The following is a 249,339-nucleotide window of genomic DNA, read 5'->3' on the forward strand; positions in this document are numbered from 1 at the left end:
TAAGCTGCAAATCTGAAATTGCAGGGAGACCTGATGGGAAAATGGGAGGAAGGCTATGCTTTCCATAATCTTTTTTTTAAGACAGGTTATGGAGAAGGGAGAGTTTGACCATCACATGCAAAACATTTTATCTTGTTGAGAAAAAGCTCAGCTGAAACTAAGCTGAGACAGATGGAAAATCCTGCATTAATTTCCAAAGATATTGCACATATGGTAGCTAAATGCCATAAGCTCTGCTTTTGCTACAGGAAGTTCCCCTTCTATCTATGCAAATAGCTTTTCACTCACCCCACTATTCCGACATGACTTGGTTGTGATTACACAGCCCTGGAATTACTTCTCCTGAGTGAATAACTCTATACACAAGCTCACAGAAAAGGGAGTTGAAATGGAGTTCAGCTCTCTCAACCCAGTACATTTTAGTTAATGAGTCTAAGTATTAGAGATTCAGGGTCAACAGTCCATCAGTCGCTGGAGTGACATGGTCTCAGTTGTATAGAGGAGGTAATGCACTACATATCAAGCAAATTGGGTCCTTGCCTTTCCACACCTCATCAAAAGAAACAAACAAAACACAACACACATACACTCCCCCATCAAGAACAAACAGATTGTTTCCATCATTGAAGATTGGTATTGTGACTTGCTGCTGTATGAAAGGCAAAAAATTCTGCGTAAGGAACTGTACTTTCTTCGAATGTATATTAACTCGTGGACTATTGAGCTGTCTTTGCTGAAGTTCTTTTCAGTGGATAGGAGAGACAATGAGTCATTGGCCTTTCCCCAGAACAAGGCTCTTAATCCTTTTATTTACAATGTACTTAATTACACTGGACCACATCCTGAGAGCTGTCTGCGTTTGCTGCAGTATTTACACTTTGCATGGGGTACAGCCTGCTCATGTCTTGTCATCTAACAGCACCTGGGCTCCTTGTTGTTCATTATTTGTGTCCTGCTGCCGCCCATGTAATTGTGGCCCCACCATGCAAGGTGATGCATAAACACATCGGCACAGTCTTTGCACAGAAGAGCTTACCATCAAAATAGAGCAGCAAAGACGTATTCTCCCCATTTGACAGCTAGAGAACTGAAGCACGGGGTATAATTTCAAAAGCAACTTGTGTTCTCTCTGAAAATCAGGATCCCAACCATTCATGTGCCTATAGGTTAAAACCAGCATCTTTCACTCTACTGGGAAGATAATGGAATCTAATGCAGACCCTGGAACATGGGTGCAATATATCGTATTTACATAATCATAAGCTGATTTTTTTTGGGGGGGAGGGTAAAAAATAACAGTAAAGAGTGGGGGTTGCTTTATGCCTGGGTCATTGCATTTTACCCATTTTTTTTTTTTTAACTGGGGGAGGAGGAGTTGGCCAACTTCAGTTTCCAATCCAGCAGGACAAAGCACAGTATGCTGGGACATTTTATGTACCCGAAGTGTCTCAGGCATGGAGTCCCTCGGCTCCCAGTGGCTGCTGTTCACCATTCTGGGTCAATAGCAGTGGCGGGAAGTGGTGGTCAGCATGTCCCTGGGCCCATGCTGCTTCCCACAGCTCCCATTGGCTGGGACTGGCAAACAGCCAATGGGAGCTGAGAGTTTGCGTGCCTGCAGATGCTCCAGGTAAACAAAACATGCCAGCAGTTTATGCTGATTAGCTGGGACTAGAAGTTTGCAAACTACCAATACAAAGTCGGCTTATGAATGGGTCATTGCGATTTTTTACAAATGTTTTAAACTAATTGGGATCCGTTTATGAACAAATGGGCATATAATCGAGTATATACGGTAATCCTTTTGTGAAACGCCATTTAATAAGCAGGCCATGGCAGTGTGCGCTAGTTTCCATTTCTGAGCTCCAATCTGATCTCAGGGATATTTGTGATAAGGCCTGAAGCAAAGAGAAAATGGTGCACTCTTCCTGCCAGGCACACATGAGAAAATGTGTTCTGAGTCATAGCTTCCAGGAATGCATACTGAATGATTGGCTTGAATACACTCTGACATCCCTCCAAAGAAACAATATCACACTAACCCTTCTTCCCCCTACCTTCAACCTCAGCCAAATTTTTCTGGGGCTTGTGTCTGTTAGCATTTCTCTGGTCTTGAATGCCATACGGGGCTTGAGATCAAGTGCCAAAATATTGCTAGAAAGCAGGTCAACACATGAGTTCCAGTTTTGCAGACATAAGAGGTTCAGATAGTTTGGGACCTCTTCAAATGAAAACTCAGACTTCTGAATGCATCACTCCACCTGATCTCAAAGGCTCCAGAGCAGTAGTACTCCAGCGGGTACACAGTGGTCTTCCAGAGGGAACGTCAATGCATCTAGATATTTGCCTAGTTTTACAATAGGCTACATAAAAGCACTAGCAAAGTCAGTACAAACTAAAATTGTTTATTCTGCTCTATAGAGCTACCAAATGTAAGCACAATATTTATATTCCAATCTATTTATTTTATATGAGAAAGTAAGCAATTTTTTAGTAACAGTGGATTGTGACATGTGGTAGTCAGACTTTTTAAAGCAAGTACTTTTTAAGTGAGGTGAAATTTGGGGATATACAAGATGAAGCAGTCTCCTGAAAGGGGTACAGTAGTCTGGAAAGGCTGGAGCCAATGGCAGAGACCAATCTATTACTCCTTCACAAATAAGTCATCAAATTCCCAAGAAAAAAAACTCATTAACTAAGTTTTCCAGCCTGGTTATTTTATTGCCATTTGCTAGTGTGGGAAAAAAAAGAAAAGATGGGCGATCACTCCAAAGCAGCTCTGTGCTGGAGAGACCGGGTAGTATGAAGACTCTTGTAAAGTTTCTGATTTGTCACATTTTGCTACAGTGAGTTCTTTCTGTCACAGTAATGCTCCCAGAAGGAATACAAATGTCACCTAACTATAGCAAGAACGACAGTGGGGTCTTATATTGCCCTTCATGGCAGAGTGTAAAATGCAGCAAAATGAGAATAGGCATTGTACATTGACCAGTCAAGCACACCTACGCAGTGGACGTAGGAGCAACCTAATGAACACCCTTGGTTTGTCGCCTCCTGGGACCGTGTACACTTGGCACAGTGTTAATCCTCAGCCCCAGCTGCTGCTCTTGTTCGTGTGCTCTCAGAACCTGATGCTCCTTCCCAGCTAACCACAATGGGAGGAAAGATTGGACTATGCGAGTGGCTGGTAGTATGGACCAACACTTCAGCTTGTGTAAATCAGCCTACTGGCACCGAAGCAGAGGAAATTACCCCAATGGAGACCAGGGCTGGGCCCAGCTCAAGTACTTTCTTGAACAGCATGCTGTGTTGCCCTGCCCTGCAAAGCCTGCACCTCCGAAAGCCTGCACCTCTCATGCTTACCAGTCTCTTGTGTTGAGGTGCTGCCATGCCACCCATCCCCGGAGTATTAAAGCTCCCCCTTCACAACAACTGACATTTGTTTTCTTCTCTCTCAGTGAAGAGAGTGCTGGGAAAACCCCCTCTCACCCGGCCCACGGCCACCTCCGACTGGCCAGCATTATGGCATTTGGTAGCATGATAAGATTCAATGCAGGTTTGAGTACAGTGCTTTCCTGTCCAGCATGCCTGCAAACCAGGGTCTGTTATCAAGCCTTTCTGCCTGGGGAATCTCGACTTATTTGTAGACTTTCATTTTCCTAGTTAGTCACATACTACACCCTGGGCCTGATTGTGAGCGGAGAGAAGCAAAGAGTACGGAGCTGGCAAGCTGGGGGCTAAGTCAGTGCTGAATAGAAGAGGAGCCATTTCTGGATTGGCTTGCGTGTGGGCAGGACAAAAAGAGCAGCACATTGCTAGTCAAGTGGGAGAGTTTAAGAAATGGCACCTGCTCCTGAAGAGGATGCTCGGAGTAGTAAGAAGGCTCCTGTGTGGCTTGCAGGCTACAGGCGGAAGGCGCCCGCTAAGAGTTTGTAGAGCAGGTCAAACGCCAAGCCAGGGGATGCCAGTAAGCAGCCAAACAGGTCCTCAGGGAGGCCCAGCCGTACTCCACGGAAACTGGGATTAAGGCTGTGGGACTGCTGGTGGGGATTGTTTGTTTCAATTAGCTTTGAACGGTGAGGCCTTGAAGGGGCTTTGGAGAGAGAGAGAAAACTGGCAGGCTGCTGTAAAGGCTCCTCTTACCTGAAGGCGGCACTCAGCTGATAGCCATGATACTACATGAAACCAAACGGGAGTTGCTGATCCCCCTCAACAAGAATGTAACACCAGCTTAGTCTCACTCACATAGTGGTAGTATGTGTCTGGTTTTCAAGCAGGTGTCTGGTTTTCAACTGGGAAACTCGGTCAAAAATAACCCTGGCTGTTTCGGACAGTACCATCCACTGGGCAAGTAAAATTCTGGTTGGTGGTGCAGGCAGGGCCCCAACCCAGCTCTGCATGGCTCCCAGGAAGCTGCACCATGATCCTCTAGCTCCTATATAGAGACAGCCACAGGGGCTCTGCACACTGCCTCTATCCCAAGTGCCAATGCCACAGCTCCCATTGGCCAGGCATTCTGGCCAATGGGATCTGTGGGGCGGTGCCTGTGGGTGAGGGCAGCTTCCAGAGCCAGCAAGACATGTCACTGCTTCCCAGGAACTGCCTGAGGAAAGCACAACCCAGAGCCCACATCCCTCACCTGCTTCTGCACCCCAACACCCTGCCCTGCCCCCTCCCACATCCTGAAGCCCTCATTTCTAGATCCACCCAGAGCCTGCTCCCTTAGCTGGAATCCTCAACCCCCCTGCACACACATACACTCCAATCCCTGCCCCAACCTGGTGAAAATGGTGAGCGATAGTGTGGGAGACCAAGCAATGGAAGGAGAGGGGATGGAATGAGTGAGGGATGGGGCTTTGGAGGAGAAGTGGCAGAGCAGTGGCGGGGGAGGATGTTTGGTTTTCTGCCATTAGAGAGATGGCAGCCCTAAGAGGTGGTGTAGGTGCTAGTAGGGACTTGTCTTTGCACACCAGCATAGCTGCTGCGGTGGTGCAAGCCTTAGAGTAAATGCACTGAGCTGGTAGGAACCGTACCTTGAATCAGTGCAGCTCACCTGGGTTGCAAACTGGGGTGTGGTGTAGTGGCTAAACCACTGGAAAAGCTGCCGTCAGTGCTCAAACCCGGAGTATCTCCCATCCCATGCATTGTGTAGTCTCTGGGGAAACAGTCAGCACTTTGCATCCCTAGCGAGCTGGTGCTATTTCATGCATGCAGCACTGTGCACAGGGAGGGGGGAGGGGCTTGGCTAGTGGAGCACATTGTGGAAGGCAGGCTGAAGCACTGAATGTTTAGAGGAGATAAGTGTTCTTTCTCTGAGCAGGACATGATCGGGCAGGTTTCCTGATCCCTCGCCTACACAGGCCTCTTCTTGAGACAATACGCTTATCCAGGGAAGAAACGTACAGACAAGCAGGAGCAAATCACAGCTGCAAGCCCGCTTGTGTGACCTGAACAAACAGCATCACTATGTACAATCCACAGTACCCTAACACTGGTGCAGCCCTGGACAGGGAGTCATGAAAGGGGAGACTTCCCAAGGCAACAGCACAGCCAGGCACAATATCTGAACCACATAAAACAAGGAGGACAGCAAAAGGAATGGACATCTTTTGATGTCATATTAATAAGGCTTAATAGGGAAAAGAGTATGTGAAAGAGAAGATGGTGCTTAAAAAGAGGTAGAAGTTAGCTAGCTTGGGGATTAGAGCCTACCCCTGCATTTGTGTATTGGGGCTATCTACCTATGTTCCACATACGCAAAAGTTAAGCCCCAGGCAAAATGCAAAGAGCTACAAAGAGATCTCCCAAAACTGGATGCCTGGGCAACAAAGTGGCAGATGAAATTCAGTGTTGGTAAGTGCAAAGCAATTCACATTGGAAAACATAATCCCAATTATAGATATAAAATGATGGGGTCTAAATTGTTACCACTCAAGAAAGATTTTGGAGTTGTGGGAAGTTCTCTGAAAATATCCCTTTAATGTCCAGCAGCCGTCAAAAACAGAATGTTGGGAATCCTTAGGAAAGAGATTAATAATAAGACAGAAAATATCATATTGCCACTATATAAATCCATCGTACTCTCACATCTTGAATACTGCATGTAAGACGAGGTTGCCCTAATTAAAAAAAAGATACATTAGAATTGGAAAAGATTCAGAAAAGGGCAGCAAAAATGATTACAGCTATGGAACGGCTTCCGTATGAGGAGAAATTACTAAGCAATTACTAAGAGATTATTAAGATTGGGTCTTTTCATCTCGGAAAGGAAGTGACTAGAGGAGTTGGGGGAATGATAGAGGTCTATAAAATCATGATTATGTGGAAAAAGTAAATAAGGAAGTATTGTTTACTTCACATAACACAAGAACTAGGGGTCACCAAATGAAATGAATAGGCAACAGATTTAAAACAAACAAAAGGAAGTACTTCTTCACACAGAGCTTAGTCAACCTGTGGAACTTTTTGCCAGAGCGTGTTGTGAAGGCCAAAACTATAACTGTGTCTTTTTGGAGCTGTTCTAAAAATGGAGAATTATTGAACTTGGTTATAAGATTGTGGTAAGGAAATGGATACTGGAGAGCTCATGTCTGGCGGTTTGGGTCAGGTTTCATTATCACTGTTTCCTTCTGATAGTATTTTATGAACTTGCTAATGAAGTCAAAGAATGACTTGGCTCACCCTTTTCTTGCATAGACACCAGGTCAGGAAAGAACTTAAGTATGCCATTTTATACAGGACAGTACTTATGCACGTTCATGGCTCTGTTCCCATTTTTAAAGCCAGATAGTATATTTGCCCTTCTCCAGTCCTCTGGGACCTCAACTATCTTTCCATGATTTTTTAAAGATCATTGCTAATGGTTCCAAGATTATGTCTGCGAGTTCCTTTAGTACACTAGGATGAATTTCATCAAGCGCTGCCAACCTGAATACATCTTACTTATCTAAATATTCTCTGAGGGTGCGTCAACACAGCACCCTAAACTTGAAATAAGATATACAATTTACGCATCTGCACAATGCCAAATTTTGAAATAATGCGCTATTTCGAGACATCCCTTAACCCTCATGGAACAAGGGTTACAGGGATGCCGAAATAGCACGTCTGCTATTTCAAGATCTATCTTGAAATAGCGGGCATGTTCAAAAGATGCGAGGTAGCTATTTCAGGATTCTTTCAGTATCCCAAAATAGCCCTGCTGTGTAGACATACCCTAACTTATTGTTTCCTTATTTTGGTGTATGTTCCTTCCCTCTTGTTAAAATTAAGCATGTTGAGAATCTGGTCACCGTTAACTTTTTAAATAAAAGCTGAAGCAAAGTAGACATTAAACACCTTAGTCTCTTTAGTTATTAGCTCCTCTTCTCCACTAAGTAGAGGACTTACATTTTTTTAATCTTTTTTTTGCAGCTAATGTAATTAAAGAACATCATCTTGTTCCCTTTTATGTCCCTTGTTAGATGTAACACATTCTGTGCCTTGGTATTACAGAAACCTGGTGGGATGGGACGCATGATTGGAATGTTGGTATGGAAGGGTACGGCTTGCTCAGGAAGGACAGACAGGGAAAAAAGGGAGGAGGGGTTGCCTTGTATATTAAAAATGTACACACTTGGACTGAAGTGGAGACGAATGTAGGAGATAGCTGTGTAGAGAGTCTCTGGGTTAAGCTAAAAGGGGTAAAAAACGAGGGTGATATCATGCTAGGAGTCTACTACAGGCCACCTAGCCAGGTGGAAGAGGTGGATGAGGCCTTTTTTAAACAATTAACAAAACTATCCAAAGCCCAAGATTTGGTGGTGATGGGGGACTTCAACTATCCAGACATATGTTGGGAAACTAACACAGCGAGGCACAGGCTATCCAATAAGTTTCTGGACTGCATTGGAGACGACTTTCTGTTTCAGAAGGTTGAAAAAGCTACCAGAGGAGAAGCTGTTCTGGATTTGGTTTTAACAAATAGGGAGGAACTAGTTGAGAACTTGAAAGTGGAAGACAGTATAGGGGACAGTGATCACGAAATAATAGAGTTCATGATCTTAAGGAAAGGTAGAAGGGAGACCAGCACAATTGAGGTAATGGATTTCAGGAAGGCAGATTTTGATAAGCTCAGAGAACTTGTAGGTAAGGTCCCATGGGAAGCAAGACTGAAGGGAAAAACAACTGAGGAGAGTTGGAAGTATTTCAAAGGGACATTGTTAAGGGCCCAAAAGCAAACAATTCCGCTGTGTAGGAAAGATAGAAAATATGGCAAAAGACCAGCTTGGCTTAACAAGGAGATCTTGCACGATCTCAAAATAAAAAAGGAGTCATATAAAAAATGGAAACTAGGACAACTAACAAAGGATGAATATAGGCAAGCAACACGGGAATGCAGGGGCAAGATTAGAAAGGCAAAGGCACAAAATGAGATCAAACTAGCTACAGGCATAAAGGGAAACAAGAAGACCTTTTATAAATACATTAAAAGCAAGAGGAAGACCAAGGACAGGGTAGGCCCACTGCTTAGTGAGGAGGGAGAAGCAGTAACAGGAAACTTGGAAATGGCGGAGATGCTCAATGACTTCTTTGTTTCGGTCTTCACCGAGAAGTCTGGAGGTGTGCCTAACGTAGTGAATACAAGCAGAGAGAGGGTAAGTTTAGAAGATAGGATACACAAAGAACAAGTTAAAAATCACTTAGGAAAGTTAGATGTCAGCAAGTCACCAGGTCCTGATGAAATGCATCCCAGGATACTCAAGGAGCTGATAGAGGAGGTATCTGAGCCTTTAGCTATGATCTTTGAAAAATCATAGCAGACAGGGGAGATTCCAGAAGACTGGAAAAGGGCAAATATTGTGCCCATCTATAAAAAGGGGAATAAGAACAACCCAGGAAACTATAGACCGGTCAGTTTAACATCTGTCCCAGGGAAGATAATGGAGCAGATAATTAAGGAAATCATATGCAAACACTTGGAAGGTAATAAAGTGATAGGGAATAGCCAGCATGGGTTTGTGAAGAACAAGTCATGCCAGACTAATCTGATAGCTTTCTTTGATAAGATAACGAGCCTTGTGGATAAGGGAGAAGCGGTGGATGTCATATACCTAGACTTTAGTAAGGCATTTGATACGGTCTCGCATGATATTCTTATTGATAAACTAGGCAAATATAACTTAGATAGGGCCACGATAAGGTGGGTGCATAATTGGCTGGATAACCGTAGTCAGAGAGTGGTTGTTAACGGTTCTAAATCCTGCTGGAAAAGGATAACAAGTGGAGTTCCTCAAGGGTCTGTTTTGGGACCCGTACTGTTCAATATCTTCATCAATGATGTAGATATTGGGATAGAGAGTACGCTTATTAAGTTTGCAGATGATACCAAACTGGGTGGGGTTGCGACTTCTTTGGAGGATAGGGACATAATTCAAAATGACCTCAGCAAGTTAGAGAAATGGTCAGAGGTAAACAGGATGAGGTTTAATAAAGAGAAATGCAAAGTGCTCCACTTAGGAAGGAACAATCAGTTCCATACATACAAGATGGGAAGCGACTGTCTAGGAAGGAGCATGGCAGAAAGGGATCTAGGGGTCATAGTGGACCACAAGTTGAATATGAGTCAACAGTGTGATGCTGATGCAAAAAAAGCAAATATGATTCTAGGTTGTATCAACAGGTGTGTTGTAAGCAAAACTCGTGAAGTCATTCTGCCGCTCTACTCTGCACTAGTTAGGCCTCAGCTGGAGTGCTGTGTCCAATTCTGGGTGCCACATTTCAAGAAAGATGTGGAGAAATTGGAAAGGGTACAGAGAAGAGCGACAAGAATGATTAAAGGTCTAGAGAACATGACCTATGAAGCCAGGCTTCATGAACTGGGCTTGTTTAGTTTGGAAAAAAGAAGATTAAGGGGGGACATGATAGCGGTTTTCAAATATCTAAAAGGGTGTCACAAGGAGGAAGGAGAAAATTTGTTCCTCTTGGTTTCTGAGGACAGGACAAGGAGTAATGGGCTTAAAGTGCAGCAGGGGAGGTTTAGATTGGACATTAGGAAAAAATTCCTAACTGTCAGGGTGGTCAAATATTGGAATAAATTGCCAAGGGAGGTGGTGGAATCTCCCTCTCTGGAGATATTTAAGAACAGGTTAGATAGACATCTGTCAGGGATGGTGTAGGTGGAGCTTGGTCCTGCCTTGAGGGCGGGGGGCTGGACTCAATGACCTCTTGAGGTCTCTTCCAGTCCTATGATTCTATGATTAACCTGTCTGATTTTGTCCCTATGGCTGCGTCTAGACTGGCATGATTTTGCGGAAATACTTTTAACGGAAAAGTTTTTCCGTTAAAAGTATTTCCACAAAAGAGCGTCTAGATTGGCACGGATGCTTTTTCGCAAAAAGGGCTTTTGTGCAAAAGCATCCGTGCCCCAGTATAGACGTGCTTTTGCACAAGAAAGCTCCGATGGCCATTTTAGCCATCGGGCTTTCTTGCGCAAAAAATTAAGGTGCTTGTCTACACTGGCCCTCTTGCGCAAGTATTCTTGTATACGAGGGCTTATCCCTGAGCGGGAGTGTCAATGTATTTGCACAAGAAGCACTGAATTCTTACATTAGAACATCAGTGCTCTTGCGCAAATTCAAGCGGCCAGTGTAGACAGTTGGCAAGTTTTGGCGCAAAAGCAGCTGCTTTTGTGCAAAATCTTGCCAGTCTAGATGCACCCTATGTGTATATACTATTGTGTTGTATTCTTCCGTAGCAATTCATCCACATTTCCACATGTTATAGGATTTTCTTTGATATTCAGAACATTAAAGAGGTCCTGATGGAGTTCTTTCACTCTTCATGTCATCACAGAGAACCAGATTCTTATACTCTTACTTACCATGAGTGGTACCTTACTTCTCAGTTAATTCCATTCACTTAATTGGAGCCACTTGTAGAGTGGAATACCTATGCTTGTGTTGTGTTGGAATCTGACTCTACTCATAAGCCCTTTAAGAGAAATAGTGTATACGATGGTGTGCAAAATCATTTAACAAACAACAAATGGGTGGGAGTGTGTGGCCTTATAATTTTGCTAGTGTATGCTGTGTTGCATTGTGGAACATTGTATTTACATGACAAGACATAGCCTATTGCTCTTGCAGCCATGTCAATATACCATAGGTGGTGGTGTAGTTCAGATCATCATTCCAGTATTCCCGTGTAATTTTAAGGCATGTAATAGACATACAAGAAACTCCTGTGTTGATAAATGTGGGTACTTAATTTCTCCCCATGACTAAGATAAACACAAAAAGTGCAATCATAAATCAGGTGCTTCCAGCACCTAATTAGGCTTTGGGTTTTGTTTTGGTTTTTGTTTTTTGTTTTTTGTTTGTTTGTTTGTTTTAATGTCTGTTCTTTGAAGAGCTTCAAGAGAGAAGCTATAATTGGGTAAAAAGTCATATGCCCAAGCTGACTTATGAAGCCTAGACTTACTTCATGAGGCATGGTTCTTATTGTTGCAGCTGGTCCTTTTTTTGGAAAAAAAAAACAGGCAAGAGATTTGAGGCTTCTGTGGCACAGAATTAACACAGAATTAGCTGAGCTCATGTAGTTCCTGAAGGCGGCTTTATATTAGCAGAGTAGGTGAGACTAAATGAAAGTGCTTGCATACTCCAAACAAGTCATGGCAACCCGGTTCCAAAACTGACAGCATGCTGGCTTAGAAATCAGGAGAGAGCTTGGTTCAAAGACCTGTCTTCCATCAGTTTCCTTTTTGACCTTGGGAAATATCATTGAAGTCTCTCTGTGCCTCAATGACCCATCTGTAAAATGGGAACAGTAGCACTTCCTTACCTCAAAGTGGCATTGTGAAGCTAAATGCATTTAAGATTGTGTGGTGCTCAGATACTGTGGTAGAGAGAGCCATGTAAATACCTTAGTTAAACTCTAAGGGTGTGTCTAGACTACAGAGTTTTGTCGACAAAAAGGACTTTTGTCGACAAAACTATACCTGCGTCTACACTACCGCTGAGTTCTGTCGACATAACGTCGACAGAACTCAGGAGTTTTGTCGACGCTGGTAAACCTCATTTTACGAGGCATAACGCCTTCTGTCGACAGAGTTCTGTCGACAGAAGGTGTTATTGCATGTAAACTGTCCTTGCGTCTACACTGCCATGTCAACAAAGCAGCTTGCTTTTTCAACAGAACTGAATGTAGTGTAGACACTCTTTGTCGACAGAAGCTTTGTCGACAGTATCTGTCGACAAAACTTCTGTCGATAAAACCCTGTAGTCTAGACATACCCTAACACAGAAAACAGACTTTAGGTCAACCCAATAAGAAGTTGCTCAGAAATTCTGTGGAAAAAGAGCTGTTTTAGGGTAGGAAACCTCTCATCAGACCCTGCAATGACAGTGAAAACTTAATTCAAAACTTCTAACATTCTGCATGATGAGGAAATGCAGCATTAGCTGTACAGAAATTGCTTCCCTTGTACTGGGAAGCTCAGTTCCTTTGTATTTCATACTCTGTACTGTGTAGACCATTTTTTCCAGAGAAATCTGCTGTTGTGCTCCACTGTTTTGTTAATGGCCACTTACATCGGTGCTAGGGTCAAGCTGCTAGTTCAGCAAGAGAAAAAAAAATGTAACAGAGTCTCAGAGATGCTCCCATTCCTTCACAATATTCTGGTGAATGACTGTGCCCACAATGGGTAAATAACGAATATTTAAATATCACAGAGACCAGGCAATGCTAAAAACCCCTAACGACCTTGAAGAATAGGTTGGGAAGTTGTGGAAAGTGTACTGAAGAATAACAATTTGCTGCAAAGGCAGTGACTTACTTTTAATGCGTAGAACCAAAAGGCAACATAGACCTCCCATTATAGATAGCGCAACATTGGGGTTAGACAGGGTAGGACAGTGTGACAGGGTGCATTAACCCCACACTGGAGCTGATAGAGTTACCTTGGCCCAGCTGGCTGAGAGGGCCCCACCTCCCGCAGCCCTTCTGGGCATGCTCCAGCAGGAGACAGACTATGAAGGCTTTTGGAGCAGCTCAGTCTGGACTGGCTGCTGAAGGGGAAGGAGGCACGAAGGGAGCTCCAGGGGAGGAAGTGCAGCTGGACCAAACAGTGGCAGCTGGGCTGAGAGCGGCTACAAGAGAAGCTGCGGGACTTGAGTGTGAGGATAGAGGGGACTTCTGACAAGATCTGGTAGGAAGCAGCCCAGGACGGGGAATTGTTTCCCGAGCTCTCAGCGTGTTGCGGCAGGATTCCTTGAACCACATCACGCCCCCTAACCCTCAGCACCATCCAGAGCATATCACCCAAGGCTCTGGAGCCTTCCACGTGGGGCTCCAGTGGTGATTTAAAAGGCCTGGGGCTCTGGCCACCACCACACTAGTGCCAGTGGCGGTCAGGAGCTCTGGGCCCTTTTGAATCACTGGTCTCCAGGGCAGTTGTCCCCTTTGTTTCCAGGTGCTATGAATAATCCTGTTATGGGATTGTGTTTTTTCCCTTTGAAGACCATACCCCTCCTTTTGTAGTAGATCTGCCCATTGAAAATGATGTTTTCCTGATCTTAGTCTACTTTTTTCTTTTGCTTCATTTCAGCCTATTCCCCTTAATGACGCCCCTTTTACAATTTCATGAACAGTTCTTCAACCTCACTGATATTTACACCCTTTAAAGACTTTTAAGCAGGTATTGTATTTTTTTTCCGTGGACAGTTAGCCAAGGGGTTCATTGTTGCTGTGATAAATGGGAGGAGTACTACCCTTTTCTGGATATCCCAGCTATTCAGTTAACTAAATTGTCCGTAAGGGTTAAATCTAGAGGCTGGGTCCTTGAGAGTCTCCAGGAAGTGTTGGCAGGGAGCCAGAAGAGCCAATGAAAACAGAATGTAGTTTTTTAATTGAAAAGCAGGACCTTCTTGTTGTAGTCTTTTGAGTCCGGAACAAGGCACGGGATTTCCAGTAATATCCATGCCTAGGGAAAGACTAAACCTGGAACAACAGAGATGTAGAACAGGGAATGTTTAGTTAGACCCAGTCAGGTTATTTTCTTTAATTTAAGGTTTAGCTGAACTTCTCTGTGCTTAGCCCATGTACTCTCCCCTCTGTACACTGTTACATTTAACTGAATCCCAGGGAGGCAATTCTCTGTGATTTTTAATCTGCTTTTTTTTCAGTTGCTCTGTAACACTTAGCAACCAAGTATGCTTTACCAAGTACGTCTCCTTTTGTTTTGTTAATAAAATCACTTTTTTAAGACTATGATCTGATTCCTGTGTCCTAGAAGGCAGGAGGTTCTGTGTGCATGTGCCTGAGACAGAAAGGCCAGCTTTTAAGAAATTACAATCTGTTTTCAAGCTCTCTCCAGAGGGAAGGTTAAAGAGCTTGGGGGTGCCCCACAGGAAGAAATTCCCAAGTGCTTTTTCTTGGGTTTTCAAAGGGGGGTTGCATTTGGGTGGTGGTGTAGTATACCACCAGGGAATCTGTGATCTTGGGAAGCTTTTAAGCAGAAGCCTGTAGTGACAGGGTATTGTAAAATCTCTTGTGGGTCCCCACCTTCTGCACTCAAAGTACCAGAGTGGGGAACAGCTTTGACAGTTGCTCTTTCCAAGTGTCATTCCCTCCACTTCTTCATCTTAGCAACTTTGTTCTGAAAATTCTGTATAACTTTTAGTCTTCATGCTGGCTAGCAGCATTCTTGGTTAGATGTAGTATTCCCAGTTCCGTAGAGCTGTATTCCCAATGCCATATCACTTATCTGGTCCAGGACATTATGCCTCTGTGACTGTAGCCCATAACTGCATGGACAGTTTCACTTGGTTATCAAGCTAATATCTCAAGATGGGTCAGACTTTCAAATTTCCAGGGCATGTTTTTTTCCCCTCACATAAGAGACTTGGAAAGTTTGGGTGTGTGGTTTTGTTTTATCCCATTAGATAACAGCCAGCTTTGAAATCTAGCTCCAAGTTTGGATTCTGAATTCTTCTAAGTATGGGGACTGGAAATGATCCTCTCTTTGATTTGTTGCACACTCTGTTATCCCTAAGTCTAGTCTGACTTCTCTCATAGCATCAACCTCCCATCAAGCACCTGTTTTCCCAGCACTATCAGAAGGATTGCTGCTACAGTATGTAGCTGCTAATTAATATCCCTCTGCAGCTGGTCCCTAGAGTCATTGACAGCCTGACTCCACTCCATTGAAGTCAGTGGGCATCTTTCCCTTCATTTCGATGGGGGTTGGTTGCCCCAGCTCCTCTAACATTTTGGTGCATTACAATTGGTGCACTCTGTTTTCCTCCCTTGCTCTGCCTAGAAACCTTTGCCAACCATGATGCGATGTTGGTTTAAGCCCATCACTCAGTTAAAACAGTCTGCCCTAGTTTGCATCGTCTGTTTTCAGTGTTTCCAGTTTTACGGAGATGTTCTCTCTTCACCAGGCTGGTGAAATGTCATGCTGAAGCAGACTGCACCTTGGAATTCTACTCATGCATATGCGCTTGCACCACAACTGCCAATTTATCTCCAGTTTTAATAGAGGATAATATGATCGCTTTGCAGGGCACTGTTATAGTAATCCCACAAGTGAACAAGACTATATAATCCTCACATTCCATGCTAGGGAAGAAGCTCCATAGAGCTAAACATAAATGAGCAATGGTGGGTTATTTTAGGTTTGAAAGCTTGGAGGCAGGGTTTAAAGGCCAGCCTAATGGCATTTTTTTCATGAGCTGTCTTAAGTCCCCTTGTCTCTTGCTAGTATTGCATCAGACAGCAGTGACATAGTTTGGTGCAGTGTCTGTAACATCTTCTGCTCTCTCTGCATTTTAAGCCTTTGTATGTGGCTGAGCTAAGCAAACTGGAGACGTGAAGCAACTGCTGACTCTGATCTCAATTTCTTTTGATCCCAGGACTGCTGCAAACCATAAAACAGCCCCAGATATGGACAGAGTCAGATTGTATGCCTGCCTCCTGATGCTTCATGCTATTCCACTTTGCATGCATTCTCTCTCCCCCCGGGAACTGGGAGATGGGCTAGTAATGCAAGAGAAAGATTTCACTGCCAGGTAGCCCTTCCTTCTACTGTGGACAAGCTCAGCTTTAGTGTAAATTAGAGAAGCCTTAGGCCAGGTCTACACTACACAAGAAATATGACTTAAGATATACATCTCCAGCTATGAGAACTGTGTAGCTGGAGTCGACATGCCAAAAGTCACATTTCTGCAGTGTTCCCACAGCAAGAGGTCAATGGGAGAAACTCTTCCCTTGACTTCCCTTCCTCCTCACAACCCTGTGGAGTTTCAGAGTCGACAGGGGCACCCTCCGCTGTCATTTAGTGGGTCCTTGCTAGAGCCCCTAAATTGAACCCTGGAAGATCAATCTCCAGGTAAGTGTAGACAAGCCCTCAGGCTGACGCACACAGCACTGCATCCTGGTTAGCAACTGAGCACAGCCAGAACACAGCTGGCTTAAGGCCCAGATGCCTTCCCCTGAAACCCTGTGCACAAGGGCAGGTGAGTGTGGAGCCGTTGTAGTAGCACCATACCCTTATGTTGGGGGGGACGGGACAGGTGTGTTCCATGAAATCTGTTTCTGCTCATTTACACCATGTTTCCATCATTGATAAAGCTGAATGTTTGTCACAACTGTGACAAAATCTGGGATTTGGGGGGTTGTTTCCCAAAATGTCAGAATCTTTGCCACCTCATTTCCGTGTGTGTGTGTGTGTGTGTGTGTGTGTGTGTGTGTGTGTGTCTGCGCTCATGTTTGTGTTTAAAGATGAAGTGAAAGCTGTACAACTATGAGCTAGATCCTTGGCAAGTTGCATCATTGAAATTAGTTAAACGACCACAAACAAAGAGTCACTATGAATGGAGTGATGTTGGACTGGTGGGAGGTCTCAAGTGGAGTTCCCCAGGGATTTGTTCTGGGTCTGGTGTTATTAAATATCTTTATTAATGACCTGTATGTAAGTACAGGGCAGGGGCGGGCAATAAGTGGCCAATGGGCCGGACACAGTTTGATGCTTTGTTTATCTGAGCATCCACAAGTACATCTGCTTGCAGCTTACCTTGGCTACGGTTTGTTGTTCCTAGCCAATGGGAGTTGGAGGAAGCATTGTGGGCCAGGCCACCTCTTCCTGCAGCTCCCATTGGCTGGGAATGGCAAACTGTGGCCACTGGGAACTGTGAGCGGCCATGTCTGTGGATGCTCAGGCCAATAACATATGTGGCAGCCTGCTAGGGGCTAATCCTGGTGAACCATGTCTGGCCTGCAGGCTGCTTATTGCCCACTCCTGAGATAGGGCATACGTCACAAATTTGCTTATGGGGGGCAGTTGCCAAGATTTTGGAGGAAAAAGCTAAAATTCAGAGGAATCTTGATAAATTAGAGAACTGGGCTCTAGATGATCAAATGAAATTCAACAAAGACATATGTAATGTGCTAGGCATTTGGTTTTACTTCCGTAAGTGTAAGGACAACATGGAGGATAACTGGCTTGGCCACAGCTCTGCGGAAAAGGATCTGGGAGCTGTGGTGGATCGCAGCCTCAGTGTGAGTCTATGATTCTAAGTTAATGTCCATACAGCGCCTGAGGATTTGGTCCTCTGTAGTTCAAGGAGGCAAACCATGCTTTATCACGGCTTGATATACTAGTCAGTGCTCTATGAAATGTTCTGGGCCAGATTCTTTGCTGCGGTAAATCAGCCTGGACTTGTAATCAGTGGCATAGCGGGGGGGAGTTGCCTCTGGGCAGTTGCCTCTGGGCGCCACACTAAGGGGCACCAATTTAGTCTCCTCCTCTCCCCCTGTCATCCTTCGGCTCACCTGCTCCTCCTCCGCCCACCGTTGCCAGCTGGAGCCTCCTCCCCACCTCTCTGCCCCCAGCCCGACCCGCCTCCATCTCCACTAGCAGGTTAGTGTGTGTGGGGGCCTGGCCCCAAACTGAAGGGGGCGGAGGAGGACATGGTACAAGCTCCGCCCCCTCCTCCCAGGGTTGGGCTCAGCCGTGCGCCGGGTTCGGGGCCGCACAGCATGGCGGCAGCAGGGAGAGGGTGCAAATTTTTCCTTTGCCCCAGGCGCATAACATGCCTCTGCTTCTAATACAGCTATGATGTACTACACCAGCTTGAAGGTCTAGTCCCTTATCTGTATTTTCTTCCACTCATTGTATATGCTTTTAAACTAGTAATTAGAGCTGTTTTCAAAACTTCACGGTCATTTAATATGTCAGCTTCATTTTTGGGTAACTTTTGCTAGCAATTATGTTTGAATGAAAGTGTAGTTTGTCAAAATTTTCCAACTGACTGCTACTAATTTAAAATATTGAGAGCCATGGTGCCACAGGGCAGGTACACCAGCCCCCTGTGGGGCAGGGTCTGAAGCCTATCAGCAGAGCTCTTTGGCGGCCATATAGTCCTCTGTCAAGGAGATGGCCTCAGCGAGTGTCAGTGCCGCTGAACCCATTCTTTCCCGCTCATAGGCAAGACCTGCACAAACTGCTCCAGGGCTACCAGTTTGGCTACCTACATTGCCATCCGCTGGTCCAGTTCTAGTCCCTGCCAACAATGGTATTGCTGGGCCACCTCTCTGGGCCTGGCTCCCAGTGGGTACCGTTCCTGTTGCGGCTGCCAGCAGTATGTCTCAGGGCTGACCCCAGCTTGATCTAATATGGCTGTCTTGACCCGGGGGTACTCCAGTGCCTTGTGGGGCTCCAGGGACCTGTAGGCTCTCTGGGCTGGGCACATCAGGTAAGGTGCTAGTAGCATGGCCACCTGCATCTTCCAGGCTGGGCATTGCCCTAGCTGGTGTCTGCTGGCTGGCCTCTGCGGCAGTGTCTGTCTGTTGTGCTTCCTCTGGACTGGGAGCTTCCCCGGCTGGTCTCTGCTGGTTGGCCTCTGCTGCAGCATCAGTCTGCTGCACCTTCTCCTCCCAGGCTCTGATGGCAGCTCTTTCCCCAGCGGTGGTCAGTCCTGACTGAGCAGCTCCACTGGCCTTTATACTAGTCCTCCAGTTGGAGCATGCCTAGCAGGGCTGTGGGGGAGGAGCTGCTTCAGCCAGGCAGGCTTGGTTACTCCTTACAGGCCCAGTGCAGGTTTTTCCATTTTTAGAAAACCAAAAATTGTCCCTTGCAAGTTCGCTATAGGTCTTGTAACAAGCAACCGGCCTGAATTGTCATTAAATCAGGAAGACAGCAGGTCTTTTCTGCTTATTTAGAAAGATGGCAGACTACATAGAACAGATATACTGGACTTTTTAAATAGAATGTAATGGGCTATCTCTGCAAATACTCGCTCTGTCCAGCATCTCTGAAAATCAGACCACTTACATGGATGCAGGAAGCCCCAGTCCTGCAAAGATTTCCACACATGCATAATGTTACATTCTGCGGATAAGCTCATAGAAGTCAAATAAACTACTCATAGGAGCAAAAAAAATTAAGTGTGCATCAGTCATAAGAATGATTATACTGGGTCAGACAAAAGGTCCATCTAGCCCAGTATTCTATCTTCCTCAGGTGCCCCAGAGGAAATGAACAGAACAAGTAATCATGAAGTGATCCATCCCCTGTCACTTATTCCCAGGTTCTGACAAACAGAGGCTAGGGACACCATTCCTACCCATTGATGGACCTATCCTCCATGAATTTATCTAGCTCTTTTTCAAACTCTGTTATAGTCTTGGTCTTCACAACATCCTCTGGCAAGGAGTTCCACAGGTTGATTGTGTGGTGTGTAAAGTACTTCCTTTAGTGTGTTTTAAACCTGCTACCTATTTTCATTTGGTGACACCCCTACTCCTCCTAGTTCTTGGGTTATGGGAAGCATACGTAACTCTTCTATATTTACTTTTTCCATCCCAGTCATGATTTTATAGACCTCCATCATATCCCCCATTAGCTGTCTCCTTTCCAAGTTGAAAAGTCCAAGTATTAATTTCTCCTCATATGGCAGCAGTTCCATACCCTTAATCATTCTTATATGAATAGTGGTAACAGTGAATTTAGTCACCATCATTTTATACATGTAGTTGGCGTTACGTTTTCCAATATGCATTACTGTGCATTTTTCATCATTATGAGGTCCTATTGAAGCTCTTCACATTCTTCTTTGGACTTAACTACAGGCAGTCCCCAGGTTACATGTATCTGACTTACATCAGATCCCTACTTACAAACGGGGTGAGGCAACCCCGCACTAGTTGCTTCCCCCCAGCAGACCAGGGAGACAAGGAGCGGCTTTTCTCAGCAGACACCTCAGCTTGAGAATAAAGGACTGAGGGAAGTGAGGTGTGGGAGAATAAAACTGAGCTCTGGAGAAATGTTTGGCTAGAGTTTCCCCTATAATCTGTACCAGTTCCGACTTACATACAAATTCAACTTAAGAACAAACCTACAGTCCCTATCTTGAACGTAACCCGGGGACTGCCTGTATCTTGAGCAGTTTTGTATCGTCTGCAAATTTTGCAGCCTCACTATTTACCCATTTGTCTAGATCATTTATGACTATGTTGAAAAGGATTGGTCCCAGTACGGACCCATGGAGGGCACAACTAGTTGTGTCTCTCCATTCTGAAACCTGACCATTTTTTTCCTTCCCTTTATTTCTTATCTTTTAACCAATTATCAGTCCATGAGTCCAATTATCAGTCCTTACGACAGCTTCTTTTCTTAAGAGCCTTTGGTGAGGGACCTTGTCCTTTTCTGGAAATCTAAGTATACGATGTCCATTGTCCACATACCTGTTGATCACCTCAGAGAATTCGAGTAGATTGGTGAGGCATGACTTCCCCTTATAAAAACCATGTTGACTGTTTCCCAACAATTATGTTCATTTATGTGTCTGACAATTCTGTTCTTTACTATAGATTGTACCAATTTGCCTGGTATTGAAGTAAGACTTACTGATCTGTAATTACTAGGATCACCTCTAGAGCCCTTTTAAAAGATTGCCGTCACATTAGCTCTTCACCAGTCATTTGGTACAGAAGCTGATTTAAAGGATAGGTTACAAACCACAGTTAGTAGTTCTGCAATTTCTCATTTCAGTTCTTGGGTGAATGCCATCTGGTCCCGGTGACTTATTACTGTTTAGTTTATCAGTTTGTTCCAAAACCTCCTCTACAAGCCTCTCAATTTAGGACAGTCCCTCAGATTTGTCACTTTAAAAAAGTCTTCACAAGATTATGGTCTAATTATGGATTTAAATACTTAACTGTAGCCATTAAGAATTTTATCTTGATCATCTGTTTTTAAAGTCATTTTCATTGTTTTTGATAAATACACCACTACATACTTTGGAAAAATTACTAGCGTGTGTTTGTTTTAGTAAAGCTTCAGGGGGTAGCCAAGTTAGTCTGTACAGGATAAACTTCAAAAACAACAAATGGTCTGGTAGCACTTTATAGCATCTACCTGTTTTGTTAGTCTATAAAGAGCTACCAGACCATTTGTTGTTTTTTATGTTTTAATAAAGTGATCCAGTTGAACTGCTGGTTCCTTCTTTCTTTATACAGCATTGCTTTTCTCCTCTTGAGTTACCCCATCCACCTCTTTCCTCCACATAGTTCATGCTCGTATTGCCATTGTTGCTCTTCTTTGGAAAATACTTCCCTAGTTATAATTCTCAAAAGCAGTGGAGGTAGGAAAACATAAACGAGAAAGATAGATCATTTCTCCATGATGATGCTGGCTTACTTTGCCTCAGAGGATTCTGCGAGCAGACGTAATTTTCCTTTCCTACTGTGATGATCTGGGTTACTATCCAAGAGCCGTCTGATACAAATTGGATTGATTTATACCATTTAATTCCTTTGGAAAGGATGACAAAAAGAGGAGGTGCTTTTTGGTCTGTTTCAGGCAAGGACTGAAAAAATCTATTTAGCATTCGAAAGGGCCTTTGGCATAAAGGGTGTCTGCTCACAGTGTGGATACCTGTAGGGGTATGCAAATAGGATTGTGGGTATTTTGAACATCTCCCCAGGTTCAAAGGGACCTTTGAAGTGATCCATTGTAGGTAGTGAAAGGAGATACAGATTTGTTCACTGCGGAGTGAGCTGGGACACACAATGGAAGATGGCCCAGCAGACTCAATGCTCATTGTGTCCCTTAGAGAATCTTAGAAACTGAGGCTGCACCAGCCTTTTTTTTTTTTTCCTCTAAAATGTCTCTGTACAGGCATGCAGCTCTGTGTGTGGTGGTGGGCGGGGGAGGTAACAGGTGGGAACAGTAGTGGAAAGCATTAATGAGCTGCCAGTATTTTAACCACCATGTCCAGTGACTAGGGCAGTAGAATGACAGACTGTAGCTCTGGGCGAATTTGGGCAGGCTTCCTCACTGACCTCTGGCTCTTTTTCCTCCTGTCGTTTGTCTCTCTTGGCTGTTTAGGTAACCAGCTATTCAGGGCAAGGACTCTTTTTTGTGTGTGGATGTACCATCTCTTGCACAGTGGGACCCTGGTCACAGCTGGGCATTCTGGGCATTCCCATAATAAATATAAAAGGTTCTAGGTGATATGGAGGGACAGGAGACCCTCGGAGTTACAGATACCAAAGTTACAAACTGACCAGCCAACCACACACCTCATAAGAAACCAGAAGTATGCAGTCAGAGACCGAACAAAACAAAGCAAAAATGCAAATACAGCCTGGTGTGTTACATGTGCATTTCTTTAAAAATAATAATAATAAAGGGAAAGCAGTACTTATGTTCTGCAAAGTTAACTCCCAGAACTGTGTTAAGTCAATGTTCAGTTCTAAACTTTTGAAAGAACAGTCATCACATTTTGTTCAGTTACAAACATTACCGAGTTACGAACATCCACCCTTCCCGAGCTGTTCATAACTCTGAGATTCTACTGTACGAACACTGGAGGCTGCAAATATCTTAATGACAATACAGCTCCTCACCAGTGCATCCACAGGTTGAGCTGTAGAAGCAGTGGTGGGAAGTCCTAGGGGGAAAAGGCTAATGGAGACAAAGCCTCTGAGAGGACAGACGCCTGAATTCTAGAAAGTGAGTGCTTGGGTCATGGCACTGTAACTCCAAGGCTTTTCCTCTTCTCCTGATGCTGTTACATACACTTTGGATTTGACCAGCTTGTATTTCCTTTCACGTGCTCCCCTTGAGATTTTTTTGATTCAGGCTGATGGAGCAATCTTGTGGGTCGTGGGGGTGGGAGATGAACTTCTGCTCTTTGGGGAGAGTGAACAAGGAGAAAATTTAGAGTTAGGCCCACCAATGGGGGTGGGGTGGGAGAAGGGACATCTGGCTTGGGGCCTGGCAATTCAAAAGGGTGTGGCCTCCTGGCCCTTTAAATAGCCACTGAAGGCCTGCATGGCACACTCCAGAGCCCCAGGTGGTGCATTCCGGATGGCACTGAAGGATTGACGGGGGAGGGAGGGGTGAACCTAGCCGCAGTCCTCCCCCTTCTGCCCCTTCCACAATTGTGGCGCTGGGCTCTCACCCCCTCCAGGACCAGGTGCCCAGCTACTTAGAGTGAACCAGGTCTAGAAAGTAGGGCAAAGGTATCCAGGTGCCTAACTCCCATTTATTTCAGTGGGAATTAAATACTTCAATATCTCGCTACTTACATTTCCAAAGGCTGTAGCTGAAATGTATTGTGTTTCTGGCTTCTTTGTAGCACAGAATTTTTCTCGATTGCTTCAGGAATATTAGAAAAAAATCCCCATGCCGCCTTGTGAACAAAGAAGAAATAAATGTCTGGGCATCTTGATGAGCTACCACGAGTCACACTGAATAAAATGAAGAACTCTGAAGAGAAATTAATGAGTAATGTGCAGGGGACATGTCTGGCTTTTTATGTAGCTAGCTGGGAGAAGGTGATGGGGGAAAAAAACCAATGTCATTTATTTTAGAAATAAAAAAGTGTTTTGAAAAGAAGTGAGATTGCAAATGCAGTTAGACAGTGACTTGCAGCTTAGAGCAAACTTTAACATCATCGGTAGCAGATCCTCAGAACAGTGACTTATGTTTCTCCCCGCCCCCAGTGCTGGCACCCATATTGGGATATGCCATGTTTGTAATCTTCTACTATACTGGGAGCCCTCCAAAGCAGAAGTGACATGGAAAGAATCCCAGAGTTTCCATCTGTTGAATTCCCAAATGACAGTAACTTGATGCTGAATACAGAGGATACACGCCATGTGATTACTGATGTCGCAGAACAAACTGCCTTAGCTCCTAGTCATGCATTATTAAGTGAGCTCAGAGAGAGAAATGGATGATTGCTGAAAGGGGACTCAGTGAATTTGAAAAGGGAAAATGTACAATTTGGTTGTGTTAAAAACAGACTTCAGTATAACCTGTGAGCAAGACGGGTTGACGGCAGGAATCGAAAGGACAGTAGAGCACCTTTCAAGGGCAAAGATACTACCAGTCAGGGTGAGTTCCTTAGGCCAACAAGAAAGACCTGTTACAATCCTGTGTAAGAGATACCCAGCAGATGGAAGAGGAAGAGATGTATGAGGGAATCAATAGTAAAATATAAAGTATAGAGAGTGTTTGCTTCAGCTGTAACTGGCACAAGTATCTGGGAAGAGGAATACTCTGTATTTGTGTGAGTTGCCACAGTGCCAAATCCTGTGAAGATTGTGAAACCGTATACTGTATGCAGAAGCATTGTGAAGCCCCAGGTTTGCCTGCCACCCAAGCAGAGGTGGAGGAAGCCTGTGGCTCATAAAAATCAGCTCCCAGGCCTGAATTAGCTCTCTGTGTTTCATAGCCCTCCCACTCCTTCCTGGAGTGAATGCAGAACTTACTGCGGAGCGAGGGTTGCCGTGACTCTGCAGGTTGTGCTGGGGAGGGGGAGGACAAAAAAGAGAGCTCCCCCACACCCACACTCTCTCAAGCAAAACAACCTGCACAATTGTCTAGACTGTCGCATGGCAAATCATAGAACATGAAGTGTAACCTGTACTCTCACACACAGAAGCAGTGGGACTTAGCATTACCTCTGGTCCCCACTGACTTCTCCCAGCCCACCTTTATGGATGACCAGCCAATCACAATCCCAAGCCAGTCACAGAGGCACTAACATTGACCAATAGCAGTGACCTCACAAAGGAGAGTCATCCAGTGGGTGTGACCCCCATCCCTGTCCTCCAATCCAGAGGCTGCTTGGAGAATTGTCACCCTCATTAGTTTTTTTTGAGTGTGGATTGTAATTCAATGCATAGGTGGTCTTGCTGGTGCTTTCCCCTCCCATTTTTGCCTGCTTCACATCTCTGTGGCAGCCACTAGGACATATTTAATGAATTTCTAGCTGTTTTAATGCAATTTAGCAACTGCAAAACAGCAAGAGGGACTGACCCCATATGACCAGCTGGGTCTCTGAGGCTATGTGTACGCTGCAGCGTTATTTCAATAACTGACGTTATTTTGAAATAACATAATGCACGTCTACACGGCAAACCTTTATTTTGAAATAATATCGAGCTGGAGGACTTCTAATTCTGACTCCTGTAACCCTCATTTCATGAGGAGTAAGGGAAGTTGAAGGAAGAGTGCTCTTCCTTCCACTTCCTGCTGTGCAGACAGCTCCAAAAAGCCGAATTAAGCTATGTCGAATTCAGCCACGCAATTGACATCGCTGAAGTTACGTATTTAATTTGACTGTTGCCCTGCTGTGTAGACGTGCCCAGAGCAGTGAGTGTCTTGTGGCCCACCAGTGGCTACAGATCCTGGGCTGAATACCTCTGGCTTGGGAGGAGGGGAAAAGGCAATTGCTGGTATTTGCAGAGGCGGCATAAGCACAGAGTGACAGATATTACGAAATGATAAGCTTTGTGGGAGGTTTGGCAGATATGATTTACAATTACTTTGCCACTGTGTGCTAGCACCCTGGAATTTGGATATGAACAATGACCTCAATGATACATGCCTTGTGACATTATGAGCCATATTTTTGGCTAGTCCCAACCTGACCTCCCGAAGTGTCCCACACTTAACTTAGAAATGTGAACGTATATAGCCAAAGAGCATTGGGGATGCAAATCAGGGAGCCAGGTGACCCTGCCCAAGGTGCTACATACACAGTATTGTCTTGTTTCAGGCTGTGGTGTAAATACACTGGGCCAGATCCTGATCTAGTGTCAGTTAGCATCTCCCCATTTACACCCACGGAGGACCTGTGATAATAGCTTTTCCTAGAGCTTTTTTGTTCCTTCTCTGATCCTGGATGAAAGTGCAAGCAAAATAATGAACAAATATGATCCTCGGAGAAGGTTCTGTCTGGCTCAGCTAAAGCTCTGGGTCAGTTTTTATGTAGGGTTTCAATGTCTTATTATATGTCCCTCTCCCCCTTTTCTGTTGATAAATAGTTATAAAGAGTAATAGTTTCCAAATGTTGGAACTTTAGCATAATTCGAATGAATACATCTATTACCCTCCCCCCCCAACTTATCCTCTTTGGAGAAATGCAAACTTCCGATCTTGGCTTTCTTGTTGCAACATATTCTGGAAAAGATCACCTTAAGCAATTAGTTTTAATGAGCATTCAGATATCCGCATGGCTTCAGTATTTGTTTAGCGCTGGAGTACATATCTCTATTGAGGGAAAGCAAATTTAATGTGTAAATTTAAAAGACAGACTTTTTTTAAGGCTTTGTGCTCTTTTAGCTTCTGATCCTGCTCCCAGTGAAGTCGGTGGCAAAACTTTCATTGACTTCAGCAGGAGTAGAATCATCCTTCTAAACAGACACAGAACTGGTGAATGCAAGTGTGCATTTGTCATATGTTTTTGCTTCTCCTCTGTTTTCCTCTTCCCCTTTATCTTCTTTATCAAAGAAATGGAGCTGATCATACTGGGTGTTTACACAGGGAGTGTAATTGAAGCTGCAAAGTGAATTGTTTTTGGCAGAAGCATCTAGGTATTGCTTGTTGTTTCAGCTGACCTCTTCCATGTCTTCTCCACTGGACTCTCGAATGTCTGGAGGGTGACTGCGGTAAGTCTAATGCAAATTCTTCCTTGGGTTCAGTTTTTCTGTTGTAATTTTCTTTTGCCTCACCCGTGTGTCTGAGCTACTCACTTTTTCTTTTGTATAGGGTATGAATAAGCTAACGTTGGAGCACTCCTAGGTGCAAATTTACTTTGGAGATAATTTTAAACCCCAAAGGCATAGGGGCTGGAAATACAGGTACAAGCGATGCTGCAGCACCCCTGGCTTAAAGTGGTTTCCATTTTATCCAGAGTTTACAGTTTAATTTATGGTTCTCAGCATCCCTCGGCCCCACTATACACAATGTTCCAGCACCCTTGCCTATAGGCCAAATTCTACAACATTTACTCACTTTGAATGAGTAGCTCTTAGTCATCTGAGTAGTTTCCACAGGGATGCCATAAAGGGGTATTGCAGGAGCTCATTGGTTCTTTTGGTAGTACCTGCACCTCCGAGTCACCTTTTCATACCCATTCTGGGCTGCTAAGGTTCTTATACCATATACACCACCATTGATGTCATTGTGTCTTCACAAAGATCCAGTTCATGTTCTGAACAAGTCCTGCATGTGCTTCACCATAAACCCATCCTTTGAAAATATGGTTCTTGATGTCAAGAAAGGTATACAAATTATTCTGTGCATTGGCTGCACTAGTCTGGATGGCCTTTGTAAGGACCTGATCCAAAGCCTGCTGAGGTGAATGAGCATCTTTCCAGTGACTTCAGTGAGCTTTGGACTGGCTCCAAATCAGGCTGGACTATCTGGTGTGTGTGACATACCAAGTTCTCTGTTATATTTTTCTCATGGCTACAGCGCTAGAATGGAGAAGAGTCCGTTCAAAGATTGACAACCCCTCCTGAGACACATACTTTTTGAATATTCCATTTAAAAGAAATAAACAGGAGGGTGTGTAAAATATTTGAGCCCCGAGCATTTCCAATATATGTTCCAACAAGAGAGTATGTGTGGGCCGTATACAGTTATTTACTCTGATTAATAACAAAATATAGTAACTATAGCAACTGCCATATCTCGTGTCCCTCTAATATGCAGATCATCTTCGTAAAGAAAGAGACATACCTAAAATATTGGAGTAAGTTTTGTCTTTTTTATAAGAACAGGATGAAATAAACTAACGTATACCTTCCATAGGGCCAGATCCTCTGCTGGTGTAAATCCAGATAGCTCTATTTAAATGGGTGGTGCTCTCTTGAATTACAGTAGCTGGGAAACTGGGCTATATAATTTAATGATTTCATATAATGTCGCTTTTCATGACTTTCAGGACATATCTTCCACTCTCCCTTGTTGTGCTGGGGAGGGGGGAGGAGGTGCATTTTACATTTTGGAGGTGCTGCACATGCAAGCAAATACACACTCTGTTCCAGAATCATTTTTACTGTAACCAAAATCTCTTTAGAATGTGCTTTTATTCTGGTTGTTGAAATAGTTAGATTTGCCCATCACTGTGGTATCTCAACTGTGAAAATAAGGTTCTGTGAACGTATCACTCTCTAGTAAGACTTTGCTTTGAAATGAATGGAGAAAGCTGGTCAGCCTCCATAGTATGTACCCGGTGTTACCAGAGACCAGACAATATAAGCAAAGTCCTCTCCAAATTCAGTGTTGATCTGTATAGTCCTTTATGAACTACACTCAGGCTTACAGTTAGTACATTCAGGTGGGGAAAAATGTGTTGGACAGATTCCATTGTAGTTACTACTCTACTTGCTGAGTTCTGGGTCAAGTGGCTCATCAGTTGCCCTAGTTCTCTGGAGATGTTGCTCCAGCTAATAGTTAAGGACTATTTGTAAAGAGAAGAACAGAGGCAGGCAGGAAAGGGTGAGGAGTCAAGTAGCCAATGTTCTGGCAAGGACAGATGACTGATTAGGGAGGAGCATCACATCTAGGGACAGAAGCTTCTTCTCTTAGCCCAGACTCATCCCAGATCCCTCACATAGTTGGCTCAACAGGTGCATAGTGGCATTCTGTAGACTCATTATTATTGTGTACCAGAAGATTTAATCAGCATTGCCCGGCTAGCTTTTCCCTGGGGCTGGCCTGGATGGGGAGGGCATGGAGGCCGTCTGTTGGCTTCTCCATGGGGCCATCTGGAGTCATGTGATGGTATCCCAGAGCAGTTCTCTGGGGCGCTTGCTGGTCCCCGTGGTCATTCATTCATCTCACACCCTTCCCTTTCCATTTGATGTGAACAATCCCATTCCAGGCACATCCCATTGTCCTGGCACAACCAAATACTGACCTTACTTTAAGTTATGATAAGAGGAAGCTACATACCAAATTTGGTGGTCCTAGCTCTGACCGTTTCGAAGGTGTTCTTGAACAAACAGACTTACAGACAGATGGACCAACACACAAATGCCCTAAAATATACAGTAGATTTACTTATGTGTATTACCAAAGCTCCTAGAAGCTCTAGACTTGGACCAGGATCCTTGTGTGGTAAGTGCTGTATAAACTCAATCATTCCCTTGTACAGATTTCCCACTGTACCCAGGAAAAACTCTCTTGTGCAAATGCATCCCATTTGGACCTATAGTTGAGATAACCCCAGTCTAATATCACTGAATATCATACACAGGTCTCTGCCACGTTGCTCCTTTCCTTTGCCCTATATCCCCCTGAAACGGGCTAGATTCCACCCCCTGGCTGGGTGATGCTATATAATTTCCTATCACTTGGGTTACTTCCTAGCCTCACTGTTAGTTTTCTACAGCAATGGGGTATTGATTTGCTTCGAGATGGCTATCTTCATCAAAAGGCTGAGTGATTCATAATTTATTGAATGGAAGCCTAAGGTTTTTGCTGAGTACCACTGCTTATGCTACTTGGTTTAACAGTAGTCTGGTGCAGGCAAGGAGACTGTACATTTGTGATTGTTCTTTCTGGTACCTTTTTCGGGGGAAAAACATATGCAGGAAGAATTCCTCATGAGACATCAAGAGCTTTCCCTCTATTCTCTCCCTTCCCCCGCTCCAATGCCCTGCCTCTAAGGTGCATCATTACTAGCATCAGATTTCCTTATGTACAGACCATTAAGTACTTAAGGCTTTCTACGCACTTAGCCAAGAGTATTGCCAAAAAAAACCCTAGAATTTCTATGCTTTGAAGGCACAAAGTCTTCCATTTGTTTCTTAATTACAGGGTTGAAAACACAATTAAAGTGCAGCTATGTCCCTACACGCATGGAATGTAACACCACTTCAATTTGTCTCACATGAAAGACAACTTGTAAAAGCCATAGATGAGTAATAAAACTGTAAGGACACTAATGAAAAAGGAGAGAACCTCTTTTAAATAAAAAATAAAACATGTTCCGTAAATCATTGGTCTTTTTAGGATTACGTTCCTGCGGATAAAAGACCAAAATCTCTTTGTCAGGAAGTGACTTTGTCTGAGAACGTTACTTCCGGAAAATGTGGGTTTTGTGGTTGAGCCCATCTGCTCATAACCACAAAGAGGGTGGGGTCCTTAATATATTATATCCAGCCAGGATGTCAAATAATGCTGACTTGCACACAGTAAATCAGGTAAATCCAGTGTTAAGACCCACTAAGCCTGTTTCAGTTTAGGTTGCTGTAGTGGCAGATACTGGAAGCTTGCATGTTTTAAAGAATGATAAAACATTTAGCTGCAGCACCATATTATAGGTGATTTTATAGGGGCTGACTTGCACCATTGCAGGGAATGGTAATTTTTCCACTGACTCCTACGAAAGCATGACTGAGGTCATAATAACATATCCTACAGCTAGCTGCAGATCTATTCTAACTTACACTACTGCTGCACTAGGGGCAGGGACCAGGGCAGGGGACAAAGATGGCTTTGAGTCACATTTCTGCTTCCATATGCTGAGTCCATGTAGGAGCCAAACTGGATTGCAATCCATTTAGAGCAACTTTGGGGCTTCTCTTTATTTACTCTCTACTTCTTGTGGCCTCCTATGAGTGCAAGGAAGGGGAGGACAGCTGTTGTACAGTGTCTCTGCCCATGTGCCTCTCCCCTGATCCTTCCCCTGTTCTGTGGGCTGGGAGTAATGCCAATGTAGACCCATTTCACCAGAGCTGCACCAGCTGGGGCACCTGCTTCTGCCCATTGAAGGTATTTTTTTTAATGCTGCCAGAACAACATAAGAGTCTTAGCATGACAGAGACTCAGTCCTTGTGTATGCACATGAAGAGGTGTATTAGGAAAGAAACAAGCTTATACACCCAAAAAATGACTGACCGCAATCAAATAAAGATTTGGGCTTTTGTACATACAGTAGATAAATAGAGGCAATAATACAGTGCCTATAATAAATGCATTGTTCCCCCTGTTGTTACTTTAAAAGAAATGTACCCTCTGTTTCTTAGCGGAATCATCATCAAAGCATGCAAGAAGCATCGGGAAAGAGATGCCTTCTTCACACGGCACATATAATCTTCATTTTAACCTGTGATTATTTTCCACTGAAAGATCAAATTAGCTGCTTCAGATACATACCTAATTAAATGTTTTCTTTCACCCCCTCTTCCAGTGCCAAATTCCTGCATAATACAACAAGTTTTATCACCCAGCAGAACTATTTTTTTAGTCAGAACATGCCTGTCATTCCAAACAAATTAGATCAAAAGGGTGAGTTTAGCATATCTGCATGCTAATAAAACAAAATGGTTAACAATCATCACTGGGCTAAAAATGCTGTTTTGAACACTGCAGAGACCAATCCAGGGAGTGCTACCTCACTATGAAATGAAATGCAAATACGCATTGCATTGCATACCAGTCACAGCCCATTGTGGGTTTATGAAGCTGAAGTTTAGTGACCTTTAAAGGAAACATGTATGCTGTGCTTTTGCATTTTTAAGAAAACATAATAAGGCTTTTGTTTTCTATCGTTTTTTTTTTCCCCTGTGTGACATGTTACAGCTGGTTTTCAAGCCTCTGTTAATGTGCACTTTTTATTTCTGGACAGCTCTCTTGACAATTCTGCACTTTCTCTTTTTCCTTACCTGAGTGTCAGCAGATAGCTAACTTTGCTAATTTGTGTGTGTATGTGTATGCACATGCGGGTGTTTGCAGAATCATGGCTTTAGTGTTCATTGGACATCCGCATGATGAGAGCACAAACCAACTCAATGGTAATGCCTCCAGCACCATTCTAAAGCCCATTCTCAATGCTCTCTCCAGTACCATTAGGGTATGTCTACACTACAGCACTAATTCGAACTAACTTAATTTGAATTAGTTAATTCGAACTAAGCTAATTCGAACTAGTGCATCTAGACCTAAAAACTAGCATGTCCACATTGAGTGGACCCTGAACCAAGGTTAAGGCTGGCCGGAAGCAGTGCCGGCAGGGCATCAGATTAGGACTTAAGAGTGTGGAGCTGCTGTCTCAGGCTAGCCGTGGGCTGTGCTTAAAGGGACCCGACCCCGACCCCAGACAGACAGTTCTCAGGGGTTCCCCGCTCGCTTGTCTAACTCAATGAGGGACAGCAAAGCAGTCCTGGCTTGGAGTGTCCTGAATTCCCACACTCGGCACATCACAGCACTCGGCCATCAGCCCGGCTGCACTTGCCGCAGGCTGCCATCCGGGGGGTGAGGTGGTCAATCGGGGGGCTGCAGGAGAGCTTCCACCCCGAGGAGCCTGCAGAGCCACCCCAGTCCTCCCCATCGGGGGCTCGTACCCCATTCCTCCCTCACCTCCTTCCACTTACCCCTCCCTAGCCCCCCTTCCTGATGTACAAAATAAAGGACACGTGTGTTCAAAAATAGAAACTCTCTTTATTGAACAAAACTCGGGGAGACTGGGAAAAGGAGGTGGGAGAGGGGAAGAGAGAGGGTGGGAGAGGGGAGGAGGAAACCTTGGAGGAGGGAGCTGGAAGGGGGAAGCCAGGGGAAGAAGGAGGAGGGGAAGTATCAAACTATGGTACGCCATATCTTCAGTACTGTGTATAGATGTGATCTCCTCGCCCCAGAAAAGATATTTTGGCCTTGGAAAAGGTTCAGAAAAGGGCAACTAAAATGATCAAGGGTTTGGAACAGGTCCCATATGAAGAGAGGCTAAAGAGACTGGGACTTTTCAGCTTAGGAAAGAGGAGACTGGGGGGGGATATGATAGAGGTCTATAAAAGCACGAGTGATGTGGAGAGGGTGCATAAAGAAAAGTTCTTCATTAGTTCCCATAATAGAAGGACTAGAGGACACCAAATGAAATGAATGGGTAGCAGGCTTCAAACTAATAACAGAAAGTTCTTCTTCACAAAGCAAATAGTCAACCTGTGGAACTCCTTGCTGCAGGAGGCTATGAAGGCTGGAACTATAACAGAGTTTAAAGAGAAGTTAGATAAATTCATGGAGGTTGGGTCCATGGAGTTCTATTAGCCAGGGGGTAGAAATGGTGTCTCTGGCCTCTGTTTGTGGAAGGCTGGAGATGGATGGCACAAGACAAATGGCTTGGTCATTGTCTCGGTCCATCTCCTCCAGGGTACCTAGTGTTGGCCGCTGTCGGCAGACAAGCTACTGGGCTAGATGGACCTTTGTTCTGACCCAGTACGGCCATTCTTATGTTCTAAGCTCAGGGCTCATGGTCGGGGGTCTCACTGGACTACCTTGATTTTCATGCAAACCTGCTCCTGGGTGGCCAGGCTGGCAGCTATCCTGCCCTAAACGGCCACTTTCCTGTGCCTAGTGCTGAGGTCGTGGATGAGGTCCACGATCTCCGCACCAGACCAGGCGGGCGCCCGCCTCTTGCGGCCCCGGGCAGGCTCCTGGGAGCCGCCAGCCTGGTCCCAGGAAGAGGCGGAGGGCTGGGTGGCAGCAGGTGGCTGGCTCGTGCCCTTCACCTCTTTGTTCCCTTCACTCCCTGGTCACCACACAAACACAGGGTAAGAAATAATTCCTGCCCTGGGGAGCTTATGACCTAAATAGACAAGACAGCCAACAGATGGTAGCACACAAGCAGAAGGGTGATTTGTACATAATGTGTATTTTAAATATCTTCCACTCCTGCTTGATGGTGCAAAAGAAATTAGTTTTTAACTATTATTTCTTAGCTGTGTTGCGATAGCACCTGGGAGCCCAGTCATCCAGTATGACTCCATCAGGGCTGGCCTTACCACGAGGCGAACTGAGGCGGCCGCCTCAGGTGCCAGACTGTGGGAGGGGCACCACTTGGACCCAGAGGGTAGAAAATTGTGCCTGCTGCTGGTGCAGCGAGCGGGCGTGGGGGCATCATTTGAGCTCCCCACCTCAGGTGCCAAAATGTTGTGGGCCAGCCCTGGACTCCATTGTGCTACGTGCAGTAGAAACACAGACCAAAAAATGGCCTCTGCCCTTAATGAGCTTACAGTTTCAGTGTGAGCTAACAGCTAGACACAGATGGGTGAAGAAAGAAGGAAATGAGACAAAATGTATACATTTTAAAATCGTAAACTATGTTTTCTTAGTCTGAGAGTGCAGTGTTCCATTCCTACCAAAGTAACTTAATACTTCTCCATTTTAATTAAGAGATGCACATGCTTCACCATGGGATGTGAGACTATGATCCAGATACTAGTGGAGTTAAAAATGGAAGAGCTATATAAGCATACGTTCTATAATAAACAAATGCTGGCAATTCAAAGGAGCTCATGTCCTATACAGGAGTTCCCAAATTAGATATTTTTGTTTAAATGACACTGCTGCCCTTACAGCTTTTTTCACCAGCTGTTCTATGGAGTAATATGTTCTATATTCGTTTGTTTACCTTGTCTGCTGTAGGAACGGTTCCCATGACTGTTTCTATTAGGGAGAAGAGAACACCTGCAAGAAGAGTTTGAACCTCATAATTTTCAATTCAGAAATTACTTGTTCTTAAGCATCAGTGTGACTCATGCAATGCTTTAAAAGGAAATTAAGAGCTGCTTGCAGGGAGTAGTACCGGGGACATCAGAAATTGGTATGATGTCCTTCAAAATTCCACCTCACATGAGTAATAACACTGAGTACTTTGAAACAAAGTAAGTGCTCCAGAGTTGTCTCCTTTTGTTAATCTTAGAAGCTGGGCATGAACCTTCCGATGTAAGCTGGCCAGCTAAGGTACTGACACAGGTTCTGCTCCTCAGACTGAGGACTGGAGCTTGGGGAGAGCTACAGGACATTACTGTGGGGTTTGGGATAGGCCTGGTTGGACAGCATATCCTAGAAAGGAGGACAGTGTAGGTGGCTTAGCCAGAGAACTGAGTTGCTAAGACATGCTAAGAGATCTGAAACAGGGTGCTTGTGAGAGACAGATGCCAACCCCTTTACACTTTCCCTGCCTCTGAAATTCAACAGAGCTCCGATTTGAATGTCCAGTTCTGGTGCATCTCAAGTAAAGTGTTAGAAGCGAAACACCTGTTGTATTTGAGACAGGCACCTAGAAGGTAATTAAAGATTTCCACACCACATAGATCCTTATCTGGTTGGATCCAATAGTTTTAATGCCCTATGGGCTAACAAAGTAATACATAGAGAGTGGATCCTGAAGGAAAATCTTGCTCATAGAATCTAAAGCTGGAAAAGACCTGCCTAGCCCTTCTACCAGCCAGTGCAGGATTGTTCATAAATATGTTTGCTAAAAGTATGCTTCTAGCCTAGCCCTGGTCATTTTCATCACTTCTCTAGTGCAACTATTCTGCAACCTATAAGATTGCACATATAGGAAACATTTTTAAACAATTTTTACTTTATCTCAGTTCCATCTCTTAAGCAACTTTGCTCCTGGAGCACATGACAGGAGTTTAATGAAACCATCCTCCTCCTCTTTCTTCCCTTTGGGTTCCATCCTGTTCTTCAATAAGCAGGTATCATTTATGGTGTGTTGTTCAATTGGCTACTATCTTTGCACACTCACCTCCAAAAACCTCTTAGCACAAACTGTTCTAACTTAATTAGAAGGTTAATTAATTCATAGTAAGGCTCTTAAAATATAAGTGGCTTGTTTTACAGAGTTGCTGGACACCCGGAAAGAGATATGTGTCCCTAGCCTCTGTTTGTCAGAAGCTGGGTATGGGCGACAGGAGATGGATCATTAAATATTGACATAACATTAAATTTGATTCCAGTATTCTGGAACTTCCCCTGTGTTTCATAGCACACTGAAAATCAGCATTCATGGCTCAGCAAGCACCTCACCAACTCTTACAAAACTCTGAATGCAAGTTATCCAGCCATACTGATTTTAAACTGTCTGTCTTTGGTAGATGGTGTGTAGTAGCCTCCTGAGATACTAGTGGAACAGAAAGAGTATGTCATATGATTTCTCCCATATGCAGAACAGAAATATTTATTGAATACTTCTGCCTGTTCTGAATTTTAGCTAATAATGTTACTATTTCTATCTATGAATGGACCAATATCATTGTCAGGATTCCTTTTGTTTATAATACAATTTAAAAACTGCTTTTAGTCTGTTACTCTGCTGGCCTCAGATTTTTCATTTTATCCCTTTGCTTCCCTTACCAGTTTTCTACCGTTCTTTGCTTCTGATTTAAATTCATTATTATCAACATCTCTTTTCTTAAGATTTTTATTTGTATAGATGCTTTCATTTCCTCTATAAAACAGATTGTGTTTTTAACCAATATGGCCTTCTACCTCAGTTGTGGGATTTTGACTTCTTGGGTATCTAGTAGTGTTAGTTAAATAATTCCCAATTGCCACTCGCATTTTTCTGTTTAAATTCTTCCTCTAAGCTTATCTGAGTTTTGTGAAACTGGCTCCTTTACTGGTTTGGACTTTATTCTGTTTGCACTTTAGAAATGTGATCAAGTGACCATTTGTACCTAAATTACCATTAATTTTTAGTTCATAGAATTGTAAGTGGGAGGGATTATGAGAAGTCGCCAAGTTGAGCCCCCTGCACTGTGGCAGAACCAAATTAACCTAAACCATCCCTGACAAATGTTTGTCCAACTTGTTTTTAAAAGCTTCCAATGATGGGAATTCCATATTCACCCTTGGAAGTCTATTCCAGAATTTAACTATCTTTATAAGTCTTTGAGGGGTAGCCATGTTAGTTGGTATGTGCAAAAATGAAGAGTCCTGTGGCACTAACAGATTTATTTGAGCATAGGCTTTTGTGAGTAATAATCACTTTGTCAGATGCATGAAGTGGAGATCATGAAAAGCTTATACCCAAAAAAATCTGTTAGTCTTTAAGGCTATGTCTACACAGCAGTGTTATTTTGAAATAATGTCGAGCTGGAGGACTTCTTACTCCAACTCCTGTAACCCTCATTTCATGAGGAGTATGGGAAGTCAAATGGAGAGTTTTGTCCCTTCGACTTCCTGCAGTATGGACAGCACCAAAAGTTGAGTTAAGCTACTTAGACTTCAGCTATGCAATTAATGTAGCTGAAGTTGTATATCTTAATTCGACCTTGTCCTGTAGTGTAGACATACCCTAAGGTACTACAGGACTATATTTACAACTGTTTTTTCCCCTGTGTCTAACCTAAATCTCCCTTGATGCAGATGGACCTTAGTATTTCTTGTCCTACTTTCAGAGGACATGAAGAACAGTTGCTCCCCCTGCTTTTCACATATTTGAAGATGGTTATCAGGTACCTCATTAGTTGTCTCTTGTCAAGACTAAATGCTCAGGTTTTTTAACCTTTTTAACCTTTCCTCATAGGTCAGGAAAGATGGCCACATCTTTCCTAAACTGTGGTGCCCAGAATTGGACACAGTACTCCAGCTGGGGACTCACCAGTGCTGAGCAGAGTGGGATAGTTGTTTCCTGTGTCTTAGGTGCAACACACCTGTTAATACATCCCAGGATTGTATTGGCCTTTTTTAAAGAGTCACATCACATTGATGCATATTCAGTTTCTGGTTTGCTATAACCCAAGTTTCTTTTCAGCACTACTATCATCTAAACAGTTAGCCCTTGTTTGGTAATTGTGCATTTTTCCCTTCCTACTTTGCATTTGTCTTTATTGAATTTAGTCTACTCCATTATCCAAGTCATGAATAAAAATATTGATTAGTACCAGACTCATGACTGACCCCTTTGGGGCCTCACAATACACACTCCTCATTTGACAGCAAACTACTGATAACTATGCTTTTGAGTACAGTCTTTCCACCAGTTGTATAGCAACCTTACATTAATTCATGTACCCCACATTTCCATAGTTTGCTTGAATGTCACTTGGAACTGTGTCAAAACCTTGCTAAAATCAAGGTGTGTCATATCTACTTGTTCCCCCATCTCTGTTAGGCCAGTAATACTGTCAGAAGGAGATTAAATTGGTTTGGCATGATTTGTTCTTAACAAACCCATGCTGGCTAAGCTTTATAATCCTATTTTCCTCAAGGGTCTTACAAATTGATTATTGAATAATTTGTTCCGGGATCTTTCCACATGCTGAAATTATGTTAAGTGGTCTATAATTCCACAAGTCCTCTTTCTTCCCTTTTTTAAAAAGACTGGCAGGTTTACCCGAAGGTGCCCGGTAGTGCCAAAACAGTGCACTACTCCACTTTTCTGCATTTTATCTCTTTTCTGTAAGGTTTATTGAGAATCAAGCCTATTCTAGGTTCATCCTATTTTTCTGGCTCATCTTGGTTTAGTCTCTTTTAACATTTGCTCAGTTATGTAAATTGTGAGGACTATGTTTTCTTTGGTGATTGTCTCTTTTCTCTTTGGTTCTATGAGAAGTGATCCCATTCCAGGGACATCCCATTTTCCTGACACAGCAAAACTCTTTAAGTCAGGGATGGGGAACCTCAGGCCTGGGGGCTGGGTGTGGCCCTGTCTTGCCTGGATCTGGCCCCTGAGGCTCAGGGCCCCCTTCCCCCGTGCATTGGGGAGCCTGTGCTAGCATTCCAGCCCCCTGCTGCCCCACCATAGGGCTGGAGCACACAAGATCTACTATGCTGCTCCTCCCCTCTCCCCTCCCCCCGACTCTGGTGTGCAAGGGGAACGTGGGAAGTGTTTTTCTCCTTCTCAGTCGGGTGCCACGTCAGTGAGGATTTTTTGTATATGGCCTCTGCTGGATTCTTCTGTAGTCAGTGGCCCCCGACCCAAAAATGGTTCCCCACCCTGGCTTAAGTTATGATAAGCTGTGTACAGAATTTGGTGGTCTGGAGTTGAACAGACAGACGGCTGGACAAAGTCTCTCTACTATATAGTAGATAAGTATTAGGTCCACCCTTCTCCAATCTTCTGGGAACTTTCCCATCCTCCAGGAGTTCTCAAATACTATTGCTAATGACTCTGAAATTGCACTGGTCCCAGTACAGATCCTTAGTAACCACCATTGTTTACTTTTCTCCGTTCTGAAAACTGGCCATTTATTCCTACCCTTTGTTTCCTGTCATTTAACCAGGTAGTGATCCATGAGAGGACATTCCCTCTTATCCTATGACAGCTTATTTTGCTTTAAAAGTGAGGACCCTCATCAAAGACTTTCTGAAAGTCCAAGTACACTATATCCACTAGATCACCCGTGTCCCTCTCAGAGAATTCTAACAGGTTGGTGTAATATGATTTCCCATTACAAAAGCCATGCTGCCTCTTCCTCAATGTGCTGTGTTCATCTATGAGTCTGATCATTCTGTTCTTTACTACAGTTTCAACCAATGTGACTGGTACTAAAATTAAGCTTACTGGACTTCAGTTGCCAGGATTACCTCTGGACTGAAGCCTTTTTTTTTTACAAATTGGTGTCAGAGTAGCTCTCCTCCAGTCATCTGGTACAGAAGCAGTTTTAAATTATAGATTACATACCACAGTTAATAGTTTTCCAGTTTCATATTTGAGTTCTTTCAGAACTTTAGGGTCCTGGTGACTTCTTACTGTATCAGTTTGTTCCAAAACCGTTTCTCAGATTTTTCAGGTACAATGAATGGCTCAGATGTGGGAATCTCCCTTACTTCCTATATAATGAACACCAACGGAAAGAATTTAGCTTCTCAAAGTCCCTATATTCCTTTGAGTGCTTCTTTTGTACCTGGATCACCCTGTGGCCTCACTGATTGTTTGGCAGGCTTCCTGCTTCTGAGGTGCTTACTTTTTTTGCAGTTAGTTTTTGAGTCTTTGGCTAGGTGCTTGTCAAATACTTTTTTGGCCTGCCTAATTATGCCTTTCTACTTGACTTGCTGGAGTGTGTTCATTTTTATTTTCCTTGTGATTTCAGAAGGGAGCATGAACTCTGGTTAATGAGCTGTGTGATACGCTCCCCACATTAGTCTGCAAGAGCTACAGTAAGCCAGATGGGCCAAATCAGCCAATTAGGCTGCAGGAAAGGTAGATTTAGGCTTAAGGCAGCTAATTAAGAACATGCTCACTTTTGCAGGAAGAGGCCTGGCCTGCATAAAGCCAGGTAGCATGGGAAAGGTTGCAGGGAAGTAGGCTGTTATTATTCCCTGAGTAGATGGAGTTGGAGGCTATGAAATCTGGGGCTGGGGGTTAGGGAGGAAGCTAGATATGTAGAAAGAAGCCCAGGGAAACAGTAGCAGAAGGGACTGTAGCAGCTTGTGATAGGATCCATAGGCTGGAACCTAGTGTAGCGGCTGGGCCTGGATTCCCCTACCAGGCACTGGGAAGTAGCAGGGGTATGAGGATGTCCCAGCCACCCATGGGCCTGGAAACACTTTGAATTTCCCCCTGAAAGACAGCATTTTAGTGACCTGGCTGAAAGGCCAAGCCAGAGCAAAGAAGCTGCAAAGCAGAAGACTGAGACAAGTGGGAGAATTCAACACTGGAGGGAGAAAACAAGCTGGCAGAGCTAGCCATCCTGGGGAATAGCAGGAGGCACCACTTATGGTGAGTTGGACACTGAGACACTTTTGATTGTCACATTTTTCCTCTCTGATCCTTTCTAAATAGGTTAAACCAGTGATTTTTAACATTCCAGTCCCGTGAATCGCTCCCCCAAGTTTCAATAATACCAACTACATTGAATGTATGCTTATAAATGAGGAACTCTAATTTATCTTGTTTGTTACTCAGGTTCTACTACTGGCGTATAGGAACAGACTTTCTTCTCTTCTTATCCTCTGCTTCCTGGATTAATTGTTGTTCTTGGCATCTTGATTCTGTGCTAAATGAGAGCATGTCTCTTCCCTCTTTTAATCCTTCCCTTTTGTGTTTTAACACCCTCCTGCCTACTTTACTGAGCCTGTTCCCAAGGAGACCGATTTCCCCTTTAATAAGGAGGTCACTCACATGGTTCAATCCCTTCTTTCCATAGAAGGTGGAGTCACCTTCCACAAAACCAAAACACTCCACCCCATGCCTACCCAGAGCTTCACTTCCAGAGTCTTCTGTCTTCCTTCGCTAGTGGGAGAGGATTGCTTAGACCTTCTTGTTCCTCAGTGTGCTTCTAAGTTCCCCAAAGTCCTCTACTATCTGCAACATTTACTGTGATGCAGCCATTAGTGTCAATGTGAGCCAGCACCAATGGAGTCCTTGCCTGTTCAATCTTAGTGACATTATAGATACATAACTTGATTATCCAAGGATTTTATAGATTCTGCTGGTAAATTCAGTTCAGGTTTTAAGTGCAGGTTTTTTCTGGTGAAAATCCCATTTATTTTTTTTAATTTCAGTTGTATTCCACTGCTCTGATTCACACTGCAAGTAGCCTTTGTGTTGTAAGATTTTGATCCACAAGAGTAAAGGCAACAGAATGTAGCTCAAAATTTCATTGGTTTATAATAAGGGTCAATTATCCCGCAATCTAACTGATTCGTGTGTGTCTAACTTTCAAAGCAACAAGGCTGAAAATAATCTCAAAGCACAAGGGCTGTAGTTGCAGTGAAAAGATCAGAGAGGTCGTATATACGTAAGTTACGGGTAACTGTCCATCTTCAGCCTTTCACAGCCTGCCACCTCACTGGGGTTAAATTTAGCTGAGGCATCTGTGGTAACAGTCACTTTTTCAGTATTTAGGAAATGCTAGTGCTGTCTTCTGGTTGGCTGCCAGGTGCTACTGGGAAACATTTGCTGGGATTATTTTCGGCACTCCCACAACCCAAGTGCCCATCAATCACTTCTGTGGAACCAGTTCAATTCTGTCTGGGCTACATCAGCCTTACAAAGTCCTACTGCATGTCGGGGTGGGGGTAGTGGGGCAGGTGGGGAAGGAAGAATAGGAGAAGGCTCAAATGAGGCATTCAGATTTTTTTTAACTGTAAATCCAGCTAGAATTAGCAGAACTGAACTAGGGCCTACTCCGAAGCCCACTGAAGTCAGTGGCAAGACTCCCATTGTGGATCATGCCCTAAAAACACACTGGCAGACTGTGATCCTCCAGTACAGTAGTTAAGTCTAGCAAACCAACTAACCATATGTTTTCTGGACTCCATGTCGAAAATCTGCCGGTACTCTTTCATAATGCTTCCCAGAAAGAGGAAACCAAATGGATGAGCTAACCCTCTGCCTTTATCGTGTGTTCAGCATTATCTGATGCATGATAATTTTTAGCAGGAGGGTTATTGTTTCATTCAATATTGATTTCTTCTGGAAACGGTTCCAGCGTTGATTTTTATATTGGTCTCCCTTCTTATTTAAGAAGCAGAACACACTAAATAATAAATCAGCATTAAGTGAAGGGACAGAGGTTAGCAGACAGCAAAGTGCTTTCTGAACATCATCACTACTGTGGATTTGCAGTGTCTGTTAAGCTCTTTAATTTTTATGTACCAGACAATGGCATTTTTAATATGTAATTCAGCAACAGCTGCATTATGCCTCCCCTCCCCACCCCCGGCCTCCCTACAGGGCTGGAGCACACACAATCTACAAGCCTCCCACCCTGCTGCTAGGCTCTGGTGTGGGTCGGGAATGTGGGGCGTGTCTTTCTCCTTTTTGGTCAGGGGACAGGTCAGTGAGGGGTTTTGTTTTGTTTCTCATGTGTGTGCAGCCCCTGACTGATTTTTCTGTAGGTGGATGGCCCCCGACACAAAAAGGCTTCCCACCCCGAAACTGTACGGCAATGCAGCTTACCACTAAGCCTTGGCAGGGGCTCAGGGCTGCAACAGGGCAAGATCTTTTCCCCAAGCCCTGGAGCTGCTGTGGCTGGGGGAGGGGTGCCTCTCATTGCTCGCCCGAGCAGGGAGCCACCCAGGTAAGACCAATCCCCTGTCCCGCCTTGAGCCCCCAACCATTAGTTCTCTCCTGCACCCCAAAGCCCACATCTCCAGCCCAGAGCCCATTACTCCTCCTGCGCACCAACCCAGAGTCCCTCCTCTCCTGTATCCCAAACTCTTTATCCTCATCCCTACTCCAGAGCCTGCACCCCAAGCCAGAGTCCTTGCCTTCCAACCCTCTGTCCTCATCCCAGACCCACCCTACAACCTGCATCCCCAGATGGATTGATCTAATTTGGAAATAGGTACTTTTCATTTTCTGGACTAAGAGATTTCTGTACAGGGAAATTAATATGGATTAAGGTCAAATGTGTATTTAGAGACACAGCTATTCCTGAATAACTCTATCTATAGATAAACCGACAGTGACAATCTGTTTTCTCATGTGCTAGCTGAGATATGTATCACTTTCCTTTAAGAATTGGTCTGAGCCCATCAAACTCTTTCATTCACCATATAGTGGAGTATGTTGTAGTTACTTCCAATCACTAGCTACTTGATCAGGAGTTAGATGAGTGTTTTGCCGTGAAAGATTCCAAATCCCATTACAAATTCACAATCTACCAACTCCCCTTTAATACAAAAGCATTTATCAATACCTCATGATCATTCCACCTTCTAAACTTAAAACAAAAAAAAAGAAAGCAACAAAGCTATTGTTATCTAAGTGAACTTGGAAGTTACTGTCTCTCATTTTGTGTTTGTACAGTGCCTTGTGCAGCAAGGTTTCTGGTTGGCCTGAAGGCAGTACCATTATAGAAGTTATGATAAAGGTGTTATGCTGGAATTTGGGAATAAAATACAACTGCCTAAGCTGGATGGATTTTAAACGGAGGCCCTGCAGCTCTTAGTGCTGTGAATTGCTTCCGTTGCTATCAGTGAGAGCTTTTGTTTCAGTAACATCAAAAGAATCACGTCTCTAGAGCCAGAAGAGTTTAACCGGCTTTATGAGCTAAGCTTGAGCTCATGGAACAAATCAGAGGTCTTAAATTCAGAGGTAAAGGCAAACAACCATCTTTAGGTACCCTGATCAGCCTAGGTATTGCTGCATATTTGGTGCGTACAAGGGCTTCACTGATCTCTGCAATATATTGATATGTGAGGATGGGATAGATGACTGTCAAGGTTTTAAATCCAAAATTTGATCTATCTACTAGTAATGTTAAAGATTAAACAATTAACTGGCATGCCTATTGGGTAACTGGTTAACCACAGGGCCTTGCCTGTGGGAAAAGTCCAGCCAGCAGGACTCTGGGACAGCCTATATACCCACACCCCTAGGGGGAAGTCCCCTAACCTGTCTGCTTTCTAGGGGGAAGTCTCCTAACCTGTCTCTGCTTCTGCTTCCAAGACTCCTGAGGGAAGGCTGTGCAGGTGGGTTCAAAGCACTTTGCAAGCAGTAAGGTGAAAAGTGCTAGATGGCCACATCATTGGGGCCCAATCCTTTTGACTTTTATCTAGCAAGGAGGGGGGAAAGGCTGGTTCAGTGGTGAGGAGACTAGCTTGGGGGCTTGGAATACCTGAGATCTGCCACAGACTTCCTGGGTACCTTAGTCTCTCTGTACCTCAATCCCCTGTCCCTTTAAAAATGAGAGGAGGAGATAATAGTACATCCCCACCTTGGAGAGGTGGTGGGAGGGTGAATATTTGCATGGTGTTCAGATACTATGGCAATGGGAGCCATAGAAGTACCCAAAATAGGAAACTCCCATGGGTTGCAGTGGGAGACTTGGCCATGAAAGAAAGACTTGCTGCAGAAAATCCACAAATGGTCCCAGTTGAGGAGAAAAACGATATGAGGTTCCCCTCACTCAGTTCATAGATTCCAAGGCTAGAAGGGACCATTATGATCATTTCTTCTGACCTCCGGCATAACACAGGCCACAGAACAGACCCAAAACAATGCCTAGAGAAGATCCTGTAGGAAAAACCTCCAGTCTGGCTTTAAAAATTGTCAGCAATGGCGTTTCCACCATGATCTTTGTCAAAGTTTTCCAAAACACCATAAAAAATTTTATGCTTTCTTCCCAGTCTGAATATGTCTAACTTCTGATTACAGCTGGTGGATTGGGTTATACCTTTCTCTGGTAGACTGAAGAGCCCATTGTCAAATATTTATTTCCCATGTAGATAATTAGACTGTGCCCAAGTCCTTCCTTATCCTTCCCTTTGTTAAGCTAAATAAATTGAGCTCCTTGAGCCTTTCACTTTCTAATCCTTTAATTGTTCTCATGGCTCTTCTTTGAACCTTCTTTGAACTCTCTCCAATTTATCAGCCTCCACAGTTTCCACTAGTGGGCCTATACTTCTGCCAGGGGCTTCCCAACCTACAGTCCTGTGCCCAGGCTAGTCTGAAAGAAGAGTCCCCAGCACAGAAAGGGCTCCAATAAAAAGTTAGTGCACTTTTCGTTTAATTGTTCAGGGTCGGAATGATTCATGTCCAGGGTGGGGGTGGATCTCCAAGCACACAGAAGATTCTACTGTGGGGGATACACTGACATGAAGATGGCTCCCTACTCACAAAAACCCACGAGCACAGCTCCTACTTGTAGTTGGAAAAACATTAGTGCAGATTTTACCCAGAGTGGAATTTTGCAGGTAAATGCAACTTCCCTCAACATCGAGGTCAGTATTGAAATTGCTATGCTAGAACAGGACTTTGGCAGGAGTTTTGCTGTCTTCCCACGTGCATCCCTTTCTGCTGTGCAGTGCTGCATACATGCACCGTGCTTAGTAATAACAAACGGCTCAGTGGTATCTTTTTACTTAGGGAAAACTTCCCATTAACTTCAATGAGGGGTTTTGGGGTTTTTTTGCATGAGTAGGAATGCAAGATTTGGTCCCCACTAGGCGCTCTTGCTCTGCGTTCTGTAGAATTAATAAAGGAGGGTATGAATCCGAATTACTTTGGAGAGTGAGTTTTTTACTTGAGTTCAGAAAGCTCTAACTTTAGGAAAAACTGTGTGTGTAACCTTGGTGACTGTACTGGATCCTATACATATGAGGGCTTAAATCAAGATTAGTTAAAATGTAATAAATCTAGGTAGGCAGACAGGGTCTGTCCTGACTATTAATAGTAGGAGTAGGGAGTCTCAGCAACTGCTTGTTGCTCAAAGGGCTTAAATGGATAAAATGAGACAGAAGGTACATTTTAATATGGAGTGTTACAGTGTTGTCATCCTTGCCATGAATACCACTGCACTAAATTTCGTATGCCGTCTGAATGAAAAGACGTTTATTTCCAGTCTTTCTTTTGCTGTTGCACATTTGGTTTGGAAAACACTGTTCAAAGAAAAGTCTTAGGCGTTGGCACTTGATTAAGTAACGCCCCACTGTGGTACATGGAAGAACCCATTGAACGGATAGCACACATGGAGCATGGTTCTCCGCTGGGGTCAACTGCTGTTCTACTCTTTTCAAAGGAAGGAAGATGTGGACACGGGTGTATTTGGCAGCCCACTGTTACCACATGTAATATCCAGATTAGTCACTGGGACAACAGGGCCCATGCCTAGGGGCCCTGGAAGAATGAGCATCCAAGTGCCCTGACCTGATTCACCTTCACCCACCCAGTGTTCCTGCTCCACACATCCAGGGCTCCTGCCGGGGAGCAGAGGACACCCTCATGCTCCAGCCCTGCTCCCAGGCAGGAGCACTGGGGGGACAGGGTACAGAGGGGATTTCAGGTGGAAGGGATGGGGAAGGGGCCATACTTGCTCTGGATCAATGTCCTACACAACTAATCTATCTGCATATTAGCAGGCAGCTTAGTCTAGTGGGAGCCTGCCTGAGGGTCCCACTGAGCTGTTGGCCGGGAGACCCCTAAGGTAAGCATCTTCCAGCCAGAGTCTACACCTGGCACTCCCCACAACCCTCTGCACCCATGCCACCTCCAGGCCCTGCACCCTAATCCACTGTCCCTGGTTACAACCCCTTCCTGCCCTTGGTGACAACTGAAACCCCTGTACTCCCTCCTGCACCTTAGTCTCCTGCCCCAGGTCACAATCTCCTCCCAGATCTTGCATCTCCTCCTACACCCCTCTCTCTGGTCAGAATCTTCTCCTGCACCCATAGACCCTCCTAGACCCTACACCTCCTCCATTAGTATTATGGAAGAGTGCACCCCTTGACTACTTACAAATTCTTGGAGTGAACTCCCATCCAAAAATATTGCCCACCCCTGTGCTACAGCCTTCCACAGGATATAGCATCCTTCCTGAAAGCCCAGCCAGCTCTAACATGGTTCTGTCTCTCCATCACTCTTGCTCAGATGTGGTCAAGTCTGAGGCTTGAGGTTATCACTGTCCTCCGTACAGCTGAGTTGGGCCAATCTGATGTGGCTATTCAGGGGATGTTTATGGCTTTATTGTAGGCATCGCTGTATTAGAGCTGACGGTAATCTAGTCCTAAAAAGACTGCTGGGATCCAGAGCCTGGATCTCTGAACACCAGCACTTCGTGAACAGAGATCCAGAATCTAGAGATAGGGTGTTGCAAGACCTTCCCTCCCATGGTGAAACTCCTGAATGTACAACTCTATTGCAGCAGAAAGCCTATTGTATGCTTCTCACATTCTATTGTTTTGCTTCCAAGGAAACCAAAGTTCAGTGGTGGACTTTGGATCAGGAGGTTGTGCAAACCATTTGAATGATGCATTCCATCTCTGGATGTTTCCTGACTAGTACCAATCCCAGAAAGTGAGATGACCTCTGGGTTTACAGATGGTTAAAATATCTAGGGGGACAACCAGGTGTAAAGAGCCATTGTGGCCCATGTCTACTAAGAGCAGGGAAATAGAATACAATAGATAGCAATAGTAAGAATAACCGCAAAAAGTCTATTAGCAGAATAATCTTATTTTACCTAACAGTGCAGTATCATTTGACAAAAAATGTCTGAAAATGATGATCAAAATGTTATGGACATTTCCATGGGGAGTTTTCCTTAGATCCAGGATGCATAAGTTTTTGAGAGACCAGAATAGCCAATAGTTGAATAGATAAGGCACAATTTTGAGAAATCTTTTTGTACTGTGTTTGATTGAACCTTGACACTTGTCATGAAACAATTCTTATTTTCTGGCCAGTTCTCCTGTATAAAGAAAATTTCAGTTTGATTGACTCTGTTCTTCTTGTATTCTGAGCCATTGAAACTGGTATATAAAATATGTAAAGAAAGAAGATGACAGTGAAAAGAAGTAACAATGAGAAAGAAGCAGATAAAAAATCCCTTTCCTGTATTTTTAAGTGCTTCTAAAATTAGTCTGCTACTATCAAGGGGTATGTCTACACTACAGCACTAATTCGAACTAACTTAATTCGAATTAGTTCATTCGAACTAAGCTAATTTGAACTAGTGCATCTAGACCTAAAAACTAGTTAGAATTAGCATTTTGCTAATTCGAACTAGCATGTCCACATTGAGTGGACCCTGAACCGGGGTTAAGGATGGCCGGAAGAAGTGCCGGCAGGGCATCAGATTAGGACTTAGAGCGTGGAGCTGCTGTCTCAGGCTAGCCGAGGGCTGTGCTTAAAGGGACCCGACCCCCACCCCGGACAGACAGTTCTCAGGGGTTCCCCGCTCGCTTGTCTAACTCGATGAGGGACAGCAAAGCAGTCCTGGCTTGGAGTGCCCTGAATGCCCACACTTGGCCCACATCAGCCCGGCTGCACTGGCCGCAGGCTGCCATCCGGGGGGTGAGGTGGTCAATCGGGGGGCTGCAGGAGAGCTTCCACCCCGAGGAGCCCGCAGAGCCACCCCAGTCCTCCCCATCGGGGGCTCGTACCCCATTCCTCCCTCAGCTCCTTCCACTTACCCCTCCCTAGCCCCCCTTCCTGATGTAAAAAATAAAGGGCACGTGTGTTCAAAAATAGAAACTCCCTTTATTTAACAAAACTGGGGGGGGGGGGATTAACCTCTGGGGAGACTGGGAAAAGGAGGTGGGAGAGGGGAACGGAGAGGGTGGGAGAGGGGAAGGGGAAACCTGGGAGGAGGGAGCTAGAAGGGGGAAGCCAGGGGAAGGAGGAGGAGGGGAAGTATCAAACTATGGTACGCCATATCTTCAGTACTGTGTACAGATGTGGTCTCCTTACCCCAGAAAAGATGTTTTGGCCTTGGAAAAGGTTCAGAAAAGGGCAACTAAAATGATCAGGGGTTTGGAACAGGTCCCATATGAAGAGAGGCTAAAGAGACTGGGACTTTTCAGCTTAGAAAAGAGGAGACTGAGGGGGGATATGAGAGAGGTCTATAAAATCATGAGTGGTGTGGAGAGGGTGCATAAAGAAAAGTTCTTCATTAGTTCCCATAATAGAAGGACTAGAGGACACCAAATGAAATGAATGGGTAGCAGGCTTCAAATTAATAACAGAAAGTTCTTCTTCACAAAGCAAATAGTCAACCTGTGGAACTCCTTGCCGCAGGAGGCTGTGAAGGCTAGAACTATAACAGAGTTTAAAGAGAAGTTAGATAAAGTCATGGAGGTTGGGTCCATGGAGTGCTATTATCCAGGGGGTAGAAATGGTGTCCCTGGCCTCTGTTTGCGGAAGGCTGGAGAGGGATGGCACGAGACAAATGGCTTGGTCATTGTCTTCGGTCCATCCCCTGCAGGGTACCTAGTGTTGGCCGCTGTTGGCAGACAGGCTACTGGGCTAGATGGACCTTTGGTCTGACCCAGTACGGACGTTTTTATGTTTTTGTGTTCTAAGCTCAAGGTTGGGGGTTTCACTGGACCACCTTGATTTTCATGCAAACCTGCTCCTGGGTGGCCAGGCTAGCAGCTATCCTGCCCTAGATGGCCACTTTCCTGTGCCTAGTGCGGAGGTCGTGGATGAGGTCCACGATGTCCGCACTAGACCAGGCAGACGCCCGCCTCTTGCGGCCCCGGGCAGGCTCTTGGGAGCCGCCAGCCTGGTCCCAGGAAGAGGCGGAGGGCTGAGTGGCAGCGGGTGGCTGGCTCATGCCGTGCCAGGTGCAGGTTCTGCTGGCTGAGTGCTGACAGGCTTGCACCTGGCACGGGCACCGTAGCCAGACCGTGCCCCTTTAAGGGCTCCGGGGCCGGGAGGGGGGCATACGACTTTCCCTGGTGTTGGCCAGAGTGGCCACCAGGGCAAGCTGGGAAGGGCTAGCCTCCCACTAGTTCGAATTTAGTGGCTACACAGCCCTTAATTCGAACTACTTAATTCGAACTAGGTGTTAGTCCTCGTAGAATGAGGTTTACCTAGTTCGAATTAAGCGCTCCGCTAGTTCGAATTAAGTTCGAACTAGCGGTTTGTATGTGTAGCGCCTATCAAAGTTAATTAACTTTGTAGTGTAGACATACCCAAGGATATCATTTATTTAATAAAATGATGAGGACTGGTGAAAACAAAATAGTTTTGTCAAACATTTTACATTTGTTTGCATTCCAAAATGAGTTTTGAAAAACTTCAAATGAGAAAAATCAAATTTGAAATTGATATTTTGAAAGTTCATTTTCATCTTTTACTCTCCCTTTCTACTATTAAATGAACAAGTGAATCATACCAACAGATGAAATATCATTCTTGGTGCTTCTTCCCCTTTGCTTACCCCTTTTTTTCCCCCCCTTCTCCTCTTTGAAGTACGGAGTTCAGTAGCAAAAGGGAGAATGAAATGCTATAATTCAGCTGCTCAGTAACTTTAAAATGGGAAAATTTGGGAAATAATGAAAAATTTCTAGTTGTTTCCAGGTTTTGGGGAAAGTGCTTGTTCCCAAAAGTTTTGGGGGTAAACAAATTCATCAGCTCTAGTAAAATTATTGAAAGTCACTTGTCTAAAATGTATTTTGAATAGGTCATGAAATACAGATGATTTTTAGAATAACTTCTAAATAGTTAAGTAAGCTTGTTGTAGACTACAAAACGGATGTGTTCTATAATAAGACCGATATGCTATCACAAAGACTGTGTTAACTGCAATAACAACATGAGAACCTGACATATGTATCACAAACACATTTTATCTAGGAACCAGGAGTGGCTGTTACAATACCAATACAACCAAACCAGTTCAGATACTCAAGTCTTACTGTGAAGCTTTCCACAAGTAAGAGAAGAAAATTCCAATGCCCTTCACTTCAGTATAGTTCCACATGTGGGTGTTTTGGGGTTATCTTATATCTTTGTTTCACTATGAACTTAACACCCTCCTTTATTGTCTCTTTAATTTTCTGTATTTGTCTCAACCTAGAGATCAAATACATTCTACTAGCTGTTTTCCCTTTTCCTGACTTTTCTTCTCCAAAGTTTTCAAATATTCATATTTAGGTTCTCAGTTCAGAATCTTTTTTGTTTTCCTCTAAAAGTTGTTCCATGCTAATCCCCAAAATATGGACAGACATCAGTGGGGTCTGCACAGCATTGTAACAGTATCTCTCAGATGGTAACTTGTCTCTAATCTCAGATTTTTATTTATTTATACAAAATATGAATGGGAGTGGATTTATTCTTCCAATTTCTTAATGAGCAATTTGTTTGTTCTGGCATAACTGAGGCTGGAAAAAGATCTGTATGCTACTGATTCACAATCCCTGTGGCGATATGAATGTGTAGACCCTGATCACAATTTCAGGATGGGAAGAAGAGAAAGTAAAGTGGTGATTTATCTATCTGCAACGGAATATTTATAAGAACTGTTTTTAGATGTAGCTGAAAAAGGTGACAAATGATTCTTTCTTTGAGACATAAGCCATAATTTACTTCCATATTGATTTACTTATAAATCACACATGCTTTCAGCCTTGTGTAGCTCTAATGCTGCAAATTATATGCAGTTTTAATTATTCCAGTATCATTTAATTATGCTGAAGTAATCCTTTCAGAGCAGAAACTAATATTTTAATTACAGTATAATTCAACTGCAGAAAATGGGGCGGCAGGGCGGGGGATATTTATCATCTGTTACTCAGTTTCAGCAGATGAACTGAGCCTGCAGGCTTTAAACCTTAAGAAAACATCCCTGTTTGATTTTTCATTCCTAGATTGCTTCTACCATCTAGGAGATGGATACCACTCTGTCAAATAACTCCTGGGTAATTTGACCTTCACTACAAGATTAATAAGACTTTTTTTTAGAGGCCAACCTGATGGAAAGAGCTGCAGTTAGCAGGTGGGCTTGTGGCAAAGAAAAGAAAGAGCAAGGATCAAATATAGCCTTGAACATGGCTGCTCAACAATGTATCAGATAACCACCAATTCCCTTAAAATCTGTCACTACGCAGCAGTTGTTATGCAAGGCTGAATATGAGGCTGTTTAGTCCAGGATCATAATTAGGCCAGGTGGGAAAACGCCTTTTAAGGAAGAGTGGGAACAGGAATGCCCTAGTCCCTAATATTAACACCAAGTCATCTACATGGGGAATAAAAGATACCTGATGGAGCAGATGACACAGCTGTAGTTTTGTCAACGGGAATTTTCATAGGAAGAACATAAAGTGTCAGGGTCCCATCTGTTTGTCTGTGAGCAGATCTGGGGCATCATTGTTCCAGTAACTATTTGCAGGGTTTCTGTTTTAAAATGTATTCTAGAGCTAAGCCTGAATCATACATTCCCAAATTTTAGGAGAGGGGGGTTTGAAATCTTGACCCAGATCGCAGATTTGCAGCTACTGCTGACTTCTATCCTGGTCCAAACTGGAAATCCCTCTGAGTGTGCTGTTTCATATGTTTGTGCATTTGCTTTGTAGGCTGAGACTTTTGGCACATTAGGGTTGTAGCCTCTGATATAGTATCTGAGTCTATACCGCAGCTGGAGGTATGAATGGCCACGCTATGTGGACAGGCCCTCACTAGCTGGATTTCCACCTGTGGTCTGTGGCCCCTCCTTGTCTAAGATTTCCAAAATGGTCCCCACTGCCTAAATTTTTTTAGGGATCTGCAAATTTAAAAAAAGGGGGGGGGGAACTCCCGCTGTTCTAGCTCCCTCACTAAAAATAGAAGTGAGGCTGCCATGGGTCAGGCTACAGTCCTGGCTACACAAGCAACTATGAACTGGACTGATGTCTACCCTACAGCACCCTCATTGCTATTTATAGTGCATTAACTGGAGTACAGCAAGCATAGGTATGTCCTCATACGTTGGGAATCACACCCGCAGCTGGACAATAGACATTCTCTGGCCAAATTTAACCTATAGGGGAAAAAAACCACATACCTCTGAGTGGCACAGTTATACTGACCTAACCCACCAGGTAGACAGCACCGTGTCAATGGGATGGCTTCTCCCATCAACACAGCTACTGCCTCTGATTAATTACACTGAAAGGAGATGCTAGCCCATCAGCATGGGAGTGTCTTAAATGCTGGCGGTGCAGCTGCACATGAAGCTGGGCTCTCAAGGGAGGTGACAAACATACAAGTCCCCAATCATGTTTATTAAAATCAGCTGAAAATAATACCATGCAGTACTTAAAACTGCTGATCTACCAGTGTAAACATACTGAGGATTTTGTTTTTATCACCAATAAGGGACAAGACCTGCTCTGTCTGCAGTGGATTCAGGGCCAGCCACTATGGGCTGGAAATGCATATGCTAGGAACCCATGCGAGAGTTGATTGTACCCGGTGTGACTCAGAGCTGAGGGCTGGGGAGACACCTTCTGATGGTATTAAAGCGGGGATTGCGATGAGTGAGGAGTGTGCTCTTCATAGAGGTGTACAACTAGATCTGCAGCTGCCTTAGCAGACTCAGCCAGGGATGAAGAATTCCTACCCCTTTCAGAGGCCCCTGTATTCGGGCTAGTAGTGAAACCTTTTGAAAGCCTAGCTCATTAAGGCTACATACTTTTAGAAAAGTGAAAAATACAACCCATAAACACATGAGTAATTCCAGCCTCTTGTTTATCTAATCCGTTGTCTTGTATTGTACCTGTTGCCGTAGCGTCTGAGGTAATCCTCTCTTCACGCTGCACAGGTAGGCCAGGGAAATGGATATTTGAAAATACAGGTCCAGTGACAGCAGCCTTCTCCCTTATGTGCCATGACAACCAGCCCCCTTCGTTTCCCTTAACAAGACACAAACTGATGCCACTTCAGGGGTTCATCCACTTCCAGGGCATTTCAGAGCCAGCCACTTCCACAGTCATTTGAAGGGAAAGTTAAGAGGGAAATCATTCACTCCTGAAGTCCAGCTCCAGTCAGGGAACAGATACCCAGCATCCAAATAGGGGTCCAGAAATTGAACTTTGAAAGTCAAATGGTGAGCCAGCCACAGCTTGATAGCGATTCTGCTGAAGAGTTATCTGAAATGATTCAGCAAATCTTGGATCATAAACCAGCGAAAAGATGAATAAATTATTTGATGCTAATTATTTGCTCAGGGATAAATATTTCCAAAGCTCCCAAATGACTGAGGCAGCAAAGTCCCATTTTCAAAACTGACCCGAAGCCTACAATCAATGGGATTTGGGTACCTGGACTGAGGTCCACATCCTCAAAAGGTATTTAGATGCCTAATTCCCATTGAGTTCGATGGCATTAGGTGCTTAGCTGTCATTGAGGATCTGGGCTGTAGATACCTGAATTACTTAGCCCTTTAGGAAAGTTTCACCCTTGATTTACTAAGACTCATAAATTGAATTACAGGTCAATATTTCACATTTAATTTTTTTTAGATCTTAAACACTTTTTATATTATTCAGATCTCTTTAAGGGTGTGCAATACTTAGAATCCGGTCATTTATATTAGCTTGGCACCTACCAGCTTCAACTATGGTTGTAGCCTCATTGTGCTTAAGCCTGTATAAAGGTATATGAAGATGCAAGTTGGTCCCGGTCCCGAAGAGCTGGCAATCTCAAGGGAACTAGACAAAGTGCAGGAGGAGAAGCCGAGCCAGAGAGAGAATGAAGAAATGTGCTCAAGATCACACAGACCAGTACCTGATACTGATTCTAGTTCATACTGTGAGACGTAGGAGCCCTCTATGCCACCTTGCAGAGGTCCTCCCATACAGTAAATACATCTGGCTTGACACACACATTGCCCCAACACATTGTTATAATCACATAAACCCCCACAGGATTTATGTAAGTTCTCCTATATAAACTGGAGATGCACCAATCCTGGAAACCATTGTGTGATGTATGTATGGGCTGTGCATAGTGAGTTGTTATGTGTGTGCTGGAAATACGTTCTTCAGATATGTTTGGGAGACACCTGCCCTAGACAAATTACCTGTCAGACTGGCTTGGTTACTGGCAGAGATCAATGTAAGTAAATGTACATATGAGGTAAACAAAGCAAACAAGCTAAATGAGCAGGGCCGGGGGCAAGACCATTCAGCAATTACACCAGGGGACAAAATCCACATTCCGGGAAGCCTTCCTGGCTCTTGAGGCAGAAACCATGGATGTTGAATAATACAAGGAGAGCAAAAAAGGCATTATGGGACATAAGGGGACAGCATCCTTTGAGCCCATGAAAGCTGGATCCTCTTGGCCTAAAAGGCAAGAGCTGACCAAACCTTGATGTAAGTGAGAAATTGCTTAGATTGAGATTGCAACTTCTTAACCTTACATTTTAGACACTTTAAAATGTTTTGTTTTTTATTTGTAACATACCTGTGTCATTGATTCTCTCTTAGCGTTACTTAAATCTTTGCTCTTTATCAACAAATTCATTCTTGTTTATCCTCAGGTAGCCTAGCAGGCTGGTGTGTACGCTGTCTTTTTGAAGCCAGTGAGCTTTACTTCAGTGAGAAGGACTGGACGCTGCTGAGAGCCATCACTGGAGAACTGGGATTCGCTGATTACCTGCAAGGTAAGATTTGGCCTGGCACAGTCCTGAGAGGTTTGGTGCCAAGGCAGACAAGCTGGTTTGTCAGAAACAACCCATCTTAGCCACAACAAAACTCACTTGTGCTGAGGCAGAGCGGTAATGCAATGGCTCACAGTTTTGGGTGTCGGAAGCAAGATGTCACATTGTTTCCTGATAGAACCAGTTAACTGAAAAGTGTGTTAGCACAGAATATTGCCAATGAAATTACAGAATATAGGTTATTTTTGGTAAATCTGATTTTATTTTCTCACTTCTTTCAGTTAGAAATATTATTATAATTCTATGAGATTTGAGATCCTTTTTTGTTGGCATGCTGATTGATTTGAATGCTACTTCACAATAAACAGCAGAAGTTAACTTGAAGTGCAGCACAAATGTGGATAATTTACACAGCTGCTGTTTGATGGAGAAACTATCATGTTATTACAGTGTGCACTAGTGGTTTGGAGGCAAAGTCGTTGACAAAAGTCAGCTTCCCTATATATCTCTATTTAATCCTTCTGCGGGAATGTTTGCTGAGCTTTAATAGGGAATTTCTTTATTTTAGGTGTTGAACAGTTAATTAAACACTGTGAGACCAGTTTAATAAATGAGATCAATTTTAATGTGGCATGTTTAATATAGGCATCTGCCCTCTTTTGAAACTGGAGCACATGTTGAAATTAAAAACATGTTTACTCAGTGGGCTGTGTGTGTTGGTACAGCAAGCCATAGATGAAGTGATATTTTGTTCAATCTTGTATTTTGTCCTATATAGAGAAGTGATCTATTTCAATATTTGTCTTACTGATGGTACAGTGGTGACTGAAGTTGTAAAGAATATTCTTTAGTGGTTAGAGTAGAGGATTAGGGGTAGTAATTCTGGCGCATTGCAACTCTAGGATTCTATTATTAATTCAGCCAGTGATTGGTTTTCAGAAATGCTGGGCACCTGCAGCTCCTAGTGAGTTCAGGTAAAGTAACTGGTGCTGAGCACTTCTGAAAAGCAGACTCTTTACATCTCCATTTCCCCCCTCACATTTAACGAGGTTAATACTTCTCTGCTTGAAGGTGTTGTGAGGCTTAATCTGTGCATATTTGTAAAATGCTTTGAGTTTTGTAGATAGAAGGTTAAATGCAAAGTATTATTGCTCCCTAGAAACCACATTGATGGATACATTAGAAATACTATCCTTAGTCAGCTAAATTCTCAGAGCTGCCCTCTAAACATCTTTTCTATAAATGGAATAAGTCCTCAAACCATTCTCTAAGACTCCAAATTTTAGAACCCTAGGACAGGGTATTCAACTATGCTACTAAGAACAAAGACTATTGGGAATATCTTAATGCATTGAAAGTACCAGCAGGTGCCAGGAATTTAAATTAACAATCATAAACTTCTGCATCTGTGGCATTTAACGTCACTTAGACTAAAAATTATATGATTGGACAATTGACAGAAGCTGGAAAGACAAAAGGAAGGTGGCCACTTATCATTTAAGAGGAATGGCAAAGAAATCAAATGTACAATGATCAATGGTAATGACCAATGATAATGGACCAATGTCCATTATAAAGCACATAATTACTGTGTGAATTTATTATTTATCTAATGTGATGTGTGTGCAAGACTCTTCACAAGCAAATAAGATGGGGGGGAGGTCCCTACCTCAGTGAAGGCACCTGTGATGGGGTGTGCTTTCTACACTAGTCAGCAACAGCTGAATTATACCTGCAGGGCCCAAACAGATACTTAGGCTGCATATAGAGGCATTTTTGGGTGAAAGAACCTAATTAGACAGACGGTCACTTAAGAGGGACAAGTGGGGCTTCTTCAAAGGACAGAAAATGGGGGGAAAATAGAGACCTTGAAATTTTGGCCCTACAGGGACTGTTCACATAGGCAGAGAGAAATCCAGAACTGAGCAAACTGGAAGGAAGACCCGTAGGCTGCGACTGGTGTGATGACCTACAAATCTGAGGTAAGAGACAGGAAGAGCTAGGGGCCTGTAAAGAGCTCATAAGAATGGCGGAAAAGCCAAGAAGGAAAGCAAAGAATAATGCAGTGAAACGGGGGAAGGAAAATAATTAATGCAGAGATAAGTTTCCTAAAGAGGGAAGTGAAGCAACTGGCAACCTGAGGAGTAGGGAGGGCTAGGAGATATGGAAGTGACTCAAGGTGCATTGCATGGACTTTCTCTACTGTGTAGAGGGTCCCTGAGCTGGGATCCAGAGTAGAGGGATGCTTGAGTTCCCTTGTCAACCACTGCTGGAGTGGCACTGTGGGACGGGACATTGCTGGAGAGCAGGAACTTGAATATCCTCAGAAGTAGAAACCGCAATCGTGATCTAGCTGAAGGGTGAGTCACAAGGATGACGAGCTGTCATGAAGAGACAGCTGCAGCTCCTGAGAGTGAGGAGCTGAAGAGGAGAAACTGATGGGGTGTAATGGTTAGAAGGGGTGTTGGCCTGATCAAGATAGCACCACCTCTGCCTCCTGGCAGTTCTGGGGGGTGTCCAGGGGCGAGTAGAGCAACCCTATCACCATACCAGATTTGCTGGTCACCAGGGGCTGATGGGCCTCAAGCCCACCAGTAGTATCGCCACTGCTACAAGTTGGGGTGTGATTTGCTACCACTAGGGGAACCCTAACAGGACTGTAGCTGGCTGCAGGCAGCAAAGGGAGGAGAGAGAGAACTGAAAATACACGTTTTTGTGGCACTATTTGAATCACGTGCTCCTCTTGCCTTCGCTCCTACTTTTTCAAACCCACCAACCAGTATGGGGGGAACAGGGCGCTTAGCCTAGTAGTGGTGGTTCTGTTAGGAGTCGGCAGAGGTCAGAACTTGGACTGGTTTGCTGAGCATGGTGGGGTGTGTGTGTGTGTAGAAGTGTTATGAGCCTGGGAATGCAGGTCGGGGGAGACTTCAGAGCTGGCAGAGTGGATTGGAGCTGTGGAGGACGAATGAGTGGTGTTCCCAGCTGGATGAATAGTGTGGAGGGAGGGAGTTTGGAGGAGGTATGGTTAAGATGGAAGGAAATGCTAGGGATGGAGGCATTTCTGTTTGAGGAGAAATGGAATCAACTGAAGAGTAAAGATGTTGGTGGATTAGTGGTGTGCAGTGCACAATGGCTGAGGTAGATAAATAGCCTCTAACGTGAGGGAGGGGGACAGTGCATCAGAAGTGAAAGAGGGATTAAAACTATGTTCCCCCTTCACACTCTTGTACTTAGCTCTCCCAGGTTTTTTTAGTCTGGAAGGGGTTTCAGAGGGAAGATGGTTCAGCTTCTTCACCAGCATCCTTTATACCCCAACAAAACACTCTCCTGTAATGCTCCTCCCTCCACTACCATGTCCTACCTGTTTGTTTTTAAAATATAAACATCTTGGAGGATGAGTAATATCGCTATCTGCAGAGTGGTCAGTTATCTTGGCCACAATGAAGACTGCCCTGAGCTTAATTACTGGACTGAACAGCTTAGTGAAGAAGAATCAGGAGGAAAGGTTTCAAGATTCTTTATTTTTTTTCAAACAATTCTGGGTGAATTATTTCAGCTGCTTACACAGTAGAGGCATTTTAACGTCTGTGCCTTATAAAGTCACTTGCAATAGGTTTTATTATCACTGATTGAAAAGCGATGGCACATGCATAATGCTGACTTTCTGGCTTCATGCTAATGTCGCTTAACTACAAGACACAAAACAAATAACACTCCAGTCAATATCGTTCTGGTGTGTGCCAATGGACTTGTCTGGCCTTGTGTGTTCTTATTTCAATTAAGCTCTGAAAACCCTAAGACAGTATTTCAAGATTCATGCCTTTGGTATTTACTCTTGGCTCCCATGTGAATATTCTTCTCCCATTGCATGTTTTTGGGGAAAGGGGAGGCGCGCACACTTCTGGGCACTGGGTGTGACAGGATCTTCCCTTCAGTGTCCCACAGAGCTGATTCTGCAACAGTTACTCACTGATAGTGCGTATGTGAGTGGTCCCCCTAAATGCCTAGGAACTACTCATGCGAGTAAGGGATGACTAATCACTGATTCTGAATCAGGCCTGTAGGGCACAGATTTAACTCATTTGAATGGACTCCAAGCAACACGGTCACTTATTGTTCACATTGCAACCCTGTCCTTTATGAAATCTGCCTGTGTGGAGGCCTCCGTTAGGAATACAGGTGTCTGGAAAGTAATGGCCACTGCATCTTTTATGTTCATCACAGCTCTCCTGACCCCTGCACTCGGTTTGAGGTCAAAACTAAACTCTGGTAACTGGACATAAAATTGGGATTTGTGTAAACAAGATGTAGCAGTATTGAAATCAGTGGAGCTGCTGCCAGTTACCCAGGCTGGGACTCTTGACTTTCGGGGAAAGCACAATTAGCACTATATACTGGATTCCTGAAATAGCATTTTCAATGCAAATCTTATTTAACCTAGACCAATAAGAACTAGCTTTAGAGCTCACTGAGTGGTAAAAAGAAGGGACAAGTTGGAATAAAATGAGCAATGAAAAGAAACTGAAACAAAGGAAGGAAGGCTTGGTCTAGTCCATGCAATTAAGCACGTTTTGTTGGTCATGTTTTGACTACTGTAGTTTATAAATATGGCATCACTTCTGCCAATTATGCCTTCAGATGTGCCTGAATAACTCACATTTGGATAAGATTCTTGGTGGGTGTAGATGAGTGCAGTTTCATTCACTGCACCCACTTACAAGAGATTGCCCACTGACTAATGAAGCTTGCATGGGTGTACACGAAAGCAGAGTTGAGTTCAACAACTTGGATGAAATCCTGACTCCACTTAGGTCAATAGCAAATTGCAGCAACAATTTCATCCCAGATGTATGCCTGATTTATCTCTGAGATAAATCAGGCAGTTCCTGTGTGTATATATAATCAACATTACAAAATAGTGATTTTGGAGGAGGTGAGTTGTTCCTGGCAGACTATGGGCTAAATTACATAGGGGTTTGTAACAAGGAAGCATGTGTCTTCAGGGCCTAAAGATCCTGCATCAGTCAGCCCTGCCCAACTACATCTGTTGGGTGTGGGACTTGAAAGGAACTTGAGTGGTACCACTCCAGGCTGGAAGAGCTAAGATTGCCCGGCATGACAAAAGCCTGAGAGAGGTACTGAGAGGAGACCATAGAAGTTTAATCTTCTAAGTAGGGCTGAGAGCATCAGGAAGGAAAGAAACTTTGGAAGCTCTAGCATGAGTGTTTCAAAAAAGTGAGACTGGCTCCTTCAGGTAGAAAGAAGCTGACCCCAGCTCGGGGGGGCGGGGGACGGAGGGGCAGGAGGGAAGGAACTGAGGACTCAAGATGAGATACCCAACTGGGACTGCAGCATGCACAGCCAACGTGGGTAGGGACTAAATAAATTGGACCTCCAAAGGACAATGTCTTAATTAAAAGCTCAACATCACAGTCCAACAGTAAAGAGCCGTGAGCAGAAGGGCAAACTGAGGCAGAACATGGCAGCTTTTAAGCCAGCATGTGCTTTCATTTGTATCAGAGTAAAATGAACCAACTTCAGAGATGTTACTCCAGTGTTACAACTGAGAATAGAATCTCTCCCATTCTGTGCTGCATCTTCACTTCACAGAACAAAGATTTTTGTGTGTGTTTATTTTACTACTTTTGAACAAAGATTTTTAGCTTCACAAATATATAAATCTAGTAGCTTGAATAGGTTTTGAATATGCAGGATTACATAAGCTTATGAACACAATCACAACTATGAACATTTTATTGCGCCTTCCTTTTTATTCCTTAGTTCTTAAACTGCAGCATGTCACTTATTACTCAATATGCACCATTGCAGGGGAAATGCACGCACACACATTTACTGAGCACATTCGTATATGATGGACAAACCTCTTATCACTGTGCCTGTGAAAATTAGTAGTAGCTTTTTGCAGCTGAACATAATGGAGTTGCTCCAGATTTCAAATCAGAATTGAGCCCAGTATGTCTCTAAATAGCTGTTGCAGAAAAATGTTAAAATAAAGTTTAAACTCTTATTTTTAAAGTGTGACGACAGCATAGCCTGTCTGAGGGGTCTGGGATATCATTTGATTTATTTTTAATGTTTTAGTGAATGATTTAAATTGTTTCACATGCTGTGTTGTTTGTTTAGCTTTTCAATTGTTCTCTCTAGGAAAATGACTTCCATCTTTCTCTTAGTTGTTTGAAAAGTTGTGATCTATTTTTTTCCCCATTGTGCTTCCTCCCTTCACTAACAATGATGGAATTTGTAACATTCTTGCAGACAGAAAACAGATACAAGTTTTGTCTCATTTGTTCTTGTGTGTTCTTTTGTTTTAAAAAAAAAAAGCAGATTGTGTGGTCTGTTGCTGAGTGTTCCAACATTTCCATGTCAGCAGTTGATGTAATCATGAGGAAATGTGCATGGGGGCAATTTAAATACAGAATAATGACTGTATGTCACGTGTTTTGTTCATTTGGTTTTTTTTTTTTTTTTTTTTTTTTTTTTTTTTTGAGCAATGGCTGCATAAAATACTATCCAGAGAAGGAGAATCAACCGTATGAAACAATGTTCTTGACACTTTGACATAAGGCATTATGGTCTCAATCCTTTATCTGCTCCATGAATAATACCAGCTCTTAGTGCTTTTCCCCAGATCTTAAAACATTCTGTAAAGTAAGTACCATTATTCCCATTGTATAGATGGGAAAACAGAGTCACTGATGAAACTGCAGAAACAAGACTAGAACCCAGATGTTCTGCATCAGTCTCTTGCTGTATATGCTAGTCACTCTCAGGTTGCTCATATGGGGATGGGGCGGAGGGGTTGCAAAGAGGGGCACCTGCCCTGGGGACCAGTGCTTCAAAGGGGCCCTGGATTCCCAGCCACTGCTACTGTGGCAGTGGTGTCAGCCAGAGTCTCAGGACCTTTAAAATCATTGCCTTAGACAGTGTGGTCCAAGTGGTGCTGAGGGTGGCATGGTTCCCAGTGGCACTGAGGCCTGGCTGTCATAGCCCTGCCCCTTCTGCCTGAGGCCCGGCCCCTTCCAGGTGCGCAGATCCAGCCCCCTCCTTCATGGTACTCAGGATCCCAGCGAGTCTGATGGCTTCCCTAGGTACACTACTCTTTCACTTAATTCATGTGCATTGAACCTACATTCTAGGATCTGATCCTGCAGCCAATCTCAAAGGGGGGAGGGGTTCTCAAATACCTTTTAAAAAAAAAACTTTAGAAGATGTAAAATAGATCATCTGTTCCTGGAAAATGGGAATCCCACTTCTGGGTAGAAAATGACATAGAAAGTCCTACATTTATTTCCCATGGCTCGTGTACTCTACTACCGGGGCAGAGGGGGGTGGGTAACAGCTTTGTGTGTGATTGGGGTTGGGGGCTGAGTTTGGCCCAGTCTGTTCTATTTAGATCTGGGTAAATCATGATCTGACAATAGGTAATTTCTTAGTGCAGGATTTTTTTTTTAAATAAGAAAATTCTCTAGGAACCAGCCCATTTTTATACATGCCAACCCTCTGTTGTAGCTGGAGGCATTCCAGACTCATTGTAAGAAGTTCCCGATTGTGTTTTAAAATGGGTTCAAAGGGGAGTTAGTTTTCTTTAACTGCACGTCCTAGTTACAAACAACATTACCGGATGATGTTTGCTACTTACAGTAGTTTGCAAAACACGGTGGCAGCTATTTATAGCCTCTCCCTGCACGCATGGAGATTGAATTTCAGGCAAGAACTGAGTGTCTCCAGCAGCAGTTAACCCCCCCTTGTGGAGGTGTTGTGTTTCACTGTCAGGGGAGAACATTAAAGAGTTAAATCGGTCAGTGAGCCCTCTGAAGGGGGGTTGCTTACCACTGTGACTGGAGAGAGGAAAGACATCCTTGCTCTCTTATAACAAGGAGGCAGGAAGACTAATGAGAAATCATGCTCATATTGGCTATTAATGGACCAGATTCTCAGCTGGTCCATATTGGCGCAGCTCCACTGAAGTCAAACTGTGCCAGTTTACCGCAGCTAAGGGGAGTATTTAGTTTAAATGTCACCATTTAACCAATAAACATCCAAATAAGTCACTGTGCTCCTTTGTAGGCAATAAGCCTCATCTTTAAATAGACCAAAAACCCATCCGTGGGCCTAGGTGGCAAGAGAGGAGGGATATGTTTCAGTTAGGAGACACTTATATGGATGTGTGTAAATGTAATGAGCTTTGCACAGATTGAAGGGGGACATCATATATCCCGATTGCATCACTAGGGCTATTGGCAACTATACCAGGTAGGACCACCAATTTGTCATCTCCAGCTCAGGTGTTGCCTCTTGCCTGCAGAGAAGTATGCTGCACTGCTGTAACCCATCTCTGTTCTCAAGGCCACCAGGTAAAGCAGAGCTGCCTTGATCTAGCTCAGCAGCTGGTTACGCTTAAGATTAATGTAGAAAAGTGCAAAAGGGGTAGGATCATTCAGGAACCCCCATGGTTCATCCAAAGGACCCAAAGTCTGATTCAGTCCTTTGAACTGACCACGTGAAATTCACGGCTCCCCTCTCTGAATCTTCCAAAGTGGCTTGGTGAATGTGACTAGTTTTGCTGGTTTTACCTAGCTAGGGTGAAGGGCCAGGTGGTGCCTTTCAGACTTATGCATGGAGGGGACCCTCTGTGTGTAGATTTACCACTGCCTCACTCCATGGGCCTAGCCATCTGTCAGTAGAGAGGGGATGGAGAGCGACTAAGGGTATGAAGGATGAGTTTCATCTCCTTTTTGCTGCACAGCAACAAGACGAGAGCCTCTGGCTTGAACAACTTACCCATGCAGCATCCTCTGTGCTGGAGAATTCCCTTAAAAGGAGACACTGCAGTAACTGGGCAACAGCTGGCTGCACAGCTTCAGTGGAGAGCAACACCTCTTGTGAGATTGCCGCTAGCTGAGGCCCAAATCTTGAGCTTGCAATGGTTCAGTGCTGTTGCTTCCAAGTCTGCTTGGCTGTTTGTTCTATCCTTTCATAGCCAACTGTGAACCAGGGTGGCCTGTAGTGATTTATGGAGGTAGGGTGTCTGTGGGAGTGCCTGCCAGTGGTGGTTGTGATGACAGACCTTCAGGTAGTGTGTTGGAGATGGAGATGTTCAGACTCCCACTGAGCACCAGTGGGAAGTAGGCACCTAATGGCCATTTGTGCACGTGAAAATCTTCCCCTGATGCCTCTGAGTACTGAGATCCACTAGTATGATACAGTGCAATATGGTGGCTGTGAATCTCACTAGTTCTCTCAAGTCCGTTCTTGTGAACAGGAGGTAGAGGAGGGGCTTTCTGGCATCTCCACTAGATGCGACGTCATGGCCACTCTTCCTCCTGTGCCTTCTCTAGACTCGGACAGTGCTGAGTAACTGGCAGGAATAAACTTGAATGGGCAACCATCTCATGAACCCTTATGTAACACTGGCAGGTGGAACTAAACCTGGGACCTCTGGAGCTTAGTGCATGAGCCTGTACAGCCTGAGCTAAAAGCCAGCTGGCTCTCAGCTACAGTCCTAGAGCAAACTCATTCTTTCTCTCTGAAAGTCGCCTAAGTGTCACTACACAGGACAGTGAGCCATACCCAACAGGTGTGTGTGTTATACTCATTTTAGTCACTGAGTATAAAATAGGGATGTGAATGACTAGTCGACTATCTGAAAGGAAATGCTTATTGGATATTTGACTGGCTAGTCAACCAGTCACTTCCCCTCCCCTTGCTGCCTCTATCAGAAAGAGGGGGAAATAGAAGGGGATATTTCAAAGTGGCAGCACTGGGTGGAGCTTGGGGTCAGACCCTGGGCTCCACGTGGTATTGCCGCTTTGAAACGCCATGTGCAGCCTCAGGCCAGCGAGGTTGTCCCAGGCTCCATGGGGTGCTGCTGCCTTGAAATGCTGGGGATCTGACACCGGGCTCCCCATGGCCTTTCAAAACTCCCCTTGGGCTACTGTTACACTTCTAAGGCGGAGGCGCCTATCAACTAATCAAATAGTTGATACAAAATGCACTGACTATTCGATTAGTCAGTTACTCGATATTTCACATCCCTAGTATAAAATCTCTTTTTGCATTAGATAAGAGGTATCTAAAGAACAAGTGAGTATTGGAGTGTGTAGTAGTAAATACAGTAGTGGAGTGGTAGTTGCTTCAAAGAATGAAAACATTTGTACTTGTATCTCATGCAGCTAAAGGATCAGGCATGTGAACAGTAATGGTTGGTGTGGAGGGTAAGGTAGAGGTGGTGGTGGTGGACAGTGTCAACAGGAAAGGATGGGAGCAGCTTGTCAAAAAGACCATATTCTAGAAATCTCTAAAGTCGCCATGTAGGCTTCAGATCCCGGTGTGCACATGCCATTTGGCAATCCAGACTGTGCCAGAAAGATGATGATTTATGACCACTGCTTCTGGTGCTAGCTCATGCAAAGGGGCAATGGCTACATTGCACCCTATCCTTAACCGAGGCACATCAGCAGAACTGAGCAAGTGGAAAAGGGAAGGCACATTCCAATATCCCCTGCTCCTCTATAAAGGCATTAACCCTTCTTACATTTGGAAACAATTTTGCCTTCCCGATGAAGAGCGTGAGTGCTGAGTTTGTCTTAGAATGGATGATGCCTTTATTCGCCTTTATAAAAGTGATGGTGCGGGGGAGGAGGGTGGCACTTGAGGCTGCTGGAGTAACCACGCCTAATGGCCTACTTATTTCTGCTCTCCTCTTCTAGTTCATTTCATTAGCATTGTGTCTATCCGTCATCCCTGTTTGCAATGTTCTATACCCCACAACATGCCAACTGGAGATGTGCCCATGTCACAGTTTTTGGAATAGGAAGGGGATCCACATCTGAACGGGATTAACTGGCTCTGGTGTCTGTACTAAGCCACGTTTTAAAAGAAATAATGTGCAGCAGGAAAAAGGAACTAAACCGCTGTACTCTGAAAAGTCTACTCTCGTTTAGGACTGGGCAAGAGCATGTGGACTGACCATTATTTCAAGACAAATACTGCAAAATGCCAACATATTGAATACTGTTGATGGCTTCTAGAAGGGCTGAACCTTTCTCTCCGCCCCCCCCCCCCCAGCATATTTATTTTTAATGCAGGCCACATTAAAAGCTCAGCACAACAGACGTTAAACAATAAGTGATGAAATTAAGTTCCATGTCTGTTGAGAGGCTGATAACATTCATGGCTGCCCTGTTACTCCCTTTGGTGTGTGCATTTTAAAATAATCGTGTTTGAAACAGATGCCATGCAAGAGCATGACAATAATGTAGCCATTGAGTGAAACTGAGCTCTTTTGTGTTCTTAAAAAAAAAGCCTATGTGATATGGATATATTGCTGTTTGTGGAAGAAACGGACAGAATAATTCCAGGCCCAAAATCCCTAACTAAGTGGAATTCTCCTTGATCACAGATATTGCACTATAAACCTTGACTGGAAGAGACCATTGAACTGGGAGTGATGGGTGTGGGAAGACTTTCTAAGGTGCAAATGGCCAGTAAGTGGCCAACTGGGGCTGGGGATATTTGTGCCTCCACAGATTTCTCCCTCGGTGAAATTACACTCTCCATTTCCCTTGCCAAAGTGTAGTCATTTGCTCTAGGAAAGCATATGCAAATATTACCATTCCCTTAGCAATATTTTCAGAAGCCCAGGTGCAGATGTTTGGCATCAAGCACAACACCTGAAGCAGTTTCTAGCACATAAATCTTGTCCCTAGTTGATCAATCTGCATTAGAATGTACCAAAGAACCTTTGCATATGCTAATGAGCTGCTCCTCCTCTTCCATCTTCATTAAGGGCTTCTCCCTTTTCTCAGATGATATTTTATTTTTAAAATGAATTTAATGCTAGGGAAGATGGTTGGTTGATGCACTGGAAACCAAAACCCTGCATACTGTCCTTTGCCCAGAGTCATTCCAGTACTGCCTCTGCCCATCACAGGTTCTGTCACCGCTACAGTCCCTAACTGAACGAGTAAGTAGGTAGTGGCAGTACTACCCCATTTTTGGCGGATACTGAGCTTTGTGTGGAGGAGAGGGGGAACAATTCTGCTCTGACCTTGATCACTCTGGCATGAGGTGATAGACGCCCATATTTTCCTAGAATGCACTGATCTGGCCACGTTTAGGTGGTATGTTAAGTGCAAACCATGGTGCTGATAGCAGAAACATTGTTGCCTGGTCACATACTGAGCCATGTAGCATGTAAATGATTGAGATGAATGTGCTTCCAACCCATTGGTTACAAAACGAGGCTTACGAGTTGCAAGGATGGAACCCATAGAAATTAGTTCAGTGTCTAGGACCTATTGGCATTAGGGTGACCAGAGAATAAATGTGGAAAAAAATCAGGATGGGGTAACACATATTGGGACATTTGTTCACCAGTTGGAATCCTTAGTTTCTCCTTTAATAGCATTAACCTATTTTTTCCATCTTCTATCACAGGTTATGTATTCTAGACCTCGAATCATTTTTTGGTTCTTCTCTGGACTTTCTCCAATTTGTTCGCATATTTCCTGAAACATGGAGCCCAGAACTGGACGATACTCTCATTGAGAACAAAACAGCAGGGATTACAGCAGAATGATTTCTCATGTCTTGCTTACAACACTCCTGCTAGTATCCCAAAATGTGCTGTGTGTTTGGTTGGTTAGTTGGTGTGTATTTTGTAAGTGTCCCCCTCATTTCTCACAATGACTCCCAGATCTCTTTCTGCAGTGCTCCTTCCTAAGCATTCACTTACCACTTTGTAAGTGTGCAACTGATTTTTTTTCCTTCCCAAGTAGAGTACTTGAAATTCAGTAAGGAGAATTGCAATCCTGTGTAGTTCAGACCATATCTCCAGTTTGTTCAGGTCATTTTGATTTATAGTCCTATCCTCCAAAGCACTTGCAACCCTAGCGAGGTACCATCTGCAAACTTGATAAGGGTACTCTCTCTGCCATTATCTAAATCTCTGATGTAAGTCCATAATTTCAATAAACAAACAATGATACTTCTGCATCTGGCTTTACTGGCAGGAAAAGAAGACATCAAATTTGGAATCTGATAAAGCTCTGACATCTAAATCCTGGATCTGAAATGTTGCCAGTTCCGCTCTTTTAGACAACATTTACTATTCCTCTTAGGGTTCAATTGAAATTAAGATCTCTTGTGTAAAACCTGTCTCCTAGACACTGTAAAACCACCATATTTAATCATGAATACTTGGGAACATCTTTGGGTTTCTAAATGCTAACAGTAGCTCTTAAAAACCAATTCAATCACTCACCACTTTCTCCTGCCTGCCATGGAGTCACACACTGTATATACTTCTAAACTGTTTTACTGTATTCCAAATGCCTTTGGCTTCTTGTCGAAGCTGAAGGTAAAGTAAACGCCGATCAATTGTGGATATTTATACATCTGTTTTATTTTGTTACCAATTAGGATGTACAACCTTCGGAGCAAGTTATTGTCCTAGGGCCCAGGTAATCTCTGTCCAATTCCTTGTTCTGCCATAATGTTCCTGTGCGACTTTGGGCAGGTCATTCCCAGTGCCTCAGTTTCCCATCTGTGCAATGAGGGATATTCTTTTCTTCATTCCTTTTGTCTTGCTTATATAAGGTTGTAAGCTTTTGGAGGCAGGAAATGCCCCTCTGCCTCTCCACTGCCTAGCTCAATAGGACCCCAATCTTGGTTGAACTTCTAGGTGACATTGCAATAGCATTTGTTTATCAATATGAGTTCTGATCACTAAGTCAGCTCAACAAAGAATCTTTACCCCACCCTCCTTTGGTACCTAATAAAAATATGATGTGCACCTGTTCTGCTCATCTAAATATTTCCAGATACCTGATGCATATTTTTATGTACTGCAAAAAGCATTCCAGTGGCACGTAAATGGTAGAGGAGTTACAGTGAAAATTTGTCATCATTATCCTTGTGAATTTTACAGGTAAAGCTTAGGCGAATGTTGAAAACACAGTTGGCAATAAGGGAAAAAACATTTCAACCAAAAGTGGACTCCGCTCAGTGGCTAAAATAGGCACTCTTCTGCTAAAGAGAGTGTGAAAGCTTTCGACTTGGTTCAGTGCACTCAGCTGCAGTACGGTGGAGTGAAATGTCTGGTCCCTTATTTAGAAACTTAGAAATGTACACCATGCCTTCACACTCATTGGCAGCAGTGCAAGTGACCCATTACAGGCCAACATGCCTGTCCTATAATAGCTCTGTATGAGAGCCCTATCATGTTGCTATCATATTATGTTAGTGATCTATTGTTTTTCGGGTTTTTTTTCTCTACTAACCTATTGGTGGTTGTCATTTAAAATTACTTCATGCAGAAGAATGTTGCAAGTGGACATCTACAATAGCGTGGGTGGGTGGTGTACCAGTCTGAGGGTTAAGTTCCTGGTCCTGAAAGGTACCCTGAACAATTCTTCAGAGGTGCTAACTGCTATCAACATTCATTGACTTCAGTGGGTCCTGAGGGAACTTAATATGCCATAGGAGGCATTCAGCAACTAGCAAGTTCAGTCCTTCATAGAAATAATATCACACCCCTCCAAACTAGTGCAGAGATCATTTATGTGTTGCTCAAGGAATGGACTATGAAAGTCTACTCTGTAGGGAGGTTTTACCTGATTTTAAATTGTACCAGAAGTAATTTTATGAAATGAGTAAAATGTGGATTGGAACACAGACTTTATGCATAGGAGATTACCTAATTTTGCCTCATGTACCATATGTGCATGCAACATTATAGAGAAAACTATCAGTTAAAACACATTACAATGCTTCTGAGAACCCTTGTGATTTAAACTGCTCACTTATCTAGATGTAGCCCCTGCAGCCTTCCCCAGAAGGGCCAAATCTGTCTTTTGAAGGACTGGCTCACATAAGTGTGGAATTTCATGACTATCGGTATGGCAAAAGTGACATGTGACTTATTTGGTATGTAGTCTGAAGCGCTATTCCATCCATCCAATTCCACCCTATGGTATCTTTACTGGAAGATTAGGCTGTTTGTTAGTTTCTTGCCTCTGTTTTATTTCAGTCGTATCGTGTTTGGTTTTTATGCATTTATTTGTATTACAGTAGCATTTCATGGTCCCAATAGTGTAAGATGCTATACAAACACAGAGTCAAAGGAAAGTTTTGTTTTGGAAAGCTTAGTAGCCAACTGAGATGCAACGCAGTAACAAACAAGGGTGGAAGGAAGGACGAGGGATGTAGTGACAAGAACAAACATCCTGATATGCTAGGTGGGGTGCAACCAAACACTTGCAAGTTGGGTAGGCGTTTTTAATTAAAACCATGATAGAATTTAGGTAAACAAGTGTCTGAAGCCCCTTCTAGTCCTCTAGATAGTGGTCAGCAGTCTCCGATAGGCATCCTGGGGAGAACATAATATTGGCTTTATGGAGTGTTCCATTCCAAAGGGATAACAGAATAATGAGTAATGCTGCTTGTGGAAGACACACTCAACTGGTCAATGGAGAATGGCATAGTTGATAGTGCAACACAATAAAACACAGATGGATCAGAAGAGAGAGAATAACTTGTGATGGGGCCTTAATAGTAAGAACAAGAAGTATGCCACTGATGCTGTGGAGAAGGAGGGACTCAAAAGCAGCTGAGACTGTCAAAATAACAGGCCAGGACAATGATCTTAGCAGCAGATTTTTTGATGGGAATGAGGTAGATGTTAGGAAATCTAGGAAAGAGGAGGCTACAGTATTACAGGTAGGATGTAATGAGGGCCTGGGTGAGTGGTTTTTTTAACACCATGGGCTAGATCTTGGCCGATGGTGCCAAGAAAAAAATGGCAAGTTTGGGACAAATTTTAGAGAGAAATCAGGCAGAGAACTCCAGGTCATAGACTTAAGTGCCAGTGAAGACAGTAGTTTTGTGAGGCTATGCCTAGACTGCAGGCTTCTTTCAGAAGATTTCCAGAAGAGATCTTCCGAAAGAGAGTGTCTACACAGCAAAAGTGCATCAAAGCGATCTGCTTTTTCAAAAGATAGCATCCATTCAGTGTGGACGCTATATCTCGCATTTAAGCTGTGATTACTACCGACGGAATGGCAACCAGGGCACCTGTGCTTTTTCCTCTTTCATCTTCTTTCGAAAACTCCCTCTTCCCTGGCCACACACGCCTTTTTCTGAAAGAGCTCTTTCGGAAAAGGCTTCTTCCTTGTAAAAAGAGGTTTACCAATGTCGTAAAAACCCCTCTGTTCTTTCTTTTTTTTTCTTTTTTTTTTTTTCATAAGAACACGATTGCGGTGTGGACATAAGTGAATTTTTTTTTTTGAAAAATGCCTGTTTTTTCCGAAAAAAACCCCCCAACCCTCTGCAGTGTAGACATACCCTGAATGGTGACGGAAAGCAGGTAATGGAGTGGTCGGGAAGAGAAGACACAAGATGAGCTATGGCAATGTCAAGTTTATGCTCTTGAGGGAGAATGTGGGGAGATACAAGAATGGCTGATGTGTGGAAAGCTTCTGTGACCCTCACAAATTTAATTTGAAATGAAACCCAAACATATGCGATGTGAATCTGTTTGCACAATTCTCATTCATCTAGATTTTAAAAAGTTTTTATAGGAAACTCACTTTCATCCTTGCTCATTAAGAAAGAAGCCAGTGGAAAGAATATTCCATACTGTGTTTTGCGACAGAATACTTTTATGAACTAGTTGGACAAACATCTGCCAGGGATGGTCTAAGGTTACTTGGGCCCACTTCAGTACAGATGGTTGGACTTTTACTTCTCAAGGTTGCTTCCTGCTCTACATTTCTATGAGTTGCTGGTTAAACAGCCAGAGAGATAGTGTATTGACAATAAAGAAATTCAGTGCTCAAATTGGTGGACTCCATACCATGTGTGTAAAATTCAGCATATATGTGATGGACTTATATGAAATTATATTAAACACCATGGATAATCTATTTAAGCACATGAAATTATATGTTTAACTGGTTTAACCATACAAAGTGGAAACATGCATGTGATATATCTAAGGAATGTGTTGTCTAAGGATTAAAATGTCACCAGAAGTGATGTGGAAAAAGAATGTCTGATAACACTGACACAAGCAAAGCTGTGACTACTTAATGGCTTATCTTTGCTTAAGTGTCCTCTTACACACGCACACACCAATTCACAAATGTGAATATATAGAACTGAGATATGAACTGGTCTGAGTTCTTTTCAGCTTTTGGCCATTGCAGATAATGGACCAGGTTCTGTTCTCACTACACCCACTTATGTGCATAGATCTCCATGGGTGTGTAAAGACAAATCTTGCCTTATTATGATTAAATGTTGCCAACGCACCCAGTATTTTTTTCGTATGGCTAAACATCCTGCACATCTATTTTCATTTTTAACCTTGGTCAGAATATGGAATTCAGCTCCTGTCCTCTGCAACACATTTCTGATGTCCATCAATGCATGGTTAGGCAACAGTAAATGAAAGTTTAATAAGAAAACACGTGGTCTACCTGTATATAGCTCAGGGATGTCGGGCAAAATTTTTCTATCAGTCATGTGCATACAAATCTGTATCGTATGTGTCTTGCATATTCTGTTCTCATTGTGCTTGAAGAAGGCCCATTGATGTCAATGGGATTTGTGTTCACGATAGAATGAGTTCAGACTATGTAGTAGGTATCTGCAGTGTAAACCGGGTTGCCAACTCTCCCGACTGGACAGAACTGACACCACAGTCTAGGCAAGTCAGACACCCTAAGAGTGGAAAATGTGAAATTTTATTTTTCTGGGGAATGTACAAAGTGAAATTTTCATATGGAACTTACCACATGTGGTATGAAAATTTCACTTTGAATAGTTCTAAAAGAAGTTCTTATAGTTTTTTCAAAACAAAGTTTGTTTTATCCAACAAAAAATGTTGGGTGGGGGAGGGAGTGTTGGAGCAAACTAAAACCTAATACCAACAAAATTAAATTTTTATTAGAATCTAACTTGTTTTGAATCAAATCAATGACTTTGTCATTTTAGTTTATGAAACTTACATATACATATTTTAAATGGAAAGTTCATATTAAAAATCCATTTTTCTTGGGGGGGGAGGGCGGTATATTTGTTGGCTGAAATAATTTGCTATCTTCCACAAAGACCTTTTTATCTGCAACATGGCTCAGAAGAGGAGTTTAGCCATAATATAACCACTTGCCAACCATCAGGAGAAATAGTGGTACATAGTCATCAGTGGGAAAAGATGAAGAAAACATTACAAAATTGAATTGGCTTCAGGGAATTATTTGCATCTAACTGCACCAAGATAATGCAGAAGCCTTAGCTGATTGTAAAACCTGTGACCTATGCTATAGAAATGTCCCCAAAAGTTCAGTCCAGAAATAAATGTCTGGTCATTAACTAGTCCCCTACCTTTTGCTTTAAAGTGTGGTTACAGTGAATATTCCAAACCTATAGGAAACAATATTCTGATAATTGCTAATATTCTCAGATTTTGTAATTAAAAGTATACTATTTGGCATATTACATTAGGAGTTTTCTGATCAAAACTAATAACTTGTGCATCTCTACTGTTTATTACTTGAAAATCTCAGACCCCTGGACAGTCACTAAGGAAACAACCCTTGAAACTCTGCTGTGAAGTATTATTCCTATTTTTCAGATGGGAAACAGAGAGAGAGAAAAGAGAAATGACTTGCCCTAGGTCATGAAGGAAGCCTGGGAGAGAGTAAGGAAGAGAATACATGTCACTTTCTTCCTGGTCCTGTACTTTAATCAGACAGAAGATGTTCCACTTCTCCTTGAAAATAAAATATTTCCTGAGTTTTACATAGAAACTCATCTCTAGCTGATATATTTATTACTCAGTAGTCGTCATTTAAAAGCTACTGTGCTGATAATTGAATAAAACTGGTTATAAAATCCTTCAAAAACATCAATATTGCGATTCACACACTTTAGGATATTCTTCAGGGAAATGAAATGCCAGGAGGTACGTTAATATGAAAAGATAAACAGGTAAGATAGTGCTTCTAGGAATTACCTGGCCCCTGACTTTCTGGCAGAGATGAGCTTCATTCTTAAAAAGAGCATGGTCAATCCATGCATGTGCAACTAGGGAAGCCAACTTTCTCATTTGTGAAGAATTGGTCACTAAGTGCCAGAACCTCCCTTGCTTTGCCTCTTCCCCCAAGGTATTACCCTTTGCTCTGTCTCTTTCCCTCAAGGCCCTACCTCTCTATCCCTCTTCCTTCCTGCACCATCACACTCCTGGGGCCGGGGATGAGCTGCCAGTAGTGCTCTGTACCAAAGCTGATCCTGGGTGCTCTACTGCTTCTCCAGTCTTCAGCAGCAGCTGCTGCTGCTCTTCCACCTTACCCCCCGGGGGCAGAAGCCCATTACTGCAGGTAACCAGATTATATGCTCGTTCACTTTTCGGTCACTTTCAGGTTGAAAACTGGATACCTGGCAACTTTGTGCAACCCATTCTCCCCAACTGCAAGGGCCATTCCAGACCCAGATCTCTTGACCCAGAGAGCACCTGGGAAACTTCCATGCTGGGGTTGTGGTGGTTGTAATTTTTTATCTGTATTGCCATAGCCCCTAAAGAGTCCACCACAATGGGTTCTGGTCCTTGACCAGGCACTGTACAGAAAGCACCTACCTTGGAGAGCATATAGTCCTCTGTGACCATGCTAAAACTGTGGGGTTATATTCGAGGTTCTGACATCTTGATTTGACCCATTAGAGCCGACAATAAGTTGTGAGCTCCAACACCAGCTTGGAAAAATCTCAAAGAGCTCAGCCGGGGAATACAGCCTGAACACCACAATTGCCATTAATCCCATTCGTGGATACACTCAGCTACATGAAGCAAGTCTTTGGATGGGGCACCTGCTCTTTGAGGTCAGATTTAACCATCCTAATAACTCCCTCCTCCACCACTAGGAGATATTTCATCAGAGAAGGGTGCAGACAGTGGTGTGCTGTGAAGGAGGCTGGCACCAGCTATGCAAGAATTCTTTGTACACTGCTTAAACTTGCATGCCCGTGACTTCCTGTGTGATTACTGGAATTGTGGTCGGTAGGGGTGGCAGCACTCCCAGATGGTGCAGGCATAGATTGCTGAAAAGGTGCTCCTGCTTCTCAACAAAATCCTGCAGGCACAGTCTCCCATGTTTCCAGCTCATTGCTTTCTGCTCATCTCATGTTCCTTTACCTTTCGCCAGCATTGACTATTGATGAGACCATCCCTTGGCAATTCCTTCTGAGGCTGCTTTCCCATCCCCCCTTGCACCCAAGTACTGTACCATGGTTAACATTTGTAGTTATCATTCATGATTTTGGAGGCCCTAACTCCTGTCTTGCAAATGTGAAGCCAAAGACACTGGTCATCTGTGGGCAGAACCTAACCTGGGACCTCTGGAGCTTAGTGCATGAGCCTCTATCGCGTGATCTAAAAACTACCTGTAGAGCAGATGCATTTTTCTCTCTAATTGGTCTCGGAGCCACTAGATGGGGGAGTGCACCCCACCCAGAACGTGTGTGTGTGTATTACATAGAGACTGAAGGCTTCTGAAAGTGCTGAGTACCTCCCTACTAAAAAAATCAAACCTCTATAAGTTGTCTCAGGTGGGGCCTTCAAGCCTTTAATCAATTTATAAAATATTAGGCCACATGTCCAGTAATTTTTTAAAAGATGGAGACTGTGTGTTTGGTCTGAGTGTATTCTTGAACATTCTAATGGTATCTGCACTGCAGTTACTTTATAGCTAGTATTTCAATACTTGCCTGTCTATTTTAAAGGGTTAATTAGGACTTGAGATGTATGTATGTGGTGATGGATATTGAATTTCCAATCCCTCATTATAAAAACAAGCCCACAATTTTAATTCTGTGCTACTTGGCTTCCTGCTAAACATTGAATTTAGGAAGACACAGAATTTGAAACACTTTCCTCTTGTTTGCAGAACACTCCGGACATGAAGTTACATGTCAATTTTTTAAATTGCCTAAAGAAGAAGGTGAACTTTCTGAACCTAAGGACAATTTTTAGGAAGTTGGGTTTTTTTTATATTAAAGTATATGTTGGCTTAGCATATTAGAAAAAGAACAGCACAACTATTGAAAGAAAGATGTGATTAGAAAAGGAACATGTCATTGGGGCTCACTCACCAATAGTAGAACCACCTGCTGAGGAGTACAAAAGACTAGAACAACCATGTAGGGACTTAAGAAATACGGAGCAAAGGAACATAAAGAGCGGTAAGAAAAGGTTCTATAAATGCATTAGATGCAAGAGAAGGACTAAGGAGAACGTAGGTTCTCCATTCAGGAGGGCAGGTAGATACATTAGAGGGCAGGGATAGGATCCGGAGTGACCACGCCAGATTAGAAGATTGGGACAAAAGAAATCTGATAAGGTTCAATGAGGACAAATGCAAAGTCCTGCACTTTGGATAGAAGAATCCCAAGCATTATTACAGGCTGGGGACAGACTGGCTAAGTAGAAGTTTGGCAGAAAAGGACCTGGGGATTACAGTAGATGAGAAGCTGGATATGAGTCAATAGTGTGCCCTTGTAGCCAAGAAGGCGAATGGAATATTAGGTTGCATTAGGAGGAGCATTGCCAGCAGATCTAGAGAAGTGATTATTCCCCTTTATTCCCCTTTATTTGGCACTGATGAGGCCACATCTCAAGTATTGTGTCCATTTCTGGGCTCCCCACTACAGAAAGTATGTGGACACATTGGAAGAGGGCAACCAAAGTGATTAGGGTGCTGTGTAGCCAGACGGAGACCCCCCCTCCCCCATCACATCCATCTTGCTTGCCCCTCTGAGGTGCCTGGAGCACACAGGACACAGAGAGCAATAAAATCAGCATAGTCTGTGATGCCTTGACAGAGGCCCGGCTATGCTGGCTCATCTGACCCTGGATAAATGTAAACACAGATACAAGAGGGTGATCAAGCCAATAAGCTGACCTAGAGGCTGCGAGAACTGCCCTTGGCTGGCACCTATATTGATACGATCACACAGTCGTCCCTGGAAGAGGAATCTCCTGCTGAGAAAAGAATGCCCAGTATTCCTAATTTAGTTCTCTCTCTTACAAGTGTAAATTAAGTTCACAACTCCCTTGTAAGAACTGGCATCACAAAGACAAACCAGCACCATAGATAAGAAAGAGAATACATGACCCCACGGGTATAAAGATGGGTCCAGCAGCACACTCATGCTGAGCGTCAATCTACCATCTACCTGCTGGTCGGGTTAGGTGATTGCCTCCCGAGGTCCACGGGGATGCCCACCTCGTATTCGTCTTTCAGAGGAATTGAGGGACCTATCCTGGCCTGACCCGCTGGAATCGAGAGACGCAGAAGGGGGTAAAAATTGTACCTGTATGTGTCCTTTGGTTTTAGTGCATGCATAGGATAGAGCTCTTTAAAGATTAAGCTGTCACTTGGTACCATTATTTTTCCATCTTCCTTTTTCCTTTGTAACCATTTTAAGATCTGTATTTGCTAGCAGTTAAGAAGTAGAACAATAGCCATTGTAACCACATGCTTTATAAGCCTTTTAATAAACCTACGGCTACGTCTAGACTGGCATGATTTTCCGGAAATGCTTTTAATGGAAAAGTTTTCCGTTAAAAGCATTTTCAGAACAGAGAGTCTAGAATGGCACGGACGCTTTTCCGCAAAAGCACTTTTTGCGGAAAAGTGTCCGTGCCAATCTAGACGCACTTTTCCGCAAAAAAAGTCCCGATCGCCATTTTCGCGATCGGGGCTTTTTTGCGGAAAACAAAGCTGAGCTGTCTACACTGGCCCTTTTGCGCAAAAGTTGTGCGCAAAAGGACTTTTGCCCGAACGGGAGCAGCATAGTATTTCCACAAGAATACTGACAATCTTACATGAGATCATCAGTGCTTTTGCGGAAATTCAAGCGGCCAGTGTAGACAGCTGGCAAGTTTTTCCGGAAAAGTGGCTGATTCCGGAAAAACTGGCCAGTCTAGACACAGCCTAACTGTTTAAGCTATAAACTGACTCCTCCTGTTGCTGTAACAGAACCAGACACAATCAAAAGAACTCCAGCCGGTCGTAGGGGCAGACTCAGGCAGAGCTGGTACGTTTGGGTTCTGTTGCCTCCCCGGGACAGACTTTTGGGGCACCCGTCGGCCTTCCCTAGGCCGCCCACTGCGAAGGGACGTTGTGTCCTAGCAGCCAAAGACTCGGGTGTAATAAGTGCTCCCTGCAGACTTTTGCAGCGCCCATCGGCCTTCTCCAGGCTGCCTGCTGTGAAGGGACCCTGTCCTAGCAGTTGAAGATTCGGGTGTATAACACACACACACACACACACACACACACACACACCCACGCATTGCCCCGACCTTCGACTGACATGCTGGAGCACATGACGTAGGAGGAGAGGCTGAGGAATTTGGGCTTATTTAGTTTGCATGTGACAGGGCGCCTGCCCTGCACTGGGCCTTTAAGCCCAAGGCTCAGGCCCGGAGCCTGAGGGAAGCTGGAAGACCAGCTGAGATGGTTAGGCTAATGAGCCCAGCTGCCAGCTATAAAAGGAGAGGCCCAGTTGCTGGAAGAGAGGGCAGGGCTGACTGCAGAGGCAGCAAGAGCTCCTGGGAGGGAGACAGCTGCAGGAGAGGGACTGGAGAGGGAAGCTCTCCCTCAGCAGTTGCCGGGGACTCCAGGAGAGGCCTGGAGGAAAGCAGAGGCGAGTTGGTGTCACCTGGAGACTACCTGTTGAGGGGACGCCGGCCTGGAGATCGCAGCCAGCTGGGCAAGGCCAGGTAGGAAGTGGCCCAGAGCAGGAGCAGGAGGCGCCCCTCTTTGCCCGAGAGCCTCGGTGGGTTTCGGCTAGCTAGCCCCACCGAGGGAGTGACCCTATACCCGGTTGCTCACAGGGCCCTGGGCCGGGACCCGGTGGAGTAGGGTGGGCCCGGGTCCCCCTACCGGGGGTGCCCAGCTATGACGAGAACCTGTTTGTGGACTCGGCCTGTTTAAAGGGCCAGTATAAACTGCGGTGAAGCCGATGATGAGCAACCCATACAGACTGTAACTCGCCCTGAGATGGGCCATGTGAAGACAGTCAGGGGGCACTGAGGCTACTGGGGGGCGTGCGCCCCATGACATTGCAGAAGAGAAGAATGAGGGGGGATTTGATAGCAGCCTTCAGCTTCCTGAAGGGAGATTCCAAAAAGGATGGAGAGAGGCTGTTCCCAGTAGTGATGGATGGCAGAACAAGGAGCAATGGTCCCAAGTTACAGTGGGGTAGGTCTAGGTTGGATATTAGGGAAAACAATTTCACTAGGAGGGTGGTGAAGCACTGGAATGGGTTACCTAGGGAGGTGGTGGAATCTCTATCCCTAGAGGTTTTTAAGTCTCGGCTTGATAAAGCCCTGGCTGGGTTGATTTAGTTGGGATTGGTCCTGCTTTGGGCAAGGGGCTGGACTCGATGACCTCCTGAGGTCTCTTCCAGCCCTAGGATTCTATGATTCTGGGGAGAAGGAAAATTGATAACCAATGAACATCAAGGCAGCTGAGTTTAATGATGATTTTGTTTATCTTCATTAAAATGGTTAATGGTGACCAGATACGCAACACAGTTAATATTAACATGAAAGAGCAGAATAAAAGCCAAAATAGGAAGAGAATAGTTTAAGGTATATTTAGATAAGTTAGATGTATTCGGGTGGTAAGGACCTAATGAAATTCATCCTTGGATACTTAAGGAAGTAGTTGAAACAATCTCAGAACCATTTGCCCAGAACCCAGAGGACTGAGAAAGGTACTATGTTTGCTCCCCCAGCATTTAAAAAGTTGGGCAAAGACAACTAAGGGAACTGGAGACCAGTCAGTCTAATTTCAATACATGGAAAAAAACTGGAACAAATTATTAAAAAATCACTCTGTAAACACCCAGCGGATAATAGGATTATGAAGACAAGAACAAATCATGTCAGACCAACTTTGTTTTCTAATTTGAGAGGTTTACTGATATAGTAGATATGGGGAAAACTAGTAGATGTGATATATCTTGATTTTTAGTAAGGCTTTGACACAGCCCCATGTGACACTCTCATAAGCAAAGCAAGGAAATGTGCAACCACTTTAAAGAAATTTCATCTACTTCACAACTGGTTGAAGGACCGTACTTAAAGAGCAGTTATCAACAGTTCACTAGCAAGATATATTTAGTAGGGTCTTTCAGGAGTTAATCTGAGTCTGCTACTAATCAATATTTTCATTAATCACTAGGATAATGGAGGGGAGAAATAATGGGCTTGGTAGTGTGGGCGCTTGCCTTGTTATTTCGAAATAAGAGAAGTTATTCTATCATGAGTCTTTGTGGGTAAAACCCACTTAGGGTGTTACCCACGGAAGCTCGTGATCCACTATATTTATATTTTATTTCGAACAGGACCACTGACTAAATGGTGGCTCTAGGAAGCATAAGAAGCCTACCAGAAATCACTGACTGGGGTGAGTGGCTAGAACATTCACTGAGTTCAACGAAGGAAATGTTTGTTTGCATAATTTGTATGCACATAGGCATAGAGTAGCTGCATTTTGTTAGCTTTTCAATGAACACTGAATTGGTTGGGCAGTTAATAAATAGTTATGTGTAGTTTCAGTCTCTTTCACAGAGCGGAAATAAAGAATTATTAAAATTTGTTCTTTTCTAACTAATGAGGGTGTCACAATAGTCCTTCACTCTCACCACTCTCATCCTCTCTTGTGTTTGATTCCTTGACCTCTCCTGCATTGTCTAAGGATCTCTGTACTGCTTGGATTCTCGGCTTGACAAAGCCCTGGCTGGGTTGATTTAGTTGGGATTGGTCCTGCTTTGGGCAGAGGGCTGGACTTGATGAACTCCTGAGGTCTTTTCCAGCCTTATGATTCTGAGTGGACAAGATGTTTCTAGGCATAAGCAAGAGATCCCTAGATGCTTAGCCCAAAAGGTTGACCAGAGCTAGCACATTATAGAACCCTGTATCAACGTATATCGCCTTTTGAAACCTAAGACTGTATCTTGTTTGTGTGTCAGTCTGCCTGCTTTAACCTTGTAAATAATTTAATTTAAATTAAATAATCTATTTAATAGATCTTCATGTCATTCTCCATAGGATTGGCTACATGTGTTTTCTTTGGTATGAAACCTAAAGCACAATTGACCTGGATTAGTTACTGGTCCTTTTGATTTAGGATGATTGTGAATATTGCTGTAAGTCTTGATATAAAGGAATCTCTTTCAGAGATATGCTCACCTGGCCCACTCAGGGCTGTCTGTGAAGGCTGAGAGAATGCCTAAGGAGTTTGCACTTGGTGAAGTTGCTTGATGAAATCTAAGTTTGGGCAACAAAAATTATTAGGAGTTTGGATCGGGTGCCATATGAAGAGATATGAAAAAGACTGGGACTTTTCAGCTTAGAAAAGAGGAGACTAAGGGGATATGAAAGAGGTCTATAAAATCATGAGAGGTATGGAAAAAGTGAATAAGGAAAAGTTGTTTACCTGTTTCCATAACATAACTAGGGGTCACCAAATGAAATTAATAGGTAGCAGGTTTAAAACAAACATAAGGAAGTTTTTCTTCATGCAGAGCACAGTCAACTTATGGAACTCCCTGCCAGAAGATATTGTGAAGATCAGGACTTGAATGTGATTTAAAAAAGAAATAGATAAACTCATGAAGGCTAGGTCTATCGATACTTATGAGCCAGGAGAGGCAGGGTTGGTATCTCTAGACTCTGTTTGTCAGAGGCTGAGTATCGATGACAGGAGATGGATCACTAGGGATAGGTCTAAACAGCAGGGGTAAAGTCAAATAACGCTACGCAACTTGAGCTACATCAATTGCGTAGCTTAAGTTGAAATAGCTTAATTCAGCTTTTGGCACAATCTACACAGCAGGAAGTCGAAGGAAGAACACTCTTCCTTCGACTTCTCTTACTCCTTGTAAAATGAAGGTTACTATGAGTCAGAGTAAAGAAGTGCTCCAGACCAACATTATGTCAAAATAATGGCTTGCAGAGTAAACACACGCTTTATTTTAGAATAATGTCAGTTATTCTGAAATAACGCTGCTGCATAGACATAGCCTTAATGATTACCTATTCTGTTCCTTTCCTATGGGGCACCTGGTATTGGCCACTGTTGGAGGACAGGATACTGAGCTAGATGAACTTTTGTTCTTGCCCAGTATGGCCGTTCTTATGTTCCTATGTCCTTGCTGTGTGGTTAGACTTGTCATCATTGGGCATGAAGTGTTCTTATCTCACCAATTGGACTTTTTAATTTTATCTTTCAAACCTGACATTTCCACAGTGTGATCATTTTGACTTTGGATGTATCTTTTACCTAAGAACCCTTTTCCGGAGTTATGATCCAATAGTACATACAGAATGCAAAAACTATAAGTCACTTTTCCTGTCAATGCACTCCCATTCCCCTCCAAAAAGGATCTCAAAGCCTTAGACCAGGATAAAACAATGAGAAATGAATCTGCACTGTTTCCATATAAAAGAGAAAAAGTAAAATTTAGATTTCTGCGGCATTAAGCAACATCATTTGTATTTAGTTTCCTCCAAAAGGCAGTTAACTGATTGTTGCATTCTGATCTTTCAAAACTGGATATAGACGTAATTTTCCTCGATGCTACTGAAGTTTAATATAACAAATAATGCATGGTTTGGATCTGATTCACTAAAAATATGTTACTGACATGTAACCTGATTTTCATGCAGATATTTTACAAGGGAGCCATTACTGCACTTTGTTGTCCATTGGTTACCATTCCATCTCCCCTCCTGCCCATTGTTTCCCAATTTAGGTATGTGGTGACATATAGTCAGGAATTTGGAGGTGGAATTCAAGAATGTGCCTGCAAATAATCAATAGGTATTAAAATAGGACTTTCTTACTTGAATGCAAAGGCTAGCATAAACCTATCTTGGATCTTGCTTCTGTTAAAAGTTAAAATACTTTTATTTAAGATCCCCATCAAGTGTCAACTTATATTCTGTTAACCTATGCCTACTGGAATTTTTCCAGGCTTGGCATGTCATGACCCAGGTGCAGTGTTGCTACACTGTAATACGTTCGGATGAAGAAAATTCGAGACATTGCAAAAAGTGGTGTCTAATACAACCCCCTCGCACCCACCAAAGTACAGATTTTTGATCCAAACAATAGCTATATACAATCCCCTTGATATATGAACACGCAGAATGGAGGAAGAATCAAAAGCTGCAAGCAAAATGCACAAAATCCAAAGTATTATCCAAAGCTACTGGGGCACTTTGAGTTCCAGTAGCTACAATATAGGTAACCATTACTTAAATTTCAGTAAGGGTTAGAAAAACTTCCTGTCAGGGTGATAGTGGAATCTCCATCATTGAGGATTTTTAAAGTTAAGTTAGACAAACACCTGTCAGGAATGGTCTAGATACAGTAATACTTAGTGCAGAGGACTGGGTTAGATGACCTCTCAAAGGCCTTTCCAGTCCTTTGATTCTACTTGTATACTAGACAACCTGAGCTCTCAGAGACCTTGGCAGTTGTGTGCATGGGGGGTGGGGAGGAAGGATAGTTTCACAAGGATGTACTGTTCTTGAACAATTTCTTCACAGGTACAAACATGATTTCCTGCATCATCAATACATACATCTCAACGAGGGCTTTCTTCTTGAACAGACATGTTTATTGTGGCTAATGCAGGGAAAATCCTAACTTGCATTTGTTTGAGGTCTACAGAATTAAGTGGTCTTTGTTTTGTTTTGTTTTGAATTCTATTATGGTGAACACCAAGATAAATTAGGTAAAAACATCAAATACTTCTGCTGGAAAGCTACATCACCACACTATTTTTTTTTTTTTAATTCAGAACAATAATACCCAGTAACCAAAAAACAGCAAGAGAAGCATAGTAGCTTGTTCCCCAAGGCAGAAAGACACCTCTCACCCTACCTTGTTTGAGGCTGGTTTTTCCAGACTCTGCACACATATCTTGACAGAAGCCCCTAGCCTGCAAGCAGGACCAGAAATCTCCCTGTCTCTATCACTTGCACTTAAATCGTTTGCTTGAAATTCCAACACCATCCTCAAGCCACCACAAATTCCGTTTCAAAATGCCCAACTCAGATTCGGGGGGGGGGGGGGGGGAGAGAGAGAGAATAACTAGGATGGCAGAGAGTGGTGTGTGAAAAAATAACTTGCAAATTATGTGATCCGGTGAAAGAAAAGACATGTGCATCTTGCTGCGGTAAGGCTGTACAGATCCTGAAAACTTTTCACAGTGTTGTGTTGCCTTTTTGGAAACTTCTAGATAACAATTCAACAGATAATGATGGGGGTATCGAGTTGAGAGAGAGAGAGCGCAATTAATTCCATTGTTCTGGAGAATTCCTGTGGGAATTCTCATCGGATGTGAAGATCAACAGGAGGGGAAACACAGGGACTTCCAGTATTAAGAATCAACAAGCACAAAAACAATAGTAATAACATGGACATCAGGGTTCTCACACTGGCTTGGAAAAATGGGACCCACTAAGTATTGGGGAAAGGGCAACGACAGAATGGCATACTGCCTCTCAAAGCTCTAGCTTTTGTCCTCAAGGAACTTTTCTGTAGAGTAGCACACACACAAATTGCCACATTTCCAAATATGTCAAATCCTGCTTGCATTGCTCATGACTAGTCTTACTGACATCAGTGGAACTTCTTAAGGGAGAATGGTGAGCAGGACTTGGCTGTGTGTTCCAGGCAGTGTTGTTAGGTCTGCCTATGGGTTGCCTGACATGTCCCATTATAAGACACTGCTCTCAGTGAGTTATAACTTTGCCAAACTGTTCGGACTGGGTGTTCATGCTGGGTGTCTGCGTCAAGCTGAATTGTTCTGGAATGTTTGCCTCCCCCACCTGCCTTTTTTTGAGAATTGGGCTAGGGAATATCTGATGGCATGGCCATGTTAAATTCTGGCCACTTCTTCTTTGAAAAACCCTGTGTTTTGGTTCAGATTCTTGAAATTTGGCAAAGGGAATGGCCTTTGTGACGAGGATGTGCCTTGTGCTGTCCCTCTGAAAATCCACTCTACATTTAGCCAAGCAATAAATGCTTGCAAAAAAAAAAATCACTGTACATGGTGAGTAGATAAAATTTGCCATCTGCTAAATTCCTGGGGCAGGCACTGGGACTGAGAGCAGGAATCCCCTTCTATGTTCTGGGCCCAAACAGCATCGAGGAGGAAGCTGCCTGATTTGACTGTAGAGGGAGACAAGAGCCAGACCTTGAGAGAGTAGGTTGGAACAAGTGGGTCTAACAGATTGGGAGTGAGGGCCTGGAGTGGGGGAACTGAGAATGGCTGGGCAAGGAAACTCAGACTGAGTGTGCAGGAGGACTGTGAGTGAATCTAGAGCAGGCTGCAGGGGACAGGGAAGAAGGGTTAATGCTTGTGTGCTACACAAGCACACTCCCCTCCACTGCCTAGAATGGACCCAAGATTCCCAAGTTTTTCCATTCCTCTGCTATCAGCAGCTATCCAGGAAATCCACTGGCAAAGTGTCCCATCCCGCTTTCCTCCTAGAGGATGACAACCTACTGCTGCTATGAGTTACTCTGTTAGCTCAAGTGGAAGAGGTCTGGGTGGCAGATCTAAAAGTGCCAGCGTTCCTGACAATCTATGTGGGTGTCAATATGATGAAATGGAATGTCTGTTTTTCAGTTGTCATTTAAAAAAAAAACAACTAAGAAACTGCAGGTACTAAAAAATCCTCATGACAAGAATGTTATTAAAGCTACGAAGTCAAGCACTCAAAAATTAGTAAATGCCCGTATTAAGGTTTTTTGTATAACCTGAGGTCACATTCTCCCATTCCCCCTTGTGTTTACATGTATGCCATCAACTGCAGTGTTTTCAGCAGAACCTCCTTCAGTGCACGTGAGTGACCTGATCTGGAGATTGATCAGTGTAGTGTAGTAAAAGGAAACTGTTCTCTGTATGACCCCTGCTCTGTTTGTTGCAGAAGTAGGAAGGTCTGAACTGAATGAGGCATGGGATTGCACAGAGAGAGAGGAGGGTTTCCTGGTTAAAGCAGTTGACTGCTGGAGACCTGGAGTTTCTCTCTGCCACCGAGTTGCCATGTGAGCCTAGTCATGTCATTTAAACCAGGAGGTCACAGATTGTGCATGCCTTCTGTTGTGAGTTCCAAAACTGAGATCATGTGGTTGGATTTGAAAAAGTGCTGAGTCCTCACATCTGCTACTGAAGTCGGGGGCAGGGGAGTGCTTTAATGTGTAAAGTGCTGTTCAATGCTAAATATTCTAGAAAAGCTGGTCCCAGACATCTCAAAACTGGGTACTTAACATTTTAGTGGATACCTTTGACCTTAATCTCTCTGTGCCTCATCACCCATCTGTAAAATACCACCCCCAAATGCCCTCCGATACTATAGTAATACACTCCTTATTTATGGACTGTGCTATGTTAATTATTCAGTCTTCAGTTTAGAGATTATATTGTGTAGTAACTAATCTAGTATTCTATGATTCTGTGGATTGGAAGGGATCTCGAGAGGTCATCAAGTCCAGTCCCCTGCCCGCATGGCAGGACCCAGTACTATCTAGACCATCCCTGATAGACATTTATCTAACCTACTCTTAAATATCTCCACAGATGGGGATTCCACAACCTCCCTGGGCAATTTATTCCAGTGTTTAACTACCCTGACAGTTAGGAACTTTTTCCTAATGTCCATCCTAAACCTCCCTTGCTGCAATTTAAGCCCATTGCTTCTTGTTCTATCCTCAGAGGCCAAGATGAACAAGTTTTCTCCCTCCTCCTTATGACACTTTTAGATACCTGAAAACAGCTATCATGTCCCCCCTCAATATTCTCTTTTCTAAACTAAACAAACCCAATTCTTTCAGCCTTCCTTCATAGGTCACGTTCTCTAGACCTTTAATCATTCTTGTTGCTCTTCTCTGGACCCTCTCCAATTTCTCCACATCTTTCTTGAATTGTGGTGCCCAGAACTGGACACACTACTCCAACTGAGGCCTAACCAGCACAGAGTAGAGTGGAAGAATGACAAACGTGTTAATTCATCCCGGAATCATGTTTGCTTTTTTTTTTTCAACAGCATCACACTGCTGACTCAAATTCAGCTTTTAGTCCATTATAACTCCTTGATCCCTTTCTGCTGTACTCCTTCCTAGATAGTCGCTTCCCTTCTGTATGTGTGAAACTGATTGTTCCTTCCTAAGTGGAGCACTTTGCATTTGTCTTTATTAAACTTCATCCTGTTTACCTCAGACCATTTTTCCAATTTGTCCAGATCATTTTGAATAATGACCCTATCCTCCAGAGCAGTCGCAACACCTCCCAGCTTTGTATCATCTGCAAACTTAATAAGCGTACTTTTTATGCCAATATCTAAATCGTTGATGAAGATATTGAACAGAGCCAGTCCCAAAACAGACTCCTGAGGAACCCCACTTGTTTTACCTTTCCAGCAGGATTGTGAACCATTAATAACTACTCTCTGAGTATGGTTAGCCAGCCAGTTATGCACCCACCTTATAGTAGCCCCATCTAAGTTGTATTTGCCTAATTTATTGATAAGAATATCATGCGAGACCGTATCAAATGCCTTACTGAAGTCTAGGTATACCACATCCACCGCTTCTCCCTTATCCACAACTAAGGCCTAGGGCCACATACTGACCAGTGAAGAGAAAATAAATTATTGCATAGCTGATCATTAAATGAGCACATGTGGGAAAAGTAGTCTGTGGTCATGTAATTAAAGGCTGTCTCATAGTGTAAATGCACATGAGGGCTGAATTAAGGTTCCACAAGCAACAAGCCTGAGCTCCAGGCCAAGCTCAAACGTCTACACAGAATTGTACTGCTCTGTAGCCCAAACCCATGTCAACTCTCTCAGGCTGACTATGGGTGTTTAATTGCTTTGTAGACATGCCCTGAGTGATTCCTCCTCAGCCTGGGGCAGCACCTGGAACAGGATGTCTCCCCTCTCTCATACACACTAAGAAAAAGGAAACAGGAGAATGTGAGGGCGGCCACCAGTTACAAATCCCTGATTCTCTGCCCCTGCCCATGTTTGATAAAACTATGCCACCTGATAATGAAGGGATCATATTTCAGCTGCAGGTAGTGACAGTGCAGCATACTCCAGCCACTCCCTCACGCCAAGGATTGGAGGGAGGGAGGTCTGTGAATCAGCATTATCTCTACACCTGTGGGGACTTTCCTGACTGACATCAGGGGAATTTTTATCAAGGGAGCACTGGGTGGCTTCCATTTCCTTTGTGCTCCCTGAGTGGTGCTAAGGAAACAGAACAAGGCAGTGAATCTATCCTGAAGCACTGATGGGGGTCTGCCATGCGGGTGCAATCACTTCAAGAGTAGGTCTAAACCAGCACATCCCTGCTCCACATTATAGCTTTTTAAGGACTAGCATCCTGGGGTCTACAGTCATGTGACTATAGATTATTGCAAGGCATGCTGGCAAAGACTCTCAGACAATATAAAAAAAATATCTTTTCTAGGGACACTATATTTAGTAGGGGTGCTTTAGTAGGGGAGCTGGGGAGAAATAACGGGGTCAAAAAGTCCCCTGGGAAGAATGAAATCAGTGAAGGAAAAACCATGGAACAACATAGTAATGGCATGAAAGTGCTGCCCTCAACTAGGGATCTCAGGCTGAAGTTTCCAGAGAGCATGAGGAAAAACCTTTCAATTCCCTGTATTAAGGAGAGAGTGATCAGAAAAGGTCCTGTGAGAGACTGTAGCACCCAAAGAGGGCTGAAAAACTTTGAATTTGTTTAGAACCTTGTTTGTCATGGAATGGACAAATCACCTTACCAGACCAAGGGTGACTGTCTGTGAGGGGACCATCCCCGTATAGGAAAGGCAAGATGTTATATGGCTTCTTGATTTCATTGTTATGTTGGCCCTCGAGGTACAAAGATCGGGAGCTACTCTACTCAAAGACAGAGTTAGTGAGAATGATTTCAGGGGGAATTTAGGTGGCTAGAGTATAATAAATGTGCCCAAAATGCATTATTGCCTCCCTTCTCTTCTTGCTAAAAAGATCATTGAGACCTCTCATGACAAGAGGCTTGAAATAAAGCTAAGACTGCAAATAAAATCTGTTTGGGGACATTCAAACCCTCAACGGTGCTGCCTCTACCCATCAAGATTCATGCTTTTGTTTTATCAGCATTGAATGGCTCTGTCTCTTCCTTTCCTTTCAGTTTGTTGCTGAGGTTTCTAGCTCTTTTCTCTCTTCCTGTGCATGATGCAGGTTCTCCTTTCTCTCTGTGTCTTTGCTCCACACACAGCTTAGATTTGCTGCTCTGTGTCCATTCATGTTACTATAGTGGTGTTTACTTTGTAGAAAACATACTCTTCTGGCTTCCGTTTCCTTTACAACACCTCCTTTCTGATCAATAGCATTGTTAAATCTTACTCAGTGTTTGAGCTTTTTATTAGGCCAGATCGACATTACCGGAAAAAGTCGGCCTAGGATATGTAATTTCAACTACAAGAATAGTGTAGCTGGAGTCTATGTACTTCAGGCCGAATTTCTGCAGCATCCCCACTGTGGAGTTTCTGCTCCCTGCTTCCCTTACTCCTCGTGACCTGGTGGAGTAGCAGGGTTGATGGGAGGAGGGGTGCAATCAGTGGTCGATTTAGTGGGCTATTCCTAGACCTGCTAAATCAAACCCCAGGAGATCCATCTCCAGAGTGTCGACCTCGGAGTAAGTGAAGACAAGCCCTTAGGTTTTACTTCAGAGAGATCCTGTTAAGAAAAGCCTCTCAATTGACCTTAACATGCCCTTAAGCGAGAAATAATACATGGAATCTAAATCTGCTCTCTACATTGGCATGTTCCAAGGGCTTGAAACTTGATGCATGGTAACCAGACTAGAAATCCCCCAAAGAAAGTACTTCTTCAATTAGCCAGTCATAGAAATGGTTATATTCTTTAGAAGTGGATACAGGGATGGTACAATCAGAGGTCACTTGAACATCCTAGGAATATAACTGAACTAATGGTGCACATACATCAGTAGAATAAGGGATGTTAAAAGTAAAATCATCTCGATCTCATCCATGTATGTTTACCCCATGAAGCTAAAAGGACCAAACACATCCAGGTGTTTCTTCATTGCAAAGATCTTCTTTACCCAGCTACTAAATGGCAGCCCACGTTTCCCCAGTCTGAGTCATGCATGGTGCATAATTCAGGGACAGAACTTGGTCTGTCCCATCCTGCATTTCTGTTAGGGACAACACTAGCTGGTTAGTTGCCAATAGAGTGACTCAGGGCCTGATTCCTCCCTGGGCTAGAGCCAAGGTGCCCTCGAGGATGGAGGAGACATGTCTCACACTTCCTTTGACCCAGGATTGAAGGTGAAGTGTTGGGGGTGCGGGGTTACTACTTTGGTCCCTGGTGCTATTTAGGGTAGCAATGAAGGTTTATCTCTCCACACCCTGTCCTGTGGGAATTACTCCAGTTAGACCTTGCAGCCTGTTGGGGCCAATATAGCCCATATTGATACCATTAGCATACTTCCTTCCAAATCTTGACTGTAACTTCCCAATGCCAAATGGCTTTAAAGCCACCATGTCCTGCAGGTTTTGATTTGTTAGAATATAACATTTTTTTGTTGAGTTTAGCTCTAAAACTTTTACATTTTTAAATTCTTATTAATTGCTAACAACTAACTACTGGCTACTTCCAGTCTCTTCATTCTGGCTCCACCGCTGCATGTTGTGAAGTTGGCAGTTCCTCCTGCAAGGAACTAGTTACACAAAATGTCTCCAGAGCTGAATTCACACTAGGCTTGGAGAAGCTTAGTAACCATATTCAGATGATATGTGAGCTGTATTGAAAGCAGGACTGTTTGCCCATACTGTCCCAGCCACATGCATAAATATGAGGCTTGTTATTTCATCTCTATCATCATGTACTGCACGGTCTAGCTTACAAGAATAACAGGTGTGTCCTCCTTCTAGTAAGCCACAGTAAAAGTAACTTGGATTGGAATCCCAAGTAATTTTAGTTTGACACAATGACAGCTTAAGTGCAAACAGTTCTCCAACCTCATTTTATCTCTCTGTGGATTTGTAGCTAAAATCTCTCTGCCTGGGTAAACTCTCAGAGGCTGCGATGTCAGTAGCTGAACACAGATTGCAGCTGTCCTCCAGAGGGGTTGTGCAATAAATGTGTGCCGTAAGGCACACAGATTTTCTTTCATAGTGGACGTTTACTTAATTTATGAGCCTGCTTATAACATTCCCGCTCGGTTGTTTTATTATGCTGTACTGTTTTGTTACACATGGGCAGCATTCCCTGAGCAAAGGCAGCAACTGGATATAGCATTGCTTCCAGTCCCCACAAAGTTCTGCTGCTCAGCAAGACCACTCCACCTCCAATCAGCACTTTTGTCAGAGAATTGTTGTTTCTGCTTCTTTCTAAATGATCATAATTGAGTAAATGCAAAAAAAATATATATATATATCCAGACAGAGATGGTGCAGATTAGCTCTGGTAAGGACAAGCAATTTGTGCCTTGAGAAGCATTCCAAACATGGGATATGCTTGATCAATACAATGTAATGCACAATGGAAAATTTAATCCCAACTACAACTTCAACGCAAGCTGCCCTGGTCTAGTGCCACTGGAAATCAAAAGGGAGGAACAGTGATAACTGCATTAACATGTCACAAATTCATTGTTGCATTTTTCTTGTTACTTTTTGTCACCATTTTCTAGTACCGCTTAAACTGGCAAGCAGGTAAAATTAAACCCAGAAGTGTGTCAAGATGGGGGGAAATAATGCACATTGGAAAATATAAGTCCAACTGTACATGTGAAATAATGGAATCTAAATTAGCTGTTACCACCCAGCAGAGAGATCTTGGAGCCATCATGGAGAGTTCTCTGAAATATCCACTCAATGGGCAGAGGCAGTCAAAAAAACTAATCAGAATGTTGGGAATCATTAAGAAATGGGATACATAAGACAGGAAAATATATTGCTTGTATCCATGGTACTCCCACGTATTGAATATAGGGTGCAGATCTGGTCACCCCATCTCAAAAAAGGTACAGAAAAGGTCAACAAAAATGATTAGGGGTATCTAACAGCTTCCATAGGAGGAGAGATTAATAAGACGGGGATTTCTCAGCTTGGAAAAGAAATGACTAAGGAGAGAGATGATAGAGGTCTATAAAATCATGACTGGTGTGGAGAAAGTAAATAAGGAAATGTTATTTACTCCTCATAATAAAAGAACTAGGGGTCACCAAATAACGATAATAGACAGCAGGTTTAAGGAAGTATTTCTTTGCACAACACATAGTCAGTCTGTGAAACTCTTTGCCAGGGAATGTTGTGAAGGCCAAAACTATAAAAGGGTTCCAAAAAGAATGATAAGTTCATGGAGTTCATGAAGTGGCTATTAGCCAGGATGGCAGGGGTGGTGTCCCTAGCCTTTGTTTGCCAGAAGTTGGGAATGGGCGACAAGAGAGGGATCATTGGATTGTCAGTTCTATTCAGTCCCTCTGAAGCATGTGGCACTGGCCCCAGTGAGAAAACAGATACTTGGCTAGATGGATCTTTGGTGTGACCCACTATGCCTGTTATATTCACATAGGATGCTTTTCTCTGACACGCCTATTATGTGTGATAGATTTCCAGGTTTAATTACATTGCTCCTCCTGAGTGCCACTCTAAAGTACAGGTTGAATCTCTCTAGTCCAGCACCCTTGGGACCTGACCAAGAGAATTTGCCAAACCGTGGGAGATAAATATTGTCTGGCAATATTATCAACATTTCTACCAGTTACTGGGCTCTTAGAAGACATTTAGGGGTAAATTAGGGTATGTCTACACTACAATGTTAGTTCGAACTAACGGACGTTAGTTCGAACTAACATTCATAGGCGCTACACTAGCGCTCCGCTAGTTCGAATTTAAATCGAACTAGCGGAGCGCTTAGTTCGAACTAGGTAAATCTCATTTTACGAGGATTAAGCCTAGTTCGAACTTACTAGTTCGAATTAAGGGCTGTGTAGCCCCTTAATTCGAACTAGTGGGAGGCTAGTCCTCCCCAGGTTTCCCTGGTGGCCACTCTGGCCAACACCAGGGAAACTCTATGCCCTCCTCCCGGCCCCGGACCCCTTAAAGGGCCACGGGCTGGCTACGGTGCCCGTGCCAGGTGCAAGCCTGCCAGCACCCAGCCAGCAGACCCTGCACCTGGCACGGCACAGAGCAACCCACCCGATGTCCCCCAGCCCACCCCCTCTTCCCGGGACCAGGCTGGCGGCTCCCGGGAGCTTGCCCGGGACCGCAAGAGGCGGGCACCTTCCTGGGCTAGTGCAGACATCGTGGACCTCGTCCACGATCTCTGCACTAGGCACAGGAAAGTGGCCGACTAGGGCAGGAGAGCTGCCAGCCTGGCCACCCAGGAGCAGGTGTGCATGAAAATCAAGGGGGTCCACTGAGACCCCCGACCCTGAGCCCTGAGCTTACAATGGCCGTCCTGGGTCAGACCAAAGGTCCATCTAGCCCAGTAGCCTGTCTTCCGACAGCGGCCAACCCTAGGGACCCTGGAGGGGATGGACCGAAGACAGTGACCAAGCCATTTGTCTCGTGCCATCCCTCTCCAGCCTTCCACAAACTTTGGGCAGGGACACCACTCCTACCCCCTGGCTAAGACTACTCCATGGACCCAACCTCCATGACTTGATCTCACTTCCCTTTAAACTCTGTTCTAGTTGTAGCCTTCACAGCCTCCTGCAGCAAGGAGTTCCACAGGTTGACTCTTTGCTTTGTGAAGAACAACTTTCTCTTACTAGTTTGAAGCTTGCTACCCATTCCTTTCCTTTGGTGTCCTCTAGTCCTTCTTTATGGGAACTCATGAAGAACTTTTCTGTATGCACCCTCTCCACCTAACCCCTGCTCTATCCTGTCCCCGCTCCATCTCCTCTTTTCTAAGCTGAACAGTCCCAGTCTCCGTAGCCTCTCTTCATCTGGGACCTGTTCCCAACCCCTGATCATGTTAGTTGCCCTCCCCTCTTCCAGCCTTTCTCTTCCCCTCTCCCACCTCCTTTTCCCAGTCTCCCCCAGTTTTGTTCAATAAAGACAGAGTCAATGTTGGAAGAAATGTTATCTTTATTTTGTACATCAGGAAGGGGGGCGAGGGAAGGGTAAGTGGAAGGAGGTGAGGGAGGAATGGGGTACGAGCCCCCGATGGGGAGGACTGGGCTGGCTCTGCGGGCTTCTGGGGGTGGAAGCTCTCCTGCAGCCCCCCAATTGTCCCCTCTCCCCAGATGGCAGCCTGCGGCAAGTGCAGCCGGGCTGATGGCCGAGTGCTGTGATGTGCCCAGTGTGGGCACTCCGGGCAATCCAAGCCAGGACTGGTTTTCAAGTGGGGCACCCCTGAGAACTGTCTGTCCGGGGTGGGGGTCGGGTCCCTTTAAGCGCAGCCCTCGGCTAGCCTGAGACAGCATTTCTACGCTCTAAGTCCTCCTCTGATGCCCTGCCGGCACTGCTTCCGGCCATCCTTAAGCCCTGTTCAGGGTCCACTCAATGTGGACTTGCTAGTTCAAATTAGCAAAATGCTAATTCGAACTAGTTTTTAGTTCTAGATGCGTTAGTTCGAATTAGCTTAGTTCGAATTAACTAATTCGAACTAACTTAGTTCGAACTAACTCTGTAGTGTAGACATACCCTTAGAGCTAAATAACAGAATACAACACTGAAAGTCATGACTGGCAGCTGTAAACAAACTTTATGGGCCCACAGAAAACTTGGCCACACACATAACTAGACATCAGTCAAGAGAGTCCATCTCACTTCAGTGGGCTTTGAATGGTACTGTGGAGTTCTGAGCCACTGACCCATGTTGCATATGAGATGTAGAGCCATCCTGGGTTGTTCCAAGATGACTTTGCTTTAAACAGATACCACTCCTTCTGAGTGGCCTGGGGTATAGAAAGTCTTTCCCTTTGGTGAGTCCACCTTACCTGTGGCTGGCTATGGGATGGGGCAGAGTCAACCTCGGCCACCTTTTCATCGCCCCTTTGTGAGGGTTCAAATCAGCAAAAACTCATGGCATGCCTAATTGTAACCATGTACTGATGGCCATTTGTATTCAGCAAAGCACTAACCTATGTGTTAAAATCCAATTGATTTTAATGGTATTTAGAAACATGCTTAACTTTAAGTACATACTTAAGTGATTCAAAGAATCAGGGTCTTTGGCTGTGAAGTTTTTAATTCTATCTTGGCATATTATTACTAAGACACAAAACTGATGAAATGCAATAGATTTGTGCCGGGGTGTCAGTTACCAAGCAGTCTTTCAGATCCTCCTTTTTAACCTGAACAACCCTCTGGAAGTAGTTTTGACATGCATTCTAACAGACACATAATAAGATCTCCTGGTATCTTTTAACATCATCTAAAACTCATCCAATAACTATGGACGAATCCAGTTCTAATTACATAGAAGAGGTTAAGTGCCTGAAAAGAAACTAGCTTTTACATCCAATTATCTGGAGGGAGGGATTGGGATTTCATGCTTTTATCACTCTCCAATAAATTGCTTCCAGAATTTAGACTTCACAAGTTTCTTAAGGGAAAAAATGTAGTAAATTGTTTAAAACCTATGGGTAGTTGATGTTGTCTGGATTCCATACTGTGTCATGTGACTTCAGAGACCCTGGGGCTCCCATGCTGACTCGAACAGCCCATGGCTCAGAAAAAGTGTCCTGTAGTTCCAATTACACTTACGCAGACAGCAATATGTTTGACCAGTCACACACTGTGTTCCTCTGCCCTAGTCAATCTAGTAGGTTTGTGTCTTAATTAGCACAGGGCTGAAGTCAAGAGAGTCGAGTTCTGTTACTGGCATGTGGTGTCCGTGTAGATGAGTCATTTGGGACCAAATCCTGCTCCTCTCCCTAAGGTCCTTATCTCTATGGGTATGTCTACACTTGCCCCCTACTTCGAAGTAGGGAGGCAAATGAAGCATACCGAAGTTGCAAATCAAGCCCGGGATTTAAATATCCTGCGCTTGATTTGCATGTTCCCGGCCGGTCGCCATTTTAGAAATTCACTAGCCCGGAGTAACTGCCCACGTCTACACACGGCAATGAAACGGGAGTCCGATTTAAAGCCCCTAATTCGAATTAGCTGGTAAACCTCATTGCAGGAGGAATACCAGCTAATTTGAGTTAGGGCTTTAAATTGGACTCCCGTTACACTGCCGTGTATAGGCGTGGGCAGTTACTCCGGGCTAGTGAATTCCTAAAATGGTGACCGGCCGGAAACATGCAAATCAAGCGCGGGATATTTAAATTCCGGGCTTCATTTGCAACTTCGGCATGCTTCATTTGCCTCCCTACTTCGAAGTAGGGGGCAAGTGTAGACATACCCTATGTTCTTAGTAGCTGGCGTATGAATACAGGCAGTCCCCAAGTTGGATCCGCAGTTACGTAAGTCGGATCCGCAGTTACAAACAGGGTTTGCTCCACGTCTCCCTGGTCTGATAGAGACCAGAAGACCAGGGAGACAGGGAGCAAAGCCTCTGAGGACGCCGGCAGCAGGACAGCCGCGGCACGTCTGGGCTGTCCCGCTGCCCCGGTGCTCCGCGGCTTTGCTCCAGACGCCTGTGGTACAGCAGCTGGGGCGCTGCCGGTTGGTCCCGTAGCGCCGCTCTGGGCGCTACTGGACCAACCCGGCAGCACCCCAGCTGCTCTGCCCCAGGTGTCCTGATTCAGCCGCTGCTGGTCAGTTTCAGCAGCGGCTGAATTAGGACGCCTGGGGCAGAGCAGCTGGGGTGCTGCTGGGTTGGTCCAGTAGCGCTGCTCCTCAGCGCTACTGGAGCAACCCAGCAGCACCCCAGCTGCTCTGCCCCAGGCGTCCACAAGTCAGCCGCTGCTGAAACTGACCAGCGCTGACTACAGGAAGCCCGGGGCAGAGTTGCTCTGCCCCGGGCTTCCTGGAATCAGCCGCTGATCAATTTCAGCAGCAGCTGACTTGGGGACGCCTGGGGTTCTTAAGTTGAATCTCTATGTAAGTCGGAACTGGCGTCCAGATTCAGCTTGTTGAAACTGATCAGCAGCTGATTCCAGGAAGCCCGGGGCAGAGCAACTCTGCCTCGGGCTTCCTGTAGTCAGCCGCTGGTCAGTTTCAGCAGCGGCTGAATTTGGATGCCAGTTCCGACTTACATAGAGATTCAACTTAAGAACAAACCTACAGTCCCTATCTTGTACGTAACCCGGGGACTGCCTGTATTTAGATAGAATTTGTGCCATTCCATGGTGGGCAGAGAGTATGCACCCTGAGAGCACCACAAAGCACCATTCAATGGGTGCTCTCTGCATACATGTGGGGAAAATGGAGATGGGCTGATGGATGTGCTACCTAATAGGCCTGCAGTTGATGGAGGAACGCAGCAGCTGCCAGTGGTGTTGAAGCACTAAACTACTGTAGAAGGAACAGCTCTATTAGCATTTACAGCATGGAAATGGGAAGGATTCTGCATTCCCAACTGCACCAATACCATGCCCAGGTTATGTATCTGTCTTGTTGTGTGGCAGTGGGCTTGGCCTTTAAATTTTCTTGTGCTTCCATTACTCCAGCTGAAAAAATGGAGATCATTGAACTGAAATCCTCTGCTGGGAGGGGTCATACAATTGTAAAAAGCTTGTGCAGGCTTCACAATGGCTCCCAGCTATCCTTTATTTTAGTGGGAGTTAAGCACTTATGTACCTTTGTAAATGCCACTGTTAGGGTACATCTACACAGCAGGGCTAAAATTGGAATAGCTACACAGCTTAAGCTACGTCAATTGAGTAGCTTAAGTCGATATGGCTAATTGCGGCTTTTGGCGCTGTCTACACAGCAGGAAGTCGAAGGAAGAACACTCTTCCTTTGACTTTCCTTACTCCTCATGAAATTAGGGTTACAGAAGTTGGAGTACGAAGTTCTCCAGCTCAACGTTATTTTGAAATAAAGACTGGCATATTGTTATTTCAGAAGAACGCCAGTTATTCCGAAATAACACTGTTGTGTAGACATAGCCTTAGTTATCAGTGTCCTTGTTAATATTCAGCTTGATTGTGAAGTGAAGTCACATAATCCTGTGTTTGTGGCATCACTGTTGCTATGGAAAAGAGTATTCTTAGCTGTTAAATATTCAGCATGAAAACTTTATTGACCAAGGACACGCTGGGCTGGGAAAGAGGAAAAACTTCTGGTTTAGAAAGTCTGACAATGATGGCAAGAAAATCTGCCAGTGACAGCATTCACCTTTGCATTTTGTCTCTCCAAGTGTGAAAGAAATGGCATATTGGAATTAAATAGTATGGCTTGCAACTGAGTGAAATTTTTTTACCAAAATTTTTTTTGGTAGAAAATGTAGATTCAGATCAACTGAAACATTTGACAAATTTACTGAAATGTCTTCACCAAAAAATACTTAAAACAAAAATGTTTAGATTTTTTTCTGACATTTTCAGAACAATAAGTTTTGGTTCAACATGACTTCTTTTAAATTTCTTTTTTAAAAAATTGAAGAGATTTAAAACACACAACCTTTTGTTCAACATGAAATGAATTTTTCAACTCTTGAGACCTGCCAGTGAACCAAAAAATTAGTTATTTGCATGGGTCTAGTACATATTTCCCTAGAAATTCCAGTATTGTTTACATGATATTCAGATCTATAGTAATTCCATAAGCTGGGCAAATTTCCTGCAGTCATAAGTATGTAGCATTCTGGTATTCTCACAATGCCTTACACAGAGGTAAATCCCCTCCCTACTTCTACTCAATGTTTAAATTTATAGATCCAAGGATTTCATTTGCCCCAATTGCTACAACACCACACTAGGTGTTTGTGTTCAGTTGCTTGTCTACTGTGAACGCTACATTCTTTTCAGAGTCACTGCTTTCCCGGGTATTGTTCCCCAATCTGTAGGTATTGAGTGCATGCCTTGTTTGTTTTACAGTGGCTGGCAGACTGTTCTGCAGCTATATTTGAATCATCAACTTATTCCAAAAGCTCTAATCCTAATGATAAATATGGTTTATAGCTTGAAAGAAAACTACAGTGATGTGAGGTATCACTGGGTTGTTATTCAAAACTTTGTATCCATAAATGCAGATATCCTCCATTGACATGTATATATGATACAGTGTAAGATAGGGATCTATTAATGCAAGTTATGTATCTCTTATGAAACCTTGTTGTATTAAATCACATACTGAAAATGAGTCATCAATCATCATGTGATTCTTAGCCATGCCCTCTAAACAAGTTTCTGGAGCAATTACTTTGAGCTCAGTGTGTCACAAAGCTCATTTACAGTTTAATTCTTTGAATTTGAGTTGATGAAGGAGAAAACATGGTTTGTCTTTATTTCTGCTGCTCTTGTCTGAAGTATTTTTGTGGCCAGGAAATGCTTAATGCTCTTATATTTCAGTTTGTTGATGCTTCACTAAAGAGAGGCAAGTCAAACTAAAAGCTTATTTTCTCAAATCTCTGTTCTCCGTAACCAGCTTACAAAAGGTACAGTAAGAGTCCAGTAAGGGACTGGAACTGAATTTGGCAAACTAGTACTATCCCTTTTCACCACCCCCTTCTTCGCTTCCTTCATCTCATTATTTTTCTTAACCTACTGAGTCAAAGCTGTTATGCTTACTGGTGATATTTTGCATTTACATAACACTTCCTGTGTGGGAAATCTGAGTCCAGTTTCAAACATGAGCAGGTATTGACATATTTCAACTTGTTACTGTTATTGGAGCTAGACCCTTTTCTTCAATAGGGGTGACAAAAAGAGGTGTGAACTCAAACTAGCTAACTTAAGGTGTCTTTACTGGGCCTTTGCCTCTAGTGAATTCAGGCAGTTTGTAAATTTCATGTAAGTTAGCCTTTAATTCGACCTGCTAAGTAAGATTGGTCGTGTTCTGGGTAGGCTATCCTGTTTAACAAATGGGCAGTTGCATCTGCACTAAACTGAGAATGGGATAACTTAGTTTATATTCCAATCTAGTTTAATGTGAAAAGATTAAAGGTTTTAATTTGGGTTTAGTGGAAATTGGTATTGAAATACCTTACTCTGTTTAACTCTAACAATCCACTCTATGGTTATATGCTGTAGACAATTAAGTCTGCATTAGTTGTTAATGAAAATGTTACTGTATCTTTAAAAGTGTCTGGTTTACAAATGGAAAGGCAGCATGCAGGAGTGGTCTTAGTCGCTTTGCCCTGGACAAGCTGGAAAAAAGCTTTTCAGTATCATTTCATCCGAGTGGTGGTACAACACCTTCCCCTCTCCTCCCCTAGTTGCTCAATCCATGCAGAAGAGCAAAAATAGACTGGCCAGCAGTGTTCCCTGTAAGCTAGGCACTTGTGCAGCACTCAGGAGAGATCCCAAAGCTTCCGTGCCAATTAGCAGGGCGCCCTCAGCTAGGTTTGTGTTTCTCCTGGTGGTGCACATTCACACGTGCCATGGTGCACATAGAAAACATATGGATTGAAATGATTAAAGGGAACCTTGCTGGCCAACCACAGCAGGGTACTAAAAAATAGCTAAGCAGCTGCAGAATGGTCTAATGCCCCTTAGACATTGAAGCCCAGAGCTACTGCTCTGCTTGCCTGTCCCTAGAACTAGCTGGGATGACAAGCCTAGCCTGAGGTCTGAAAATCCAGCTGTTATTTCCACACCTCTGCCAGTATCACAATTCTGCAACCAGCACGCAATCCACAGTTTTGTTGCTGAAGCAGGAAAGAATTCCATTTGCTCTTTGTAGCATATTGAAGACTGTTAATTGCAAGTTGTCACTTTACATTCTCTGGGGTTTCCCCGATCTTGCTTCCAAGCTAGGCCTTCTGAAGGGAAGTGTATGATCTAGACAGATAGCCCAGAGTAAGTTGTGTTGGCTTGTACCTCTGTTTTAGGGAGCAGCCTGCTCTATGTTTTTATTTTTCCATTCTTCACTGTCTTTCACCAGAGTATCTCGGCACATACCAGCAAGAGACTCTGTATCAAAAATGTGTATTGTTAAAACTCCTGGGAAAGCTGCAGGAATAGAGAGGCCGGGGATTCCCCCCTCAAGGCATGAAAAATTTTTTACCTGAAATAACTGGTGAATTTCTAGCAGTCTCATTTGGGGGTGAAATTTCTGGTACCTCTGAGTAAAGTGGGGCAGCTGGCTAAACTGGCTGAGCTTGTGTGCTCTTCTGCTCATCTTGATGGCATTTTTCCTTGGCACCAGACACTTCTTTTAAAATGCTGCATCCAATCAATGCAAAATCTTCAGGGAATGTTCTAGGGATCGATGCACAGGAACTCAGTGATTTCTGATGGGAAATTATGTCATCCAAAGGGATCCCCCGCAGACTCAGTCCCTTTGTTTTGCAGACCCACAGCTTAAGGCCCCTCTGCAGCTTTCCATAGCTGAAAGGACTGGCTGATGATTCCCATTAATGCCTTAAAATGAGCATGACCATATCCCTGCAAAATGCAGGACAATGTAGCACTTTAAAGACTAACAAGATGGTTTATTAGATGATGAGCTTTCGTGGGCCAGACCCACTTCCTCAGATCAAATATCCCTGCCTCATACTCAACCTCGCAATAGAGTTTAGCATCTCGACACCCTGAACATAGGCGGTGGGGTAATGAAGGCAGGACAAGGGAAGGCAATGCCTTCCTATAGAAATATGGTGGCCATGCCCACCCACGCTCAACCCCCTCCTACCTGCATGCACACTGCTCTCTTGGGAGCCTTCTGAGGCTGTAGCCACCCTTTTTTGGGGGTGAAATAGCTGCTGCAGTGTAAAGCATGTGGGTTACATTTGCTAATGCATATTGTTACAGTAATGAAACTACCAGGTTGGGGTATTAAAACTGCTCCTATACATGGGGCCTGTGTCTACACTGGGCCACTTATTCCGGAAAAGCAGCTGCTTTTCCGGAATAAGCTGCGAGCTGTCTACACTGGCCCCTTGAATTTCCGGAAAAGCACTGACTATCTACTGTAAGAAAGCTGCTTTTCCGGAAAAACCATGCTGCTTCCTCTTGGGCAAAAGTCCTTTTTCCAGAAAACTGTTCCGGAAAAGGGCCAGTGTAGACAGCCCAGTAGTCTTTTCCACAAAAAAGCCCCGATCGCGAAAATGACGATCGGGGCTTTTTTCCGGAAAAGCGCGTCTACATTGGCCACGGACGCTTTTCCGGAAAAAGGGCTTTTCCGGAAAAGCATCCTGCCAATGTAGACGCTCTTTTTCCGGAAATACTTATAACGGAAAACTGTTCCGTTTTAAGCATTTCCAGAAAAAGGTGCCAGTGTAGATGTAGCCGGGGACTCTACTTTCATCCCAATTGCTATATAGCAGAGGATGGGAGTGATATTTGTACCCATTCTGGCTGCTCCAGAGCTGGTTCTCAACTCTCACATGGCTGTTTCTGCTCAGGCTGTAATGTTATCATCATTCATGTTTCTATATTTTAAAAAACAGGAATGACCTAGTGGTTCTTGGTTTTCCTAGTCCTCGCTGTCTCCCTTGGTGCACTCCTCCAGTCTGATTCCTTTCCCAGAAGTGCTTCTCCACTCCTGGGTGACAACTTCTATTTAAGTGTCTTTGAACATTTTCTTATATTCTCTCTACCCTTTTTTCCCAGAACATGAATCCTCTGCAAGCAAGCCCAGGTTTTTTCTCTTTTACGAAGTCATTTCTTGGCTATCTCTGCTGTGATTACATCAGTAGCATGTTTTCTAAGCCTTTTCCTTCCTCGCGCTTTTCTTAGGCCGCTCTCCCTTCTCCCCTCCCCCCTCCTACGCAGGAAAAAATCAGCGCTAACTCTGCCTCCAACCTTGAAATGCCGACTTCCTCTCTAAAGAGTAGTAGCAACAGCTTCCTGTGACCGCTGCTGTCCCAGACACTGTGGCTCCATGGCACGCCCTCCACGTGCACAAAAACACACTCCACAAGGGCTTTGCTTTTTTTTTCAAGAACTCGGTTTGACCGTAGCAGCAGCGATATTAAGGAAACACCTGTAGAGTCTGATTCATTCCATTATTGATAGCCTGGAAGCTCTGTCTGACTTTGTCTATAAAAGATTAAACTTTTCATTTTCTCCGTGTTTGTCCTTTTTACGTAAGCCAGCTATGACTGACATTTATCAGATCACTCTTTAAAAAAAATCCAAATACCCCAGCATTCTCTTCAAACTGATTTGCCATCTGTATTTACATTTTGTTTTATACACATTCCCCAGTCCTCAACTGAAATGCAGCCACTTCTGGTGTGGAAGGCAGAAGTAGTTTAACTAAACACAACAATATTAGGAGTTGCGTGAAGAATAGTTTATCCACATGAGGCAGTTCTTTTTTTTTTTTTTTTTGATTTGTTTTCTTCAGGTGAGCAAAAGGGAAAACATTCCACTGGAATCTGCACACATTGGCACTTGCAAAAAGTGCCCCGGGATATCAAAAATGGTCAGAGCCAGGCCCTGTTCTGAAAGTTAAAAATGTCTTATTGATCCTTCTGTCAATGACTGGAATCCTGTTCATTCACTTCCCACTTATTCATTTTCCCAGGTGCTTTGACTCAGCCTCACAGATTGTTTGTGTAATGGAGGGTGGAATTCCTCTGTTAGCAGCTCCTGTTGGAGCTTGCTTGAAGGTGGGCTGTTTGGCATCTGTGCCTGCAAGGGAAAGGCTTAAGCGACTGCACGCTCTGGGAAGGGTACTAGAAAAAACAGAACTCTTTTTTCCACCAATAGACCAGCCACATGATTGCCACCTACGGTGTAAGTGCTAACACAAACCAGGCTCTTCCTTCACAGTGTCCTAAGCCTATCCTATAACTGTACCTGGCCTACCCTACAACTGATAAATAGGTACTAATATTCTTGGTAAGGCTTAAATTCTCAGAGTATTTCCCAGAGCCCCTGTGCCCTACCCAACATGCCATACAAACACCATGGGGTTTGGAAATAGTCATCAGAGCTCCATTCTGGCTAGCTCTGGCTGAATTTAAGTCCTGATTCTTGGGATAAACAAGGCCTTTGACAGTAGCCACTTTGCTGCAAGCTATATTTTATCAAATCTTCTGAGCTAAGCAGAGTTGGAACTAGTTGGCACTTGAAGGAGACAGAACCAAAGAAAACCCAGAAGATACAGGGAAAAAAACCCTCTGCAGCATGGTATTTGATTCCAGCTGCACAGTGCCCCCTATCAAAGGAGATGCTAAAACTAATTCCCTGTGGTCACTACAAATACCATGGCACTTTTATCAATAGGAGTATGAGCACGGATGAACTAGCCAAATTGTGCTGAACTTAATGTTCTTCTGTAGCTTCAATTTTGTTGTTGTTTTGCTTTTTTAAATTTCCCTTCCTAAAGCATGGTTGTATAATAGTGCTGGCTCAATTGCTGTGCTTCATCCTGTGCTTCATCTCGGAAGCAGCTGTATTTCACAGCTGGGCCAGTGACCCATGTACTTTACACACGCAGTTCGTAAAAGGTTTGGGGGCCCTGCAGAATGAAAGGAACTATAAGGAGCTGGGTCAAATTTAGTGACGTTGTCTGGAAATTTGACAGAGCAACGTGCAGAACTTGACTAACAGCCGTTACCGATAGCCAGCTCATTCTCGTTTTGCTTAAGAAATCATAACTGACCGTATGAATGCAGTGTGAAAAATACAGACCAACTCCTTCACCTCTGAGCACTATTCTGGGCCCACTTTCAGAGACATCCGGCCATACAGCTTCTGTTACAGATTTACTGCCATCTAGGGCAGGCCTGAGCAAGATGTGGCCCAGAGGCCAGATCCAGCCCGCCTAACACTTTGATCCGGCCCGTGGTCTGCATCTGGCTGCTTTCTATTTATATCCTGCTGCCCGTGCCACCGAATTTCTAGGCGAAGGCTCAGGCAGCGAGATCCTATTTAAATGGCTCATGGCTCCCAGTTGCAACACCACCCTGGAAGGGGCCCGTCACGGGGTCACGCGCCCTGCGCCCCTTGGGAGGGAAGGGGGCTATGACCTAGCGACCTAGCCTGTGCTGCCCCCCGTCTGGGGGGATCAGTCTGGCCCAGCGGCCTAGTCTGTACTGCCCCCTCCTGTCTGAAGGTAGGGGGTAGAGGGACCCAGGCCCTCCTTCTCCACTGGGCCCCAGCCCAGGGCCCTAATAGTGGTGGGTGACTCCCCCCACTGGCTCAGCAGGGAGTTGTCCCCGAAGCATGCCAAGTTCTCCAGGTTACCTCCTGCCCTGGGCTGCTTCCTGCCCCCACCTGCTGGCTGGCCCCATTCCCACCTGGGCTGGCAAATGCACCAGTGGCTGCGCTTACCCCGGTGACGGCGGTGGCTGGTGCTGTAGCAGTAGGCGCCGCAGCTGTGGCGGTTGCTCCTGACAGGCATGGTGGCTGGGAGGGTGGCTGCAGCGGCCCTGGCGGTGGCTGTGGCTGCCGCCGCTCCGGCTCAGACAGCGGCTCCGGTGGTGACTGAGGGTCCGGCTGGTGTGGCCGCTCTGGCTGATCCTGCAGGTTTGGTTACTCCTCAGCTCTGGCAGGAGCTCCTTCCCCTTCAGTGGTCAGCGGGGCTGGGAGTCCTTTGCTGTGTGTTTAATTCAAAGCCTCCATCCCCAGACAACTCTGGGGGGAGGCTAGTCCCCAGTCCCACCCCTTCCACCCTAGGCCCGGCCCCTTCTGGGGTGGAGCTAGCCTACCAAAATTCATTAAGTGGCCCCTCTGCGAAAATTATTGCTCACCCCAGTGGAGGGGTTTTCAGAGTGTAGCTTGCTCACCAGCACTGAGCACTGGATCACAAATCTAGTTTCCTGCCTGTAAGGTGGCACGACAGGGTGACAGTGGCACATGCCCTGGTTGGTTGGGTGAAGGTTAACACTCTCTGCTTGGAGAGAGACGCTACCACAGCTGTCAGCGCTTCTTATGGGAATGAAGAGCCAGCCATGAGGAGAATGTGTCTGTACTCAGCTGGAGTCAATTGCTGCATCCCAACCCAACACACTACTAGAAGAATGAGGTCTTGAGTCTCTCCCCTGCTAAATTCGACTGATCTATTTGCTAAGGATGATCATGCCAAGGTAGTGCTCTGTGATTTTGATTCAGGGAAACCCTAGGTATGAGGACCTTGCTTAAATCTGACAAGTAATGGCTGTTTGGAGCCCTTTATTTTGACCTTGGGAGAGGAGGAAGGAGACAGAACGCAATGAGATAGCATTAGAAGCTTTAGAACTGGAAGTGGAGGGGAGACAGGGAGGAGGTGGTAACGTTCCTGACCTTGAAACGTCATCTACTTCCCCCACCTTTCTGCTTTCTCTCACATCTCTGGGCTGTTCTCTCCAACCAGAGGGATATGTAAGAGCTGTGTGTCACTGGCAGAACAGGTGCCAGTTCATGCCTCGGTCCCCAGAAGGTACATAGTTGGAATCTGTCTGGTTCACTTGAGGATTAAAATTGATCAGATAAGTGCTTGAATTCTAAGAAAGTGTTTGACTCTGTTGCAGTGCTTGTGAGTTGCTGCCTGCTTTAATCTCACTGGTAGTATCTTTGCTCCACATTGCAATATAATATTTGAATGGTGGCACTGGGAGTCTTGGTGACTGAATCACCATTCAGGGGATAGGTGTTAATTTTGTGTTAAAAGTGGCTCTTCTACAGAAATTGTTATGCCATGTCCATATCAGACAGGTGACGGGTGGATTTTACAACTGGAAACTTCCAACTTCTGAATTGAGGAATTGTCAGTAAGAGGACTAGAGGCTCTTACTGTTCTCTCAGTGCCAAAAAGATGAATTGTGCAAGTGGACTCCTCTCATCAGCTGAGTTTGCAGCTCAGCACATGTGGCAAGAGGCAGATGAAACCCCCAAACTAAGGGAACTAAGGATCTCTATACTGCTTGGATTCTGAGTGGACAAGATGTTTCTAGGCATAAGCAAGAGACCCCCCCCCCCCCCCCAGATGCTTAGCCGAAAAGGTCAAACAGAGCTAGCACATTATAGAAACCTTTATCACCTTTTGAAACCTAAGACTGTAACCTTTCCTTTTCCTATTAAATAGATCTTCATATCATTCACTATAGGATTGGCTACAAGTGTTTTCTTTGGTATGAGACCTAAAGTACTATTGACCTGAGTTAGTGACTGGTCCTTTTGGCTTCAGAGTAATGTGGATATTGCTGTGGTTCTTGGTATAAGGGAGCCTCTTTCAGAGATCCAAGACTGTCTGTGGCTCTGTGAAGGCTGAGAAAGTGTCTGAGGAGTTTGCACGTGGTGAAGTTGGTTGATGAAATCTAAGTTCAGAAGTGATAATCTTCTTGAGTTTTGTGCCCTGATTTTTAAGTCTATCCTGAGGCTGGTACTTGCTTTCTGGCATCATCGTTGGAGTGTGAGAAGCTGTTCTGTTTATTGACCTGCCTGTCTGACCCCACACTGCTCCCTCCATGTGATATCACAAGACTTAGCAGTCTTCTGTTGGCTGCTCACCAGATTGTGGTGAGGGAGCCCAGACACCAAATGCCATGTATTTTAGCTTCCAGAATCTGAAGGGAGTGCAGTTACTACCCCTGGCTTGGGATGTCCAGGCACGCTTTCAGGGTGCAGACCTTCGGTCTGGCACCCACTCATGAAAGTTTTAGACCAAACTGCCCAATTCATGGAACCAATGATGGGCCATAACTTTAAACACCCCCTCTCCCAGAACTCCACCCTCAGATGTGAGCTTTCTGGGTTACCTCTTCAAAAGGCACATAAGCAGTAGCACAAAACATATTCTTGCTCTGCCCAAAACCTACGAAGGTCTATGCAATAATAATAGTACCCTACACACACTTCCTTACCTTAGTTTCCTTGACTCTGGAGCAGTCACGCCACTGGAGTAAGAAGCCTTTTGATGCTATCCAGCCTCCTCCTGCTACAGTGTAGGGCTTGTGTTCTGAAACATGGAGCCTTCTCCCCTAGCTTGCCTACTCTGATCTTAGCCAATCCCTCCCTTTTCCCTCTCCTTCCATAATGTCCTGTTTGTCTCCTCACTATCTTCCGTGTGTTCTCTTTTAGCCTCCCGCATAGTTCTCTGTTCTCCTCCCTTCCCCTTTCTCTTCAGACAAGAGGAGGAAGTATCTTCTCCCATCTCAAGTACCCATGCTCCCAAGGTGTTTCACCGTGAATAGACTGACACTGAGTTCCAGTGACCCACTGTTGCCTTGCCCCAGTTTTGCTAGCAATGGTGGATTCAACAGATAGGCTGGCTGGCCTTCCACGGTACAGCAATGTTCATAACAACTTAATAACTATCAGTCAAAATCCTTAAGTTCTACCCAGGCCCCCCAAATCATGGCAGTTATGAAGAAACTTGGGAGGCTTTTGGGCTGCTAAAGCCTGTTGTGTGACAGTGAGAAGTGTGAAGTCTGTGGGATGTAGGCAGGGAGGGGGAGGCGAGGAATCATGAGGACCTAGGAAGATGCTGACGCGGTGTTAGTGGAATGTCAGGGACAGGTGCTGGGGAGATAATAAGGAAGGGAGTCAGGACTTTAAAGGGGGTTGTGTGAAAACAAAGCAAACCTCAGTGGATGTACATTTGAGTTGAAATGTTATGAAATGCATAAGCACAAGTCCCACTGACTTTCAAATGGGTCCCAAGCAGGGCTGGATTAAGGCATGGGCTAGCCAGGCAGCTGCCTGAGGTGCCAACCTATGGGGAGCGCCTAATGGCAGCTGTAGGGGGCGCACAGCGCCCTTTATAGCTGCCATCAGGCGCCGCGCGCCCGGCTCCTGGATCGCGGGCTGCAGCAGCTCCTAGCAGCCACCCTGCAGCGGCCGCCCAAGGCATGGGCTGCGTTAACCCCCGCAGTGCTAGCCAGCAGCACCCTTCCCACCATGGGGCCCTGCATGGCCAGGCTCGGCCCGCCCCAGGCTGCGCACCAGCAGTGGTAGCCAGGCTGGGCTGGACCAGGCACGTGCATCCTGCCGCCGCCAGCTCCTTGCACCCTCCCCCATGTGCCGGACGAGGGTGGGGCCGAGCATGCACCCTCCCCCAACCTGGGGCGCAATTAAATTGTCTGCCCAGGGTGCCAGAATGGCTTGGTCTGGCCCTGGTCCTAAGTCCCTACACACTCTTAACATCTTTGATCATCTCAGAACTTCTACCAGTGTCCATACTCACCATGGCACAAGTCAGAAGAGAAGCCTCTAAAACATTCTCCATAGCTCCAGTGAGCGTATCGTTACAATCTACAAACCTGTACTCCTCTTGAGTCAATTTCCTAGCACCTTTCCTACCCCTATTTTGCACACTGACTCTCTCTAGTATTTTTCTCTATGTAAAGGGGGAAGGTGACCCTAACTTGGTCCAAGCAGCGCTTTTCTCTTCCAGTTCTCTTGAGGCTGGTGGGTGGTCCTAGATTTTAAATCATCACACCTTGAGTATCAAAAGTATGGCACTTGCTGTACCCTGAGCTTCGGGCTGCTTGGAGAGGGAAGTGTTCTTTGCAAGGCACAGGAAGAAATCCCTTTGAAGAACTTTCCAGTGCAATGCATCACTCTCCTGGGAGCACAGATGAGGTTTCTCTAAAAATGTGATTGATTAAATGAGACAAAGTTTACTATTGCAGTGAAGAGCTGGCAAAAGGAAAAACTCAGTAGGAAAATGGGCTCTACAGATAGATCATTTTATCTTGTATCACTTGTATCTGAGCTGATTCTATAGCTCCGGAATGCTGATCACCAGCACATGGAACTCTTAAACATCATTTTGCACAACAATTCAGTATCTTCTATATATCTGAGAGAGTTTGTGCGTCTGTCTGTCCATGGGTCTGTTTGTTCATTCCACTAACTCCTCCTAAACAGTAAGACCTATGGTCACCAAACTTGGTAGACGGCATCCTCTTATCGTAACTTAAAGCAAGGTCAGGGTTTGGTTGTGCCAGGACAGTGGGGTGTGCATGGAATGTGATTGTTTCTCATCAAACGGAAAGGGAGAACTGATATAACAGGGAAAGTTATACTCCAGAATGACCAGAGGGGGTAGCAAGGAAGCAAGCCGAGGAGCAGTCACTGTCTGGGCAGCACTGCCCCTCACGCCACTCCAGCCGGCCCAGGGGAGAGGTCCCTGCCACCCTGACAGCCCTGGAGAGCCACTAGCCAGGAGCATGGCCCCTGCTGCCCTTGCTTGACCCAGGGCAGTAGTTACCAGCCAGGCAGTGCAGCCCCTGCTACTCCAGCTTGCCCCAAGGAGCAGCTGATGGTGGGGCAGCGCAGCACCTGAATGGTAGGTTTATATTCTGTATGGGGGGAAAGATGCAAGTACACTTAAAATAAAATAGAAGCTTTACACAGTAGGATCTTAATGATAAATATCCTGTCCAAGATGGAGTAAAATGTTATGTGGATTCCAGATAGAAGCAGATGTACTTTTTATGTCCATAGGACACTAAGCCATCTTGTCTTTCCAGGTCAAATCATTCAGTCTCTGAAGTCACCACTGTCAAAAGTCTGAATTTTATTTCACTCTAAAAATCCTGTTCCTTCTGCCCCCACAATCCCCCCAGCAATAACTCCTCATACTGTCTTGTTACCAGAATGCATCAATGATATATTATTTTAGGAACCCAGAGGGGGAAAAATCCATGGGAGAGCAAGGGAAGCTTCCACAGAGTGATTATGGAACGTTGGGAACATGCTAGTGCGTCAATGCAGGAGGGAGATAGCCATCTACCTTCTGCAATACAGATGACATTTGCAAGAATCAATCTGTTCTGATAGTTTATTGTAGTCTCCTTTTATGCATCTGTGTAACTTGTGTGACTAGTAATGAATTCTATGTCAAGAGGCTCCTCTGTGGAGTTTTCCTTATTTGGAGCTATAGTACGGTATTTGGGAAAAAAAACCACCCAGCATCACTTAGTCATCAAGCTTGTCCTAAAGCCAGTTTTTGTCCAGCTCTTGAAGGCAAGTTTAAGGCCAATTGTTAGCATCAATGCTGTTTTTTAGTTTGTTTAAAACCAATAGGATCCACTACTGATGATCATTATTAATTCTATCCCTAGGAGTCCCAATGTGGGCACCAAAAACATGGTGGTCCCCAAATTATTGGTTTCTTTTAGAAATTGTGAGCCTCTCTGACCTCATTTTTGTTCAAAAGTAAAACATGGAAGATGTTGCAGTTGATTTGGCTGCGCTGAAATCACTTTCTATAGCCTGAAACCTCAAAGTCTGTGCTTAATTTCCTTGTGCAACACTCAGTGTGTTGGATAAGAAGATGAAACAATGGGGGGGGGAACCTATAGTCTGCTCTGGCAGGCAATGGGGCTATGATTTGGGTGGGTAGCAGAAGCAGAGATAGGAAGAACAATCGGAGAATCTGTGTGATTTTTGTTTCTTGATTTATAAACTGTAATTAGGACTTTTTTTTCTTTTTCGCATGCCTGGACTCCCAACTGCTGTGCGCACCCACCCACAGCCTGTGTGCAACATTTTTATTATATACATAGCCCCAGGCATTGTGGAAGCAGGGCCAAGCATACTTTAGTAAAACTAGAAGAAATATCAGACGGGTCTGGACTGCACTGTGGGCAGAACATATTTGGCAGGACTCTGTGAAGGAAGCAATACAGTCCAGAGACATTCCCTGATCCTATCTGAACAGAGATTGAACTTGCAAAACGAGTCCTAGCTTGCGAGTTGCAAGTCAGTGGTGTTTAAAGGCTGCCTTGGCATCCAACTCCAATATTTTTTTCTCTTGTTTATCCTATTAAATAAATGCAGCATGCTATGGAGTTAGTGTAACAGCCCTAAGGGCCAGTGAGGGAGATGTCAGTCTGACAATTGCAGTACTTCTGAGTGTTAGTTAGCAACTATTCTGCTGAGGTCTCTTTTATGTTCAGCCACTTTTCTCTCCCTTTTTTCTCACTTCACATTCTAGCTCAAAAGTAGACCTGTTTTAAACAATGCAAAGAGGTGTTAATGAGCATTGACTTGAGTTGAGTTGCTATTCAATTCAAGAATCCCTCGTTGATTGCTATGGAGGAACATCAATGAGAAAGGGTTTTTCTTCATGCAGGCATTTGGAGAATGATTGGTTGTGTGTACATGGGCATATGAAGGAAACAAAGGTCTATTCTTTTCTTTCAGAGAACCACCCTATAAGAGAATCTTTTGTGGTTCCCCAAGACTTCATGACCTGATTCTCAACACTTCTTCTGTTGGCTGCCATTTGGGGCACCACATACCACCTACCGATAATATCCAAAAACAACTAGTGACAATCATTGGCTATGAAAACTGAAAACAGCTTTCTAATTGTTATGACCATTAATGCTGGGCTTTTTAGAAGTAGGGGGTAGAGTTTTGGCCAATGCTGAGTGCTTTTTGAAAATCCCTCTCCCCACAACACTAAGTATATTACTGTAATTGAAAAACTTTCTCATGAGCTGTCCCTGTCTAGGAACACTGGAAATCAAAAGAAAAAATTGTCATAACTGAACTAAGGAATCACAAAAGCACTGTACCATTTATCTTGTTAATTTCTGTCTCCATCTTCTAGCATCACCTACCGTGTCGGGCAGGTGAAATCAAATCCAGAAATTTGTAGAGATGGGGCACAATACTGTATATTGGAAAACGTAATCCCAATTATACATATAAAATGATGTGGTCTAAATTATCTTTCTTGTGTGATAACAGCTATGTTGGAGTAGTTGTGGGTAGTTCTCTGAAAATATTCTCTTAATGTTCAGCGGAAGTTTTCAAAAAAAGCTAACAGAATGTTTGGAATTGTTAGGAAAGGGATCGATAATAAGACAGTATGCCCACATCTTGAATACTGTGTAAAGATGTGGTTTTCCCGTCTCTAAAAATAACTGGAGTAGGTGGCACCCACAAAAGCTCATGATTTTATCTGTATTTTTGTTAGTCCATAAGGTGCTACAGCACCATTCATTGTTTTTTAAGGTTTTTTTTAATACATAACAAAATTCATATGAGAGATTAATAAAACTGGGACTTTTCACCTTAGAAAAGAGACAACTAAGGGGGGGATATGATAGAGCTCTACAAAATTGTGACTGTTATGCAGGAGCGGCCTGAGGCCGGCTGCAGCAGCTGACGCCCCAGGCGGAAGGCGCGATCGGCGCCCCCACCTGCACGGCCGTCAATGGCTGTGACGTAATCATTGGGCACCCGGGCGCCCCATGACATCATCAGGTGCCCCGGGCCAGCGGTGCCGTAGGCGACGGCCTAGTCTGCCTAGGCTCATGGGCCGCCCCTGCTCTTATGGAGAAAATTAATAAGGAAGTGTTTATTCCCTCTCGTAACACAAGAACTAGGGGTTACAAAATGAAATTAATAGACAGCGTGTTTAAATAAAAAGAAATATGTCTTCACACAATGCACAGTCAACCTGTGGAACTCTTTGCCCGAGGATTTTGTGAATGCCAAGAGTCTAATGGGTTCTTGAAGGATAGGTCCATCAATGGCTATTAGCCAGGATGGGAAGGAATTGAAAACTGTGCTCGGAAGTGTCCCTAGCCTCTGTTTGCCAGAAGCTAGGAATGGGTGATATAGGATGGATCACTTGATGGTAATTAACCTCATCTGATCATTCCCATTGAAGCATCTGACATTGGCCATTATCAAAAGACAAGATATTAGGCTAGATGAACCATTGGTCTGTCCTAGTATAGCCATTCATATGTAGAGGGCACATATTGTAATGTCTATAATTTCTGAATACCAAAAAGAATGACTTTCAGCCCCTTTTACTTGGGTCACATGACCTCCGACTCCATATTTTCATTTTTGCACTGCCACCAAGGTGGGCAAACCTTGCTTGACATAACTTTAGATCAGGGTTTCCCAACCTCAGGGTCGGGACCCAAATATCGGTCGCCATTACGTTTCAAAAGGGTCACCAAGTGTCTCCCCTCCTTCCCCCCGTTTTTGAATTGCCTTGGGTCACCCAATCTTCCTGAATTGTCAAAATGGCTCCCCATCTGAGAAAAGTTGGGAACCGCTGCTTTAGATGGACAGACGATAGTACCTTTTTCAGGCCCATCCTAAACACACTTGGGCTCACTTCCAAATGTTCTGCTATTCATACCTCCTGTTCCCTATGTTACACTAACAATAAAGATATTTTATAAAGCAAACTTCAGAGAATGGAAGATGTAGGAGTTTCTCATTACTCAACTTTAGATACTGAAGACAGAATAAAAGCTAGGAATGCCCTCATATAACTACTCTTATCATGAAGCTATTTCACTCCTCTTCCCTGTACAACGTGACGCCTCCCTTCATACCCCTTTTCTCACACCTGATCCTTGCTTTCATTTTGTAATTTCACTCATCGCTCTTTAGCATGTCAGCACTACCCGCTATCAGCACAATACACATTCTTTTAACAAACAACACTCTGCCCCCTCTCCAGGGCTTAGGATGAATTATTTCAGAGATACCATTCAAGGATCTTAAATATATTGGCTCTGGAGCTATTTTTATTTGTAAGTGCTCTACACAGCCCTTTGATGTTGCAGTGTGGGTCCATGATTCAAAAAACAAAAAGTAAGAACATTTTTAAAAGGAGTGGAATATCGCTGCACTTCATTTGCATAATTAATTAGCAGCCGTTTTTGCACAAGAGGCTTTTGTGCAAAAGGGAGCCGTGTAGACGGCTTCTTTTTGCACACAAAAAACCCTCTTGCGCAAGAGCCGTTCTTCCTGAAAAAATGAGGAAGAACAGCTCTTGCGCAAAAACAGCTCCTAATTAATTATGCAAATGAAGTGCAGCGATATTCTACTCCGTGCTTCATTTGCATAAGCTTTTGTGGAAGCAATCTGCAGTATAGACGTAGCCACTGTGGCCAAGGTGAATAGGAGGAGCGGAGCTGCAGTTTAGTCAGAGGAGAGCAGCATGCCGTCCTCTGAACAATGAATTTGGGCTCCTGAATTTTCAAGGAGTGTGGCTTGCTGGAGGGGAGAGCCATTCAGTGCAATATGTTCTTTTATGTCATTTCCATGGAGCCCTGTTGTTCTCAGAGCAACACTAATGCAACCTGGGACTTCTCTCTCTGGGGCCATGTCTACACTGGGAAACTATTTTGAAATTACTAAATTCAATTTAAGAACTCCCGATTTAACAAATTTGCACTAGTGTCTCCTCGCTACTGGGAAGCCTCGAAATTAGTCCAAGGCAGGCTCTATTAATGTGGATGTGCTACCTCGGACTTAGAGCACCAGGAAACACTCTAGGAAGTTGTGGTAGGCCTCCCAGAGGCCAATAAGTTTGAATTAGTGACTCTGGAGCTTCCTCACTGTTGTTTCAAAATTGCTATTTCAGAATTAGCATTACTTTCCGTGAAAAGCAGGAGTACAGAGTTTGAATTCCGTGGCTCTTTATTTCAAAATAACGGGCTTGGTAGTGTGGGCGCACTAGTTATAAATTTGACCTTATTTCAGAATAAGGTCCTAGTATAAGCCAGGGCTGGGAGAAGGAAGCTGTGAATAATTATGGGCTGAAAGACTGATAGCAGGATGGCCAAGAAGCCAACTGTAATGGAAGAGATGGTAAAAGTCAAGATGGTACAGTGTCTCCCACCTACTGGGGTTTTGGCAATGAATTTCTGTGAATCCTTAGTCTCTAAGGGTACGTCTACACAAGCTCGTTAATTTGAGCTAGATAGGCAAATCAGGCAACCGTAGTTGCAAATGAAGCCCAGGATTTAAATATCCCGGGTTTTATTTGCATGTTCCCGTCCGGCCGCCATTTTTAAATCCCCCTTAGTTCGAACAAGCTGCCCGCGGCTACATGCGGCAGTTTAAAGTTAATCCAGACTAAGTCCTTAGTTCGGATTAACCATTACTCCTCATGGAATGAGGTGTAACAGTTAATCCTAACTAAGAAATTCATTCAGATTAACTTTAAACTGTCCCGTGTAGCCGCAGGCAGTTCATTCGAACTACGCTCTTGCGCAAATTCAGGCAGCCAGTATAGACAGCTAGTCTAGATGCACCCATTGTGAAAACTGCACTAAATATCTTTTTCTTGCTATTTCTACCAATGGGTTTTACCCTTTTTTAGCATCACTCTGGGCATAGCTATTTGACCTATTGGTAAATACATCATTGGCTACAACTACTTGAAGGACATAATCTGCTTGATGTTTTGTTTTTAGCAGAGGGAGTGTATCATGATATAAGAAAGGAAAGGACGCTTGGAGACACGTGCGGTGAAAAGGAAGAAAAAGTAAAAGGAAAGCAAAGTCAGGCTATGAATTGTAAATAGTGCAGAGTATGCAGAGTCAGAGCAGTAAATAGCTCGTTAATTATCTTAAATTGGGAGGAGTTGTAGAAGCTACTGAGCACAGAGAAATAACCCAATGGTACCTAGAGAGATTAGTAATATGGCCAGAAAATAACATAACTGGGAAAATGCAAGCTGTATAGCTGAAGAAAAATTGAAAGTACACTGGATGGCAGAATGCTTAAAAAGAGTGAGGGCAAATGACTTTACAATATAGTTTGGTTGGGGAAAAAGCCAGTGCAACTATCCACTGCATAAAAACAGAGGCATCACCTTAAGAAGATTGGGTCAACTACAGCTGGACTATTTTATTAACTTCTCGGCACTAGGTTGCCATATAATAATTGATGAGTTGCAGCAATTGAAGAACAGCAGACATGATTAGGGTGCTGGGTCAGGCTATGAGCTATTTAAACAGAGCTTGCGTAAGGAGTGACAAAGTGGGGGGTGGGGAGCAGAAACCTACAAGTATCTGAAGGGTGAACAGGGTCAAAGATCCTACATTTAGAGAGCTATTGAATGGGATGAGATTGAGAGAGGGAAAATTCCCTGCCAGTGTGCTACATTAGAAGTAGAACAATAATTGTGCAAGCAGAAGGAGGAAGAGGAACCTATTGCTTGGGACACTTAGAAAAGACCAGTTATCTCCTGTACATTTGCTACTCTATTTCTGACTTCATACGTTCCGTAACTCTATGATTTGAAAGGGAATTTAAAACTATATTCTTTCTGTCAGGGCCATATCAAGTGGAATAATTTACTGAGCAGAGGGATGTAGAATGTACTGAAGAACTCCATGCCTACTTCACTCCTGTTTCCCTTAAAAGGAATTTGTTTAATGAACAATCAAATATAAGGGAAGCAGCTGAACAGTCAGAGGAGAGAAAGTAGCAAAGTCATTAAAGACCCAACAAAGAAATATCAGGAGGTGAATGCATTTAAGTCAGCGCACAGGGCCAGATGGTATATACCCAAGGGTATTAAAGGAATTAGCCACAAAACTCTTAGAACCATTATTTTCAATTGCTCCTGGAGAACAGGGGAGGCCCCTTGTGACTGGTACAGGGAAAATGTACTGATTTTTCCAAAGGGAAATTGCAGACCAATTAGCTTACCATCAGTTCCAGGTGAAATTCTGCATCTAATAATCAGAGTCTATTAATGAGCATTCTATGCACTATACTGGGGACGTGTTATACTATGTAGAAGTCAGATTGCATTTTTTTAAAGTTGCATCTAAGTAATAGATTCTCGCTCTAGCTAAACCCAGGAGTCATGCAGTGGATTTTAAATAACTTGATTTTGAAAAAGCATTGAATTCAGTTTTCTATAACATGATTTTCTCATGGAGTTTCATCCTCCTCTATTGAAGTCAATGTGACTCTTTCCATTGATGGCCTAGCAGCTAACAGGAGCTCAATTGGGCCCAAAGAGGAACAAGTATGATGCAGGATGGGCACAACAGGACACTAATGAAATAAATTAAAATCTGACCTTACAATAGAAAACAAAGTGTGACTGTACATACTGCCATGTTCACCCCCTCCTTGCAGACCCCATGCTGGGTCAGACACATATTCATTAGCAGCAGTGTAGGAGAAGGGTAGAAAATGCATTAATCAAATCCAAAGCTATTGCCCATTTGGGGTCGGGATAACTAAGAAGAGGCAGCAGTCTAAGGGAATCTGTATAAATGAGCCAATGATGGGCAGAGGGGAATAACATGAAATGGAACGAAGATAACTGCAGAGTAGACCTCATGGGCTTACACATGAATGCAAAATGGGAAGCTTGAGGCTGTGGATAGCAGTAATGCAGAGAGGGGACCGGAGTGATGAAAAATTAAAAATGAGTATTCATGCAAAAACACCTACATCAAAAGAGTCTGTGTAGGCATTTTAATATAATTTTGAACAGCGCACAGTAAGGAGGGTAGAAAATAGCAGTTAGCACTCTAGATTAACTAGGATAAACAGGATCATGGAGGGCATGACCCATTCAGTAAGAAAAGAATAGGGGGAATAAACATGTATTGCTGGAAAACTGGAGCAGACCAGGGATAGGTTGGTGATGTTTAGATGGCCTGCCCATAAAGGAATGTTGGTTAGCAAGAGAAAATCTGGTCCCATTAGTTATCAATGAGAGGCCTGCACATAGGGGCCGAGTCTAGTCACTGGGTAAGAGGATACAAATCCATCAACTTGACTGGGGCTATGCTTGAAATGGCTGAGAAGATTTTAGCTGCCTTCACAGTCCAAAAGAACTGTGTTTAAAACCTGTTGCTGAGCCAGTTTATAACCATGTGGTCAGGGAACCAACCTGATATGGTTAATGAATAGGCGGTAGGTTTAAAACAAACATTAGTAAATGCTTCACACAACACAGTCAGCCTGTGGCACTAGTTAGAAGGGATGTAGCGAAGGTTTAAAAAAGAAAAGAAAAGCTGGAATCAAAAAAGAATGAGAAGCTCCTATAGGATAGGTCTATCAATGGCTACTAGCCAAGATCAGGGATGCAACTCCTTGCTTTGAGAGTCCCCACACCTCAGACTGCCAGATGCTGGGAGTGGATGACAGGATGGATCACTTGATGATTGCTCTGCTGTGTTCTGTCCCTCTGAAGCATCCGGCCCTGGCTACTACCAAAGACAGGATATTGGGCTGAATGGACCATTAGTCTGGCCCATTATAGCTGTTCTCATGTTCAGCTGGCTGAACCTGTGTTTGGACTGTTTACACCATTTTTCAGTATGGTTCTTGTGGCCAGTGGAGAGGAAAATGGAAGTAAGATCAATTGAGTTTGAATGTCAAGAAAGCAATCGCTGGTAAGATGGTGAGAGACAGGCGCCAGCTTTAGAAAGAAGATGAGATTGCAGCTGCATGGGGTGAGATTACATCGTTTAGATCCAGCCCTGAGCTGGAAGTTTCAATTGATTCTGTCTTCTCCATGAACTGGACTAGTAACAGCCATCTAGGCTCACTGACTGCCAACTTTGGGGCAGAATGCAATGCCTGATTACTATCTACTGAGCCCCAAATGGCTATGGCCCACTCACCAGCCTGCCTCCCCATTTCTGACTTGTCTTCAACAGGAACATGTGAACAAATTGTCCCCAGCATGGAGGACGTTCAGGAGCCAGAGGCAGGATGTTCCCGGAGTGTGCCTTCTGCTCACGAATTCATACCCAACACCATCCTGAGCCTGATCATGTTCAGAAAATTACATTCTGTGTATCTCTTTGTCCAAGCGATCTTGCTAACTGGAGTCTCTGAACATTCCTCTTACTGGCAAGGTTTTCTTCATCTCTGTGGCTTCACTACAAGATTTTTGTGCAAAACCAGCTGTTTTTGTGCAAAAACCTGTGGAATGTCCTCACCTCAAATGCGCTTTTGTGCAAGTAAATCAACAGTTAAATGGCAGAAGAGAGGGTTTTTGCTGGTGTAGGTAAACCTCCTTTTACGAGGCATAACTCCTTTTTGCGCTACAGCTATTGCGCAAAAAGGCAAGTGTGGACGCTTCAGATCTCTCTACCTTCAGGGCCCCCCTTATCCATCCTATGTTGCAAGGGTGTCATGTTGGTGCTTAACCCTTGATCTCTGGCTCCCAAAGCAGGTACATTATCCACTGAGCCCCCACCTTTCCTACATTCTGGGTCCCCCTTATCTGTCCTGTGTCCCAAGGATGCCAGGGCAGGGCTTGCACAAGAAACCCCTATGGGAAAAAGCACAGGTCTAGAGAGTGTGATGCACTGCTTTGGCTTCAACCTGGCTAATAGACACTTGGGCAAGAGTGTCCATGCAGTGTGGATGCTGTCTTGCACAAAAACACATCACTTTTGTGATGTGCTTTGAGGTGTGGATGTGCTCTTGAGCAAGAAGCATGTAGTGTAGATGTAGCCTGTGTGTTTTGAATTTTAACATAAGCCATGTAAAACATCCATGTGTTTGCGATGCATGAGTGCATTCTAATAATGCTTCAGTGATGAGTGCTTATAGAAGTAGTCATGGAAGCTTTGGTTGGGGTGGAGAAAAGAGGAGAAATGTTATATCTAGCATTTCACTCTTGTGGGCTGCTGGTTGGACAGAGATCAAGATTATAGCTGGAGGCACAGATATCTGTGGGTTGCTAAGCTTCCTATTTTGCTGTTGTAGTGGGCTGAGCCTATCAAAATATTTGGGACCCACTCACCTCTGCTTAACAGCCCAACTTCAGAAGTGTCTATTGGCCAGGTTGAAGCCAAAGCAGTGCATCACACTCTGTAGACATTGGCAACCAATTAACACCAAGGACAGCATTACAAATGTTGCTAAAGGGAAATGCCGTAGTAACAGGAATGCAGATATGATGAAAATCACTTTCTAGGAGTGATTCAAAAGATACTGTACAGGGATAATGAACTTAGTATACAAACTGGCATTTATGTAATTGCTGATCTGTTTTCTGAAATGCTTGTAAATTTTATTTGGATTCTTTTTGGTTTATGAGAAATTATCTGGGTCCCAAACTAACCATTTAATTTTGAAAAAAATCGAAATGTTAAAATTTCTAATTTCCATGTTACACTCAAGTTTAGTTTGCAAAATCAGAGGATGGATGGCCTAGTTGTTAAGGATTTGGGACTCTGGAGAGCTGAGTTCAACTCCTGATTTTACCACAGATCGCCTGTGTGACTTTGGTCAAATTTTATAATCCTTCTGCATCACTTCCCAAGCCATTATATAGAGACAGTTTCTCCGCTTGTTGTCTGCCTAGAAGCTCTGTGAGGCAAACACTTTCTCGGGGCTTGTCTCCCCTTACTGGGAGTTCAGCATTGCAGAGATTGATCTTCAGGGGTTTGATTTAGCAGGTCTAGTAAGGACCTGCAAAACTGATTGCTAATTGCACCCCCATTGACTGTGGTACTCCACCAGGTCGTGAGGAGTAAGGGAGGTTCACAGGAGAGTTTCTCCCACTGACATCCTGCAGTGGGGATGCCATGGAAATTCGACCTAAGGTACATCGACTCCAGCTACACTATTCACATAGCCGGAGATGTGTATCTTAGGTTAACCTTCTCCCTTAGTGTAGACCTGGCCTTATTAGATGCATGTCTAGCACAACAGGGCCCCAATCTCAGCAGGCGTCTCTTAGTACTGCTGAAATACAAAAAATTGACAATATCAGTTGCAATCTGAGATCAGTCCCAATTTGTTCCCCTGTGTAGTGGGGTTGACTCACTGGTGTGGCACCTCCTGCTGGCCTCACTGAGAATTAGATCAGTTCTCAGTAGGTAACTTTTTGCCAGTTTCTCACCCATTGTTGCTCTGTGCTCTCTCCACTCTGTGCTTTGGACTCATGTTGCTCCCAGGACCATGGTGTCCTCTCCAAGACACTGCTCTCCAGCAGAGCCCACTCCTCAGTTTCTCACCCCTTCAGGGGGTTATCAGCAATCTGCAGTCTCACCTGCCACTGTGGTCAAAGATAGCCCCAAAGTCTAGCCCCTTACCTCAGGGGCAAGGCACAGTCTGTATAGGCCACTCTCCCTAGTGGCAAGATGTGGTGAAAGGGGAACTCACTACTCTGTCTGTCAGTCTTGTCTTCCCCTCCTTCTCTCTCCCTTAACTGCCTCCTGGTCCCTGAGCCATTTCTCCTGTGACCCTTGCACCCTCCTGTTCCTTATACCAAGGCCTAGCAAGTATCAGTCTCGAGCCTCTCTCACTCCCCTGAGCCTGCGCAGCACTGCTCCTTCTAAGGTGCTTCCTCTTGGGAACCAATCCTGCGTCATCCCTGGTCAGGACCCAAATGCCCTCCCCTCTGCTGAGCAGCTCCTTATAACCAGGGTTGCTCCAGCAAGCCACTCTCACATTGGCTCCCTCTAAGCCTTTTTGTGATTGGCCAGAGCTCTACGCAGGCTACCTTCAGCCTGCTTTAACCCCTTCCAGCCAGAGTGGGCAGCTGCCTCACTACTCCCTCTTACTACTAAGCAAGATTTGCTGCAGACTGTGGTACTTGTGTATCAAGCCTTGGCAATGCATCTGTCTCTCTTCTCAGGATGGGGAATGGAAAGATTCACAGATGGGTGAACCAACTCTCCCACTCTCTGCATGGGGAAAGACATTTAAGTTTGCCAGAGACCATTATAACTGATGCTAGCTAATACTCACTACAGATATAACATGAATGTGGGAGAGTATATTTGATCATATGTTTGTAAACAAATTCCTATAAAAATCCACTTTAATCCCTAGTGCAATAAATGTAGAACATTTAATGTGTAGGCTTAGGTGGGTTATTTTCCAAATTGCAGTCAAAATATCTAAAAGTGCCACATTCAGCTGAGCTGTTATCCACTTTGTCTAATTTCAGATTTATCATCTCCTTTCCTGACTTTCATTGTCTGTTTCTCTTGAGGAAATCAGATCACTATGGTATAAAGTAGGTAATTCCACTGTCTATAATGCATTTGATTAGTCTCTTTAATTTTAACTTCTGAATCTGCCTGAGGCTGGCAGCACAAAGTCACATTCTTCTTTGTTTCTTGCCACAACAGCAATGATAATCACACTCCATTGTCTTGGGTGGAGTTGGCTGAGCAATGGTTTCTGCAGGAAAGGTCAAATTACCATCTGCTTTCACCTCTCTTGAGTGAGTTAATTGTGAAGTAAGCAATGCTCCAGCCTCCAAAACATCACCTCGGGTTCTGGTTCCCTGCATCCCTCTGTCCCACTCCAGGACAAAGCCCAGAGACAACACATGTTGCTCTGGTGGATAACCAACCTTCTCCTCTCCATGAATAAGGGAAGTGCATGCACTCTCCTCCTCTAAGGCAGTTGATATATCATTGACACCCAAATTCTCCAAGAACCTATGGAATACATTAAAATGTCCTGAAATCACTCAGGTCCTTCCATTCAGACCAATTCCAGGATATTATTCACAATTTTAAAGGCCATAAGGATTGCCAACATCACATGCAAGTGTTTTTTTTCTGGGTCAGGACCCTTGTGTTCAGCATCTTGTAGGACTGAGCCCTAAACATCTCCAGTTGTTAACTCTTCAGCATAATCCTCTCCCCAACTAAGTAAGGAAAGCAAGGGTGGTGGGTTTTTTTCTAGTAAGGAGGAAATGAAAGGGAAGATCTCAGTCCTTTGTAAACAAAGGAGTCATTCTCAATGATACTGATGACATGTCCATTTAGATTTGATTGTTTTAGGTGGCTTTGTTTCTATTAGTGTTCATAGAGCAGTGTTTCTCAAAGTGCTCCCCAGACCCACTCTGAGAAAGCTGCTAACGGGCTGCTGCGGTTTGTTTACTTGCCGGCTCTGCAGCCATGGAGCCTTGTGGTTCCCATTGGCTCCAGTTCACCGTCTGCAGCCAAGGGGAGCTGCAGGAAGCAGCAGCCCAGCCTGTGCCACTTCCTGTCTTTGGTCTTCCTCTTGCTTCTAATATATTTATAGAATGTCTTCTTGTTTCCCTTTATGACTGTAGCTAGTTTGAGCTCATTTTGTGCCTTTACCTTTCTAATCTTGCCCCTGCATTCATGTATTGTTTGCTTATATTCATCCTTTGTAATTTGTCTTAGTTCCCACTTTTTATATGACTCCTTTTTTATTTTTACATCATGCAAGATCTCCTGGTTAAGCCAAGGAGGTCTTTTGCCATATCTTCTATCTTTCCTAATCAGTGGAATAGCTTGCTTTTGGGCCCTTAATAATATCCCTTTGAAAAATTTCCGAATCTCTTTAGTTGTTTTTCTCCTTAGTCTCGCTTCCCATGAGACCTTACCTACTAGCTCTCTGAGCTTACCAAAATCTGCCTTTCTGAAATCCATTGTCTCTATTTTTCTGTTCTCCTTTCTGTCATTTCTTAGAATCATGAACTCTATGATTTCATCATCACTTTCACCCAAGTTGCCTTCCACTTTCAAATTCTCAACCAATTCCTCCCTATTTTTTAAAATCAGAACTAGAACAGCTTCCCCCCAGTAGCTTTTTCAACCATCTGAAATAAAAAGTTGTCTTCAATGCAGTCCAAGAACTTATTGGATAGTCTTTGTCCCACTGTGTTAGTTTCCCAACATATGTCTGGATAGTTGAAGTCCCCCATCACCACCAAATCCTGCACTTTGGATGGTTGTGTTAGTTGTTTAAAAAAAGTCTCATCCACCTCTTCCACCTGGGTAGGTGGCCTGTAGTAGACCCCTAGCATGACATCACCCTTGTTTTTTTACCCCTTTTAGCCTAACCCAGAGACTCTCAACACATCTGTCACCTACCTCCATCTCCACCTCAGTCCAAGTGTGTACATTTTTAATATATAAGACAACACCTCCTCCCTTTTTTCCCTGCCCATCCTTCCTGAGTAAGCTGTACCCTTCTATACCAATATGCTAATTATGTGTATTATCCCACCAAGTCTCTGTGATACCACCAATGTCATAGTTGTGTTTATTTATTAGTACTTCAAGTTCTTCCTGCTAATTACCCATACTTCTTGCATTTGTATATAGGCATCTAAGATACTGATTTGATCTTACCTCCCAGTTCTGCCTCGTCCCTCTTTTTTCTCTGTTATTATAGCCCATATTCCCTCCCATTTCCGACCCATCTCCCAGGTCTCCATTTTCTCCACTTGCCTGTGGGCTTTGGTCACCTGCCCCCGTCAAACCTAATAATCAGGAAGTCCAATGCATAACTGGAGTTGCAGCTAGCAAAGGATGTGAAGGATAATAAGAAGGGTTTCTACAGGTATGTTAGCAACTTGAAGAAGGTCAAGGAAAGTGTGGGACCCTTACTGAATGGGGAAGGCAACCTAGTAAGAGATGATGTGCAAAAAAGCTGAAGTATTCAGTGCTTTTTGTTTGTTTTCCCTCAGTCATCACAGATAAGGTCAGCTCCCACACTCTTGCACTGGGCAGCACAATTTGGGGAGGAGGTGACCAGCCCTCAGTAGTGAAAGAACAGGTTACGGACTGGATCTAATGCGTCTGAGGGTGCCGAGGGAGTTGGCAGATGTGATTGCAGACCTATTGGCCATTATCTGTGAAAACTTTTGGTGATTGGGAGAGGTCCCAGAGGATTGGAAAAAGACAACTGTAGGACCCATCTTTAAAAAGGGGAAGAAGGAGAATCCAGGGAGCTTCAGACCAGTCAACCTCACCTCAATCCCTGGAAAAATCAAGGAGCAAGTCCTCAAGGAATCCATTTTGAAATACTTGGAGGAGAGGAAGGTGATCAGGAACAGTCAACATGGATTCACCAAAGATAAGTCATGCCTAACCAACCTAATTCCCTTTTATGATGAGATAACTGGCTCTGAGAATATGGGAAAAGTGGTGGATGTCATATATCTTGACTTCAGCAAAGCTTTCAATACGGTGTACCTCAGTATTGTTGCCAGCACATTAAAGAACTATGGCTTGGATGAATGGACCATAAGGTCAATAGAAAGCTGGCTAGATTGTCTGGTTCAATGAGTAAGTGATCAATGGCTCAATGTCTAGTTGGCAGATGGTATCAAGTGCCCTGGAAATTCTTCCATGTTGACTGTTCCTGATCACTCTCCTCTCCTTCAAGTGTTTCAAAATGGATTCCTTGAGGACATGCTCCTTGATTTTTTCCAAGGCCTGAGGTCAGGCTGACTCCCATTGTTCTCCTGTGTAAATGTACAGCTACAGGATGGAGTTTGTCACATGGGCAAGTCACCTGTCCATGCATGACTCGGTTGTTTACAGGTGGATGGCATTGCTCCTGTACTGGCCTGCACATTCACAGAAAAGTTCATCAGATGTGGATTGGCACCACCAAAGGCCCATTGTCAGTTAAGTACTTCTATTCACTTGACTAATAGTCCTTTCACTCTAGACTGGCCAAGCCTCCTGTTGATGTCTCTCAGAAGTAAAAATTTGAAAAACAAGTACATAGCCATTACTTATTAACTTTATAGACATCTCACTTGTACAAGATTTGTGGCAAACTTATAACTGGTTGCAACAATGATTAGTATTTTCATATCACAATCCAGTCACATCACGGGGGTTCCAAAGAGGATAGAGCTAGGTGAGTCTCCATGGTGGCAGATAACAGAACAAGATACAATGGTCTCAAATTGCAATGGGAGAGGTCGAGGTTGGATGTAACAAAAAATGATTTCACTAGGAGGGTGGTGAAGTACTGGATTGGGTTGTCTAAGGAGGTGGTGGAATCTCCATCATTAGAGGTTTTTAAAGTCAGGCTTGCCTAAGTCTTGGCTGGGGTGATGCAGTTGGGATTGATCCTGCTTGGAGCGGAGGGAAAGAGGGATTGGTGGACTAAATGACCAACCTAATCTTCTCTGATTCTATGAAATTGATTTAATTATATTAAAAAATAAAGTAGCTCTGCACATATGTTCTCCAATATAAACTTGTTAATTAGATGAATAATTAGTTCCAGTTATTTTTATTTTATTTGTAATGCAGTGGTGCTTAGGAGATCTAGTTGTGCTAGGTGCCATGCAAACAGAGTACAAAAAGACAGCCCTTTCTCCAAATGGCTTTGGATTGAATTATTTATTATAATTGTACTCTAATAATTAGGCAATTATTCTAAATGGATTGTCATTATGAATATTTTAGAAAAGGTTTCTTTGGTTCTAAAAAGAAAACAGCTGGCATGAGAGAGGTCTGAAGATGTGCTTATTTGTTTGAGGATGTCTGTGAAAGTTCTCTAGCTATGACAAAGGTAAACGGGAAAGGTAAAAGTGAGCCAGAAAGAGATTGGGAGAGGGAATTTGAGAGCTGGGGCTAACTGGAAACATGACTTTCTCAGGAAGCAGCATAAGGATTAATTAGATCCTACGGGTAATGAATGAGATAGTAGGGTTTAGCATTTGCCCAGACTGTGGCACACAGTGAAGCATAGAGAAAAGCAGCATTCATTAGTTTTAAAAAAAATTACTCCTTTTCATTAGCATTCACTCCTTTAAGCTATTTTCACAGCTTAGGCAATTTGATATGAATATTGGCATCTCACTTTTTATTGTTTGCCTGCCTGTGTGTTGTGGAATACCTTTGGCAGCCTGCTGTTATACTTTTGCATCTGATGAGTTTTCTTAACATTTTTAACCTTTATAAAACACTTCACCACATTATCCTAGGGATCTTGCATAAAAGTGCCATGAGGTGCAGAAGCTGCAAAGTGCATTTGTAAAGGTGATGGTGTGACAAACACTCCTATAGATTTACCAAATATATCTATATTTCCTTCCAGAAAACAGTACATTTGTAAACATGCATGTTTTCGTCCTGTGTTCTTAGTGCTTTTCTGGTTGAGAGTCACTCTCAGCCACTTTTAAGTCAATGACTATAAAGTTCCTTGGGAGAATGGTCTCATGATGAAGGCACCAGACTGGGACACGGGAGATCTGTCTCAATTCCTGGCTCTCCAAAGGCTGTGTGACCATGAACATGTTAATCAACCTCTCTCTGCTCCAGTTCCCCATCTGTAAATAGAGAAAACAAAAATTTCCTCTCTACGACTCTTTGTTTGGGCTGTTACACTGTAATCAGTCCGGGGCAATGGCTCTTTCTTTTTAGGTGCACGTGCGCCACCCACTACAATAAGGTTTTGCTCTCTGTTGGGGATCTTAGGATCTACTGCAATAAAAAACTATTAGGAATAGAAATAGCAGTAAAAATAGCATAAGTTGGCATAGCTCTGTTAATTTCACTGAAGCAATGTGGCTTTATACCATCTGAGAATCAAACTTAAATTTACTTTGAAAACTATTAATAGCTTTTTAATACCTTGTCATTTGCCTGAAAACTCTGACATCTATGTATCAGGTTGTATCGTCCTTTCTGTTACCCTGAGATTATGGCTGTAAATTCTACTCACCCACACCTGTACTGCTTCTCTGGGGCAGCTTTAAAGTGAATGTCCTTTACAAAGTCAGATTGGAATCTGGGAGGGAGTTTCTCCAAGGCTGGTAGAGTACAATCTGGTTTAATACTTACAGAGTGGTTTACATCTTCTGAAAGTTGTGACTTTTACCTAGGTGTTGGAGATAATGTAGTTATTATCTGTAAATACACAAGCCAATAATTTTTTTTCCGTTTGTTTGTGGGCTGATTCAGACTTCTGCAAATGTTTGTGTAAATCTTCAAATTGTGAGATTACACTTCTGCATATTGATAACTGTTCACTTAGGTCAGTAGTTCTCAAACAGTGGCTTGGGACCCCAAAGTGGGTCGTGACCCCATTTTAATGGGGTCACCATGCCTGATGTTCAACTTGCTGGGGGCGGGGGCTGACACCCTGGCAGCAGGGCTAAGGTTATAGTCCCACTACCTGGAGCTGAAGCCCTTGAGCTTCAGTTTTGATTCCCCTGCCCAGAGTAGTGGGGCTTGGGCATGGCTAGAGCCGCCTTGCCTATAGGATGAATTGGGACAGCTGTCCCAGGCCCTGTGCTTTTGGGAACCCCATTGTGGCTGCTTCAACCATCCTATGGAGGGGAGGGACCCAAGGGATTCCGAGGGCCTAGTGCAGCAGCAGGCCAGGAGAGGGTGGCAGGGTGGCCAGAATGAGTCGAGGGGAGGTGAATCCTTCTTGCCACTCACCGCATGGGCGGCAGGAGACAAGCTGTGTCTAGACTACACCTCTCTGTCGACAGAGATGTAGATTAGGCACGTTGAAATTGCTAATGAAGCAGGGATTTAAATATTCCGTGCTTTATTAGCATAAACATGGCCACCGCTTTTTTTCGAAATGGAGTTTAAAAAAAAAAAGGCAGTCTAGACGGGGATCTGTCGAAAATAAACCCTTTCCCGACAGATCCTGTAAACCTCATTTTTTGAGGAATCCAGGATCTGTCGAAAAGGGGTTTATTTTTGACAGATCTGCGGCTAGACTGCCGTTTTTCGAAAAAAACTCCGTTTCCAAAAAAAGTGGCGGCCATGTTTATGCTAATGAATTGTGAGATATTTAAATCCTTGCTTCATTAGCAATTTCGACGTGCCTAATCTACATCTCTCTGTCGACAGAGAGGTGAAGTTTAGACATAGCCACAGAGCGGCCCAGCAGCCTTCTCTGCTCCACCCCGCCACCCTCTACCGGCCTGCTGTGCAGGGCTTCTCAGCATCAGTGGGAAGCAGAACACCCTGGCCCCAGGAGGCTCCAGTTCCTGCTGCCTTGGAGAAGCGGGGTGCATTGGGCCAGGATGGTGGTGCAGCTTGATGGGACAGAGCAGGCTGCCGGGCCACTACAGCTCCCGCCACCTACACAGTGAGTCGGGGGAAGGTGACTCCTTCTGCCACCACGGCAGACCCCCACAAGCCCCCAGGTCATGTTGCACAGGGGAGGGAGTATGGGGGAGGGTGGAACAGGGGAAGGGGTGTAATGTGTGCAGAGGAGATAAGGAGCCTGTGGCAGCAGGGTTACCTCAGGCCTTGCACCCCACTTGGGACAACCCTACATGGAGCAGTGGGGCTCTTGCAGGCTCAGGCATAGATCCCTCCTTCCCCTCTCCCCCGGGGTCATGTAGTAATTTTTTTTTGTGAGAAGGGGGTTGTGATACAGTGTAGTTTGAGAATCCCTGAGGGTATGTCTACACTACAAAGTTAATTCGAACTAACAGACGTTAGTTCGAATTAACTTTCATAGGCGCTACACTAGCGCTCCGCTAGTTCGAACTTAATTCGAACTAGCGGAGCGCTTAGTTCAAACTAGGTAAACCTCATTTCACGAGGACTAACGCCTAGTTCGAACTTACTAGTTCAAACTAAGGGCTGTGTAGCCCTTTAGTTCGAACTAGTGGGAGGCTAGCCCTTCCCAGCTTGCCCTGCTGGCCACTCTGGCCAACACCAGGCAAACTCTACTGCCCCCCTCCCGGCCCCGGAGCCCTTAAAGGGCCACGGGCTGGCTACAGTGTTTGTGCCAGTTGCAAGGCTGCCAGCACCCAGCCAACTGACCCTGTACCTGACACCCCATGATGCAGCCACCCGATGCCCCCCAGCCCTCCACTGCTCCCCAGGACCAGCCTGGTGGCTCCCAGGAGCCTGCCCGGGGACGCAAGAGGAGGGCACCCGCGTGGTCTAGTGCGGAGATCGTGGACCTCATCCAGGTTTCAGGGGAAGCCTCCAATGTCCATGATCTCCACACTAGCCACAGGAACGCGGCCGTCTTCGGCTGCATGGCTGCCAGCCTGGCCGCCAGAGGCCACCACCACAGCAGGGAGCAGGTCCGCTGCAAGATTAAGGACCTGCGGCAGTCCTACTCCCGGGCCTGCCTGCCAGGGGCTGACCCGGAGGCCTGCCCCCACTTTCTGGCTCTGGATCGCATCCTCGGGGCTCATGCCATCCCTGCCCCCCGGGTGGTGATTGACCCCGGGGCAGAGGGACCACTCCCTGACACGGGGGAGGAGGAGGAGGGCACCGAGAGCCAGGAGCCTGGCGGCAGCCTGCCCAGGATCCAGGACCCCCAAGGCACCCCACTGAGCCGCTCACCTGTGTCGTCCGAGGCCGGGGAGGCCTACACATGTGAGTACCATCATGCTCCCCTTATGTGTACGGAGGGGTTGGGGGGAGAGGGAGCCCAGGGACTGTGTGCCTGGGCCTTGCCCACCATGGAGCAGCAGCTGGGTGTCATGCAGGGGCCCTGGCCTTGCAGAGGGGGGCTGGGTTTCACCCACCTGGGCCCCAGGGAGAATTGACCGCTGCTCTTGTTTCACCACAGCTGCAGCACCTGGGCCTGCAGGGCGCACCACCCCGCCTGCAGCAGCCACCCGCGCCCGGGCCAGCAGGAGAGCCAGGAACCAGGAGGAGTACCAGCGGCGGCACCTCCGCTTCCTGGATCACCAGCTCTGCACCCAGGACCACTGGGTCCAGGAGGACCTTCGGCTGCGCCAGCGGAGCTTGGAGGCGCTGGAGGAGCAGGGCCTGCCCTCAGAGGTCACCTCCAGAGCCTCCTCGACCGGTTCCCGCTTCCTCCTGCTCCTGCTCTCCTTGCTCCTCCTGCTTCCTCCGCAGCCCCCGTCCCTCCTTCCCCAACCTCCACACCCATTCCCCCCCGAGGCCCCCGCACCTGCAGTGCTGCAAGACGGGAGAGGCACGCTGACCCCCACCCCTGAGCTTTCCATTCCCTTCCTCCCTTCCCTCCCCTTCCAGTTCCCTCCTCCCAGGTTTCCCCCTCCCCTCCCCCACCCTCACTCCTCCGTCCCCCCACCCCACTTATGTTAAATAAAGAGATGTTGTTTGCCAAAACAGGTGTCTTTATTTGACATTAGGAAGGGTGGCTAGGAAGGGGAAAGGGGAAGGGGGGAGGGTGGAAGAAGGCCCCAGTGGGGCATGCAGAGAGAGTTCAGTCCTCCTCCACCAGGAAGCTCTCCCGCAGGGCTTCCTGGATCTGGACGGCCCCCCGGTGGGCTTCCCGGACAGCGGCGGTGCGGGGCTGAGCGTAGTGGCCAGCCATGCGGTCAGCCTCAGCCATCCAGGCTGGCAAGAAAGCCTCCCCCTTTCTCTCACACAAATTGTGCAGAACAGAACATGCTGCCACTACAGGAGGTATATTGTGCTCGGCGAGGTCCAGACGGGTGAGGAGGCATCGAAAGAGGGCTTTCAGTCGCCCGAAGGCCCCCTCCACCACGATGCGGGCCCTGCTGAGCCTAGCATTGAAGGCCTGGCGGGAAGGATTGAGGTGCCCCGTGTAGGGCTTCATCAGCCACGGCTGTAGGGGGTAGGTGGCATCCCCCACTAGGCAGACGGGCATGTCCACGTCCCCGACCCTGATATGGCAGTTGGGGAAGGTGGTCCCGGCCTGCAGCCTCTGGCATACGGAGGCGTTCCGGTACACCCGTGCATCGTGTGCCTTGCTGGACCAGCCCACATTAATGTCCGTGAACTGTCCCCGGTGGTCACACACAGCCTGCAGGATCACGGAGAAGTACCCCTTGCGGTTGACGTACCGGGAGGCCTGGTGTTCCGGGGCACGGATGGGGATGTGCGTCCCATCAATGGCCCTGCCACAGTTGGGGAAGCCCAGGGCGCCGAAGCCCCAGATGACGGCGTCTGGGTAGGCGAGGCGGACCACCCTGCGGAGCAGCACCTGGTTGATGGCCCTGACCACCTGCGAAGAGACACAGCAAAGCGCGAATCAGTGGGGCGCCCGGGTGGCTGGGAGTGTTCATGCCCTGGCAGTGCCCCGTGCCCCACTCCCGGAAGCAACCCCCCCGGGCGGCGTGTAGTATGGCCGGGAGAGACCGGTGCGGGGCACTTTCGCCTCCTCCCTCCCCCGCCTTTTTCCCTGGGGCGGCCCATCCCCTCCTTGCAGCTCCCCTGCCTCCCCCGGTCCAGTGGCCGATGAGTGCCATACCTGCATGAGCACTGCTCCAACGGTGGATCTCCCCACGCCGAACTGGTTCCCGACGGATCGGTAGCTGTCCGGCATGGAGAGTTTCCAGAGGGCGATGGCCACACGCTTCTGGAGGGGGATGGCGGGCCTCATGCGAGTGTCCCTTCTGTGCAGGGCAGGGGCAAGCCACTCGCAGAGCTCCAGGAAGGTGTCCCTCCTCATCCTGAAGTTCTGGGTCCACTGTCGGTCTTCCCAGCGCTCCAGGACGATGCGGTCCCACCAGTCGCTGCTGGTGTCCAGACGCCAGATGTGGCGGGGCACACTGGCATCCGGGCGCCGCCGCGGCTCCTCCACAGCCCCCAGGGCGGCCAGGCGGAGAGGCAGGGGGCTGATGTGCACCAGGTGGTGCCAGGCAGCCTCCAGCCATTGCTGGCAGGCTTGCAGCAGCAAGTCCAGAAAGTGCACCAGAAGGTGCAGGGCAAGCTCTGGCTCCATGTTGCCACCTGTGGCGGCGTCCCCAAAGGGAAGCACCGACACAGACGGGCACAGAGACCAACGCTTTGCTGTCCCTCGGCGAGGTTGGCAAGCAAGCGGAAAAGCTGAGAACCGGCTGTCCAGGGGGGTCCCTTTAAGCACGAGCCTCAGATAGCCTCAGACAGCAGCCACACAACGCAACTACTGACCTGATGCCCTGCCAGAACCGGTTTCAGCCGCCCTTAAATGCGCCCCTGCGTCCAATCAGTGTGGAAGCGCTAGTTCGAATTAGCAAAATGCTAATTCGAACTAGTTTTTAGTTCTAGATGCGTTAGTTCGAATTAGCTTAGTTCGAATTAACTAATTCAAACTAAGTTAGTTTTAATTAGCACTGCAGTGTAGACATACCCTGACTTAGGCTATATCTACAGTACAGACTTTATCGTAGTATTTACTATATCCCTGCAGCTGTGCCACTGTAAGGTCTCCCTGTATCCGCTCTAAGCGGATGGACAAGAGGTGTCCTGTGGGCCTAATTAAACCACCCCCAACAAGCAGCTGCTGGAGATATTCCCCCACCAACATAGAGCTGTCCACACTTGCGCTTTTCCAGGTGAAACTTCTGTCAATCTAGGGGGTGTTTTTTTCACATCCCTCACAAACAAAAGTGCGAGAATGGACAAAGCCTATTATCTGCCAGCAGGCCCACCGACAAAGGGGTGCAAAGGGGCAGTTGTCCCAGGGCCCAGCGATTCAAGGGGATCTGGGGGTCCCAGACACCAACACTGCTGCTCTGGCTGTGGCAGTGGCTTTAGTTCTGGGCTTTTTAAATCTCCACCCAGAGTACCATGCCATGCACACACTCCAAATGGCTCTGGGGTGTGTGTGGGGGGGAACTGTGCTCCAAGCAGTATGGTGGGCTTTCTGCTTCCAGCCCTGCCCCTTGCACCAAAGGCTCTGTCCTTTCCAGGATGCGGAACCAGGTTTCTCCTACCCACCTTGCCCAAGGGCCTGAGGAGGCTGTTGTCACCCCTGTCTGCCATTCACTATTCATGGTGTGCTATTGGCCATAGGGTATTTCTGCTTCTACGGATAACGCATAAAACTCTTAATGACCGGTCTGATCTAAACTTTCCAAATTTAGACACTCTGACAAAATTCAATTTTTCAGAGGGAGGTGGGGAGGACCCTTACATTTTTTCACCATCTCTAATTTCTAGAACAGATTTTCAAACAAATATTTGTCATTGCAGTTGGTGAAACTTCTCCAGTTGATAAATGTTTTCATGAATAAACCAGCAGACATCTGGATCCTTGAAGGAAAGTGATATAAGGCAAATTCAAATTTGGCTTACAACTGATTATACCTGTAATCCTAAACCCCAAAAAGCTTACTCTCACTCTTCAGAATGTTTTTCCTTTACTGTTGTCGTTTGTTACAAGTCAAGTCCATGAAAAGAACTTTGAGACAGACCCTCACTGGTTGAAACTGGCATAGTTCCAGTGAAGCCAATAGCAGGCCATACCACTAGTTGGGATATGCCCTTTTATGTTTACAAGAATGTTAAAATTGTTCCTCTTCGCGTTTCACTCACAGTAATCGGACCGATTTTCAGGAGGTGTCTGTTGTTTTTTCAAAAGCTGTTCCAGCTTTGTAAGTAAATTAACTGTAATTAATTCTAATGAGCTGCTCGTTATGAGGTTGCTTAACCTAAATGATTTTGTGTTGTTCTAGCTATTAGCAACCCGAAGTTAAATGGATTTAATTGGTTTTGTTGTGCCTATGTTGACTTAACTATCCGACAAGTAAATAGTGCTGTATAGATTTTCTCAGGATGAATTTGGGATATTCTTTTAAGGCTGTAAATGAAAGAAGCAAACACTCTCACAATTCACTTTCTATTTGCCTTATTAGACTTTCCTCAGATACTGGAGAGTGTATTTTTCCCAGTGTGAGGTGCCCACAAAGCTGGTTTGCCAGGGTGATAATTGGTATCCTGCCGTGCTAATCCAGCTTGCTGCTTTCAAAGCATCTCCCTAGGTGTTTGCCTCATGTAGTGAATTGATATGGGCACCTATTAAAAAAAAAACCCCCGAAAAGAAACCTGAATGGGAGGGGGAGGAACTGTTGCCAGGGCTTTTCACACATAGCTTCTGTTGCTATAGTAATCACTCTGTCTGTACATGTTCAAAGCAACAGCTTCATTCAGAGTTTTGCATTCAAGCAATTTAGATTGTTCTATTGGAGGGGGGGGGGGAATTTCCCAGAACTGTGTGTGTGAGAGAGGTCCCTCCTTTGAGGGTCTCACAGACTTGGTGTGTTCGTACAGCACCCAGCACAGTTCCATCTTTATCTGACTAGGAGCCTCCAGGCAATACAAATTTAATAATAATAGGTTAGGGAGGGAGGGAGAAGATTAGTCAATTACATAGACTGAGAGACTTGTGGGATGTGAGGAAATGTCTCATACCCCAAACTCTCTACATTACAACACGCTCCGACGCTACCAGAGTGGGAGAACGTGTTTATTTTTGTTATTCACATGCACATCCTTGGCACACTAGGCAATTCCAGCTCAAAGTGCTTATAAGCTAAACAAGATGGCCATGAGAAGGCAGAAGGGCAAGCCATTTGGAATTCATATTCATTTAGGGAAGAAGAGGGGAACCTAATGCCTGGGGGCCAGATGCAGCCCCTGGCTTGCCTGGATCCGGCCTTCTGAGGCTCAGGGGGAGCCTGTGCTAGTGCTTCAGCCCCGTCGCCACACCACAAAAAGGCTAGAGCACACACAATCTACTAGACTGGACTCCCCTAGGCTCTAGAGTGCAAGGGGAATGTGTGGCGTGTCTTACATCTTCTCACTTGGGGGCCACATCAGTAAAGGTTTGTTTGGGTTTTTTTTCCTTCTCACTTGTGTGTGGGGCCCCTGGCTGATTTTTCTGTGGGCCAGCAGCCCTTGACCCAAAAAAGATTCCTCATGCCTGCTCTAGGGCCTGTTCCTATTGAATCAAGCCATGCAGTCTGTGGAATTGGGTTCATTGAGCTTGTTGCACACTGACCCTGTTTCAGCAAAGCACTGAAGCATGTCCTCAGGATCATCCTTACCCATTGGCAGATACGCAGTTATGTAGGACACCTGAATATTTGGGGCACTGCTGGGTGTTAATGTCCACCCACCTGCATCTTCCTATCCCTTCAGTTGTGCTGCATCCTATGTTACATCCCTATCTAATAGTTAAAGGAGAGAGACACAGTGTAAATAAGTAATCATTTATCCCAACCTAAGTGCTACCAGGCTAGGATTTAAGAAAAGAAGAAAAATCCATAGTTACCTCTTTTTGTAACATGATTACAGGAAGACTCTATGCTTCCTTAGTGAAAGGTTTCTGCAGCCAAATGCCCTGAAGGGTTGGACTTTAAGCTTTTTCCAGCTAACAAGACATGTCCTGCTTAAAAAATATGCTCACCACTGTACTATCTGGCAAGTGCTAAAATGCAACTTCCAAGGACTCTGGTGTTTTTCTAAATTCAGCTGGATCAACTCTTCATAAGAGAGGAGTTTCTTGGCATAGGTCAGAGAAAAATATGAAAAATCCTTTTGAATGTTTGCCTTACAACTGGCATCTACTTAGAGCTGATATTGGGGAAATTCTAGCCACCAGTTGCAAAGGGGTTAATGTAACTACAACCATTTGAATTAGGCAATACATATCTGAGTTTAAATCATGCTTCAAATTTGGACTTAACTCATTGGAAGTGTTTGGGGTTTCAATCCACACTTCCTTTCTCTTGACACTGCCTCCACCAGTCTTTTGAATGCTTTCTAATTGCTTGTAAAAATAAATAAATGAAAAGAATTGTGTGAACTGAGCATTTGAGGTTTCCAGCTAGTAGGACCATGGACATTCTTTGATTCAAACCACAACATTATTCAAAGTCTGAACTGCAGTTCTTCCTTACAATGTTTGTTGGGGCCCATTAATTGCTCCTAGACATCTTTTGCTATTTTTCATTTTTCTCCCGGGAGCCACAGTATTTTCAAGCTTTATCCTTTGAATTTGAGAATGGCTCATTGACACAGGTACCACCATATTCTCCTGTGCCCCGATGAACAGAATCTATCCCAGAGAATCCGGAGAGTAGGACATAGTCAACTACAGACAACAAAAGAAAATCCCATTCACAGTAAGCTCTCGATGATGCGGAGAACTGACCGTTCTGTCAGGTGTTTACTAGTTTTGTTCATCTCCAATGTTTCTGGAGTAATTTGAATCTTTCACAGGTTCAGTAGAAAATCTGTTCCCTATAGTTTAATTGTGTGACGAACACTTCCCCGCCCCCCCATCCTATATGAAATGGACTTATGGATATGAATGCACATAATTCAGAAGTGTTATGGACAAATTGTTTCATGTAGCCCATCAATCTTCATGTCATAATCCGCTGGATATTCTTATCTGATTGTGGTGTATGTATCATTCATGTGGGTGAAATTAGACCAATGGAGTGTGGAGTGCTTTATAGTTTTTAAATGTGTGAATGAAAACCAGCCCAGGTGTTACCCTCAATGTCTTGATGACCAACTGTTAAAAAATCTCTGCCCTTAAGTCTTAGCAGTAGAATAGTGATAGAAATGTAGCCGTGTTAGTCTGGGGTAGCTGAAGCAAAATACAGGACAATGTAGCACTTTAAAGACTAACAAGATGGTTTATTAGATGATGAGCTTTCGTGGGCCAGACCCACTTCCTCAGATCAAAAAAAAAAAAAAAAAGATCTGAGGAAGTGGGTCTGGCCCACGAAAGCTCATCATCTAATAAACCATCTTGTTAGTCTTTAAAGTGCTACATTGTCTTAGCAGTAGTTAGTCTGGGGAAGTCACATGTCCGCCCCAACTGGCCAGGTGACTTCCTATGCAAAAAAGGAATCTTTTAAAAACAATAGGAAAGTAGGAGTCTTTGGCTGGCACACCCAAGGGATGGAACCAGAGATGCCAGGGAAAAGGAGACTTCCCTGGTTTGGAAAGCTGAGCTGGGGGAGAAACAGTTTTAGGATGAATTTGTAGTAAGTTTGTAATAAGTTTGTTCTGAAGATTTAGAACAAGATTTAGATTTAGAAGTAGCTAAGCGTTTTCTGAGGGTTTTTTGTTTGTAACCTACTTTGCTCTGCCTCTTCTCACTTATTACCTCTTAAATCCTACTGCTTGTACTTAATAAAATCACTTTTACTTACTATCAAGTCCAGTGTAAATAATTATTACCTGGGGAAGCAATCAGTGTGTATTATTAAAGGGGGCTTACCTAAATAATTCCTTTGGGGTTCTGATCCCAGGAAACTGGGCCTTAAACTGCATTCTCCTTGGACCTGAAGAGGTTCAGTGTCTGTACTGCTTCTTGGGGGGGCAGTGATCTCAGCTTGGTGCCTTGGCTGTGGGTGACCAGGGAGCTGGCCCAGCAGGAATGAGTGGTAAGAAGCTCCAGAGAGCAGGAAGGTGAGTGGCAGTGGCCTTGTCAGCCCTCCAGGAGGCATCCCCAAGGGGTCTTCTGTGACCGTACCCCATCACAAATTGTTCCAATAAAATATTAAAAATATATTTTAGTGTTTTTCTACATGCCTGCCCACTGCAGAATGAAGAGTTTTATTTAAATAGAACTGTGAAATGTGATTTTTTTTGAGGGGGCGGGGGAAAATCTCATTTTTCTACAGTTTTCTTAGACGGGAAGCCTGCTGATAAAGAAATGTAGATAATGTCTGTGCTGTGAGGTTGTTTGCCTTGGAAAAGACAGTAACATTCCGAGGCTGAAATGGGATGGAAAACTACAAATACATCATACCGCGTCTTGTCATAGATGTATGACTAGAAAGGACCTCAGTGGGTCATCTAGTCCAATCTTCTGCACTGAGGCAGGACTCAATGTTATCTAGCTCATCCTTGAGTGGTGTTTGTCTAACCTGTTCTTTAAAACGCCCCATGATCAACAGTCCACAACCTCCTTAGGTAACTTCTTCCCATGAATAATTCCTCTCACATTTAAGATGTTTTTAAACCTTAAGTTTGCAGATGATACCAAGCTGGGAGGGGTTGCGACTGCTCTGGAGGATAGGGTCATAATTAAAAATGATCTGGACAAATTGGAGAAATGGTCTGAGTTAAACAGGATGAAGTTTAATAAAGACAAATGCAAAGTGCTCCACTTAGGAAGGAACAATCAGTTTCACACATACAGAATGGGAAGCGACTGTCTAGGAAGGAGTACGGCAGAAAGGGATCTAGGGGTTATGGTGGACCACAAGCTGAATATGAGTCAACAGTGTGACACTGTTGCAAAAAAAGCAAACATGATTGTGGGATGCATTAACAGGTGTGTTGTGAGCAAGACACGAGAAGTAATTCTTCTGCTCTACTTTGCGCTGGTTAGGCCTCAGTTGGAGTATTGTGTCCAGTTCTGGGCACCGCATTTCAAGAAAGATGTGGAGAAATTGGAGAGGGTCCAGAGAAGAGCAACAAGAATGATTAAAGGTCTAGAGAACATGACCTATGAAGGAAGGCTAAAAGAATTGGGTTTGTTTAGTTTAGAAAAGAGAATATTGAGGGGGGACATGATAGCTGTTTTCAGGTATCTAAAAGTGTCATAAGGAGGAGGGAGAAAACTTGTTCATCTTGGCCTCTGAGGATAGAACAAGAAGCAATGGGCTTAAACTGCAGCAAGGGAGGTTTAGGTTGGACATTAGGAAAAAGTTCCTAACTGTCAGGGTGGTTAAACACTGGAATAAATTGCCCAGGGAGGTTGTGGAATCCCCATCTGTGGAGATATTTAAGAGTAGGTTAGATAACTGTCTATCAGGGATGGTCCAGACAGTATTTGGTCCTGCCATGGGGGCAGGGGACTGGACTCAATGACCTCTCGAGGTCCTTTCCACTCCTAGTATTCTATATTCTATTATTCTATATCTCCCTTGCTGCAATGTAAGCCATTACTTCTTGTCCTATGCTCAGTGTATAAGAACAATTTATCATTCTCCTCTATAGAACAATTATTTGTGTACTTGAAGACTGCTATCATGTCTCCCTTTAGGCTTCTCTTCTGCAGACTAAAGAAACCTAGTTTTTCATTCCTTCCTCATAGGTCATGTTTTCCAGAACTTTAATACTTTTTGTTGCTCTCCTCTGGGCTTTCTCCTGGTTTTGTCCACATCTCTCCTGAAATATGATACTCAGAACTGAATACAGTACTCCTGTTGAGGTCTTATCTGTGCTGACTAGAGTAGATTAATTACTTTTGGACTCTGGCTTACGTCAGTCTTCCTAATACATCCCAGAATAATGTTTGCTTTTTTTTTTTCTCATTTAGTTTGTGATCCACTATGGAACTCATGTCTCTTTCTGCTGTTCTCCTTTTTAGACCATCATTTCCCATCTATATTTCTGCAATTGATTATTCCTTCCTAAGTATACTACTATGCATTTGTCCTCACTGAATTTCATTCTGTATACTTCAGACCACTTCTCCAGTTTGTCAACGTCATTTTGAATTCTAATCCTGTCCTTCAGAATGCTTCCTGTTTTGTCACCGTCCACACTCTTCATATGTGTACTCTCTTTGCTATTTTTCCAAATCATTTATTTAGATACTGACTAGAATCAGGCCCAGGACAAATCCCCATGGGACTCCACTCAGCATGTCCTTGAAGCTTGACTGAACCATTAATAGGTATTGTCTGAGTATGCTTTTTCCAAACTGTTGTGCACCCGCCTCATAGTAAATTATTCTAGTCTATGAGTAGGTCACAAGAGAGAGTAACAAAAGCCTTACTTAAGGTGAGCTATGTCACACCTATGGTTCTCCCGTCTACAAAACTTTTTACCTTGTAAACGAAGGCTACTGGATTAGTTTTACATAATTTATTCTTCACAAATCCGTGTTGGCCTTTTTACTAATCACCTTATTTTCTAGGTGCTAACAAGCTGAGTTTGATTATTTGCTCCATTATTTTTCCAGGTATCAAAGTTACGCTGACTTGTCTATAATTCCCTGGGTTGTCCTTATTGGTATTCTACTTGCCCTTTTCTAATCCTCTGGGATCTCTCCTGTCCTCCACAAGTTCTCAAAGACAATTGCTAACGATTCAGAGATCTCTGAAGCCTGTTCTGTAAGTCTATTAGGGTTTATTTCTCAGTTCCTGTCAACTTCTATATTGTTTCCCTACTTTAGTCTCAAACCCTATGGATGTTCACTGTTAGTTTTCCAATCATTGCTACTTTTTTGGTGACAATTGGAACAAAAATGCTATTTAACACTTTAGCCACTGTCATATCTTCTGTTGTCGTTCTCTTCTCACTGAGCAATGGGCCTATCCTGCCCTTGGCCCTTCTCTTGCTTCTAGTGTATTTGTAAATTGTTTTCTTGTTACCCTTTATGCCCCCAGTGCGCTTAATCTCATTTTGCTCCTTCGCTTTTCTAATTTTGTCCCTGTATGTTAGTGCCATTATGGGCTTTTTAATATTCTTCCTTTGTAATGTCACTTCGTTTCCACTTTTTGCGTGACCCTTTTTTAAGTTTCAGATCATCCCATTAAAGCCAGGGTAGTCTCATACCATGCTTCCTATCTTTCCTGCACGTGGGATAAGTTTCTCTTGAGCCCTTACCATCTCTTTTGAACTCTCTTTTTTCTCCTTAGACCAACTTCCCATGGGATCTTACCTACCAATACGCTGAGCTTGCTGACTTCTGCCATCTTTGTAACTTCTGCCTTAGGGAAACCATTGCCTTTCTTGTGTTGCTTTCCCTCCAACCGTCCCTTAGTATCCTGAACTATCATTTCATGATCATTTTCACCCAAGTTGCCTCCCACCTATAAATCAAGCTGAAGCCCTCCTGGTGAAATCACCTATGCAACAATGCATTCACCTCCGGCATATATCTGTCTCTGCCTGGGCCCTGACCCTTGACTGGATTTATAAGAAGACTACTGCACTTCCAATTCCTTCATCATCAGTCCCAGAGTCCTGTAGTCACTTCTGATCTGCTCTCACCATGCTCCAGGCCCAGGACGCTGGAGTTGCGTGCTGCCCACCCTCTCCATGCTACAAGGCCAGGGAGGCTGGAGTGCCTGCCCACCCGCTTTCGTCTCCTCCCTGTGGTGGTGGTGGTGGCGCAGAGAGCTGGTTTGGCTCCTTTGGGGGGCAGGGCCTCAGCAGAAGGGGCTGGGCTGTGTGTGGGGTTAGGGTCTTGCCTCTCCCAGCCTTACTTTCATAGACCTCCCATGCCTCCATCCCCCTTAGAAGAGAGTTGCTGACCAGCACCACCCTTCAGAGAATGGAGCTTCTCCTCCTCCACCTTTTGGGTGAGAGAACCTCATCCCTTTATGATGCTCTGGCAACCATTTTGTTCTGTTTTGTTTTAATCTGTATGTCCAATCGATGGAGAGAATGACTGCAGCACTGCCTCTTGCCAGAAATAATCAGCAGCCAGGTTCCTCCCTGTGAAGGAGCCATTTCCTCCTCCCTTTGTGGTGCTATGCAGTCCTCTCTCCAGCTAGACCGCTGGCTCAAACTTGGAGGTGTCAACATGCATATTTTCAATGAATTCCTCACCTGCATGGATGCTCCTCAATCTAGTCTCCTCCCCCTGTAGCTCTCCCACCTGCTTCCCCAGAGATTTTACCCATAGGCGCTTCTAACACTGTCTGGACTCTCCAGTCTGCCTTTCTGTAATGGGAAATGCAGGCTACAATATCTGCAAATCCATTCTAGGACCTAGATTGAGGCATCTGTGGTCCGATTCTCTGTCTTCACGCAAGTGTGTGAGGAGAAGCATGCTAAGGCACTGGTGTGAGACCCAGACACTATGTGTGGGTTCACTCCCTGCCCTGCCAGGCTTCCTGTGTGGCCTCAGACAAAGGTTTTTTTAAATCAATAAGGTGAGAAGGGGCAATTATGATCATGTAGTCTGGCCTCCTGCATAACATTGGCCACAGACCTTCCCTGAAATAATTCCAGTTTGAAGTGGAGTATAACCTCTTAGAAAAACATTCATTCTTGATTTTGAAAATTGCCAGGGATGGAGAATCCACCATAGCCCTTGGGAAATTGTTCCAATGGTTGTGTAACACCAACAGACCTCAGTCGTCTGTGGGCAGAATCGAACCTCTGGAGCGTAGTGCATGAGCTTCTACCACAGGAGCTAAAAGCCAGCTGCCTGGTAGCTAAGACTGTAAAGCAAACTCCTTATTCCCTCTGTAAGTGGACTTGGTGCCAATAAAAGGGACAGTGCACCACACCCAGAAGGTGTGTTGGCTACAGTCGGTTACCTTCACTGTCAAAATATAGTCTCTCTATTTCTAGTGTAAATTTGTGTCGCTCCAGTGCTGGAAGTGGTTCTGTCTGTAAAAATGGAATAATAGCACCTTCCTACCACCCAGGGATGTTGTGCAAATGCTTCTCCGTCACAATGGATCCACACAAGAAATGCCTAGTGAATGAATTGGAGGCCTTTCTGTGTGTTCTGTGGGGATGTAACATGCTCCCTTTATTTTTCTTTAACAAAACAACCCCTACTCCAAATAAACAACTGCCCTTCAACAACAAACAGCTTTCCAGTAGACAGTCTGAAACATTCCCAACCATTACCCAGTGCAAATGATTGTCAGAGAAATTCCATATGAACCTTAAACTGACTGAGTTGAGCAGGGAATGAATTTCCTGGCTTTTCATTTGGAAAGCATCTATGTTGCTTGGCAAACTTATTCTATGGCAAAAGGAATTTTTTTCAGATCCATAAAAATGCCATGGTACGTGACCTAACTGAACTGGAATTAGGGTGGAGGTATTTGTCATTCCTGTACATTTTCCTCATCTGGACAAGTACAAGTGGAGGCTAGAGGATAAAAAGATGGAGACCAATTAGCATTTGAGTGAGTATGATGAAAGCAAGTATCCTTACAAGCATTTCACAATATATTCCATTAGTATTGCAATCAGAGACTGTGTGGTACCCATTTCTGCTCTTCATTAAAATCTCTTTGTGCACTTAAGAGGGGACTGCCTTGCTTTCAAAGCTTTCATGTAGGTGCACTGATAGCACCAGTTAAACTCGGCATGGTGACCTTTTCCTACAGTTGTTCTCTGGATAGTTATCTCATTCAGGGCTACCATGCTGCTTGCTCTGCCTTTCACAGTGTTATTTCATATGGAATACCCAAGTCTAGAGTTGACAGACCCAGGAATCAAATTGCATGGGCCAAATTCACAAATGCACTCAGATTCCAAGGAATGGGCTTGGAAGTTCCTTATCTGAATAATAAATAGCTTTTAACAAGAGAAATTTCATTTCTTCCAAAAAAAAAAAACCCCCCACCGCTCAGATTTGTGCAAGTAGCCAGTGACTGGGGACACCTTAACAATCAAGTGCCTAATCTGAGACGTTCTGAAGGAGCCTAATTCATCCAAAAGCACTGAACACCCACCCTCTGAAAATCAGGCCCCTTTCAGGGGTCTCCAGTAGGCAGCAGGAATCACTTTTGGCAATCTTAGCCCAGCTTTCTTTCCAGTCTGCCATTGCTCTTGCAGCCTGGAGCTAAAAATGTGGAGCTGCCCATTTCAGAGCATCAATCCCAGGGCCAAATTCAACCCCAGCCTACATCCTCTCTCATCTCAATGATTTCATCAGTGGGGCAACTGAAGTGTAGCAGCTGGGCTCGGAGAGTGTAAATGGGATTGGCATCACAAATCTAACCGTTTTATTTCCACCCCTTGTCAACCGTGTTAGAGACTCTAATGCAACTTCAGCTTTAAAAATAAGTATCACTTAGTTCCCTGCTCCCTGCACTCATGGGGGTGGCTGTGCCCCTGTGGAGATTCAGCCAGAGAGAAGCCAAGCAGCAGTACCACCAATGAGGGGGGCAACTTCAGACTGTGGTTGAGGCTCTGTAGGGTGCCTTTTGAATCAGCAAAGCTCCCTAGAACCTTGTATGGGGATAGGCTATTATCATGCACTCTATGGTATGCAGGGGCTGGCTATGGGATCCATAGGAAAATAGGGGTTGTAAGCAGTGTTCCCTGTAAGATAAGCATTTGGGTGCCCATCCAGAAAAGATTTAAATACTGCCCAGCTGATTAGCAGAACACCCAGAACCGGCAGCCTGCGGTGCACATCCACACATGCGTTGGTGTACATAACAAAATTTATTCTGCATATGAATGGAAAAAAATGAGTGAATATTGGTTGCAAGTAACATACTTTACTGCTCCCTGTACTACTTACCTTTATGCTTGCTGCATTTGAACAGCTGCAAGTTTAAACAGCTTTCGCCACAGCTGTTTTCTTGTTACAGCCATGACTTGGGTATTCCAAAGGTACCAATGTAGAATGACATTGACATTAGTAAAATGGAACCAAAGAAGCTAGAGGCCCTATTATCACTGGGTCCCACCACCTAAACTGACCTACATCCAAAATAACTGTTTTCAAAAGGAATGTGTTTCAAGGTGTTGCAGCTTCCCAACAACTCACACACAGTGATTCCGTAGCACTGTATGAGAACTCTTCCCACTGTTTGGGCATATCTACACAGCAGGGCTAAAGCCAAAATAAGCTACATAACTTGAGCTACGTCAATTGTGTAGCTTATGTCGAAATAGTTTATTTCAGCTTTTGGCGCTGTCTACACAGCAGGAAGTCGAAGGAAGAATACTCTTCCTTGGACTTCCCTTATTACTCATAAAATGAGGGTTACAGGAGTCCAAGGAAGAAGTCCTCCAGCTGGACATTATTTTGACATTATATCGAAATAACACTGCTGTGTAGACATACTTCCTGTATCCCGAAATAGCTATTCCGCGTCTTAAGAGCAAACCTGTTACAGGCAGTCCCCGGGTTACGTACAAGATAGGGACTGTAGGTTTGTTCTTAAGTTGAATCTGCATGTAAGTCGGAACTGGCGTCCAGATTCAGCCGCTGCTGAAACTGACCAGCGGCTGACTACAGGAAGCCCGAGGCAGAGTTGCTCTGCCCTGGACTTCCTGGAATCAGTCGCTGATCAGTTTCAACAGGCTGAATCTGGATGCCAGTTCCGACTTACATACAGATTCAACTTAAGAACCCCAGGCATCCCCAAGTCAGCTGCTGCTGAAACTGATCAGCGGCTGATTCCAGGAAGCCTGGGGCAGAGCAACTCTGCCTCGGGCTTCCTGTAGTCAGCGCTGGTCAGTTTCAGCAGCGGCTGACTTGGGGACGTCTGGGGCAGAGCAGCTGGGGTGCTGCTGGGTTGCTCCAGTAGCGCCGCTCCTCGGCGCTACTGGACCAACCCAGCAGCACCCCAGCTGCTCTGCCCCAGGCCCTGATTCAGCCGCTGCTGAAACTGACCAGCAGCGGCTGAATCAGGACGCCTGGGGCAGAGCAGCTGGGGTGCTGCCGGGTTGGTCCAGTAGCACCCAGAGTGGCGCTGCGGCACCAACCGGCAGCGCCCCAGCTGCTCTACCACAGGCGCCCGGAGAAAAGCCTGGTCTGCTGGGGGGGGGGCGCGCACTAGCTGCGCCCCCCCCCCCCCCCAGCAGACCAGGGAGACACGGGCGGCGGACCGAGACGCACCGCGGTCCCGCCGCCCGGGTCCGCCGCGGCTTTTCTCCGCATCTCCCTGGTCTGCTGGAGCAGACCAGCAGACCAGGGAGATGCAGAGCAAAGCCGCGGAGCACGCGGGCAGCGGGACAGCCCAGACGCACCGTGTCTGTCCCGCTGCCGGCGTCCTCCGAGGCTTTGCTCCCCGTCTCCCTGGTCTGCTGGAGACAGCAGACCAGGGAGACAGGGAGCAAAGACAGCCGCGGCGCGTCTGGGCTGTCCTGCTGCCCGCGTGCTCCGTGGCTTTGCTCCGTGTCTCCCTGGTCTGCTGGGGGGGGGGCTCCATCCCCTGCACCTGCAGACCAGGGAGACACGGAGCAGCTTTTCTCGCCCCGGAGGACGTGGGCGGCGGGACCGCGGCGCATCTGGGCATCCCGCCACTCCCGTCCTCCGGGGCAAAAAAACCCCTGTTTGTAAGTCGGATCCGCGTAACTCAGGGACTGCCTGTATAGCGAAATATAACAGGCTCACTATTCTGATGTCCCTGTAAACCTCATTGCATGAGGGTTAAGTGACATTTTGGAATAGCGCCCTATTTTGCAAATTGTGTAGCTTATTTAGAGGTAAGGGTGGTATATAGAGACACCCATTGTGTCCCATATTGTGATGTTAGGATTTGAAAGTCTCTGGGTGCTTTTGTCAAATAAAAATATTACTGAGCCGGAGCATCTGCTAGCATAAATATCTGCAGCTCCACTGAAATCCACTGGTATCGATATAATGATATAGGACAGTACGTCTAAAGACAAAAATCATGCTAGGACGGAGCTGTTCATGGTGTTTTGCTATATGTTTATAGATCAAGCTGAGTAAATAATTCATAACTCATCATCTACCCCATGAACAAGGCCACTATTCCTGCTCATAAACTGTTCATGAACCATATACAGTTCTCACTGATTTTTATTTCCTGTGGTTTGCTGTGTAGTATAATTTCTGGTGTGGTGCTTCTTTGTGAGCAGATTATTTCTGGTATTTAGCCTTTGAAACTTGAGAAGCGTTAGCTGCTTTTGACTGAATGTGTAGGTCATGTAGAATTGTTCCTGTCTTCTGACTGGATGAGTAGAACAACTGGAATTATGTTTCAGCTCCAGATGCTCTCATTCATGAGTTTGGTGGCATTGACTTTCTGCAAATGTTCGCAAATATCTACTTAAAGTTCGCTGTGTCTACAAACTTTCCTGTTCATAGAATCATAGAGAGAATCATAGAGACCTCAGGAGATCATCAAGTCCAGCCCCCTGCCCAAGGCAGGACCAATCCCAACTAAATCAACCCAGCCAGGGCTTTGTCAAGATGAGATTTAAAAACCTCTAGGGATGGAGATTCCACCGTCTGTTGGTGAACTCACTCCTAAGGACAATATTTGCAGAAAGTGAACACCCCAAAAGGGGCTTGCGCACAGTCAAAGCAAAATTATTATAGTTTTCTTGACTTCCTAATTTAAATTCCAGCCAATAGTTACTAACTTATCTTCAGGTATGTGCCCATCTGTAATTATAACTTTCCTACCAATGTGATACAAGTAATGAAGGTGGCAGAGGAAATCCTGACCTTCACTGTTTTAGTGTCAGTGATGTCATTTTTATGTCCTTCGTATCCTGTGCCTCAAGCTGGTGTCTAGAGGTAAAGCTGTGACTGGCGGTTTTGGTCAGACGACCAGACATGACGTGCAAGAGGTCAGTTCGTTTTGTGTCTGTCAGCAAGGAAGAGATTTATTTGCTGTAGGTACATCCGGCTTTGACTTCTCTGCAATGCTCTTTTGTTTATGCAAAATGCTAGCTGGGGACATAAGGGTCAAGATCAACATTCCAAATAGGAAGTCAATGCTCATAAATAGCAGTTCTGTGAGTTCAGCAGATGAAAGTCCCTCTGTGTTCCATCTCAAACCCTCCTTATGGGAGGAAAACAGAAGGAAAAAAAATGCATTTTCACTGTAGGCATTTTGATGCTTTTACATGGACTCTCCAGCCCTGGCAGGGTTATGTCCATGTAGAAGCACGCTTGATAGCCTGGGTTGACGTATTTTGTCTAGCATGGCTCAGGCTCTAAAAATAGCAGTGTGGACTGCACTGCAAAGTCACAGTTGGGGAATGAAGCTCAGACCCTGAAGCCTAGGAAAGGGGGTGGGCTTCCAAGCCACAGCTTGCAAGTGCTGCTCACACAACTATTTTTAGAATGCTGGCCCAGCCCTGGTGTATTGAATGGGTCTGGGAGCTGGGCAGACCTACATACAGTCATGCAATTCAATGAATTCACCATACATTTGTGGGAAGACCTCGGGTATCATAGAATCCTAGAACAGGAAGGGATTTTGAGAGGTCATCAAGTCCAGTCCCCTGCCCTCATGGCAGGACCTTACTGTCTAGACCATTCCTGATAGACATTTATGTAACCTATTCTTAAATATCTCCAGAGATGGAGATTCCACAACCTCCCTGGGTAATTTATTCCAGTGTTTAACCACCCTGACAGTTAGGAAGTTTTTCCTAATGTCCAACCTAAACCTCTCTTGCTGCAATTTAAGCCCACTGCTTCTTGCCCTATCATCAGAGGCCAAGGAGAACAATTTTTCTCCCTCCTTCATGTAACACTCTTTTAGATACTTGAAAACTGCTATCATGTCCCCTCTCAGTCTTCTAAACTAAACACACTCAATTCTTTCAGTTGTCCCTCACAGGTCATGTTTTCTAGACCTTTAATCATTTTTGTTGCTCTTCTCTTCATGTATCAATATGAATTGCCTCATACCTGAAATCAAAACTCCAAATCTTATAGAACAGGTTGTCAACCCTTAGCGAATAATTTTGGCTAATGACAACGTAACAGCTCGGTATATCAAAGCTATTTGTTATTTCTACTATTGTAATGTATAGTGGCTCCAGTGAGGGGCCAGCCCCCCATTGCATCATGTGCTGTCCACGTACACAACAAAAGAGAATCACTGCCCAAAAGAGCTGGCAAACAAAGTATAATCTATTGCAGTGGCATTCTTATCTTGATCTGTAGCCACTTTTTATACCATTGAGAACTGCTGCTATATGACGAGATGGGTCATGTCTTCTGATTCTTTGTCATGTCTTCTGTTTCTTTAACAAGTGACTTCTAATGGTTGGTTCCTTTAATCCTGGGCACTTGATTTTGTTCATAACAAATACCGGGCGGCGGGGAGGAAAGTGAGTGATAGATGTGTCAGAAAACACATCCTCTCCAATTCCCCTGTAAACACTGACATTTCTGCCCAAACATTTTGTACTGTGTTTGCTAATGCTGTTAATTTCATTCTGCTGCCACCTACAGTACCAGCAACTGGTACTGCGTTAGGATTATTAAGAGCCGGGAACCAGTAGTTGAAAACACACCAACCCATAGATTTAAACTTGTATATGCCATCGTGGCCCCAGCTCAATGAACAAGAAATCCCTGTAGCTGGGACAGTTATGTTTGTTGCCTGCTCCCAGAATGTTCTTGAGCAAGTTACTGTAGGAGATGGTGTCCTGGCACTTGGCTTAGCTAGCCACATGATAATATCAAGGATTGCATCATCACAAATGTAAGGAAACAAATGTTCTTATCTCCAACCTCTTGGTTGAGGAACAATGTCTAAAAGCTAGGGCTGCCAAGCAATTAGAAAAATTAATTGTGATTAATTGCACTGTTAAACAATAATAGAATAACATGTATTTTTAATATTTTTTTGTTTTCTACATTTTCACATATATTGATTTTGCTTGCAACACAGAATAAAAAGTATACAGTGCTCACTTTATATTTTTATTACAAATATTTGCACTGTAAAGAACAAAAATGTATTTTTAGTTTATCTCATACAAGTCCTGTAGTGCAATTTCTTATGAAAGTTGAACTTACAAATGTAGAATTATGTACAAAAAAAACCTGCATTCAAAAATAAAACAATGTAAAACTTTAGAGCTTACAAGTCCACTCAGTCCTACTTCTTGTTCAGCCAATCACTCAGACAGACAAGTTTGGTTACAGTTTGCATGAGGTAATGCTACCTGCTCCTTGTTTACAATGTCCATGTAGAAGTGAGAACAGGTGTTCATGTGGCACTGTTGTAGTTGACAGTGCAAGATCTTTATGTGCCAGATGCACTAAAGGTTCATATGCTCTTTAATGCTTCAACTATCATTCCAGAGGACAAGCATCTATGCTTGTGATGGGTTCAGCTTGATAATGATCCAAAGCAGTGCCAATTAATGCACATTAATTTTCATCATCTTAATGAGATGCCACGGCAAAGGTTAATTTCTTTTATGATTGTTTGGATTTTGTAGTTTCTGCATTGCTCTTAATACTTCTGACAGTATGCTCCATACCTTGTCCCTCTTAGATTTTGGATGACTCTTCAGATTCTTAAATCGTGGTCGAATGCTGCAGCTATTTTCAGAAATCTCACATTGGTACCTTCTTTGTGTTTTGTCAAATGTGTTGTGAAAGCGTTCTTAACATGAACATGTGTTGGGTCATCTGAGATTGCTGTCTCATGACATCTGTGGCAGAATGTGGGTAAAAGAGAACAGGAGAGACACAATTCTCCCTTTAGGAGTTTAGTCACAAATGTAATTAATGCATAAAGAGTGTAATTGCCATGGAATCATGTCCACTGGAATGATGGCTGAAGCTCAAAGAAATATATGAATTTTTAGAATATCTGGCAGTAAATACATTGCAATGCAGGCTACAAAAGTCCCACATGAACACGTATTCTCGTTTTCTGATGACACTGTAAATAAGAAGCAGGCAGAAGTACCTCCCATCAGTGCAAACTTGTTTGTCTTAGTATTTGGCAGAACAAGAAGTAGGAATACGTAGACTTGTTGGCACTAAAGTTTTACACTCTTTTGTTTTTGAGTACAGTTATGTAACCCACTTTAACGGTAAAGAGATTGTAATTTAATACTTGTATGAGGTGAATTGAAAAATACTATTCCTTTTATTATTTTTACAGTGCGTATATTTATAACAAAATAATATAAAGTGAGCACTGTATGCTTTGTAGTCTGTGTTAATTGAAATCAGTATTGAAAACAATTCACAATTATTTAATAAATGTCAATTGGTATTCTATTGTTTAGTAGTGCAATTAATCCCAATTAATTTTTCATTGTGATTAGTTTTTGAGTTAATTGCATAAGTTAACAATAATTAATCAACAGACCTACTAAAAGCTAAACATTTCTAGGTCATCCAGAGATGGATTTCTCTCTGCACCACAATTTTGTGCTTAGAATGCAGGTTTGCAATTCTTCATCCCTAGATGCTGACTCTCTTCATACAACTTGTCTACACTAGATATTTTGGGGGAAATCTATCCATCTTTCACTGTTCCTAAATTAGCTCCATTAGTGGGAGCTGTAGTGTGCACAAGGGATTGGAGTTCTCTGGCATTTCTGCCATTACCACTTATATCCCCTCTCAGGAGGGCTACATCATAGTGGTGAAAACATCCGTGTTCTGTCTGTCTATACCAGGTTCACCGTCATCATTACTGCTATCACACAGTGGAGCCATGCAGACAGCAGTGAAATACTGGGAGCGATCGCAAAACAGGCTGCTGTCAACAGGCATAGTATTTGAAAGGAGTAACAAAGAGAAATGTAGAGTCCAAATTCAGGAAACTGAAGATCTAGGGTCAAATTAATGTCTGCTCAAATGATGCGTCTTCTGTGTCTTTTGTGGCTGCACAGAACAATAATTCTTTCCTCAGTAATTCTGTAGTGGGGGATGAGGATGGGGATCAGGGGTACGGAATGGATCTGACAGGAATATGCAACAATTAGATGCAATAAAATGTTGTCATAGTGAGCACCATGGAAATGCCTACAAATAAGAGCATAAATGATAGGAAGGAAATAAGTCCAGTTAGAGTTTCCACAGAGCAGAGAAAACTGTGAGGTGCTTAATCAGAGGGACTCGGACGTTGTATTTATTTCTAGAGCAACAATGCTACATAGTAATGTAGAGACACTATCCCTGATCTGGAACATTTTGTACTCTTTTGGGCCCAAACCGTCAAACACTAACACGGGGAAATGATGTCATAGTCCAATGGGAAGGAACATGGGAAACCTGGGTTCTGTTTCCTGTTTTGCTGCTGACTTGGGTGCATGACCTCAGGGCAGCCCCTTTGCCTCTGTTTTCTTTCTGTAACGGGGGCAAATGATACCCTTTGCTTTTTAAAGTGCTTTGAGGTCTATGGATTAGAGTGGAGAATCCCAGTAGGGTTACCAACTTTGGTCGGATGAATTCCTGGAGACTCCAGGACAATCTGGGAGGGTTGACAACCCTAAATCCAAAGTCTCTCCATTCACTTCAACAGGTGGTAGAACAGGACCCATGAGAGCTAAGTGCAATCAATTACACATATAAGCAGCTTCAGTGAGTATTATATTATGCATATGATGTACTTTTTCCAGGATGTGTGTGACACAGATTTTTAGGCCTGGTCCTGCAAATAATCAGATCGCTAAACACCAGGGGTATTTGCAGCTGCAGAACCTTTGATTTAATAAATTCTGATGGCAATTTATAAACTGCATCTGGTACCGTAAGGCGAGAGATGGATGTTCCCTGGCAGAAGCGGTCTGGGTATGTATTAATTTAGAAAAGACCTGACCTCAGTGCTGCTTTGGCCTCTGTATGAAACTCTCTCTTGGCTGACTCCTTTTGAAGTTAAAAATAATGTTATATTTCTACGTGTGTCGCAAGTGACTGAAGATGGAAAATCTGGATGCAAACAGCATGAACAGGCATGGAGAGGGAAACCGGTGCAGAAATCCTAGGACTGCTGTGCATTATTTTGATGTTTGGATAAAGCTGTCCAAGGTCCTTTCCCCAAGGGAACAAGGCCGGAAATGCTGTAGTATGATCGTCTTCCTCTTCCCATGTTTGTTCACATAGGATCACAAGAAACAAAGGCCAGTGCCTCACCGAATGTTACTGGACATTGTTAATACTATTTACGATTTGCCTAGGATCCCAATGTGTTAGGTGCCACACAGAGGTAGAATAAAAAAGCTATTCCCTGCCCCAAAGAGCTTACAGTGTAAGTCTAAAGCAAGGGACACCAGATGGATGCAGATAGACAGAGGTGTACAAGGAAACAATGAGACTGTATTGGTCAGCATGATATGCAGCAGGCTTAACTCACCGGCAACCTCAGCTTTGTCGAGCTTTTTGCAGGCATCACAGCAAAGAAGAGGTTTAAGCAGGAATCTGAAGGCTGGTGTTTATGGGGATGGTCTCCCTCGCATGGGGAGCAGCATAGGAGAAAGCACAACGGTGCCTGTTTGAGCATATAAGAAGTGGGTTGTGGAGCCTGGCAGCATGGGCTGATCAGAGGTGAGCTCCAACAGTATGATGTGAATAGGCAAATGAACAAAGCTCAGTACCGGGTCGGGGTGCTATTGCTGGTCCTTTGGAACAAGTAGGGAAGCAAAAACGATAAAATTCGCACATGGAACAGACTCATCTGAGATCAAAGAGGCCCCGTTTTGGCCAACAGGGTAGAGCTAAACACATGTGATGTGTGTACATCTGCCTGACTCTCTCCTGAATAAAAGGGCAGCCTTTTGACCTAGCAACACACTTTATTTAAAAACAAAACAAAATACCTACCCATGCTCTGCCCTACCTCTAGCTCCTGGGATCAGCTATCTGGTATAGTTTTCACACAACTAATGGCAAAAGTAAGCTTGCCAAAATAGATCTGATAAAGAGGTCACCCACATTGCTCTCAACATGTTTCTGCAGCTTGTTGGATGCTTTTTTTTTTTAATTTTAAGGAAGGTGAGCAATATATAATACCACTTATACCTGGATTTGATCATGTAAATGTGGTTCCAAATATTTCACTGCCATGTAGCTTGATCTGCTTTGGTTTTAGTGCTCTTCCCCTTGACTGTATATGTTTTCAGAAGGGGTAGATGGTGGGTTTCCGGAGGTCTTTGTACGGTATTTTCAAAGAGACAGCTGGTGTTGGGAGGAAAGGGATCACATTGTTTGTTCTGCATATTTTGCACGGTCAAGGACATTTTCCAACTTTTTGGGAAGGATTCTTTAAGTCTTTTTCTTCAGGATTATTTGTTTGGTTTCCATGGGTGTGAGCAGGTGGTTCCTCAGGTTGCTTCTTCACATGCACCAGAAGAAGTTGACACACGTTACAGTGGATTAAAACTTAACACTGTCCTTGGGGCTGCTTTTATTTCCAAAAAGTAGAACTCACCCTTGTGAAAGGCCAATACAGAATCTATGGACCACTTAAGTCTGTCAAAGTTCCATTTTGTGCTGGCACTTTGTTAATTTCATTCAAAAGAAACTCCAAATGAAACACTTTTGAGCCTTGAGTCTTCTCCCAAAATTTGGTTGCTCCCAGAGTTCCTCTCTGATAACTTCTCAGCCCACACCTTCTGTCCTCCTTCTAAAATGGCTGCTCCCACCTCACTTATATCAAGGTAAGGTAATAACCAACCTGTTGCAGTGAGTTAGCAAAATGCACTTATAATTCCCCAGTAGTATGGTTACTTGCTAACTGGGCATGGCTTCTAGCCAAACGCTGCCAGCCTGCCATAAAGGGCTGTTTGGCTTTCTTTTGAGAACATGTGATTGATGTGACATTAATGTCACCTAGAGCCTGCCTGTGACTTCCTATGACTACAGAGGCCAGTAGGAAAAACTGCTCTCAGACCAAGAGGAGTTGCCAATTCCTGCAGTAGAGGAAGCATCAATGTTGAGCTGCTGCCCTCTGCTGATACACAAAACTAATCAAGTCAGATAATCAGGGTGTACATCCATTTCCTTCAAAGCTGCTGTGAGCAGTGAGATTTTCACAGGCTGCTTAACTGAAGAATTGCCCGTCTCCCAGCTTGCATAATCTAATTGCTAAAAAGTTTATCCTAGGCTTCTGCTCCTGACTAAAGCAAACATGTTTGTTCACAATGCCCTGCATTCCTTTTGTCAAGTTATGTGGCATACAAAGAGGTAACGGCAGTTCATTGAGGAAAAAGGTAATAAATTTAATAACTACTCATCTCTTGTAATGGTTTGTTGCCCTGAAATGAGCCAAGGTGAATAAGGTGTTGGTGTAAGGTATTGCATTGACAGCCCTAGAGAATGAAACTCCTTATTCATCTATAGAGTGAGGACCGGGCTTAACTGGGACTTAGATGTTACCTAGGCCTTATTGTAACTCACCTCCTTCGGAGTGGATTTTATTCTTCTGGGGGAAATACTTACACATGAACTGTTTATAAGCAAGGGGAGGGCGGTGAAATTTTACTAATCTGTCACTAGCCGGGAATATAACTTTGGCTCTCTGGACTAGTGACAAAAAGCTGCTCAGATGGGTCTGGTGAGTCAGAATCTGGTAAGAATAGCTGGCAATTGAAACTTCCAGTATAATGAGCAGGTCAAGAAGGAAAATGATTGGACAGCCATGATAAACATGCTAATTTGTGACAAGGAAGTTGTGGTCCAGTAGATGGCAGCCCAGCTCCTGAGCAAGCTCCGGGTCTCCGGAAGGGGCAGGGCTTTGGGAAGAGGGGGTGGGGCTGGGGTGAGGCAGCCCTTAGGTCTGCCGCGGTGAGGTGCTCCAGTCACAATTTAAACGCCCGGGGCTCCAGCTGCTACAGGAGCAGTGGGTGGGAGCTCTAGGCCCTTTTGTATTGTCAGGCTCAGGGCAATTGCTTCCTTTCCCCCCCACATCACAGGCCTAATCTCTGGACACATGGTGAGGTTAAATGACAGGAGGACAAAGTATTTCTGATGGAACTGGATGGGCTAGATTGTGAGGTTTATGTTTTTACCCTAAGACATAGCTGTACTGCTTCAGAAGCACAATATGGTCTTCATTTTCCCTGGAGACAAGTTCTATAATTAGTGTAGGTTATTTTCCCCCTCCCTGACACCTTCTCACTGTTCTGGCAAGCATATAGCCAGAGGGGCCAAAACGAAGGCTCCTTCAATTCCTTGCCTACTCCTTGCTCACCTGCATGGCCTTATGCAAGGGGTTGGATTAGATGACTTCTCGAGGGCCCTTCCAGTCCTATAATTCTATGCCCATGCCTCATGAAAGCTGTTCTCCCTTCATGGGGTACCTATATTGCAGGTGAGTATGAGGGTCGCACATAGCACAGGACACAACTGTGCCTAAAGGGACCATTTCCAATATTTCCAGTTCGAGGCTAAAGATCTACAGCTCTTCATGAACCCCAGTTTTCTACCTGCCCTCACTCATAACTGAGAGATTTGGGCATTAGGGAATACAGAACCAGACACTTGTATACCAGCATACAAGCAAGATTGGAAGATATAGTCAGTGGTGACATAAACATGAAACAGCCATATTGGGTCAGACCAATAGTCCTTCTGCCTCAGTAGCTTGTCTTCGGACAGTGACCAATACCAGATGCGTTAGAGGGAATGAGCAGATCAGGGTAATTATCAAATGACCCATCCCCAGTTGTCCACTCCCAGCTTCTGGCAGTCAAAGATTGAGGGACACTGAAAACGGGGACTTGTGTCTCTGACCATCTTAGCTATAAGCTATTGATGGAATTTGTCTAACTTCTTTTAAAATCCAGTTATAATTGTGGCCTTCACAACATCCCATGGCAACAAGCTCCACGGGCTCTTTGTGCATTGTGTGAAGAAGTACTTTCTTATGTTTGTTTTAAATCTGCTGCCTATTCATTTCATTGCGGGTGAGCCCCTATTTCTTGTGTTGTGTGAAAGGGTGAATAGTGCTTCCCTCTACACTTTCTCCACACTATACATTATTTTATAGACCTCTGTCATATCCCACGTTAACTGCCTCTTTTCTAAGCTGAATAGTCTTCGTCTTGTTAGTTTCTCCTTACATGGAAGCTGACCCATACTTCCATTTTTTGTTACCGTTCTCTGTATGTTTTCCAGTTCTTATATCTTTTTCAAGATGGGGCAATCAGAACCAGTAGTCAAGGTGTGGGCATACTATGGACTTATTTGGTAGAATTTTGATATTTTCTTGTTGTCTATTCTTTTCCTAAAGGTTCCTAACATTGTTAGCTTTTTTATTATTATTATTTATTGTTTCTACTAGATCAAGTAGACGTTTTCAGAGAACTATCCATGATGCCTCCAAGAACTCTTTCTTGAATAGTAACAGCAAAGTTAGACTCCATCATTTTGTATTCATCGTTTCTATGTATGATGCATAGTAAGCAGGGGTGAACACACCTCTGTTTTGGATAGTAGGGAATTTAGGTAACTGAGGCTGCTCTGTATTCAGGTGTTCATCTATTGCTGCCAACTGTCATATAATTCAAAAGCTGCAAATCTCATGCAGAACTGAGCACTTCAATAGACCTGTGATCTATCAGCCTTCAGTGACTTGTTTACGCCTCGCTCTCAGGCACACAATTAAACACCTCAGGAAGGTCAAACTGCAAGTCCAGACTTGCTCTGGCTAACACCCGCTGCTATAAAACCTGGATCTTTGGCTAATAAACCAAGACACTCTGTACCTGCGCATTAATTGGCTGCAGAGATTGGATCTCTCATCTGAAATGCAGACACTATTTTTCACTTGGATTGCTCTTTGGCCAATTAGCAAGTTTCCTAATGGGATGTCAAGTTATGTTCTGTTTTGTTTGTACAGAACTTCAATATCAAAATGCTGGCTCTGGAATCAGGTGAAACTGGGCACCCTCCCATTTCCAGAACTTTCTCTTTTTTTTTTTTGTCTTTTTTGTTTGGTTGGTTTTTTTGAGGCAGGGGACAACAAAGTAAGTCTGTCTCCTCCCACTCTGAATCGAACACATCAGGACAGACTTCCCCCCATGGTGAAAAAGAGATCAGTTCACAAGTTGGGGTAGAGAAAGGCTTTACCTTTTGGGGAAGGGGCAGACTTTTGTTGAGGGCAAACTTCCCTGGAGCAAGTTTGCATTAGGATCACTTCCAGTCAGGTTGACCTCACCCTCTTCTGGTAACATCTCAATGGAAGGGCATATTCGGTTTGGCCTCTGCTGGAGTTTCATGCATGCAAACCCGAGGGAGGGAACCCCCTGATGTTACCCACACACATTTCTCTATCCCTTCCACACTGTAGGGAAACACACCTTTACCCAGTTCCTAGGGCTCAAGGTGCAACCCTGTTAATTTACACACCCACCCTTACCCAATTCTTAGGGCTCAGGGTGCATCTTTCTGCAGGTTTTGCAGAATCTTTAGCCACTGAAAGAGCCTCAAACAGTAATATCCTTATCCTCTATTTATTGACAATTCCCAAACAAGTAGAATACACATGCTAAGCACAGTGTCATGCTCACCAATCCGGGTGCAGGCAGACTTCCCCTGTTGGCCAGGCAATATGTGTCTCTCTGGTCTTGGGCTGTCTCTCGCAGGAGAGTCCTTCTTTTCCATGTCTTCCCCCTTCTCTTGGTGTTGCTGGTATTCTTCCAGCCTTTTCTTCCTTCCTTCTGCTTCTGTTACTTCCGATCTTCTTCCTCATGGTCTCCCTCTTGGACCCCAGTTTATATAATGAAACCTGAGTCCTACTTAGCTATACCGTAACCAATTATTTTAGTATAATTTTACTAACCAATCATAGCAACATTACCTAACCAATCATACCCCGCCACCTTAATTGATTTACATCTAGCAAAATTAATTATACAGCAGACAGAAACAGTTACAAGCCAGACAGAGATCACACAATCAATCAATAGGGAAGTGTAATGACAATGATCATAGAATGAGGATTCCACAACATTCTCTATTGATAAGAAGTTTCTTGCCAGACAGAATGGTGTTACTTAAGTTTTCTTTACCCATCTGGAGATCTGTTTCTTTATTTGGTGACAGTGGGGGAGCTATCAGGACAAAGTTCCTTCCTCACAGCTTATTTTTAATACAATTTAGATGGAATGTGAGTATGTAACACCAGGCCTTACAGCTAATGGCTGCTGCTCTTCAGTCTGGCTGCAGAAGAAGGCTTTGGTTCAGGTTTAGAATAGGCCTTCTAACATGGCTACAGAAAAAACCATATTGTTACACTGATAGGAACCAGAGGTGCGGGAACTAGAGGTGTGGAGGGTAATGCAGCACCCCCAGGTTCTCAGCCCAGTGCCCAGGGTCCAGGCAGCTCCCCCACATGCTGTGGGCTCTGCTGCTGGCTCCATGCTTCTAGCAAACGTGTTGTAGTGATGCTAGTACATCTTGTGAGGGATGTGGGCATGGCTAGATATGAAATAGGGCAGAACCACGGTTCTGGGTCCTTCATGGAGGCTGCTGTAAATTATGCCAGGAACCCACAGTCTGAGGATCAGTGAAGGGCTCAGTCCTACATTGAGAACAATTCCACTGGAATGAAGAACCTAAATTTATCTTAGATAGTGGATCTTGCAGTCAATGGAAAGACTCCCAGAACTCTCAATGGGTTTTGTACTCAGTCCAGTCTGTGGAAATGGTACCTAAAAGAGGAGCATCCAAACCTACAACTTGCAATTATTGGACACCTGCAAGTGTGGCAAGATCATCTACAGAAACACATTTATATACAAATGTGTTTCCTGGTTCAGATTACTGTTGCTGGACTTGCCCACTTAATGATGAAAGCAAGGCATGTAAAGCAGGGCATCTTTTGGCAGAGGAAAGAGTAGCTTTCATTTGAAATGCCCAAGAACAAGGAAATTGTTACTCTAGAGAAACTGGCTACTTACCCTTCTCTTAAACTTATTCCTCCTCTACGGACAAGGTGTGAGGTGTGCTCTTTAAACAGGAGTAGGAATGAATTCTCTTCTCCGTTCTGAAAGTCAGCTCCTTCCTTGTATTAATGAGTTGTGAGTTTCTCCATCCCTTGATGATGACTTGAGAAGTGGCTTGAAAATCTCATTTAATTTATGTGATGAGAACCCATTGGACGCATCATGTTGCATATTAGAGGCTGATGACTGGAAGAAATTAAATAAGGTTTTGTCTCATTGCTTCCTTATTGTTAATTGCATGATAGACAATTAATTTCAATGAAGCTGATAGTGTTACCAGATTCTTAATTTATCAAACTGATGTCCTGTTACTTTGCCATATTGTTTTGAGATGGTGATTGGTTGTATCTATCCCTGATCCCTATGCTTTATTTTTAGTTAATTTCTTCTGCACTCTTCCCTATCTCAACCTGGCACAAAGACCTCACACATACACACTCATACGCACACACACACACACACAGGCAGAGACAGAGAGACAGAGAGACACAGAGAGAGAACTGGCTCTGCTACTCTTTCTCTGTGTATGCGCCACAAACAGCATTAGCACAGGGAACAGATGGGGGACATGCTGAAGCAAGAGAAGGGATATGGCCAAGCATACCCTGCTACTGCAAGGTCCATGGGCCTGTAGCAACCAGCTTGAAAGTTACAGCTTCCCTAATTGGTGGCAGTCAATCCCCAGCAATACCAGGATCAGAGAGGGGCAATTCCCCCCCCCCCCCGCCAAACATTACATCAGCATAGGGATGACTTGCACTTTGTAGACATGAAGACTTAACAAACACACACACATGTTTAAATGGAGAGCCATCTGGAATGAGTAGTGTCCTCGTAGAAGAATAGTTCCCTCCCTCCATTTTGCTCAAAGTGAATATAGTTTTGTGTGGGTGTTTATTTAAATATTGTTGAGCCAAGTGAAAAAAGGAGGCCAGTTTCAACTAGTCTGCAGTTTCCTTATTTGCAAGACTCCTTACCCTCATGCGTTGCTTTAGGTAATCGTTGACTCTAACCCATCTGCAAATTATGCAAAACATTTCTAGCAATGAAAAAAATGGCAAAATGTCTAAAAGGTACCACATTTGTCAGGAACTTGTAATGGCCTTTTGTGCCTCACAGTGCAGAATAAGAGTCAGGCTCATGATTTCCAGAAAAGGGTTCCCCCAATTTCTGAGAGAACTCACAATCAGTGTTATGTAATGACATGCTGCTGGGCTGAGACTGTTCCTAAAGGGTTCGGTGCAGAAATGAAATCCTAAGGTAAAGCACATCAGGAGTGGGCATAAAAGCAGCAGGAAACTGGAGGAACATCCTGAAGAAATAGTAGTCCCAGAAAAAACATGAAGTTAAGAGATGGATGGAATACTTGGATCAGAAGAGACAAATAAAGGTGGAAAACTAGAGTGCTCCATAAAGCAAAACATGTGGTTACACTTCTCTCACTTCACTTGTAAGAATATTTATTGAATGACCATGCTGCTTATTTAATGTTGATTGTTTCAGTACCTGGCAAAGTGGGTCATAAAAACACAGAAAGAGTGATAAAAACATTACAATTGTCTCCAGTAGGTTCCATTACTGAAAATGTCTGAAATGGTTTTACATGCATAGTTCTGTGAATTTGTCCATCCACTTTCCTTTAGTTATTTAGTTATGGTTAATATGCCTGAGCAGACTCAAACCACAGTGAAACAAGGAAATATAGGGCATGAAGACACAGGGAAAGGTCTCTTTCTAGAACTTGGCTTTAAAACAAAAAGATCTTCCAATCACCCCACAGTCCAATCTTTATGAAGAAATTGGAAAGTACTGAAGATGAACCACTGTATGGTGCATTGAGATTCAGGAGTACATTTTAAAGGTGCTCTGTGTGAGGCTTCTTTAGCTAAATGACATTTGAAAAATTGTTTAATTGGTCTATCGTGGTATCGCTCAAAACAAGCTCAGATGTTGCAAAATCTCAACATGAAGTTGAGTCAGCACCCAATAGCCAGAACTTTGAATGCACTTCCATTTTGATATGTGTTAAGGATTTTAATGATTTATTCCTCGTGATAAAAACAGGGAACGGCTCTGATTGGTAGAATCTTTCAAAATAGAAGAAAGTTAGGGACAACCAATTGTAAATGGATCTTCTTAGTCTCCACAATTGCTACTTGTTATAGTATTTCTTACCATGAATAGATCTAGTATTAAGCACTGTATGCAGTAGTTAGCCTTTGTATTTTTAGATCCTGGGGTGTTAGTGCTCAAAAGTCTATGATCTCCCTGCTCATTTCTGCTACTTTCTGCTCTAAAATCAGGCCAGAAATTCCCAGGAGATCAACTTTTCTCAGTGTTTTGTCCCCTGTGCTTCTGGTCTTAGATGGAGCCCAGCCCAGAAAAACAAGGCATGGGAACGTGAAAAGTTGTAGAAAGAAACATAATCAGACTTATTCATATATCAGAATTGGTTGTCTCAGGTTAAGATTGAGTTTAGAGTCATGACTGAGGTCAGTCTGTAGTTTATCCAAACCAGTTCAGCCATCTCTTTTACCAATTCTTTTGTTCAGTCCCTTTCTCTCTTGGTCCCATTCCAAAATTAGCAGAAATGCTGGTTAAAAAGCTAATTGAATGCATGTTATGGATCTGTAACATCAACTCTGCTCCTTTGACTCTCTTCTCCCTTCCTTATCACATACGTAGACAGCATACAAGCACCACAGAGGGATGGAATCATAGAATATTTGATCTGGACAGGACCTCGAGAGGTCATCAAGTCCAGTTTCCTGCCCTCAAGGCAGGATCAAGCACCATCTAGATCATCCCTGATAGATGTCTATCCAACCTGCTCTTAAATATCTCCAGTGTTTGAAATTCCACACCCTCCCTAGGCCATTTATTCCAGTGTTTAACCACCCAGAAAGTTAGGAAGATAGGAATGGACCCAAAGTCAGCATGACTTTTCAGTAAGGGTATGTCTACACTTGCACCCTAGTTCAAACTAGGGATGCAAATGTAGGCATTCGAAATAGTCAATGAAGCTGGGATTTAAATATCCCGCGCTTCATTAGCATGATCTCGCTGGCGCGTTACTTCAATCAACAGCTGTTTCGAAAGTGAAAGTGCACGCCGGGACGCATTAGTTCGAACCAAACCCCTTGGTTCAAACTAACGTTACTCCTCAAAGAATGAGATATTTGAGACTATTTCGAATGCCTACATTTGAATCCCTAGTTCAAACTAGGGTGCAAGTGTAGACATACCCTAAGATACATTGTCTAGAGCAGTGGTCCCCAACGCGGTGCCCACGGGTGCCATGGCACCCGCCGAGAGATCGGGGCTGGCCCTGCTCTGGGCGCGCGGCACGTGTGCGGCCCTGCCCCCAGGCGCCCGGCAGCCCCAAAAGGTTGAGAACCACTGGTCTAAAGAAGAGAAAGCCCAACCAGCGTGGAGGACATGTGTTTTGTGCACATGCTCTGAGATCCATAGGGGTGGAACAGCAGGTTCCCATGGACCCTGGATTTCATGCAAGTAAAAGCTATTTCTCCTGCTTTCTCATCATGGTTGCTGGCCCCTCCCCCTATATATTTACGTATATACATAATACGTAAAAATACAAATACTATTATGTATTTCTTATTTTATTGTTTTGTTTGTCTTAAGGTTTATATTGCCATCTATCCCTGTAGTATCTGAATGCCTTCCATGTAAAATTAGTAGCAGTAGGGAAGTCCCTAGCAAACTTCATGGAGTCTCTATCATATCTCCCTTTGATTATGTATATAGCTCAACAGGCTTTCCTTGTGTTAGGCACTGTACAATCACAATGGGGAGTCAGCACCTCCCCTGAGGAGTTTACAGTCTAAAAAGTCACAAAGCTGAAGGGAACTGACATACTCAATACCACCACAAAAGCACCCTTCTTTTACCCTCATCTCTCTCTCTTCCACCTGAAAGGCAGAAGTGAGAAATTACATGTTCATTTTCCATTGTATTCCCTAAACAAACACCAAAAATGTGATTGATTTTCCACCCCAGCATTGTCACTTTTGTACAGAACCAGCTCTCCGTGTCCAGGGAAGCTCTGTCCTGACATGATCGCAGAGTAGCTGATTAAGCTTTCAGAAATGTTTTGCAAGGGAGCAGAGTTTACCCCTTGAACAACAACCCTACAACATCATGCAACATTTTATCTTTTCATACGGCAAATGGCAATTTTTAATGGCAGAAGATATGAAGGCAAAAAATGTCTCCCTATTCTCTCTCTCTTTTTCTCTCTCACTCACACATACATACCACTTGCAAAACAGGCAAAAAGCCAAACTCTGATGATTTTTACTTTCTTCGTGTGTGTTTCTTGCACGGCCCCAGAGGAAAAGGAGCTCTTAATCTTAACATCCTGTCCACTTCTGCATACTTTTGAATGCTCGTGTTTAAAAGCTATCTATTTATACATGGGAACAAAGCACATTCCAGTAACCCCTTGTGGAATAACACTGCATGCTGACTGCTAAGCCATAGAAAGGTGAATCAAATATGTGACAGAGGCTTTTTATAGGAATTGAATACCCGCTGTACCCTTTTAAAATTCCCTTTGCTATCACGTCTTTGGAAATATGAAAGGAAAAGCTTTCAACAACCTCATTCCATCAGACTCTAATCTTGATTGTGTTGAGAGTGATAGGGTGTCAGGGAGCTATATCAGTGGAACTAAAGATAAGAAAGCTGTGCATACCATGAACAATTATATCGCTGGAATTATTTTCATGGGCAGATGTAGCAACAATAACAGGGCAGCAATAGCAGTGTGATTCGCTAATTTACCTGCCTGGTATTCTTCCAAAAAGATCAAGTTGCATTTCATTACAGGAAATTAAAGAGAGAAAATTCCTAAGGATGTGAACTGGAATTGAGAACAATCCCTCTGATCTAAAAATCACCCATCTGACAATACAATACAGTGTGCGACTCAGGAGGAGGAGGCTAATTCAAATGATGCTTTTGTGTGTCTCTCAAGTGGGCTGTGGCTGAACATTGGATGTCAAAGCATTCTCTCTAAAGCAAAGAACAGAAGTATCCTATAGCTATGACTTGGATGTTCTAGATATATCTCCTCTTAGAAAATCGTTAGGACAAAAGATTGGTGCCCAAAGTGTAATTCTCCACTTTGCTTTGATATTCTCCCAGCAGCCTTTGTGTTCCCATGAAAGGATATAATGATGGGCCTCTTTTATTCATATTTGGCATGTCAGTTTCAAAACTAAGTGAACTGCACTTTTAGTCTTGACAGTAGCTCCTTCTGTTGGACTGCACTGTGAAAACCATTGGCTGGATTCAGAGTTAGTCTGCAACTGCAACTCTATCTACTACTCATCTACTAGGGTGTTTGCTTTCTAAATAAGTAGGCAATCCGCCCATATCACAGAACACCTTTGTGTTGGAGCATATGCTGACTCTCAGCATTTTATAGGCTTGATAAGGCCTAAAGACTCTGTGCAAAGCCACATAATGTCGCGTTGCTCCCAACAAATACTCACTGCTTTGAAACTTCCATATGTAGGTGTTAGCCCAAAACAGATCTATGATTTTACTGGCCAGAAGATGGGCTGTCTATAGTATCCTACCCCCTCCACATCTATCATTGGTGTTTAGTGTAGTTGAGACACAGGCAGGTTAGATAAAACAACAAGATCTTTATTGGATAACACAAATAGGCAAGCTAGGACTCCCTGCAACATAACAATAGTGGCTCGGATGATAGCACAGATATTATCATAGGACAGGGCTACTCAATATGCGGCCCGTGTGCCACATGCAGCCTACAGGTCACAAGTAGCCTGCAGGCCGTTTGTTTGTAGCCCACAGTACGGTTTGGTTTTACACAGGGCTCAACACGTGGGAGCCAAACCAAAAAAGTAGTTAATATAATGGTCTTCTATTGATATGCGCTTCATTAGTTAAATTCCTGGACTGTCATTGCTCATTAAAAGTGCTGTCATATGGGTGGAAATTGGGTAAATATTGGATTTCATTAATAGCAGCAGAACAGACTTAAATGGGGCCTGTGTGTTGTGTAGTCTTGCCTTAACCTTTGTATTCATGCCTGTCAGTGTGAAAGAAGCTATTTCCATATATTGCATGTACATGCAACCACACTTAATGTAATGAGGTTTCTCCAGCAGCAAATACAGATGCTGAAATTCTTTGTGCACCGACAGGCTCAACCATAAAGAGTTTGCTTCCCTTGGCAGGCCATGGAGAGCTCCATTTTAGCATTTCTCTACAGCAGGGGTTCTTAACCTTTTTACCTTCACTCCTCCCCTGAAAGCAAACTTCATGTTCACACCCCCCTGGGAGCCATTTTGTGCACAGCCTAGCCCCGCCCCCTCACCTGACAGGAAGCGAAAGGGAGTGGCTAGAACTATAAGAACTCTGCCAGGGAGCTCAGTTGGGGCCCAGCACCTGCAGGAGACAGAGGCCTGCCCAGAGCTCCTGGCTGATGAGGCTGAGACCTGGCCCGGGCCTCCCACAGCCGCCTTCCCTCAGGCCAGCGAAGGCTTCCCTGCCTGGGCCGCCGAGGCCTGGCCAAGCCGGCCAGCAGGGCTACCCTCTGACCTAGAGGAACCCAAGGCTCTACTAGTGTCTGGCGATTCGGAGGAACAGCCTGAGCTGAAGGCCTGGCTCGAACCCCAAGGACTGCCTGAACCCTGGGACCCGGCGAATCAGCTAGATGCTGGATGCAGCCGTCCGAGCTAATTCCCAAGTCTGACGGCTGGTGCCGCTGTGGGGTGAGTGAACCCCGTTACAATGCCTAAATGAATAATATGAGCTTTTTACTTTGAACCTTTTCCTAACAAATTTATGTAATATTTGAAGATGAAAGTTGGCAATGCTTGCGTACTATTATTGTAGTGTGTCGTCACATAGGCCTGATTGATTCTCACTGCTATTGTAGTGTGCCGAACTCTATAAGTTAATAAGAAATTAATGTTTATAATTGTAATTCATAATATTAATTATGAAGAAATCTAAACTTTAGAATTTTATCCAGTGAGAAGGCAATTGGGATAAATTTTCTGGGAGGCACCTCACACCTCCCCTGAGGAGGAACACCTCACTGGTTAAGAACCCCTGCTCTACAGCCTCCCCCACCGTTCCACGTAGCAGTGAGGGGCCACATTCTTACCACTTCATGCCAGGGGACAGAAAGGACAAACACAGTCCACATATACTGAAATAGACATGGATGTTCTTGCCCCTTGTGCAGTTCTGTTAATTCATAGCAGAGTATCTTTCAGAAGTTGTTTTACACTGTACTTTGTTTTTATGCACCGGCTTTGGTATAGAGTAAAAAAAAAACTGTCTTTTTTATGACTTCACAACAAAGGCAGCGGAATGTTTAGCACCACTTCTTGCTGTTGTATAGGACAACAGAATTCATAGGATCAGTAACAAACACAGTGTGGTTATAAAGGTTACAGCAAGCACTGCAAAATTAATAGATGCTTTAGCACACAAGATTGTATTTATACATGTAACACCAAGTGCCACAAAATTCTTCACAGACCCCAAAACTTGAAGGCCAGACAAAGTACTGACCACTACACCATGTTACTGTGGGTGACTGTCAGTGCTCTTTTCAAAGCTTCCCTTGGATGTGTACCTCTGTGTTGTACTCTTTTCAGAGCCCTTATTTCAGGCTGCTTAACTCAGCTCCACAGCCTGGCACCGATTTTCCTGTTTGCCTCACAGATATTATGCAGAATACAGCAGGCAGATATAAACATTGGGATATTTTTCTAGTTGACCTCCAATCTGGGGACTAAACAATGCCCCTTTGTCTACCAAAACCACATTCACTCTCTTGCACCTACTGATCTTGTAGCTGAATCTTTCTTTTGTGCTGTCAAGGTAGCTATTGTACAGCTTCATGAGTCAGGGAAGTAAAGGGCGGGCAGAGTCCCCCAGGATCACTATAGGCCTTTCAGTATTGCCTACCCACAGTTCACTGCACTGTACATTGCCACAAGCACTCCTGGCAAGCATGCAAAGCATCAACCTGAAGACCCAGGTGTGCACGCACAAGAGCAATGCACTAGCCATGGCAGCCTTATGCCAATGTAACTTGCATCAAGCAAAGTTTGAGGTAAAGAAGTGGCCTCCAGGTGAGTTTTTGTGATGTGCCTCATCAAGCCACCTTTAGTGCCTTCCCCATCCTGGGCTCTTCTGTGGGCTGAAGTGCCCCCTTTCCACTTTAACTTACATAAGCCTGGACTCTCTATAGCCAGACTCTGCACAGAATTTCTGCAGTGTGACCATCCTGCCTTGGTATTACCCTCAAGGAGGCAGATCTATGTCTGTCTTCTGCAGTGCCTGCACTGGGTAATCCACCCCCACCTAGATAATAGGCTTTCAGCTGCTCTAGCTTTTTCATTTGGTATACTGGGGGTGGTGGGTGAGGGTCTCACACTCGGTTCATACTGACAGAAGTTCTTATCTTTACCGTGGTTTCTGTAGAATGACAATATCCGTATATAATTCAATTTAATCTCTTAGCTGCACCTTTTTCTGTATCTCGTTGTAATGAGGTTATGATACCCACGAGTTGTTTCAGAAAGCCTTGCCAAGAGAGAAAGTAGTCCAACTTAACCCAGTTTACTGGGTTTCCATAACAACATGACTCAGCTATTTATATAGTTACAGAATATTATTTGCTTTTCATCCTTTTTAGAAATTTTTGTTGCCATATCAACCTAAACCTTCCTGAATAGACTATAGTTTTCCACCATTCAGTTTCCTCCATTGCTCCAAAATTAACTTTCCTCTGAATTAATTAAATTTGCCCCTGTACAAAAGACTGGCATGAGGCCCAGATGTTACTTAGGGCCCATTAAAGCCCTACTTTGAGTGGGCATTAAGTGGTACATAGGCCTTGTGCACACAGGTGAAATCCACAGACTATGACACAAACAAGAGTCAAGATACCTTGGACAAAAGGCTGTGAAAATATCAACAGATTATTCACCTGCTTTTGGAAGGTGGACTTATCAAAAGGAGTTGGCTAGTACTTAAACTCCAAATCTTTGTCTTATGAGTCAGGATGGGGAGTTAGTGGTGTTGGGGAGGGGAGAGCAGAGCTGGGGCACAGTAGGGAAACGTAGCAGAGGGAGAGAGGGAGAACTTCCCCTGAAGAAATGACTCTGCTCTGTACAGCTCCATACTCTGCTCCGTACAGGCAAAGGGCTCTCTGTGTCTGTGCGCGCTCTTCTGGTATTCCTAATGCACAACACAGGTTTCTCTTCATCTTGAGAAGAAGTCACCATGGCTTGGTTAAGACGACTCAATGTCCTAAGCTCATTACAACAAAGGGCATTCTGATGGCTTCACCTCTGGGATGTAGCAAGCTCCCACTAAATAGGGTTGACAACCATCCCTTATTTCAAGGGTTGGCCCTTCTTTTTGAATCTTTATACAACAAGATCGGGAGTTGCTGAGTGTTGCACAAAGCAGCGAGAAATACCTGTGTTGAACACAGGTGAGTACAGCTTATTATTAATAATCATGATAATATCTGGAGAAGGGGTGGAGGGCAGGGTGCTAAGAAAACAACCCCTTTATTTTTAAATACAATATTGGCAAGCCTACTGCTGAATTCCAGTGGTGGGGCTTCTCCCTTCTTAGTCAGAGTCCGTCGTATGGGATGTGGAAAACAAAGTCCTTTCCCATAAGGAGCAGCAAGAGTTCCACGCTTCCCTCTGGAGAGGGAAGGGCAGCAGTGGGGTGGTGAAGAGTAGGCATCTCCACACTTATCCCATCGATATGGAATGAATGGTGCTCCAAGCACACTGCACTCTTCCCCTCCTACTCCCCCCTTGAGCCTCTCTTGAAGAGGTGTGGTGGGCTCCACAGAGCGGTGAATCTTGGAGTCAATACCCCATTGAGAGGCACAGCACAGTTCCTCTGAACTCTTGTTTCTGGCTCTCTGCAGATTTAAGCAGGTTTCACTGCATCAGTTACACTCAGCTCAGGTTTTCGGACTTTTCTTTGTAAGCACAAGGGTTTTATTTTGGATGAAAGCCAAAATACTGATGTAATCACATAAAAGTTGGGACCTTAGACATGAGCCTACCTTGCCTATGAATTATTCCACCATTGGCTGTTGGAGTAGCTTGTTAATAACTAAAATCATCTTAAAGGGGAACAAAATTGAAGTTATAGGAGAAAAAGTTTGTGAAATTAAAGTAATTTTGGAAACCACAAAAAATTACAAGTGAAGTTGCAAAAAGGCCACTTTCTCTGACATTGATATGCATTTTGATTTTGTTTCTTCCCATGCTGCCCTGATTTAAAGCCACTGAAGTTAAAGGGAATTTTTGCATTTTGAAAGTGCATTTTGCACTCACTTAAAAAATGATTTTCTTTCTGTTGGGCAGGAGCAGAATTTGAAGCCTGGCAGGTCAGGAGAAATTGGTGACATAGAACTTGGGTGTTTTCCTCATGTGACTTGTTTATTTGCACTGTCCATGCCAGTCCTTGAACAGAGACTATCATCAACAATGTGCAGGCAATCCCCTTAGGCAGTAACTGTCCCACACATTTACTTTAGTTAAAGAGATTAAAACAAGGAGCAAAACTCTCCTGTGTGAAACCCCTCCTTCCAAAGAGAAGCTACGAAACCATACTAACAACACCCCAACCTTTCTTCAAAGACTGAATCCAGCTTGTATGTCAAATATAAGTTTATAACCTGTAACAGCACCATCTTGTGACTCTCACCATAATCTCACTCTGTCTCTCACACTCACACATGTCAAAACGAGCTCCTTGCTCCCCACCGCTTGTTCTTGGAATGAAATTGGTCTTAAACTCCAGTATCTGCCTTCCTGCCAGCATGCCAAAATAACCCTCAGTTTACGTTCATATAGAAGTGATATTTTAATGAGTTGGGCTTTCTGTCTGTTTTAATGCTGTGCCACACTCTCTTGTTTGGGTCCAAGCTCTCATAAGCCAGACAGCTTCTCCCTCTTTGATGGTAAAGCATTTTCACTACTCAATGACCATCCTTTCTTCACCTGCCCTTGTCCCAGCTTGGCTCAGTTCCCACGCTGACTACAAACACCTCTCTTCTGACCGTTCTTGCTTTCCCCCCCTCCTGTCACCCTTTTTCTGTTCCAGTTCAGATCCCTGCAGCTCAGACATCTGACTCCTCCAGCCTTCCTTTCTCTTCCATGACTCAAGGCAGTGGCATAGCAAGAGAGGGGCAAGGGAAGTTGCCCAGTGGCACCAATTTAGTCCCCTTCTGCTCCTCATAATCCCTCAGCTCACCTGCTCCTCCTCTGTCTGCTGCCGGCAGCTGAAGCCTCCTCCCCACCTCTCTTCCCCCAGCCTGACCCTCCTCCATCTCCACTGGCAGGTTAGTGTGTGCAGGAGCCCGACCCCAAACTGGAGGGGGCTGGGGAAGATGTGGTATAAGCTCTGCCACTCCTCCCAGGTTCGGGCTCAGCTGGGTGCCAGCTTTGGGTCCCATCATGCAGCAGCGGCAGGGGGTGCAAATTTTTCCTTTGCTCCTGGGGCATAACACCCTCGCTACGCCTCTGACTCAAAGAGCTCCTAGGTATAGCTAAATAGGTTCAACCTGTGTTCCTTGTAAAAGCTGAGCACTTGGGTGGCTGCCCAGGAGACATTCAAATGCTGCCCAACTAATTAGCAGAGCGCCCTCAATGCCCACAGCAGTCAGGATGTGTTTCTACTAGTGGTGCATGTGCACACATGCCTCAGTGCATATAACATTTATTCCACACATGGATGGAAAAAATTAGAGAGAACACTGGTCTCAACCTATTTCTAATAGTGAATTCTCTTTCTCTTGCTTACAGTGTGACACCGGTGCCATTCATTGGCTCTCTTCCCCAACCTGCAGACAATCCCCAGTGGGAGAAGAGTTTTTAATCTCCGTATTGAATGGCATCCAGGCTTCATCTGTGCCTTTCCAAATAATCCAGGACTTCCTAAAGAAGTACTGACTACTGTCCCTGGGCAGAAATTGCATCACCCTTTGTTCCACTTAGAGCTGTCCTTTTTTTTTTACTAGCTTCCACTATCGGTGACCTCAGAAAAGCCGAGACTATGGGCCACTTTTTACCATAAATCACAAAATGGCACCTTTTAAAACAGTAACAGGAGTGGCTGCCCCTGCACCTAACTTTTTTTCCTCCACCACTAAAAAAAACAAAACAAAAAAACACATTGAACATTGAGCTGTGGCTTGGTACAGCATAATGTGATCCATTCCATTTATTTTATAGCACTTTATTGCCTTCCTCAGTTGTCTCACAATGCAGACTTCAGGCAGAGTGGAGCCATGTTACTTAGCAACTTGCAATACACACGATAAAATTAACCCAAACAGTTTTGTTTATTAACTGCTTAATAAGGAACAAACAAAACAGCAACCAGAGAATTTCAAGGCAAGAAGACTTTCCATTTTTGTCATGTTACGAACACTACAAAGAACAATGCTAACTTATCTTGTGGCGATCTAGGGACTTTCTAGCTTTTTTTAGAAGGCCCTCTTTTGCAGCTCCAATGTCTTTTCCCTACCCACCCTCCTGAAGTTTTGTGTAGTTCCATGTAACAATTTTCTTCTGTATTTTGTGCATATCTGGAATCGAGATGGTTACTACTTCCCCTAACAAATGCAGTTTTTCTAGAATAATGTCGTTAGCAGTGTGACAGGCTATTTGTATCTTTGTAATTGAGCTCAATGGAGCTCCAGAAACTGAGATGAAGTGCGACTGCACAACACAGAGCTGGATTCAGATGTCAAGTTCCTGAAGCTACACTGTTTGGACCAGAGATTGCGGCAGAGGTGAAATAAGGGGGTGCGTCCTGGTGCACAGCTCTAGCAGGAACATGCTGAGCTGCAGGGAGCCATTTAAAGAGCTGGCAGGGACCTGGATTGCAATAGGACAGTATCTGTAAGAAATTTAAATTCCTTTCACCTCTGGATTGCAGTATGGGCCCATCTCTATTCAAGAGCTAAAATGCACTAACAGAAAAAGAAGCCCCCCTAGAAGATTTAAATTGTGGACAGTAGAACCTGTAACCCCCGCACCTACTGGGTGTGGTTCACTGTCCCGTGTAGTGGCACTTAGACCACTTACAGAACAAATGACTTTGTTCTACGCTTTAGCTGAAAACCAGTTGACTTTTACCTCAAGTGGTAGAGGCTCATGCACTAAGCTCCAGAGATTCCAGGGTCAGTTCCACCTGTTGGTGGTACGTACACACCTGTACAGCCCACAGTTTGCAACAGAAAAATAAAAAGGGGTCCATTTACTAGCACTATCTCTGTATAGGTGAATGCTAAAGGGCCTTGTAATTCTGGAGATGTGGGTTCTAGTCCTATCTTGTACAAATTGTTGGGGGGCAGGAGTTTTTAAAGCTCAGCACCCCAATTCACACTGCCCTTGAAAGCATGGCCCTTAGTATTGTTGTGCCTCAGTTCCCTATCCATAAAATATGAATAATAGAGCCCTGCTTCGGGGGGGGGAGGGTTGTGAGGAGAAGTGTAACTCGTGCATGGGGGGCTCTAGGTACTGTAGCAACACAAGCCATGTAGGTACCTCCAGAAATAGCCTGAGATGTCTAGTGTGCAATAGATTGGATGATTTATATCAGTTCTCTAATATTAAATGACAGACGTTTACTTTCTGGAACTCCTTTTGACTGGAGCATGGTAGTTTTAGAAATGTGGGTAACATTGCAGAGGTTAGCAAACGGATGGGAACACATTGCCTCACTCTTTCAAGAAGCCTTGATGAAAGGTTTCTGCCAAGAATTCCAGCCTTAGGAGTGACTCCTGTGAGATTATTTCCAGATATGAAACCCTTTTCCTGCTGTTACGCTGAGCCCTCCCTGGCCAGCACTTCGTGGTGACTGCTGATAATGAAAGAGCAAAGGCCTCCCTCCCAGACATTCACTGGAACAGCTGATCGCGGCAGCCTTTTCCGGCTTTTATGGAGAAGAATGAGTTACTTGTGTGTTTGTGTGAGAAAATATTTAGACGCAAGATATGGCAGCCATAGGTTTTTATGGAAGCAGAATGCAGATCCTTATCAGAGTTCGTTTATTTCACATGAAATGACAAAATAATTCCTTGGAAACTTATTCTTGACAGTCCCAAAGACCAGCATGCATGCTATTGAATGTAGATTAAGGTGAGGCTGCACCAGGCACGTACGGAAGGGGTCATGTTCTGTTCCATGCCAGACAGACTCAGAGTTGGAAAGAATGAAAGGGAGACATAAGCAGGTCAAAAGGAGAAGGCAAGAGAACTGAAGCCCTGATTCCACAACTGGATCAATGTGGGTTGACTCCCTCTGATCGGGCTCTGCATAGATTCAGTTGTAGGAATCCCGTGTGAAATTGTCCGAAGTTGCTCTGTCTTAATATAAACTTTTATCTGTGTCAAAAAACAACCTAAAGCAAAAACATAGAATCCTCACTTAGAACAGGACAAGACTTATTATCTGTAACCAATGCATCCTCCTGCCATGGCAAGATTTTTTCCTTCGTACATTTTCTAGCACTTTGACCTAACGGTGGGGTTTCCCTTGAGAGGCTGTTCAGCAGGTGAGTAAATCTCTCTGCTGGGCAGTTTTACATAATAGGAAGCCTAAATGTCCCTTCCTAACTGTCATCTCATCACACCCTAAAGAGCCCCTTTTTGCTTTATTCTCCAAGTACTTGGAGATTTATCCTGGCTTAGTCTTTGCCCAGCCAAGTTGGCTATAGGTCTTACTCTGAGTTGTCCGATGGATGGTATGGTCCCCAGGTACACATTAGAGCACCTTTGGAGCTCTTGGAAGGGTATGTCTGCAGTGGAGCTATAGGGCTAGTGTCTAGCTTGGGAATAAACAGATATGCAAGCTTAGATAGCGTTAGTGCACTAAAAACAGCAGTGCAACAGCAGTGAGACAGCCTCGCCACCCAGAGTACAATGACCTTAGCTACCGCCTTGGGCCTCTAGTCCATCCCACCACCTGTGCTGCCATAGCTACACTGATTTTAGCTTGCTCAAAGCAAGTGTGTGTATATCTACCCAACCCAGAAAGTACAGCTCTGGCTCCACTGGAGATGCATCTTGAGCTACACTGTCTAACACTGCCCTCCTGGACCATTCTTCTGCCCCAACCACACCAGCAGCAGTAGAAAAAGCAGAGTAGGATAGGGTAGACCTGGGTTCATTTCCTGACTCAGCCACAGACCACCTGTGCAACAGTAGGTAAGTCACATAATCCATCTTGTCAAGTATCAGGGGGTAGTCATGTTAGTCTGGATCTGCAAAAGCGACAAGGAGTCCTGTGGCACCTTGGGGTATGTCTACACTAGCTCATTAATTCGAGCTAGGTAGGCAAATGAGGCGACCGGAATTGCAAATGAAGCCTGGGATTTAAATATCCCGGGCTTTATTTGCATGTTCCCGTCTGGTCACCATTTTGAAATTTCACTATGCTGAACTCACTGCCGCGCGGCTACACGCAGCAGTGAGTTCGGGCTAGTGAAATTTCAAAATGGCGACCAGATGGGAACATGCAAATAAAGCCCTGGATATTTAAATCCTGGGCTTCATTTGCAACTCCGGTTGCCTCATTTGTCTACCTAGCTCGAATTAACGAGCTAAGGTAGACATACCCTTATAGACTAAGAGATGTATTGGAGCATAAGCTTTCGTGGACAAAGACCCACTTCTAATATATTATCCATCTTGTGGCTCAGCTCCTCTTTGATAAACTAAGAAAAAAAACCTTTGTTACTAAAGAATGTGTTGCAAGAGAAAAAAAATCCACTAGGACTTGTGAAGCACTTCGATGTGGTAGTGATTAGGGCTAAAGAGTGAGGAGTGAAGCACCAGCTCTGTGCCACTGGAGAATCCCTGGGGTGGGAGGCAGTTACACTGATGTGGGGGCTACTTTGGAGCTGTGTTGAGGCTCAAAGAAGCCACTCCCCAGTGGAGGAGCTAGGGGATGGATAAGGAGTTTTTAGCAAAGAAACAGGGTTTCAAAGCACTTTGGCGTACACATGCAACTGCAATGCTCCCTTGGCTGGGATATCAACTCTTCGGCCTGTGGACCGCAGCCAGAAATGTGACCCGCCCCTTTGAGCTCTGGCTGGCCTGGCTCTGGTAGCACAGCCAACTGCTCAGGTAGCCAGGTGTGGGCCAGCCAGTGCAGCAGCTGTGTGACATAGATATACCAAGTTTTAATGATCATGGGACAATTTCAGTGGAGTAACTTGCACCTACTTCCAGCCTCCTCCGCATGGAAATGACCAACTTAGCCTTCCTTAGACACCCACCCACTTGTCGAATTGTAATCTGAACCCTGGTACACAACACCTCTGAAATTAACTTCCAGGAAATGACAGCAGTTCCTATAGGGTCCAATTGTGTTTAAAAAATGCTTTCTTTTCTTTTGTCATTGGTTCATGCACACTCTGCCTCTTTTCTCCACAAGAGAATTATTGAAAAGCTGATATGGGCAAACCTGATTTCAAGACTTTTATCAGTGCAGGCTTTTTTCTCTCGTGGTCCCCTGAGGTACTCATGTAACTCCATGGGCTGCAGCAAGGTTGCATGGGTCAAAACCAGGCCATGGTTTGAACATTATCTTTGGCAATTTAAGGTCTGCTTATAAAAACCAGGCCCCCCTATTGAAAGTTCAAGCCAGGCTGCTCAAAGTGTCCTTTGGTTGCTTGGCTTAGGCTCCTTTAGCTAGAGACTTCCTGTAAGACAAGTAAAAGAAGCTACTCAATGGTATGTGTTGATGTTCGAGCCATGTTGTTCCCTCTTGCCCTCTGTGCATCCCAGAAAGTTTTAAAAATAAAAACATCCCAAAGCATTAAAAAAAATCTGCCTTGGAGCTGAGTCAACTCTCTTGCCTTTTCCAATACTTTTCTCTTAGTTTTATTGTCCTAGTGTGATGGCATTGGGGTTTTCCCGTTTCCTGCACCCCCGTAATGTCACGGACAGACTCCACCAGCCAGTAGAATAGAGGGTGTTTATTGCTTCTCCAGGATACAGCACAGATGTAATCTGGTTCCAGGGCAGGCCTAGGATGCCTCAGCCCCCCTTGAGATGGGGGAGACTGGGCCCCTAAATTCCAGCCCCTTTCCCTAGGGGCTATCTCCTCCATGCTCCCAGACAGAAACTAACTCTCTTCCAGCCCTGCCCCCGCAGCCAGTGCCGGCTTTCCACCTTCCTTTGTTTCTCTCCCTGAGGGGTAGCTGGTCAGACAGGTTTGGAGCCCCCTTTGCATAATGACTCATCTCCTGCCCTGCTGGGCCGTGCTACAGACAGCAGCCAGTGGAGGTCACCCACAGCCCACTGCCCAGCATAGAAACCAGCAAGGTACCCCCCACTACGTCACACCTAGTCACACCTCCATTTCATGATCCCTGACACGCACGCACGCTCGCCTGCCCGCCTGCACGCATGCCAGAAAAGGAAATTAATTACATGAGGGGAGAGACTGGGAATATTAGACTTTTATCTTGAAAACCAACCCATCACCATCAGCTCCCATGCATGGAAGTGTTGGAAATCTGTCAACCCAAAATCAAGATATTCTGGGGATGGGCAGGAGGGATACAGTCTATCATCTGTATTCTTTCCAAACTTCAACTTTCAGCTTTCTAAAATTTATAAGTTGATAATAGGCAATTGATTAGGATTATAATACTTAAAGATGGATCATTGACTTCAGGGAGGAAATCCACAGTGTTATGAGTCGCAAAGTTCCTTCATCCTCAAAATTTATTGGTTTCAGCCATCATGACCAAATGGGTTACTGGGTTAAGAATCCTGGCCATGAATGTCTTTCCATTGACAGAAACAAAAAGCTACAGGACTCCTCACATTGTCATGACTGTTGCAAACAAAGGATGAACAAGCCAACGCAATATAGACGAGGTTCTGAAACTCCAGCAGATCCTCTGAGAACTTGTAGCTTTGAGACGCAAAATTTAATTAAGCAGCAATGCGTTATGCTTTTGATATGAGATGGAAATGTTGCTTCAGGCACAAACACGGAAAAAGTGGCTTTTGAATGATTTTTAATTAGACTTCAATAGTGCCTGGAGGGCACATATTTCATTAAAAAAAACCTAACTCTATATGATGAAAAACTGAAATTAGATTTTAACATATGCAAATAGCTGGTTCAAAGGCTCTGAACTTGATAAATAAGGAGGGGAGAGGTTATATTCTCGACCTTTCAAGGTTGATTTTTCTTCCATTGATACATTGACCAGTTGTTTGGGTTATTTTTCTTTGCAATAGACATTTAACACTAATGCAGCTGCAGAAGCACATCACACTGAACAGCCACACAAGGTATGGATAGGAAGGATTAGATCCTCAGCTGGTGTAAACTGGTACAACTCCATTGTCTTTACGTGTACTATCTCAGAGCTGACTTGTTTACAATATTTCCAAATTAAGGATCAGATTCTGATACCACTGCTCATGCCAAGAGCCATCTTGCTCCACAAGATGTCCCATTGACTTCAGTAGGATATCTCAGGGTATGTCTACACTACCCCGCTAGTTCGAACTAGCGGGGTAATGTATGCATACCGAATGTGCAAATGAAGCCCGGGATTTGAATTTCCCGGGCTTTATTTGCATAAGCCGTCCGGCGCCATTTTTAAATGCCGGCTTGTTCGAACCCCGTGCCGTGCGGCTACACGCGGCACGGGCTAGATAGTTTGAACTAGCTAGCCATTCCGAACTATCTGTACGCCTCGTGGAACGGGCTAGATCAGGGGTGTCCAAACTTTTTTCAAAGAGGGCCAGATTTGATGAAGTGAACATGCGTGAGGGCCGACCATTTTGCCTGACATTCTTTGAACCATTAAAATTAAATGCAAATTAACTATTTTATGCAAAGTTTATTGCAAACGGCATACTTTTCATTTCGTCACATGGATGACAAATCTAAACAGGTGTTAAATCACTCTGCCTTTCATATCTGAAGACCAGATGAAAAAAAAATCCAGGAAGCTGAAATATATGTCAGGAACATTGTAAAGTACATTACATATGATTGGTAATAAAGGTTGTCTGTCAACTTTTAAGTTCAAAAAATATGAACAGGAACATAACACCAAGTATACATGTTGTGTCCAAATATATTTATAACTGATTTAGACCAACTGACATTAACTGAGATTTTACAATGTATTCATCTCAATACATATGGATTCGTTGGGGGCCATGAAAGATAGATATTGCCAAATTACCTGTGGGGCCGTATTAAACTGGAACACGGGCCGCAATTGGCCCGCGGGCCGGACTTTGGACATGCCTGGGCTAGATAGTTCGAACTAGCTAGCCATTCCGAACTATCGTGGAACGAGGCGTACAGATAGTTCGGAATGGCTAGCTAGTTCGAACTATCTAGCCCGTGCCACGAGGCGTACAGATAGTTCGGAATGGCTAGCTAGTTCGAACTATCTAGCCCGTGCCACGAGGCGTACAGATAGTTCGAACTAGCTAGCCATTCCGAACTATCTAGCCCGTGCCGCGTGTAGCCGCGCTGCATGGGGTTCGAACAAGCCGGCATTTAAAAATAGCGCCGGCCGGCTTATGCAAATAAAGCCCGGGAAATTCAAATCCCGGGCTTCATTTGCATGTTCGGTATGCATACATTACCCCGCTAGTTCGAACTAGCGGGGTAATGTAGACATACCCTGTGGGAGTAAAGTACTATTCAACACAAGTAACAGAATAAGAATCTAGCCATAAAGCTGTTAAATTGGCTCAAAGGATTCTGGTGCCAGGACATTTCTAATCTGGGTGGCTCCATAGATATCTGGACCTCAGAGCCCTATTGTGTCTGCAGTGTGTTTGAAAGACACTTTGAAGTCCTCTCCTGATGGATTCTGGAAATTCCACTGAACAAGATCAGGGTTCCAATGGTTGCTGGTGGTGAAAATTTCCCTGATTAGCTGACCGCCTACAAAATATTCTAGCTCTTCTTGAGCAAGTGCAAGTAAATAGTTCCTGTCACTGTGTGGTGTGGCGTGTAATATTTATATCCTATAACTGCTGGGATACCTCTGCCTCAATACAATCAACTTTCAACAATAGCCCCACAAATTAAGAGTGTTCCCAATGGATCTCTTGTAACAAGGCTATTCACTTCCCCCACCACTGAAATGTACCCACCTCTAGGGCTCCACATAGCAGCTTTGCAGGTTTAAAGCCTAGACCTGCTTCTCAGACCTTAAAACCACCTGTTCACCACAAGACTTTCTTGAAAGACCAGTGCACCGGGAAATGACCTGCACCAGCCTGATGGTACCAGAACAAATTGCACAGCCCCTGCCTGAGACAGTCTTTCTGGTGCTGCATTTGTTGAGGATTAGGTCTCTGACCTCTTACCTATTTCATCCCTATTAAATTATTTAGGACTGTTCCATAAGGGGCATGACAGACAAATGTGATATTTGTGGTTTAGGTTGTGGGACAGGGCTTCTAATTTAAAACTAAAAATTGGTGAAGAAATACCACAAGGTTGGCATTCTTTTCTATTGAGCATACAGAGCTGCCTGGTAGGTTTATGTTACATCTCATTAAGTGTGCTCCCTGTGCTGTGTTGAGTGGCCATACTGCAGAGAGAAACACTTGTTAATGCAGTTTACAATGTTGAAACCATAAAACAGCCATTCATATGACCCATGAGTAGGTTAATAATTTATCCCTGGAATTCCCAAAGGTAGAGGAAGCTATGGAGGAGTAAGGGAATAGGCTGGATGAGAGAGCCTTCATAGCTTAGGAGAAGGGCAATCTCTCACGGCTTGGAATAGGAATGTGTCTTCTACATTTAATTTAATCTTGACAAGGTTTTGGGCTGGTTCTGAGCAAGGGGTGATTTGTATTCAATAAGAACAGTTTCATCTACTCCTCAAGCACAATTGATCGAATCGTAGTCAAGACTGATATTGAGAGAAGTGACCCAAAGTCACTACCTCCTCACAATTGTGCAGTGCTCTATGTAAAGTGATTTCAATCCAATTTTAAACTGTCATGTATCCTCCTCATAACTGGCTCTGAAAAGGGAAGGAGATGGGAAACATCTCTTTCACTGGAGGTTTTCAAAAGAGGCCAGGTAGCCATCTATCTGCGATGGGTTAGACACAGCAAATGCTGTATCATGGTGGAGGTTAGGCTACAAGACCCTTGCAGACCCTGTTAACCCTACTATGGTTCTATGACTCTAAGATGAGAAGAGATGTGTGAGCTCTTATTTCCCATTCTGGAAATACCTTATAGCTCTTAATAATGAAATAGTAGGGTGCTAGAGAAATTGTTCAAAAAACCTGAAATCCTAGCCCCATTGAAGTCAATGGAAGGTTTTCCATTGACTTTAGTGGGGCCAGGATGTCACCAATAGTATTTAATAAAGACAGAAGAACAAATCATTTGAAATTTTATAGGAAATAATCTATGGGGGGGGGGGTCACAAAACTTGTCTTTGTCTACTACGTACTGTAGGATTTTTTCACTGGAATGAAACCACCAAACCTTGGGTTCGGATTTTGTTTGGAGAATCAGTTGCACAAAGCCACTTCTGACTTTTTTTCTGGAATTGGTTCTGCCATCCCTGGATTAAGTCAGTTTGGATTAAAAATCAAAATTTCTGCTAGTGGCTGTGTTTTAATTGTAAAGGGCCTAAATTCTCTCTGCTTATTCCTTGTATTTTCCAGGTACAGCAGGAAGGCTTCCTGCAGCTCTTGTGTACCAGAGAAAGTGACATTGAAAGGAGCAGCATTTGCAAGCCTAGGAGAGCTGGATTATCAAGCCAATCCCTCTAGGGGTATGTCTACACTACAGAGTTTTTTCTTTTTCCGAAAAAACTTCAATTACGTCCACACTGCAATCGTGTTCTTTCAGAAAAAAATTGAAAGAACAGAGTGGTTTTTCTGACATTGGTAACCCTCTTTCTACAAGCCTGAACACCTCTTCCAAAAGGGCTCTTTTGGAAAAAAGGCATGTGTGGATGGGGAAGAGGGAGTTCTTTCGATAGAAGTAGAGGAAAAAGCACAGTTGCCATGGTGTTCACTCCGCCCACAGCTTACATGCGTCCACATTCAGTGTGGACGCTATCTGTCTTTGGCAGTGTGGACGTTCTCTTTCGGAAGATCTTTTCAGAAGATTTTTTCAGAAGATCTCTTCTGGAAAAGCTTCTTCTGAAAGAAGCCTGACGTCTAGACATAGCCTGGGTGGAGAAGGAAGAGAAAATGGGCCAGGGCCAGTTCTGTTTGAGGAAGGGAGAGCAAGCAGGATGGACTGCTAGATGGAAAGTCTTGATGTGGATCCAAATCTTTTGCTGTGTACCTGAGCCTCTCAGTGCTAGTGTGTGCACTGTCCACAATTCCTACCTTTTGATTATCAGGCAAATCTGAGCACAGTATGGAAAACATTTGTGCACTTAGATTATTTCTTGATGGAAAATGAGAAGAGCTCATTTCTGACTATTACCACGGGTCGCCTGTATGTAGATATATGTCTGGACAGTTTCTGAAGTAGGTGTCCTTTCCTGATAGACATAACAGTTCTTGGAGAGTCATTTTATTTGGTAATTTATTGACTAAGGGATGCTCAAACCAGTCATGGTGTCTGCGTCTTTTTTTAATGAGGTGCTGTTGTTTTTTCACTCTCATTTTCTGGATGGGTTAATTGAGATGCAAGAAGGTCAGATGCCTTTGGCCTAAAGCCCACAGAGCTTTCCAAGTCAGAGTTCTATTTTTTAAACATTAGGCCAAAAGAGACTGAATTGAAGTCAATGAGAAGGCACATGTGCTTAAAGTTAGGCATGTGTTTAAGTACATTGCTGACCTAGTGCCTATTTGAGAGCCTCATTCTTCTCCTTAATATGCTGTTTTAACAATGCAACTCCACTGACTTCAGCCCACGGTCAAACTGTCAGACGCACTGCATATTAAATAAGCTTTGGATGGGTACAAAAAGTTAATCAATAACCACTGTGAGATTTTCTACACTCCCTTTTCCCTTTCCTTCATGAAATAAAAGAAACCTGAGTTGGCTTTTTTAATGGCTCTCAAGACTACAGCTAGCAAAGTAAATATCAGGACTATTGATGTAAAATCCCATTTAATTAATTAACCAGTTAAACGTTAAAGACAGAATCTCATTCATATCCACACTATAATAATCCACCTAACAACAAGAAGGGCCTGATTCTGGTGTCATTTAAATGGGTGTGTGAGTAATAATAGAGTGTTTACATTACAGTAGCACCTGGGGGGGGGTGGAGCTGTCATGGATCAGGGCGCCTTTGTGCTAGATGCTGTAGAAACAGTAAAGCTGTAGTCACAGCAGAGTGTAAAGCCAAAAAAGGGCTGCTTTAAATCAATAGGGTGATGCTGATGTAAATGAGAACTGAATCAGGAATCAGTGGATTTGGTTTTGTCTCTTCTTTCTCTTAATTTTAACAAACACGAGACTATGAAGCTACAAGAGGTGGGAGGGTACATTTCAAAGACCGATTTATGAGCACAATACCATGGACATGACTTAATGAGAGCATCTCCTGTACTTAGAATGGTTACCACAGGGAGAGATTTATGACATCTGTAGCACATTAAATTTTAACTTTTAATGGTATAAAACCAAGGTCATACAACAGATAGAGGCAACAGCATTAAGCATAGCAAAGGGGCCCTGACTGGCAGTGTTTGCAGAGCAGAGAAACGCTGCAGGCTAAAAGAAAAAGCACAGGATTTGCCTGCCACCCGCTGGTGAAACATGGTATGAGGCCTTTGTTTCACCTCCATAAGATCAGTGTGTGGCTATACACATCCCTGGAGTGGTAGGAATGGATTAAAGTATAAAGATCCAGTGGGCCCGTAACTGTATAGCAGGGGTGGAGAACCTCAGGCCTGTGGGTCAGATGCGGCCCCCAGCTTACCTGGATCCGGCCCCCACGGCTCAGGGATCCCCCCCACATTGGGGAGCCCATGCTGGTACTCCATCCCCCCTGCCACCTACTCACAGAGCTAGAGCATGCAAAATCTACTAGCCTGGGTCCCTCCGGTGTGAGAGGGGAATGCGGGGAGGGTCTTTCTCTCTCAGTCAGGGGCTTCTCACTTTGCTTTGCACTTGTGTGCGGCCCCCAACTGCTTTGTCTGTGGGTCAGTGGCCCCCGACCTGAAAAAAGGTTGCCCACCCCTGTATAGAGCCACTGCAGAAAGGCCCATCGTGGGCATGGGGGCAAAGAAGGGCACTGGAGAAGCTGGAACAATGTCTTCATGAAACTAAATCACGTGTCCAACACATTTTCTGTACCCATGTGAAAAAAATGTATGGGCCAGATCCTCAGCTGGTGTAAATTGGCATAGGTGGTAGCTCAGCTGAGTGGCTGTCTCACTATGGGTGTGTCTAGTGAGAGTTTTATCAGAAAAACAGCTGTTTTTTCAACAAAACCTGAGTTAAGTTCACACTGCAATTGCTTTCTTCTGAAAGTGAATTGAAAGAACAAAGGGGGGTTTCCAGCATTGGGAATCCTCTTTCTACAAGGAAGAAGCCTTTTTCCAAAAGATCACTTTCGGGAAAAGGCGTGTGTGGACGGGGAATTATTTCAAGAGAAGAGGAAAAACCACAGGTGCCCGGGTGGCCACTCCGTCCATAGCAATCACAGCTTACATGCGAGATAGCATCTATTCAGTATGTACGCTCTCTTTCAAAAAAGCAGATCTTTTTCTATACACTTTTGTGTGTGGACACACTCTTTCAGAAGAAGTTTTTTTGGAAGATCTCTACCAAAAAAAGGGTTCTTCTGAAAGAAGCCTGCAGTCCAGACATAGCCTATGAGTCTATTGGCTTTTTTCTTTCCTTCTTCCTCTCCTTGCCTCTTTTCTATAGCTTAACCCTTTCTGCCAACTGTCTCTGTCTCTCTCCTTCCCTCCCATTCACTCCTTTCTCATCTAGATCTCATCAGTTCAGGTTAAAGGCACCAAAAAGCTGGTACCCGCTCACAGCTGGTTGGTTGACTCCATCCATGTTCTAGTGGTCAGCAAATATTGGTATTTGTAGGCTGGGAAGTAAATGGCCCTGGAGAGAAATGAGCTCTCATTTTGAGTCTAAGCTTAATCCTGGGACTACGCTGAGGTAGTGTAAGTGAGCCTGTAGCCTGTGTGTGGGTACTGAGCACTATGGGAGAGTTTCTGTCAGAGGCATGAGTAAATTCAGGAGCTCAGCTCCTGGCATTTTGCGCTGCAATTTTCAAAAGTGCCTAAGGCAGTTAGATGCTCAAGTCCCTTAGGCTCCTCTGGAAAGCTCAGTCTAAATTCACTGATAATCACACTGGCTAATCTCTATGAGCTAGTTATTCTAGTGTAGCCCAGAGGCTGAGACCACTGACAAGGGAGCATGAAGTCAACTCTACAGCCGCAGTTGAGAGCCTGCTGTTATGTGATAGAGGCTCATGCATTAAGCTCCAGAGGTCCCAGGTTTAATTCTGCCTGTTGGCATTACACTTAGGGCCGGCCCGAGCCATTTTGGCACCCCAGGCGTGCGGCGCCGCCCCCGGGACGTGCGGCCCCGCCTCCGGGCACATGACGCATGCGCGGGCCCGCCCCCGGGGCACGTAGGCAGATGCATAGTGCATGCGCTGCTCAGTCAGCCCAGCCACTGCTGATGGCGCACAGCCCAGGGCCACCTGGGGCGGGCTGCGCCTGGCCGTGCAGGGCTCTGCGGCCGTGGGGGGAAGGGCGCTGCTGGCCGGTGCTGCAGGGGTTAATACGGCTCCCACTCTGGGCGGCCGCTGCAGCCCACTGGGAGCCGGGCGCCCCCATAGGTTAGTCCGACCCTGGTTACACTAGGAAGAGTCCAGGCTTAGACACATTTGCATTAAGGCCAGGGTGATAGTAAACTAGCCTGACTTGCTTAGTTCCTTATCCAAGTGAGCATGAAATGTCTGTGATGCTGCAAAAAGAACCCATCATCCCAAATGTCACTGTTCTGAAAATGTTATGCATAAGGAGCACTGTAAATAATAGATTGCCATATGGAATGCTAGGGATTGCTCTTTTTCTTTGGCAATTTTGGAATGATTTATAGCTGTAGCAGGAGCAATTAAACAATCCAGCGGTCTCTAAAAAGACATACCTTCTTGGATGGAAGTGGTAGTGGATTCCTCAGCTGGGTCATAGAAACATGATAGAAGGACTCAATAATAGCATATTAGAACTGAAAGTGATCTCGGGAGGTCATCAAGTCCAGTTCCCTGCCCTCACAGCAAGACTAAGCACCATCTAGATCTTCCCTGATAGATGTCTGTCTAACCTGCTCTTAAGTATCTCCAGGGATAAGGATTCTACAGTCTCCCTAAGCAATTTATTTCAGGGCTTAACCACCCTGACAGGAAATTTTTTCCTAATGTCCAATCTAAATCTCCTTTGCTACACTTTAAGCCCATTGTTTCTTGCCCTGTCATCAGAGGTTAAGGAGAATAGTTTTTCTTCCTCCTCCTTGTAACACCCTTTTAAGTACTTAAAAGCTGCTATCATGTCCCCTCTCCATCTTCTCTTTTCCTCTTTTCCAAACTAAACAAACCCAATTCTTTCAGTCTTCCTTCAGAGGTCATGTTTTTTAGATTTTTAATCTGTCATGAGGGTGAACAGGGGGAACTTGGCCAAACCTAAGAATACAGAAGTGTCCTGCCTTAAAAACTCCAGAAGCACTGATTGGCTTCACTAGGAGGAGGGCCCTCTGGTAATGCAGACATTCTCAGTCTTGGGCATGTTGCTTTTTAATACGAGAACCTCTAAACAGCTTTTACCAGCAATGTGGGAAGGCTGTTCAGCCTCCGCTGGCCAGGCGTGCCTGAATCGGCCTCTTCTGGAAACTCTGGGCTAACTCGCTATCCCCGGGAGTAACTTCTGTATAGTTTGGAGGACAAGTGACCCAGAAAAAACTCAATTCCCGACAGCATAAGATTCAATGGCTTTTTTTTTGTTCTCTCCCTCACCCCTATCCCTTTCAGATCCATAAATTGCCATTGTCTTTCTGTATCCCCTACGGTTCCTCTGTGTGGAAAGGTGTGGGATGCTTTCCATCAAGTTAGAACAAGAAGAGCTCTGCATGGGCAACATTCATTTGAAGATATTTATCAAGGAAGTCAGCCTCGCATAACACACACAAAATGTAAATGAGAACAGCTGAGAGAGAGAGAGGGAGAGGAAGAAGTCTGTTCACTTCTGCTGCAGGGTCTCTTTAATAAATAACCAAGTACAAATTACAAGCTAATTCTGATTCAGCAGTGACTACCTCTGCTGTGATGCTTCTACCGCAGCACATGGGCTCTTCTCCATGGGCTTCCTAGGCAAAGTTAAGCTTTTTAGTTTTCATGTTCCCTCGCCCGTGAGCATAACAATGAAAGCAAATTTCTCATAATGAGGAGAACACCCTCCTAAACCTGAGAGAGAGACAGCAGCACAGACCTGTCAGGGAGCCTTTTGTTGACAACACGAGGGAGCCATTTTCTCCCAGCCAGTCACAGAGAGGGCCTATATGGGGGCAGGCAGCCAGGCTAGCAGTGTACACAGGAATTGATCAGGAATGCATTAGTGCCCATCGATTTTGCTAATAGCAGTGTAAGAGCTGAAGATGTTTTCCCTTGTGACAGCACACAAAAACAATAAAAAATTATGCCATACAGAGATCCTCTGATAGGATGTATAAAGGAACAAAAAAGGAAAATACCACAGAGAAGAGATTGATCCATAGGGCTGTAAAAAATGGGCAGGAGCCTACAACAAGCATTTTTCTAGGAGAATTATTTTGATAATTCTCCACCCGCCCACCTCCTTTGCAGAGCCATGCAGCAGCGTTCACCTTCCTGATGGAAGGGGAGCGGCGCGGTAGGTGGTTGCTCTGGCGAGTGGCGCCAGCTGAGGTGGTGTGAGGGGACTGCTGGGAGGGCCGGCTGAGGCAGCATGGTGGGTGGCCGGGTCCTACTCCAGCGAGAGGGCCGGGGCCGGGGCCTGCTCTGGTGGTCAGGGCCTACAGTGGCCGTGTGGCATGGCATGGCAGCGGGGTAGGAGGTGGGGCCTGCTCCAGTGGGGGAGCCAGAGCCTGCTCTGGCAGGAGGGCTGGGACATGCTACATGGCTGGTAGCCAGGGCTTGCTCCAGCACGGGACCACGGCTTGCTCTGGCAGGGGGACTAGGACTTGCCATGTGGAGGGTGGCCATGCCTGCTCCGGCAAAGGGAGGCAGGGCCTGCCACAGCTGCAGGATAGGGCCAAGGCCAGCTTCGGCGGACGAGGCCAAGGTCACTCAGCAGCTGGCTATTCTGGCTGCTCCGATGGCCGGGGCCAGGGCCAGCTGCTCTGGCAGCCAGGCCTGAATAACAAATCATTGATGTACTGTAATGCTGAAAAAGGACCCACCCTGGCAGCCTCCATCACGGGAACTTTGAAAATGTAAATGTTGTTATAGTCCCCTTAAAATGCATCAGGCCTCCTGTCTTGAAAGTTTACTATGAAGAACTTGGACTACAGGCAGTCCCCGACTTACGCGGATCTGACTTACGTCAGATCCGCACTTACAAACGGGGCTTTTCTCGCCCCGGAGCTCACGGGCGGCAGGTTACCGCCCGTGTCCTCTGGGGCGAGAAAAGCTTCTCCCGGTCTCCCTGGTCTGCTGGGGGGGGGGGTCCAGCAAAGCCGCTGAACCCCCGCCCCCCCAGCAGACCAGGGGGACAGGAGAAAAGCCGCCCAGGCGGCGGGGGTCCCGCCGCCTGGGTGGCTTTGCTCCCGGGCAAACAAGCAAAGCCGCCCAGGCGGCGGCTTTGCTCAGGTGTCCCTGGTCTGCTGGGGGGGTCCAGCGGCTTTGCTGGACCCCCCCAGCAGACCAGGGAGACAGGAGCAAAGCTGCACAGGCGGCATCCCGCTGCCTGTGCGGCTTTATTCGGGGGCAAAGGAGCAAAGCCACACGGGCGGCGGGGTCCCTCCACATGTGCGGCTTTGCTCGGGTCTCCCTGGTCTGCTGGCAGAGGAGGGGGCGCAGCTAGTGTGCCCCCTCCGCCCCCCCCCAGCAGGCCAGGCATTTGTTGCGGGACGCCTCTGGTAGAGCAGCTGGGGTGCTGCCGGGTTGGTCCTGTGGGAACCTACCGGGCAGCGCCCCAGCTGTTCTGTCCCAGGCTCCAGATTCAGCAGCTGTTGAAACTGATCAGGCTGATTCCAGGAAGCTGGGGGCAGAGCAACTCTGCCTCTGGCTTTCTGTAGTCAGCCCCTAGTCAGTTTCAGTGGCAGCAGCTGAATCTGGAGCCAGTTCCGACTTACATACAAATTCAACTTAAGAACAAACCTATAGTCCCTATCTTGTACGTAACCCGGGGACTGCCTGTATTTGTAATAATTGTAGAAGATTCCTTTCAGTGGTGCATTATTTTTAAATCTTCCTTTGATAGACCCAACAATGCTTAACTGGCATCTAGGACTTTTTGTTCACAGATATGAAAGTGCTTTAGAAACTTTATCTAATTAAGCACCTAGCAGTTTTGTCAGACAAATGTAATTATACACACTTTAGAGGTGGGTACAACAAGGCACAAAGCTTCAATCACCTACAGAATCAGCAGCAGTGTTGGGAATAGAATCCAGGAATTCTGATGCTCCTGGAAGTAGAATTCTTGATCTAAGTGCTAGATCACGCTCCCTGACTCTAAGTCCTTTACTACAACCTACAGAACAAACTTTCTCCCAGAGATGTGAGCCAGAGATCATGATTCCCAATTATTGTTCCTCCAACTCTCGCTGCCACTCTACGTGCTTCCTTTTATGATTAACATGCTGCAGATCATTAGTCTCACATACATTTTCCTTCCCAGGTTTGCCTCACACGTTAGCATTCATATCATCAGGAGGGAGTTAAAATAACTCACCTTGAGTCAAGACTCATTTCTTCATGTAGGTTCCTGGCTAGTAAGCACATCTGATGCTGAGTAAAGTCAGATTGACTCCTGGGCTTAAGAACTAGTTGATCACCCAGTGCTGCTTGTGGTAAAGGACACCGCAAATTAACAAGGGCCTCCCTTTGGATTGAGAGTGAGGTGGGAGTCTTTGGACTGGCATGTATGACAGAGTAGCAAATGCCAAGTAAGAGCAAGCTAGGAAGAATAACTAAACACACATGATCCCCAGTAATTCCTTGTTTCAATTTGCTACAGAAGTTTAATTTTTAGGGCATTCAGTCTTCTTATTTATTTTAAATTAAAGACTCGCAACTACAAACATTAAGAATGAAACATATTACTTCTTTCACTAAAGAAAGAAGTGATGATTTATTTTATCAGTTATTGATTTTGCACTCCATATTCTTTTCCTCCATACCTATCCCATAGCTAGATTTAAAATATTTATTTTGCCCTCTTTGGCTTCCTCTTTCGCATGCCCCATGCCCATCATGGTTGTGTGGAAATACAAAACCTGATGTAAGAGTTTAGGGTATGTTACATTTCCTTTCTGTCACGTGGCACTATGTATGGATGAAATGAATTCCGACAGTAATCACAAGACTGGAAGGGAGTCTGAGATCATCTAATCCAGCCAGAGGAAGGTCTGGGACAGAGCTATAAACAGGGGAAGTTGGCTATGTAAAATTTTGCAGTATTAATTTTATTTTTATTTGGCTTCATATTGAATAAACTCTTAAAGTCATGCATCTTGTTAAATATCCCTTGTTTTAGTATTCTTTTCCCATAACATTTGAAAATCTATCTATATAGGTGCACAAGACAAAACTCACTCCATTCATGGATGAAAGAACTTAGAGGGAACACAGGTTGGCAGGTGAACTTTCACAGAGAAAAACTGCTATTTGGGAGACAATTTTCTCATCTAGTAAATGGCAAAATGTAGCAAGGTTCCCTTATCAAATATAACTTTCATGGCAGACTCAACTTTGGGACAAATTCATGAATTACTGCAGGCCAAAAATCGGAAGTGTTTCATCAAACACAGTTGCTTTTTCTATTATGTTTCTTATAAAACCCTCAAAACTATAGAATCCAAACACCAGATAGTCATTCTCTAAGCAATTTGACTAATCTCTGTTTTCAAGTGGTTTGGTCTCTTTCTCTCTCTCTCTCTCTCTCTCCAAAGGGGAGAATTGTGCAGATAATGTAGTAGTTTCTTTCAATAGGGTTTTGGTTTTGCATCTGAGGGTATGTGTACACTACCGAGTTTTGTTGGAAAAAAGGTCATTTTTCTGACAAAACCCAAGTTCTGTCCACACTGTAATCACATTCTTTCAAAAGTAAATCCAAAGAACAGAGGAGTTTTTCTGGCATTGGTACTCTATGAGGAAGAAGCCGTTTTCCGAAAGAGCTCTTTAGGAAAAAGGTGTGTGTAGACAGGAAGAAGGGGTTTTTTTTCAAAAGAGGCGGCATCCAGGAAATAACACAGGTGCCCTGGTGGACACTCCATCCATACTAATCACAACTTTATAGTTCCTGTCTTCTGCTAGCTCTGAAAGCTGCAGGCACCCTGGACAAGCCTTGTGGCACCCTGACCACGCAGCTCTTCCTGCCACAGGCCTTGCCACCCATGGCAGAGCCACAAGCCCCTTGCAATGCCCCTAGACCTTGCAGGGAGCAGCCCCAGGGGTTCCAGGACCCACCCAGGGGGACTAAGAGGCAGCCACCCTCCTGGTCTGGAGTGGAGATCCTGTCCCTCCTCGAGTTGAGGCGAGAAGGAGACATTGCAGGATCTCCACTCCAAGCACCACAACGCTGAGGCCTTTGAGCACATGGCTGAGTCCCTGGCAGAGCATGGACACCCACCCTGGACTTTGGAGCAGGTCTGGAGTATGGTAAAGGAGATCTGTCAGGGCCAGAGAGCACAGCTCGTGCTCAGGGCAGGACTCCACACCTGCCCCTATTACCAGGAGCTCCACCAGATCCTGGGCGGGGAGAGAAATGTGTTCTTCACCCATCATGGTGGACTTCAGCCTTGAGACCCCCATTGTCACCCAGCCACAGGTCACAGCGGAGGATAAGGAGGACCAGGGCCAGCAGGAGGAGGTGGACACCATCACCCTGTCCCTGGAGCCAGTGCCTGTCAGCCAGGACATCTCCCAGGCCTCGTATGATGCCAGGGAGGGATTTTCAGGTGAGTGCTCTCAGTTTGTCACACACACAGGGCGGGGGAGGTGGGTGCAAATGGGGGTGGGGGGGCAAGCATCACTCGGGCTGGACATCATGCTGCAGTCCGTGCACATGGAACCATGTGTGGCATTAGTGGCAGACTCAGCAGGCAGCCTCTGAGCACGACTGGGATCCTGCTGCCAGGATCAGAGAAGGCCACACATGTCCAGTCCTGGGTGGGCAGGGCTGGCTGCCAGCATTTGCCACAGGTTAGCAAGGCTAGCCACAAGGGTGCAGGCATGACCCCAGACAGCCTGAGGAGTGCCACACACAGCACACGGGAATGCCTGCATGTGTGAGGCACCACTTGCTCCCACGAGCAGTGCTGTGAGCCGCAGGTGTGTGTGTGTGGACACCAGGGAGGGCCTGGCTGCTCCCGGCTCCTCTGTCGCCCATGGGACCCCACTGTGGCTGAACACTTCCTTTGCCTGCTTGTCCGGGGGCCTCATGCTGAGAGTTTCATATGAGGGAAGTCCAACCTGTATTCAGAAACTCCAGAGTCTGAACAAAAGAGAAAGGGCAGGGGAGCGGTAAAAGCTCGTGGTTTTGGTAAAAGCCATTTCTGTTTCCCAATGAAGCACTCAAGCCAATCAAACAGGAACTAAAAGAGGACATTTTCACTTTGACTATAGTTTGCATTAGCTCCCTATGGTATGGATGTAAAAAATCTTCCTTTTTGAATCATGAAACGAGTTGATTTTCATCAGGGTTTTTGGAAAGGCTCAGCTGAGTCTAAAGGAAATATTTATTAATGATGATAGTTGTGTGAATTTTTTTTCTTTTTGGTTCACTGGCTATTGTGAATTTTTTTGAAAATATTTTCCTCTCAGTATTTTTGCTTTCATTTAATCATTTAAACTTTTTTTTATGATTAATACAACTGAAGGAAATTTTAAAATGACATCAAAATTATTTGATATAATTTTGAAATTTTCTGAATTTTTGGGGTGGAGAGATTAATCTGAACAAATTGTCAAAATAAACATTAATTTGTTAAATGCTTTGGTTTTGCTGAATTTCCTTTTCTTTCCCCCCCCCCCCCCCCCAAGGGAAAAAATGTTTGGTCTAGAAAATTTTGCTCCACTGTCATGGGGAATAATTACCAAGGTTGCAATACCCTGAATAAGCACTAGATGTCCTGCTACGAAAGATACATGATTTCTTATAAGTTTAACATACTTCTAACACAATAGTGCTTAGATCTTGTGCAGGGGGTCAGACTAGATGATCATAATGGTCCCTTCTGACCTTAAAGTCTATGAGATCTTAGTTGTTTAGGAGCCAAATTAGTGATCAGCATTTCCTAAAATGAGCCACAGTAGTGTAAATTGTTTCATTTCCTATAGTACTATATATTCCTGTTTAAATAGTATGACAGAGGAAATATTTAGTGTATATATAAAATATTATTCTCATGGCAAAATGACTGACCAAATATTACAAAACTTAAAAACAACAAGCACTTTAAAGACTAACAAAACATATAGATGGTATCATGAACTTTCGTGGGCACAGCCCACTTTTTCAGATGACTGGCCAAGTATTATTTTATAGGAACAGCCGTATTGGGTCAGACCAAAGATCCATCTAGTCCAATACCCTGTCTTCCGACAGTGGCCAATGCCAGGTGCTTCAGAGGGAACAAATAAAAACAGGTAATTGTCACGTGATCCATCCTCTGCCATCCATTCTCAATATTATCAACTAAAATAGTAGAAACATCCTGACTGGTTAATAACTTTGGTTTAAAAAAAAATCACACAACTTAATATCGTATGCCGCAAAGAATCACAGGAGACACATTCAAGAGCCACTTGCAGCTTACAAGCCGCAGTCTGAGTTTCACTATTCTGACACCTATTATGATGCTGGGTTAGGGGAGAGATTTCTAATTTCTACAGAATTAGAAATTACTACTTAACTGTCCCTTTTAGTGAATAGTTAAGGGCTCGTTCTAATCTTTTCACCAAAATAATCCATTTGGGTATGTCTACACTACAAAGTTAATTCGAACTAACGTCCATTAGTTCGAATTAACTTTGATAGGCGCTACACTAGCGCTCCGCTAGTTCGAACTAGGTAAACCTCATTGTACGAGGATTAAGCCTAGTTCGAACTTACTCGTTCAAATTAAGGGCTGTGTAGCTCCTTAATTCGAACTAGTGGGAGGCTAGCCCTCCCCAGCTTTCCCTGGTGGCCACTCTGGCCAACACCAGGGAAACTCTATTGCCCCCCTCCCGGCCCTGGACCCCTTAAAGGGGCACGGGCTGGCTACGGTGCCTGTGCCAGGTGCAAGCCTGCCAGCACCCAGCCAGCAGACCCTGCACCTGGCACGGCTCGAGCCAGCCACCCGATGCCCCCCAGCCCTCCCCCTCTTCCCGGGACCAGGCTGGCGGCTCCCGGGAGCTTGCCCAGGACCACAAGAGGTGGGCACCCGCCTGGTCCAGTGCAGACATCGTGGACCTCGTCCACGACCTCCGCACTAGGCACAGGAAAGCGGCCGTCTAGGGCACCAGAGCTGCCAGCCTGGCCACCCAGGAGCAGGTGTGCATGAAAATCAAGGTGGTCCACTGAGACCCGAGCCCTGAGCTTAGAAAAGCCGTACTGGGTCAGACCAAAGGTCCATCTAGCCCAGTAGCCTGTCTGCCGACAGCGGCCAACCCTAGGGATCCTGGAGGGGATGGACCAAAGACAGTGACCAAGCCATTTGTCTTGTGCCATCCCTCTCCAGCCTTCCACAAACTTTGGGCAGGGACACCACTCCTACCCCCTGGCTAATAGCACTCCATGGACCCAACCTCCATGAATTGATCTTACTTCTCTATAAACTCTGTTCTAGTTCTAGCCTTCACAGCCTCCTGCAGCAAGGACTTCCACAGGTTGACTATTTGCTTTGTGAAGAACAACTTTGTTACTAGTTTGAACCCTGCTACCCATTCCTTTCCTTTGGTGTCCTCTAGTCCTTCTATTATGGGAACTAATGAAGAACTTTTCTGTATGCACCCTCTCCACCCCACTCTTGCTTTTATATCCCCCCTCCATCTCCTCTTTTCTAAGCTGAAAAGTCCCAGTCTCTTTAGCCTCTCTTCATATGGGACCTGTTCCAAACCCCTCATCATTGTAGTTTCCCTCCCCTCTCCCACCCTCTCTCTTCCCCTCTCCAACCTCCTTTTCCCAGTCTCCCCCAGTTTTGTTCAATAAAGAGAAATTCTATTTTTGAACACAATTGTCCTTTATTTTGTACATCAGGAAGGGGGGCTAGGGAAGGGTAAGTGGAAGGAGGTGAGGGAGGAATGGGGTACGAGCCCCCAATGGGGAGGACTGGGCTGGCTCTACGGGCTTCTGAGGGTGGAAGCTCTCCTGCAGCCCCCCCAATTGCCCCCTCTCCCCAGATGACAGCCTGTGGCAAGTGCAGCTGGGCTGATGGCCGAGAGCTGTGATGTGCCCACTGTGGGTACTCTGGGCAATCCAAGCCAGGACTGCTTTGCAAGTGGGGCACCCCTGAGAACTGTCTGTCCGGGGTGGGGTTCAGGTCCCTTTAAGCACAGCCCTTGGCTAGCCTGAGACAGCAGCTCCATGCTCTAAGTCTTCATCTGATGCCCTGCCAGCACTGCTTCCAGCCATCCTTAACCCCGGTTCAGGGTCCACTCTGTGTGGACATGCTAGTTCGAATTAGCAAAACGCTAATTCGAACTAGTTTTTTAGTCTGGATGCGTTAGTTTGAATTAGTTAATTCGAACTAAGCTAATTCGAACTAAGTTAGTTCCAATTAATGCTGTAGTGTAGACATATCCTTTCTTCCTAAATTTGCAATGGTAAAATACTCAGAATGTCTATCCCACTTAATACCTTTGCAGATTTTTCCCACTGAAGCAGCAGATATGAAATAGAACCATTAACCTTGATCAGGATTTTGACTGGGGCCACTGGCCTATCTAATAACTCTCCTCTTGCCCTCCTCCCCACGGTCTCCTGTCTCTTCAGATTGCTGACTACTCATGCTAAGGGCCTTACCAAATTCATGGCCATAAACAACATAATACAGCCCATGAAATCTGGTCTCTCCCTATGAAAGCTGGTCTTTTATATGCTCTTATCTTATACTATACAGATTTCATGGTGGTAACCAGCATGTCCCAAATTGGAGGTCCTGACCCAAAAGGGAGTTGCTGGGGGGTCACGAGGTTATTTTAGGGGGTCGTAGTATTGCCACCCTTACTTGTGAGCTGCCCTCAGAGCTGGGCAGCTGGAGAGCAGTGGCTGCTGACTGAGGGCCAAGCTCTGAAGACAGAAGCACAGAGGAAGGGGTGGCGATACCATCCCATGCCATCTTTACTTCTGCACCGCTGCTGGCAGCTGTTCTACCTTTAAAGGTGGGCTCCTGGTCAGTGGCTACTGCTCTCTAGTTGTGCAGCTCTGAAGGAAGTGCCACCAGCAGCAGCTGTGCACAGGTAATGGTAGCAGTACTGCGACCCCCCCCCCCACACACACACACAAAACTCCTTTTTGGGTCAGGACTCCTACAATTACAGTACTGTGGAATTTCAGCTGTACATGGTTAAATCATGACAATTGCTATTTTAAAAATCATTTGACTGTGAAATTGACCAAAATGGACTATGAGTTTGGAAGGCCCTACTCAAGCTGCATAAGCCCCTTCTCCTTAGCCTCTGACTCTGCCCTTGCTGCACCACCAAAGCTGCCCTGACTCAGTACATTCAGGAATTACCTTATTTGTCCACAGTATTTCTCTATTTTTCTTCTTAATGCATCTGCTACTTCCAAACCACTTGAGCCTTTTCTCCTTAGCTCTTTCTGCTAAGTTGGCCTTTGCAACTCTCTAGTCTCCCGTTTCTCTTCTTACAACTGTCCCTTTGGCACATCTTGTAGCAGTGCCATCAATTCCACATGTTGGCAACCCTTAAGGTTGCATCCTCAGTCTCTTCCTTGGCAGATTTATCTGTATTCCTGATTTCAACTGTCAATCTGTGAGGATGAGTCTGATGTTGCAAGATCTGAATGGACTCTTCTCTGACAGCTAGTTGGAGAGTGGCAAAATTTCAGGAGTAAACTGTATTTACATAACTACATCTTTACATTTACACCTACTCTGCCTAGGTGTCTAGCAGGCAGGATCTGTGCAGCTCCAAGAGATCAACTTTGGCTGGTGCTGAGTTACAAATCATTTTAGCCAGGGATGCAACTAGCTGTTCGGGGGGAGGGGGGCATGCAAAATATGTCTTTGGGCCCTTCTCTCCTCTCATGGCTCAACTCAAGTATTGCTGCTTAGCTAACAATTATTTTACCCCATCTTCTCAGTATATTAAAGAGAAATTAAAATAGTTTGCATAGTTTTAATTGCACCTACCATTTCATTTAACAAACAAAAACAGTGACATTATGCAAGTAAAAAATCAGAACTTTCCAAGGTATGAATATAATAAAATATTCCATAATCTAAATTTGAGAGCAATCACCTGCATTGCTTAATATCACATACAATAATCCACTAATTATTCAACATGGAGATTTGTTGACACACACATTATACTGTAAACAGCAGCATTAGAATCCATGCAGTTAGTCTCATGCATCTTGCTTTTATGCCAGCTCATGTGTCCAAGATTTCCTCAAAGGGGGTAGATCATGCAAGCTTGTGCTCATTTGAACTAACCACATGGTTTGTTAAACACTCTTAGTCCATTGTAGACTGCAGGTAATTTATCAGTTTCATCTTTCGGAATGATCTTTCAGCAGACGCCATCATAACTGGCAAGGTTAAATACACTCTTACAGTGACAGCCACATTTGGAAAAACTGACTGAAGGTTGCATTTCAGTATGAGATTCAGTTTCTCTAGAGCAGATCTACAGTCTTTCAGAAGACACTTGGCTGGATAGATTTCTTGAATCATATCATCTGAAACATCCAATTATGAGGCAGCATACTGTGTCTCAAACTCCTCCAAATCCTCCTTTGACATACTATCCATTTCTATAAGAAAACAATATTTTTCTGAGATCTGTCTCAGGTTCTGAAATCTGTCCTCAAGACCGCTGTTTACTGCGGCAACCATGACACAGAACATACTGTGCTTAAAGTTTCAGTTCAGAGATCAGGTTAAGTTGTGGGACAGAGGTTTGCATGTGGTCAGTGTTTTCAGGGTCCAGTTCATTGTGAAATGCTTTACATTTACTGTTGTGTGTTTCAGGAAAAGCAGTGGAAGTGCCAAGTTCCGTCACAAGTGTATGAGCAGAAGATACAGCTTTCTCAATTCCATCTTCGATAGTTTGATAAGGCGGCATTCAAGTTGCCAATCAGCGGAACAGCAGTGTCTAGCACGATGTCCTCTGACTGTACTACAACACTAAACTGTGATTTCTGTCAACAGATCATGCCAGATCAACGGAGAAGTTAAAAAAAAATCCATACACTATATTTCGTTTGGGAGTGCATTAACCTCAGAGCAAATTCTGCTGTCTTTTGTTGTGAGCTCTAACTTTTCTAAAGCCTTAACATCACCAAGCAGATATCACAGAGCGTTTATGAATCTAATTGAGCTTCCCACCTTCTCTCGTTCAATGGCTTTAACGTAATGTTAACAAATTCTTTTAAAATCTCCCACCCTCTGACTGAGGAGGAAAAGATTGTGTGCTGGCTTTGTACAGTACCAAAGAAATTCATGCACACTCTGAGGAAACAGCATCACAGAACAAGAAGTTCAAACTATGGCTGGCACATGGTAAAAATAAGGCTTTGGGATTTTTATCAGGCATTATTGCCTGGATGTCACGGTGAATTCCTCGCATGTTTGAGCCATTGTGATAACTTTGGCCATGACAGTTTGCCAAATCAATCCCTAGCTCATCTAGAGTGTTTATCAGTGTTTCTGCTAGCCCTTTCCCCATTGCATCACTAGCACTCATGAATCCAAGAAACGAGTTCACTGCTTTCCTCTTTGTTGTCATCAATATTTATTTGTAACTGTAGTGAACAGGGATGGCCGCTCACTGACCCAGAGAAGGAAGAACCCCTCTCTGATCCTGAGTGGGCTGAGACAGAGCCTGCTCCTTTAAGTCAGAGGCCTAAGGGTGGGGCAGGAAGTATAAAAGCTCAGCCTAGACGCTCAGTAGAGGGGCTGCTGCTGGAGGGAGCAGAGGCCTTTGCCAAACTCTCCCACTTAAGCCCTGAAGACCTGGCTGAAGTGGACAACTGGCCTGGTCTGCCCAGTCCCAGCTCCGAAGAGATTGTCTGGATCTTGTCCCCACATATAGAGCACCCAGAGCCTGTGGACCTGCCACTGACAAGGAGTCAGGTAATGGTGGAGGGGGAGTTTGGAAGTGGCCCAGGGAAAGCAGATGTTGGTCAGGTGGACCTAATAACTCTCTAACTAGGGTCTGGGCCCCCTCCCCGCGCCCTGGTCTTAGAGAGGCTGCCGAACTATTAAGGATAGGCCTGAGCACCAATCGAGCCCAGGACTAAGTAAGACCGCTTACAGTAACATTCTTATTGATGCCTGCTCCTGCTTTAAAATGTTGTGAGTGCAGTCTAGTTCTGCTGCATAGTAGTTAGCTGCTTTGACCAGTTCACAAATTTTGTAAACCAACAAAATCTGATGGACATCAGAAATTTATTTTGTGTACAACACCAACTCAAATATGATGGCATACCGTTCATCACCTTAATTTTTGGAGATGTTCTGCTGTCACATTATTATACTGCCTTAAGAGTTTCAATAGTCCAATACAATTTCCATTCCTTGAATTCCCCAATTCTGCATTTTTACTTCTCAATGCTAAACAACAATATGCCAGGAACAAAATGCAATCCAACACTCTGGTTAGTATTGCTCTCCCCCTTTCTCCACTTCAATAGCATTTTGCAGTTGGCTATCCATACATTTTCCCAGTCGTAGACATCTCAGTTTCTTTCCTGGTGAGATATACCTGTATGTGACTGTTCTCAGCTTTTGGTTCTGGACATACAAACACTCGGGTCATCTGAAGAAGTGGGCTGTGCCCACGAAAGCTCATGATACCATCTACATGTTTTGTTAGTCTATAAAGTGCTACCAGACGTTTTGTTTAACTTAAAAAACAACAAATGGTCTGATGTTAGTCTAGAAAGTGCTATCAGACCATTTGTTGTTTTTTAAGTTTAACAAAAGGTCTGGTAGCACTTTATAGACTAACAAAACATGTAGATGGTATCTGAGTTTTCACGGGCACAGCCCACTTCTTCAGATGACCAGAGTTTTGAGTTTAGGATGTGCAGACCCAAAATAAATAGGGGAGAAGGAAGAGGGGGGGGGAAGGAAAAAAAGGAAGAGGGTGGGAAACACACTTTTTTCCTTCCCCCCCCCCCTCCCCCTTCCTTCTCCTCTATTAATTTTGGGTCTGCAAATCCTAAACTCAAAACTCTGGTCATCTGAAGAAGTGGGCTGTGCCCACGAAAGCTCAGATACCATCTACATGTTTTGTTAGTCTAGAAAGTGCTATCAGACCATTTGCTGTTTAAGTTTATCCTGTACACACTAACTTGGCTACCCTCTGAAAATACTATTTGTGTTTTTCTCCGTTGTGTTATTGAAGTACAGTTGAAATTGCCAGTTATTATATCCCTTAACTAAATGGCTGCCACATGTTCACACACAGCCCATGCAGCATACCCAAAAAGCAAAATACTTTATTAGTTTTCTGTGAATACACAAGCCAGTCACGTTTAACTTGAGTCTTGTTCCCTATTCCCTAGCTGTCTGAAACAGGACACTTTGCAAAAAAATGTTGATTGCCCTTTTCTATCATAGGAAATGGTCTAGTGGGACATTTTACAGTCCCTCCCCCAATCATCAAGAGGCAAAAAGTGTCACTAATACTGCACAGCAGAGGTGGTCATTCTGTCACTGTCATATTTTTAACTCTACTCACATTGATGTCAGACTCATTACTTAGTCCTTCTGCTAGCTCCTTAGTTTCCTGGCTAGAAATCAGATCCTTGATGCTAACATTAGCACCCTCGGCTTCCCTCACTTCACTGGTGGCGGCTGAATCCACAACTGGGATTCTCTCTCTCTCTCTCTGGGCCTTGTCATGAGCTGAATCCACCATACTACTAACCAACCTTGCTAATAATTGCTGCAGTGTTGTAGGTGCTGTCACCACCGCAAGCAATATTTTGTTTGAGAGGAACGTGTTAACCAGTCAGTCACTTTCATTTTTCTCTGACCCTCTATTTTACTATTTTTAGATTTGCATTTTTGTGCTTGTCGGGGCCAGGCCCCCACAATGGTCATGGGGGGGGCCCAAAGGCAGGGTCGACATCCCTTCTCACAAATAAACTTCCCCTTTTTAGCATAAACACGGCCCTGCAGGCCTACTCCCAACACAGTTGTCTCTTTTGGGAAGGCTCTCTGGCCTGGAGGCCTAAGCCCCTGGTGAGTCTTTCCCAGCTGTTAGGAGATGAGCGCTGTAAGGTGGGGCGGTAGGGGGACCCGGGCCCTCCTGCTCCACCACGTCCCAACCTAGGGCCCTGTTGGCAGTGGACACTTTCGCTGCCAGCTCAGTGGGGCTTCCCGCTTCAATGCACTGAGCTCCCAAGAGGGACAGTCCTCGGCCCTGGGTTACTTCCCACCCTCACTAATATCGTCTCCTTCTCAGGGCGTTGCTCAATGGAAGAAGGGCAGGACTTCCTCCGCCCGCAGAGTCTTAGGCCCCTCCTTCCCCCCCTTCAGTATGGGGCACATCCACCCCATCACAGGGCTCCACACAAGTTTTTCCTCAGCACATTCATGGTTGAGAGCTCACTTTATACTCGGGAGCAACACACAGCAATGTGCGTGTGACGCGAGAAAAACAGATCTTGGTATGCGCAGTGCTTCAATAATATTGGGTGTTAGGCCAAAGAAAGCACTGTTTCATGTTTGTACTTTCAAACACATTACATTTTTACTTGTAATTTCTTTTATATTGGGCATGGCTATTTTTAACGACCAGAATAATTTTCATGGAAGGTTTTGCCTGTGAATCTGTTGATTTGGGCAGGAGTGAAAGTAACTTTAAGTTTCTTGTAAGTACTATTGTATCACACCCCTCTGGGAGGAGCACTCAGGGTATGAAGTTGGGGTGGGTGTGATGTGACAGTACCTGTAAGAAATTTAAGTGTGGGGTGCAGTGGGGGGAGGCTCAGGGCAGAGGAATGTGGATAGTGCAGGAATCAGGGCAGAGGGCTGAGGGAGTGGAGGACTCAGGTCAGGGAGGTCTGGGACAGATCAGGAATAAGGGAAGGGCTTGGGGGCAGGGATGGGCAGAGGGGATGTGTGGGGGGTGCAGGGGCTGTGGGTTGGGGGGGTCAGGGCAGGGAGGCTTGTGGGGTTCAAGAATAAGAGCAGGGGGTTGAAGATGGGAGGCTTAGGGCAGGGAGATGTAGGGGTACAAGAATCAGGGCAGGGGTTGGGGAGCAGGGAAGGGAGCTGAGGGTATAGGGGCTCAGAGCAGGGGCTGCAGGAATCAGGGCAGGGGGTGGAGGGTCAGGACAGGGAGCTGAGTGTATGTGGGGACCCAGGGCAGCAGGGTTTGAGGGGTTCATTAATCAGGGCAGGGCACTTGGGCAGCCCCAGCACACACACACAGCCCCTTTCACCTGCCTGATGACCTGCCTCTTAGCAAAGCAGCCTGTTGGAGAGTCCCAGGAGCCCATCTGGAAAAGACCTACAGAGGTCACAGCAGAGAAGCATGTGGCAGATGTTGACCATGGCTGGTGAGGTAGGAAGCAGAGCAGGAATGGCTAGCAAGATGGCCACCAGAGAGGAAGGGTGGCCAGCCCCAGCAAGTGCCCATATTGTGGAGCAAGCAAGGCATAGTCTTCCCCAGTGGGAGGTGAACTTGCACAGATGCACCTCTGAACCCTGGGTCCTCACTGACCAAGACCAGCCACTGAGAGTGGGATATGGTGAGGGAGCAAGGAGGGCACAGTAAATCCACTTTTGGGTGGAGAACCCAAGAACATGAGACAGAAGGCTCTGCTGGTCGCACTGTGGGGTGGGTGTACTGCTTGCAGGTTTATGTTTATGAAACCTGCTTGTGGCGTTTTCCCTAATTAATGTCAGGGGACTTCTTTCATTAAAAGTTTATTTGCTACACTCAGGCTCTGTGCTTGCTAGTGGGGAAGTGTTGCCTCTCAGAGGTGGCCAGGGTGGTGTGTAATTTTCCCAGTTACTGATGGGGGTGTGAGCCAGTTTTGTGTTGTATTGTTGAAAAGGAACCCCTACCCTAAATATAGAACCCAGCACTGGCTGCTGCCTACTCAAAAGAGTCATATAAAAAGTGGAAACTAGATCATATTGCAAAGGAGGAATATAAACAAACACCACTGGTATGCAGGGGTAAGATTAGAAAGGCAAAAGCACAAAACAAGTTCAATCTAGGTAGAGACATAAAGGGTGACAAGAAAACATTCTACAAATATTTTAGAAGCAAGAGGAAGACCAAGAACAGGGTAGGCCCATTGCTCAGTGAACAGGAAGAAACAATAACAAGGAACTAGGAAATGGCAGAGGGGCTTAACTTCTTTGTTTCAGTTTTCACCAAGAAGTTTGATGGTGACAGGATGCCTGCCATAGTGAATGCTAGTGGAAATGGGGTAGGTTTAGAAGTTAAAAAAACCAAGTTAAAAATTACTTAGAAAAGTTAGATGTCTTCAAGTCACCAGGGCCTCATGAAATGCATCCTAGAATACTAGAGGTGCTGATAGAGGAGGTATCGGAGGTGTTAGCTATCATCCTTGAAAAGTCATGGAAGTCGTAAGAGATTCCTGAAGAGTGAAAAAGGGGCAAATATAGTGCCCATCCATAAAAAGGGAAATAAGAACAACCCAGGAAACTAGGCAGTGTCCAGACTCAGGGGTTTTTTCGGGAAAAGTAGCCTTTTCCCGAAAAAACTTCCCCTGCGTCCAGACTCAAGCCGCGTTCTTTCGAAATTATTTCGAAAACGCGGCTTTTCTTTCGATGGCGGTAAACCTCAATTTACGAGGAAGAACGCCTTCGTTCGAAAGTTCCTCTTTCGAAAGAAGGCGTTCTTCAATGTAAAGAGGCCGTCTTCGAAAGAGAACATCCAGACTCGCTGGGTGCTCTTTCGAAAAAGCGGATTTCTCTTTCGAAAGATCCGCCTGCAGTCTAGACGCGATCTTTTGAAAGAGGCTCTTTCGAAAGATGCTTTCGAAAGAGCCTCTTTTTAAAGAAGCCTGCAGTCTAGACATAGCCCTACAGACCAGTCAGGGAACTTTTGTGCCAGGGAAGATAGAGCAAGTAATAAAGAACAAATCATATCACCACTCAAAGTGTCCTTTGATAGGATAACAAGCTTTGTGCATAAGGGAGAAGCGGTGGACATGGTATACCTAGATCGGTGTTTCTTAAACTTTTTAAGACCAAGGAACACCAAGCAATTAATTTTTTTTAATAAGGAACACCGAAGATTTTTTGATTAAAAAAAGGTTGCCTGCTCCTTAAAGGGCAGCCATTTTGAACTCTGTTCTCCACAGCACACCTCCAACTGCCTCATGGCGCACCGGTGTGCTGTGGAACACAGTTTAAGAAACACTGACCTGGATATTAGTAAAGCATTTGATATGGTCTCGTATGACCTTATCAACCAACCTAGATGGAACTACTGTAAGGTGGGTGCATAACTGGGTGGATAACCATTCGCAGAGAGTAGTTATTAACTGTTCACAATCATGCTGGAAGGTCATAACAAGTGGGCTTCTGCAGGGGTCTGTTTTGGGATCAGTTCTGTTCACTATCTATATCAATGAGTTAGATATTGGCATACAGAGTACACTTAAGTTTGCAGATGACACCAAGCTGGATAGGGGTACAAGTGCTTTGGAGCAGTGTTTCTCAACCCGTGGTATGAGTACCCTTAGGGGTATTCAGGAGAAGTGGGGGGGGGGGGGTAACGTCAACACAGCTGAAATGTGGAGAAAACTGAATTTGTTTTAAGTTTTACAGCATGTTATTATTTTTGTACTTTTTACACCCAAAATTTTCACCACCCTCCCAGCTATGATTAAGTTGTTTAAACAAATGTGTAGCACTGGTAGAAAAAAAGTGTGTGTCTGAAAACTGAAGATACTGGGGTTACTTAGATTTTTTTCAAGGGGATACTTTATTTAAAAAAAGGTTGAGAAACACTGCTTTGGAGGATACAGTCATAATTCAAGATGATCTGGACAAACTAGATAAATGATCTGAAGTAAACAGGATGAAGCTTAATAAAGACAAACACAAAGTACTCCACTTAGGAAGGAAAAATCCGTTTCACACAGAATGGGAAGCAACTATCTAGGAAGGAGTATTGCAGAAACAGATCTAGGGATCATAGTAGACCACAAGCTAAATATGAGTCAACATGTGACACTGTTCCAAAAAAAGCAAACATGATTCTGGGATGCATTAACAGAAGTATTGTGAGCAAGACACATGAAGTCATTCTTCCACTGTACTCTGCACTGGAGTATTATGTTCAGTTCTAGGTACCACATTTCAAGAAATATGTGGAGAAATTGGAGAAGGTCCAGAAAAGAGCAACAAATTATTAAAAAACACGAGCTAGGAGGGAAGACTGAAAGAATTGGGCTCATATAGTTTGGAAAAGAGAAGATTAAGAGGGAACATGATAGCAGTTTTCAAGTATCTAAAAGGGTGTTACAAAGAGGAGGGAGAAAAATTGTTCTCCTTGACGTCTGATGATAGGACAAGAAGCAATGGGCTTAAATTGCAGCAAGGGAAGTTTAAGTTGGACATTAGGGGAAAACTTCCTGCCTGTCAGCGTGGTTAGACACTAGAATAAATTGCCTAGGGAGGTTGTGGAATCTCCATCACTGGAGATATTTAAGAGCAGGTTGGATAGACATATGGCAGGGATGATGTAGATGCTTGGTCCTGACATGAGGGCAGGGGACTGGACTTGATGACCTGTTGAGGTCCTTCCAATTCTAGTATTCCATGATTCTATGTCTCCACCTGGCAGAAGGGTTACAATCTACCTGACTGGCTTGACTATTGCTTCCCAGTCCAGATGCACATCTATCCTCCAAGATATCACATGCACTCTCACCTCAAATATGGTCTTTTGTAAACCATAACTGACCCTTCCTCACCCTATCCTTCAAATGCCTTTACTGACAGTCTGTCTCGTACTGCCATATTTTTGATCTCCTTGTCTTCACATTCAGGCTCAACATCTCTCTGCTATCCTCTCTTCTTCCTTCCTCACTCCCTAGGGGTGTGTCTAGACTACATGCCTCCTTCGACGGAGGCATGTAGATTAGCCAGATCGGAAGAGGGAAATGAAGCCACGATTAAAATAATCGCGGCTTCATTTAAATTTAAATGGCTGCCCCGATCTGCCGATCAGCTGTTTGTCGGCAGATCGGGGGAGTCTGGACGCGATGCCCCGACAAAGAAGCCTTTCTTCATCGACACAGGTAAGCCTCGTGAAACCAGGTTTACCTGTGTCGATGAAGAAAGGCTTCTTTGTCGGGGCATCGCGTCCAGACTCCCCCGATCTGCCGACAAACAGCTGATCGGCAGATCGGGGCAGCCATTTAAATTTAAATGAAGCCGCGATTATTTTAATCGCGGCTTCATTTCCCTCTTCCGATCTGGCTAATCTACATGCCTCCGTCGAAGGAGGCATGTAGTCTAGACACACCCTAGGTGTCTCCCAGTTTTTTCTTCTGGACTATACACCTCGTGTGGCTTTCTCTGTGCCTGGAATATTTTATTGCCTCTTGGGTCCAATTCTCAATTGACCAGAGGCCCCTTCACACAGCTCTGACAGTGTAAAAGGATTTTAAAAGACAGCAAGAGCAGTTCTCTGCATAACAGGATTCCAACCTCTGTAGGTCTGGCAAAATCTCTATTATAGCCCGAGGTGTACAGATAGATCGGAATGGCTACGTAGTTCAAACTATCTAGCCCGTGCCGCGTGTAGCCACGCGGCACGGGGTCCGCACTAGCCGGCTTTTAAAAATGGCGGAGCCGGCTTTATGCTAATGAAGCCCGGGAAATTCAAATCCCAGATTCATTAGCAAGTTCGGTATGCATACATTACCCCGCTAGTTCGAACTAGCGGGGTAGTGTAGACATACCCTTACTGAGTTTGTCCTGCATGTCCCAAAATTCAAGGTTAACTATTTAAGAACATAAGAACAGCCATACTGGGTCAGACCAAAGGACCATCTAGCCCAGTATCCTGTCTGCCAACAGTGGCCAGCACCAGATGCCCCAGAGAGGGTGGACCGAAGACAATGATCAAGCGATTTGTCTCCTGCCATCTCTCTCCAGCCTCTGACAAACTGAGGCCAGGGACACCAATTTGGGAAAGAAAATGTGCCTTACTCAGGGTGCATCTACACCAGGGTTACCAACCATCAGTAAATTTACAGATAGTCTGTAAAAAATTAGCTGAAATTGGACGTGTCCATATGTCCATAAAAAAAATTTGTGTCCGTAAATTTTATAGAAGTGCAATGAAATTTCGAAAAAACAGCAATTATTCTATAGCAGTTAAATTTCTTCTGTGCTGCTTCAGCAATTTTACTGCAGAGCAGTGGAAATTGGACATTGTAGTTGTTTGTTTAGCTCAATGGTTGAGGTGACGTAACGTGAATCACGTGATGTTATCATCTGCATTATCCCATCGTTAGCATCAGCACATTGGCGATTTATATAATTTAATATTGTTTACCATTAAAGTTTATAATGTCAAAATCTGTGAGAAGAATGGATTGTGCCAAAGAGAATAATGAGTCCGATGACTCCGGTGAATTATCGCCTGATGAAGAGCCATTACTAAGAAATCAAAAGATAGAGCATGCATGTTTTAATCCAAATGGCTAGCAGAAGGTGAGTGCATAGACAGTGAAAGCAAGCATAGCACCAAATGCATTTGGTGTAAAAAGGTGTTCAGTATAGCTTCTAGTGGAGTGCGAGATGTTTGTAGCCATGCTGCAAGTGGTAAGCGCCAAAGCATAATGTTTGCAAGGAGATCTAGCCCTGGAATTATGAGTTTCATTGCTAAAGTAAATCCAACAATGACTAATCACCAGAAAATGGTTGTAGAATGTGAACTAAAAGTAGCAACCTTCTTAGCCAGACCAAACCTACCACTGAGAGTTTGATGGACAAAATCTCGGATAATGTTGCTGATTGGTTTCCTGATTCCAAAATTGCAAAAGATTTTGCTTGCAGAAGAATTAAAACATCCATGATGATTAAAAATGTTTTAAAAAGACCAAAGAGGAATTGTGTACTAAGCTGAAATCTTGCCATTTTACACTGTTGGTCGATGAGTAAACGGATATATCTACCAGTAAGAAAATGGCTCTAGACGTTATATATTTTTGATACTGATATTGATAAAGTTCAATACACATTTTACCATTTAGTTGATATGAAGCAGGCAAACAGCAGAAACTATTTTTGATGCCATTAAGGCATGTCTTGTTGAAGATGAAATATCAATTGCTAATGTAATGGCACTGAGGACTGGCGGAGCCAATGTTATGGTGGGCACTAGAAATTGAGTGCTTTCAAGTTTTAGGTCTGAACAGCCTCATTTTTCATATTCATTGCACTTGTCATGTTGCTGCTTTATGTGCAGCTGATGCGTGCAAGGCAATGCCAAAGGTAATTGAACAGCTTTGCAGAGATATTCATAACCATTTTACACACAGCTGCAAACAAATGCAAGTTTACAAAGAATTTCAGGAGTTTTTGGAGGCAAATTATCTGCTAATATTACAATTATGTTTGACAAGGTGGCTGAGTCTGTTGGAATGTATCAATCGCATATTAAATTAATATGATGCACTTACAAACTATTTTCAGTCAAGTGATGATAGTGACCATTTGGTTACAGTGAACCAAATTAGCAGCCAACTGCAAGATCCAGTCATCAAATGTTATTTCCTATTTCTGCAGGCAACATTGCCATTATTTACACAATGTAACAAATTTCAGGCAAATTCTCACATTCTACCTAACATTCATTCAGAGGCTTCCCAGCTGCTAAAAACTCTAATGGGACATTATGAGATCCAAAGTGCTTCTCTCACTTGAAGAGATATCACTAATTGACTTCGATCATTTGAATAGGGAATATTTTAGATCAGCAGAATCCATTTTCATAGGATTTGAAACAGACAATAATTGACAAATGTGGATCATTTACAAGCAGTGAATAAGTTCATGGCTGATGCTATTACATTCTATACAAATGCTGTAAGCTCTTTTTCACTGAAAATGCCCATCGATAACAGAATTTTGAAGCTTATTGTGGTGTACAAGCCTAGAAACAGAACAGCAGCAGAAGCTTCAGACTTTTGGAATTGACTCAGTGTTTTTTCACAAATTGAACTTGCAACAGATTTTGATCGCTTAGAAAATGAGTTTATTGATTACCAAGTTGCAGATTTGAGCAATATTATGACCATAACTCGAGACGCCTATGATGAATATTGGCATCGAATTAATAAAATTACTAGGCATGACAAGCAACCTTGATTTCCATGTCTGACAAGATTTGCAAAAACAATGTTAGCACTTCCACATGGAACTGCAGAAGTGGAACATTTGTTTTCAGATGTTAATCTCATCAAAACAAATGTAAGAAATAAATGCTTGAAGGATTAAGGAATTGTCCCAGATCCATTTCTGACAGTTATTAATCCTTCAAGCATAGGATTAATCCAATCCTATGCTTGAAGGATTAATAACTGTCAGAAATGGATCGGGGACAATTCCTTCAGCTATGGTTAACAGCGTCAGTGTTTGCATGTATGATCAAAAAATTGAAAACTTCCAGGACCATGACTAACTAAATGAAAGTGAGTTAAATAGCATATTGTTCTTGTGATGTATGAATGACAATTACTTTTCACTTTTGGCCATGTTGTCTTAATATAGTATAAAAATTATGTCTGTCCGTAAATTTTCCCATTTTGTCCATAAATGAAATTTCTGGGAGTTAGCAACCCTGATCTACACTGCAGTGTTTTTTCCGAAATACAAAGAAAGAAGCTTGCACTCTAGACGTAAGCTTAGACATTGCAGGGTTTCATTTTGTCAATTTCAGGTTTCATTTTGATAAAAATAACAGATGTGTAAACCGCAAATGGCTTGGTTCCCATGCAATAACTGGGTAGGTTTGCAAAATTAGGCTTGAAAGGTTATGAGAATAGAACTTCCAATGAGGCGTCTGGTCCTTCCTCATTATGATTAGGTGAGTTATAATGTGAAAGAAAACAAGTTTCTTTTGTTGCATTTTGGTACTTTCACTTCCGGCCCCATTCAGATTCTAGAAGTGCACGTATTAAATAGTATTTCTGATTGCGATGCCAGCTAACGCAGGTGTCAACATATGCCAAAATCTTCATGCCTCGTATGAATACAGGCAAAGATATAGCTGGAATGTGTCATGTGTTAGTATTGGTAAAAGAGGTATTAGAATTTAAAAAAAATGCATAATGATCAGGGTTTATTGAATGCCTGTATTAATCATAAAAGGACTGGAAGGGACCTCAGACTATCATCTAGACAAGTCCCTTGCACTCAGACCACCCCTGAGAGGTGTTTGTCTAATCTGATTTTAAAAATCTCCAGCAAAGGAGATTCCACAACTTATCTTGGCAATTTGTTCCAGTGCTTAACTATGATCAGGGCTTGACAAACGGCAGCGAAAACCGCTCTCCAGCCCCGTACTGTGCATGCACAAGAGCTGCATTGCGCATGCACTCACCGCAAATGAATGGGGCGCGTGGCTGAAATCTACTCACCACAGGCGAGTTGATTGTATAGTTTATCGAGCCCTGACTACGATAATACTTGGTGACATTTTCCTAATGTCCAACGTAAGCTTTTCTTCCTGCTATTTAAGCCCATTCCTTCATGTCCTATCCTCAGAGGTAAAGAATAATTTTTACCCTTCTTCTTGTAACAAACTTTTATATGTTTGGAAACTATTATCATGTCTCTGCATGTCTCCAGACTAAAGAAACCCATTTTTCATAGAATCATAGAATACTAGAACTGGAAGGTACCTCAAGAGGTCATTAAGTCCAGTCCCCCGCCCTCATGGCAGGACCAAACACCATCTAGATTATTCCTACTAGATATCTATCCAACCTGCTCATAAATCTCTCTAGTGATGGAGATTCCACATCCTCCGTAGGCAGTTTATTCCAGTGTTTAACTATTCTGGAAAATAGGAAGTTTTTCCTAACGTCCAATCTAAATCTCCCTTGCTGAAATGTAAGCCCATTGCTTCTTGTCCTACCATCAAAGGCCAAGGAGAACAATTTTTCTCCCTCCTCCTTGTAACACCTTTTTAGATACTTGAAAACTGCTATCATGTCCCTTCTCAGTCTTCCCTTTTCTAAACACGCCCAGTTCTTTCAGTCATCCCTCACAGGTCATGTTTTCTAGACATTTAATCATTTTTGTTGCTCTTCTCTGTACTTTCTTTCATTTGTCCACATCTTTCTTGAAATATGGTACACAGAACTGGACACAATATTCCAGCTCAGGCCTTACCACCATGAAGTAGAGTTATGTCACATTCCTTGCTTAAAACGCTCCTGTTAATACTTCCCAGGATGGTCTTTGCTATTTTCAACAGTGTTACACTATTGACTTACATTTAGCTTATGGTCCACTATGACTATTAGAATCCTTTCCACAGTACTCCTTCCTAGGCAATCACTTCCCGTTTTATATGTGTGCAACTACTTGTTCCTTCCTAAGGGGAGTATTTTGCATTTGTCCTTCTTTAATTTCATCCTATTAACTTTAGACCATTTCTCCAGTTTGTTCAGATCATTTTGAATTTTAATCCTGTCCTTCAAAGGATGTGCAACCACTCCCAGCTTAGTATCACCCACAAACTTTGTAAGTGTACTCTATATTCCATTATCTAAATCAGTGTCTCAACCTTTCATAAAGAACCCTTTTTTAAAAAAAAGGGTAAGTACCCCCAGTACCTATAGTTTTCAGACACACAGGTTTTTTTCTACCATTGCAACACATTTGTTTAAACAACTTAATCGTAGCCAGGTGGGCAATGAAATTTTTGGGTGCAAAAAGTATAAAAATCATAAAGCGCTGTAAACCTTAAAACAAACATTCAGTTTTCTCCAAATTTCAGTTGTGGTGACATACCCCTTTGTGAGGGGGTTCACTCACCACCATAGCACCCCCTGCCGTCTGTCCTAGGAATTAGCTCCTTCTGCTAGCAGGGTACCTTCCCTCAGGTGGTGTTTCCCCTCTTTCCTCCAGGCCACAGCGTTCTCTTCAGGACACTGCCCTCCGGCAGTGCCCACGTAAGTCTCTGAGCCCCCCCTTCTGGGGGTGGTGGTTTCTTCAGCGGGCCATTCTTCAGGCCTTGCAGTCTGGGGGTTTGCTTGGCCAGAGCTCCCGCTCCCGCTCCCCCAGCAGCCAGGCTCTCACTGCTCTCCCTGGGAGCAGCAGCCCATCCTCTTATATAGCTCCCAGCTGGGCCCTAATCAACTAATGCAGCCTCAGCTGGGGCTAAACTCCCAGACTCTGCTCCAGGTTGGGGTTTGCCCTTAAAGGGTCAGTGCAGGGCGAACGCCCTGTCACACCCTTCAGTACCACTGATTGAGAAACACTGATCTAAATCATAGATGAAGATACCAAACAGAACCAGGTCTAGGACTGATCCCTGGGGGATCCCACTTAATAGGATCAGCCAGCTTGCTGTGAACTACTACTAACTACTCTCTGGGACTGGTTTTACAGCCAGTCATGCACCCACCTTATTGAAGCTTCTAGATTGCATTCACCGAATTTGTTTATGAAAAGGTCATTCAAAAAAGGATAAAAAACCTTATTAAATTCAAAATATACCACACCTACCACTTCCCTCTCCCCACACACCCACCCACAAGGCTTGTTACCTTGTCAAAAAGGTTGGTTAGGTTGGTTTGACATGATTTGCTCTGAACGAATCCATGCTGACTTTTACTTTTCTTATTATCTTCTAGGTTTTTCAAGTTGATTGTTTAATTATTTGCTGCATTATCTTTCTAGGTACTGAAGTGAAGCTGACTCATCTGTATTTCCATTCTCTGGAATCTCTCCTGTCTTCCATGACTTTTCAGAAAAAATCACTAATGGCTCAGATACTCCTTGAGTTTTCTAGGATGTACTGTACTTCATCAAACCTTTGTGACTTGAAGACATCTAACATGCTTAAGTAAGTTTTAACTTATTCTAACCATATTTAGCTTCAGATCCTACCTCATTTTCACTGGCATTAACTGTTATATGTTCAATTGCTACTAAACTAAAAAGTCATTTAGCACTTTGCAGCCCAACCAAAAAAAAAAAAAAAAAAAAGATAGGTGAATGAATGAATAAAATGCCCTATATCCTGTGTTTGGACTCTGGGGGAGAGGCAAGGTTTCTAAGCATAAGCAAGAGACTCCCAGAATTTAGCTTTAGTCCTTAATGACATATAGAACTTATTATAGTGTCCTCTATTGCTTCTTGAAACTTTATACTGTAACTCTTTTGTGTATATATATGCTTACCTGCTTTAACATTGTGAATAACTTATTTCATTTTTCTATGTAATAATGATTGTAAATATTTTGTATAGGGTTGGCTATAAGCATTGTCTTTCGTTTGAGATCTAAGGTGCAATTTGACTTGAGTAAGTGACTGGTCCTTTGCAAGTGGAAGTGACTGTGTGAAAGAGACAGCCTGAATCTCACCGGAAGAGGGGCCAATTTGTTGGTTGGAGATTAAATGGAGAAAGCAGGAAGATATGAAATGAAGAACACAAGGAGGTGGGTACTAAAAAGGCAAATATAGTACACATTTAATCTGATGTGAGAAAATTGAACCAATGTGACAAAGAAAGTGAAGAGAAGAAATGGTTCATTTACTCATCTACCAATGCTAGATGTAGCTGGGTAGCAAGTGAAAAAATGTGATATTGTTGGTATTGCTGTGAACATAAGTTGCATGATTAGAAAGTTTAAATCGCTGGTTTATAAACAATTCAGGAAGGATAGTGTGGTTAAGAGAGATGGGGAGTATGGCACTCTATCTACATGACATCATTACTGCATTAGATAACTCATGCACAGGATCTAGCATTCATGCTGAGTAACAAAGTCCAGGAGGAGGGGCCATTGAGGTCTGTTTTAGACCAGTGAACCAAACCAGAGAACGGAACAAATTATAGCTTAAGCACTGGTCTGTAATGTGTGGAATGAAAAAGCATGGCATTATGGGGAACTTCAGTCTGGGGAACATATGCCAAAGGTCACATGCAGCCAGTGGTAAAACACCATTAGTTTCTGAAAAGTACAGATGATTTTCTATTTTCTGTTACAAAAAGTATTGCACCCAACATAAGATAAATGTGTTTCAAACTTCATAATGATGGAGGAAGATGAATTCATTGCTGGACTGGAAGGTGGTGGTCGCTTAGGTCCCAGTGATCTTGAACTGATTACATTCAATATGGACAAAGAGATGACAGTCTCCACCGAAAATATATACTGGTGATGGGCAACCTGCGGACTGTGGACCCTATGGCTGCCCCCTACATGCCTCTTGCATGCAGGAACACTGAAGCCCTGCACTTCCTGCTCCTCTCCCTCCCAGCACTTTTGAAGGAATTGCAAATTGCTTGATTTATGTTCTGTCCCCACTCCTTCCCCTCCCTCCCAGAGCTGGAATGCTGAATCAGCTGTTAGCAGTATTCCAGATCTGGGACGGAGGGGGAGAACTGGGTTCAGAGTGTGAATCAGGTGATTTGCATGCTCTGAAAGTGCTGGGAGGAAGTGGGAGGAGCAGGTAAGTTCAGAGCTTTGGTGCATGAGAGGTACGGGGGGAGGAGGAACAGATGGGGGGCCGTGGGTGGAACCCCACTAGGATGCAGCACACTAACGTGAAGAAGGGCCACTCATGCAGCTCATCCATTATTTGTGGTTGCCCATCCCTGATATATACACTGGGTTCTTCAAAGGACTAACATCCCAAAGCTGAGGAAAATGATGAACAAAATTGACTGAGAGAAAAAATATAGAGATAAAAATGTGAAATAAAATGAGGATGAATTTATAAAATGACCAACAAGCCACAATTCCTCAATCCAAAAAGAGGATAACTTTGATTAAAAGCACATCCTACTGCAGTAGTGAAATGAATGTTGAAATTAGAATTAAAAGAGCAATAACAACAAATGGGGGAAAGGGCAGACTGCAGTGACCATAAATAAAGTATGACGTCAAAATTTGATACGGGAAGCTAAAGGCATCCGGAGAAAATGCATTACTTACAAAAAAATTTAAGTAGGAACAAAAGAAATCCTAGCAATGGCATAAGCCTATAACTAGATCAGAGACAATAACACTGTTAATAACCATACAGAAAAGTCAGAAGTATGGAATAAATATTTCTGTTTGTCATGTGGAAAGTAGCAAGATGATATATCCCATGAGAGTGGTGAAGTACTTTTCAGTCTGTTAGTAACTAAGGAGGACATTAAACAGTATCTGCTAAGGATAAACATTTTTAAATCAGCAGTACTGGGTAACTTGCACCCCAGGAGTCCTAAAAGAGCTGGATGAGGAGACCTCAGATCTGCTGAGGTTATTTTCTCATAAATCTTATAACCAAGGAAATTCTAGAAGACTGGAAAATTGTTAATGTTGTGCCAATATTAACAAGGACAAATTGGATGACTCTTGTGACTATAAGATGCCTGATCTGACATCAGTCATAGGAAAAATAATGGGAAAGCTCTTATGCGATTCCACTGATAAAGAATTAAAATACAGCAATATAACTAATGTTAGTCAGCATGATTTTATTGAAAGTAGGTCTTGTCAAACAAATCAGGTTTTATCCTTTGATATTACATACTTGGTTGATAAATGCAGCTATGTAGCTATAGTAGGCTTGTAAGACATTTAACTTGGTGCCATGCAACGTTCAGATTAAAAAATTAGCACTATGCAATATCAACAAATCACACATTACTTGGATTAAGAACTGGCTAACTAAGGGTACATCTACACTTGCTTCCTAGTTCTAGTTGAGGAGTAATGTTAGTTCAAACCAAGGGGTTTGATTCAAACTAACATGTCCTGGGGCACACTTCCTGGTTCGAATCAGCTGTTGAGCGGAATAGTGTGCGGGTGAGATTATGCTAATGAAGCGTGGGATATTTAAATCCCCGCTTCATTAGCAATTTCAGTCGGCTATATTTGCATCCCTAGCTCAAACTACAGAGCAAGTGTAGACGTACCCTAAGGGATTTTGAAAAGCAGCTGTCAGTTGGAATCATTATTAAATGGTTTATTCCTAGTGATGTTCCACAAGGATTGATTTTTAGGCCTTCTTTATGTCAATCCAAGGCCAGAGTTCATGCCCACAGTATCTACATGAGGGAGTAACAGCATGACATGTTAATGTACATTGGAATTCCCACACCCTGTAGTCTGACTTGTGGGGCAATGTACACATGCCCTTAGAATTACCCAAGATTACAAAGGAAGTTAACAGCAGACCTGGAAATTGATCCTGGCTCTTCTCTCTGGTTTAGTGCTTTAACTGCAAGACCATCTACCTTCTGATCTGGATCAGAACTTTACCACAGTTTGAATGATTTAGAATTAGAGGTTTGTGTTCAGGCCTACTGCTAGCAGTACTATAAATGAATGGGACTAGCGGTGAGAATTAATTACAGTCCTTTGAACCACAGATAAAGCTTGATTTGCATTTTGGTCAAAAGTTATTGGATTGGTTGAATGCAGGAAGGTGGTTATGTCATCTGAATAGCTCAACCATCTTTTCTTTTGATATATGACTTGTAAATATCCCAACTCCCTACAAGGAATTGCACTGTGCCCAGTTCTTACCTGGTGCAAATTGGCAGACTAGCTCCAGAGGAACAGATTAAACTACACTGAGTTATTCTATTCATTCCAGCTGTATGCTGGAAACGCGGGGTTTCCTTTTAACTTGTCATTGTGATAGCAGCATTGGGTAGGCTGATGGTATATCTCTTTAACAAGTTGGGCTTTCCCCTTTATCTTTAAACCCAACTCACTATCACTTCCTTTTATCATCATATTCCGGTCTCGCCTCCCCCCTCCCACCCATTCGAAAAAACAACTCTGAGTGAGAGCTATCTTTTTTTCTTCAAGAAACCCTGTTTTCTGAATGCTTTCTGACTTGTTCTCTCTCATCTGGAAATCCCCCTTCACTATGCCAGGAATAAACTTTCAAATAAACCCCAATGTAAAGTGAACTGAATTTTCATTAAGTGACTCTACATGTCATTCACATTAGTAATTCACTTTGCTGTGTAAAGGATTCGGTGGGTGACCGACATTACTTGGGTAGAGAGATACTGTACTAAGTTTACCCATAGTAAAAAAGGTTACTAAACTTTTTGGACTCATTCAGGATATGGGAAAATAGTCTATGGCAGCTGCAAGATAGGAATGTATTTATTCTGACAGAAAATAGAATAACAAGCAGTCTCCTTAGTCACTCCAGTCTATCTTGCCAGCCAGACAAGCTGGACTATGTAATTATGTCACTTATACCAAAAATCACAAATATTCCAGGTGATACCAGTCCCAAGAGATCAAGCACTCAATTACATTGATTTGCATTCTGTATCTCACACCAAGACCGCACTGGTAGCCAATTCTGTAGTAAATTAACTAAAGGGTTATGAGTCAAGAAAAAGGAATAAGAGTTATTGAGAGATTAAAGCAGGTAAAACCAAATGTACATGTGAATCAAAGTCTATAATTTTAAAAGGCAGCAGAGATGTAGTAATTTTCCAGTTTCCCAAAAGTCATTTAAGGCGACCCAGAGTAACTTCAGCTCTCTGTCCTCTTGTTTGGTTATTCTGTCCTGTGAGAATCCAAACAGTGCAGAAGTGATGAACTTTTTACTCCGCTCATACCTATTTCACAGAAAAGCTGACAGTTCTGCTACCCACAATGATCTCTTTCTTTGGTAACACAGAGAGGAGTGCATTCAGATTATTTGATCACTGATCATCACAAACAGCCACCACCTGCCTTCACAGGTGTGAGAATTAGAACTTTCCTGTTAAAGTTCTTCATTTGCATGACATTCGGCTTCTTTCGCACACAGGTGGCTTATTTAGTTACAGGGGTATATATCTACAATGTAAATATTTGTGATGGCATTCTAAGGCAGTGGTGCTCAACCTTTCCAAAGTACTGTACCCCTTTCTCAGGGCGACGCATGGGGGGCACAAGCCATAGATGGGACAGGCAAGGGGCCAGAGCCTCTGACCTACCCAGGTGACTAGTGGGGGGAGTGACACAGCAGAGGTTGGGCCCTCCCATACTCACCAGCAGCCGCAGGGGAAAGCAAAGCAACACAGCTCTAGCTCACTCTGCTCCTCCACTCCTGGCCGCGTCACTCAGGGCAGCGTGAGTAGAGCCAACCCCACACTCACGGGTGGGAAGCGGAGTGACACAGCCAGGAGTTGGAGGAACGCTTGCCACTGCCGGTGAGTGCGGGGGGGCACGACCCCTGATGCTGGTGCCAGACCCCTGCAAGGCACTGGGCCACGTCACTCAGGGGAAGGGCCTTGGGTGAAGAGGCAGGGCAGAGGGAAGCAAAGGCAGGGAAGATGCAAGGAAGGGATAGAGCAGGGGCAGGGAAGAGGCAGGGTGAGGCCTGGGGCAAGAAAAGGCAGGGCCTAGGATGGATAGGGGAATTGTCCCAACTCTCCCCCAGGCCTGGGGTGGTGCAGGGAGCAGTCACATGGCTGGTACCCCCACCCCCATTGTCCCTTCCCAGCAGTCTTCTCTAGCCTTTCAGGAACCTTATTTGTCTTGCATACATACCCCAAATTTCACCTCACTTAAAAACGACTTGCTTACAAACCCAGATATAAAAATACGGAAGTGTCACAACACGGTACTGCAGAAAAATGGCTGGCTTCCTCAGCTTCGCCATATAATTCTTAAACAAATGGAACATAAATATTGTACTTGTATTTCAGTGTGAGACCTGAGCCTGTTTTTCACCTGTGAACCTTTTCTGAAGCTAGAGCCACAGGCAGCAGGGCTGAAGAATGTAGCTTAGCTTCATAGGACCCCGCCCTCCCCGCATGGCATGAAACCCCAGACATTTGCCCTGACTGATCATCATCATCATCAATAACCATGGGCTCCACGCCTCCCTCACTATTTCCTTCCATCTTTCTCTGTCCAGTGCGGAGTGGCTTAGTTTCTGTAGACTAGCTCCGCACCAATCTACTATATCATCTACGCATTCTCTGTGGGGTCTGCCTCTCCTGTTTGGACCATCCATTATACCAAATACCAGGGTCTTAACTTTTCGCTCGTCGTTCGTTCTGCAGATATGCCCGAATAGCTGTAACTTTCATTGTATAATCTTCTGCAGTAGGTTCTCTTTTGACTGTATCTTCCTATATAATTCCTCATTTGGTGACCTTCTGCATCCATCCTATTCTCAGGATCTTTCTATAACAACTCTCCTCGAACGCCAATATCCTTCTCTTCAAATCTTTCGTTATCACCCCATGTCTCTCATTCGTACAACACGACATACTGCTAAATACACACGTTTTCAAGATGCTCATCTTCGTTCCTAAGCTAATTGCTTTACTTTTCCAGATCTTATCCATTGCCTTCAAACTCACTCTTGCTTTCACTATACTAGTCGCTATTTCCTTTTTACAGTCTAGATCATACATCATGTTGCTCCCCAAATACGTGAACTTCTCTACGTTCTCTAGTTTGATCCCATCTACACTGATCTTCCTTTCTATTTCCTTATCTCTAAATACCATTGTCTTTGTTTTATCGATATTCATAATTAGTCTATACCGCTTCCCTTCCTCATTTAGCACCTGCACTATTCTCACTAGCTTCTCTTCATCTTCCTCGATTATAACTATATCATCCGCGAACCTCAAGTGGTTAGTTCTCATTCCGTGCACCGATATCACTTCTCCCTCTTCCTTGAACTTGTCCATCGCTCTCTCTATGTGCATAATGAAGATACTCAGTGATATCGGATCTCCTTGTCTCATACATCTACTCGTTCTAAGAAACTTCTCAACTCTCTGCACATTCTTACCGCTGCCTCCACATTATCGTTGATATCCTTCAACAACCATATCAGTCTGCTATCCACTCCGTATGACTCCAGAACCGCCCAAGTCACTTTCTGATCTATACTGTCAAATGCCTTCTGAAAATCGATGAAGCAATTGTAGATGTTCTTGTTCTTTCGCCGAGCTTTCTCCGCTATAAATCTTAGTGCCAATATCCGCTATAAGGTACTTTTATCTTTCCTGAATCCCGCTTGCTCATCTGCTAGATGTTCTTCTATCTGCGATCTCAATCTCTCCATCAGTATCATCATCAGCACCTTGCCTAGATGACTCGTTAAGGCAATTGTTCTGTAGTTCTTGCACTCCAACACTCTTCCTTTCCTGTGTATTGTCACTAGCACAGATCTTGTCCATTCCTTAGGTGCCTTTCCTTCTTTCTATGCCATATTACATAGTCGGTGTATTTCCTGAATCATACTTTCTCTGCCATATTTGATCATCTCTCCTATGATCGTATCATTTCCAGGGCTCTTATTGTTCTTTAGTCGTTTGCCAGCCCTGTGCTTGCAAACTCTCTACACCTGTCCTGTGTCCCCACCAGGAGTTGCAACCTCAGGCTAAGAAACACCATTCTAGATTAATTGTGTACCCCTGGAAGACCTCTGAGTACCCGCGGGAACACATGTACCCCTGGATGAGAAGCACAGTTCTAAGATACAGATAAATGGAAATAATGCATGCAGCTTCCCATTAGTTTTCATGGAGTTTAAAAGCCAAATACATTCATAGACATTTAACAATGACTTAGATCTGTGCTAATGCATGGGTGAACTAGTCTGACTTCCGGCTGTGAGTCTGTCCATCCTTAGCTGATGCCTGTGGCCTTGGCATGAGCTGGCACCTGGTCTGGTTTTCTGTCTTCTCTTTTTACTAGGGATGTTTTCAGGGAATCCATCTAGGTGGCACACTCTGTCTAAGAACTCAGCGCAGAAGGATTAGCTGAAGTTTCCATGGCTGAGGTTCCAGACACTTTTCTCAGACAAAAATAGTGTTTTTAAAAATATCCTGACATGTGCTTTAATACCAGTATCCTCCCAGTAATGCTGTATAGCTGCGAAACCTGGAATATGACACTTAAGGTATGTCTACACTTGCAGCCTATTTCAGAATAGGGCTGCAAATGTAGGCATTTGGAATTGCAAATCAAGCCCGGGATTTAAATATCCCATGCTTGATTTGCATCTTCCTGGCCGGGTGCCATTTTTTGAAATTTACAAGCCTGGAATAACTGCCCGTGTCTATAAGTGGCAGTGAAACGGGTGTTCGAAATAAAGCCCTATTTCGAACTATCTGTTAAACCTCATTGCAGGAGGAATAACAGGTAGTTCAAAATAGGGCTTTATTTCGAATGCCCATTTCACTGCCGCGTGTAGAAGCGGGCAGTTATTCAATAAATGAATAAATAAATAAAAATGGCACCCAGCCGGGAAGATGCAAATCAAGCGCGGAATATTTAAATCTACCTCTCCAGTGGTTTCATGTATATGTTGAACAGCATAGGGGACAAGACGGAACCTTGCGGGACCCTGTACCACAATCGCCATGGGGTCGAGCAGCAGCCCCCAGCTCTACCTTCTAAAAGCATCCCAACAGGTAAGACTGAAACCACCACAAAACAATGCGTCTGATACCCAGCTCTGCTAAAAACTCCAGAAAGATACTGTGGTTGATGGTATTGAAAGCCATTGAGTGGTCCAAGAGAATCAATAGAGATGCACTCCCCTGTCTATCTCCTGGTCTAGTCTCCACCTTTGTGTTTTAAATTGCACCATGTAAAGCAACACTTTATAACCTATCATGGGTTTATTCTCAGAACTAATAGAATTGTTTGTGTCAGTAGAACGTGGAATGAAACAGCTATTTTTAATACAAGAAAAAAGAATCTTTTTGGTTAAAAAAGTTCTTTCCAGTGTCTTCAGAAATATATCTCTAGCAGGTCACAATAGCACTGTTGGAAACTGAAAATGTAACGTGCATGACAGCATTGTTTAAAAGAACTGTGGTGAATATGTGGAGGTAATTAATAATTCCAGATTTCTGACAAGGCCAGCTTTGCTAATCATACCATGAGAAAATTATTCATGGGCTCAAATGACAGCATTTGTAAAGAGGGCTGCAAAGGATACTTTTGAAAAAAATCCAACTTGTGTCCTCATCCTTTTTGATGGATAAGGAAGGCCTTACAAAACTGGGAGATTGTTTTAACATATTTATCTTTGCTTGTTTTTTCTTTAGAAGTACCAAGAATATTAGAAGATTAGTCTGGGGAAGGGATAGTGAATGGTCTCAAGGGAATGCATGCTGTTAACTTTCTCACTTTAACTGGAAGCTCAAGGATGTTAAAATCTTTAACAAAGACATTCTTTCTCTGAGATGTTAAATAGCGGTTGATGTTAAGTAAGTGGTAACAACAAAGAGCAGAGTTTCCAGCACTCTCCTCTCCACTGCTCTATTTCAGTGGTCACCAACTGGTAGATCTGGTTCTAGTGGTAGATCTTGGAACCTCTGACAGGTGATCCTGACTGGTTTGGCAAAGAGGCTGGGCTGTCAAGTGCCAGCACTACAGCAGCCCCTCCCTGCACTGCTGCACATCTCCTGCCCTTTGCCTGGGAGCGTCCCTCTCCTCCCCCCCCCCCCCCGCAGGAGACTCCTGCTTGCGGTACAGAGCAGAGAAGGGAGAGGAGGGGGTGTTGATGTCAGGGTGCCCCCTCTTCCACCCTGTATTCTATCTCCACAACAGGGCTTGGGATGGAGGGATTCTCTGGCTGCTTTTGAGTGGTGCAGGGCCAGGGCAGAGGTGAGCTTGCCTTAGCCCCACTACACCACCACCCAGGAGCCACCTGAGGGAAGCAGTGTCCAGCTGGAACCAGCTCTGAACCCCTGCCCCAGTCATGAACCCCCTCCTCCACCCGCTGCCTGAGCCCCCTGAACCCAAACTCCCTCCCAAAGCCTTCACCCTGAACTCCCTCTTACACCTCAACTCCATGCCCCAGGCTCAGTTCAGTGCCCCTCTCACACTCCAAATCCCTTAGCCCAAGACTAGAGCCTATGCCCCAACCCTCTGCCGCTGCTTGGTGAAAGGAAGGGAGGATGGAGTGAGCAGGAGCAGGGCCTCAGAAAGGGCATGGAAAGAGGCAGGGCAAAGGTATTTGGGTTTGAGGTAGACCTTACATTGCACTTAAATTCAAAAAGCGATCTTGTGTTTAAAAAGATTGGACACCACTGCTCTATCTGATCTAGACTGAGGTTATGTCTGGGTAACCCACACGCCTAGCTAGTGTGGTTCACTGCCCAATGCGGTGGCACCTAGACCACACCACCAGCTGAGATCAAGAGACCTCTACCGCATGGGCTGAGAGCTAGCTGGCTTTTAGCTCAGAGAGTAGAGGCTCTGATACTAAACTTCAGAGGTTCAAATCCACCTGGTGGTGGTTACAAGTGGGGGCTCGTCCAGGATCTCAAGTGGGTCTCTGAAGCTTGGGACTGGGATACGCTTCCTCACTTAGGGGAAGTATGTAACTCACACACCTAGCTAGTGTGGTTCACTGACCAATGTGGTGGCACCTAGACCACAGCAACAGCTGAGATCAAGAGACCTCTATAGCACGGGCGGTGGGAGCCAGCTGGCTTTTAGCTCATAAGAGTCTCTTATACTAAGCTTTAGAGGTCCCAGATTCACATCTGCCTGGTGGCAGTTACATCTGCACTAGCACCCCTGTCGGCAAAACTTTTGTCAGCCCACGGTGTGGAAAAAATCAGTCCCCTGACCAACGTAAGTGTCACCAACAAAAGTGCCAGTGTGGTAAACACTATGTTGGGAGGAGATGCTCTCCCACCCATATAGCAACTGCCGCTCATTTGGGGTGATTTAGTCAGAGAGCTCTCTCCTGCCAGCATTGAGCAGCTTCAAAGGAGGCCTTACAGTGGCACATCTGCAGTGGTACAGCTGTGCTACTCTAAAGCCTGGTCTACACTGGCATATTTTGTCACCCAAAAGTGCGCGCACACACACACAAAACTGGCTTTGCAGGAGATGACACACCTCAAACTGTGAGTCCCCTCCATTGTTGGAGGCCCGAGGCACCAGGATGTCACGGTTGGGATGGGGCAGAAGGACAATTTTGGAGGTGATAAGGCCCAGAGGAAGAAAGGTATCCTGACTCTGACATACCCTATTGAACATGGCATTGCCACCAACTGCAATGACATAGAGAAACATCTGGCATCACACTTTCTACAATGGGCTTTGTGCGACACCTCAGGAATACCCTGTTCTGCTGACAGAAGCTCCCCTGAATCCCAAGGTCAACAGAGAAGATGAATCAGATCATGTGTGAGACCTTCAGCACCTCAGCCATGTATGTTAGTATCCAGGCAGTGTTGTCCCTGTATGCCTCTGGTCGTACCACTGGTATTGTTATGGGCTCTGGTGATGATGTTACCCATACTGTGCCCATCTATGAGGGTTATGCTCTGCCCTATGCCATCTTGTGACTGGATTTGGATGGCCGAGATCTGACAAGCTTCCTCATGAAGATCCTGACAGAAAGAGGCTACAGCTTCACTACAACAGCTGAAGGGGAAATTCTTATGTTCTTATGTTCTAAAACTGCCTTTTGGCAACAAAAGAGTGACAGCATTTACACTGCAATTCAACTTTTGTCAGGAAAACAACCCAGCTTTGGCCACAAAATATTTCCAGCCGTATGAGAGAATTATGCCTTTTCCCTTCCCTTTATTGTCAACAGAGAGCCAGTGTGGACTCTGCTAATTGTTTTGTGGAGAGAACTGGCTTCTGCCAGTATCCCACAATGCCTGCCCTGATGGCTGTGCTCAGTGTTTTGCGATCTCTGCTGCTCTACAGGCATGCACGCACTCCCCTTTCAAAACTCTGGTAAGTATCTGATAGCCGAGTGAGCTGCTGCATTTGGGGAACAAACAAAAAGAGCAAATCAGTGGAATGTTCCCATTATGCCCTGCTAATAACACAGCAGCAGGCAGACTGCTACTGCAAGGAGAGGGCTAGAGAGATTGCAGTGCTGCTTTAACATTCCTCAGCATGGAGAGCTCACAGAGCTACTCATGATGCTGTTCCCAGCAGCCGAGAATGCTGTGGGAGAACTCTGAGAGACTCCCAAGAAGTGCAAGGATCAGCTCCGGCTTCCCACAACACTGCACTGAGGGATGCTTACCCACATTGCTTTGCTCTATCTGTTGACAGGGGAGTTAGCAATGTGTCCATGAAATGTCAACAATGGGAAGCAGAAAAAACAGTATGACTGGTTTTCACTTTTGCTGACTTGTGCATGTCGATGGCATTTTTGCTGCCAAACCTTCCAGTGTGGACATAGCCTAAGGTCTGTAGTGTAGACATACCCTAGTCAGATTTTTTTCTGAAGTCCATTAAAAAGATCATAAATCAAGGGAGAAGATGCTGCATTTATAATATAATACTTAGTAGTGTGATTTGCACTTACACAGGAAATTACACTTGTTCTTCAGTTCTTTTTTTTTTCTTTTGCGGTAATGAATGTAACACTCATGAAAGTGCCAGACTTCTAAGGCTAGGTAGGGCTTGTTTCCTGTTTAAAATATCATGGTATACTGAAAATCACTTGTCCACAGTGCCCTGCCGATCTACTCCCCGTGCTTAGAGCTAAAGAAGATGTCTCTAGGGGTGAGATGGCTAGTAGGTCTCCAGCCTATGTGATCCTTGTCTGCTTTTTCAATTACTGCTATGGAGAGCCACTAATACTTGGCTTTTCAAGATGAGGTAATAATGAGGATTTATCTGGACTCTGAGTGACTAAAATTACAGAGCACATGAGAGAAGCTCCGCAAACCCATCCTTGCTGCAAATACCTAAAAGATCAAAGTCATTTGCATTGCAAAGTCAAATGACATACATTGCTTTGGAGAAAGCATCCCAGTATTTAAATCCAAACCTCTGAATAAACTATCTGTTTTGCTGCTCTGAATTGTTAATTTCCTCCCACTCCTCTTGCTTCCTGTTTCCTTTTCCTGAGACTGTTGTTGAATGGATGGTCCTGTGCATATGAATAAGTGGATCAAACCATTTACAAACTATTATTTTCCACTTTATTTGGATTCTGCAAAACATTTCCTGCTTTTCAACCAAAAGTATTCTCCCAAGTGCACTGATAGCAAAAAGCGCCCAGAGCTCGAGTAAGGTGCACACCATCTACATGTTTTGTTAGTCTATAAAGTGCTACCAGAACATTTGTTGTTTTTTCTGTACGGACTAACTCAGCTACCCCCTGAAGCTACTGTTCAATCAGTTACTGCAGATCCCCCAAACATGGCACAAGATTTTGAGAGCTACACGCATTCTTAAAATACAAACTTACACTTCACCTGATAATAATAGAAATTCTGCTGTTTTTTTAACAAAAACAATATGTACCAGTGTTTCTCCCAGGCCTGGACCTAATACAGCTCTCTTGGCTGGCTTATTGCCCATCAGCTCTTGAGAGTCATAGCTATGCAGTCGTAGCAGAAGGCTGCCTGACCATGTTCTGTGGAATGGATGCAACATAAAAACGAGTGGTCCTTTTTACCTGTTCTACGTAGCCATGTTACAATAGAGAAGACAGAGCAGGGCTACAATTTCAAAATGATGCAGCTGCACTGCAAGTAGCAGGCTAGGATACAGGTGCTCTGGGTCCAATTCCATAGACTTCACATAGAGCATTTAACCTGTTTGTTCTCCTGTGCCCTCTTTAGAAAATGGTGTCTCCCTGTGAGATTTAGGATTGCCAGGTGTCCGGTTTTGAACTGGACAGTCCAGTACTTGAGCTTTCTGAATGGGAAACAAATTGAGAAAAATCTAAATGAGAAAATATAAATGTCTGGTATTTTCTAAATAAGATGTAAAGTAGATTGTGATGTAATGTCACGTGTGTCTGGTATTTTTGTTGAAACCATCTGGCAACCCTACCTGAGATTTGATTAGAAGGGGCCTTTGATTAGAAGTGGCGGAGGGGCATTCTGAATCCTTAAGTGATACATCTTTTCTTTCAGTGGCTTATAGGTGGCTGGAACTAAACTGACACATAACAAAAACAAAGAGTTTTGGGTGGGTGAAAAGTCTCTTCCCCCTCAACTGCTCAAGTTTCCTTTGGCTGGTGTTTGTGATATTTTAGTATGATTTGTTCTCCAGCGCTGCAGAGTCTTCCAGGGAAAACATGGTGGGTTCAACCCGGGCTTATAATGTAAAGAAATAAAGCAGCAGACATCAGTCTGCTTACAGACAGGGTAGAATGTGCGTCTGTACAAGTTGAAGCCCCCCCAAGAAATGCCGGATAAACTGTCTACAGGGTGTACCTCCGTAAACGGGCTCGCTGCTCTGGCTGGACCACAAATGTTGTTGCACCACAGAGCCCAGGGGTAGGGAGGTCTGGCAGCAAGGCCGGGAACATGGCAGGGGGAAGGGAGGGCTGTGTGACAATGGGCAGGGTTTGGTGGTACAGCAGGGAGCTCCAGCCCCAGCAGCTGAGAGGTCTGGCACTGGAGGCAGCCAGTGGTGTAGTGACGATCTCCGGCCTTGGCCCCTGCAGATGCACCAGTTCCAACAGTGTTGTGGGGAACTCCCGGTTCAGGGAGCCCCAGCCGGGCTGGCACCAGGAGGGCTGGTGCCAGAGCCCAGCAACAGCAAGGCCAGAGCCTGAGCCTGGGAGCAGCAGGGTCAGGTGCAGGCCAAAAGCAGCTTGCAGTAGGGAGAGACGGGGTAGGGAAGCCAATGACAGGGGACCTCCCCTGGTTCTGCAAATGCCTCATTCAGGACTGATCAGGTCCCAAGGGTGCTGGACCAGTTAGGGGTTTGGCTCACAATCCTTCCAGCAATACTTATTGTCTTCACCGTTTAGATACTGTCTTGTGACAAAAATTAAAGTCTCTGTCACACACCACATTTCCTGTCCTTCCCTGCAGACAGGCAAGCTCTTGAAACTGTAACTTTTTGTCCTTGGGTTCTACTTTTGCCTTGTAAGGGACAGGGACAGAGGGGGAGGTCGATTTTGGGGGTTTTATTTATTTATTTATTTATTTATTTATTTAAAAAAAGGAACCAAACCTGTTTCTGCCTGGGAAAGTCCTTTGCAAGTTCAAAGCAGCGCACAGACACACGCTGTGATGCAAATCAATTTTAATTTTTACCAGTACGTATAGATGACTCATAGGAAGGACACAAAGAGGGGTACTAGCTAAAAGGAGGGCACATGATCTCCCCATGTGACTCCTCCCGCCTCACTCCCCCGTCCAGACCCCCAGCACTCTTCCTGGTCCCTTCCCATCTCATGTCACCTGGGGGGCTCTGTCCTCTGGATGCACTGGATACCAATTTCAACAGATACCAACTTCTGAACCTCAGGGCTCTCTCGGGAACTGCAGTGACAAAAGGAGCTAAATGTGGCGCCTCCTCATCCTGGCAGCTCTTCTGGCATGGCTGTACCACTACAATCCCAGCTCCAGCCCTGTTCTCCAGCAGGACTGTACAGACCCCAGACAGGAGATGCAATCGTAGGCAAGGGGCGGTACAGCTGCACTGGAGGAGCTGCTGGTGTGGAGTGGACCCACAGTCTGCTCCTTTCGCTGCTGTGGTTCCCAGGAGAGCCCTGTGATTCTGAAAATGTTTCTTTCCAGTACAGTGTACCACCAATAAATATCGTAATGGCACTGCATACCCGACAGTACCAGTTTCCTTGTGCTAGGAGCTGTGCAAACACAGAAGAAATTCCCCACCCCAAACAGCTTCCAGTGTCTCCATGACATAAGTTAGCTCTTGTTGCCTGCTGCAGACTGGTCTGCTACAAAACTTTTGTTAGATGTCCCCCAAGTGATGAAAAGGAATTTGGGCAATCAGCCTGAATTTAATTTTTGAATGAGTCAGACTCATCTCTTAAGAGCAGTAAAACTTTTGGTGAGGCGACAGGTCTCTTGGTTTTCTCATTCTCAAGTTCTCAGACATGTTTGTGCAGGGACTGTATTTTTGTGAGTCATATTCAAGATACACCAACAAAGGAGCCAAAGTCCTTTCTTCTTTGCACCATGGTAAATCTGGAGCAGAATTTGGCTTAAGTTCTGTCCTTTAGCATTTCTTTTCTGGGAAGATATTATTTATACATTATTTATTTCTTAATAACTCTTCAGGGACATTCTTTTCAAAATCATCGATTTTCTAAGAAAAATTTGCATGAACCACAGACTGTTTTCAGAATGACTGACTGCAACCTGCAAAGATGTACCATTGATCTGATCAGGTCATCGAGGGTAGAGGCAGACAGTGGGGTACTTAAGTGTGTATCTGCCAGATGGGGGAAAAAACCCTAGGAATTGAGGCAATTCTGATGTCCTTCTGCAGATATAAGTGTAAAAGACTCTCAATGCACCAAAAGATTAACATTGGGCAAGACTGTTACCATGTACTGGACCATTTAAAATAACACACTAAAATAAGAACCAACTCCTCATAAAATGCATTCCAAGCCTGAGTCTCTTCTTAAGACTAAAATAAAAACTGAATTAAAAAAAACTCGCCCCAAAACCATTTTGCGTATTTTTGCATTTCTCTGAACTTCTTGGTTTTAGCCACAACTGGAAGTAGAAACACCAAAATACAGCCCCACAAGAAAAGCTGTTATTGTGGCATTTCCAGCTGACCAGAATAGGTAAATACCAAAACTTCCACAGAATTTCTGCACCAGAAAGGTACTGAGCTAATACCACATGGACTCCTGGTAAAGGTTTTATCCCCAATAATCTCTAGCAGCAACCTCTGGCTTTGTCTCTGTGGCTACGTCTAGACTGCATCCCTCTGTCAACAGAGAGATGTAGATTAGGCACATCGAAATTGCTAATGAAGCAGGGATTTAAATATCCCGTGTTACATTAGCATAAACATGGCCACCGCTTTTTTTTAAACTGATTTTTTTTTTTTTAAAAAGAACGGCAGTCTAGATGCAGATCTGTCGAAAATAAACTCTTTTTCAACAGATCCTGTATTACTTAAAAAGGCTTTATTTTTGACAGATCTGCATCTAGACTGCCTTTTTATCGAAAAAACTTCATTTAGAAAAAAAGCGGCGGCCATGTTTATGCTAATGAAGCACGGGATATTTAAATCCCTGCTTCATTAGCAATTTCGATCTGCCTAATCTACATCCCTCTGTCAACAAAGAGGTGTAGTCTAGACACACCCTGAATGTCTACACTGCAGGGTTTTTCTGAGATATCAGAACACATTTGCTCTTCTGCTTTTTTTTTTTTTCAGAAGCAGGGGCTGTATGTTCATTGGTATCACATGACCTTTCCAGAGCCAGTTGAAATGTCCTTGGGGCATCAGTGGGGTTTGTTTCTGAGTCACCCTATCCTTTGCCATCGCTCTCTGGAGAGAATTTTCAGTGGACCATGACAAAATGCACTTATGCACTTACCAAACATACAGGTGCATCTGGAGGTACAGCGCAACCCACAGGTCTGTGTGGGCAGGTGATGATAGTATATGCTAAGGCAGATACATATTTGACTGTATATCTGAGCTAGTGGAATGAGGAGTACAGCTAGTTTGGATTAGAAGCCTAATCCGAACTAGCTACTCCGTGCCGCGTGTAGCTGCACGGCACGGGGTTCGAACTAGCCGGCATTTAAAAATGGCGCCGGCTGGCTTCATGTAAATGAAGCCCAGGAAATTCAAATCCCGGGCTTCATTTGCAACTGCGGATGACTACATTACCCCCGCTAGTTCGAACTAGTGGGGTAGTGTAGACATACCCCCCCTTACATGGCCCCTCTGCCCTCAGAGCTATATTCAGAGGAGACCCTCTGCCCATATAGAGCCTGTATGAAAATGGGACTCAGACACTTCTACTCCAGCACCATCCACCTCAGCCCCCCACTTGTGACCCTGTACTGCAGTGTCTGCTAGGGTAGTATGGAGACTAGCAAGAGGGTGGAGCAGTGCCCAGGCTGGGAGAGGGGAGGTACCTCTCTCTACCACCAGGAGCCAGAGATGATGCACAGACACAAGGCCTCATATATGTAAGCAGGGGCTGAACTACTGCTTGCTATCAGCCAGCTAAAAGGAGAGAGCTGCCCTGGGGGTGCGTATGATCACTGAAATGGGTTATCTTTGCAAGATAATTAACTGTTAACTGTTGATATGTAAATACAGCTCATGCCAGGATAGGGAAGGAATCCGAGGTGTGGTTATGTAAATCCAATTCAGCCAGGGCTGATGGAGGATCAGTTGTTAGGATGGAATGTGATGTATTATAACTAATTTGGGCTGTTGTGGGGGGGTCCCAATCATGCTGCGCCTAAATGTGGGAACTTGTGACACATTTATGACACCAGTGCTTGCAGGAGAGACACCATCATTGTAAGAGGTCTCAGATGAACAAGCCTCCCCCTTCCAGAGTTGAGTGAACAGAGTTGAGGGGAAAGGGCTTGAGCCAGCTGGCATCATGCTGGCCAGGTGTGAGCTAAAAGACTGGCTGAACCTGTGTCTCCCCCCCCCCCCCCCTCCCCGCTTGGTCTAAGGATAGACCTAAAGCAGATTGCATAAGGAGTCTTTTTGCTAGTCCAGTGGAAGCTGGACTGTCTTGCCAGCCTAGATGGTGGCTAAAGAGTTGAAATCACTAAGAGCTGAAGTCACTGGTTTGGCCTGGAGCCAGACACATTACAGCCAGTGGAGCGGCTGGTGGGAATGACTGTCGGGTGGCTGGTAGGAACGGGAGCACGTGGCCAGCAGAGCAGCTGGCAGGAACAACCAGCAGGTGGCCAGTAGGAATGGCGGCAGGGGGCCAGCGGAGCGGCTGGTGGGAATGACCGGCAGGCAACCAGTAGGTATGGTGGCAGGAGGAGTAAGCAGCCCACAAGAGCAGCACAAAAGTGGCATGGCCTCACACTCAATGAGTGCAGTCATCAGGGTGATGTGTCAGGGTCTGCACTGACAGGACAAGAGCTGTAAGTGGGGCATTTGAAGTGGGGTATGGAGAAAGTTTGGGTAAGTGAATGGAACCCTTTCATTGTTGGACTGGTGAGCCTGAGGGGCAAAGGACATTGCTCAATCTCTTGGAGCTGGGATGGTTACTCGTGGGGGGTTATGAACTCTGGTATTTTCCCAAGTTAATGCCATGTGACCTCTCTCTCTTTCATTAAAAGTTTATTTTGTACCTTAGCCAGCCTGCTTACCCGGGCTTCCTGGTACGCGGTCAACACCTCTTCATAGCTACAGTCCATATAAGGCAGGCATGTCCAAAGTCTGGCCCGCGGGCCAATTGCGGCCCGTGTTCCGGTTTAATACAGCCCCCGCTTCCTCCCCCTATCCTGGCTGCCCGGCACTCTTTTGAACTGGCGCGCCCAGCGCGCCGCTTCCAGCCGCGCCACCGCCGCCACCCATTGCCTCCGCGGTCCTAGAGCCTGCCCTGTAGGGCACGTCCGCAGCCCCGCTCCCCCGCTCGGCTGCGGGTTCGCCCTGCCCCCTGGTCCGCCGTAAGGCCGGCGTGCCCTGCGCTCTCCACCTGCCTCCGACCCCGCCTTGGGGCTGAGAGTCCGGGGACGGCCCTCACGCATGTTCACTCCTTCAAATCTGGCCCTCTTTGAAAAAAGTTTGGACACCCCTGATATAAGGGCTCTCCCATCGGAAACGTCCCTCCTGTCCACGCTTGTAACATCTGGTGGGCCTCAGTTCACCCTCCACCCTGCCTGGTCCCCCAGCCTCTTCTTGTGAGTCCTCTCTCCCGCTGGATGCTGGTGACTGAGGGCTTGTGTGGTCCCGCTCCCTTATGGTGTGGCTCCAGCCAAAGGGGTGAATTCTCTTCTCTTTTCCGTCTGAGTTGGAGGACCCCGAGGATACTGCTCTTGATGGAACCTCTGGTGATATGTTTCTGGATTAACACCCACCTGGCCTAGTACAGCCGCCTTTATCTGGGTGTAGTCCAGAGCATCATGGGGATCGAGGTTTCTATATGCCAGCTGGGCCAGTCCCACGAAGTAAGGGGCCAATATGGTTGCCCAGTGCTCCCCTGGCCACTGGGCGGTGGTTGCAACCCTCTCAAAGGTCGCTAAAAAGGCTTCAGGGTCGTCCCCAGACCCCATCTTACTCAGGCTGATAGGCAGGTGCTGAAGGTCCTTCCAGATCCCCTCATCGGCCATATGGGTCTCTGGGGATGGTGTCGCCAACTCCCTCCTGGCCAGTTGCTGGAATCACCTGTCTTGCTGGGCCTTCTGATAGATGGCCAATTCCCGGAGGAGTTGTTGCTGATGCTCCCGCTGCTGGTTCATCTGCAGCCGTAGCTGCTCTCAGGCTTGGGCTGCCTGTTGCCGTTAGTTCTCCACTAGCCAATCTAGGAGCTTCCCCAGATCCATGGTTGGGTCTGTCTCGGGGATACCCCCTTTTAGACTTCTCACTATCACTAATTGTCCTCCTTCACATCCCTACCTGCAGGCACAACTGCCTACATTCTCCCCCAAGTTGTTGAGGGGTACGCCCCCTCGATGGTACGAGAAGTCCCCCAATGTCTGTGGAAACTCCCCCCTTTTCAGTTTAACCAGTGCCCTTCTCACAGGGCATATACGGCTCTAAGGCCTAGTCAAGTTCATGTCCCTCTATCAGGGTACTTATGGCCTTATGCCCAGCAAAAGTACAGGTCCCTTTCCTAGAGTATTTACAGCGCTATGGCCTAGTCAAAAGTACAGGTCCCTTTATTAGGGTATTTACGGCCCTAGGGCCCAGTCAAAAGCACAGGTCCCTCGATTAGGTTATTTACAGCTTTGAGACCTAGCCCCCTGATAAGCCCTCCCAAGGCTAGGGGCGTGGGAGAGGGAGGGGCACCTGGGCCCTCCCGCTCCACTGGGTTCCAGCCCAGGCCCCTGTAGGCAGAGGCAAGTGCTACTGCCTGCTCGATGGGAACCTCTGCCGATACACACAGAGTTCCCCAGAGGCTAATCCTCCGCCCTGGGCTACTTCCCACTGCTCTCTGTGGGTTGATCGGTCCATTGAGCTCTTGTAGGCGGTTTCCTTTAGTGGGGCTGTCGTTGGGGCTGTGGGCCCTGCTCCTCGGACGGCTGCGGCTGCGGGCGCTGCTCCTCGGACGGCTGCGGCTGCGGGCCCTGCTCCTCGGACGGCTGCGGCTGCGGGCGCTGCTCCTCGGACGGCTGCGGCTGCGGGCCCTGCTCCTCGGACGGCTGCGGCTGCGGGCGCTGCTCCTCGGACGGCTGCGGCTGCGGGCCCTGCTCCTCGGACGGCTGCGGCTGCGGGCCCTGCTCCTCGGACGGCTGCGGCTGCGGGTGCTGCTCCTCGGACGGCTGCGGCTGCGGGTGCTGCTCCTTGGACGGCTGCGGCTGCGGGCCCTGCTCCTCGGACGGCTGTGGCTGCGGGCCCTGCTCCTCGGACGCCTGCGGCTGCGGGCCCTGCTCCTCGGACGCCTGTGGCTGTGGGCGCTGCTCCTCGGACGGCTGCGGGCCCTGCTCCTCGGACGTCTGCGGCTGCGGGCCCTGCTCCTCGGATGGCTGCGGCTGTGGGCGCTGCTCCTCGGACGGCTGCGGGCGCTGCTCCTCAGACGGCTGCGGCTGCAGGTGCTGCTCCTCGGACGGCTGCGGCTGCGGGCCCTGCTCCTCGGACGGCTGCGGCTGCGGGCCCTGCTCCTCGGACGGCTGCGGCTGCGGCCCTGCTCCTCGGACGGCTGCGGCTGCGGGCCCTGCTCCCCGGACGGCTGCGGCTGCGGCCCTGCTCCTCGGACGGCTGCGGCTGCGGGCCCTGCTCCTCGGATGGCTGCGGCTGCGGGCCCTGCTCCTCGGACGGCTGCGGCTGCGGGCCCTGCTCCTCGGACGGCTGCGGCTGCGGGCGCTGCTCCTCGCACGGCTGCGGGCCCTGCTCCTCGGACGGCTGCGGACCCTGCTCCTCGGACGGCTGCGGCTGCGGGCGCTGCTCCTCGGACGGCTGCGGCTGCGGGCGCTGCTCCTCGCACGGCTGCGGCTGCGGGCGCTACTCCTCGGACGGCTGCGGCTGCGGGCCCTGCTCCTCGGACGGCTGCGGCTGCGGGCGCTGCTCCTCGGACGGCTGCGGCTGCGGGCCCTGCTCCTCGGACGGCTGCGGCTGCGGGCCCTGCTCCTCGGACGGCTGCGGCTGCGGGCGCTGCTCCTCGGACGGCTGCGGCTGCGGGCCCTGCTCCTCGGACGGCTGCGGCTGCGGGCGCTGCTCCTCGGACGGCTGCGGCTGCGGGCCCTGCTCCTCGGACGGCTGCGGCTGCGGGCCCTGCTCCTCGGACGGCTGCGGCTGCGGGTGCTGCTCCTCGGACGGCTGCGGCTGCGGGTGCTGCTCCTTGGACGGCTGCGGCTGCGGGCCCTGCTCCTCGGACGGCTGTGGCTGCGGGCCCTGCTCCTCGGACGCCTGCGGCTGCGGGCCCTGCTCCTCGGACGCCTGTGGCTGTGGGCGCTGCTCCTCGGACGGCTGCGGGCCCTGCTCCTCGGACGTCTGCGGCTGCGGGCCCTGCTCCTCGGATGGCTGCGGCTGTGGGCGCTGCTCCTCGGACGGCTGCGGGCGCTGCTCCTCAGACGGCTGCGGCTGCAGGTGCTGCTCCTCGGACGGCTGCGGCTGCGGGCCCTGCTCCTCGGACGGCTGCGGCTGCGGGCCCTGCTCCTCGGACGGCTGCGGCTGCGGCCCTGCTCCTCGGACGGCTGCGGCTGCGGGCCCTGCTCCCCGGACGGCTGCGGCTGCGGCCCTGCTCCTCGGACGGCTGCGGCTGCGGGCCCTGCTCCTCGGATGGCTGCGGCTGCGGGCCCTGCTCCTCGGACGGCTGCGGCTGCGGGCCCTGCTCCTCGGACGGCTGCGGCTGCGGGCGCTGCTCCTCGCACGGCTGCGGGCCCTGCTCCTCGGACGGCTGCGGACCCTGCTCCTCGGACGGCTGCGGCTGCGGGCGCTGCTCCTCGGACGGCTGCGGCTGCGGGCGCTGCTCCTCGCACGGCTGCGGCTGCGGGCGCTACTCCTCGGACGGCTGCAGCTGCGGGCGCTGCTCCTCGGATGGCTGCAGCTGCTGGAGGGATGACTCGGAAGCCCTGGCTCGAGTTCCTTCCCCTCTGGCAGTCAGCCCCAACTGAATGGCTCCCTGAGCTTCTATACCCTGCATCCACTGGGAGCATGCCCAGCAGGGCTCTGGCAGTGGGGCCTTTTCAGCCAGCTAGGCCCGGGCAACTTTCTGCCTTTCAGTGCGGGGTAGGTATACCCCATTACAGGCCCCCAAATGATCTCTGGACTGATCTTCTGGATATCACAGGACTAGCGATGTAGGCGACCAGTTGACTTTCCAATAAGCTTTTGCCTTTGCTTATTGGATAGTCAACTATTCCCTCGACTAGGCACTTCCCCTGTTTGCTGCCTTTATCAGAGGGGGAGCAGCAGCTAGTGCTGGAGGAGACCAGCTTAAAAGCCGGTTCCCCTCCCAGCACCATTTCCACCGGTGGCAGGGGAGGCAGGGGGAGTAGTAGGGACCGGGGGCTGCACCTCTGCTTTTTAAATATAATAAGTGCCTGCTGGCTCTTAATACATTTAAAAATCAGAAGCGAAGCGACCCTGGACAGATGATTGCCAGCCCCTTCTCATTGCACACCAGCCTTTTAAATGCATTAAGAGCCAACAGGCTTTAAATGTGTTTAAAAGGCAGAGTCACAATGGTGTTAGCTTCAGGGGTGAAAGCTTCCCCCACTGCAGTTCCCTCGCTTATCGACTAATCTATTAGTCTATAGAAAATCCATCAACTAGTCAATTAGTTGATTAAACTACATTTAACAAGCGTACACAGGACACTAGCACCTCCCAGGGCTGACCCCCATCACCAAAACCAGACCAAAGTATGGCAGCCCAGTACACTATTGCAAGCAGAGAATAGGAGGCACGTGGCAGCCCCAGTGCTCAGACACCCCGCCATAGTGGGGAACACCTCTCTGAGGCAGGGCAGTGTTGGTATCCCCAACTTGCAGAGGAAGAACAGAGAACAGAGGTGCTAAGTGACTGTCACAGAGTGTAAGGCCACAAGGGACCACTGTGAGTCTGACTTCCTCAGCTGCCTGTAGCTGTTTTCTGTCACTCTGCTACAAGCATATTTGGAAAAGTGATATACTTTCAGGTAGACAGTTGGGATATTTCCTGCTGCAGTTGTTTCAATCAGTATCCTCTGTTGTGGTAATACTAAAGCCTGAGATCTTCCAAATACAGGCACCCAAATTAGGCTCCTAAATCCATATTTAGGCATTTAAATGACTAAGTTGTTCTTCAAATTACCAAGAGCCCAATAATTCCTTTTATAGTCAATGGTTCTAAGAAGGAGCAAGGTGCTGTTTAGCCTGAGTCAATGCAGCAGAATCAAAGTGTTTGTGCCTATCTATATTGTAACTCATATTGCCTGTTCAGTTTGCATTTTTTTAAACTCCTTAGCGTGTCTAATTGCATAATGCACTCTTGAAAGTAAGCTCTTAGGGCTGGTTTCTTATCCACGATGCTTTAGCCACAGCCAGTGTAGCCAGCTACACGGCACCTTGGTGTTCCTCCAAGAAAGAGAGTCAAGAAAGACAGAAGGGACCATGGTGAGTCTGGCTTCCATCATGGCCCATAAAATTTCCCTAGAATAACTCCCAGAGCAGATCTTTTAGAAAAAGCACCAAGGTTTGCTCTTAGCTCCATCACTGCTGTTTTTGGTCCTTCATTGCCTTTCCCTCCTGCTGCTAAACCTCTTCTGTCTGGCTAGGAGCGCCTGTGACCCCATCATTGTGGTACCTGAGTGTCTTACAGACATTCATGCATTGACCTTTATAATACCCAAGGAAATCGGGAGGATTTATCCTCATTCTGCAGCTGAGGGGCTGAGGCACAGAGAGATAAAGTGATATGGGCACACAGTGAGTCTTCGGCAGAGCCAAGAATTGGGCGCAGCTCACCTGAGACCCACTCTAGTGTATTAACCTCCAAATCATCCTTCCTTTCATGAGGCCTGCTTCTCTCATCTAGGCTGCGATGTTCCACCCGTGGCAGCCAAAAGAGTAGGCAGGACAATCTCTGCCTCACACCTACTACCCAACCAACTCTAGAAGCCAGACTTGCCTCATTATCTCAAGTCCCATAAAAGAGTGTTGCTCCCGCTGCTACATCCTTCACTGCCCCCCTGCCAGTACAGGTAAAACAGGCTAAATGAAGGCTGGATTCAGGGAGCGCTGTCCCACACCTCAGGCACAGGGGAGGCCAGCTGCGGTAGAAATTTCCTTCTGCTCCAGTGGTATTTCCCAGCAGTATGAGGAATGGCCAGGAACATCCATACAGGAGACACCAGGGCATATCATATGGGTAAGGCCTTTCTTTTCAGGCTTTAGTTTGTTCAAAATGTCCTGGGAAATGCTACAAAAATAGATGCAAAACATCAACATTGTGGGTTGAGGGAAAAGATCACCTTTCAAAGTCCCCTTATGATCTGAAACCTTGCTGAGTATGGTTTTTCCTGTTGGACTCATTTGTGTCACACCACGTCATTCGCACACCTGGCAGAGTTTGTTAGTTATAATGCTGGTAAGGTGGCTGTGCAAGGCATGGGACTGACACAAGTGTGCACCCCAGTGCTCAGGTTGTTCCAGGACTTCTCACTCAGCTTACCACTCCAGAAGAAAAGAAAGCACCTTGGTAGCAGAACCCACCAACCTTATCAAGCTGTTCTCTTTCACCATCAGAAGCACTAACACTTCCAAAATGTGGGTGAAAAGTGGCATGAACGCAAGGTGCTTGACCCTATCTATGTTAGTAACTTGTTTCCTGTTAAAGTTTGCGTTTTTGTAACTCCTTAGAAGCTCTGATTGCATAATTTGCTCTTGATGGTAACTTCCTGATTCTTCTAAACGATCTTCTCACCAGAGCCGGTGCAGACAGCTTCACAGTACCGTGGTGTTCCTCCAGAAAGAAGGACAGAAATAAGATTGATCTGAGAAAGCAAGGCAAGTGATTAATTCTATTTAAGTGATTTGTGTTTTGTTTTTATCACTTTATATTTAAATGTGGTCAGCCATGCGTCTGCCCACATGTGCTAATGCAGTACTCTACAGGCTCTTTTGAGAAAAGTCTGCAAAGTAGAACTTGTCTGTAAAATCTAGTTGGACAAGTACTAAGACCACAAACAATGGTCAGCACTATGTTAATTAGAGCATATTGCATCTGTTGGGGGTGCTTGCAATCTCTCTTAAGGATAATAATCCCTTTACAGTCGGAAACATATTTCTTCATTGGAAAAAAAAACACACCCGTGCGAGAACAAAAGCATTGGTAATTCTAGTGAGTGGTAGCTGATGATAATTAATAGTGCATGGAATAAAAAATACTGCTTGGCTCTTGACTGGCTGTAGGATTTGCTTTAAACTCTAGTGCCAAGATTTTGAAACTGATGAAATCATAAAATCATGACTGAATGCAAGAAGATAGGTTCTGTCGCTGTCGTGAGAGTGCAGGAATAGTTCTGAGAACAGATTGCAGTGCATTTCTCTTTACAAGCAGCTAGAGCAGTGTTTCTCATAAAGTACCTCTTTTTTTAAAAAGTACCTACAGTTTTCAGACACACACAAAAATTTTCTACCATTGCAACACACTTGTTTAAACAACTTAATCGTAGCCGGGTGGGCGATGAAATTTTGAGGTGTAAAAAGTACAAAAATAATAAAAGTGCTATAAAACTTAAAACAAAAATTCAGTTTTCTCCAAATTGACATACCCCCCAGGCTTCTCTCGAGTACCCCTGAGGGTACTTGTACCACTGGTTAAGAAACACTGGGCTAGAGTAGTAATTTATTACTAAAGTAACATTCTCTGGCAGCCCACAGTTATCTAGAGACTTGACACCCTGATTTTGTCCTCTCCTCCCATTCTTATCCCACTGTGACCAACCACACACATTCAAAAATCAGAAGGCAGCCCCAGAAAATCAGGAGATTGGCTTAAGAATCATGAAGGGTTTCTTAAGTATTTAGTACACAGGTCTTATTTTAAAACTTTTCCATGCAACTAGGTGGATTCTGAACATAGATAGCTTTCCTTTTAAATCCAAGCTGAGTTTCTTCTGCAAGTGTTTAGTTTAGCAACTGGAATTTAAAGAATAAACCCAAATATTACTAGTCTCATGATGAAAGTGTGAATTGGAAACTAACAATAGCTGTGCAGAATTAGTCAGTCTATGCCACTCTCCTTTTTTTTTCTTTTTTTTTTTAATATTTAAAAATAGTGACTGTGGTGGCAAGGGCTTCCTCTTTGCCCATCAAAATGCAATAGAGTGCAACAACGTTTTCCCCTCAACAGATCAAACAGCATGGTGCGGCTCTGAATTTCACTACTCACGCTGTCTTCCTCTTCAGGCATGGCTGTTCTTTCTTTTATAATCCCGCTCCCCGGTGTTTCCTTTCTCAGCTGTGTGGATAGTCTGTTACTGCAGCCACTATGGGAGGTAGCTAGTTAACCCTCCCCTGTAGATTTAAACCTACATTTGCTACTGTGCTCAGGGTGAGTCATAAAGGGTACGTCTAGACTACATGGCTCCGCGACGGAGCCACGTAGATGAGGCAGGAAGACAAAGGGAAATGAAGTGGCGATTTAAATAAAGGATCTGCCAACAAAGGGTTCTGGGATCGGCAGATCCCTGTCTAGACTGCCACCCTGTGCTGACAAACAGCTGATCGGCACAGCGCGGCGGCCATTTTTATTTAAATGAAGCGGCGATTATTTAAATTGCCGCTTCATTTCCCTTTGTCGAGTAAACTAATCTACATGGCTCCGACGGCGGAGCCATGTAGTCTAGACGTACCCAAAGATAGGTGTGGGGTGACCCCCCACTTTGGAGAGGTTAGCCTCCTGACCCATCCCCTTCCAATCAAGGCACCGCTGTCCTCCCACTGGATACCCCATCTCATTCCCATGATCCCAGCCAGCCTGCACCAGCTGGCCTAACCTCAGGGCCAGCCCGGGTACTGGCTCCAGACCCCTCCAGCAACACTAGGCCCTGGCCATAGACCTGAGCTCCAGACCGCCAGCTATAGCTGATCCCTTGCTGTCTTCAGAAGAGAAGCAGAGTGAGGGCAGGCCATCCCTGTGAAGCATGAGTGGGACCAAAACCTGGGTTAGGAAAGGTATAGACTAGCCTGGCCTTCAATTCCCACCACCTATGGTCATAAAAAACCTGGTTGTATCTCCACAAATCTGGAGAACATTTTCCACTGACCCAGCCTCTAGTGTGATTTATAGAATTCTCAGACTGCTCTAAACTATGCCAACATCTTGTGGTCCCTAGGGGCCATACTGGGGGGGATTACTGGACTCCAGCTGGGTTCTTTTTTCCTAGCCCTGCCCATTAAGTTGTGTCCTCTGAGGCTATGTCTAGACTATATCCCTCTTTCGAAAGAGGGATGTAAATTAGACATATCAAAATTGCAAATTAAGCCAGGATTTGAATTTCTCGTGCTTTAATTGCATAATGGCAGCTGCATGTTCTTTCGAAAACGGGTATTTCAAAAGTGAAACTGCGATCTAGACGTGGTTCTTTCAGGAAAAAAAACCCTTTTTCAAAGATCCTGTAAACCTCATTTTTTGAGGAATACAAGATTTTTCGAAAAAGGGTTTTTTTTCTAAAGAACCGTGTGTAGACGGTGGTTTCACTTTCGAAATACCCGTTTTCGAAAGAACTTGCAGCCGCCATTATGCAACAGAAGCACAGGAAATTCAACTCTCGGCTTCATTTGCAATTTCAATATGTCTAATTTATATCCCTCTTTCGAAAGAGGGATGTAGTTTAGACATGCCCTCTGAGATGATGGAAGTGGTAGTTGGGGATCTCCCCCTATTTGGGAAAGTCCTTACCAAGACAGATGTGCCTGCTTTATGACTCCTTTGTGTCAGTCTGCTGACCCAAGAAATCTGGCCCATAGACTATCACGAGTTTAACCTTTCCAGCCCTGCTGACTCAAGTTTGTTTCTAAACTCAGTGATTTGGAGCAGAAGTATGTTGACTATATTGCCAGCACAAACTTAGGGGTGAAATATTACAGTGGTTTTTTTTTAATGTTGACATGATACGTGCTGAGGGCTTTGTCCCAGCGTGTTGTATAAATGACCCACCCCCACAGACCTAGATTTCAGAAAACCTAATGGACAAAATATAAACTCACAAAATTAAGCACAATTGTCCAAATATTAGGATATTTCATCCATGTACAGCCATGATCTTACCAAAGGGTGGGAGACTAACAAGAGTGTAGTTGCCTAATTATGATGATGATGATGAAGAAGAAGAAGAAGATCATGATCTTAGTATTAGCAAGGGAGAGGAACGTTGGAAATTGCTGGAGATTGGGATTTTAAATTGCTAGCTTTACTGTAGAGCCTAAGGGCTCCACTCAAGAATCAGGGCCTGGTTGTATTCGGCACTATACAGACATATATAACAGTCTATCCTGGCCCCAGCAAGCTTGCAATCCCGGATTTAGATTAAAGGTGACAAATGACTGACCAGACAAGGAACAAGAGGGAGGACAAGATTAGGGTTACCAGGTGTCCAGTTTTGAACCGGACAGTCCAGTATTTGAGCTTTCTGTTCAGGAAACAAATTGAGAAAATAGAAATGTCCGGTATTTTCTAAATAGGGTGTAATGTAGATCGTGATATAATGTCAAGTGTGTCCAGTATTTTTGTTGAAACCATCTGGCAACCCTAGATAAGATTATCCAGAGATGGGTGTGTTTGCTTAGTAGGTCCAGGGGGTTGCTGGCTTAAATAATACCAAATTAGGAAAAACTACATTTAAGGTCAGACCTGTCTTTGTAACAGGTGATGCAAAGGGCAGGGCAACATGAAACAGTGAAAATGCCAGTCACTCAGCTGCAAGGTGGATCAGGTAATATATTTTACTGGGTCCACTTCTGTTAGTGAGAGAAACAAGCGTTCCAGATTCACGGAGTTCTCCTTCAGGTCTGAGACACGTGCTCAGAGTGTCACAGCAAAATGCAAAGTGGAACAGAGTGTTTTGTATTAGTAGCTAACACATATTTCGAAGGACCATCTATAGTGAAGTGGCCTTTTAACCCAGCAGTTCTCAGCCAGGGATCCAAGGCCCTGCAGGAGGCTGTGAATAGGTTTCAAGGGGTCAGCCAAAGTAAACCAGGCAGAAGAGCCATAGTTAGAGTCACTGTAGCAGAAGCCTGAGTCCTGCACAGCTGAAGCCAAAAGCCGAGCAACTTAGCTTTGCGGGGTTCCCTGTAGTGTGGGGCCTTGGGCAATCGCCCTGCATACCATCCCCTAATGCTGACTCTGATTTTTAAGCTACTGGATATGCAGAAGAACAGTAGTTATGGCATGTGAGCCATGGAATTTTTATAGCATGGTGGGAGGTCCTCAGAAAGAAACTGAGAAAAGCCCCGGGTTTAACTCATCCAGCCATAGGGGGAAGGGCAGGCAAGGCAGGGGTGCACTTCATAGGTTATAGATTGTTGAAATAAGCCATAAATCCAATCCATGAATTTTAGCGTCTAGCAAAATCATGAAGTTAAGCTCCCAGGCTTTGGGGATAAAGAATGGGAGGTCAGGTACAGAGAAATCGCTTGGTGGAAAATGTTTGCCCACAGGTGAGATGACGTTGTCTGTTATCATGTTCTTGTGTGAGTGCAGTGATTGTCTGGTTTCACCCACAAAGTTGTTGGAGCATTTAGTGCACTGCCTGAAGTACGGGATCTTGAAGTGTGTGTTGTGGAGTGTGTTGATCACAACAGAAGTGGAGATATGTCTGCAGAGGTTGCATCTGTTGTTCTGGTAGGATCTGGTGCTGCTGGTGTGTCCTAGTCTGTGGGGAGCTTGTTTTTGATGCTGAGCTAAGATAGCTTGCAGTGTTGCATGAAGGACAGAAGAGGAAGTTCGGGAAATATTTCTTTCAGGATCAGTTCTCCATTGGCTGTGTCTACATTGGCAAGATTTTGCACAAAAGCGGCCGCTTTTACACAAAAACTTGCTACCAGTCTACACTGGTGGGGAGTTCTTGCGCAAGAACAGACATTCTAATGTAAGAAACCAGTGCTTCTTGTGCAAGAACTATGATGCTCCCGCTCAGGAAAAAGCCCTCTTGTGCAAGTGTTCTTTCTTGCGCAGAAGCACATCTCTTGCGCAAAAGCACATGCCAGTGTAGATGCTCTCTTGCACAAATACTTTAACGCAAAAACTCTTGTGTTAAAAGTATTTGCGCAAAATCTTGCCAATGTAGATGTAGCCTATTGTGTATAGGTGAAAGTTGTTTGAAGATATCTTATATGGGTTCCAGTGTGGGGTGGAATGTGATAATTGAGGACTTTGGTCAGAGCAGGTTTCATTTCTCTAATGAAATAGGTTCTCTCTCGGGGTATTTGAGTGGTCTGTTCCATGATTCAGTCTTCTCCCTGGCACCTTGTTTGGTGAAAATGGTTTTGTACGTGTTAAGATGTACATCCCAGGCTTTTCATAACGTGATCTCTTCATATCTGACCTATCAGTCCTCACCCTCAAAGGAAGCTTAAATTCATAACTTTGCTAGACACTAAAAGTCATAGACTGAATAGAGACTCAGGCTTTATGGTTTATTATAACAGTGTATGACTCACTAAAAACACCCCATTCTCCCACCTTCTCCTCCCCACTCCTTTTCTTTTCCCCTGTGACTGGTCATTTAATCTTGTATGGTCTCTTGGACTATACGTTAACTACTTATGCTAAACAAACTTTGTATTTAGCTTTGACACCAGGCCTGAAAAGAGTCCTAGATAAATTCGAAAGCTCATCTCTCTTACCAACAGAAATTGATCTAATAAAAGCTGTTTCCTGATGCATTTTCTCTGCAATATCCGGGGCCGACATGTATAGAAAACCCTGCATAGTCACTCTGCTAGGAAATAGTGTTTGATGGGGCAAAAAATAGTACAGAAAACAAGATTCATGGAGAAAAGCAAAAAGGGCGTGGAAACCTCGATGAACAGGAAATGTGGTAGGTTTGCAAGGGTGAGAACACCGGCTGGAAGAGGTCTGTCTGGCCAGTCTAAGCATGGGTAGGAACTGTGCAAGTCTGTCTGCCAAAGCAAAGCAATTAGGGAAATAGCCCATGCAAGGTGAATGGTTCCTGTTTCTTGGTGTCTGTTCAAAGACAGCATGCATAGCTGTTAACCAAACCTTTTGCAAGGGTGGTGTTAAATTAGAACTGATTCATGGACAGAGGTGACTGCAGTTTGAACTTCACAATCTTCCCTGCTATGGTCATAGAAAACATCACCACTTCAAGTGCTTCCCTGCTGTTATTTTTCTGGGGAAGCAAGTGCTGTAGCTGCTTGGAGAATGTAACAGGATGGCCATTGAGAAAAGTGGGCTGTGTGATTATGAATGAGAGGAGAAGTGGTCCATGAGGCAATTTGTGTATTAACATTTGATCCCTAATATGAGAGAGATTGAGAACCCCGGTATTGCTAGCACCAGAGCTGACAGGATGGGATTTGGGGCTTCTGATCCTTTAAGGTTTGCAGTACTGGACTCCTCCTCCTGGTCCTATGACTCAGACAATTCATGTCAAGACATGGTAACATGCGTGTTTATTACATAGCAGAGGCTGACATATCTGCTTCAGAAATGGCTCAGATTAGGGATGTAATAGTGTGGTTGATTAACCAAATAACCAATAAGCAAAAGTTTATAGGTTAATGCTATAGAATACACGCATTTCCCCCTGACCCTTTGCCAGTACATTTTTTAGAAGGCTGGTCAACAGCCCAGCTCAGTCCCAGCTTGCACTGGGTCCTGGACTTACCCCTGCTGCAGTTATGCATTTAAAGAATATTAGGAGCCAGGTGGGCAGGCAGCCCAGATCAGTTCTGGCTTGTGCTGGGTCCAGGAGCTCAGACCCCTCCCCTTCCCCAGAGAGGTTCTGCCCAGGGGCTATAGAATAGTCGACTAACCGATAAGAATTAATTAGGTTAACCAACTATTCCATTAACCGATATTTAATATCCCTAGTTCAGATCCCTGCTCCTGCAAAGCACTTCAGCACACACGCAATGGGACTGAACATCTTGTGGGATGATGCACTTGAGAAAAGCAATGCGCTTGGTCTGGGGGCTACCTGCCCCTCTTGTTTTAAAGTGCCCCTCCTCCTAAGTATCAGATTTCATGCCTTTACTTATCCACTATTCTCCCACACTTACCCCTGCCACCCATCTTAGACAACTGCTTTTTCCTATGCAGTTTAGACTGAACACCTGTGTCTCTTCCCTCCGGGAGTGTGACCAGTGACACACAGGGACAAGTGTCCTTCTTAGAGCATGTTCATTTAGCAAGTGGAACAAAGCATCAGAAAAGATCATTTTGAAACCGTTCTCATGCATGCTCAGGTTCAGCTAATCTCACCCTTCACTATGAATCATAGAACCATAAAGCTGGAAGAGACCTCAGAAGGTCATCAAGTCCAGCCCCCTGCTCCAGGCAGGACCAATCCCAACTAAATCAACCCAACCAGGGCTTTGTCAAGCCGAGACTTAAACACCTCTAGGGATGGAGACTCCACTACATCCCACTCAGATGGACTTCCCTCTGGAGTTACAGGAACAAAACGGGCTCCATATGACATTCTTCTACCAAGCCCAAGATCTCCAGGAACCAGCCTGCTTTCAGTTTGCTTTCTAGAAAGCACCTCCTCCAGAGTCTGCTCTTCCCTCTCTGTGTATACCTACACCTCAGTCAGAAGGTGTAAGTGCAGAATGTTTAGGCATATCACAGCCAGCATGCATCTTGGTTCCTGGGTTAGTCCATGCAGTTACATCTGCTTCTGCAGATTTGCTGCAATTGTCACTTGAGCTAGCTCAGGTATGTCTGTACCAGTGTTCCCGCTGAGATTTTCCATCCATGAGTGGAGTGAGTTTTGACTTGTACACCAATCTTGAGGTCATGTATGTTTGTTCATATATATATAGATATAATTAAAATGTTATGGAAGAAAGAATAATAAAGGAAAGGATAATTAACAAGGTGCATGACTTTAAATGTTTATTTAATATGAAGTCAAATAAAAAGAAAATTAATACTGCAAAGTTTTCAGTATGTTAGATTAGCCCCAAGGCTGCTCTCAATCTGCGCTGTCCACAGTTCCATAGAAGCCATAGGAAGCCAAGAACAAGCACACTGCAGTGTTGCTCATACTGTGGCAGCAGTGGCCAGAGCCCCAGGCTCTTTAGAATCACTGAGTCCCAGGGAAACTTCCCTCTTTTCCCCCCTGCCCTCCACTTTGATGGGCCTGGCAGGGCACTAGCTCCTGAGATCAGTGGCAACACATGCATGCTGCTAAAATCGGGCAGTGCAGCTGCTGTTTATCAACTCTTTTGCTGACAAAATACTTCCACCCCCAACACGCGGCATTCACATTGTCAGCTAGAGAGGGCCCCTGCACACCACAGACTGATCACACCGCTACATGCCACCACAAA

At 44.8% G+C, this 249,339-nt stretch overlaps 1 long non-coding RNA gene and 1 pseudogene across 2 annotated transcripts; both read left to right on the plus strand.

Moving 5' to 3' along the window:
- Positions 1–40,203: 40,203 nt before the first annotated feature.
- On the plus strand, positions 40,204–201,044 carry LOC142829067 (uncharacterized). Of its 2 annotated transcripts, XR_012903276.2 has the most exons (5): positions 40,204–40,739; positions 55,714–55,836; positions 183,131–183,240; positions 193,424–193,559; positions 199,806–201,044. It is a non-coding gene; the product is annotated as an uncharacterized LOC142829067 (long non-coding RNA). The 2 variants fall into 2 exon arrangements; XR_012903277.2 differs by lacking the exons at positions 40,204–40,739; positions 55,714–55,836 and adding an exon at positions 167,763–168,147.
- Positions 201,045–225,931: 24,887 nt separating this feature from the next.
- Positions 225,932–226,799, plus strand: LOC102455187 (actin, cytoplasmic 3 pseudogene; annotated as a pseudogene).
- The last annotated feature ends 22,540 nt before the right edge of the window (positions 226,800–249,339 follow it).

Source organism: Pelodiscus sinensis, chromosome 5, assembly GCF_052426305.1.
Source record: "Pelodiscus sinensis isolate ZL-2025 chromosome 5, ASM5242630v1, whole genome shotgun sequence".
Lineage (NCBI taxonomy): Eukaryota > Metazoa > Chordata > Testudines > Trionychidae > Pelodiscus > Pelodiscus sinensis.